Source organism: Abramis brama (assembly GCF_963993115.1).
Source record: "Abramis brama genome assembly, chromosome: 25".
Classification (NCBI taxonomy): Eukaryota; Metazoa; Chordata; class Actinopteri; order Cypriniformes; family Leuciscidae; genus Abramis; species Abramis brama.
Genome location: NC_139987.1, coordinates 25,682,682 through 25,971,039, shown reverse-complemented (window position 1 = coordinate 25,971,039; position 288,358 = coordinate 25,682,682). Strand labels below are relative to the sequence as shown.

General features: G+C 37.6%; 14 protein-coding genes across 20 annotated transcripts in view; 6 read left to right on the top strand and 8 right to left on the bottom strand.

The window, feature by feature from the left end:
* Positions 1 to 21,635, bottom strand: part of ttc28 (tetratricopeptide repeat domain 28) — a 301,508-nt gene extending 279,873 nt beyond the window's left edge. For both annotated transcript variants that reach the window (XM_084105072.1, XM_084105073.1), the window contains exons 1-2: positions 21,391 to 21,635; positions 5,910 to 6,197 (exon numbers count right to left, since the gene is read on the bottom strand). In XM_084105072.1, the coding sequence (XP_083961198.1) occupies positions 5,910 to 6,197; positions 21,391 to 21,420 (318 nt within the window). In that variant the 5' untranslated portion in view covers positions 21,421 to 21,635. The remainder of the gene's footprint in view (positions 1 to 5,909; positions 6,198 to 21,390) is intronic.
* Positions 21,636 to 22,151: 516 nt separating this feature from the next.
* pla2g3 (phospholipase A2 group III) lies at positions 22,152 to 29,542 on the bottom strand. Its single transcript, XM_084104906.1, has 7 exons — positions 28,396 to 29,542; positions 26,788 to 26,920; positions 26,461 to 26,595; positions 24,220 to 24,524; positions 23,989 to 24,118; positions 23,681 to 23,806; positions 22,152 to 23,155 (listed from the first exon to the last, which is right to left on the bottom strand). The coding sequence occupies exons 1-7, from the start codon at positions 28,922 to 28,924 to the stop codon at positions 22,942 to 22,944; spliced, it is 1,572 nt and encodes a 523-aa protein (XP_083961032.1). The 5' UTR covers positions 28,925 to 29,542; the 3' UTR covers positions 22,152 to 22,941.
* Positions 29,543 to 32,253: 2,711 nt separating this feature from the next.
* rph3aa (rabphilin 3A homolog (mouse), a) lies at positions 32,254 to 55,807 on the bottom strand. 2 transcript variants are annotated; one of them, XM_084104807.1, is made up of 17 exons: positions 55,669 to 55,807; positions 48,672 to 48,809; positions 46,330 to 46,459; positions 43,845 to 43,928; positions 41,468 to 41,636; positions 41,297 to 41,338; positions 40,989 to 41,201; positions 39,548 to 39,700; positions 39,261 to 39,340; positions 39,057 to 39,131; positions 38,797 to 38,906; positions 38,402 to 38,528; positions 38,257 to 38,313; positions 36,199 to 36,350; positions 35,974 to 36,055; positions 35,661 to 35,757; positions 32,254 to 33,085 (listed from the first exon to the last, which is right to left on the bottom strand). In XM_084104807.1, the coding sequence occupies exons 2-17, from the start codon at positions 48,794 to 48,796 to the stop codon at positions 32,952 to 32,954; spliced, it is 1,830 nt and encodes a 609-aa protein (XP_083960933.1). In that variant the 5' UTR covers positions 48,797 to 48,809; positions 55,669 to 55,807; the 3' UTR covers positions 32,254 to 32,951. The 2 variants fall into 2 exon arrangements, with proteins under 2 accessions (XP_083960933.1, XP_083960934.1); XM_084104808.1 differs by having other exon boundaries at positions 40,989 to 41,198.
* A 6,579-nt stretch (positions 55,808 to 62,386) lies between these two features.
* ptpn11a (protein tyrosine phosphatase non-receptor type 11a) lies at positions 62,387 to 79,993 on the bottom strand. 3 transcript variants are annotated; one of them, XM_084105066.1, is made up of 16 exons: positions 79,733 to 79,993; positions 77,592 to 77,714; positions 75,404 to 75,598; positions 75,072 to 75,264; positions 74,048 to 74,167; positions 73,319 to 73,432; positions 73,086 to 73,182; positions 72,383 to 72,471; positions 72,160 to 72,285; positions 70,432 to 70,563; positions 70,196 to 70,350; positions 69,983 to 70,050; positions 69,141 to 69,292; positions 68,958 to 69,070; positions 67,316 to 67,416; positions 62,387 to 64,390 (listed from the first exon to the last, which is right to left on the bottom strand). In XM_084105066.1, exons 1-15 carry the CDS (start codon positions 79,744 to 79,746, stop codon positions 67,347 to 67,349), a joined length of 1,761 nt encoding a protein of 586 aa, XP_083961192.1. In that variant the 5' UTR covers positions 79,747 to 79,993; the 3' UTR covers positions 62,387 to 64,390; positions 67,316 to 67,346. The 3 variants fall into 3 exon arrangements, with proteins under 3 accessions (XP_083961192.1, XP_083961191.1, XP_083961193.1); XM_084105065.1 differs by having other exon boundaries at positions 72,160 to 72,318; positions 72,392 to 72,471; XM_084105067.1 differs by having other exon boundaries at positions 72,392 to 72,471.
* A 772-nt stretch (positions 79,994 to 80,765) lies between these two features.
* Positions 80,766 to 86,721, top strand: tmed2 (transmembrane p24 trafficking protein 2). The gene is made up of 4 exons (XM_084104905.1): positions 80,766 to 81,070; positions 81,725 to 81,917; positions 84,615 to 84,722; positions 85,754 to 86,721. Exons 1-4 carry the CDS (start codon positions 80,891 to 80,893, stop codon positions 85,876 to 85,878), a joined length of 606 nt encoding a protein of 201 aa, XP_083961031.1. The 5' UTR covers positions 80,766 to 80,890; the 3' UTR covers positions 85,879 to 86,721.
* A 432-nt stretch (positions 86,722 to 87,153) lies between these two features.
* ddx55 (DEAD (Asp-Glu-Ala-Asp) box polypeptide 55) lies at positions 87,154 to 96,033 on the top strand. Its single transcript, XM_084105070.1, has 14 exons — positions 87,154 to 87,343; positions 87,434 to 87,484; positions 87,574 to 87,660; positions 87,778 to 87,869; positions 87,939 to 88,001; positions 88,088 to 88,237; positions 89,908 to 90,097; positions 91,515 to 91,597; positions 92,111 to 92,242; positions 92,326 to 92,418; positions 94,297 to 94,411; positions 94,686 to 94,854; positions 94,938 to 95,230; positions 95,734 to 96,033. Exons 1-14 carry the CDS (start codon positions 87,236 to 87,238, stop codon positions 95,887 to 95,889), a joined length of 1,782 nt encoding a protein of 593 aa, XP_083961196.1. The 5' UTR covers positions 87,154 to 87,235; the 3' UTR covers positions 95,890 to 96,033.
* A 685-nt stretch (positions 96,034 to 96,718) lies between these two features.
* Positions 96,719 to 121,601, top strand: naa25 (N-alpha-acetyltransferase 25, NatB auxiliary subunit). Of its 2 annotated transcripts, none has more exons than XM_084104727.1 (24): positions 96,719 to 96,804; positions 99,186 to 99,271; positions 101,271 to 101,409; positions 101,503 to 101,621; positions 103,877 to 103,951; positions 104,073 to 104,180; positions 104,262 to 104,340; positions 105,828 to 105,939; positions 106,072 to 106,161; positions 106,388 to 106,560; positions 106,648 to 106,760; positions 108,253 to 108,460; positions 109,674 to 109,763; positions 109,847 to 110,027; positions 111,699 to 111,798; positions 111,912 to 112,063; positions 113,187 to 113,312; positions 113,909 to 114,152; positions 115,712 to 115,841; positions 116,134 to 116,199; positions 116,493 to 116,590; positions 116,673 to 116,783; positions 116,882 to 117,028; positions 119,968 to 121,601. In XM_084104727.1, the coding sequence occupies exons 1-24, from the start codon at positions 96,747 to 96,749 to the stop codon at positions 120,088 to 120,090; spliced, it is 2,928 nt and encodes a 975-aa protein (XP_083960853.1). In that variant the 5' UTR covers positions 96,719 to 96,746; the 3' UTR covers positions 120,091 to 121,601. The 2 variants fall into 2 exon arrangements, with proteins under 2 accessions (XP_083960853.1, XP_083960852.1); XM_084104726.1 differs by having other exon boundaries at positions 116,673 to 116,789.
* A 1,172-nt stretch (positions 121,602 to 122,773) lies between these two features.
* Positions 122,774 to 141,203, bottom strand: brap (BRCA1 associated protein). Its single transcript, XM_084104728.1, has 12 exons — positions 140,881 to 141,203; positions 140,174 to 140,341; positions 137,865 to 138,048; positions 135,630 to 135,819; positions 133,863 to 133,976; positions 133,380 to 133,528; positions 130,417 to 130,492; positions 129,192 to 129,330; positions 127,865 to 127,974; positions 127,452 to 127,541; positions 127,238 to 127,341; positions 122,774 to 124,370 (listed from the first exon to the last, which is right to left on the bottom strand). The coding sequence occupies exons 1-12, from the start codon at positions 140,957 to 140,959 to the stop codon at positions 124,004 to 124,006; spliced, it is 1,770 nt and encodes a 589-aa protein (XP_083960854.1). The 5' UTR covers positions 140,960 to 141,203; the 3' UTR covers positions 122,774 to 124,003.
* Positions 141,204 to 144,659: 3,456 nt separating this feature from the next.
* On the top strand, positions 144,660 to 150,189 carry tor4aa (torsin family 4, member Aa). The gene is made up of 2 exons (XM_084105623.1): positions 144,660 to 144,798; positions 147,308 to 150,189. The coding sequence occupies exon 2, from the start codon at positions 147,308 to 147,310 to the stop codon at positions 148,529 to 148,531; it is 1,224 nt and encodes a 407-aa protein (XP_083961749.1). The 5' UTR covers positions 144,660 to 144,798; the 3' UTR covers positions 148,532 to 150,189.
* LOC311077057 (non-selective voltage-gated ion channel VDAC2) lies at positions 149,077 to 155,652 on the bottom strand. Its single transcript, XM_084105624.1, has 9 exons — positions 155,506 to 155,652; positions 154,460 to 154,531; positions 154,315 to 154,364; positions 152,895 to 153,047; positions 152,602 to 152,654; positions 152,306 to 152,527; positions 150,780 to 150,930; positions 150,447 to 150,504; positions 149,077 to 149,923 (listed from the first exon to the last, which is right to left on the bottom strand). The coding sequence occupies exons 2-9, from the start codon at positions 154,524 to 154,526 to the stop codon at positions 149,832 to 149,834; spliced, it is 846 nt and encodes a 281-aa protein (XP_083961750.1). The 5' UTR covers positions 154,527 to 154,531; positions 155,506 to 155,652; the 3' UTR covers positions 149,077 to 149,831.
* Positions 155,653 to 156,537: 885 nt separating this feature from the next.
* Positions 156,538 to 170,258, top strand: slc25a1b (slc25a1 solute carrier family 25 member 1b). The gene is made up of 9 exons (XM_084105380.1): positions 156,538 to 156,816; positions 162,978 to 163,085; positions 163,720 to 163,819; positions 165,766 to 165,904; positions 166,242 to 166,326; positions 167,135 to 167,239; positions 167,336 to 167,451; positions 167,539 to 167,612; positions 168,541 to 170,258. Exons 1-9 carry the CDS (start codon positions 156,705 to 156,707, stop codon positions 168,653 to 168,655), a joined length of 954 nt encoding a protein of 317 aa, XP_083961506.1. The 5' UTR covers positions 156,538 to 156,704; the 3' UTR covers positions 168,656 to 170,258.
* Positions 170,259 to 171,901: 1,643 nt separating this feature from the next.
* On the bottom strand, positions 171,902 to 207,487 carry LOC311076864 (uncharacterized protein). The gene is made up of 5 exons (XM_084105381.1): positions 206,540 to 207,487; positions 193,912 to 194,066; positions 193,052 to 193,361; positions 174,890 to 175,252; positions 171,902 to 172,009 (listed from the first exon to the last, which is right to left on the bottom strand). Exons 2-5 carry the CDS (start codon positions 194,027 to 194,029, stop codon positions 172,003 to 172,005), a joined length of 798 nt encoding a protein of 265 aa, XP_083961507.1. The 5' UTR covers positions 194,030 to 194,066; positions 206,540 to 207,487; the 3' UTR covers positions 171,902 to 172,002.
* A 2,427-nt stretch (positions 207,488 to 209,914) lies between these two features.
* On the bottom strand, positions 209,915 to 240,664 carry LOC311076689 (uncharacterized protein). Its single transcript, XM_084105071.1, has 6 exons — positions 240,560 to 240,664; positions 232,094 to 232,218; positions 231,228 to 231,519; positions 222,794 to 223,177; positions 221,054 to 221,152; positions 209,915 to 210,925 (listed from the first exon to the last, which is right to left on the bottom strand). Exons 2-6 carry the CDS (start codon positions 232,179 to 232,181, stop codon positions 210,913 to 210,915), a joined length of 876 nt encoding a protein of 291 aa, XP_083961197.1. The 5' UTR covers positions 232,182 to 232,218; positions 240,560 to 240,664; the 3' UTR covers positions 209,915 to 210,912.
* Positions 240,665 to 245,352: 4,688 nt separating this feature from the next.
* Positions 245,353 to 283,306, top strand: pi4kaa (phosphatidylinositol 4-kinase, catalytic, alpha a). 2 transcript variants are annotated; one of them, XM_084103751.1, is made up of 55 exons: positions 245,353 to 245,573; positions 246,824 to 246,940; positions 247,995 to 248,088; positions 248,175 to 248,263; positions 248,464 to 248,536; positions 249,613 to 249,875; positions 251,561 to 251,627; positions 251,772 to 251,923; positions 252,028 to 252,093; positions 252,184 to 252,280; positions 252,922 to 253,113; positions 253,202 to 253,302; positions 253,419 to 253,548; positions 254,213 to 254,342; positions 254,924 to 255,019; positions 255,527 to 255,710; positions 255,800 to 255,900; positions 257,325 to 257,493; positions 257,848 to 257,898; positions 258,404 to 258,512; positions 259,668 to 259,804; positions 260,523 to 260,656; positions 260,733 to 260,815; positions 261,473 to 261,543; positions 261,669 to 261,793; positions 262,024 to 262,105; positions 262,220 to 262,303; positions 262,971 to 263,060; positions 263,158 to 263,277; positions 263,380 to 263,472; positions 263,557 to 263,713; positions 264,395 to 264,522; positions 264,730 to 264,888; positions 267,123 to 267,274; positions 268,224 to 268,331; positions 268,508 to 268,635; positions 270,033 to 270,191; positions 270,714 to 270,793; positions 270,875 to 271,074; positions 271,842 to 271,932; positions 272,021 to 272,188; positions 273,114 to 273,167; positions 273,283 to 273,403; positions 274,951 to 275,080; positions 276,332 to 276,402; positions 276,512 to 276,584; positions 276,704 to 276,774; positions 276,854 to 276,963; positions 277,948 to 278,052; positions 278,144 to 278,269; positions 278,614 to 278,734; positions 280,380 to 280,539; positions 281,620 to 281,709; positions 281,800 to 281,883; positions 282,688 to 283,306. In XM_084103751.1, the coding sequence occupies exons 1-55, from the start codon at positions 245,478 to 245,480 to the stop codon at positions 282,737 to 282,739; spliced, it is 6,294 nt and encodes a 2,097-aa protein (XP_083959877.1). In that variant the 5' UTR covers positions 245,353 to 245,477; the 3' UTR covers positions 282,740 to 283,306. The 2 variants fall into 2 exon arrangements, with proteins under 2 accessions (XP_083959877.1, XP_083959876.1); XM_084103750.1 differs by having other exon boundaries at positions 268,508 to 268,728.
* The last annotated feature ends 5,052 nt before the right edge of the window (positions 283,307 to 288,358 follow it).

Below are 288,358 nucleotides of genomic sequence, written 5' to 3'. Positions count from 1 at the left end.
TAACCTAGACAGCGATGAGATTCAATAGAGAGGAAATTATGATTTTGCCAAAGTCTCCCGTGTATCAGATTTCTCTATAGGGTCTCAATCTGTTCTCAGATTTACTAATAAAACAAATTCTGCTATCAAAAGTCAGAGATTTCAATTTTACCTATAAAACATTTCTCAACAAATTCTATCAAGACTTAATTATCGAGACAAAGTCTTATAATTCATTCTGCACCATTTATAACTATATCATTCATTATTTCAACAATGTTATCAGACTTTGGTTTTTGCATGGATTATATAAAACTGACTATAAAATTGCATAAACGAGCATTTGAATGTTTGGGCTCGGTAAAAGAGTTTATGTTTTTGAAAGAAGTATCTTCTACTCATCAAGACTTCATTTATTGTGCAAAAAATATAGTAAAAACAGAAATATTATTACAATTTAAAAGAACTATTTTCCATGTGAATATATAGTCAAGTGTAATTTATTCCTGTGATCAAAGCTGAATTTTCAGCATCATTACTCCAGTCTTCAGTGTCACATGATCCTTCAGAAATCATTCTAATATGATGATTTGCTGCTAAATAAACATTTATGATTATTATCAACAGTTCATGTTTTTGTGAAAACCTTGATAAAAAATTCAAAAGGATTCTTTGATGAATAGAAAGTTTAGAAAGTACAGCATTTATGTGAAATAGAAATCTTTTTATAGCTACATTTTTTTTACTCGATATGAACAATGTAGATTGTTAGATTTTTTTTAAAGAAGCATCTGAGACAAAGTTTATACTCCATTAAGTCCCTGAAAGAGAAACTATACAAATTTTTTTTTCTTCTAGGGAAAGTCATAACTTCATATTTGTTTGTTTATTTGCGTTTTTATGAGACTTGTTTTGGCAGAAAAGCTCTGCAAACGAGTAAGGGGCAAAACTGCAGCGTTTCAGGCCTGTGAAGTCTGTGTATTTCAGCTGTTATTGTCCTCGCAGCACAAGTTTGCTGGCGAACTCCTTCAGGATTTCCACAACAAAACATCAGCTCGGCCCCACACCCACAACTTCCTCCCATTCTGTTCCAAAAGGAAGAACGGGTCTCTCCGATACGGCCCGCTCGTTCCCACAGACCTTCCTCGGAGAGATCTCGGACCCGAGCTCGGCACTTGTGGCGCTGGTTAGTTCAAACACTCGTCTCTCAGAAAGCTGATCACAAAGAAAACAATTTCACACATTTTGGTTTAGTAAAACAGAACCCATATTTCTGTTCTCTTCTCTGAGCCAAACGAGAAAGTCCCGCCTTTCTGTCTCCGCACAGCAAATGAAAAGTCAGCGCGCAGAAGACGGGCATCTGTGCATGCCGAGGTTAACGTTCCTCGCTGGGTTTGGGTTTTGCCACATGTGCTTTGGGCCGGGGAGGAGAGGATTTTGTGTGGTCAGAGCGAGACCAAACAGATGTACCACTCAAGTCTGAGCAAAAGCCTGTTACTCTCGGCTTCCACTGTTTATGAATGAGAAAAGGATATTTCAATATGCTCAGTATTCTCATGTTTGCATGATTACAAAACACTTACGACTAGAGCGGTTTAGATTGCATACATATGTGGGCCGTCCAGCTCAACAAAGTGATATTTTAAACATTACTTTTCATACAAAGCAACTTGTACACAAAGTTTGCAGTACAAACTTAAAGGGTAACTCTCGCCAAAATTGAACCTAGGCTCTTTTTGTTAATCTACCCGAGTCAAACTTTCGTGTAAAAGCACAATTAGAATGGAAACGCCACTTTTAAGATATTTCCGTTTTCGGTCAAAATGCCTTTTGAATGGGAGTGGATGGGGCACTTCTATGATAGCATCAAAATCGCTATTTTTAAAACACTAAGAAGTCTCGACACAACATGAAACTGTGCTCGAAGTATCACCAGGGGCTCTACACATGAACTCCAGCATTGAGAACATTGTTTGTGTACACAAAGTTTTACTAAAAAGAAAGGTTTTGTATGACTCACTTTATAGTTTGTGTTTGCAGTGGCTGGAATTTTGTCAGTCAAAAGTAGTCGATCTCCGAATGCAACGTGACATGAGGAGAGTAAAGATGGAAAGCTCCTAAAACTTGTTTCCATATAAATTCACAGATAATTTATTATCTAAGTTATCATGCTTTTCATTGAAATTACAAGTTCATGACATTTCCTCATATGGAGTCGGTTCATTACGTTCAGTGGCGGTTCTACATTGAATTACACCCTGGGCGAGACCCCCTTCGAGCTTTCCCCAGAAAACAAGACTTAATATCTTATGTCATTTTACTACTTTAGTAAAATAACGTTATGCATCTTTATTTAAGAAATGTTTGATATTTGGACTGGAAACAAGACAAAAATACTAAGTAAGAAAAGCATTTTTTGCAGTGTAATAACTGAACTTGTAACAGTTTTGTTGCAAAGCACAATATTATGGTGAAATTAGATCTCGTGTTTGAGTTAAAACCGAATTATTGTTAAGCATAGCAAGAATCATAGCAAAAAGGCTAACAAAAAAGAGTTATACCCACCAATTAATATTGCCCCTTCATTCATGACATGGATACCGTAATCATACAGAGAAAACATAGTTGCATACCTTTATCTTTCGCTCGTTTCTAAATTGGGCACCTGATGGCTTTTACCTTTCTTGTCCATCTCTTATTTGGCACTCGACATCGACAATCAACAGATTTCCCCTGACCCCCCCCATACCAACTGTCACTCACGACGAGTCACGACCAGAAGTCAAGACTAAACCAATTCACCTTGGTGTTGGTGACCAAGTAATCGTTTTGTATTACCTATTTTTATTAGCCATTCAGACAATTCAGAAAAACAATCATCTTCTCAGCAAGCAGGGGCGCAAATTTGCCAATTCCCCACACAGTGAAATGATAGATAATAGAAAACCGCTTCGCGGCACAGATTTATTTATTTTTTCTGCTCGTGCCGGCGGCACCGCCCCCCCAAAAATGCCGCCCCGGGCGATTGCCCGGTTCGCCCGTGCCAAAAACCGCTACTGATTACGTTGCATTCGGAGATTGACTACTTTTGACTGACAAAATTCCAGCCACTGCAAACACAAACTATAAAGTGAGTCGTACAAAACCTTTCTTTTTAGTAAACTCTGTGTACACAAACAATGTTCTCAATGCTGGAGTTCATGTGTAGAGCTCCTGGTGATACTTCCAGCACAGTTTCATGTTGTGTCGAGCCTTCTTAGTGTTTTAAAAATAGAGATTTTGATGCTATCATAGTCGTGCCCCATCCACTCCCATTCAAAAAGCATTTTGACCTAAAACGAAAATACAATCAATCTTAAAAGTGGCGTTTCCATCCTAATTATGCTTTTACACGAAAGTTTGAATCGGGAAGATTAACTAGAAGAGCCTAGGGTCAATTTTGGCAAGAGTTACCCTTTAAGAAAGGGTCATCAGATATGAGCAGGATTTCAACAACTCTACAGTTACTATGTCAAACCTGCTTAAGATTGAAGCTGCAACGTTTTTGTATTAGCAGAACCGAACCATTGGGCTACACACATCCAATACCAGTATGAGACATCAGGACTTAAACCACTACATACACTTCCACTTAATCCACGTTCAAAAGTCTGGGGTCAGTGAGATATCTGAATGCTTTTGTCTCTTCTGCTCACCAAAGCTGCATTTATTTTATTTATCATAAATACAGTAAAAACGGTAATATTGTGAAATGTTATGAAATAACTGTTTTCTATGTGAATATATTGTAAAATGTAATTTATTCCTATAATCAAAGCTGAATTTCCAGTCTTCAGTGTCACATGATCCTTCAGAAATCATTCTAATATGATGATTTGCTGTTCGAGAAACATTTATGATTATTATCAATGTTGAAAACAGTTGTGCTGCTTCAGATTTTTGTGGACTTTTTTTATGAATCTTTGATGAATAGAAAGTTCAAAAGAAGAGCATTTATTTAAAATAGAAATCATTAGAAATGTCTTTGCTGTGACTTTTAATCAAATGTGTCCTCGCTGAATAAAAGTATTATTTTATTTAAAAAACAGTGACCCCAAACTTTTGAAAAATTGTCTAACAACTTACAAAAAGACACTCAAATGTAAATGATGGCAAATAATATATAATTCGCCCTAATTCTAATTGCTGAAATGAATCAAACACTTATTTTTACACTTATTTTGCACTCAAGCTCACAAAAGAATAACAAAAAAAGAAGAAACTAACTCCCCAATGCTAATAAAACATCCAAATATCAGCCAATTAACCAGCAATGATTGAAGAATGTAACAAACACAGGTGATCTATTAAAAACTGGAATTAAAAAGTAATGATCCAGAACCACAACTCGTCACATAAAGCTAGTAAATAAAATCAGACATGCGTGTTTTGTGGCAACTACATCACTGAATCCATCTAATTAAACTCTCACTATAATTAATTTCCTTTAATACTGTATGCTTGTAGCTGTAAGAGCGCATATAGAATGGTAGATAAGCCTGTGAAATGGTGTTGTTTGCTAGTAAGTCCATCACAGCGAGCTCTTTCCCAATGCCAAGAGCACACGAGCTCCTGCCGCAAGGCCACGACTGAGATCATTTTTCAGACGCTGACTTTGCTGTGATGTTCTGCTGTGAGTGTCTGTTAACATCACAGCTGAGAAATGTTAAGCAAAGAGGCAATTTGGCAAAATCTCAAGCTCTCTGCTTGCTTTACCTGCAATGAATGCTAAAGAAACAAACACACAAATAAAGCACGGGCGATCTCTTTCTTCTCTGAGATGAGGAATAAAACAGTTCACTGCAAAAAAAAGAATTTTTACAAGTATTTTTGTCTTGTTTTCTAGTACAGATATCTAAACATTCTTAAATCAAGATACATTTACTTGAAAAATGTATCGAAAATAAGTGAGTGTATGCATAATACAAGAAAAAATATATAAAGATTATTTTTCTGACCCCACTTGCATATATTTTAAGCAAAAATTAAAGTTAAATTATCTGCAACAGAAGTTGCGATAGTCTTTTATTCCCTGTTGTATCGTATATCCAACTAAAAAGGCTTCTGGAACGAGAACAAATGTGGGCTGGGCTTGATTTTATCCGTGGGGAATTGATTGGATGGTTGGTGGATCTCATGTGAGTGACAGGTTGCCCCGCCCTCATCATCAGAGAAGAGAAGAGAGGATATTTTGATTAAAGATTATGAGGGATATGAATTTTAAAAAATGACATAGTTTATAATAAATAAATGCAATATTCCATTCAAAAATGAGAAAAAGTCGATTTCGATTACATTGTGACTTAAAGTCCCCCTGTAGTCAATAATTTTATCCCTTAAAACTCATCTGTGATCACCAAAATTACATATTTAAAAGTTTTTTCCTTGATGAAATGTCTTCATGCCTGATATCTTGAATGTAACTCAACACCCTTGCCTCATTTAGTATACACGGCTCTATGAATATGCAAATGAGCCCCGCCTCCACTCACTCACTCAGCTCAAAGATCCACTGGTTGACGATCACACGTTGATCTGATTGGTTACAAAGTAGTTTGTGACATCAGAAACACCAGCGATTTCAAAGCGTGTTTTTGAGACTGTCTTTGGTTCACTGCAGTTTTAAGGAGAAAATACTCAGCAATGGTGTCGACTTATGAATTTACACATGGTTTGTCTGAAAGCATATTAAAAACACCACATAGACATATAAACAACATTAAAAGCTTGATATTAACCTCAGGGGGACTTTAAAGAATCTGTGCTGGAAAACAAGACAAAATTCTCAGTAAGAAAATAGAACAACAGTGTATAAAGCACATGCCGGCTGAAGAACAACAGCGGAGCGTCTATGGAACGTTAATGATATGCAGCTCCGCCCACAAACTCACCTTCGGCCACTTAGGGTTGAGGAGGCGGGCTTTGACGGCGTCATCCAGGGCGGTCTGGTACTGGCCCAGTTTGAGGTGGGCGGCTGAGCGGTTGCTGTAAAGGATGCAGTTCTGTGGATCGGCACGCAGAGCTTCACCGTACAGCTTCACGGCCGTCTGGAAGTCTCCCAGCTGGCAGGACTCGTTGCTTTGCCGAACCTTCTCCATGAACTCTGCCTTAGTGAGTCCCGGGCCCTCGGATGCTGCGTGAACTGCCCTGCCCAGCGCTCGCGGTCCAAACAGACCAAACTGACCAGGAAGAACACACATCAGAGAGATGCATTAGAGGATTTAGATCTTTAAAGCTTTTTTTAAAATAAATTAATACTTTTATGCAGCAAGAAGGCTTTCAATCCAATATTTTTACTATTGCTTCTAACGCTTCATTTTTTTTATATCATGAGATTTTGTCCAAATGCATTCAACAGCAACAAAAAAAAAAATCCAATCCAATCTAAAATTAGAGGATTTAGATCATTTAACCTTTTTTTTAAATAAATTAATACTTTTATGCAGCAAGAAGGCTTTAAATGCCCATTTAAAATATTTCAAAATCCTTAAAAAAGTATCATGTTTTCTATAAAAATATGAAGCAGCATGGCCATTTTCATAATTGATGATAATAAGAAATGTTTCTTCAAATCAACATACTAGAATGATTTCTGAAGGATCATGTGACACAAGACTGGAGTAATGATGCTGAAAATTCAGCTTTGATCACAGGAATAAATTAGTTTAAAATATATTCACATAGAAAACAGTTATTTGAAACTGTAATAATATTTCACAATTTTACTGTTTTTATTGTCTGTTTGATCAAATAAAAGCAGCATTGGTGAGCAGAAGAGACTTTTTTCAAAAACATTTAAAAAAATCTTACCACCTCCAGAATTATTATATGATTTATTTACATAAAGTCTTAAAGGTACAGCAGCAAAAACAGTTTTGTTTTTGTTTAAAACATGTCAGAAAAAGGGTGATAAACTGCTTTTGGTGCATCTTGATTAACATTATAAGTGGACTTGAGTGCGAAAAGAACAAACATGACCCAGTTCATTAAAAGAGATGTTGACTCGTGTTCAGTTCAGTTGTGTTCAACATGTAGCAAAGCAGATTTGCAGGGTTTTAGGATTATATTGGCAGGGTTAAGCCCAAATGATCGCAGAAGAAACCTTTCTTCTTAATCTCCTTCAGAGTACTAAGAAAAAAAAAAAGAAAAGAAAAAAAAACACAAAGCTCAAATGTACATCCCTTATGAAAGGCTCTAAGAACAGAATGTCACCACAGCAAACACTATGACAGAAATACTAGATCAGTGTTTCCGAAACCACATTAGTGTGCTGTGGGAGGTTTTTCTTTACTCAAGAAACACTATGGGCCCTATTTTAATGATCTAAGCCCATGGTGTGCGCTAAGTGCCCTAAGCGTGTCCGAATCCACTTTTGCTAGTTTAACGACGGGGAAAATGGTCGGTGCTCCCGGTGCATGGTCTAAAAGGGTCGTCCCTATTCTCTTAATGAGTAATGGGTGTGTTTTGGGCGTAACGTGCAATAAACCAATCAGAGTCTCATCTCCCATTCCCTTTAAAAGCCAGCTGCACTCACGCCATGGCGGATTCGCTATTTATTTACATGGCGGAATTTGCAAGCAGAAAGACTGAACGCGTCTCTAGCGAGGAAACGGATCTGCTTGTGCACGAGGTTAAAGTGCGTGAGCAGACCATCTACAGGACAAAGTGCACGTGCGTTGTGGACCCGCCTACAGGCGCATATTACTACAAATGCATTTGCTATTTAAAAAACGTGTCGCAGGACGTGAAAATGATAACTGCGTCAGGCTGAAACTAACAAAACACACTTGCGTCGCGCCTGGCGCTGCATTGCACCGCGTGTATGATAGGGCCCTATGTCTATAAAGGCTAATGTTTTTTATATTTATAGAGCGGAGAACATTAGGTTGAAAACCAGCAGTTAGAATATTCTTTTAACTGTAACTGAGCCAAAAGAACGGTAGATCCCAGTCTATGGGGCCGTTTCTCCTCTCCCGGTGACTTTGAGTCGGATATCTTCAAGGTAACCAGGGCAAATATCCGAGCACACTAATATCTGAATGTAGGTTAAGTAATTAGTTGGACCAAAGCCTGTGTACCAAGCAGAGTCTATAGGGCTAGATGATATTGGTGGTAAAAAACTGACATTGCGATATTTCTGCGATATACCCTACCATTCAAAAGTTTGGGGTCAGTTCTAGAGATGCACCGATATAAAACTCTGGCCGATACCGATAACCGATAATTCTTTATAATTGAAAGCCGATAACCGCATAACGCTTCATTTTTGTCCAAATGCATTAAACAAGAAAAACTGAGGGCACGCATAGCTACAATAAACTTTATAACCTGTAATTTGATGAAAATGTAATGCGATGCACTGACGGTCGTTCCAGTGATGGACAAGATATCTCTGTAATTCGTTGGTCAAAAACCTCCTAACTCCACCTGAGCTTGGTTTTCATAAATGTTAATATTAATGACACATGCACGTGTCTGACCATATATAAATCCACAATACCAACTTTAATGAGACACTGTTAAATTTTTTTTTAAAATATGAGGTTTCTGCCTGACATATAAATTTGTTGTTTTATCATCACAAACAACATCATAGCTATTATAAGACCTTATTAATGTGTTCCTACCTGACTAAAGCTAGAGTGTGACATTAAATGTGATTACTACTTTTAATATATCCAGTTTTAATATACCATTTGAAGCAATGCTAGTTTGTGCAATTTGGTTATTTTAGTGCTTAGTGGTGTGCCGTGGGATATTTTACTATTCCAAACTGTGCCGTGGAAACAACAACAAAAAAATGTCTGGGAAACACTGTATAATACAAATGAAGTTATGCCTGAATATGCCTGATAAAAAAATATGCCTGATATCTGATATGATGGCTGATACTACAAATTTCAATTCAATTGTCAATGCATTTGTAGTGCTTATCACAATATACATATTGTTTCAAAGTATTGTTCCAAGATATTTATGTAGATGAGGAAGAAACCATGAGAGGAACCAAAACTGTACTCAATAAATACATGCACAAATAAATATTATTTTGAGGAAATGTAATCCATCTACACAAAAGTGTGCGGTCAGTGAGATTTTTTTATGTTTTTGAAAGAAGTCTCTTCAAGGCTGCATTTATTTGATAAAAAAAAAATACAGAAAAAAATAGTAATATTGTGAAATTTTGTACAATGTAAAATAATTATAATAAATGATTAAAATGTAATTTATTCCTGTGATCAAAGCTGTGATTTTCAGCATCATTACTCCAGTCTTCAGTGTCACATGATCCTTCAGAAATCGACAAAACATTAGTCGACAAGACGTCGGCTTAGATTAGAATATATTTATGCATTATATTTTTTATTTACAGTATATTGATAAATGCTAATTAACTGATATGGTCATGATTGTACATGTGCAAGAGAGACGCCTCGGATAGGTGAGCACAGCCAACGACATTGATGAATGTCTAATTCAAATAACTGCAAAGAAGAGCTTGATGGAATATGGGTCAAAATGGCTCATGACAGTTTATTGAGCTAAAACTATTTATTGCAAAATAATAACACATTCCGTTATATTGTGCATCAGGCCGCGCTCATTGTTTTGGCTGTGAGGTCGATTCCTCTGGGAGACACACACCAGTGGCTCCTGCTGACTTTAGAGAATTCAGGAAATTTATGACTAGCCACCTAAGAGCTTCACATCTGGAGAATTCCCAAGAGCGACAGGGAAAAACAGGGAGGGGATGGAGACGGAGAGAAAAAGCAAGAGAGACAGAGAGAGAGAGGGAGAGAAAGTAAAACGGCAGGCGAAGAAAGCAACTCCAGCCTGTAATCTCACACACAGGCCACACCCCTCTTCCCTTCTGCAGGAATTCTGGGATAGCATAGTGGGATAATTACTTCCAGAGAGGCCAAAAGGAAGAGCCGGAGCACTAGAACGACAGCATGAGTGAAGGAGAGGAACGAAAATGGACAGGGAGAGACACAGCGCATCAGTGGGAGGAAAACTGAGTGCAAAGAGTGGCAAGGAAATGTGAGAGGAACTGAATTTTGTACCAATTTACCAGATTAAGAAGCAAAACAGCTGAACGTCACAGAGAAATACAGAGAAAAATATATACTCAGCGACCTATGAGAAACTCTAAAGCAAGAAAATACGTTCAAAAAGAGAAACAACTTTCTTCAGTGTGTAATGTTGCTGTTTGAGCTTGAAAAAGCTCTGCAAAGTTACTCAGCACAAAGTTCTTCTCTATATCAGTGTCAGTGTTTCTGAACTCCCTGAAACGTCTCCATTGTAGTCTTGAGTTTCTTCCGGGAACGAACACGTCACAATATTCCTCATTTAAATAATTAATGCGCAGAATAAAGGGGCGGGGCCTGGTTGAGTTAGTTAGTAGTGTGTTAAACTGGCAGTTATGGTAAGGGGCGGGACATTTCCCAAACACACTCGAAGCGCTCGACCAATCACAACACACTGGTCCAGCCGACCAATCAGAGCACAGTGTGCTTTTCAGAAGGAGGGGCTTCATAGAGACAGGAACTAAACAGAGCGTTACTGACAGACTGTGAAGAGAGGAGCTGCAACAATGCAGAATATGAGGGAAAATAATGTGTTTTGATCATTCAAGCATGAAAACTTATTCTAGTAGACTTTGAAAAAGGGTATAGGTCCCCTTTTAAAGTCGACATGAAATCAAAATTGACCCTATTTACTTTATTAGTGCATATTACTAGTCTTGTGGTGAACAATTAATCCGTGCAAGTTAATACACAGAAAAAAAATTGTTTGCCGTGGTAATCTTTAATCAAAATCTGAAAAGTTACTTCCGGTCTGGAATGGCGTTCCTTCTCTGATGACGTCAGTTTGACGGCTTGGGTTGAAAACACTAAACCACTCCCCTCAAACCGCTCTGCTATGAGCAGAGATGGAGAGGAGGAGCGCTAGAGTAAAACCCTGCCCTCTGTTCAATATTCCATTTCACTTGGAAATACGTCACAACACTGGAGAGTCGTTTGCAACTTCCGGTTCACGGGGACTTTAAGGGTGCTTTCACACCTGCCTCATTTAGTTCGGTTGAATCGCACTAGAGTTCGTTTTCCCCATTGGTGCGGTTCGTTTGGGCAGGTGTGAATGCAGCAATCGCACTCGGGTGCGCACCAAAAGTGGACCAAACAAGCGTACCGAGACCTCCTCAAAGAGGTGGTCTCGGTACGCTTTCAAACGAACTCTAGAGCGGTTCATTTGTGGTGAGAACGTGATCCGACCTCGAACAGAACCAACTGCCAAAGAACTGCACATTTTTGGACTAAACCAGCTGCCGTAGTCATGAGTCACTGTTAAGCAACATCAGAGAATGTCTAATAAGGGGAGAAGTTCCACTCTCAGTAAACTTCCGGCTTCTGAACTGGTTGCAGCTCACAGGACGAGTGCAGAATGAATGGAGGTCTATGGACTATACCCCTCAAAATCCACTTTTCTCAGGATATATTTTTTTGTCTAGTAATTTGAATGTTGTATTCGAAAGGAGATGCAAAGAAATTACACATTGCTGGGTGTTAGATTTTTTAGAGTCACTTATTTGGTTTAAAAAGTCTTTTAAAATGTCAATGACGTCATACACATCGTACGACCAGAGATACTGCTTTACGGCAATCCTTCAGTCACTTTGGTGCTTTCGCGCTCTGCACTTTCTTTTCTCTCGAGGCATCGACAACACAGCTGACACAGGTAAACACACGTGCTAGAAGAGTTTTTGTTTTGTTTGTTTCTGGTCCCGCTTCGGATGCCACGATGCCATCAAGCGGTATCTCTGGTCGTAATCAGTCCTTCACTGACCAATCAGCGTTCATTAGCAGAATGCTAGCGTGTTATGGGCAACAACAACTCAACCTGTAAGAAATCGAAAGGACATAAGTACTCGTTCATTCAACTTTCGACCTATAACCCATGTTGAACTTGCAAAGCCTACAATCAAATCTGAGATTTCTCAACGGCAATCGGATGAAAGAGACAAATTTAGCCGTCTAGCCCCATAGACTCCCATTCATTTTGCACTCATGGGTGATCGCCCCCAGTGGAACTCTGGTGGAACTACAACCAAAATTCAGTACAATAGGACTTAATAGGGAGTGGCCAGGCTCTCCGTAGACGGGCTCTGGCAACATTAATGCACGCCTCCTGCTGAAGTGTCTTGCGATGCGCCTTCGACGCGTGCAGTGCATTAAATCATTATTTTCAAGCCGCATCCTCTCTTCATTCTCCAATGTTATTGTTTGCCTAAAGTGGTGTAGACAAACTATATAATAAACTATGACCAGGGATACAATCAGCACACGCAGTCGTCTCTCCATAGTAAAAAGTGTCGTTGTCACGTGCCTGCATTTTGGTTCGTTTCATCAACTCATCAACTGATCCGGACCAAAGCAATCAGTGTGGTGTGAAAAGGAACCAAAACGCCTGAACAACGCTACAAAGTATAATTTTTCGGCCTTGGTCCGGACCAAATGAACCGAACTACAGATGTGAAAGCACCCTAAGGCATAATTTACATGCCTATGTAATAAGTACTCAAAAACATTATGCTTCCTTTCAAAATACCTTCTTTTAGCCAAATCTAAGGCAGTATCACATATATCCTTCATCTTATCCTTAAAACAACTTCAATCCCAGAACGCCCTGCAATTAAGCTCAATGAAAACATTAATCTAGGATGTCAAACACTGTTGATGTTGATTCCAAATTTCGGTAACACTTTAGTTTAGTCCAATTCTCACTATTAACAGCTTATTATCATGCATATTACTTAGATATTGGCTGTTTATTAGTACTTATAAAGCACATATTAATGTCGTATTCTGCATGATCATATTCTACATCCCTTAATCCACCTAATACCTAAACTTAACTACTGCCTTACTAACTATAAGCATTAATTAGGAGTTTATTGAGGCAAAGTTAGTTAATAGAGAAATAAAGTTAAAGTTAGTTAGTTAATAGAGAGAATTGAACCCTAATCTAAAGTGTGACTCAAATTTCATTCAATACTGGAAAGTAATGATAAAAAATACTAATATATAACCCAATACTGTGTGTGCCGTGTATTTAAGTTTACTAGAATATAATGTTGTTAGCTTAGTAACACATTCACAACAAACTGGAATCAATTATGGGTCGAGTCAAGAGTTTCATGTGTGGCACACATTATGAAGTGAACTCTGATTTTCACCTGATGGACAAAAAAATGGATAGAAATAGCCTTACAATAAAACCAATACACCATATAAATGACCATAGCAGCGACTTTAACGCTGAAAAACAAATATATTATACACTGATGCAATTTTGAACCTGTGTGCCTTATTTTCTGGAAAATAGTGTATGTTTTATATATAATATACAGTATGTTTTATTGATATATAAATATAAAAAACATTATTGCTTTAAAATAGTCACACAATGACACCACTTTCAACTTTAAAGGGATATTTCACCGCTGGAAAGATGAATGTGTATTTAAATCGGGTCATTTATGTAGTAGAAATGTGAAATTATTTTAGAAGTTGGTGCCTTCTAGACTGAGAAAAGCCATTTTTGGCTCATGTGGATGAAAGACAACAACTCCCAGAATGCACTTGCTTCGCTGCCCTACGAGGACACTCCCAAGCCACGCCTACCGGTTACAGAGGGCAGTATCGGGAGAAATGATACAGCTAGGCTACTAATCGACTCGAAACTGAAAAGACGGCGTTTTATCGTGAGATCCCCCTATGGGCGGGTTGAAGACATGCGGGACGAGCTCCTCCTACTGGCTGGAGTCTCTCGCCTCTGGACTAAAAAGCCTCTGATGACGATAAATGACGATTTTTGCATCATCAGAGGTTTTTTTCCAGACACACAATACAGAAATCTCTCGTCTCAGGGGGACATGAGGGAGGGAAGCACGGTCACTCGAAAATACTACAGGGTTTCTACTGATACAAAGCTTAATGCTAATCAGTGATAAATGTTTTGCACTATGATTGTCATTTCTAACATTTAGTTCCCTGGTGTGGTTTGAACTTGCTTAATTGTTTTTAAGCTTCAGGAAAGTCTGTTAAAACCTACCTCCACCCCATCCAGGGCCAGACACAGATAACAGCGTAAGGCGTATTTATGTTGGCCGCTGTCTATATGGCAGATAATGACAGCCTTGGTGGAGGTCACTCTGAACAGACAAATGTGTCCGCACCAGCGCAGAGATGGAGCCGGTGGTCATCTTCATCTTCAGCTGAGACAACAGACCTCACAATGTTGATCAGCACCAGAACACGTAACATATGGAACACATGTTCAACTCCAACTTCATTCAACAGGCCAAAAATAACAGCTGTAAACTGACCACACACATAATAATGGAGTCATGCTCCAGTATTCAGTGATCTCCGGACACAGACTAATTCCATTAGTGTCTTGAACGACTTGATTGATTATCATTGAGTCTAAACGGCCAGAAAATATCAAGACGGCACCAAATCTGAGCTCATGTTGGTCACAACCCAAACCAGAACTGTCAAATAATAGCGATCTTGAATGTCCAATCCAAGCTGCAAAAATGTCTTATTTTAAACTTTCTGACATGAAACAAATATTAAACCACATGAACTCCCACATTTACACATCAGTGTAGCCGATTTGGTGTTCAGAAATAAATGGTATAGAAATGAAATCTATTTTTATTTACACTACTATTGAAAAGTTTGGGATTTTTTTAATGTTTTTGAAAGAAGTCTCTTCTGCTCAGCAAGGCTGCATTTATTTGATTAAAACAAACAGGAAAAAAAAACAGTAATATTGTAAAATGAACAGTTTTCTGTGTGAATACATTTTAAAAATTCAATTTATTCTTGTGATCAAAGCTGAATTTTCAGCATCATTACTCCAGTCACATGATCCTAATATGCTGATCTGCTGCTCAAGAAACATTTCCTATTATTATCAATGTTGAAAACAGTTTTGATGTTTCAGATTTCTAGTATAGTATTCATTTCTTTAAAAAAAACAATCAATGATTCTAAACTTTTGAATGGTATAAGAAAAGGTTCTAAACAGAACCTCATGTATAGAACCTTTTAGGTTTCCATCGTGGATTTAGGCTAGTTTTAATTAAATGTTATGAATTACACAGCTCGTAAACATACTTTATCACTAGAAAAAATTTAAATAACCTGTTAAACATGACAGTATTATGCAATCGTTTAAGACATTTGTCTTTTTATGGCATAAAGCGTTCTTTAAAGGAACACTCCACCGTTTTTTGAAATAGGGCTTATTCACCTTCTTTCATACATTTAGATAGGTGGGCAAATGCATTTTTGTCTCAGTGCATGCATTGTTTAAGTTTGACAGGGTCGGCGCTAGCTTAGCTTAGCATAATGAATGGAATCCTTTGTTGCCAGCTAGCATGTCCTGAGTAAAAGTGATATAAAAAAAAAAAAACCCCACCTAATTACTTCTTGTGGCCTGCGTATTCACAACGAGTACAAATAGCGATGCAGATTAACACTAGGCGATTTTCCTAGGCAGATTGAATCTGCCATTTAGAATACATACGAGCGAGTCGCTCGAATGGCGGCAGCCATGTTGCGCCTCCATCTTGAAAATACATTAGCCAAAGAGGGACATACCTGGAAATTCAAGCTTCGCCTTTCGTGTTTTTACACTCAGTGGCACCGTGACGAATGCGAGGGGGAGATTACTCGCGACTGCCGGCAGATTTGAAATAATACGGCCGCCGTAGGAGTTAAAACGCCCTCGGAATGGGAGGGGCTAGAAAGTAATATTCAGTTGGTAGTCATAAACAATTTCACCGCTAGATGGGAGAAAATCCTACACAGTGTAGCTTTAATAAATTTTGTTTTAATTTTAATTAAATGGTATGAATTACACAGCTTGTAAACAGACTTTATCACTAGAAAAAAATTGAAATAACCTGTTAAACATGACAGTATCATGCAATTGTTTAAGACATTTGTCTTTTTATGACATAAAGCGTTCTTTAAAACTGAGTCGAGAACCCTAGGGTTCTATATAGTGTAAGTCTATAGGTGTCATGCACGTTTTAGAAATGATTGTGAAGGCCAAGTTCTCCAGCTTTCTCCAGGTTTTATAGACCTCTTTGGAATAATCTATAGCAAAACAGGACATTAATGCAATGCAGCATCATTAACAATGATGTTCCGGCCCTAATGATCAATAATCTGACCACGGTTTGTGCACCATCATAAACACAGGTGCCAGAGACCCTATAGGGACAATGCTTTAAAAGCATGGTGATAACCCAGTGTGTGTTTGTTATTAACAGCACAGGGTCGGCCAGAGGTCGGCAGGACTCCAGATTGTCCAAGAGTGCTGTATAAATTGTTCTCCCCTCCTGCCGTACTGTTCTTCTGATCAGTGCTCACTTTAAACTGGCTTAAACTCAAACTACTAAACTAGAGGCTAACATCAGCATGCAGACAACAAGGCCTTTTACCCTGTCTGAAGCCAACATGTGACACACACACTCATACAAACACAGAGAAATCTAGTTGTGGCCCTCGAAACTAAGAGTGAATCTCATGAAATCTGTCACTAACCAGTGTTGTTCATGTTCATTATTTTAAAATTAAAAATGTAAATCATTAATTGAAACAAAGCTGAAATAAAATACATACAAAATAAATATTACATGAAAAAAAAGAAAAAAAAAAAGAAAAAGTAAAGTAAAAGTAAAGTCTTACCTAATGAGAATTATTTGGAGAGCATACATGTGCAAAAATATATAAATATATTTTTAAATAAAATAATTCATCTAAAAATGATTAAACTTAATAATTCAATATAAAAAAATATTTTGATTTTGGAGTAAAACGTGACCCGTTGTGGTGAGATTGGCCCAATAGTTTGACACACCAAACTAAGTTGATCCCTGCGTCCTGCTGTTTCCACGTCTGTCTGCCCGTTCCTGATCCCAGCCTCGTCTCGAGCAGGTCAGGGGGCTGAGGCGCATTCCTGGGAAAATGAAAACAAGCCTCTCCTCTGGCAGGCATCAGGCAGCGGCTGGAGAAGCTGATGCCCGCTCAGAAGAGCCCGCGGGGCGTCGAGTCGACACACTATCTGCCTGTCCAACAGCTGTCTCCAGCCTTCTCCTCTGCCCAAACCCTTTCCAAACATCTGAGCATCTCACGAACATCTAAAGACTCTGGTTATACAGTAAAACACAGTAGTGCCAAAAGCAGCAAACGCTGTGCTATAAACACCAGCTTATCTAGCTTAACCAGCCAGATTTACTTGTGCACCTAACACCAGCAAACCAGCCAGAACAGCTTTAAACCTCATGGGTTGCAGGTCTGTTCTGATTTAGTGAATGCAAATGATAAACCGCAACTAACGATTAGCGAACCAACTAGCGATTTGGCGCTGTCTGTTAAACCTTTGACAAGTATAGGATCTCAGTGAACATTCAGATATGTGTTGGCGCTGCCGCTGACCCATAGAAAGAAGATCTCATGTATATGAAACCGCTTCACACACAGTCTTTTCAAATAAATATTGTATAAATGACATGGTTACGGCAGTAGGTGGAGACCAGATTTATCATTAATTCAAGAGATTCATTCAAAAACACAGATTCATCGAATAATGAAACAAGTATTAATGAGTGAGTCATTGAATCCTTCATTCAAAACAATTATATATCAAAATTATTTAAAAAAAAAAATGTATAGACTGCAGCAATTAACATTTTGTCAAAACCTCTAGTACATTATATAGAGATAGAGATCATGATTCTCCCACAATTCTGAATAGACAACACAACAAAATAAAATATAGGCCCATTTTATTTTGTTGTGTTGTCTATTCAGAATTGTGGGAGAATCATGATCTCTATTTTAAACAAAAATCATGATATTTCAGGCATTGGTAAATTTTGAGATTTTGCTCTTAACTTGTCTTCTTTCAGACTAGTGGAAAGAAAATATTTAAAAAAATACACATTTAACTTTATTTTATTACACTTCATCTATTTTCATATAGATTTGGATTACAATACATATCTTCAAAGACTCCTGCACTTTGTACGAAATCTCCACTTCAGCAGCATTTACATACACCTGTTATGAAAAACAATTTTAATATTGCATTGGCTCATGTAACAGTCCTGAAGAAAAAAAAACATAGTTTGGCCAACAGATGCATATTCTCTAATAATGCATGATTTTTGCAATCAGGATGCATTAAACACTTCCTCTCGTTTATAATGCAAGGAAGGAATTTTATTTTGGGAAAAAGCGATGATTATATGATTGGAGACATGGGAGATGTTGATGACTGACAATTACTGCTACTAAATATTTCATTAGGATGATTTTTTACTCTAAGACTTCGTGACCATCTGCGGTCCCCTGAAACACCTCGACTGATTCACTTTTCTCCGCATTCTCCCAGTCTGGGTTCAAAGAAAACACAGGTGCATCCACCAACATCTGCTGGTGAGTCTGAAAACACCTAACATGTCATGGTCTGCTGGGAACGACCACGGTGGAGGTTGTCTGGATGACAACGTGATGTAACTTTCGTCAAAATCCTGTCTGGCTTTCAACACCTGCTATCTGAACATAGTGTATTGGTATATGGTATGGTATTAGAGTCGCTGACATAACAATGGACTTCCTTTATCTAGAAAAATATATATATTTGAGAAATTAAATAAATAAAAGGAACATTAAAGGATTAGTTCACTTCAGAATTAAAATGTCCTAATAATTTACTCACCCCCACGTCATCCAAGATGTTCATGTCTTTCTTTCTTCAGTCGAAAAGAAATTAAGGTTTTTGATTTTTGAAACTGAACTGAAACTGAAAATTGCAGTTTCAGTGCAGCTTCAAAGTCTCGACACGATCCCAGACGAGGAATAAGGGTCTTATCTAACCAAACCATCGGTCATTTTATAAAAAAATAAACATTTATATACTTTTTAACCACAAATGCTCGTCTTGCACTAACTCTGCCACTTATTACGTTATCGCGTTGGAAAAGTCACTCGAAAAATCCAAATTGGTCCTCTAACTTTAAAATCGTCCGACATCATTTTTTTTACATTTTTTTTGGTTGTTTGTTTTGTTTTTGTAAAGGGCGTTTGTCTTAGTCTTTGCACATTCGCTTTGTAAACACTAGGTCGGTACTTCCGCCTACGTCACTCGTGACCTTTCAGCGTGATTACGTAATGCATGAAGTCGTGGACGTGCATCGCAGAGCTAGTGCAAGACGAGCATTTGTGGTCAAAAAGTATATATTATATTTTTTTTGTGGAAAACGAGCGATGGTTTGACTAGATAAGACCCTTATTCCTCGTCTGGGATCGTATCGAGCCTTTAAAGCTGCACTGAAACTCACATTTGGACCTTCAAACCGTTGGACCCCATTGAAGTCCACTATATGGAGAAACTCCTGGAATGTTTTCCTCAAAAACATTAATTTCTTTTCAACTGAAGAAAGAAAGACATGAACATCTTGGATGAAATTGGGGTGAGTAAAATATTATAAATTTTTATTCTGAAGTGAACTAATCCTTTAAAGGCAGGCTTTTTTTCATAAACACTTTAATATTCTGGTTGAAACTCTCTTCACACCCTGATAGCAATAAATAATGGAAGTGGTCTAAATATTTAAACAAAAATGTATATATCTTCTAGGGAAGTCTCAGGACTAAAAAATGTTCGTCCAATCATTGCATTGGGTCCAAATGCAATAGTATTAAGGATGTCCTACCAGCCTGTCAGATTATGTATTTCCATACTTTTCTATATCAACATGATCAACGCCGAAATGAATCTACAGCAGTCAGGTGATACAACTAAGTTGTTTATGTTCATTATTATCGTAATGTTATGTGCTTTGAGACATGAGGTAGTTTAACGCCGTCTCTCGTGATGCTTTGCAGACTCTTCTGTAGGTGTTCATGTGTTTTGAAGGAGGAGTGGCTTTGGAGACGCTCTGATCTTACACTTTCAAAGCTAGCTTGGTATTGTTAGCGTCTCTGAAATTGCCTACCCTACCTTTAAGCTCTCACTTTTTTGAGGTGAGCCAATTTGAATTTGTTCACTTTGTTTCACTCTATAAATTCAAATAATTGACTATAAAGTATTGACAATGTATTTCTAGTACTGTAAAATATAATTAGAAGAACTAAAGAAATTAATTTGTGATAACTGAGGAAAACTGCAATATTTGTTTGTGAAGCACATCTTGCAAAAGCAAAATAGTATGTACACAATAGTTAGAAATAGTCACACACACCTTAAAGGAGAATATCGACAAACAAGTAAAATGATGAGCTCTCAAAAATCAACATATAACAAATAACCAGTGAAGACAAAAACAGCAGCAGAAGCACAAATAAAGCCAGCAAATCAATAATCCCATAACAGTAACTGCATAATTTACTCAAACTCCATTTGATTCACATTGCAATGCATGCTGGGAGCTCACAAACCATTTTTTTTGCAGTATTATTGTTTAATATGAAATTTTTTGTACAACTCTGTCAGAGTAGTTGAGACAAATAGGTGTCTATGATTCACATAAATTCATATTATTTTGTCTCTGTGGCTCAAAAAGGGCTGTACAGGATAAAAAGTAATGTTTTTTGACAGGAAATTGGTTGCAGATGTCAGGACTTGATTAATTTGCCATTAATCTGACACTTTTATCCAACTTACAGTAAACTTTAAACAACTTACAATAAACTTTAAGTAAATTCTTAGCATGAAAAGCACAAAATGACAGATGAACACATGCATGGCTTTAACCTACAACCTTTGGGTTACCAGCCCAGATATTTCACCATTCATCTGACTATGGCTCTTCACAAAGTGCCTGATGCCTGTAATGATTATTGACTGATTGTAACTTTTGATATCCTCTAGTCTGAGATGAAATGTCAGAACACCGGCATTATGAAAGTGTTAGTCTTTACAGTCAAGTTTAACAAAAAGAAAAAAAAAATACACTGACAATTTAGTCCATTTAACCTCTTCATGCAAACACACTGTAACTCTATTAGCAGCAGCAACAATGACATGTTACTCAACCACAATGTAAAGTTACATAATAACCCTGTAGAACTAAAAAGAGTGCTGGAAAGAATCTAACACACTGATTCGCATGTCAAATTTGACTGTTTTTAGTAGCCTGTATGTGGCTTTGCTATTGCACTCTGTGGCACGCCAACAGGAAAGCCTGTCTTAATGAAAATATACCGCAATAATAAATCCAGTTTTGCTTCACATTGTTACACAACACAATCAAGTCTCACATTTCACACTAGATGAGCGTTTATTTACCTTTTCGCGTCTTGCTCCTTGTTTCTCCATCCTGTCCTACTTTAATATCCAACTGTATCAAACTTTAATCCCATGATACTTCACACGAAACGAATCCATGAGAAAAAGCCTCGACTCAAAAGTTTTCAGATTCAGATTGTGAGTTGATGCACAAATCGGCTCGTGCACAGCGCTTGCAGAAACACTCAGTAGCTCTTCAGAAAACAGTTATTCCAGAGGAAAGTTCGCCATGTTTTTCTTCTCTCTCTCCTCCCGGTAGAGGCGGTTCAGATGGTTTCAGTAGTTCAGGGCTTCAGTTACTATTTATGACATCAGACGGGAGTTGAGTTACCTACTGCGACTAGTTAGGCCCAAATTACAGTGCATTTCACTTACTGGAGCATCTTTCATAACTTTTAAGTCTTATTGTGTGACAAAATATTTTCAAACTATGACCATATTTTCAAACTAGAAACATTGACTGACCAAGATAATTCATTTACTATAGCTCATCTATTGCTATCTACTCAAATGCCGTATAGATTGCGAATTATTATTATTATTATTATTATTTACAAAAAAATTATATTACCATCAATACCATGGTGCAGTGATGGTATCAGCTGTACCGTTATTTGACAGCCTACAGTGGTACTGAATTAATAGCCTACATGTAGGCTACCATACTTAACCAACAAACAATAAATAAATAGGCTAAATACAGTTAACATGATCAAAGTCCCTCTTGATTGAAAAAAATCTCAGACTCATATAAAGATGTTTTTTTATTAAAGTTCATTTACATGTTATTTACAAATGTACATGCATTTGCAACATTGGCTTGTTGCATTAATTCACATATAGTGCAAATATTCGGCGAAACATCGTAAATTCTCAAGAGTGAGGATATGTCGGCGCATGCGCAATTGCATGCTGCTCTGCCTGACGAGAAAGAGCGGGAATTGCACCTCAGGAGGAAAATATAACGGAAAACAGATTTTCAGGTATGTAAATAATTTTGGGATGTCCAATACTGCTGTATAAAGTTTGCCTGCGTTTGAATTTAAACTTATAAAAACTTATTTCTAGTTTAAATTTAAGTTTATCTCTGGATTGTGGAGTAAAGTTCAACTTGAGTGAAAGATCTATGCTAGCTCGTCAATTGTAAAAATAGTTATGAATGAAAACTGCATGACTTTTGAATTTTTAAGATGCATTACTTCATCAAAGTATGGGGCTGAATATCCATTTCAAATAATTACAATGAAGACAGATACCACAATTTTGCTTTAAATGCACATAATTCCTTGCTAGCAAAAATAATTTGTACCATATTACCCCATAACGACGTAACTCTAACACTCTGACCTATTATATTAGGCTAAACTTAATATTATAACCCTGTGTTTCTCAATAGGCTATACATATATTCACATTACTATTTTAGCACAATATACCAATAGTTTTTGCAGGTTGTGAGTTAAGAAGAAAAATGTTTTCCCCCAGTCACTCGTACAAAAGCTCTGTTTCATAAGAGCATTTATATTTATATTGTTTTCCCTTTGCAAGCCTTTATGACCGTTTTCGTTGAGGATCTCGAGGTCTCTGCAGTTTAGTGTGCATCCTGATGCATTTCTTATATAATCTGACTGGAGAGTCTTTTCTCTTCGAGCGGTTGAGGTTCACCCTCTTGAGTTTGCGTCTGAAGTCCACAAGATGTCGCCCACCTGCCATGTCTTTCCTCCAGTGTTGGATGAGCTGTGCTTCTGCTGGATGGGTTGAGCAGCTAAATAATAGAGACACCACAAAGATTGGTTTTTGTTTAATGGTTTCCACCTCAGAAGAACTCTTCTTCATTGCATTAACTGTCCATTCTTTGCATTATTATTTGCAGTATACATTATACTTTGTTTAGTAGACACATTCTCATTCACAGCACCGTGCACCACATGTTTACTGTGAATGGTAAGTTCATCCAAAAATGAAAATTCTGTCAAGTTGTTACCTGTATGCATTTCTTTCTTCGGCTGAACACAAAAGAAGATATTTTGAAGAATGTTTGTAACTAAATAGTTAATGGACCCCATAGACTTCCATATGTAAAAAAAATGCTATGGAAGTAATCTTTTTGGTTACCAACATTCTTAAAAATATCTTTCATTCATACAGGTTTGGGAAAACTTTCGGGTGAGTAAATGATGATGGAATTTTTATTATTTGGTGAACTATCCCTTTAAGAAAAAATTACCCTGCATCAACCAACTTTTGAGTTGCTAGCCCAGATATATTTAACCATAACGTCTGTACCAACCTTTTTCCATTGATACAGTTCTCAGACTGCGGTAGGGTGAAACAGGACTGTGACACGAAGTCCATCAACAGAGAATGCACAGGGTCAGTTTCATCCAGTTCTTTGGACAAGATCTTTTGGACAAACCTGTGAAAGAAAGCAACAGATTAGCCCAAAACCAGCCTAAATATTCTGCTGCTTAAAACCAATTAGTCAGCTAGTCATGCAACTAATAACCTGTATTTTTAAAATATGAGTTGTCAGGCATCCCTAGTGGAAAGATGGAGTTGGCATCAGTTGTATTTGGGTGGAGATATATGTGCATTCACCTGGCAGTGCAGTTACAGTGATAAAGGGTTCTCAGGTCAGGGTTTCGTAGACCGAACTTCTCTTGTAAAGCAGGGATCTGTAGATGGCAGGAATCCAGGTCCCTGTAGAGGTCGCACATCTCCAACTTGCCTATAAAGCCAAAAAAGAAAAAGAAAATGAAGCTTTTCCAAGATTCTCAACTTGGTTGATTCACAACAGATCTAATGTACTGTAAGTAATATTTAGCTCACCTTGATGTGGCCTGTCTGGTCTATTTTGGGGTAATGTTGTGGTTGGTGTGTGTGTTGAGACTACGGAAGCTTCAGATTTCCGGGACAGCAGTGTTGTAGCAGATGGCCGTGGTGATGTCGAAACTGAATCTTTGGATTGTATTATAGGAGATTCTTCCATGTTTTTGGTGACCTGGTTTTGTCCTAAAGTGATTGCTTGATTGAAACTCATTTCCAGAGTCTCCATGTCTTGTTCAGGGAGTGTGTCGGTGTAGTTTGCTGCATCTTTGACCACGGCGTATTGAGTAAGTTCAGAATTGACACACCTGCCAATGAAGAGGGGAAAAAATTGTTTCTGTAACTGTGTAACATTATGTGCACAGAGATTATGTACAAATTACAGTGAAGTGCCAAGATTTCCCAGAAAGCCGCTACCAAAGTTCGACAGGTTTTTGCTTGTTTTGTGTCTGCCAGTAAAAAATGTGCCTTTGTATTTTGACCTAAAATTGACATTCTTGCCAGTAAAATTACCATTACATAAGCTTGGCATTATTCCCTAAACCTCATTTAACTAAACACCCATATGATTTAAAATAAATCTAAAAAAATTAATTAATTAATGCTTCTATTTAGGGCTGTCATGATTCCTCGATTCAATTCATGTCCTCAGTTTAAAAAAAAAAAAAATCCTGGATTGCAATTTACCCGTGTTGATAAACCGGTAAAATATCAGAACGGATTACTGTCCACGTAGCGCATTATTAGACCCTTTTCTACGGCTGCTTTATGTATTAAAGTGTATTAAATTTACAAGTAGTCAGTAATTTTATCCCTTAAAACTAATCTTTAATCACCAAAATAAAGATTTTTTCCTTGGAAAAAAAATTCTTCATGCCTTAAAATAGCTTGAATGTAACTCGACACCCTTGCCTCATTTAGTATACGCGGTTCTATGAATATGCAAATGAGCCCCGCCTCCACTCACTCACTCAGCTCAGAGATCCACTCGTTGACGATCACACGTTGATCTGATTGGTCACAAGGTAGTTTGTGACGTCAGAAACACCAGCGATTTCAAACCATGTTTTTGAGACTGTCTTTGGTTCACTGCAGTTTTTAAAGGGATAATTCACCCAAAAATGAAAATTAGCCCATGATTTACTCACCCTGAAGCCATCCTAGGTGTATGTGACATTCTTCTTTCAGACGAATACAATCGGAGTTATATTAAAAAATGCCCTGGCACTTCCAAGCTTTATAATGGGAGTGAATGGGCACCATTTTTTTTAAGTCGATACAAGTGCATCATATCCATCATAAAAGTGCACCAAACAGCTCCGAGGAGTTAATAAAGGCCTTCTGAAAGCGAAGCGTTGGTGTAAGAAAAATATCCATTTTTAAAACTTTATCGACTAAAATAACTAGCTTCCGGCAGACAGACATTTTTTTAATATAACATTTATGTAGTAGAAATGTGAAATTATTGTAAGTTATTATAAGTTGGTGCCTTCTAGACTGAGAAAAGACAGAAAATGTATTTTTGGCTCATGTGGATGAAAGACAACAACTCCCAGAATGCACTTGCTTCTTTGCCCTACGAGGACACTCCCAAGCCACGCCTACCGGTTACAGAGGGCAGTATCGGGAGAAATGATACAGCTAGGCTACTAGTCGACTTGAAACTGAAAAGACGGTGTTTTATCGTGAGATCCCCCTATGGGCGGGTTGAAGACATGCGGGACGAGCTCCTCCTACTGGCTGGAGTCTCTCGCCTCTGGACTAAAAAGCCTCTGATGACGATAAATGATGATTTTTGCATCATCAGAGGTTTGTTTCCAGACACACAATACAGAAATCTCTCGTCTCAGGGGGACATGAGGGAGGGAAGCGCGGTCACTTGAAAATACTAGAGGGTTTCTACTGATACAAAGCTTAATGCTAATCGGTGAAGTATCCCTTTAAGGATAAAATACTCAGCAATGGTGTTGACTTATGAATTTGCACATGGTTTGTCTTAAAGCTTATTAAAAACACCACATATACATATAAACAACATTAAAAGCTTGATTTTCACCACAGGGGGACTTTAAAATATATTCGTACCGACCCCAAACGTTTATGTTATCAATGGTAGTGTACAAACAAGTCACTCTGATGTGCCAAATCACTTTTTGTTTTACCTTTCTCATTGCTTTTGTTTTCTGAAAAGTGAGAATGTTGTGCAACAGAAAAGAGCTGAATCCAATGAAACCAAATACATACATGCCCCACCACGTCCTCTTGGCACACTGCATCCGATGGGCGAACTCAAAGCAGCGCATCTTGAGCACGTTGAAGTATCCGTATCCCACAAGGTTGGACATGGTATCGTTAACTCCCAGGAGACAGCGGCGGAACCTGAATGGATATCACAAGACCTGATTACAGTGTTATGAGATACAGTCATTCAAGACGCTTGCTCAGTGAAATAACTCTCTGGTTGTGTTGGACATGTCTCATGTTACACAACAGAACACTATAGGATGAATGTTCAATGCTGACAGGTAGGACGCTCACTTTTCCCGCTCTAATGAATAACGTAAGACATACCTGTTGTCACAATCGCAGTGTGATAAAGTGAAGATATTTGTGTTGAAGACACCATGGTTGTATGAAAAAGAGCCGATGGTGTCTTTACAGTGGTCATGTTCTCTGCAGCATTTATCTGTATTTTGAAAGACACCTGCAAAGACAAGAGAACAGGTAAAGATGTTTCTTTTCTCTTCTTTTTTTCTTTGTTGTACAGTGGGGTCCACATGTCTGAGAATGCTAGTGAAAAGCTTCTATTTTTCATTTTATCTAATTTAATACAAAACTTTCATAAACTTAAAGGGTAACTCTCGCCAAAATTAAACCTGGGCTCTTTTTGTTAATCTACCCGAGTCAAACTTTCGTGTAAAAGCATAATTAGAATGGAAACGCCAGTTTTAAGATTGACCGTATTTTCGTTTTAGGTCAAAATGCCTTTTGAATGGGAGTGCTTGGGGCACGACTATGATAGCATCAAAATTGCTGTTTTTAAAACACTAAGAAGGCTCGACACAACATGAAACTTTGTTCGAAGTATCACCAGAGGCTCCATGAACTTGAGCATTGACTACATTGTGTACACAAAGTTTACTAAAAAGAAAGGTTTTGTACGAATCACTTTATGAGTTTGTGTTTGCAGTGGCTGGAATTGTGTCAGTCAAAAGTAGTCGATCTCCGAATGCAACGTGACATGAGGAGAGTAAAGATGGAAAGATTTTTTTAGTTATCATGCTTTTCATTGAAATTACAAGTTCATGACATTTCCTCATATGGAGTCAGTTCATTACGTTGCATTCGGAGATCGACTACTTTTGACTGACAAAATTCCAGCCACCGGAAACACTAACTGATAAAATGAGTCGTACAAAATTATTTTTAGTAAACTCTGTGTACACAAACAATGTTCTCAATGCTGGAGTTCATGTGTAGAGCCCCTGGTGATACTTCAAGCACAGTTTCATGTTGTGTCGAGCCTTCTTAGTGTTTTAAAAACAGCGATTTTTGATGCTATCATAGTCGTGCCCCATTCACTCCCATTCAAAAGGCATTTTGACCTAAAACGAAAATACGGTCAATCTTAAAAGTGGCGTTTCCATCCTAATTATGCTTTTACACGAAAGTTTGACTCGGGAAGATTAACAAAAAGAGCCTAGGTTCAATTTTGGCGAGAGTTACCCTTTAAATAAAAGTAATATGATTAAATGGACATGAATTTGATCTCTTAAAAAAAAATATTCCTCAATTTATTGTATTTAGTGATGGGTCATTCATGAACATGGTCGTTCATTGCGTCTGTCACGTGACAAATGAACGAAAGACTCTGAAGTTGAAGTAATTATTTATGTTCCAATACTCAAGTCAATTAGTAACCATAGTGACAAACAGGGAGAGAACGGAGAACTGGCCTAATTAACAGACAAGAGGATGAACAAAGAAACTGAACAGATAGAGAGATCAAAACACAAACTGAAAACATGACAAAAATGTTGTGTGCTTCAATGACACATGACATTTTCAATATCATCTCAGACCTTTGGATCCCACTGTATATTTATATACACATTATTATTAGTATTTATCATTTTAATTTAACTTTTTCATTTAAATGTATATAAATATCCTTCTTACCCAGCTCAGTAAAGCCAGCAGCCTCATTTCCCGAGCCACACCACAGGGTCCCTGGAATCATCCATGCTCTCTTTGAGCGGCGCAGCGTCTGTGTGTCCCGGTACACAGATCCGTCATCAGCTTCAACACTCATCAGGTCTCTGGCCCTCCGGACGGATGCTGTAAACTCCTCCGTAATCCCAGCAGCCTCGCAGGAGCCGTCAGGTTCAGTCAGCTCACTGATGTCGAAGCGTGCATCGAGACTCTCTGAGAAAGAGCCGTCTTCCCGACACCTGGACAGGTAACTCTCAATAACAGACTGGTCATCACTTGTGATGCAGCTAAAAAGGCTGTTGTTTTTGTTCCAGATGCTGTTATACAAGAGAAGAGATGTCTGAGTCCTCCGCAGAAATGCATACTGTGTTCTTCCAGCTGAAGTGGATCTGCTCCAAACACAGTAAGTGCTCCTTTTAAAGCTGTCAGCACTGAAACAACCATGAGACAGCATGAAGAGGCACACCACTGCCTGGAAAAGGTAGTTGCTTTGCATTTTTTATGGCAAACAGAATAATTGTACCACAATTCTGTGTATTTTTAAGTCAAATTTGTACATGAATGAATGAATAGCCAGAGGTGCTGCTGGGTAACTGGGTTTTTAAGCATCTCAACTCCTCCTTATTTATACTCCCATCCGCATGTGAGATTATCCCTGTATTGTGGCCACATCAGAACAGACGGGGTGGGATGACACAAGGGGGTGTGTCTTTGGTAAACACAGACTTGGAAGCACAGATGTCTACACACACATATACATATAAGATGTAAATTAGATCGTAAACCCTCCCCACTTGAAAGTATAATTATCTATCCGGGATGATCACTATCATTTTTTATTAGTGTCAACAATGCCCTCAGCAGTAAACATTTAATATCTTATTAGTCATAATATACGATTCTTTACAACGTGACAAAAAGATTCAAACTCCACGTAGGAGGAGAAAGAAACATCCGATCCAAAACTATTACATTTGTGTGTTCAGATTACATTAGGTCAGCATTTCTATTCTGTGCATTACTATATTAAATTTTGTGCTAAAGTGCTTATTTATTCATTGTGCACAATAAATTTGATGAATATTTATTACCAGACACAAACCATATTTCGAATGTATTTATTTTCTTATTTATGTATGCAAAAATATTGTCCCTAAAACAGACCTTTTTTTTTAATGCATATTAGCACATATTTGCAACTTGCATATTTTTATGCATATTAACAGACAAACAGCACCGGACGTAGTGTCTCTTACAGTCAGTGTCTTTCTCTCTGTGAAACTTTACCTGTCAAAACAAAGAAAATTTGTGTTTCAAATTTTTCCTTCTGGTGACTTAAAGTCCAGAATATTTCATGTGTCGCAACACATAAAACATTTTTTTTTTCGCTGATTACCTACATTGATAAGTAATTTTTTTCTCACTGATTACCCACATTGATAAAAGTAATTTTTTCCCCGCTGATTACCCACATTGATAAAAGTTGTTATAAAGTTATGCCCAATATTCTCTTCAGTTGATGGTCTGCATGCCTTTGATTTAAAATGCTCATGTCAGAAAGGTTCAGATTATCATTGCATTTTAAATCATATATTATCTTTCAGTTTCTAACAAAGTTACCAGCCAACTGGCCAATTTATATGCCTGCCAAAGTCAATTTGGGGCATTTTGCGCTTGGTGAGTGTTCATTTTGAACCCATTTACACAACTTCAGGAGGCTGCAGTGTTTACATGAGGATGCAAAGGTCATGCGGGTTTGTTGTACGTGTCCACCGGCACTGATTGGCGCAGACCTCGCCTGATTCGCACAAAGTTTCTGCCCAGTCACCATTGGATGCGGTCCTAATCAGTTAACCATTACAGCTCTTTTATTGGTGGCATTTCCACCGGCAAATGCAATTCTAACATCCGTCAAATGAGGAAAAACTTGAGGAAACTAAAGAAAATTACAAGATTGCAATCAAATGAGAGGCTAACAAACGTTTTCTTTGAACTATTACTTTCCTAAAAGGTAGAATGCTCTCAGAGGAATACTTAAACTGACTGTTAGCTCAATTTGGAATAATTGCAATTACGCCATTACAGTCAAAACCCCGGTGAGCGCTTTTTTCCTTTCTTTGGTACAGGGTAATGGATATTCATTCAAAACAGCCTTAAGAAAGACACATGGAAAATAGACTCATTCTGGATTCGGGAAATTAGTTAGCATAATATGTTGAGTGGGGTTAAGCCAATTTTCCTACATTTTAATGTTATTGAAAGTGATGTGTGGTATTTCTGCACCACTAGCACCACAAACAAGAACTGGAAAAAAAAAAAGTTTACCAACAGGTTTCACAAATACTCCCCTTGTCGATTTTTCGATACTGAAATATCTGAAACGCTTACAACACTCATTTTCTACAGAATAGAGACACGATGCCAGCAGCTCTTTCTCTCTCTCTCTCATCTCTCCAATTTCAGCGTGGGATTGCACGTATTGCACATAATTTTACTCAATCCCGCAGATTTTGTCCTCACAACCAAAGTATGTTCACATAAAGCCGCCTCTCAGTGCTAATTTGAGTGCTTTTTCGCTGCTTATTGCACTTAAACAGTCAAACACATACAAAATAATGTAAAAATGCCGGTCTTGGCGAGTATTCACATAAACAGTTGAGAAAGAAAACGCATGTGTAACAGTATAATGGATCTGTGTGTCAGGTCTTAAAGTGACAGCAGCCTAATATTCCTGCTGCCAAATTATGAGATAATATTAAAAATATCGATATGGCAGGTTTTTCTCATGTTATCTCATGGCCAGTGAAAAGTGGGCTAGTAACTTTGGAAAACCACTAGCAACAGTGGCTGCTGAGCAAAAAAGTTAGTCAAGCCCTGGTGGTCAGTGGGAAAATCAACCAACTTAATAAAAAAAAGCTCTTTGTCTCAGAAAACACCTTTAAATAAAGCACTGCAGTGATGGCATATTTTTGTCAGCCAATTTGAAAGTTAGCATCACCCTGGTTTCCTCTAAAAACAACAACAACAACAACAGGATTTTTCCTTTGGCGTTTGGATTATTGCAGAAAATAAGCTCTGTGACCAAAAAATTAACATGACTTTTATGATTTGTGAAGCCTGAATACAATAGCCAGAGGTAAAAAAAACAAAAAAAACTTGTTACCCACTTGTTAGCAACCATCTTTAACAAGACAAGTAAATGACAAGGCTGTATTACTGATATATTTTATGTCATAGAATAAAATTGAACTTGTTCACTGCAGACCTTATTTCAGACATTTAACCAAAAACCCATTGCCTTCAGGACAATGAAACCGACAATGAAACAAAAATACATCACCCATGCAGAACTCTAATTAGTCTAATAAGAAAAATATAACACCACCACCCATCCAACTTTGGACTTCCATAAGTCATTATTTTTGCAATTCCTTTTGGTGCAACTATGAAATCAACAAACAAACTATTCTAAATTAGTATCTAAATGAAGATGCATTTAGGGTCTAATAAAAAAGAGGGGTTTTTTTATGAAAGAGATTTTCTTTGTCACGCATGCATGCAGATTTACGGGAACATTGGGTTAATCTATTACATAATGATGTAAGTAAACACGACGGCAATAGATTAAAGACCCAGGGACCTTTAAGTCCTCGTCACTGTTCGAAGGTCAAAGCTTTGGAAATTATTTAAAAGAATATGACCTTGACTTTTAGCCTACAAACATCAGACACAATACCAAAACCCCCAGACGTCACATGGCACCTCGTACCAGAGACTTCTAGAGTTCACCTGACAGCTGTAGAAATATACAGTTCACATCACCGATCCATAGGCAATAACTGAGAACTTTATTGTGCACTGTGAACTAACAACAGCTGTTATCATACCTGTACACATGTTACATAAATGAATTCAACTTAATGACATTAACATATATTTGGAGAACACGTCCATGAAGTCCATGCACATAACAAGACATTTTCAATATGTAGCTGATGCAATATTTAAATTAGACAACCTGTCATTTACTCTACACAACTCTAATATTACTTTTCTAAACTTCATATTCACAATTTGTCTAATGCACAGTGTTCCTCGTCAGTGACACACTGAATTAAACAAATGAACAAAAGGACGGTGTATATTTCTAATGCCAAACAATAGCAACATTTCACATGCTATTTTAACTGGAAGAGTAAAGTCCTTTTTTTGCCCAGTGTCCTTGAGTATATTTGGTTGCAGGGTTTGATGACTAAGATATTTGCGTCACATTTGTATTCATGAGGTTTTGTTCTTTAAGGCATTTACTGAAAGAGAAATATACAGAAGTAACTGGGGTTTTTAGGTTTTTCTCAGTTGGATCACTAAAGCTCAGCACAGGGTTTCAGGAGAAGCGAAGGCGAACGCTGTTCTTTCATTCTGATTGAAAAGAAAACATTATGCAGTTTGAGTTTGGAAGTGAGATTACTTTGTTTGGAAGATAGAATTGTGTGTTGTCAGGAGATCTCTGGAGATATGACGCCTCAGTCGTCGGCCTCAACGTTGTTTTGATTCAACAGAACATGCCAGCGTTCGATCTTCTTGTCCTTGTTCTTCAGACATTCATACCAGTGCTTCAGACATTCGCCTTTAGCGGTGATACCAAGCTGGCATCCACCTGTGTGGAGAAGACACATGAGAAGTTTATGTTGATATTTTGGCCAACATATCGTCGCTGTCAGGCAGAAATCTCATATCTACTGTATATGAAGAGTTCAGATGCAAAAGCCTCTTAAGTGTCATCTGAAAATTTCTTCTAGAATGGTCATTTTTATCAAGCTTGTATATTTAAGTTCAGTACTTTCACTTAAATGACAATTAATAGGTAATTTTCATTGCCATTTAAGTGAAATTACTGAACTTAAATATACAAGCTTGATAAAAATGATCATTCTAGAAGAACATTTCAGATGGCACTTAAAGGCTTTTGCATCTGAACTCTTCAAATATTCCGTCATTTTAAACATTTTTTTTTTCATAAATCATTACTATTGGTCACCCTTGACGTCTTTCTGTGGGTTTTGCAAAAATGTAACCAATGAAAAGTATTAAAAAGAGCTTGTGACTAAACCTCGTAACTCCATTGGCTCCTCAAACTGTCAGTCAAACCTCAAAACTCAATCGTGAATGAAGTGCCGCACACAGTTTGGAGCGTCTCTGCTTGTTTGCAATGCAAGGGTTAATGAAGAACTGATTGTTTGAATAAGTACAGCGTTCTCTTTACTCTACAAACACTAAAGGCGAATGTTAAATGTATCTGAGGAGCAAAGAAGTATGTTTTAGTCTAGAATTTGTCGTCAAGTCACAGCCAGTACTGTCTCGAACAGCCTGTGCAAAGCACTTTATCTTTAAAAACATGAGATTTTTTTTGCCAAATGACAGAAAAAAACTGATTGACCACATCGCTACTGTAAATTTTATAACCTGCAAGCTGATGAAAACGTTATAACCTCAATGTGAGTTTTTGAAATAAATGTTAACAAATTTTATAACCTGCAAGCTGATGAAAACGTAATGTGATGAACTTGCTGCCTCAGATTCTGGTCTAATGACGGACAAAACACACGTCCAAAATCCGCTGGTAATATGTTAATAATATAATGACACATCCAAGTGTCTGACTATATATAAAGCCACTATATCAATTTTGACAACAGGGTGTTTAATTATTTAAAAAAATGTTTTTTGGATATACAAGCTTTCCGCCTAATAGTGACTATATGATGGTGGATCTTGGGCTTAATATGAATCACAAAAATAATACTATTCTGAAAATGTATATTCGCAGTCAGCCATGATTTATTTATTCAGTTAGAAAAAGTGTCCAAGGGTTTAAAACGGCAAAGTATGTAGTAGTTAGCCGGTCATATGATCTTAAAAGACACCATGAAATCAAAATAATGTGTAATATTGCAGTATTTATTATAAATTATGTGTTTTTTGGGGTTTTTTTTTTAAAAGCGCCCTCATAATCTTGAATCAGAATAACTCCCCCTCCCTCTTGCAGCATCTCTTCTCTTCTCTGATGACAAGGGCGGGGCAACCTGTCACGCACATGAGATCCACCAATAGCAAACCACAATCATTCATTCAATTCCCCACGGACAAAAGTAAGCCCTGCCCTAGTTTTTGCTAGTTGGAGAATAAGTTTAACTTGGGTATACATCACAATAGGGAATAAAAAACCATCACAACTTCTGTTTCATGCTGACTTAAATCTTAAATATGTCAGCACCCATGAGGCAACTTCTCCATGTCAAATAAAACAGCTTTTATAATGACTAAATTCTTCTCACATGAATGTACATGATTTCATACTGTCAGTCTATTTCAGATAAAAATACTAATGCACCTTAAACTCTTTGATTGTATATAATCAATATGAACATAACCCCTTAAGTGTCACCCATACAAAAAAGTATTTTTGAATAGACATGAAAATGCACATTCCGATCTTAAATGGTTGTAATTAAAGAATGCTTTGGAGTATAGACGTACAATTGGTCTTGTTTTAAAGACATTTGGCAGATATGCAGAAGTGAAATAAATTAAGAAAGTGAAACAGAAAAAAAGTTATAGAAGTTTGAGTTTATGAAAATGTACAATGTAAAAAATTTAATTATTCATATTTTATATAAAATATATATTTTCAAAACATGTTGGACTCTAAAACTGCGGGGAAAAAAATAAAAAACGAAAAATCTGAACAAGTTGTGTTTCAAATTTTAGGTTGATATCTCAAAAAATGAGCTTTCAGTGAGATTTTGTTTGGGCGCAGTACCGAACTTTTTCACTAGGTGACAACCAGACTCCATTACTGCCCATATAAGGGCGCCGCCATTTCCATATGTGGCTTGAGTGATCTGAACCATTATTTCCACAATTTTCATATCATTTATGAAGTAGACATCCTATTCAGAAGTAGTATTGGAAGTTTGGCAGATTTTGATATGAATTCAACCTCTAAGAAACACATAAAAAGAACACGTATGTGCATTATAGCTTGCTGCCACATCACAAATGGTGAATCTATTATTTTTTTCTTTATATTTAAAACATTTTCATTAGTTAAAGACCAATACACGTCAGCCTTAATATTGTGCAAAATGTTAAAATATCATCCAAGTGCTAATTCGATTATTTATTTATTTATTTTGGCCTGATCAAGCAACAATTTGAAAAATATTTCTCACCAATGAAATCATTAGATGTTCCCATGTCATAATCCCAGACAGTGATATCCAAACTCTTCTTCGCCAGTTCACCGTGCTTGACCTCATAGCTAAACTCCTGCAATTCCAAAAAAATAATAATCTGAATATATTTTCAACAACATAAAGAAAACCATGACAGGTCCATTTCACATGATATATGGCTAAAAAAAACGTCCTTTTATAATAGTGTCAGAGTGTGTTAAAGCACTGTCATGGTGGCATGTCAATGTCGAGCGTGTCAAGAGGCTCACTGCAGGTCATATCGCCAGAGACGGATAGAAAGAAAGAGTACCTCATTAAACTCCGGGTTAAGCGTCTTCTTCTTGATCTGAGTTTTAAACTTCGCTTTCTTTCCCATGTCTGGCTTCAGGAAACTTCAGAGACACAAAAACACAGCGCATTTGTGATCGTTCAATAAGACAAGTGAGTGTTGCAAAACAATTCCGACAAGCAAATGACTCTTCTTACAGAGAACATTTAAATTACACTATTTTTAATTATATTGTTATATACTTACATCTTTACAAATGGGTCAGAATAGCCATTGGAGTCCATTGCTGCCAGATGAGCACACCGAACTACACCCACAATCAGACGACTCTGTTGGCTGTTGTAGGTGAGAGAAACCAGGATACGTCCCCTCTCCTCTGCCTCTTCACTGTCCTTACACTAAAAAAGCCACAGAAAAGATGAGTAAACACATAAATGTCCTGTGGGTAGATGAACCATTTAACCGAACCTTTAGTGACTTATAATGCACGCAGTTTTGCAGTTCAACTAGGAGAAACAGAGGTTACATGCCTTACTTGACTGGACAATGGTGATACCAGTCACCAGCGAGAATCTCAAAGGACAATAATGCTTTCTTGGAAACGCTTCTATGTTGTTGTCGTAGAAATTTGAAACTGTATATTAAACTAACCATGTTTCTAACATCTAACCTTATTTAACATCTAACATTTGAACAGGATGTACTGTACGAAACCGATGGAAAACTTGGTTTTGAGTGTGTGCGTGTGTGTGTATAAATAACATAGTTTGGGAAATGAAACTAGACAGTCTGTTAGAATCTTGTGATTACCAAATGAAGTCATCATTAAAACAAAGTTTGCTTTACCTAGTAACAGAGGGGTTTGCATATGAAGAACCAATCAAATAGTGGGGAAATTATGTAATGCAGCCTGACATTTATGCCATACCTCTATACCCGTGATGTCCAATCCTGCTCCTGGAGGGCCACTGTCCTGCAGAGTTTAGCTCCAACCCCAATTAAACACACCTGAACCAGATAATCAAGGTCTCACTAGGCATTCTAGAAACTTCCAGGAAGGTGTGTTGAGGCAGGCTAGAGCTAAACTCTGCTGGACAGTGGCCCTCCAGGACTGAGTTTGGACACCCCTGCTCTATACTATAAAAACTGTTGTATTCTTGTGTACTGTGGGATTTCTCAATGGAATTTGTCTGAGATCCTCCGGCCTTGATTCTTCTTGGGAGAGTTTCTCTGAGAACTGCTCGAACACTCTCCCGGCCGTTAATAAAAGCATTTAGAGGATATTTGCTGATGTCTGTGTGTTAATTTCTGCTGCGCAGCAGGTCAGTTTAGGGAAGCAAGTAAGTTAGGGTAAGAGACTCGGCCAGTTGTCGACAGAAGACGCAAAGAGCTAGAGTATAAAGGTTATTAAGTGTCGATTTGTGGACGCTCGGTGTCGATCAGTAGACGCGACAGATTTTATTTATTAGTGTCGATTTGCAGACGCTAGATAGTCAAGTTTAGGGAAAAATCCACTACAGTTGTACACTACATTGTAGTGAAATTTGAAATAATTGAGATCTTGTTTTTTAAATAAGTCTCTTCTACTCACCAAGGCTGCATTTATTTGATCAAAAACCGTAATATTGTGAAATATTATTACAATCTAAAATAGCTGTTTTCTATGTGAATATTTTAAAATGCAATTTATTCCTGTGATCAAAGCTGAATTTTCAGCATCATTACTCCAGTCTTCAGTGTCACATGATCCTTCAGAAATCATTCTAATGTGCTATTTGATGCTCAAGAAACATTTATTATTATCAATGTTGAAAAGACTTTCATAATTTTGTGGAAACTGTGATACACTACTATTTATAAGTTTGGGGGTAAATAAGAATAAAAATTAAATAAAAACAATGAATACTTTTATTCAGCAAGAATGCATTAAATTGATCAAAAGTATCAGTAAAGAATTTTTTACAAAAGATTTCTGTTTCAAATAAATGCATAAATACTACTTTATTAAATCAAAGAATCCTAAAACAAAATGCATAATGCTTTCCACAAATATAAGAAGCAGAACAAGTGTTTGATGCTGCAGTAATGATGCAGAAAATTCATTAATGCATCACAGGAATAAATTATATTTTAAAATACATTTAAATAAAATGTTTCACAATATTACTGGTTTTATGGTATTTTTGATCAAATAAATTCAGCCTTGGTGAGCATAAGAGACTTTTTTTTCTTTTTTTTTCTCTTGACCAATATTGTAAGTATTTTCTTTTCATGTGTACTTCTCAAAATGTCTGATGCCGTTACCTCCTCCTCATAGAGCGCCATGCCACGAGAACCACCTGCGCCAGCAGAGCGTCTCACCTGCGTACGAGATGTTAAACAATTCACTACAGTGCCATAATCACAGTAAACTTTCCCCAAAACACTTTACTGTTCCCCTCCAGCTCACCGGAATCACTCTCTCAAGACACACATTGAAGGTTTTCTTCTGGTTCATCTTCAGTTTTTTCAAGACCACCCGTGTCTCGCCGATAAACTCATTATGGCCGAACTTGTCCTCATCACTGACTGAAAGCCTGCCAGGGAACAATGCGGATGCTGAACCTTTCAACTCTGGGAAATGTCACGGCTTAATTAAGTCCGCTGCAAACTATTCTAACTGAATACATCAGTGAGGCTCTCCAAGAATCTCTAAGTTGAAAATGCAAGGCAATAAAACACAACGATCATGCAAACGACTTCATCCATTGAGGAAGGAGAATTGTAAACAATTAGCATTATGTTGGCCATTCACATTTACCTCGGAAAGCTTCAGTGCATTGCATATAGTAGAGCTGTTTTTACCTGAGAGTCTTTTTCTGCATGTCTTCATTAGTGATGCCATGATAAACAAGGGTCTCGTTCCACACAGGGTTCAAGGTGGTGCGAAGCGTCTTCGTTCTTAGCTTGTTAGACTAAGAGATTGACAAAACACCTTTGTGCATCTATTGCATTCTGTGAGTAGTCAATTTCAACAGCAACATCTTCATAATACATAAATCCAATTGCTAATGGATATTTTGGTTGCATGTAAACAAAGCTAGTGATATTAGCAGGATCAGTACCTTACTGGCTCCTGGAAGCAAGTGCAATTTCACATAAGGATCAGCCAGACCATTGGAGTCCATTGGCTTCAGACCCTTCACCAAGGACGGAATAATTGCATGGTTAGCAGTTATACACATGGTGACATGATACTTCAGAAACATGTTTTCAGTGCAAAAATAGACTGCATCGAAACTGCTCGTTCTAGGGAAGAAAGACAATACCTTTGCTTTGATTATATTGCAATGCAGTTCGTTTTTCTCCTCTTCGTAGAGCAGACTGAACTCCAGCATGCCCAGAGTGGCTGGAAAGTGGACAACATCGTGTCAGAGAAGACAAAAAAAAGGCTGACACCAAAGAATTACAGTCTTACATAAACGGCTTTCTCAAATACACGTCTGCTGATTTTATGCAATCTGTGATGCAAGACTTCCACGGTAAATCATTTTGTTCTGTGTGGTTCCCATGGGGTACAAACATGTCCATATGTCAGTGCAAATTAGCATCTTACTGGCATCGTCAGAGTCATAGCTGTTGGCATCCTCTTCATCCTCTGCGGTGGGGGGTGGTGGCTGGCGTGAAGCAGGAACGCTGTTGGCAGCTGGCAAACGTGCGTCGGGCTGCGTAGCAGGTGGTGCCCTGGCCTCCGGTCGACTCGCAGGATCTACAATTCATAACAAGAGACATGCACTTCTTGTGCAGATTCTTTTGAAGCAGAATCTTTGATTGCTACAGTGTTGTACTACAACAGTCAAGGACGGAACCAGTAATCGCCAAGTTGAGCATCCAGATCAATACCTCCAGATGCATCTAACTCTTTAGCCATTTTTATCAAAAGTTTATAGGTTCAGTCCCTCCGGAGCAAATCGGAGGTTAATCACCTTGATCAATGGCGACAAATCAAAACCTTGAAGGATCCAAACCTACAACTTTTTGGTTACCCAACCTATGGGCCACATTTATAAAGATGTGCGTGGAATGAACCGAAATGTTCCTACAAACGATTGATAAAACATCCATACACGCAAAAAATTTCCCAAATGCATCCCATTTTATAAATCCGAGAGATGTGCACTTATTGAACAGATTCTGTTTACGTAAAATCTGTGAGATTGCTACAGTGTTACACAAAAAAAACAATTAAGGAATGAAACCGTAATCGCAGAGTTAAGCATCCAGATCGATACCTCCAGATGCATCAGGCAACTGTAAGAAGCCATTTGGCTGATGCTTTTATCTAAAGCAATCTGCAGTTCGCTTATTATAGGTTCAGTCCCTCTGGAGCAATCTGGGGTTAAGCATCTTGATCAAGGGCACAATGGCGACAAATGCAATGCAGGATTTAAACGTACAAGCTTTTGGTTACCAGCCCAGGGGCCTCATTTATAAAGACACATGTAGAATAATCCTGAATATAAACATACAATTATTTGCGAAATGTTGCTGATAAAATGTCCATACGCACAACATTTTTTCCTAAATGCATCCCACTTTATAAATCAGAGTTGATCTTAAATTCAAGTGCAATGTGAGCTCATCAACTCCAACTACAGAATGCCCAAAATATACGTAATATAATAGATGTTTAAACATTATATATACACTATAAATGTTTAAATATTATTATTTTCAGGAAATCATACATAATGAATTGAGTTGCTTTTTTGCACCTAGAATAATATCGATGCATATTGCGATTTTTAATAAACGATGGATTATTTTAATTACTAGCATGTATGAGCTCACATAAAATTTTCACATCCTTTTTATTATCCCAATTTGCTCCTCACTTTTGTCCTAGGATGAAATGCATGGAATTTAGAATCAAATCAAGTTGTGTGTGTTTTATAATTGAGGCCCCTGATCCTTAACCTCTGCACAATCAAAGGGCAATCCAAGTTTTATAATTTCCCCATCTTGTGGATAATACATGAGTTGGATATTACGCTCACCTTTTTGTATGGAAGTCGTGGAAAAGGTCGACACCGGAGGTTTGGAGCTCGGAGCCGGTGCTTCTCTCGTCGCCACAGCTGGGTAAGTTTGTCCTTCCATGGCGATGTTGGACTGAATTGTGTTCCTGCTCAAAGACTGTCTACCTCGGTCCTCTTCTAGGGCTCTTTGGGATATGACAGAATGCTCCTCTCGTTTAGGGGGCATCGTTTCTGCTGAGCATGGAGAAAACGGGAAAATGATACTGCATGATCGTAAGCCTCATTTCCTCCTAGTGATATTACGAGTTAATGAAATGCAGGACACTCACCAGATATCTTCTGCTGCTCTCTGCCGGTGACCAGCATGCTCTCTGAAATGCAATGCAATATTCCAGAATGAAAAAATATATCAGTTTCTTTGAACCGTGAATTATGAAAACATTGCAATAAATTACTCTGCACAGTATTCAGAATTTGTAATTAGGACTTTTAGTGTTTACCTCCATTTTTTTGACGTGGCGGTATTGAGGACTCTTGATTGGTTGATGGATTGGTAGAAGTCGGTGCACTGGTTGTACTGGGCGCTCTCTGATTGGAGATCGGTAAAGGAGCGGGTAAAACCTGCTGTGGTAAACCTTTGAAAAACCAGGCACCGGACCGCTTCAGCATCTTAGGGAAAGAATAAATAGTCATTTGGCAACTTCAATGTAATTTTAGTGCACTGATTTATTCTAATTCACCACTAATAACATACATTTGTGCTCAGTTCAGCAAACTCTTGCTTGTGTGAGTGAATTGTAAGAGTCTGCTAAAGTCATTTTGTCCTAAAACAGACTTCAGCCCAAGGGGGAAAATGTAAATTTAATTTTAAAAAAAATCAGCCTTGTTTCTGCATCTTTGCTGTTCCACTTTCCAAGCTCCAAGTAATTTGATACGCTGTGAAGTTGCAAAAAAAAAGCTTAATTTGAATCTTAACAGATAACACATACATAACAACATTAGCTAGGATTCATAGACTCGGAAAAATAGGATGGATTGTTTGCGGTAGCAAGGTAATTGCAAAAACAATGCTGAATTGTATTAGTTTGTGTGGGTTTTTTTTTTTTTTTACAGCACCTGTGAATCTCATTTCAGCCAATTACTATACAAATAAGCATCAGCTGGGAGCTTGAATGACTGGATTCTGAAAATGCAGGAACTCTGAATGTCAGCGACTCAATGGATTAAACATAAAAGGGATTCAGGCTTAACGATCGAGTTGCATTAAAGAGAGTCACATCTCCTGCTGCTACTGACCCCGTCTGACAACGAGACTAACCGTGACTTACATCGACTGTGATAAGATGATTCATCCTTTTGACGAAGTGTCTTCGAAAGTCAGAGGTGCTGATCTACCCTATCCATTTATATCTCTGAGTAACAGAGTAATTATTCTGTGCAGCCACTGAAATATTATTCATAACAGATTTGTTGAATCAGACATGCACATATCTGCGTAAGCATTGCACATAGATTTACATTAACAAGCACTTAAATTGAATGAAAACCCTTTTGTAAGTATAAACCTTTAAACAGATTCAAAATATAAAAAATAATTCACCCAAACAGGAGAATTTTGTCATCATTTAATCATTCTCATGTTGTTCCAAACCAACATTAAGTCTTTTTTTTTTTTTTTTCATATAACATTTAAGGGAAAGTTTGTTTTTTAATCTTCATGCTGCTCAAAGCGATCTCTGTGATCAAATGTAGTCCATAAAGCAAGGAGTGCAAAAAAAGTGCTGCGTAGGGTGTAAAATCCGTATCCCGGTGCTCTTTGGGTGTAGGGATAGTTTAACTCATACAAATGTATCAAGCCAAGGCACTTGACAATTTTAGTAAATATTTAAAATTATATTTATTTAGTCATGGCTTAGGCAATTAAAATCAGTTCACGAATAACCGCACACCGACGCGTTGTGGCTAATGAGCCTGGGTAACAACAAATACACTCAGAGTCCTTTTAAACAACAATTAATTAGTCATGTGACAGTCACCTGATTACTTAATGTGGAAGTCACAAGAGAGAAGACATTTTCCAGATAATTAATGATAGAGAGGAAATCTCTCACTAGAACATAACCAAACAATATATTAAAATAAACAAAATATTCCATAACATCAACATTACAATTTTTTGCAGATATAATGTGGATTTTGTTACATAATGTGGAATTTAATAAAATGTGGTCTATATGACTTTTTTTTCTGATTTTGCATTTTCAAATCAGTGCACCACTTTTTGGTTACGACAAACCAGGGTTATTAACGTTAACTAAAAAACATGAATTTAGTTGCTAAAGCAACATGTCTAATTTTAGTTAAGTTTGGGTTGAAGTACTAACTAAATCGTAATAATGTAAAAAATAATAATAAATCATATCCTATCTAGACATTAAAAAAACTAATAAAATAACAAAAACATAAAATTGCAACAACAAAAAATAACTTTAATAAAAATTCAATCTAGTACAAAATATTACCAAAAACTATAATAGTATATCAATGATACTAAATAAACAGTGCAACACAAACAAAGGCCAATAGTGTTTGTCAACGTCATCAAACTTTCTAAAGTAAAACTGTATAAAAGGCGATTTGAGAGCTAAAGAAGTTAACAACTTAAATTTGTGTCTGTTCCTAATACAAAGCGATCATCATATGACTTCACAATACAAGTGCACAAGTCGCATGGACTACTTTAATGACACTTTTATAGCACTTTTTGTTTTGTTTTTTTGTAAGCTTGACAGTCATGGCCACAATGACCTGTCATTGTTGGCTCAGAAATGTGTGGAAAAAACTGCGAATAATGACAATTTTAGGTTTGCATCTCACCTCTTTTTGCTCACAGCAGATTTTGCACAGCCATTTTGGACTGGAACGACTGATGCTTTGAACGCCACACTTCGTGCACATGTTCTGTGGGGGGGAAACACAAACAAGCCTCAGGAGGCTGCGCAGGTGTAAACGCACTCAGATGGCATTAACCTCCTCTGGAGTTCCATCACTACTGGAAAACAGCCCGCACACTAAATATCCCCTGCGGGATCAATAAAGAGTCTATTGATCTTTGTGTCATGCACCAAAAAAAAGGCCTGTGCACGGCGACTGCGTCTTTATTTTCCATCATGTCGACTGATTGGCATCCCTCTTAAATGTGCACGTGGCTCAGTATTGGGCAGGGCATAATAAAGATAAGTGCATATTGCTCGTTCATTTCTGCTTGGTTATTTTTGGACAATCATTATTGGAAGACGTACATTAGATAATTAAATGAGGTCGAATGTTTAGCTGTGTCCCAATTCAGAGGCTGCATTCTTCAATGGCTGCATTTGAAGGTGTAGCAGTGTGGCGAAGGCTGTCCCAATTCGAAGGTTTGAAAGCGACCTACATATGCGTCCTTTGTTTCCCAGGCCTTGAAGGATAGAACAGAGTGGACCCTTCATGGCCCAGACTATCCCAAAATTCATTGTCTGCTGGTGAACTGGAATTGTTTTAGAGAAAATGCCAGATTACACTTTTATATGCAAGTATTTGGTTTCAACTTGCTCGAGTGTCTAATGATGCAAATGTAAAAATCTTAAAGTGGTTCAAATTGGCATATCTTCTAAGATGTGATTTTATAGATGGTTTACACTCTTTATTTTGCTCATAAATGGACCAAGGTGATCATATTTAAACAGGTTGTGAACCGTGTTTTGTTTTCAGACTGATGAATACAACTCAAAGTCCAGTACAAGCGTTACTGTCGCTCTTCAACGGCAGCCGTCACAAGCTATGTTTCCATCCAAAGTTGCGAATTTAACTTATGCGCAAAATTAGAATATTACATAAAATATAAAGCACCGAACAAAATCACCAAACTGCCGCTAAATATCACTAAGAAAAATGGAAGTAGCTGCATTAGGAGAAGCCACTGTATATAATAATTTTGTATATAATAAATTGCTTGCATCTCAGAGCACGCAGACGAAACACAATAAAGCAAAATCTTGTTTTCTGAGACGGATGCTGCTGTTTGGGAGACAGTTCTGGAAGGTAATTCTGACCAAAACAGCATTTCAGATGCTCTGCAACGAGATCGGTCCGCTGGTTTGTCTAGTTAAGCCGTACCACCGCAAAAGTCTTTTTTGATTGAGGAATTTCTTCTGTAAATGTGTTTCCGTTGTAATTTATGCGCATGTTTTCTTACCGAAAAATAATAATAATCCGACTCAATTGAGCGCATGCATTTTTTCTGTTCATTTTTAGAATTTATGGTCATCTTGGCGCAATTTAAGCGATATTCCAAAATGCAGGTGGATGGAAACATAGCTACAGTTATTAGGCAACAAAAGCAATCCTCCTTAGGCTAGACCGTCCCATTTAAAGGATTAGTTCACTTTCATCGCTTATAATTTACTCTCCCCGATGGCATCCAAGATATCCATGTCTTTCTTTCTTCAGTCGAAAAGAAATTAAGGTTTTTGAGGATTTTTCTCCATATAATGGACTTCAATGGCAACCAACGGTTTGAAGGTTCAAATGTCCGTCTCAATGCGGCTTCAAAGTCTCGACACGATCCCAGACGAGAAATAAGGGTCTTATCTAGCCAATCGACCGGTCATTTTCAAAAAAAAAAAATTATATATATATATAAAATATATATATACTTTTTAACCACAAATGCTCGTCGTGTACCATCTCTGATATGTGCCACATTGCGTCATTACGTTGGAAAGGTCACGCGTCACGTCATCTAAGTTATTTGTCTGTGTACTCCGGTTCAAAAAGGTAGGCAAGGATGAAAAATTCCATCTAATTTTCTCCTCCGACTTCAAAATCGTCCAACATCTTTGTTTTAATTTAGTATTTATTTATTTTTTTCGTGACCTTTCCAACGTGATGACGCATCTCAGAGATGGTACAAGATGGGCATTTGTGGTTAAAAAATAGTGTGTGTATATATATATATATATATATATTTATTTTTATTTATTTTATTTTTTTTATAGAAAATGATCGATCATTTCGCGAGATAAGACCCTTATTTCTCGACTGGGATCGTGTCGAGACTTTGAAGCTGCATTGAGACTCACATTTGAACCTTCTTTGAACATTGGAATAGTTGGTTGTCCATTCTGTGTAGAAAAATCCTGAAATGTTTTCCTCAAAAACCTTAATTTATTTTTGACTGAAGAGAGAAAGATATGGACATCTTGGATGACATCGGGGTGAATTATCAGCAATATTTTTTTTGAAAGAGAACTACTCCTTTAACAACGCTCGGTGCGGACTTCGAAGGATGCAGCCTCTGAATTGGGACACAGCTCACGTGTACCTTTTTACACTCGGCACACACGACCGCACTGACGCCCGCGAGGCCGAACTGCTGACCGCAGAGTAAGCAACGGGAGTATCCGTCACCACAGGCCGTCTGCTTCATGCTGTCCAGGCGATTTACCAGACGCCTGCGGGACGAAAAACAACAAAGTATAACATCAGCAACACACTCTCCTTTAAGTGATTAAATACCTCTACAAATGCATTGATGAAAAGAACTGAGAGTAAAGGCGTTTTGCAAGCAAAGTGCTGAGAGAGAGAGAAAAAGAGAGTGAGAAAGAAGGCAGTGCCGTTCTTGTTTAGTTAGCACTATTAATTTCTTCCAGCACATTCCTCGGCTGACTCTTGGCTCGTAAAAAAAGCTTAAACACACTCGTCTTCTCAATCACTTGGACAGATGTGCTTGGGCTGAATTGCACTGCAGAATGAGAGGAAACTATTAGGCAATGTCCCTCTGTCACGGGGTCTCAGGTGTTGGTCAATATTGCTTTTGTCCAGTCCAGTTCTGTGTGCGCTAATGTGATAGCATTCATAGGATGGAGGGAACTGACCCTGCGGTTCTTATGAAAACAGGTTTGGTCAACCAATGGAAGAACTTTGTGAAAAGTCATATGTCCTGTTAGCAGTGCAGAAATTACACACTGTATCAAGAAAAGTCACATTTATTTATGCAGCGCTTTATGCAATACAGATTGTTTCAAAGCAGCTTAACAGTGTTAATGTTATAAAATTAATCAGTTATGCAAATAATTTAATTTCAGCTGTAAGGACAAGTGTCATTATTCAGCTAAAGTCAGTTCAATGTTGATTCAATAAGTGTCAAAGTCAGTGTCATTCAGCTCAATTCAGTTAAAATTTAGTTTTCATCTGATAAAATCGATAATATTAATGAATATCAATTGTCTTTTAAACCCTAACTTTTGCTACTTCGTTTCAGATGTTTCTCCTAAAAATGCCATATGAGGAATACAAATGGAAACATGACACAATTGTTGATATAAAACTGAACCTCAGAGCTAAAAAAATAAATCATGCTGATACAATAAAACAAAATCGATCAAGCAAGAAGCTTCAGCAAAGTCTATTTGTCTCCATTTAATTGTATAGCTTTCTGGAACAGACATTTGGGATAATTGTTTTAGGCAGAGGAAAATTTCCTTGCACAGACATTGTTTGTCCATATCTCAAGAGACATGGAGTTCATTATGACTGACTTCACCTAAAATATCAAAGTTGTCTCAGTTGTTACTCCTCATATTTCTTGAAATAAATAAAATAGACACAAATGCATTTTGTCGGCTTATTGAAGTGTGCATGTGTGATATGTAGTAGTATTTGAGTTTATATTGCCATATCAGCATCCATGCGTGATATATGTAACAGGAAAGCCTACAGTACTGCTGATTTAAGCCCATCTAGACAAACTAAACTAAATATAAATCGCAAACTTCAGCTCTTTCTTGACCCAAGAAATGATAAAAATGTGTTCTCATCGAGCAGCCGAAGTACAAATTGTACAGTAAAAACACTGCTTATTATTTAAAATCACACCTCACATAACAAATGAAATATTACCTGACATATACCCCATTTTTGTAATGTTTTTGAAAGAAGTCTCTTCTGTTCATCAAGTCTGTGAAATATTATTATAATTTAAAATACTGTAGCTGTTTTCTATGTGAATATATTTAAACATGTAATTTATTCCTGTGATCAAAGCTGAGTTTTCAGCATCATTACTCCAGTCTTCAGTGTCACATGATCCTTCAGAAATCACTCTAATATGATGATTTGATGCTCAAGGAACATTTATGATTATTATCAATGTTGAAAACGGTTGTGCTGCTTCATATTTTTGGGGAAATTGCAATCCTTTTTTTCAGGATTCTTTGATGAATGCAAAGTTCAAGGTAACACTTTATTTTACAGTGCCCTTGTGACATATGTTACATGTACTTACCATAGTAATAACAGTAAATTATGCATAATTACATGCAACTAACCCTAATCCTACCCTAACCCTATAGTAAGTACATGTAGTTGCTTAATATTACTCAGTACTTAAATATATAATTACACTGTAACAATGACACCTTAAAATAAAGTGTAACCAAGTTCAAAAGAATAGAATTTATTTGAAATTGTTACTTTTGATCAGTTTAATGCTTCCTTGCTGAATAAAAGTATTCACTCCTTTTAAAAAAATGGCAATAAAAAAAGTTTTTTCCAGGTCTATCTTTACAAAACAGTTCCCATTGGTGTCTAGGAGAGACAACTAACCAGTTAAAGAGATCTCAATCGGGAACAGAACAAAAAGACGACTTTAAAGCAACGTCTCACCCAATCCTCTCTTGCTCCATGACCTCCATCATCTTGGCTCTCGCCAGTACGTTGTTGATAATTTCCTTCTCCTCATCCGTCAGCTCCTCGGTTCCGATAGCGGACTCCATCTGCCTGCCGTACATCTCACAGCCCGTCCTGAACACACAAGCATAAAAATCAAACACACAAACACATCTGCAGCGCCGAATGCTTAAACACACGAGCGAAAACTCCCATCTGTCCATATTATTACCCAATCACAATCAACAACAGAGGGGATTTTAGAGGAGCACCATACGGAAACGCATCAGTCGGGAAACAAATGTTTAAAGGTAAAGCAATTACGACAGCTGTTTTGTGCTTTATCTCCAGTGAAAGTGAAATCTGCTCGGTGCCTTTTGACATTACAGCATGTCATATCATTAATGAGTCAATGCACCGCTCTTTCCGGCGTGTTGGGCAAATGCTATTTCGTCCCCACAGAGATGCTCGAACCGCTGATTGAAAATGTCAAGGTGACGGAGGACATGACTGATTGCCACCTGAGGGTGAAATAAAGAGGAGGAGGACACAGAGACTGAATAAAGGGGAAATAGAGGGAGAGTGATGATCAGAAATTACATCACACTCTCACACCAGTGCTGTCACTGTTCATCTCATCAGCTGTTTCTATACGTTCGAAAGCATATTCCTGGCGTCTCTAAGGGCCTGCTGGGTTCACCGAAACATCAACAACAAAAAATCAAACGTGTTTGCATTAGCTAACCCTGCTGAGATTAATGCCAAATGCTGACGACGACAAAAACATCAGCCTTGCACTTAAATGTAAATGCTTGCAACTCTAATCTGAGCTTCATACAAATACATCCAATGCAGACGGAGACACATTTATGGAGCGATAAACAAATAAAAGGAAGGAACCGGGAGACGTTTCGCTCTACAGCTTAACCAGATTTATTACAAAGCAACACAATTTGTCTTGGTTCTGAGCACATCTTTTTGGCTTCGATATAAAAGCAATTAGTAAGAAATCTTCTACAATTATGTGTGCGAGCTTCTCTTGTTTGACTTGGTTATCATTTTTATATAAAGTATTTTCCATTTATTTGGTGTGGACGTTTCACAGCTTTTCTCAGTCTTTTATTAAGCAACGTCTGAAAAACCATTTGTCACAGACTATAATAGGATAGGAGCCGGTCCATGTCTTTCTGGTTGGGTCAGTTGTTGGGTGCAGTGCATCAATGTGCCCTAAATGTCATTTTCTATGCTGGGACGTTCAGGACATTGATTGCATTATTGTACTAATGGCTAAATCAAAATCAATATCGCTGAGCCATGAAATATAGACCGTCTCATGAAAAGCGAGCACAGCTGTGGAAATCTTTGGCTGAGTTTGATACGAACACACTAAACCTTCAACTTAACAATCTTAAAAATACATTTTCTAATTAAGAACCAATAAAGTTCTATTATGATGCCAAAAGTTAAACATCTAATTTTGGTGCCTTAACCCTATAAAGCCTACTGTATCATATTTGATACACAAATATATTAGGCCTCTAAATTATCAACATGATCAGAACTTTTGCTGTTGCACAAAATCTGCTCCATGCCTTCTGTCGTCTGATTGATAGTTTATACTTTTTTTTTTTTTTTAGCAAGTATAAAAGCCTTTTAGTTTAATTACAAAATCGTCCTGAAGCTGAAATATGATCATCAGGTTTATTTGTGCATCTCTCAATCATCATTGTATAGCAATGCATTAAAAACTACAGAGCTTTTATCATAAAACCAAGCATTTCAATAAACCAAACTGCATATTTCAGCTCAGTTTGTGCCTCTGAAAAATAGAGTTTTTTTCCCCTCGATATTTGAGCCACAAAAGCTTGATTTTTCAAATATGATACAAAACAAAATGAAATACAAAAACAAAACAAAAACTCACATGCAAAAGGCTCAATAAACAGTTCCATTTTCTTTTTTTTTATTTCTTTTTTTTTTACTATTATTTAAAGCTGCAGTCTGCAGCTTTTCCTCTTTGTCGCCATCTCTGTTCGAAATCAGCAATTGCAGTTATTCACAGAATTATGAACTTTACGTGGGTTGTGCCTCGGCACGGCACAGCGCGGATGAATCCAGTGTTTTGAGGAGAACGTGTGGCTGTCAATCACAGTGTGGATCCTGGCATTCGCAATCACAGATTCTACTTTTGGGAAGTATGACCAACATAAGAATTTTCACCGGAAAATGTCGTCTGAACAAGTAACATCCACTTTTGTTCTGACCAACTAAGGGGAAAAAAGCATTGCAGTAAATCGCGCCGATTAAATCTAACGATCGCTTATCATATCACGTCAAACCGTGCAAATTATACTTTGTTCTCAAATTGCTAATGTTAACAACATCAGCATTGCGTGACTACATTTAATGCCCTTCCGATATTTGTCCTTGTTTTCGCATGAGCCGGTTACAGTCTCTTATTTAATCCAAAGTCTTTCGCGTTTTACAACGGGTGAATCTCTAGTTGTCACTGGTGATTGTCGTTTGAACCTTTCTGGATCCGCCATCAAATTGATAAGTTTAATTATATCAAGTGCTGTGAGAAAAGGCTATAAATCTCCACCTCCAGCATCCTCACACTCATAGCCGACTAGCCGAGACTCTTCTTTATGTGGACAGATGTGACGTAAAGACATGCTCGAATTTCCCGCGGAAATCCACCAGTACCACTGGAATTAAAAACATTATTACAAGCTTACCGTTTTGAATCGAGCTACGGCAAGCAGAGAGTTTTGAACACTGGCTGGTGATGTACTTGCTCAAAAAATTATTTTGGATAATTTTTAACCCAAAAAAGCTACGGACTGCAGCTTTAAGGAACCCAGAAACCAAAACAGATCTGAAGAACCTATAATGAAACATCAAGAGCATTTATAATCTTCAAGGAACCATATAGCATAAGAATAATTAGTTATTTGTAGCAGAGATTGAGGCCAACAGACCTTCATTGTCCATCTGATTTCACATATTAAACCTAAATGCCACATCATTGCGCTCTGGAACCAGATTAGACATTTGGCACATGATCAGCACACCTGGATTTGGCAAACGCCACTTCTTTTCCACACCTGCCCACGGTTGCCAACATCCCTGCACACATCCACAATCTATATCCTCAGCTGCTTCAGCGTGGCTGATATTACTGCCTGTAATACACTCCAGTGAGCTCTTGTGCTGTGATTTATATACGCCTTGGGCTTGTAGACCCCCAACAACCCAGACACTTCTAGCAAAAACACCTGCTCCATTCGTTCACATGCCCTTTTTCCAAACCAGTCCTGAGTTTCCAGAATACAGTAGGCCTATTTAACCACATCAAGGTAAGTAATCTTACAGGTTAACGAGATGTGGGATAATGATGCTTGGATTAATTGGGGCATCGAGTGGGTGGTAATCGGAGAGATGTGCTGGTTTAAACACACAAGGTGGTCTGTAATCATATCAAAGAAGAATTAATGGACCAAAAGTAGTTTTAAACATGATGATTAAGATGCATAATCATGTAAAGTGCTGTTGTTTGCATCTTTTTGTAATTTGGATACATTGTGTTGCATGGTACATCATATTTGCTCACCCTCATGTTGTTCCAACCCTTTTTTGTTCTTGTAAAACATGCAAATAAACTCATTTGAAATCATCTTAACATAGACTTTTTTCCTTAGAGGCAGCGCTTTTCACAACACACACCTTTACCTAAAATCAAGATGTTAATGATTATATTATCTTCATGTCTTCTAGTCACATTTAGCATATTAGAGCTGGGTGATAATATAGCTTGAATTTTGCGATGATGCAACCAATTTTGCTAGTTTATGTCGCCCTTTTTAAGTAAACCGTATGTATGTGGTTAAAGTTGGACACACTTGTACATCTAACTTTATATAAAGATCTGGGTGATAATATAGTTACATTTTTTGATGAAATAAAAAAACAGGAAGATGAAATTTGCTATATAGTATTACAACTCAGGACCTTTAACGTATGTACCTAAGTGGGCCTGCAAACAATGCACATGTATTAATGTCATACTAACCAAACAATCACTGCTCGATTATGCAAAATATATGTTTAGCACATAATGCGAAGTGCACAGTAGTAAAGCTCATCAACTTAACTTAAAAGGCTAATTTTATGGTGTGTTAGTGTGCACTTTACACTTCTAGTAGCTTTACTAGTTAAGCCACAGGACAGGGTTATTATCATTACCTAAAACCATTAAAACAAACATTAAGCCTAATGTGGGTGATGAGGATTCAAATCCAGCTTGCCGTTTCCACCATATTATCCACATCATTTCTCATTTGTCATCTCTCTACTTTCAATAAAATGGCCCAAAAAGTTATTTACAAAATGTACATTGATTCTTCTGCGGACATGACCAATAAATCAGGTGTTAGGAAGCTTTCATAACAGGAAAGAAAAGGCGCGCTCCGGAACACAGCGATGCCAGGTTTGCCTTGCTGCGCTGCCAAGAGGAAAAACCCATGTCACTTAGAATTCATCAGCAGCTGCCGAGCAGGAGAAGCGTCACTAGCCCACGGAAACGCTCTACAAATTAACGTGAAGTAAAAAGAAACAGAGGCGTTTTAGCTCCACAATACAATGTGGTCCTCGAAGGGATTTTACAGTGCGCTTCCTATGCACTTGCGAGTGTCTGTGTGCATGTCCATTGCAAAAGGCCCAACGAGCTGGAAAATGGATTTGAACAAAGCCACACAAAAAAATAATCTCTTTTGCAAGAAATAGAGGTGAAAAGATCAATCTAACTTAAGGAAAGCAGAAAAGAAAGGCTGTATACATCATCTCACTTAAGAAGCATTTAATGCAACAAGGAAAAGTTGCATGTGACATTTCTTATAATTCACCACCACGATGCTGTCAACCGAAAGTGCATGTATAAAATTTTAAAGCGCCTTGATACACCGTATCTGACCTACTTAACTTATTCCCGTAACACACACTCTTCTCCCAGAATGCACACTAACACACCATCAGCATCAGCACGCACGAGATCATCCACCTACTCTAGACGTTGAGAGCTTCACTGGTAAGAAGCGGCTTACCAGATTACTGAGAACCCCAACAAGTTTATCCCTTTACCACCATTTTGATGAGTCTCCCTTTGAGTAAACGGATGCAGAACAGTGATAAATCCACAGCTATGTGGCATGGTGGAGATGCAGAGCTGACAGTGGACTGTCAAAGAGGGTTACCGTTATTTTTACACGCCTTTGAGCAGTGAACGCATTCAATGGGGGAGATATTTTCTACGCAGCCCTCAGCAAAGAGAGAGGAGTACCTCAAGGCTCTGTTTCGGGTCCTCTGTAGCTCTGATTAGACAGTAAAAGGAGAATGTTAAAGTCAACATTAAATAAAAATAGACTATGTACCTTCCTAATTCATGTTTCTGGTCTTAATGTAATGATTTAGTGGTGCACAATCTTTCATCACAATGTAATACTTCTTGTTTCCCCTTTGATGGCTGACATCACCAATCCCTCCCCCCACATTTCACAATTCAAACTATTTCTGACAGATAAAATAATGCATGTTCTTACAGTGAATGATTCATTAATGCACATTATTGCAAAGAAAGAAATATTTTCATGTCCTCATAAGTTTTCCTCAAATCTGTCGGAACTTGCTCGGCTCGACAAACGTACATTTTCTGACTATATGTCAGACTTTACAGGGTTAATACACAGCAGTAGTGATCAGATTAGCTGTGGAGTATCTAACATTGCCTACATTTAATTTTCAGCACTGACTCGAGCAAGTAGACACTGCCATTAAGTGTTAACAGCCATGTTCTGGATGGTTTGTACTTTCAGTTCTGATAGCTGAGAGCCACTAATCCTACACATATAGCCAGTCAAGCGTTCAGGAATTAGAGAAAGATCTGAGCTGAAAGAATGCTGGAGTTTAGACTATGACTTTAAGAAACCTGGATGGGATGCAATCATGACCTATTCTTCATCCTGTGGAGCCCGGGGCCAAGCGACCTGCATGCACCATAACTGCACGTTTTCTGAGATTGCCTTTCCTTTTCAATGATCAGAATATGCAAAATGTTGCACTGCTTTTTTATTGCAAAGGAAAAGGGTGTTTTTAAGCTGAAACTTTCTCCTCTTTAAGAACAAAAAACTGTTTTCCATTGTAGATGTGTCTGTCAAGCAACATTTATTATCTTTGAATGCCGTCAGATCTCGGTCTCGCACACAAAAGCACGTCCCAGAGAGAAAAGACTCAACTTCCCATTACATAACGCACACTCATCATGAGCCTTTTGAGGATGTTGTTTCAAAAGCCCTATGAGCTGTTCACAACTATTTGATGTGCTGTCTCATTCGATGCTAAGCAACTCAGAGCCAATTTGAATCTATGCACTAAAAACTGAGTGCAAACAACCTGCCGAGAATGATGTAAAATTTAACATGACGCCTAGAAACCTTTTGCATTACAGCATTTAAATCCCATTTGCCCGCCAGCACACCAAACTCCACCAAACTCATGCATGCAAAAGAAGAGTGGCACAAAGTCAGAATCAATTCCAAACACATCACGTCATTAATTGCACACCATGCATGAACGTCTCAGCCATCTGTGTTGCTTTGCAATGTTGAAGCATCTATGCATACAGTACTCTACAGTGATGTCTAATAATAGAGCTCGCTGCCACCACGACAGGTCCAAGATTTACAAACATTTGTTTTAATGCAAGCTTTAATAGGCATGCATATCATTCATTACGCTCCTCCTGAACGGATGCATTTGGCAAATTCAGCTACAACTTCACCTAAATGGATTAAATGCAATTAAATGCAAGGCCTCTGTGCACACACATAATTCAATTCTATATTACAGCAATACACATTCTGGACTATGTGGATATTTGTGTTGAATTATGAGAGCCCTGTAAGTTGATGCAAGCTGTCAGTGATGTGAAGTCACTCACCGCCACTGATGGTGAGATGCTCTCCTCGGCTCAGCAGCAGTACAGATGAAGATGTGTGTCTCTCTCCTCCACACTGGTGCAGGAATGATGCTTTAATACTGTCTTTAGGGAGAAGAAAAGCCAAACCCCCACCCCCTCCTATCTGACCGAGCTGCGCTGTGATCCAATGAGAAAGAAAGAGCAGAAATCATTTACACGGCACATACCTGATGAAGATGATGATGATGATGGTAGTCAACAATTTTTCAAATCCACCTCCTCCGCCTGCCTTCCTTCCTATAGGCCTGTAACTCATTGTGTTATTACTATTATTTGTACACACACATAGCAACATTCTATTTTATATACTCTTATCCAGTTTTGTTTTCCAGTGAGAACGCTTTTCTCTTTTTCTTTTCAATCACTGTCTTTTACCTCGGCTCATTAGTTTTAAAAGGTCACGTTCGCCTCTGTGCGAGCGAAATGACCAATTATGCTATAATTTGTTATAATTAGAAATTATAACAGTCATCAGTGAACGAGTGACATCATGAGATTCTACTGCCCCCTTGTGATTACATTTGTAGTGAATTATCCTTACAAAACATTTACCATGGTAACCACAATTTGTCAAAACACTAGTTACAGCAGAAAAAAATAATGACAAAAATGCAGGTTAGTGGACACATGATTAAATCACCACAACACATTAGTTTTGCTATTGTTAAATAAAGCTAATAAAAATTGTTTCTGTTAATTGAAATAACACATTTTAATGAAAATTAATAGAAATGTCGCCTGAAATAAGTTTAAGTATGAAAATTTGAAACACTGAAATTTAAATAATGCTAAATGGAAACATTTAACACAAAACTAATAAAAATGACTAAAGCACAAAACAAAATTATTAATACATAAATAACAGATGAACTTAAACTTTGACAAACTTAAATTAAAATTGTTGCCTGAAATTAAATAAGTTTAAGTAGTACAATTACTAGAACTGAAATAAATATAATTTCAAGCTAAACGGAAACAAAAAAATAATAAAAATCCACTTAATTTAAAAGAAAACAATGTATAAAAATAAAAGCTAATCGAAAATATTACTAAAACTGAAATAAATGTCAATTAAAGCTAAAAGGAAATATTTCAAACAAAAACTAAAAAATATATATGCATGTATTGTGTATAAATACATATATTTAGAAAACTAAAAAAATGACTACAATAGTAGTAAATAACACTGAAATAAGAGTGCATCTCATAAACTGAAAGTGTGATCATTGGTGACTGCTGTTGCCCACAGTGGTTCGGTTCGCCTCAGCATGACCATCGATCTGTAATACTTTGGGGACGGGATTCATTCAGACGCTGGAAACAAGCTTCCATAGGTCAGAGATCCTGCTGGACAGGGTCAAATGAAATGAAAGTGGAGGATGAGAGTGAGCAGAATGAGAAAAAGAGCATCTCAAGAGGCACGCGAGACAGTGACAGCAGGAGAATAGAGAGACACAGATTGAAAAATGACAGTGACAGAGTGATCTGACCCTTTACAACTGCTATTCTTATTTTCTATTTTTATTTAAATACATATGCGCAGTACTACTTTTATATATAGCTATTTTTTAAAATGGTCCCCCAATAACTTTGCAAATTCTGTCTTATTTCAACTAACAATGAATTTTTTTATTTTTTATTAAAGGGGTGGTTGATCATGATTTCACTTTTCTAACTTTAGTTAGTGTGTAATGTTGCTGTTTGAGCATAAACAACATCTGCAAAGTTACAACGCTCAAAGTTCAAAGCAAAGGGAGATATTTGCTTTTAAAGAAATCGCTTTTTAAGGACTACAACAAACGGCTGGTAGAGACTACACCACATTCCTCCCGGGTTAGTGACATCACCAACCCTAAAATTTACATAAACCCCACCCCCGGAACACGATTTATAGATTATCAAGACAGAATATGCTAATCAATGACTAGAAGATAACTACACATAAGCTGCATAAATTCATCAACTAACCATTCAGAAATGTGCTGTTGCTTCTACATGTTGTCACTTCTTCTTGAGTCTCTCCATCATTGTCTGACTCCGGTTTGAACATAAAAGGCTAAAAGCTTTTGAAATTTCCAGTGCATGTGTGTGTGAGGTAAAAGGACACAAGCTGTTGAAGCTCCGCCCCCTGTGCCGGGAGCAGCAGCTTATTTGCATTTAAAGGGACAGACACAAAACTGTGCGTTTTTGCTCACCCTCAAAAAGTGACAATTTTAACATGCTATATAACAATATCTGTGGGGTATTTTGAGCTAAAACTTCACACACACACTCTGGGGACATCAGAGACTTATTTTACATCTTGTGAAAAGGGCATTATACCACCCCTTTAACTAACGATAACAAAGATGGATAAACACTATAACACAAATATATTGTTTATTGTTAATTAACTCTTTAACTAACATCAACTATTGGAACCATATCGTAAAGTGTTACCAGAATATGTCTAGCAGTAACTCATCTGGTCCTGAATCTCCTCCTGCTCTTTAAACAGAGCCGCTCTTCATTATCAAACACTGCATCAGGTTAACCTTTTCCCGTTTTATCAGGACGCCAGTCAATAACGTCTCGCGGCTGTGTCCTCGACTGCTCTGTCCGGACATCTCATGTGTTCTGTCCAAACAAGGCCATAATTAAACCTCAAACACAACTAGCAGATGATTATTCTCAAGTTACATTATTTCTACAGATGCCTAAAAACATCAAAGGTTGATTCTTATTTCTATTATCAATTTAGTGTAATAATACATAAAAGCAACTGTTTCTAAATCTGTATCTTGTGATTTAAACTAAAAACCTTGGATGTGCACATCACTGCATTATTTATTAACATTCATGTTGTTTTAATTACAACCCAGATTTTGCTCTCAAATCTCATGAGATTTAATGCAGTTCTTATGTTGATAAAAATAGACACAAATGAGTCAATAGTTATAATCATACAGTTTCATAGTTATAAACGAACATAGATTTAGTGAAATATTTGAGATCTTTTATTGCAGAATATGGTATATATTGGTAAATCTGAGCACAGTTTGAGATGTTGAGCTTTTTTCTGAAACTGTGAGATTCATCTTTTTATCAGGAGAAACTTCAGGCTTCAACAACAACAACAAAAAGTCTTGACCGTACATTTTTGCATTTACATTACGTTACATTTATGCATTTAGCATAGATGCTTTCATCCAAAGCGACTTACAAAAGAAGAACTAATGCAATTAGTCAGTGCAAACTGTCATGATTCTGCCATCTAGTCCTTGTCATTCTTTAATTCTTGTGGCAGGATCATGACAGACCCATGTTTTGTGTGCAAGCACATGGCCTTTTGTTTGGGCCATGTGCTTGTGTTGTCTCCTTCTCTTGCCCCGCCCCCTTGTTTTGTTATTATTGCTTTACCTGTGTCACCTGTTGTGTTATCATTAGTCTCCCTATTTAATCCCCTTGTGTTTGCTGTCCTGTGCCGGTTCATTGTTACATGTTATCATTCATTGTGAGACTTTGTCCATCACTGTGAGTACCCTGTCAAGAGTGTCATCAAGAGAAAGTTCTGTTTCTGTATTAGCTGTTTGTTTGTAGTCTAGTTATGTCAAGTCATAGTCTAGTCACTCATTGTCCAGTCTGTGTTTTGCCCCCTCGTGGGTTTTGTTTTCCCCATTCTTTGTCATCAATAAACCTTGTATGTAGTGCATTCTGTCTGCGCTTGGGTTCATCTCCACATCCACATAACAGCAAACAATAACTGTAACATACAATGCCAAGATTATTAATAGTTTGCTGTTATGTGACAGTCACAGAGACCTGGAGGGCAAAACATAGGCCTGTCAATTTTCCATCTCAAAAGAAAAATAAATAAATATGTATGTGAACAAAATGTGAGTTTTGGGACCTGCTGCAGTAAAAACAATAGGACATTTAAAGTGCCTTAAAGGGTTAGTTGGACATTATCCTATGATTGACTCGCCCTCAGGCCATTCTAGGTGTATATGACTTTCGGTAACACTTTATTTTACAGTGTCTTTGTGTTACATGCACTTACCATAGTAATAACAGTAAATTATGCATAATTACATGCAATTAACCCTCAACCAAACCCTAATCCTACCCTAACCCTATAGTAAGTACATGTAGTTGCTTAATATTACTCAGTACTTAAATCTATAATTACACTGTAACAATGACACCTTAAAATAAAGTGCATTAAAATAAACTGTCCGAACACAATCAGAGTTATATTAAATAATATCCTGGCTCTTCCAAGCTTTATAATGGGAGTGAATGGTACCCTAGATTTTGAAGCCCAAAAAGATAGATAGATTTTATTTGTTTCCACCGTAGATGCGTACATAATACAAACATAAATAACATATTAAGAACATAAACATATACAAAAACAAAAAACAAGAGAGCATACATACAGCTCGTATAGATACAGGAACAAAACTCTTACTAAACTTGGCCTTTCTCTACACATCTGTAACCTATACCTACGGCCAGAAGGATAAAATACTTGTAAAGTGGATGTTCCGAGTCATTTAAGATTTTTTGTGCCTTTCGCAACGTGAATGTCGAGACACTATCCGATAAATTAGGGGTAGGGATACCAATAATTTGACTTGCTAACTGAGTTATCTTTAAGAATTTGTTCTTGTTGGTAACTGTAAGCATATGAAAAAAACAAATGGCACCATAAGTAAGGACTGGCTCAATAATACTGTGATACAGAAGCAAAAGAAGACGTGGCTGAACAGACAAGTGCCTAAGTTTACGAATAGCTGTCAGTCTTTGTTAAGTGTGCTGGTTTAAATTGAGATTTTGATCCAAAATAATGCCAAGATATTTGAAATGCTCTACTCTCTCAACTATCTCTACTAAAAGCACATCCATCCATCATAAAAGTAAGAAGGTCAAATAAGAAAGTACACCTAGAATGGCTTGAGGGAGAGTAAATTATGAGATAATTTTCATTTTTGGGTGAACTAATCCTTTAAATGTACTAAAACAGTGATATTAACAGATCAAATTTAGTACTTATTGATGATTCATACTACATTCGGGAGAGCAGATGCGCACAGAATATGATGGATGGGTAAGCGTTTTCTTCATAATGGTTTTCTATGGAAAAACGCTTAATGAGAAACTGTGTTGCGTTCATCTGCTTCCCTGTACATAGCATTCATCATTAATAAGGTGTATATTGAATTTGGTCTTTCAACATCACCGTCTTCATACACTAACACTACTGTTCAAAAGTTTGGGGTCAGTAAGATTTTTTTATGTTTTTAAAAGAAGTATCTTCTGCTCACCAAGGCTGCATTTATTAGATAAAAAAAACAATAAATAAAAAAAACAGTAATATTGTGAAATATCATGACAATTTAAAATAACTATTTTCTATTTTAATATATTTTAAACTGTAATTTATTCCTGTGATCAAAGCTGAATTTTCAGCATCATTACTCCAGTCTTCAGTGTCACATGATCCTTCAGAAATCATTCTAATATGATGATTTGATACTCAAGAAACATTCATTATTATTATCAATGTTGAAAACAGTTTTGTACAATTTTTTTTTTCAAAATTCTTTGATGAATAGAAAGTTCAAAAGAACAGCATTTATTTAAAATAAAATATTTTCTAACATTATAAATGTCTTTACTGTAACTTTTGATCAGTTTAACTCATCCTTGATGAATAAAAGTATTGATTTATTTTATTTTCCCCAAAAATAAAAATAAAATTCTTACTGACCCCAAACTTTTGAAGGGTAGTGTTTAATGTTACAAAAGCTTTAGATTTCAGATAAATGCTGTTCTTATGAACTTTCTATTCATCAAAGCATCATGAAATAAAAATTTGTACACAACTGTTTTCAACATTGATAATAATCATAAATGTTTCTTGAGCATCAAATCATCATATTAGAATGATTTCTGAAGGATCATGTGACACTGAAGACTGGAGTAATGATGCTGAAAATTCAGCTTTGATCACAGGAATAAATTACACTTTACTGTATATTCACAGAAAACAGCTGTTTTAAATTGTAATAATATTTCACAATATTACTGTTTTTGTTTGTATTTTTAATCAAATAAATGCAGCCTTGGTGAGCAGAAAAGACTTCTTTTAAAAACATTAAAAATCGTACTTTTGAACGGTAGTGTACATTAGTGCTTAATACAAACCTTGTAAAAAATAACTGGCGGGCCTCGTTTTTTTCCCTTCCAGATGTGCGTTCGTGTAAGGTTGTGATGAACAAGATTTTATATGAGAAACATCTCATGTAATTTTTCATCTCCAACATGGAGTCTTTACTCTTGGTTATTGTGAGCAGATTCACCTTGAGTCCGTGTGGCTTGCCCGTAAAATCCAGATCTGCTGTCATGAGTTTGGTTCACAGCCCTGCAGTGAAACAGCTGCACAATCTCCACAGCGCTCCGCCAGCTGCGCAACATAAAAATAGAGTCCAGCACAACAAAACCTATTAGCTTCAGTCCATCGCATTTGACCATCTTATTACATTTAATGTGAGAATTGTCAGAAAGTGTCCATGCAACATCTACACCGTTACCTGTTAGTCACGCTCATTCAAGTCTCGAAGGAAGAGAAAATATCATAAAAAAATATCATCCGTGCATCCAACATTAAATTCATCAACTGCACAGGACTCAACCATGAAGATGTGAGCTTCTTGTTTATTGTTATCAAGGAGTTCATGTTGGTTAATTGCATTGATAGCCGAACAACACGATCAACCCTATTAGCTTCTGTAAGGCTCACCGTCTGGCACGAGAAGAGATGCTGCTGGGTTAAACATACAGTATATCTTAATGGCAATTAAATGTTTAGTAAGTACATTCTCCTCTACAAGATATTCATGTACAATATACAAGTTTAAAAAATATAGTTTGCATTGAGTTCCACAACCGTTTCGTTCTCGTCACGATGACAAAAAATTCACATTAGTTGCTTTGGACCGTAATGCTTTCCGTGGAGCGACTTTGTTTGTTTGTTTCAAAAGAAAAGATAGGAAAAAGATGTTGGTCACTGACACACACACACACTCATACACACACATAAACAGATGTTGGGAAACTTTACATCATTGAGACAAAGCGAGAAAAGAAAAAACAGAAGACCGGACTTCAAAAAGCAAACAAACAGCAGTATTTTTGAAGATACAAACACACTCACACACTTCAGGACAATAAACACACTACAGGACGGCAGATACATACATGATGGGCTGAGAAAACCAACTCAAAGAGCACCTACTTTTTGTATTTTAAATGTGTAAGGAATCATCACTCGAGGTGAAGAAAGCGAGAAAGTCAAGGCCAAATAATATGAACGTAACGGAGCACAAGACACTGAAGGCCGTGAACGAAGACATGTTGCTGAGGAAAAGAAGCACTTGCGAAAATGTTAAAATACTGCTGACGTTGAACACAACAAGCAACGTTAGATGGACGAGAGTTAAGAGTTAGTGAGGCAAGCAAAGATTAAAGTGTTAAAACTAGGAAAGACGAAAAATTAGAAGAGAAAATGAAGGCATGTGACCTGGCAAAAACAACTCATCCAAAAGTCAAGTTTGTCCATCATAGAGGGCCCAAATAACACTTTAAAACCCTTAATTAGATCCACAAGCTGGAAATCATCAGGGTTACAAATGTGCAGTCACTTTTAAAACAGTGATTTGGAAATTAAGTTCATACGGTGAATTGACGTAAATAAGCGATTTCTCTTTTTTTTTTTTTTGCTTTTTTTTTTTTTTTTTTTTTAAACAGCAAAATATCATAAAAAAATAATAAGAAACAGGTTTCGCAGCTGCTGGGTGGCCTGATGCAGCAGAACAATTCAGTAACACAAACAAGCCAGTGACACGGACGTTTTGTCCCACGGAAAAGTCCTCAGAATCAGGATGTCTCTCTCCAGGGGGACAAAAAAGGCAAACCGAGGGTTTTCCGACACATCTGGGATGAAGTTCTCCTGCTGTTCGGAGCAAAGTCTTAAGGACACTGGGCTTAAAACTGAAGGCAGAGGACATGAACATGGACTAGAATGATTCGGATCCTCCAATCTGAATTGAGAACTATATTAGGTATTGGGCCTTTTTCACTGCATGTAAAATGAATGAACTGTGTTGTGAAGATGAAGAGCATCCCTTTGCTTTGCTGAGAATGGCTTCTCTTCTGTTCCCAATTGCTTTAGTAAAGTGGTGATAGTGTCCTTTTTCTGTTAGAATATCATGCTTAATGCTTTCCGGAAAGAGTTCTCGCTTTCTTTACAAAAAAAGAGACAGAAAAACAAAAAAAATGAATGAGGCAAGACGTTAAGAGATGAACGTAATAGCAAAAGCTTTTCCCACAAGCGCTAAATGTAGCCTGAATTGATTTCAGAAAAGTCCACACCCAAAAAAAAACATGATTTTGCAGGGGCTGTTTTGGGTTTATTCAGTATAAGGCTTCATGATCGTCACAGTGGTTTCTTAGTGTGGGGTTAAAAGGCTACGTAGCTGGAAGGAGAAATTAAATTCACTCCATCCGCATGTCTCTGAGCTCGTGTGGACCGGTCTCTGGATTTTTTTTTCTTTTTTTTCTTTTTTTTTTGTCGTCTCTCCGTTTAGTCGTGATCACTTCTCAGGTTTTCATGAGCGTCTGGCAACAACAAAAGCAGTTCCTGTCAGGGAATACAAAAAGACATCACATTATTTCACTGTATTGGGCCACACCAAACACTAAAAGCTTATTCAAAGACAGCACAAGATTAAAAAATAAATAAAAAATGCTCTTTGGAAATCAACATTGCAGAGCGGTTAATATTGTTGGTCTTTAGCCCTATATGGACGGGAGTAGTTTTTCAAACAATGTTTGAGTACAGTTCTTTTCACCCAACCACTTTTACTAAAACAAAATCGTGGACTTGATTGGAAAAAGCTAAATAGTAGTAAAGAAAAGTCACACTTGTGTTGTTCGTGGTCAGAAATTAAATTACTACCATAGAAAATATGAAAAATATGAAAAAAAGTCATCAATTTTTGGGGGGTACAATCTACAAATCAGCCACGATGCAGGAAAAAAGCACACATCAGTGAAGGGTGACAGTCTAAAATACACACACTCCACACAATACACCAAAACTGAGTCAGAGGATGAAATCAGATCAGACACAGATTTATTTAGCTTAGCTTAGCTTTTGATGTATTTAACAAAATGTCTTTCTCTCTGTTCAGGTTTGACTGTGGTAAAATTAATGGAAAAACTGACACTTCAAATCAAATTACAAACAAAAAATATCTAAACCTTGACAAAAAGTAGTCTTTAAAAATGTCTAAATGTACATCCAAATCCACAACCGGCTTATCCTCATCTGTAAGTCGCTTTGGATAAAAGCGTCTGCTAAATTATTAAATGTAAATGTACTTTTAATTGATTTCATGTACAAATTCGGATGAGACTATCCTCTATGTGTTTATTACTGAGTTGGGAGTGTGTGTTTTCTAGAAGTCAGTGTTACAGAAGGTCATATGCTGTGCTTGCGTCCATCACGTATGATGCATATCTTTTAATTAATTATTTATTGATAACAAATGTATTATACGAACCCCATTTAAAATGCCCCTATTATGCCATTTTCTTTTTGGAGTCTCCTACAACAGGTTTACATGCATTCAAGGTCAAAAAACACATTATTTCTCTCATAATATACATTGCAGCATCAGCTCTTTTCTCTGTGTCTCGAAACGCCTCCTTTCCACGAGCCTCCATTGCTCTGATTGGTCAGATGGCCCAGTCTGTTGTGATTGGTCTACTCTGCTCTGATTGGTCAGATGCCCAGTCTGTTCTGATTGGTCTACTCTGCTCTGATTGGTCAGATTGCCCAGTCTGTTTTGATTGGTCTACTCTGCTCTGATTGGTCAGATGCCCAGTCTGTTGTGATTGGTCTACTCTGCTCTGATTGGTCAGATTGCCCAGTCTGTTGTAATTGTCTACTCTGCTCTGATTGGTCAGACACCCAGTCTGTTGTGATTGGTCTACTCTGCTCTGATTGGTCAGATGCCCAGTCTGTTGTGATTGGTCTACTCTGCTCTGATTGGTCAGATGCCCAGTCTGTTGTGATTGGTCTACTCTGATTGGTCAGATGCCCAGTCTGTTGTGATTGGTCTACTCTGTTCTGATTGGTCAGATGCCCAGTCTGTTGTGATTGGTCTACTCTGATTGGTCAGATGCCCAGTCTGTTGTGATTGGTCTACTCTGCTCTGATTGGTCAGATGCCCAGTCTGTTGTGATTGGTCTACTCTGCTCTGATTGGTCAGATGCCCAGTCTGTTTTGATTGGTCTACTCTGCTCTGATTGGTCAGATGCCCAGTCTGTTGTGATTGGTCTACTCTGCTCTGATTGGTCAGATGCCCAGTCTGTTTTGATTGGTCTACTCTGCTCTGATTGGTCAGATGCCCAGTCTGTTGTGATTGGTCTACTCTGCTCTGATTGGTCAGATGACCCAGTCTGTTGTAATTGTCTACTCTGCTCTGATTGTTCAGACACCCAGTCGGTTGTGATTGGTCTACTCTGCTCTGATTGGTCAGACGCCCAGTCTGTTGTGATTGGTCTACTCTGCTCTGATTGGTCAGATGCCCAGTCTGTTGTGATTGGTCTACTCTGATTGGTCAGATGCCCAGTCTGTTGTGATTGGTCTACTCTGTTCTGATTGGTCAGATGCCCAGTCTGTTGTGATTGGTCTACTCTGATTGGTCAGATGCCCAGTCTGTTGTGATTGGTCTACTCTGATTGGTCAGATGCCCAGTCTGTTGTGATTGGTCTACTCTGCTCTGATTGGTCAGATGCCCAGTCTGTTGTGATTGGTCTACTCTGCTCTGATTGGTCAGATGCCCAGTCTGTTGTGATTGGTCTACTCTGCTCTGATTGGTCAGATGGCCCAGTCTGTTGTAATTGTCTACTCTGTTCTGATTAATCAGATGAGTCTGTTTTGATTAGTCTACCACTTACATGTCGCATGTTGGAAACCAGATGTATATTTGAATTCAAGCTCCAGATCTTCTTCAGCTCTTAATACACAATGATACGAACGGTAACAATGGCGTAAGTTTCGAGGTCCACTCTCCTGCAGAGTTCAGCTCAAACCTTGATCAAACTCACCTGCCTGTAGCTTTCTAGTAACTCTGAAGACCTTGATTAGCTTGTTCAGGTGTGTTTGATTAGGGTTGGAGCAAAACTCGATGGATAAAAGTGGATCTTACAGGCCAGAGCTGAGAACCCCTTGCTCTAAACCAGGGTTCACCAATCTCGGTCCTGGAGGGCCGCTGTCCTGCAGAGTTTAGCTCCAACCCCAATTAAACACACCTGAACCAGCTAATCAAGGTCTCACTAGGCATACTAGAAACTTTCAAATAGGTGTGTTGGAGCTGGTTGGAGCTAAACTCTGCAGGGACAGCGGCCCTCCAGGACCGAGATTGGTGAACCCTGCTCTAAACTATGAAAAACAAATGTAAATGTTTGAAATACCCAGAAACAGCAGCTAAAGCAACTGTTGATTCTGGGACTGAACATACTGTGACGTGTTGTGGTGAAGAATGAGCCGTCATACCTGTTATTCAGACAGTGCTGGAGTCGTAGTCTCATCTGTGACTCTTCTGCTGTTGCATCAGACCCACATTCTCGTAGACTCGAGAGCTGTCGTCCCTCAAACTGTACATATAAACATAAATAATTGATATTATACATAATATTATACATGATAAACATAAACATATAAACAACAAATACCTCTATCTTTCCCAGGCATAATGGGACAAGTTTATAGCTTACAGTTGGCATGAAATCAATGCTGGCACTATGTATTGTCTAACTGCATGTTGCTAGTCTTATTATAAACAATTAATTTGTAAATGTTTATTTATTTATTTTTTTAGATTTGATTTCATAATCATTTGACCATTTTTTATGCACAGGTCAATTTTGAGATTTTGGGCTATTTTGCTTCCATTTCCAGATTTCTGTTCTGTTCTGATAATGTATAATCTGCGTATTTAAGGATAACATTTTGGAAAACTTGTAATACACAACATTTATATTAATGTACCTCGATTAAGCAACTGGGGAAATATGGTGATATTAGTTAATTTTTTCCCCCTTATTACCTGTGGTGTCTTGCCTTAATCACAACATAATAACTTGTTCTTCCTGTGATATACCCATGTGACGATTATGTGCTACGCTCACTTTTCACGATCCAATCAAAAACTGATGAAGTCTCTTCTTATTTGATATCAGTTTCACTCATAAATAGGTCACAATATAAACTCAGCAAAAAAAAGAAAATAAATAATTGTCTGTAATGTAAGATGCCTATGACAGTGCCACAGGGAAACACAAAGGACAGCTGATCCTCCTTCAGTGCCTAACCATTTGTAACCATATGTCCCCCTAGATGTGTTTAAGAGCTTGTAAGTGCCTTGGTGGAAGAGTGGAGTAACATCTCACAGCAAGAGCTGGCAAATCTGTCTCAGTCCATGAACATGAGATGCACGATAGCAATAATGACTGCTACTTTTGATATTGAGCCCCGCTCTGTTCAGGGACTCATTATTCTATTTCTGTTCGTCAAATGTCTGTGAAATTTGTTCCGTTTACGTCTCAGTTGTTGAATCTTTTTATGTTCAAACAAATATTTACACATAAGAAATTGGCTGGGAAAAGTCATTTGAAAGTAGGATGACGTTTCTTTTTTTTGCTGAGTATTTAGTAAAGTCAACTGCAAGTAATATGTAGTAGTAATAATATTAATAATAATAATTCTGTATTATACTGTTATACTACATATCAGATATATTTTGATTTCCTGTGGTTTTCTCATTTTAAGCTGCAGAAAATAAAACTTCAGTTTCTAAATTCAAAGTTTTATTTTCTGCAGCTTAAAATGAGAAAACCACAGGAAATCAAAATATATCTGATATGTAGTATAACAGTATATATATAATATAGAATTATTATTATTAATATTATTACTACTACTACTACTACTAATAATAATAATAATGAGAAATTCTTCCAAATCAGAACTTAGAGTTGGAACTATCACTTATATTATTCAAACAAAACATAAAAAGCAAGGAAATTCTAATATGTCCTATTGCTTCATTTGTCATTTTCTCTGAAGTGGTAAACATACTTCTCTATAAAACTGTCTATATCGTGAGGTTTTGTGTGAAATGCATGCGTGTTCTCACTCGGCACAGGTTGGCGTCGGTGTGCACGGTGGCAGAGGGCTCTGATCTCCTCCAGTCAGGTCAGAGAGAGAATATTTGATGTTGGTGTACTCGCGTCCTTTAATTTTACTTTTCTGAAAGAGACAAAAGAATCAGGCTATTTTGAACACCACTAATCCAGCTCAATATCTGTGATGTACACACCTGCTCCTCCTCTATGCGGCGCTGTAGAGTCTCAATATAATGCTGGACGGCCATGTATATGAACCGATACTGGGCCTCTGTCTGTACCATTCCTGAACGCTGAGATCGCACCAACTGGATAGTCTTGGGCACGTCAATATCACAGTCCACTCCTGCGCAACACACTTCTGGTTAGAGCTAACTTTAAAAAGGTGCAACCTTTCCAATTTAGGTTGTAGGGCCTAATAATTAACATAAAGAGAATCAATAGTAGTGGTCGACCGTTACGCACAGAGAACACGTGTTTTTTTTTTATGCAGTCTTCAAGTGCACACTTCAGCTGGAAGCTTGCAACATTTGCGAAATTAAATATTTATTGGACATTCAAAGATTTGTTTAAATTATTAAAAAGCATATTTGCTGAATGCTGATGGTATATGAGGAAGAATTATAGCATTTTCCTTTCTATTACTAATAATAGAAAAGCAAATACTGAAATACTTTGTACATACCTTTACTTTGTTATATACCGTTGTTCTGTCTAATAAGTAAATTTAATAAATTAAGTAAAAGGAGAATGTCAAAATATAAGCCCAGCTTCAAACACATTGGACAAACATATTCATAGAACCGTCTATACTAAATGAGGCGAGGGTGTAGAGTTACATTTAAGTTTTTTAAATGAATTTATTTTTAAATATGTCATTTTGGAGTTTTAAGGGATAAAATTATTGACAACAAGGGGGACTTTAAGAAATAGCAAATATCGGCCAATATATATATATATATATATATATACAGGCCGTAGCGATATAACGGTCAGCCACTAATTAACAGATGATCAATCTAGATGTAAACTTTACCCTTTTCTCTGATGATGTCTATTAAAATATCAATAACGATAAACGTTCCTGTCCGTCCAATCCCAGCACTGTAGGAGAAACAGAAATGTTTATAACCAACAAACAGACTTGCTTGATGAAGAAAATATCTGGACTGACATTTGTAACTTAAAGCCTTAAATATTTTGATTGAATGAGGTCAGTTTGAAGTGTTATTGCTGGTGTTGTCATAACCTGCAGTGCACCACGATGGGTCCAGCCCCGTTTATGCCCTCCTGCTTCATTTTGACCTCTTCCAGAAAGTCCAGCACGCCGCCAGGGTCTCCGGGTACACCGTGGTCTGGCCATGCACGGAAATGGTACTGCCACACTGTACGCTCAGTGTTACCCTACCATATCAGACAGAACGCAGGTGTTGGAGACAAACTCTTGCGTTTATGGGTCATTTAACCATCTCAGTTTTAGCTTACCTGTCCAACTTTTGACAGCTTCAGCTCTCGCAGGATGTAATCATGTGCTGAGGTTTCCTTAACGTTACGCACACGCATGGCTCCGTACTCCTTCAACGCGGACACGTCAGGCCAATACTTCACACACTTACTCTGTGAAGGAAAACACAAAGCATCTCAGAACAATTCAGCTTTGGCTGAACATTTAATAAGAAATAAAACCGAAATTGTAAAAAGGTTTTGAGCAATTATCAAATTGCAATGGCTGAAATTTCCCAAATGAGAATTGTTTATTAAAGGTGCTCTAAGCGATGCTGGGTGACGTCACTTCTTGTTGACGTTCGAAGTATTGTCAAACAAAACAGAGGCTAGCTCGACCCTCCCTCCTCCTCAACCCGTCCCCTCCCTTCCGTGCTTTTCCGATGTAAATTCGGGACTTTGCGCATTCCTTCTCCTTTTTCCCTCTTCTTTGCTATTTGTTCATCGGAACGTCGTCTCTTTGGTCGTGTGTCAGCCATATCAAAATTCAAGAGAATATAATTCAAACGTTAGTCGTTGTCATTGCTAGGACATCTCTCCTCTAGCTAACTTCCCTCTTCATGCTTCTCTCTCCTCCACTCCCCACCCCCCCCTTCATGTGCACGCGCACTAACCCCCACCCCCAAATCATTCTTGTCAGTTATTGGCTGGAACACTGTTTGTTGTTATGTTTCGTGGTCCAGGCTGGGCCAGTTTGTTTTTGTTGCCGTTTGTGGAGCCTGGGCTGTCTACAGAGACCGCGTTTTTTTACAGTGTGTTCAGGGGACAGGCAGCTAGCGGATAGTGAGGAGATGTTTGCTGTGTGTGACAAAAAATGTTTCAGCCTAAAAAACACCTGACATCACTTAGAGCACCTTTAAGGGCCAAATTTCCAAAAAAACACAGATGGGAGAGGAAAGTTCAGCACGTGATCTACTGACGACACGCACATTAAAGACAGACAGACACAGCCGAATCACTTTCATAATGACCAACGCAATCTTCCAGGAGCAAGCATTAAGACATGCTTTTTTGGGGCGTTAAATAATGGCGCAAATACCAGTAAATTGACGAGTGCAAACCTTAGTACATCACCTTGTGTGAATTCTCTCCTCCCATAAAATTTGCGTCTGAAAGGGAAACTCCTATAAATTCATATGCAATAATATCAGCCGCAAAAATAACCCTGTCCACGCCTTTTCACTGCATGTCTTTAGTGAATCCTGACAAAAAGAGGGTTTGCACTACGACAAGCTGTTAGTAAATCTGGCCCTAAATCTGTAATAGTATCATTACAATAGTAATATTTTCTTTTATGCTTTGCTTATATTTTTATTTAGTAATAATAATAATAATAAAAATATACATTATCATCATTATTTTGATATTTAATCAAATTGTGCAGCCCTACAGACAGGAACAGTAAACCTGGAGCTCTTTTAAAAATGTATTTTAAATCACAATAGCAATTTTTATCAAAAAAACAAACATATATATATATATATATATATATATATATATATATATATATATATATATATATATATATATATATATATATATATATATATATAACCCTCCCAATTTTAGCAACTAACTTCAAGTTTCGAAAGTGTACATGTATTTAAATGCTGTTCACATATGTAAATATTTCTTTTAGCAAGCCAAAAATCACTTCATGAACCACAATGAAAATGTACTGATGGGTGAATCCCTTGGGAAACGGCTCACCTTTCCCCGTTCCACTTCCTTCGTGGTCATGACGATGACTCGAGAGTTCTCCTGAAACACCATCCTCCAGAAGTCACTGATGGTGTTTTGCAGGCAGCCCTGCGTGGCGATGTAGCTCCTCTTCAACTTTGAATTGTTTGATTTAGTCTCATTATCAGGCTGGCAAACCACAAAAACCATTGATACACAAATATTTAATAATTCTGACAAGATTTGAAGGCACCTTTATTACCATGATGATGTTGGCGTTGATGTAATCAGAGCCTGGCTCATTTGCATCACCATCGGTCAGCACGACTCGCGTGTGGTCGACTGTGGAAGAGGCACAGAGATAAGAATATTAAAGGGGTCATGAACTGGCTTTTTACATTTTTTTATATTGTTGTCTGAGGTCAACTTATGACGTTCACTTGGTTTTTACATTCAAAAACATCAAAATGAATAAGTAATAGGCTATTTTCTACCCTGGTTTTGAGCCTAGCTCCTGAAACGCTCTGTTTTTATGGGCGTGCCGCATTGAAGACTTGGAAGTAAACGCCCACTGCTATGATTGGATAACAGTTTTGCATATTATAATGAGTTTCATGTAATGCGCGAATCGGTGGGCGGGGCTAAACCGGAAGTGTTGAAGTAGGCGTTGATCTTCTTCTGCGGAGGCGGGGTTTGATACCCTTTGACCTCATAGATCCCCACTTTGAAAAACCTGTCGTTCGCTGTGCCTGGTGTCAATAAAAGCTTTTATTGGACTAACAAGGAAGTTTTCAGTTCTGAAACTTACAGGATATTCTTATAGTATGAAGACCTCTTATATGTCAAAAGCTCCAAAAAAATTTGATTTCTCAGTTCATCACCCCTTTAATATTACTGACCCATCAGCATCATTCTGAGAGTTTTCTGGGATTTGCATGATGATGATGTTCACTTACAGGGAAGAATGTTCTTATATCTGTTCTTGTTTTTGTTTTCTGCCCGTTGACCCTCCTTGCGACTGTAGAGTAGTTTACACTCCTGCTGCTGAAGCGTCTGTGGACACAGAATTGAAAATGATTCCCAGAACTCGACCCTTTATAATAAAGGTGTGGGAAACTGTACATTGATTTATCAGTGTATCAGATCATTGGTTAATCTGGCACTATGCTGGGTGCTGATTGGCTCTCACCTCAAACTCTTCCCAGAATCCCTGCTTGACCTTATCCGTGGCCTCTGCCAGCTTGCTGAGCTCTCGTACCCGGCTCTCGATCTCTGCTGCATTGATGCGGGTCGTGTTCAGAGGCTGCAAGAAACACAACATTGCTTTACTTGTATTATTTGGTATTAGGAATGTTAAATGTACATTTACACAATTGTTCAGAAGTTTGGGGTTGGTAATTTTTGTAAGAAGTTTCTTATGCTCACAAAGGCTGCATTTATTTGATAAAAAATACAGTAAAAACAGTAATATTGTGAAATATTATTACAATTGAAAATAACTGTTTTCAATGTGAATATATTTTAAACTGTAATTTATTCCTGTGATCAAAGCTGAATTTTCAGCATCATTACTCCAGTAATGATTCGCTGCTCAAGAAACATTTCTGATTATTATCAATGCAGAAATTGTTGTTGCTGTCTTTTTTCAGGATTCTTTAATAAATAGACATTTCAATAGAACAGCATTTATTTGAAATAGTAATTTTTTATAGCATTATTAATGTCTTTGCTGTCACTTTTGATCAATTTAATGTGTCCTCTCTATATAAAAGTGTTAATTTCTTTTAAAAACAAAATATTGCTGACCCCAAATTTCATTTAGCAGACTCTTTTGTCTAAAGTGATTTACAAATAAGGAACATCACAAGCAATTTGACAGTTCTCAATGGATCTTTCCTAAAAGTGGTCAATCAAACACCTGTTTGAGCTGCAGGACTGTCCCCAGTGTTTCCACCATAGGGTTTTTCTTGTAGTGCTCCACCAGGTCTGTGAGCGAGTCGAATTTCTCCCCACCGCCAACATCATACTTCAGATCATGCTGACAAAAGGATAATAGAAATAATAGCCAACTTACATTACACAACACAGGAAAATATCCTTTTAATGACAGCGTTTTGGAACTAATTAAACTGTTAAGATTAAATAAAGCGTGTCATTTCTGCACTGCTAGTTGCACCAAAAATTGACTATTCAAACAGATTTCCAATTTAGACCAACAATTAAACATTAAAGGGATAGTTCACCCAAAAATGAAAAGTCTGTCAGTAATTACTCTCCCTCATGTTGTTCCAACCCCGTAAGACTTTCGTTCATCTTCAGAACACAAATGAAGATATTTTTGATTAAATCTGAGAGCTGTCTCACTCCTCCATAGGCTTCTAGGTAATCGAGATCTGCCATCCCAGAAAAGTTAGTAAAGACATTGTTAAAATAGTCCAAGTGACTTTAGTTGAATAAAGTCGTTATTTTAGTTTGTTTTTTGCGCACAAAAAGTATTCTCGTCGCTTGATAAACTTAAGGTTGAGCCACTGTAGTCACTTGGACTATTTTAACAATGTCTTTACTAACTTTTCTGGGATGGCAGATCTCGATTACCTAGAAGCCTATGGAGGAGTGAGACAGCTCTCAGATTTAATCAAAAATATCTTAATTTGTGTTCTGAAGATGAACGAAAGTCTTATGGGGTTGGAACAACATGAGGGAGAGTAATTACTGACAGAATTTACATTTTTGGGTGAACTAACCCTTTAATGTATACTAAATGCAATAACACATTTCAGCCTAAATATATGTTTTTATCAGCAAAAAATATTTGTTTAAATCTACACTATTTGAGCTCACTAATCGACTAGTTGGATGTTGAACAACTAGTTGATCATACTAATCCATCTCTGATTTTTTTTTTAAAACACAGTTTTAAAAGTCATGCATCTGAAGTTTACCTGGCAGCGTATCATGACGTGGGTGACTTTGGGTTTGCCATCGCTGGTGTCCGTCTTGTCGTCTCCGGTCCGTACGGAGAGCACAAAATCTCCCGGGTGACTCTGACTTTCTCTCACCAGGAAACTTCCGTTCTTGCCCTTCTCTGTCAACAACTTTTCTGCCTCACGACCAGATAGATGTCCATGAAACCACCTTGCAAAAAAAACAACAAGATAACCTAAGAGGAGGGTATTCGGGTTCAGACGCCAATAAAAAAAAGACTATAAAATACAATTATCGGCCCACATTGTCATGGAAGGGCAGACAGATAATGAGCAATGCATGTGCTGACCTCTCAGAAGTGGGATCGGCACAGTTGAGCGGGTATTTCAGCTCAATGACGTCTCCATTTTTCTCTTTCAGCTGTCCGTGATGTTCCATGTAATACTGCACCAGCTCAGCCAGGGTGGCAAACTTCTCTCCGCCGTACAGGTCATAATAGTCTCCCGTGTTTTGGATCTTAATGTGGGTGACGGCGCCATTTCGCCTAGTGAAGAGAAGAGCTTCAATTCAGTTTATACTAATACACTGTACAAAATGTTTTGTAATTTTAACAGAAAAATGCTAGAGTTAGAGCTGCACAATTCTGGTTAAATTGACAATCACGATTTTTTGTTGTTGTTTCAAACAGAGATCATGATTCTCTCACGAACAGACAACTAAACAAAATACTAAATGTTAATTGCTGCAGTCTATTTAAAATGTTTAATCAATCTGAATTCATTATTTTTGAAAACTGTTTTATGAATGATTCAATGACTCGCTCATAAATACTTCAAAAATGCTGATTCATCCGGTAATGAAACAAGTGAAAGCATCAATGAATGAACGATTCAATGACAAATATATTTTTAACAGTCACTTGTCGCCACCTACTGGCGTAACGACATAACTGATACAATCGTTATTTGAAGCGTCAAGTAACTTTCAAAAGGTAATTTGCTCTATTTTCAGACATCAGTGTTTATATCTGAACTATAAACTTTTATCCCAGTAACACAAAAATAACAAAACCATGTGGTTGCAAAGACTGTTTGTGAAGCAGTTTCATACCTAAACTGTACATGCTAACTTCTCTCTGTATGAGCGGCATGTCTGAATGTCCCAATGTCAAAGGTTTAAAAGACGCAGCTGAATCGTTGTCATTTAGGAATGAGATCGAGTGGGTGTTTGAATCAAGATCGCAACCTTTTAACGATTAATTGTGCAGCTCTAGCTACAGTAAAAACCTGTTAACTGATTAACTGCAAGTTACCTTGCCATATGGTTAAAAAGTGTATATGGTTTAACAATGCATAATGTGCAATTTTATTAAAAATTGTATGTTTCCTTAAAAGTATAAAGTATGATTAGCATATGAAATAAGTGGTAAAAGCAGATTTTAGAAGTTCAATATTGACATATATCACTTAAAGGCAGAGGTGGACAGTAACAAAGTACATTTACTTGAGTACTGTACTTAAGTACACTTTTTGAGTATCTGTACTTTACTTGAGTATTATCTTTTGTGGAAACTTTTTACTTTAACTTCACTACATTTGAAAGACAAATATCATACTTTTTACTCCACTACATTTCTGTCAAGGTCCTTGAGTAGAAAGTAGTAACGTCAGTCAGGGGATGATTTTGGTTTGGAAATGAAAGTCGGGTTGACACCAGAACCCGACGTCAGATTTACGCCAGAACCCGACGTTGGACAGATGTTGGATTTTGGTTGGAAATGAAGGTCGGGTTGACGTCAAAGCCAAAAAACTAAGCCAAGGGCACTATTTGAGGGAACAGCCATTTGTGTGACCTAAACCATTGTAGACGTTATTGAGTGACTTATTCAATCTCACATTCAATCCCACGACTGGAACTGTGCTCTAGAAATACATGTGATATTGATATGAGGGCAGGCATAGATTCAGAGGCATAAGGTACTGTAAGTATTACATTCAACAATGCAACAATAATAAAACAATGCACTGACATTTACTTTTTACTTTTGATACTGAAGTACTTTTAAAAACGAGTACTTCTGTACTTTTACTTAAGTAAGAATCGGTCTTTACAACTTTTACTTGTAACGGAGTAATATTTGACCAGTAGTATCTGTACTTTCACTCAAGTAAGGAAGTTGTGTACTTTGTCCACCTCTGCTTAAAGGGATGGTTCGGAGTAAAATCAACCTAGGGTCCTTTGCACCATGACCTCGAGCCAAACACCCCCCAGAAGCCAAGGGAAAAAGGATATTCATCCCTTTAATGAAATACAGTGTACAGGCAACAATATGCCATCCTGCAGGGATACCGGTATGGTCAGTATTTTTTACGGTGATTTTCTGACAAGCACAGCTGCCGTTTTTAACTTTAAATTTACATTTTTTACCTTTTAAAATTTGCAGGATATTTTTTACAGTGTAGTCAAGTGCATAATATATTTTCCAATTAGCACTTGTTATTCCCAGCCTAAATGCTGGTTTGTGCGTCACCTCTCACCTGACGGAGAGCGTAAAGTCTCCAGGGTTGCTTTTGCTGGGACGGGCCAAGAAACTGCCGTCCACGCCACGAGTGAGTAGAAGGTTCTCCGCCTCCACTCCAGTGATGTTGGGGTGGAACCACCTAATGACAGAAACACAACACAGTCCGTCACGACATGAAAGTGTGATTTTGGCCGATAACTACTAGAAAGTAGAAAGAAGAAAGTTGATTCGCGTGTGCATGTGTAAATATTAGCTGTATCATCCACGATAATAATTTTTAATTATGTGCGAGGCTGCGAGCTCAGGCTATGTCACTCACTTTGCAAAAAACAAACATAAACACTATTTTAATGCAGTCATAATGCCCTTAAAACTCCAAATATAGGGGCAATGCCCTTGCATGAGCTTTTGTCTTATATAATATGGCATCCTATAGTTAAGCACACAAGCAAGAGTGCTGTTTTTTCCAATTTTATACAGATCAATAAACAATAAGTTAATATTGAATTAATGATTGAATTATTGAATTAACATTTGTCACTCGAGGGAGACTCGAACTCATGTCGTTCGCGTCAAAAGCTAAATCTGCTGTTCTTGTTACATGCCACTCTCCCACTTCACCAGATCGAGTTCTTTTATAATTCTGTCTGACCAAAGGAAGATTTTAATATGAAGGTTTTTTTCTCCAGGTTAAATAGACTAACTCTAATATTTACACATGCACACGCGAAACGACTTTCTTCTGATGCAGTCTGCTGTACTTTCTGCATGTCTTGATTGACAGATGTCTCGTCCAATCAGCAGTCAGTATTGCATTTGCCACATATACCTACCTTTTCCGTTTTGTCTGACTTGTCGTTGTGTTTTCTGACTTATTTTGTTTTCGGAAATGTTATCGTGTTTTTTGACTTGTTAATTTGTTTTTAGTCTTTCCATTGTGTTTAAAAATGTGTTGTTTTGTTTTCAGAATTGTGGTTGGTTTTGCACTTCTCGGCCACTGTAATTAACACTTCTGACAACAAGCGGTTAATGTTGCTCAGGAAACATGAAAGTACCAGCAGAAATGCTAGTGTATGAAATGTCATATGAAAAAGATAATTCACAATCAGAATCCAGTCCACAGATGCACAAAGAAGCATGCAGCTCAACCATAAAACCATTTTAACATTAAATATTCAGAATATCGGATCAGAATAGTGAAATATATTCTGCAGGATCTTTTGCCGTCTTCTCACTTCAAACTATATAAACTTTGTGTCACATATATTGTTGAAATGTGTGCTTGCCTTGCACTATGTTTTGCAATATGTAATACTTGCTTTCGTTTTTTGTTCCTAATACAATGAGTTTCAGATTCGCCTTGACTGCACTAATAAGGTCACAAGTGCAGATATACTCACTTTTGCTTATAGGCTGAATTAGACAGGGATCTATTATGTTATTTTGGTCACATTTTAGATTAGGGTCCAATTCTCACTGTTAATTAACTACTAACTGCAAATTTTGCCTCAATAAACTCCTAATTACTGCTTATTAATAGTTAGTAAGGTAGTTATTATAAGTGCTTTATAAGTACTAATAAACATACATTACCCAAATAATATGCATGATAAAAACCAACTAGTTAATAGTGAGAATTGTACAATAAACTAAAGTGTTATCGTTCTCTCTATCTGTGATATTACATGAAAACAGTATTAATACAAGGAGGGCAAATACATTAATTATAATAAGCAAAATAAAGGCAAATTACGTTATTCACATCACACTACTGTCAAGCCATCCTTCAAAACAGTGTCACGTGACGTCCCTATTGGTCATCCCTGTCTGTGGACAAATCTACACTATGACCTGTCAATCATCATCGACAGATATGAAATATGATGATCGAGCAAACTTTTATCGTCCTAAAACCAGTTAATTCAAAGTAATTCCTCACTAGAGTGACTCTTTCACACTCAAAACATGTCCAGTCTCGCCCTGTTGGGTTTAAATCATTAAACTGTCTGACATTTAAACGCGTTCATTTCGCACTTCAGACATTTGAAACTCTTTAAACAAACATTAATTTGATTTATCGTAAAGATAAGATGCCCGACAGTGACGAGAAATGCGAAATAAACGAGATTATTAGGTTTGTTTTTGCTTGTTTCTCACCTTCGGGATGTCATCTCTCCCTCACTCTGTTTACTGTATTTTCACTCAGTTTCCGGGTAAAAACTCAGCTTAAATCGACAGTCCCGTGTTCAGCGCCTCATACGGCAGCAGGTCCCGCTCGGTTTGGGTTCGGACAGACGGACATGAGTGAATAAAATGCCGAGAAAGAGGGACCAGGAGCGCTAGGCCGCGGCGGCGGAGAGAGTTTTCTGGAGTCGATGGAAAAACGTCACCAAAGCTGCGACACACACACAGCGCGCGACGCGCCGCACTGACGCGCCCTCTAGAGGCGGAACACTAGAACAACAGCTCAACAAATGCATAATATTGATGATTTTAGGTTAAAAATTCCCTATATGAATGTATATATGAAGTGTATTTTGGATTCTCTAACTGGCCATCATAAAAAGTTCAAATGTTTTGAACAATGAACACGCAATCATTAAAAACAAATACTGAGACTGTAAAATATTACTTATGAATCAGAATCAGAAAGAGCTTTATTGCCAAGTGTGCTTGCACACACAAAGAATTATTCTTGGTACTGAAGCTTCCAGTGCACATATACATATACAAATACAAACACAACAAGAAACATAGTGATACAAATTCTAGGAATATAAATATAAAAATATGGAGAAAAAAAGTATAAGGTCACAGTTGGGTTTAGTCAGAATAAAAATGTACAGATTATGAACATATTTACAGTATTTTGAATAGTATGAATAAATATAAATATCACCTGAGTTTAGAAGATATTGCACTAAACAATGGGAGTATTGCACGTACAGGCATAAGCTTGGGAGCTAGCTAGAGAATAATTAATAAGATAATTAATATAGAGAATAATTAATAACTTAATTATTATAATTAAAAAAAATATTCTCTGAGTTGCATTATAGTGATTATTTATAGTCAATATTGTATTAATACAATTATAAAAGAATGGACAATGCTCCTGTTCCTGTTTCTCTTTTTTCCAAACGCGAACTGCGTCCGGTGTCTAAACCATTTTGTCCCATCGGACGGCCCGTCTAAAGCTTGACGTGGCATCATCAGTAGCGCAGCTAGCGCTTGTCAGTCTCCGCCTTTATCGTTCCCGTGCGGCGTAAAGTCTCTTTTATGGGTTTTATCCTCCATTAATACACCGCACCAAACATGTTTACGTTCTCGGAACTTGTCGTGCTCCTCTGCGCGCTTTCTTACACGGCGAGCGGCTATTTTGTGAGCATAGACGCGCACGCGGAGGAGTGTTTCTATGAGCGCGTGAACTCGGGCACGAAGATGGGCCTGATGTTTGAGGTCGCCGAGGGAGGATTTCTGGACATCGACGTGGAGGTGGGCATTAAAATACACTTATAATATCATTAAATGTCATTACAAAGATATGTTCGACCATAAACAGCCTCTATAGGTCAGTGTCTGCTCACACCAGATGGTGGATGAAGCCGGAAGTTAATTGCTGGTTGAGAGTGATTATTAGTGCTTAGATACTGGATAATGTATTTTCTAGACAAGTCGAAGTGAAAGTAACCTGGTTTTGTTTTTAGTAAAAGAAATATTTTGGTATTACCGTAGTGTTTTGGTTCTGGTGTCATGGTAGTTTGTTAGATATTCTCTGAGTACTATATAAATACCATAGCACTGTAATTTCTTTTTAGTGATACACGATATATATCGGCCGATATATGTTAATTTTTAATGTTATCGTTATCAGTCCAATAAGAAAATTTGGTAGATATATCAAAGCCATTAAATATTGTTTTATTACCATCAGCTGAGACACTTCAGATGCAACATGATGGTTTTGAATGGCTTGAAATATGATTGGATAATATATCGGTTATCGGCTTTCAAATGTAAAGAATTATCGGTATTGTCCATAATTTTCATATCGGTAACTTGCATCCCTAATTTTTTTTTATGCAGAAGCTGATGTAATGACAGTGACTGTGCTTCTTGAATGCTCAACACATCTCTGATGTTTAACAGATAACCGGTCCGGACGGGAAGCAGATCTATAAAGGAGACCGCGAGTCCAGTGGGAAGTATTCTGTAGCCGCCCATATGGACGGCACCTACAAGTTCTGCTTCAGCAACAAGATGTCCACCATGACCCCTAAGATTGTGATGTTCACCATCGACATCGGCGAGGCGCCCAAAGGACAGGACATGGAGACAGAGGGTGAGCGGAGAAACTGACACGGGCTTTTCTGGGAAGTTTGTCTTTTGCAACATATGGCAGGGTTTCCACGGTCACGGAAAACCTAGGAATATCGGGGGAGCTTTCAGGGAACGGGGAAAAATCGTGGAAATGATCATTTCTGTAATGTATATAACATTTTCTGTGTAGTTCTAAAATATTGAATTGGCTTAAAATGATAAAATTTCATTCAGTAGTGGCCAAAAGTGATTAACATTTTCACATTTTATAATATTATTTAAACAAATATATATTTTGTAAGGATATTGTGTATTGCGTAGTTAAAGTCGATTGTTTTATTTATGATAACGCAATGAAACATGACAAATTGTGCCGACATAATTTTTAGCCAGGCTGTCATACAAAGAATTATGAACCAACAAAATATTAATAACTGATTATGTTCCAGTCAATGTATGCAATGTATGTTTTTCTTTGCTCCACAGTAAATAAAACCTACTTTGCCTCTTTTGCCAAATAATTTTGTCAGAAAAATACCTTAACCAGGTTTATTGTTTCGTTCTTCTCTCATATTTAAAATATTAAAAAAATATATAAAATACTTGGATTGTTTAATTGAACTTGTATCGTAATTAAAAAACGATATCTCCTCTTCACATCACTCTTGGCCACTACTGTATGTTAGAAAAATATTTAATTGTAATTATTTGACATAAAAAATAATGGTAACACTTTACAATGAGGTCCCATTAATGTTTAGTTAATGCATTCGCTAATAATGACCAAAACATTTGTTCCAGTGTTTATTAATCTTTGTTGGTTAATACAATTATAGGAGGAGATCATAGGGAATATGTTTGTTTCATTCAACATTCATGCTTTTCTGTTGTTCAATAAAAGAACAATTTTCACAAATAAATCACCAAACAAAATGTTGATATTTATATATTTATATGTGAGAGAGTTTGTATACATTACCTCAAATGTCCAATTAATTCCCGTTAAGTTTCCAACTAAGAATATTTCCAAAAAATTCTCCAGCTTAACATCCCATGGAAAGTTTCCGGAAATGTTCCGCCCCTTTGCGACCCTAGCAACAGATACAACTTTTGATTTTAGTTATGTATTAGAAAATGTGTTCAAATTAACTAATATAATGTTTTAGAAGTAGTTTTCATTGTTATTCATACTAACTAATGTATTTATTTAAAGTGTTATCAAAAATATTTTAAAACAACAATTGTTTAATAATAAAGAAGAAAATCTACAGCACTGTTAAAAAAAAAAAATATATATATATATATATATATATATATATATATATATATATATACAGTGCATTGCATAAGTTAATACACCCATGCTAAAGTTGACTAAAAAGAGGAATAAAAAATCATATTTTGGAAATTGAACTTAATGCCTTAATTTAAAAAATTAGGAAAAATCCAACCTTTTAGGACACCAATTTTCTTTGTGAATGAATAATCTATCGTAAATAAATAAATGTTCTTCCTTAAAATACATGGTGCGTAAGTGAGTACACCCCTATGTTAAATTCCCATAGAGGCAGGCAGATTTTTATTTTTAAGTATTTTTTTTATATTAATTTTTAGGATACTATGCATCCTGATAAAGTTCCCTTGGCCTTTGGAATTAAAATAGCCGCACATCATCACATAGCCTTCACCATACCTAGAGATTGGCATGGTTTTATTTCAGTTAGCCTAAAAGCTAGTTTGATTTGCATTGAGAGATGATCTTATGGAAAGTACCCCATGCCAATCTCTAGGTATGGTGAAGGCTATGTGATGATGTGGGGCTATTTTAATTCCAAAGGCCAAGGGAACTTTATCAGGATGCATAGTATCCTAAAAATTAATCCAAAAAAAAAAACTTAAAAATAAAAATCTGCCTGCCTCTATGGGAATTTAACATAGGGGTGTACTCACTTATGCACCCTGTATTTTAAGGAAGGACATTTATTTATTTACGATACATTATTCATTCACAAAGAAAATTGGTGTCCTTAAAGGTTGGGTTTTTCCTAATTTTTTAAATTAAGGCATTAAGTTCAATTTCCAAAAGATGATTTTTTATTCCTCTTTTTAGTCAACTTTAGCATGGGTGTATTAACTTATGCATTGCACTGTATATATATATAATATATATATATATTTTTTTTTTTACCTCTAACATGACTTTGTTCCCTCTCCAGGAGGTGGTGACAGCTGGGATGGTAGGAATAGACTGTATAATAGATTGTTTTAACATCGGTTGAGCTTTAAACTTCAATCTAACACTTGCACCTGTGAATATAAAGACGTGTGAGCAATGATCTGAACATTTACTGACTTAAAGATGCTGTATAACAGCGAAGAGTGAGCTGTGGCTTTTGTGTTGAAGATATAACATGAGTGTTTTATCAGAGAAGAGGTTTATTTGAAGTTCCCATTGCCTGATTTGAATTATTAATTGTAGGCCGTTCTGGTTTAATGCTGTATATATGAGGAGTGTGTTTTTTATTAATGCACCAAAAACTAAAACTGTTTATGACCTTGTCGACTCTTGCATGAGTAATATGAGGTTATGTGATTACAAACTTGAATATTGCTGTGTGTATAAATTGGGTGTGCTGTATTGTGTTGCACGATGCATACGCCGCAATTTGTTTGTGTTGATACAATCACCGTGAGTAAAATCCTATTCATTTATTTCCAGCTCACCAGAATAAGCTGGAGGAGATGATCAACGAGCTGGCGGTTGCCATGACAGCGGTCAAACACGAGCAGGAATACATGGAGGTCCGAGAGAGAATACACCGTGCAAGTAAGACATCCTCACTGATCGTGTGTGTGTGTGTGTGTGTTACATATTAACATAATTAGGAGAATTGTTTGTCCGTCTGTTTTAAACGATGGAATGGAATGTTTTTTGAAAGTCAGGTCAAAAGATCATTCTATCATCATCCCGGAAGTTTAAATGGCTGTTCTATTATTATTATTATTATTATTATTATTATCATCTTTTGAAATATGCATGTTTAAATGGCCTTTAAATTATTATTAATATTATTATTCCATTTTCAAATATGAAAACAGCAGAAATATGCATGTTTAAATGGCCTTTAAATTATTATTAATATTATTATTCCATTTTCAAATATGAAAACAGCAGAAATATGCATGTTTAAATGGGCTTTAAATTATTATTATTATTTTTCCATTTTCAAATATGAAAACAGCAGAAATATGCATGTTTAAATGGCCTTTAAATTATTATTAATATTATTTTTACATTTTGAAATATGAAAACAGCAGAAATATGCATGTTTAAATGGGCTTTAAATTATTATTATTAATATTATTACATTTTGAAATATGAAAGTAGCAGAAATATGCATGTTTAAATGGCCTTTGAATTTTTTTTTACCCCCAAAAAATGCATGTTTAAATGGCCTTTATTATTTATATTTTGAACTATGAAATCAGAAGAAATATGCATGTTTATATGGCATTGATTTAAATTAATATTATTATTACATTTTGAAGTATGAAAGTAGCAAAAATATGCATGTTTAAATGACCTTTGAAAGATTTTTTTGTGACTCCAGAAAAAAAATATGCATGTTTAAATGTCCTTTAAATCATTATTATTATTATTATTTAAATTTTGAAAAATGAAAGTAGCAGAAATATGCATGTTAAAACGGGCTTTGAATTATAATTTTTTACATTGCCCTGACATGAACCCAGCCAAATTAAGCATCTTTAATTGGCCTTTGAATTATTTAATTTGACCTTTTCACCTTGAAATGTTAAGCTTGCCTCTGACTGTGTATTTTTGTCTGTGTCCTCCAGTCAATGACAACACGAACAGCCGGGTGGTGCTCTGGTCCTTCTTCGAGGCCCTGGTGCTGGTGGCCATGACCCTCGGACAGATTTACTACCTGAAGAGATTCTTTGAAGTGCGGAGAGTCGTATAAAAACCCTCAACATAAACACACTGAGTCCGTGATTTACCAGTTTCTCGAATTGGACGTCCAATTCAACAGAGATCAGAAGAACTTGGTTGTTCGCTAGTCCATCAGTCATTTTGTTTTTATTTGCCCCAGTTGTAGATCTCTCCATTGTTTGTTTTGGTAAAGGGTGCAAGTTCGGTTAAGAATTGTTAATTATTTGATTTTGTTTTAGCCCAACTTGTGTAATTTTATTTGGAACAGGCATCTTTTTATTTTTATTTTGCTTGGTGTTTTTTCTCCAGTACTGTTACAACTGCACATTACTACAAGAATGAAGTAAAGGTGATGTTATGGCGTTCCCCCAATGAAAGAACATGCTTTAGGATTGTATGAAATAGCATGATTAATAATTACGCTATAACAAAGCCATTGTTGTGAAATGGGAAGTCAGTAGTCACTGACGTGAATCAAGACAAATGTCAGGAACTGTCCCGACAAACACATTTCATGCCACATTCACTGCTCATTATCATATTTAGTTATGCCAACAACCTCCATGGCACATATTTAAAGCTGATGCTGGTAAAGTGGTAAAAATGACTTTCTGGTGTGTTTTTAAATGTTTAGGCAGGGTAGGCCCAGTTTCTTTTTCTGCTCTCTCTCTATCTTCAGTTTCTTCATATGGGGAGTACTTTATGTAGTTTTGTACTGTTTTTGTTGTCTAAACCAACTCTTATAAATAAAATGCAAGATTATTTGGCTAAGACTACTGGGAAACTGATGATAAAACTGTAAACTTCTGAAGTTCAATGAATATGTATGTCAAATATGAATTTGATTTAATAAACCTGAAACATGTTCTTAAAATGTCTCCTTTTTTTAATCATATGCCATGTTTTTGTTCCACGTGACCCATGCCTCAAACTCAGACTCTAATCTGTACACTTGCCATTTCATGCGTTATTTTTATTTATATGTTATAACATTAAATGCTGCTCTTCCAAAAATATCGCTGCTATTTTTATTTTTATTTATTTTTTATTCATAAGTTATTGTCACAGACCATGGTGTTGTCACGTGGTACATGTTATCTTTCTAAGCGCTGCTGATGAGTACGGACCAATCGTATATTCAGTGACCTAAACTTTGAAATTTTAGGTCATTTACCCCCAAAAAATACATTTATTTAAACGATTATGCTTATTATATAAAGGCAAATAAGAGGAACATCATTCCCCGGAGGAAGACTGGTGTCCTACAGAGGCGATGCGGAACGTTTGTAACAGCCTCATGTTTCCCACACGGAGCATATTGCGTGTAGCACACATCTTCTCCTCATGTGTTTACTTTCATGGACCAGACTCATCTAAACTCTTAAACTATGGAAAACATTAACGACGGAAAATGGGAGTGTTTACCCGTGAAATTACATGAAAGCATATTACAGACTCTTACAGAGCTGAAATTTACACATATGACTCCTGTTCAGGTAACAACGTTATTCATTTGATTAGTACTCTATCTGTACTCGCATGTTTCTCATCAGATTATTTACAGTTCAGTTTTTTCTCAACTTCAGGCTGCCTGCATCCCTCTTTTTATGAGTAATAAAGATGTTGCTGCTGAAGCGGTGAGTGTTTAAATATGTATTTTCTATTATAATATGACATCTGTCTGAGGATATGTCTCAGATATGTTTCATAATCAATGTAATTTCAGGTGACTGGCAGTGGGAAGACTCTGGCATTTGTGATTCCTGCATTAGAAATTCTCCTAAAGCGAGAAGAGAAGTTAAAAAAGATGCAGGTGTGCATTAAGTTGATAATTTTAACATATAGTTTATGCTTTCTCCTTGTTCTTCACATGTTTGCTGAAAGAAGTCGGTGTAGTTCATGTTCATTTCTATTGTACTTGTGTGTTCAGGTTGGTGCGTTGATCGTAACTCCCACCCGTGAGCTGGCACTGCAGATCAGTGAGGTGATGGGCCGCTTTCTGCAGGGATTTCCTCAGTTTAGGTGAGTTTAAAGCATCTACGGTATCTACTGTACTGTACTAAATCTGACAACATGTGTGTCTGTTTTTAGCCAGATCCTCTTGATTGGTGGAAGCAACCCTATCGAGGATGTAGAGAAGTTAAAGACTCAGGGGTGAGTATTTTAGACTGCTATTTTCTACCATCTAAAACTAAATCCGGAATAATATAAGCAAATACAATGTCCTGTGCACTTTGTAGAGCCAATATCATAATTGCGACCCCTGGCCGATTAGAGGACATGTTTAGGAGGAAGGCTGATGGACTTGATTTGGCCACCGCTGTGAAGTCTCTGGATGTTCTAGTCCTGGATGAGGCTGACAGATTGCTGGACATGGGTTTTGAAGCCAGGTAATGTTCTTCTATCATCAGTCAGAAGAAAAAAAAAATCCAAAATAATAGGCAATACAATTCATACGCATTTAATTTTAATTTGCATCACTTTTGTTGTAATATGCATTGGGTGTATTTAAATTAATAGTTCACTTAAAGGGATACTTCACCGATTAGCATTAAGCTTTGTACCAGTAGAAACCCGGTAGTATTTTCGAGTGACCGCGCTTCCCTCCCTCATGTCACCCTGAGACGAGAGATTTCTGTATTGTGTGTCTGGAAAAAAACCTCCGATGACGCAAAAATCGTCATTTATCGTCATCAGAGGCTCTTTTGTCCAGAGGCGAGAGACTCCAGCCAGTAAGAGGAGCTCGTCCCGCATGTCTTCAACCCGCCCATAGGGGGATCTCACGATAAAACACCGTCTTTTCAGTTTCGAGTCGACTAGTAGCCTAGCTGTATCATTTCTCCCGATACTGCCCTCTGTAACCGGTAGGCGTGGCTTGGGAGTGTCCTCGTAGGGCAGCGAAGCAAGTGCATTCTGGGAGTTGTTGTCTTTCATCCACATGAGCCAAAAATACATTTTCTGGCTTTTCTCAGTCTAGAAGGCACCAACTTCTAAAATAATTTCACATTTCTACTACATAAATGACCCAATTTAAATACACATTCATCTTTCCAGCGGTGAAATATCCCTTTAAAGTGAAAATTCTGTTATCGTTTACTCACCCTCATGTCATTCCAAACTTCTATGACTTTTTTTCTTCTGTGGACAATGGAAGTCAATGGGAACCAAAACTGTTTGATTACCAACATTCTTCAAAATATCTTCCTTTGTGTTCATGAGGTTTTGAACGACATGAGGGAGTGTAAGTGATGACATAGATTTCATATTTGGGTGGACTGTCCCTTTAAAAAGATGATGCCTAATTTGCATATTCTGATGTTATTTAAAGGGGTGGTATAATACCCTTTTCACAAGATGTAAAATAAGTCTCTGATGTCCCCAGAGTGTGTATGTGAAGTTTTAGCTCAAAACACCCCACAGATATTTTTATATAGCATGTTAAAATTGTCACTTTTTGAGAGCGAGCAAAAACGCACCGTTTTGTGTCTGTTCCTTCAAATGCAAATGAGCTGCTGCTCCCGGCACAGGGGGCGGAGCTTCAACAGCTCGTGTCATTTTACCTCACACAGACGCAAAATTTCAAAAACTTTTAGCCTTTTATGTTCAAACCGGAGTCAGACAATGATGGAGAGACTCAAGAAGAAGTGACAACATGTAGAAGCAACAGCACATTTCTGAATGGTTAGTTGATGAGTTTATGTAGCTGATGTGTAGTTATCTTCTAGTCATTAATTAGCATATTCTGTCATGATAATCTATAAATCATGTTCCGGGGGCGGGGTTTATGTAAATTTTAGGGTTGGTGATGTCACTAACCCTGGAGGAATGTGGTGTAGTCTCTACCAGCCGTTTGTTGTAGTCCTTAAAAAGCGATTTCTGTAAAAGCAAATATCTCCCTTTGCTTTGAACTTTGAGCGTCGTAACTTTGCAGATGTTGTTTATGCTCAAACAGCAACATTACACACTAACTAAAGTTAGAAAAGTGAAATCATAATCAACCACCCCTTTAAGGAACAATGAAAGTCTATTAACTAATGCAGTTTTTTCTTTGCCTCTGCAGTTTAAACACTATTCTGGGGTATTTACCCAAGCAGCGACGCACGGGTCTGTTCTCCGCCACGCAGACGCAGGAGCTGGAGAAGTTGGTGAGGGCAGGTCTGCGCAACCCTGTGCGGATCACAGTCAAGGAGAAAGGAGTGGCAGCTTCCAACGTTCAGAAAACACCAGCCAGACTCAGCAATTATTACACAGTGAGTCATCGGGAACCTTCTGGAACAAGCAGGGACTGGTTCACACATTCATGCCTGTTCATGGGGCGTTTCAGTTAATTATGACATGAAATCAGTATTGATTGACTTTAAGGGATATTTCACCGCTGGAAAGATGAATGTGTATTTAAATTGGGTCATTTATGTAGTAGAAATGTGAAATTATTTTAGAAGTTGGTGCCTTCTAGACTGAGAAAAGACAGAAAATGTATTTTTGGCTCATGTGGATGAAAGACAACAACTCCCAGAATGCACTTGCTTCGCTGCCCTACGAGGCCACTCCCAAGCCACGCCTACCGGTTACAGAGGGCAGTATCGGGAGAAATGATTCAGCTAGGCTCAAGGGGGCAGCATTTCATATTATGTTGAAGTTTCCCTGGGCGCCGCCATTGGCTAGCAGACCATCACCTGCTGTTAGCATCCCATTGACTCCCATTCATTTTGGCGTCACTTTGACAGCGAATAACTTTACATCTGAGGCGTTTAAAGACTCCATTTGTCCATTATTTATTTCTAAAGAAACACGAAAATGTATAAAAGGCTCCATTACCTTGTATCTTACGTTATGGCCCCGTAGAAGCAGTTTTTGTAAAAATAGGCTAATGATTGCGTCATACCCACGCGACTCTCTATTGCACAGTAGAGAGATTACCGTATGGACGGGAGGAGAAGCTCGCGCGCAATCGGGGGGACGTGGAGGCAAAATGGCAAAGTAATTAATCAGAATACATAGCAAAAGTTCCTCCTGCTCCTAGCTCATGGACAGCTCCTACTCACACTCTCCGTCTCTGCAAGTTTCGGAAGGGAATGATTCAGATTTCTCTCGGCACAGCTACTAGAAGACAGACGGGTTGCTCACGTCACATCTCCGTCGTCAAGCTCAGTTTGAGTCTGTGCAGTACGCTCAGCCATCAGGAAGTTAGTGCTTCTAATTGACTTTACTTTCCTCCGTTGAATCCAATGGGGTCGCTGTGTCCAGTTTATATACTGTCTATGGCTAGGCTACTAGTCGACTCGAAACTGAAAAGACGGCGTTTTATCGTGAGATCCCCCTATGGGCGGGTTGAAGACATGCGGGACGAGCTCCTCCTACTGGCTGGAGTCTCTCGCCTCTGGACAGAAAAGCCTCTGATGACGACAAATGATGATTTTTGCGTCATCAGAGGTTTTCTTCCAGACACACAATACAGAAATCTCTCGTCTCAGGGGGACATGAGGGAGGGAAGCACGGTCACTCGAAAATACTACCGGGTTTCTACTGATACAAAGCTTAATGCTAATCGGTGAAGTATCCCTTTAATAATACAAGTTCTTTGTCTCATTATGAACAATGTGACTTGGGTATATAAGCTTGTTTGCACTAATTTTCAATTTTTCTGTTGTTTATCTGAACATGTAGATGTGTCGAGCAGAAGAGAAGTTCAACACTCTGGTGGCGTTTCTCAGGCAGCACAAACATGAGAAGCAGCTTGTGTTCTTCAGGTTTGTTTGACTGATTTTGCCACATATTACTAATAAAAATTTTGGCATAATTAAGATTTCTTTTCATGTTTTTTTCTCTTCTGCTCACCAAGGCTTTCAAATAGAGAGTTTTCTATTTCTGTTTTTAAATGAGATTTTTTTTGATGAATAGAAAGTTTAAAAGGACAGCATTGATTTGAAATGAAAATCTTTTGTAACATTATAAATGTCTTTACTGTTACTGTTTTGATTGATTTTAATGTGTTCTTGCTGGAAAAAAAAAAAAACTTTTTAACTTGAAATTCAGATTTCCATCACAGGAATAAATTTTAAAATAATAAAGTTATAAAATTTACTGTAAAATGACTGTATATTTACTGGTCAAACAATAAATTCAGCATTGGTGAGCAGAGGAGACTTCTTTCAAAAACATTTAAAAAAATCTTAATTATTCCTAACTTTTGGCGGTAGAGTAAATCTGAATAATATTGTCCAACCATCCTAACGTTATATCCTTCTCCTTTGTACCCACAGCACCTGCGCCTGTGTGGAGTATTTCGGTAAAGCCCTGGAAGTCTTGATCAAGAACGTCAGCATCCACTGCATCCACGGGAAGATGAAACATAAACGAAACAAGATCTTTGCAGATTTCCGCGCGCTGAAGAGGTAATGGACTGCATCATGTCTTTCTACATATTCACCGAGAGGAAGTTATAGAGGAAGAATAAGTGCATTATGCTTGTATGCAGTGGGATTCTCGTGTGCACAGACGTCATGGCGAGAGGCATCGACATACCGGAAATGAACTGGGTGATTCAGTATGATCCACCAAGCAGTGCGAGGTAACCAGGACATGCATGAACATACTTGAGCTCAAAAGTGTGTACTTGGAATCGTTTATTACATAATTTATTTCATGCTTTGATTAGTGCTCATAAAGTCAGCTGACGTGAGGTTAGTGGCGTTACAGCATCTAAGGCACTGTTTACACCTGGTATAATGCCCTTTTCACAAGATGTAAAATAAGTCTCTGATGTCCCCAGAGTGTGTATGTGAAGTTTTAGCTCAAAATACCCCACAGATATTTTTATATAGCATGTTAAAATTGTCACTTTTTGAGTGTGAGCAAAAACGCACAGTTTTTGTGCCTGTCCCTTTAAATGCAAATGAGCTGCTGCTCCCGGCACAGGGGGCGGAGATTCAACAGCTTTCACTCACACAGACATGCACTGAAAATTTCAAAACTTTTAGCCTTTTATGTTCAAACGGGATTCAGACAATGATGGAGAGACTCAAGAAGAAGTGACAACATGTAGAAGCAACAGGACATTTCTGAATGGTTAGTTGATGAATTTATGAAGCTGATGTGTAGTTATCTTCTAGTCACTAATTAGCATATTCTGTCTTGATAATCTATAAATCGTGTTCAGGAGGCGGGGTTTATGTAAATTCTAGGGTTGGTGATGTCACTAACCCGGGAGGAATGTGGTGTAGTCTCTACCAGCCGTTTGTTGTAGTCCTTAAAAAGCGATTTCTTTAAGTAAGGGTTAATGCCCGACGAGGTGTCCATTATCAGGTTTTAATGGACGACGGCGAGGCGTGAACCGTCCGACGCGCAGCGGAGGTTGCCTCCGCCGAAGTCCATTAATACCTGACAATGGACACCTCGAAGGGCATTAACCCGCTTATACCATGGTCACTTACGAAAGAAAGAAATATTTAATCAATTAATAATACTTTAATGTGTTTTAGAGTAAAAATCGTGAGGGTTTTTATTTATTAAGTCGAGCGCACTATTTAATATCTCCCGTATACAGGCGTTGCTAAGCAACGTGGCCACAGCGACCCGACCGCAGCAGTTGATCAGTGAGTTTGAGCCAGCGCAATCATTTAGAACTGTCATCAGGCAAATTGACGGGACGCCTTTCCTAGGTGTACATTATCACTTTTTAATGGACACCCTGCAGCCAATCAGAATCGAGTATTCACCCAGACCATGGTATAAAAGCAAATATCTCCCTTTGCTTTGAACTTTAAGCGTTGTAACTTTGCAGATGTTGTTTATGCTCAAACAGCAACATTACACACTAACTAAAGTTAGAAAAGTGAAATCATAATCAACCACCCCTTTAAGATATGTTTTGGTAGTGGACGACACTAAAGTAAATACAGGTGTAAACAGGGTCTAAAACATTTTGAGCTTGTCCACTTTCGACCACTTCCAGAGGCAGTTGAAAACACATTAGACTGGATTGCTTTCCTAGTGTAGACGCTCATGAGGTCAAATGTGTTCAAACAGCCACTAAAGACCATCTACTCTCCGTCTACTGACCTCATGAGTGAACATTATGGGAAGTACGCTAGTTAGACGGGATTTAAACTTTGTCAGCCATACATTTACTCGCCCATAGACCCTACCCTTGAAGAAATCAGGACAGAAGTGGTTGAAAGTGGATAAAAAGTGGACAGTATAAATATAACTTTTGAGTTCTTTGCGAGCGAATGCAAAGTTTTGAAATATAATTTACCGCGTCCCTTTAGGGGCTCTGTATCAAACAAAATGAGCAATTCTTAAAATAAAATTAAAAGGAAAACTGAAAATAAAAGTTAATTCAAAATATGAATTAATAGTATTTATAAAAGAATACTGTTTTAAATGTGACTACTATTTGAATGTTTTGTGCATGCACTGGTAATTTTTGTCATCATATTTCCATTAGTTCCTTTGTGCATCGGTGTGGAAGAACTGCACGTATCGGAAACCAAGGCAGCGCTCTCGTCTTTCTTCTGCCGATGGAAGAGTCGTATGTACATTTCCTGTCCATTAATCAAAAGGTAAGTCAGAGAGAAACTTCATCTCACATACAAACTATCAGTGAGAATCACGGCACTTAGAAATAGGGCAAAAAAATAAGACTTTAAACACTGAAAATTGCATTTGGCTGAAGCTTTTATCTAGAGCAACTTGCATTGATGTGCATCTTCTCAGCTCATGCATTCCCTGGGAATTGAACCCATAACCTTGGTGTTCAGATATTAGTGCACATTCTATTATTGTTATTCTATATTATGGAGTTTAAGTTTATAAAATAGTGTTTTTTCCCCACAGTGTCCCCTTCAGTTGTTTCCTCCAGTGAAAGACGTGGTTGATGTTCTGCCTAAAGTGAAGCTGTTGGCTTTACGTGACAGAGCGATGTTTGAGAAGGGCATGAAAGCCTTTGTGTCGTGTGTGCAGGCGTACGCCAAACATGAGTGTAGTTTGATATTTCGCATTAAAGGTGAGTGACTTTGTGTCACACATTTCATAAGAGGCATAATCAAGATAATTCACCTGATTAAAAATTATGTTTATCTCGTACAGACCTGGATTTTGCTGCTCTGGCCCAAGGCTTTGCTCTCCTCCGTTTGCCCAAAATGCCTGAACTGAAAGGAAAGACCTTCCCCAACTTCAAACCGGTGACCATCGACACCGACGCCATCCGGTTCAAAGATAAAAACAGGGAGAAACTGAGACAGAAAAGACTGGCGGAGCAGAAAGAGAAAGAGAAAGAGAAGCCATTGAGGAAGAACTTCATCAAGAACAAATCCTGGTCCAAGCAGAAGATCAAGAAGGATAGGAAGAAAAAGAAGACAGCCAAAAGAAAACTGGATGACGTATGTTGTTCTTATTTTTCTCTTTCTGAATCCAAATTTGACGAGTATGTATATAAAAAATAGAAATCTGGTTAAACTGCTCTTAAAGGGTTAGTTCACCCAAAAATGAAATTTCTGTCAGTAATTACTCTCCCTCATGTTGTTCCAACCCCGTCAGTCTTTCGTTCATCTTCAGAGTCGTTATTTTTGTTTGTTCTCGTCGCTTGATAAACTTAAGGTTGAGCCACTGTAGTCATTTGGACTATTTTAACGATGTCTTTACTAACTTTTCTGGGATGGCAGATCTCGATTACCTAGAAGCCTATGGAGGAGTGAGACAGCTCTCAGATTTCATCAAAAATATCTTAATTTGTGTTCTGAAGATGAACGAAAGTCTTACGGGGTTGGAACAACATGAGGGAGAGTAATTACTGACAGAATTATCATTTTTGGGTGAACTATCCCTTTAATGGAGTCAATGGGATACTCTCTAAAGTCTCACTGCTAAACTTGTGTGGTCACAGGAATCAGATGCTGAGGACGAAGACTTGAACGAGCTCTTAAGTGACACGCGTCTGCTGAAGAAACTCAAGAAAGGAAAGATCAGTGAAGAGGACTTTGACAAGCACATTTGTTCACATGCCAAACAAACAGAAACACACAGTCCTGATGGAGAATGATGTCGTTTGACTTCAATATGTACATATGCTGTATCGTTCTGACTGTCCTGTACAAGTACATGGATGCATTCATCACAAATGTGCTTTTGTACTATCTTCCATATACTTCAAATAATGAAATAAAGATTTATATTGGAAATGTAAGAGTGTTTTCAAGCCCAGGGTCTCTTTTGGAAATTATATGATCTATTATTTTCCTATTAACAATAATGCCTGTATGTATGAATTACATGTAAAAGAAAGCAAATAAAATATGACTGCCATTCCAATTCCTAATAAGTATATGAAAGTCAAATCTTCAAATTCACTTCATATGGTAAAATGAGGTTTAAATGAGGGGTTTTCCATCTTTTAGATGCCAGGGACCCCTAAAATATGATCATCCTTGTGTAAAGAACCCCATCCTTAAACTTACAAAGGGGTCTATTTAGGTTCTTCTATAATTATTTGTAGTCCTTCTTCATTATTTATGTGATCATTTATTTACTTTTTTTTATTATTTTTTTTTTTAAATCTAATTTGTATTTATTTGTAATCTAATTGGTATTTATTTTTAACTAAGTATTATTATTATATTTTTACACTTTTTTTCCTCTAAACATTTCCACAGACCCCATAACTCTCTCTTGTGGCCCCCAAACCCCTGCCTAAATAATACCATGATACTTTTTGAAATTTTTTAAGCAAAAAATACATTTGGTCGTAGCATTGCACTTCTTTTTGTATGCGAGAAAAGCACTTTTATGCGTCTTTTACAGTGACACCGAATGACACACATGACTCCGGGCTCCTGTTTAAAGTCTTTCCGGAGTGCTCGTTCTGCGCATGCGCACAGATTAATCCTGCTCAGCTCCATCATGGCGGCTAGGGGCCATGTGCAAGACCCCAACGACAGAAGACTGCGACCCATTTACGGTAAGATTCGCACCGCACCACTGGGCTTAAAGAGACTCAGCGGGTCTGACTTGTGCTGTAGGACCGGCCTGTGCGTTATTGGGTTTATTAAAGCGCTGCAGGAGCTGTGGTGAGCCGGTTAGGCCTGTGGAGCTCAAGCCGCGGTGTCGGTTCGACTGCGGTGCCGGATGACAGTGCGTCCTTAAGCGGTCACACTCTGAAGTTTCAATCGGTTAAAGAAATCCTGTTTATAATCCTTTTAAACCTAGACATGTTTAAATGTCAAAAGATCAGTGTTAATGTCATTTGATCAACCGGCTCATTACCTGTGTGAGATGTCAAAGAGATTAATTGCCCCCAATAGGAGCCATTTGTGCTTTAATATTTCATATTCTCTATGGGTTGTTATGTGTATATAGTCTTAAACATATGTTTACATGGTTAATGATTTATTAATGCTGATAATATATGGAAATCACATTATAGATGCATAAAGCTAAGCTTTGTGTCTACATTATCTGAGATGGACATGCTTATTGTCTTCCAGAGATTATTTAAAAGATTCTTTATGTTATTATGAGTGTTCCCAAAGTGTTTAATTTGGAAATTTTTCTGTGGTGCAGAAATGCCCTATAAATGGCTTCAAATGCTTGAACTCTTAAACTGAATAGGTATAGCCTTGAGGAACACCACTGACATTTGTGTTTTAACTACCAAAATTATGTGAAATCTGACTGTATGGCATGTATATTATCACATATGTATTTAATGCTTATGCATGTTGTAGACATTAATGTATTTGCATATTTTATGGTGCTTGCATTACAATAAAGTCAATAAATCTCTATGCATCTTCTATTTAAAGTTACATGGTTATTACATGATCTGCCTTACTGGTTTTTATAAAACAATTAATCTATTACATAAATATTTAAGAAAAGCTTTTATTAAATAATATCATATTTAAATTATTAAATTGATTCTATCATGTTTTTATAAAAAAAACTAGAATGCTGTTTTTAACCAATCAGCAACCAGGACCAGAATTGTATAATTGCAATTTTGTATATTGATTTTCAAATATAATTCCGGGTTCTGAGTTCAAGACTGCGGATTTGTGCACCAAATTGAATTGATTTTCAAATTGAAAATCAAAGTGTTTTATAATAGGCCTATCCAATATTTTTTAAACAATTTTGAATGGAATATTATGTCAGTAACATGCAATTCTTCTACTACACTGTGCATGTGAGGTTTATCACGGTCAATAGATCCACGACTTTATTCTGCAGTCTTGCCATCCTATTGTGTGAAATCGATCGTGGGTGATTGATTAGAAATATAACAGTTAAAAGTAAAGATGCTATTTGGATGTATGAATGGACAGGCACAAGGAGCTGTTCTCTTGAAAGTCCAAATCTACAGTCTGGCCTGGTTAATTTTGGCATCCAGCTGTCATGCGACATGGGCCTGTGTTTTTAGCAGAGAGGCTCATGGGAAGGGAGGGGGATCCTGCATCGAGCAGCCGGTGAGAGAACGTTCTCACAGTCAGGGGTCTGTCTGAGCCGTGATGCAGTGGCATGTGTGCAGGCGTTCGGTCCTGATCACTGATGCTGTTATACCCTCACTTGTGTTTTAGCACCATTGAATGTACAATCTACCCATAAAACCCATTTTAAAGCGGTCATATTCTACATTTCTGTAGCATTTTCTCCACTTATAATCCCACTCAGGGCTTTTTTTGGACCATTTCTCTGAGTCAATAGAGTTAAACGGGCTGGTTAAGCGATAGTTGAGTTATTTTGTCATTTACTCACTCATGCTGTTCTAAACCTGCATGCATTCAAAAAGAACGGTTTGTAACTACATGAATGTGAGTAAATCATGACAGAATATTCTTTTTTTTAGGAATGCACCTATATGAAAATTATGACCGATAATTATTTATATTTGAAAGCCGCTAACCGATATGTTGGTTTATACCAAATTTTTATATAATTTGAGTGTGATTACATTAAAAGCCATGACCCAGGCATACAATTATGATGTTCTCATTATAAATTTATGTAGCCGATATGACGGTCTTGCATGTAACACTGTATTTTACTTTTTTGAAGTGATTCCAATCATATTTCAAGCCATTCAAAACCATCATGTTGAACAGTGCGCATCTGAAGTGTCTCAGCTGAAGGAAATAATACATTAATTATCGGCTTTATACATGTGATACGGTGACCGATATATCGTGCATCCCTAATTTTATTTGCTAAATTACACTTTAACTGGTTAAATTCACACTTGAATGATGGAAACGCTTGGTATCTCTCTTCTGTAATCGTCAGAGATGATGGTAACTTCCGCACTGGTGCTGTGCTGTTATTGAACATGAATTTCTCTTCTAGATTACCTGGACAATGGCAATAACAAGATGGCAATCCAACAGGCTGACAAACTGCTTAAGAAGCACAAAGATCTTCACTGTGCAAAGGTGTGTACTTTTTTTTTTTTTTTTACTCCAGAACTCCACAACCAGTTAGAAATTACTAAGTTTTAGGTTTAACTTTTTTTTATTTTTATTTTTATTGGTGTTTTACCAATCAGAGAGATAACAAAAGAAAGACAAAACAGTGTTTGTTTCAACATATTGACCAAAAAAATACAGATGAAATTAAGCAGAAGTATTTCTTACTCTCTGATTCAACAAAAAGGAGAAAAGAAAAAAGAGAAGGATTATAAATGCTTGCTTCAAAACATACTAGTATATTACACAATAATACAAGTAAAAATAATATTAATGCAGTATGCATGTACAGTATGGTAGCAATGCAAATAAAATACAGCAAAAACTGTACCGTAAATATTACTAAGAAGAAGGAAAAAAAAGAGTTAAACCTAAAAATTAGTAAGTTTTCTCAGTGTGTTCTGCACAGTCGGCTGAAATTGGTCCTCATCTGCTTTTTCCCGGCCGATTCGACATGTTGACGTCAGTGAGAGAGAACTCTGATTGGCTGTTCAGCTTAGTGAACGAGTCAGTGCGCGAGAATAATAGCAAAACAGCGAGCAAAGAAGTCAAAACGGTACAGATAGACGCTGTTCTAATGTTACGTCATCTTACCTGAGTGTTCCTTGGCGAATATTTTATTACACGAGCGGAGTGGAATAAAGAAAGTGTTTAGAATGATTGATGTTCAAAACGGTAAGCACACACTGCTTTGTTTACGGTTTGTGTATCTGCAGCGTCGGTTTCCCTTTTTGAATGACGAATATAGATGAATATATCTGCAGAAATAGTCCGCTTTCATCAGCGCTAGTTCTTTGGTGTCGGTATGGTGTGTCCCGGGCTTTACGCGCAACAAACTTCTGTAAAACAGGTTGCATCGCTTCCGGTTCAAGGTCTATATGTGCTTCATTAAATATAAAGCTGTTTTACTCTGAATGCCTTCAAAGTAGCGAGCAAAGATAAGCATAACCACTGTCCATTACATAATATATATGGAGATTCATATCTAAAAGTTTTTTATTTTTCTTCTTTTCTCTAACGTTCGAATATTAAAATAGAATAAAACGGCAACCATAAATTAACTAGCTGATTACCTTAAAAGTCCATAGATATTGTGGTCAGTTCATACTGCTGTAATAATCACACTATGCCATATCATGATTTCGGGTTTATTTTGATTAATTGTGCAGCCCTAGCAAACACTGTTTCACTCTGGTCAACTCAAGCTGTGATTGGTTCCAGTGTCCATGTCTCGCTTAAACTAATTGTCACGAAGCATCAGCAGAACTGATACCCTGGTAATCCAGAGTTCTCGCGAGAGCACAAGTTGAATTTGCTCAGCGAGTTACTCTGGCGTCGAGTAATGATGCTCATTAAATATGCCCTTGTATCCGAGCGGCACCAATCACAGCGGGTTATCTGATATAGGCGGGCCAGAGGCGAGATGACGACAGCGCTGTGGCATCGAAGTCATTAGTAAACATTGCAGGATGGCGATGGATGAACACCAGTTGTTTGAAACGGCTTTGGCCGCTACAATGAACGAGTTAGACTTGGCTTTTTATCTAAAACAGGAACAGAAGACGCCGCTCGAATCGTTCCTTTACAAGAAGGGTGTTTTTGCTGTTTTGCCGACCGGATACGGCAAGAGTCTAATCTACCAGTTAGCTCCGCTGGTAGCTAAGCGTATGGGGCTTGTTGTTGTGATTGGTCGCAGTGTTATCCAATTGCGTGCAGTGAGATTTTCAAATGCATGCTTGGTGCCGCCCCTCGAACTGGCCGATCTTCATTAGTCGATGCCAGACCATTAATATTTTAGATTTAGGTCTGGATTTCCAGGCTACAGAACTGATGGATGAACGCTGTACTTCACATGACGCTGTGGATAGCGGTCGACACAAAAGGCATTGTTGTTTAAGAACGAAACAAAATGAATGAATTTGACCATCTAGATTGATAAATTAGCCCTGGATACATTTATTTGCAGGTCTTGAAGGCGATTGGTCTGCAGCGCACCGGCAGACAGGAAGAAGCCTTCACGCTGGCACAGGAAGTGGCCGTTCTCGAACCAACAGATGACAACTCTCTGCAGGCACTGACTATCCTCTACAGAGAAATGCACCGGCGTGAGTGTTAAAAGCACTGACACAGAACTGAAATGCGCTAATTCAAATGGACTAATACCACGAAACTTGCGTTTGTGCTTTTTCTCTCTGTAGCCGAATTAGTGACGAAGCTTTATGAAGCCGCAGTCCGGAAAGTTCCAACAAGCGAGGAGTACCACTCTCACCTCTTCATGGCCTACGCTCGGGTCGGAGAGTACAAGAAAATGCAACAGGTTCTGTTTGTGTTCGCTCTGATCAATCATTACAGGAGGGCTGCTTAATTTCCAGTTTAGGGGATCTAATTGCAATTGACCGTTCGCAAAGACCCACCCCCTTTAGTTACTGTTGCTATGTCCGACAAGCCACGCCTCTCTCACGCCCCACCATGTTCTCACACAGTGAAACATATATCGTGGAGCAGAGAGGACACTGACAACACACTGACAGACCAGGTTACTTTTGATATGAAACAAAGTCTCAACTTTCAAATTTGGTAATTTTTTTTAAAGAAATTTAAACAATAAATACCGTTTTGTGGCTCTTTAATGTGTCTGACAGAGCGCTCAGTTAAAGCTGCTCGTGAACCGATCATCTCTTCCATCTAGTTCATTTATAGCATCAAATAAACATGAATGAACATCAGAAGGAATGGTGTTTTAACCGCGGAAAGACGTCAGTACACACCGTTTTTCAAGTTCAAATCCTCCAACGTTATTCTACTAACTCTCCTGACTGCTTTGTCGGACAAAAATGGCGGATTCGGCGGATGGTGGATTATGATTGGTCAGATCGCCTGTCAATCAAACTCCCTGCGAAGGGTCAATTGCGATTTAAAAATGTGGTTTAAAAACTGCTCCAGGTTTGCAGTGCTTGTTTGGCCAAAAAAGTTACTATAAAATATTATATTACAAAATAAAATATAACATTTCACTGTAAAATAAAAAAGTGGTATTTATAAATAAGATTTTACTGTACTTGTATGTATGGCTTCCTTAATTTAAACGATAAATCATTGGTCTTTTATTTTGGCATAAAACCGCAGGGAGCTCTTAAAGGGACAGTTCACCCTAAAATGAAAATTCTGTCATCATTTACTCACCCGCAAGTCGTTCCAAACCTGTATTAATTTCTTTCTTCTGCTGAACACAAAAGAAGATATTTCGAAGAATGTCTGTTGCCAAATGGTTGCCTTACATAGTATTTTTTTTCCATACTATCGAACTCAATGGGACCCATCAACTGTTTTGTTACCCATATTCTTCAAAATATCATCTTTTGTGTTCAGCAAAATAAATAATTCATACAGGTATGGACTTAGTTGTTAGTAAATGATGACAGAATTTCATTTTTGGGTAAACTATCCCTTTAAAGCTTTTCTTTTATAGGCAACAGCTGCTTTATAAGCGCATTGCAATTTTGGGAAGAGGGTTGGCACAAGTTGCATTTCCAAATCCATGTAACAAGCGCCTCAAACTCAGAGCAGATGTGGAGATGGAGTTTGTGTGGAGCAGCGTTTACTGTGAACAGAGATGCTGCAAACTATGGAAGCTTGTTTACACCACAGAGTGAAAAATAAAAAAAGGTAATTGCGACTTTTTAATCTCACAATTCTGACTTTTTATCTCAGAATTACGTGATATAAAGTCGCAATTGCAGGTTATAAAGTCAGAATTGCGTGATATAAAGTCGCAATTGCAGGTTATAAAGTCAGAATTACGTGATATAAAGTCGCAATTGCAGGTTATAAAGTCAGAATTACATGATATAAAGTCGCAATTGCAGGTTATAAAGTCAGAATTGCGTGATATAAAGTCGCAATTGCGTGTTATAAAGTCAGAATTATGAGATATAAACTCGCAATTGCGAGAAATATACTTGAAATTCTGACTTTTTTTTCTCAGAATTGCATGTTTATATCTCGCAATTCTGACTTTATAACACACAATTGGGAGGTATAAAGTCAGAATTGCATGATATAAAGTCGCAATTGCGTGTTATAAAGCCAGAATTGTGAGATATAAACTATTCTGAGGTAAAAAAAAATAAATTAAAAGTCCTCCTTTTTTTTCCTTAAAATTGGACTTTATATCTCGCAATTATGACTTTATAACACGCAATTATGACTTTATAACACGCAATTGCGACTTTTTTTTTCACGCAATTATGACTTTATATCTCGCAATTCTGAGAAATAAAGTCAGAATTGCGAGATGTAAACTCGCAATTGTGAGATAAAAAGTCGCAATTATCTTTTAAAATGTTTTATTCTGTGGCAGAAAACAAGCTTCCATAGCAAACACCACATCATGAGCTGCTTGCGTGTAAATGAACACACTGCTGCGCTTCACTCATGCAACATGTATTCATTTAATTAAATAGCAGCCATTGCAATTTGATAATCGCGATTTAAAAGCTGCATTATTAATCGTGAACCTCCTAAATCATTGTTTATGTTGAAAGACGTTTCTGTCTCTTCACTTTCTGACAGGCTGGAATGGCGCTGTATAAAATTGTCCCCAAAAACCCGTATTACTTCTGGTCGGTTATGAGCTTGGTGATGCAGGTTTGTTTTCTCACTTGCATAAACAATACATGAACCAATGCAGAACAAAATAAATGTACAAAATTGCCTTTCCAATGTCCATCAGTACGTTTCTCCATCAGCCCCGTCATGTGTGTTTCAGGCCATCTCGGCACAAGACGAAAAGCTCTCTCACACCATGTTCCTGCCGTTAGCTGAGCGTATGGTGGAGAAAATGGTTAAGGAGGAGAAAATAGAGGCAGAAGCTGAGGTAGGACGTGTTATCAATAATCTGTTTCTGTTTATTTCGGCGTTTTAAAGTTTATGATGTATTTTCCATTGGCTGTTCCAGGTCCAGCTGTACTTCATGATCTTGGAGCGTTTGGGGAAATATGTGGAGGCGCTGGAGGTGGTTCGGGGGCCACTCGGAGGTGAGGAGGAAAAAAACTGTGTTCTTCAAAGGAATATTCTGGATTATTTCCAGTTGAATGTTTTTGTATTGCTGTCATTTACCAGAGATGATACGAATGTAAAACTGAACAGCAGTTACAAATGCCTGGTGTTTTTACTCCATGTAAAAGGCACGTTATAGTTCAAATCTATTTTTGGTATAAAATAATAGCATTGTGCATAGACATAATTAGGTTGAAAATAACTTTGAAGATGGATGGATAGATAGATAGATAGACAGACAGACAGACAGACAGACATACATACTACAGTTTAAGCCTGGGGAAAGATTTTTTTAAAGAAATATAATACTTTATTCAGCAAAAAATACAATTCTGATTAAATTGATCAGAAAGACAGTAAAGACATTTATAATGTTACGAAATATTACTGTCAACAGGGCTCAATGCTAAAAAAAATATTTTTTTGTTAGTTATCAATAAATATTGTGTTATTGTAAATATGTATGTTATACATGTTTTCATTGTGTTTGAACCATGCAACCTTAATAAATAAGGTTATGACAACACATTTCAGATACTGTTGAAATTTCACAATTCTCGATTCCAATTTTGATACCGAACCAAAAACTACTATGCTAAATAATATAGAAGTACAGACAGGGCTTGATTTCAACTGTTTTGCTCTCCAGCCATTGTGGTTTTCAAAAGTAACTAGCCACTCAGCATTTTCATGACCACAATTTTGACATCGATACCATGGGGGGAAAACTGCCATATAGATATTTTTAATACTATCTCAATAATCTGTCACTTTAAGACCTGACACACGGATCCATTATAATCCGCTGAGTACAGATAAGATATCAATCAATGGTAACTGTAATTGTATGATGTGTTCTGTTTATGTGGAGAAACTCAAAATAAAGTGAGGGGGGGAAAAAAATCCAAAGATTTGGAGTGTAGTATGCTTCTACCATTAACATTTCTTTTCACTTTTGTATTGCGAAGAATGTGCAAACCTTCCAGTTTATTTTTTTAATGCCTCTCACAGGCATGATTCCAGTTTTGGATGGGCCAGACCAATTGTGGGTGGGCATTAAAATAAAAACATTATCCAATCACTGTTTAACCTAATAAAAATGACTGACTAATATACTGTTATATTATCTGTGCGTATACATAATATAGATTTTAATAGCTTGATGCTCTTTAAATATTTTGTTGCATTGTAAAAAGTTTCGGTGCATAGGACGGACCTACAAACATCAAAATAGACATAACCAGCTTTTTAAAATTGTTTTTAAAACTAAACATTTAGACTATTTTAGCACAAATTCTGAGCTTATTGATTGAATTAGAATATATTCAAAGTTTGTTTGTTTTTTTTTTAAAAGAAAAGTTTTGGGTGGGCCTTTTGAAAAGTGGGTGGGCCTAGGCCCGTCAGGCCCACCCATAACGCCGTGCCTGGCCTCTCAGTCATTTAGCTTTGTGTTTTTCTCCCTCAGAGAAGCTGACCAGTGAACTGCAGAGCCGTGAGAACAAATGCATGATGCTGTATCGCCGTCTGGAGCGCTGGGCCGAGTGCAACGCGCTGTCCTGCAAACTGCTCCTGAAGAAGTGAGTCCACTACTCATCAGCTGACTTTGTTCCTTGTACATAAATGGCTACTTCAGAGTGAGGTTGTTCTAGTTTAGCATTGAATTTCTGCTACGTAAGGTGTTAATCGGTAGATTTTGTTTCTTTCTGCAGCCCTGATGACTGGCAGTTCTACTTGCTATATTTTGACTCTTTGTTCCACCTCATTGATCAGAGCTGGACGCCTCCACAGGAAGGAGCTCAGTACGTAAAAAGTTAATTGCATGCAAATATTTAGCTGGGAAAGCATTTTTCACACTGGAAATGGAAGGTCAAGTACACTGCATTGTAAACTGCCTGTCGGTGATACAGGTATTTCATCAATATTGAGCACAGTATACGTACTGCATACTAGAAAGTAGTGTGCCATTGTGAACACATCCTGCCTCATGTTCTCATGCATGCTGTGTTGTTTCTCTCTGTGTTGCAGTTCTTCAGAAGGAGAGGTGCACGCCTCCGTGGCTCAGTCCATCAGCTTCATGAAGGAGCGACTGGCCACAGAAGATGCGAAGGAGTCGAAGCATCTGAGAGGACCGTACCTGGCCTGTCTGGAGCTCATCAGACGGCTCAGAGAGCGCAGCTGTCCTGAAGTGCAACAGCTAGGTACAGGATTGGGTCGGGACGGTTTACACACGGCACAGGCTGTATGTTTGCTGTGTGTTTCTGACGTGTTTTCCCACCATGACGCAGGTGAACCTCTTGAGCTCATGTTCCAGTTCTTTGTGAAGTTTGGAGACAAGCCAAGTTGCATCACAGACCTTAAGATCTTTCTGGACCTACTCGCACCTGACCAACATGTGCAGGTTAGCACAAGAAGATGCAATGCATATTTTTCATATATATATTTAGGACTGACCAAATTAACGTGTTATGCAGTCTTAAATTAGTTAAATAACGTCTTAAATGAACTTTAAAGGGTTAGTTCACCCAAAAATGAAAATTCTGTCAGTAATTACTCTCCCTCATGTTGTTCCCCGTAAGACTTTAGTTCATCTTCAGAACACAAATTAAGATATTTTTGATGAAATCTGAGAGCTGTCTCACTCCTCCATAGGCTTCTAGGTAATCGAGATCTGCCGGCCCAGAAAGTTAGTAAAGACATCGTTAAAATAGTCCATGTGACTACAGTGGCTCTACATTAAGTTTATCAAGCGACGAGAATACTTTTTTTACTTTTTGGACCTCTGAGTGAGTTCACGTAGTGTAACAGCGCAGCACTTCTGGGTTGTACGTCAGAACGGAGGCTCACTATTGGCCGACACTGGTCATGTGTGTGATGCTGGCCAATAGTGAGCCTCCGTTCTGACGTACAACCCAGAAGCGCTGCGCTGTTACACTACGTGAACTCACTCAGAGAAACACAGAAGAAAATGAAGAGTTGAATAAAGTCGTTATTTTTGTTTGTTTTTTGCGCACAAAAAGTATTCTCGTCGCTTGATAAACTTAAGGTTGAGCCACTGTAGTCACTTGGACTATTTTAACGATGTCTTTACTAACTTTCTGGGCTGGCAAGTTTCAGTAACATAGAAGCCTATGGAGGAGTGAGACAGCTCTCAGATTTCATCAAAAATATCTTAATTTGTGTTCTGAAGATGAACGAAAGTCTTACAGGGTTGGAACAACATGAGGGAGAGTAATTACTGACAGAATTATCATTTTTGGGTGAACTAACCCTTGAGAAAATGAAATGTGCGTCAGATCCGCTTCTCTGTCAGCAGCGGCAGATCTTAGTCACACCAGCCTAATAAAGCAGTTGCTGTCATGTCTGTCATTAATGTTAATCAAAGAACAGATGTCACAGAAAATGTTAGCTTTAATAAGGATTAATCTGTTTAATTCACAATTTATGCAGTTAAGACTTGTTCGATAACTTTAATTTCCTACCTGTTATGACATTTATTAAAATTGGTTTTTGAGAAGATTGTTTTAAGTTTGATCACAGAAATGAATTGCATTTTTAAAGTATGTTAATATAATAAACAGTTTAAATTGTACAATTTAACTTGTAATAATATTCATCAATATTACTGTTTTAACTATTTATTATTAAATAAATGCAGCCTTGGTGAGCATAAGAGACTTCCAAAAACATAAAAAGGGTAGTGTGTGTGTATATGTCTTGAGTTTTACTTTCTTGCAACTGTCTCAGTGTGTGTATATGCATACATTTGTAAGTATACCCTTACTTGTAAATTTTCACACTTTTTTTTTTCCGGCTTTTTGTATTTAAGAACAGACCACTTAGACAGAAAGAGATGTTCTCGAGTGTTTCCAACTTTCTTGCGACTGTCTCAGTTCATCAACAGGCTAATGGAGGCCGTGCCGCTGCTCGCTCCAGGAGAGGATGGGTTCGCGCTCCCGGGAGACACTCGGGCTCTGCAGAGACATCTGTGTGTGACGCAGCTCAGCCGCTGTCTGGGTCTCCAGCATGCGCTCAACACCGACGGCAAACTGGGCCTCATCAAAGAACTGAAGGCGCATTACCGACACGGCTTACAGTTCGGTAAGCAGATGAATAGGCAGGTTGGACTATTATAACTTCTTCCTTTTTAAATGACACAATCTCTGATAATGCCAGCCTCTTATATTCTCCACGGCAAGCACTAGTCATATTTTCTATTAAACATTTCACATTGATATATTTTAACGGACCTATAATGATCTGTTTTCAATTCATTTGTATCGCGCTTTTCACAATACACAATAGCCGCTTTCCGACCAAGTAGTTACAGGAACTTAGTTATAGGAACTGTCCACTTCTAAACAGTTCTATGAACTACTCTCCCCCAAACTCGGTTTTGCTGTTTGCGTTCGCACTGGCCAAGTGGCCATAGGAACTGGTAGGAGGGGTAAGGGAGTGACGCAAGCACGGTGACTTTTATTTTGACGGCGCGACAGACCTTTATTTTGGCGGCGCTGAGAACGCCAGAGCAAACAATGCTCGCATCCTCTGTGTTTATTAGTTAGCGATCTGTCTAACAGTACTGTTTAATATGTTATTAGATAGAACTGTTATAGAAAGTAGACAGTATATGAAAAAAAGGTTATTAGCCTATGCCGTGTGGTTGATGTCCAGTGTTGCTAGCTGGGCAGATAAACATAATCATGTTTGACTTGGTCCCCTCAAAGTTGCGTTGGATTTTCTCTTCAGCATAAAGGTTTAGAGACCCATCTATCACTGCTTTCCATGTTTGTATAGTTAGTTTCTGGAGTAAATATAGGCTATAATCTGTGTGTTTACATTATAGCTGTTATTGCTGGTGTTCCGCGTGCATTCAGTCAATCAGCGTACACTAACGTCACGGATAGTTCCTATAGTGCTTGTTTAGACCCTACTTTGAAGTAGGACCTAAATTAGTTCCTCCAAATGGAGTTCCTAGAACTAAAATCGTTCCTAGTTCCTGCGGTGCGAACACGCTGACATCCGGGTACTTTAGCCAATAGTTCTAGGAACTGTGAAAAGGTTCCTCCGGTCGGAAAGTGGCTATTGTTTCAAAGCATTGCATGAGTCCACATTACAATTTAGAGAGATCTTAGTTATGTATTTCAGAAATGAACATATACAAAATCACAGTTAGCTAAAAATATATTAATTTAAACAATGAAATAAAGGCAGAAACAATGAGCTCATTGAAGTAATGAATTCTTGACAATGATTATGACATTTAGAAAAATGTACAGCAGTCTTATAATTCCCTGTTTCATTTCTGCTCTAGGGAAGTCCTGTTTAAAAACAGAGCTCCAGTTCTCAGATATGTACTGTCTCATGGCGGCTCATGTCTATATAGACCTGTGGTTGGAGACGGGTACGTGTGCTCATCATTTTCAGAGTTCGTTTTATTCAAACCTGTCATGTTATTGATGAGCGAGTGCGGTGTCTGTGTTGTAGGCGATCAGAACATGTTGTGGCAGTCTATGGGGATGTTAGAAGAAGGTCTTTCCCACAGTTCCTCCAACGCTCAGTTCAAACTGCTGCTTTTGCTTCTGTACTGCCGTCTGGGGGCTTTTGAGCCGGTGGTAGATCTTTACTCCAGCCTGGATGCCAAACACGTCCAGCACGACACCATAGGGTAAGAACAGCGTGATTACAGGAAATAAATATATCTTTTATTAATATGTTAAAGATGGCATTAAATCATTTTTTGAATACATGTTCTTGGTCTTATTGTGCACAATTCATCAGTGCATCTTATTCTAAATTTGAAAGAGCAGTTCTTTTGCAAGATGCAAGTTTTAGGACATAATAATTGAATGCATGAAATATTGTACTTCTAAAAATTAACAAAAATATTGGAAAACTAGTTATACCATCTAAAATACACACTTTCCAGTACATATTTGTGCACATCAAAACTGAGAAAAAACATGTATGAAAATACTCACCATGTAACTCAGATGCAGGTGAGGAACAGTGTTGATTTAGTAATATTATAGTATTTATTAGCATTTTTAATTAACTTTTATATTTTCAGATTTCGTTTTAGTAATTTTGTGATTTTTCTTTTAGTTTTTATATATTTCTATTGAGTTAATTTCATTTTTTTTAGTGTCAGTAATTTTAGTGCTTTGAAAACTGAAATAAAACAATTTAAAGTTAAAAGGCTAATATTTAGAATTTATTTTATTTAAGCTTTATTTCAATTAACAATAGCATTTTAGTTTTAGTAAACAATAACACTGGTGAATAAGTTTTATTTTGTGATAAATTGAAAATGAAATACACCAACAAAATAAATAGAATTTTTAAATGTATTGCTTTGTGTACCAATGAAAAGTTAAAAAAAAGTTTTTCTTTCTTTTTTTTAACAGTGGTTTAATGAACAAATTGTGTCTTTGTCTTTAAAATAATTTAATTACAATTAAACGTTTTGCAATATATGTTTTTTGAATATATGTTCTTGGTCTTATTGTGCACAATTCATCAGCAAGTTTTAGGAAATCATAATTGAAAACATGAAGAATATTAAAAATTAACAAAAAGATTGAAAAACTAGTAATACCATCTAAAATATACACTTTCCAGTACATATTTGTGCACATCAAAACTGAGAAAAAACATGTATGAAAGTACACAATAACTTCACCATGTAACTCAGATGCAGGTGAGGAACAGTGTTGATTTAGTATTGTTTATATAATATTAGTTATAGTATATATTTAGTATTTATTAGCATTTAATTAAGCAGTTTTATATACTTCTATTGAGTTCATTTCATTTTTTTTAGTGTCAGTAATTTTAGTGCTTCGAAAACGTTGAAAAAGTTGAAGTTAAAAGGCTAATTTTTTTAATTTATTTTATTTAAGCTTTATTTCAAATAACAATAGCATTTTAGTTTTAGTAAAGTTTTAGTAGTTTTAGTATTGTTTTAGTAAACAACAACACTGGTGAATAAGTTTTATTTTGTGATAAATTAAATACACCAACAAAATAAATAGAATTTTTAAATGTATTGCTTTGTGTACCAATGAAAAGTAAAAAATAAATAAATAAAAATAATTAAAATGCACTTTAAAATATACAGAATTTTTATCCAATATAAAATAAACAAGAACTTTACAGTTATTGAGCTAATAATATTATAGTCTACTTTTCATGATCAAATCCTAGTATATAAAATAATTATTGGAATTATTTTAGTGCATGTACTAGCATGCAGTTTGTTATTGTTTATTTTTTTCAATGGTTCCTTGTCAAATATCACCCATGCTAAAGCTGTTCTTTTGGTTCTGTCCTTGTCCAGGTATTTATTGACCCGCTATGCAGAGTCTTTGGGCCAGTTTGCTGCTGCTTCCCAGTCTTGTAACTTCTCCCTCAGGTTTTTTCACTCAAACCAGAAAGATGTACGTTATAGTTGTTCTTTTTAGAGATGTTTTCATTTATGTACAGAATCAAAATGGCCGTTCTGTCATCATTTCCTCACGCTCGTGCTGCTGCCGTGTTTTTGTTCCTGCAGACCTCAGAATACATTATTCAAGCATATAAGTATGGTGCTTTTGAGAAAATCCCAGAGTTCATCGCCTTCAGGAACCGACTCAATCATTCGCTGCACTTTGCCCAGGTGCGCACAGAGAGGATGCTGCTCGACCTCTTCCTGGAAGCCGACCTGTAAGTCATCTTTACCTGTCGTGTATAGTCGTCACAGGTAGTGGTCGACCAATATTGTTTTTTTGATGGCCGATGCCGATATCTTAGAGAGCAGGATGGCCGATATAAAGCCGATATTTTTATTATATACTTTATATTTATTTTAATCAATATTTTATCAATTTTAAATAAATTAGAAAACAAATCTTTAAAATAAACATGCTTATACTTTAGATGGCAACTTCTTGAATCTACAATCCTATTACAGTATTTTTCACAAATAAAGTAATTGTTTAAAAATATATATGAATATGTGAATAAAAAGAAGGTAAACACTGTAACATTGCACTCAGTAATCTGGTAATATTGTGCGCACTGGTAATCATATTTTTTCAAATAAAGACTAATATTACATACAGCACACAGTGAAAATGATATGAATATGGCAGAGTGGGCAACTGGATATAGCACAGCATATTTTAAAATGAAGGATTTAAAGTTTTTTGATCGCGTCTCCTGAAGCTGATCTTCTGTTCGCATTCACTCACTTCGCACGGATTGACCGTCACTCGCAGACAGTAATGCACACTTCACAAGATATCACAGCTGGATTCCATTAAATCTGCAAGGTTTGTGAAATTAAATGTTTATTAGATATTCAGAGATTTGTTTAAATGATGTAGATGCACATTTGCTGAATGTTGACAGTAAATGAGAAAGTATTTTAGCCTGATTGTTTGCCTTTTCTGTAACAAATAATATAAAAGCAACACTTTACTTTTTCGCATAACATTTACTTTCTTTGTTTACCAGTTCTGTCTAACAAAGTATTAGATATGACTGACAGAGATCGTAAACTAATGAGACGGAGAATGAGAGTGAGCGCTGTGTGATCAGGCTCTGCCGTTCTCTTCTGGCACTGGTGTTCTCAGCGTCGCCTGTCAAAATAAAAGTCTGGAGCGCCGTCAAAATAAAAGTCCCGCTTCCAACACATCAGCCAATCGGAAAAACTTATCGGCCGATATTTTAAAAGTGCCAAATATCGGCCGATATATCGGCCTTGGCGATTATATCGGTCGACCACTAGTCACAGGTGGGATTATTCTGTTGGTTTCATTGTTTTTGTCTTCTTTTTATTGCACAGATCATCTCCTCTAGAGGAGAGTGTGAAATCAATGTCTCTGTGTCCGGAAGAGGACGACATCCCGTGGGACAACTTAAGGGACAACCGCGACCTGACTGTTCTCGTCGCCTGGAACCCTAAAGACCGGTACGTGGAGACAAACCTCCCGGACTAACAAACACTTTAAAGAGGACCTATTGTGCTTTTGTTCATGTTCAATTTTCATTGGTGTGTAATGTTGCAGTTCTTCTCTATATCAGTGTCAGTGTTTCTGAACTCCTGAAATGCCTCCATTGTAGTCTTGAGTTTCTTCCGGGAACGAATACGTCACAATATTCCTCATTTAAATAATGAATATGCAGAATAAAGGGGCGGGGCCTGGTTGAGTTAGTTAGTAGTGTGTTAAACTGGCGGTTATGGTAAGGGGCGGGACATTTCCCAAACACACTCAAAGCTCTTGACCAATCACAACACACTGATCCAGCCGACCAATCAGAGCACAGTGTGCTTTTCAGAAGGAGGGGCTTCATAGAGACAGGAACTAAACAGAGCTTTACTGACAGACTGGGAAGAGAGGAGCTGCAACAATGGAGAATATGAGGGAAATAGTGTGTCTGAACATTCAAGCAGGAAAACCTGTTCTTGTAGAGACCAAAAACAACATTAAGACATGAAAAAGGGCATAATAGGGCCTCTTTGAGCATTCATCTGTTTCAATAATGATAATATTGATCAAATTGTAGGCAGCTGAACGAGGAGCACAAGCAGCGCTCTCTCGAGGATGAGACCCTGTGGCTGAGGTTGCGGTCTCTTACTCTGCGTCTGATTGGCTGCGTCTCCACGATGTCTCACCCGCCGGCACCGCGTAACTCGGAGAAGACGACTGAAAACGGAGTGGCAGCCAAACCATCTTTTCTACTGTCACTGCTCTCTCAGCTTGAAAACACGCTAAACCAGGCCACACAGTTCACGGAAAAACAGCTGCAGGTCAGAACCGCTAGAGACCGTTTAGCGAACACAGTTAACGTGTTTTTTTATCAGTTACTTTATTTCTATTTCAGGCGAATTGTGTTAAGTAGCTCCTGATTGTTATCAAAAAGCCAGAGTTTTGACTATCAGCATCAAGTCTTGTCCAGTGTTGTTTATATACTATTATAGTATTTATTTAAATTGACTAAACTTACATTTTTATACTTTCAGTTTCTCTATTTTTTTTTTGTGCTTTTGTCATTCTTATAGAATTGTTTTAATATTTCTATTCATTTTATTTATTTCACTTAGTATCAAGTTTTTCATCCAATATTTAGATTTAGTATTATTTGAGTTATCAAAAGTGATATGATTCTTAAAAAAATATTTTTCAAACTTAAGGAAAAAAAATTTGTAATATATTTTATTCCCAAAAATATTTCTTAATGTTCTCGAGACAAAAGTTAAGAATTCAAATTCTTCAGAATAATCTTCAAAGATCATAACTAAAATAATTCCTTAAAGTTATAATAACCGATTTCTATTTCAGTCAAATTGTGTTGGGTAGTGAATTTATCATCTCATTGGTCCAAAATAACTGCATATGCATCATCAAATATGTTCAGGCTCTGAGTTTTGTTGTTTTGCATAGCCTTTTACCATATTTTCTGCTGGATTTTGCATGTTGTTGTTGTTGTTGTAGCAAAAATTAGAATTCATTTTTAATTTTATTTTTTTTACAATCGAAGGACCCATTTCTCAATGCTCACTTTTTCAAACATTGTCCATTGTTTGGCACAAAATGCATTCAGTGACTACATCTGTCAAATTACATGAATTTCTTTCTCACTGAGACACAACCATAACTGCGTACCTACATGCCAATTTGCATGTTTACATACTGTTAAACTTCAAAGTTCAACCCATAACAAAAAGACTGGAATTTGCTACATTTCTACAGTAATATCATATTACAGTATTTTCCAAATCTAAAAAATGAAATGCTATCAAAACAATAAGATGTAGCTGTAGTCTTTAAATTTCATTAGTAGTGGGATGTTCAACCTAGGAAAATTGACATTCACCCTTTATTCAAATATTATTAAAATATGTTATAGATTTTGTAACCATATTGCGTAGTTAAGTCGATTTGTTTTATTTGTGGTGATGACTCTCACATTGGTCCAGACTGTCATGCAAAGGAATTATGAACACATGCAAAAACAAGAGGGAAATATTAATAACTTTTCCTATGAGCTTCTTGTTTTTCTATGCATTTTTTTTGTACATAGTTAAATGAAACCTGTAGCTGTACTTTGCCTTTTTTGTTAAATCATTTTGTCATATAAATACCTGAAACTAGTTTAGTGTTTTGTTCTTTCCTCATATTTAAATATTAAAAAACATTAAATATTTTCCTCATATTTTAATGGTTTAATCAATCTTTAAAACAAATGTGAAATTTGAAAAGTGACACCTAAGTATTGAGAATATGCCCTAGTGATGTGTCATGTAAAGCCCCTGTAGTGTGTGGACGGGCCAGTGTTGTTCTCTGACCTGTGTGTTGTGTTGGACAGCATCAGTACCCGTTTCTGGGTCCCGTGTCGTCTCGGCTGGCTCAGGCTCTCTCCAGCGGTTGCTGTCAGTGTCAGCTCTCGTCCCTACAGCTCCCTCTACACCTCCAGGAGCTCGAGAACACCGGTCTGGGTTCGTTACTTCAGTTTATTACAGCAGATCTTCTAGAAAGCGTCCATTTGCCTAGCAATCCTTTTGATTTCATGGCAGTGATTAGCAAATTGATTCTGCTACAATCATGATATTTAATTGATTAAAATTGTGATTTCCTGGCCTGGAATTTTTTTTAAACTATTAAAATAATTATATATTTGTCATGTATTGTTATATTATTTTTATTATTATGTATATAAAAATATTTTTAATGCTTTCATTTATTTGACTTATTTATATACATTCATAATTTTGTCTTTTGTATTTTCAGACGACTCAACAGAGCTTCAGACACAAATATCAAATCTTTTCAAGTCTTTAGCAGTACAACTTCAAGGTATGTCACGGACTCAACCTGCTTAAAATTACTTTAATATTTTTGCTCATATTTCATTTGTCACATTTTTAAAGTTCATTGGATGACATTGTTTTAGATCAATTTTGTTTCTTTTCTTTCACTAAAATGCTTCTGAAATTATTTATTTTCTGCTGATGTAAGTCAATGTGGGCAGGAAAAATAATAATAATAAGCAGCTCCCTTCCAATATCCAATCAAAAAAAGTCTTATTACAAAAGTGAAATGTATTGCAAATGGTTTTATGTCGACTCTTTTTCTGTATGCTTATCCAGATATGTTGGAAAAATGTAAAGGTGATCTATTAGAAGTTAAAGATGCTCAAACCAAGACACAACCCTTTTTACTGGAGAATCTAGTCTACTTTGTTGAAGTGAGTCTCTCGCCATTTTAAGAATTTAAGAGAATACACCGCTCTCTTTAGAAAATAATTCATTCTTAACTCTTCTTTCCAGACCATTTGTATCATCATATGGGTGTCTCATTACTGTGGAAGTGTCCTCCGGCCCTTAAAGTCTAGTTTACAGAAGAAGAAGAAAAAGAAAAAAGAAGCCAGCGCTGTAACGGTAATGGTAACGGAAGCCGAGTCAATATTTATGAAGTGTAGGGTTGGAGGGAATGTGGGTCACTCTTGTTTATGCGCTGATTTGTGTCTCCCGCACAGCCGGCAGTGATCTCGGCCTTCCAGGAGTTCAGCGGGAGCTTGCAGAGTCTCCTGAACCAGGCCCTGGAGCTCATCAAGAGCCAGGAGATCAGCCTGACGGCCCTGAAGCTGGGGGCCCTCAGTCTCCAGGGACGAACTCAGTCTGAGGCGAGTGACTTCAGAGACTGCTTTGAGCCCGATTGTCTCAAAAAGCCGGACTTTAAAGTCTGCACTATTACTAGGATGCATCGATATGAAAATTTTGGCTGACACCGATAATCCTTTATATTTGAAAGCTGATAACCGATACATTGGCCAATACAATTTTTATTTATTTTTGGCCGGTTTCACAAACATAGACTTTGACTATGGCTTAGATATAGTAGATAGTCAGACTTCAGATAGACATCTAAATCAGACCGTTGCACAAAGCACTTAAGACTCTGACTATCTTAAGTAGGACTACACTGCAATGCATTCTGGGTAAAATAAGACACTTTTCACACAAAAAAACATGGCGGATCGAGTAAGCGCATTCAACCGCTCAGTGCAGTTTACCCCAGTGGAAAATATGTGTTTGTTGGAGGAGTATAAATGACGGAGTATGTTATGTTTCCACTGTTCGATCGCGCCCGTGCCTCTCTCTCTCTGACACACACACACACACACACTTCAGCATTGCAATCTTGGCATCGCAGCCTGTTATTATGCTACGTTCACACCAAACGCGAATAGAGCGTCAAATCCGCGTCTATCGCGTCTAGTTCGACGCTTGAACATTTTGAATCCATTCGCGCGTCCAAAGCGAGCGTTTGAAGCGAAATAGACGGGCGTTCAGAGCTATGACTCCACTATGACTCTACTACCCACAGTTGCGTGAGCGGTGTATTGCATTTCACGCATCGCCCGTGACGCTTGCGTCCACTGTTTAGACTATGAAAGGGAGCGCGTCGATCGTTGCTCACGTTGACTATGTAACGGCCCTAACAGTTACAAGGACATTTTACTTGGGAATGTAGTAACAAGAAGAAATGTTTAAATTATGAGCCATTTTCCCTTCTCTTCTGGCTGTTTGTAATGTAGGCTAACTGATTGTTACTGCTGGTTGCCAAGGTAACAGAGTCTTAGACCTAAGTTAGCCTGGGGGTTAGGTGTCTAATTTTTTTGGTCTAAATTAAGTCAGTCTTTATTTTTGTGAAACAGTCTAACTTGCATTAGACTAGTCTATGAGCAAATTTTAGACTGGTCTAACACTATAGACCAGTCTAAAATAGTTGTGAAACCGGCCCCTGATTACAAAAACAAAAGTCTCACCATTAAAAGCCATGTCTCAAACACACTATAATAATGATTTTCTTATTATAATTTTATGTTGCCGATATGACAGACTTGTGCTGCACATGTAACACTGTATTTTCCTTTTTTGAAGTGATTCCAATCACATTTCAAGCAATTCAAAACCATCATGTTGAACAGTGCGCATCTGAAGTGTCTCAGATGAAGGAAATAATACATTATCAGCTTTAATATATCGACCAAATTTTCTTATCAACCCGATAACATTAAAAATGAACATATATTGACCGATACCGATATGGTGGCCGATATATTGTGCATCCCTGACTATTAAAGTAATTAATTAATATTTTCAAAAACTGTATTGTTCTGAATATAAGATGTTTTTCTTCTTGGAAATGCATCTGAAAAAATGGGGTTGTCTTATATTCGGCGTCCAAACTTTTACATGATACAAAAATACATAATAAAGTCAATAATACACCCGCAGCAATAGGGAGCGCCAAATACATCTCAAGCTTCCCCCATGACTGATAAACGCAGCGGAGTCATCAAACTACTCTCATTAAAGGGATACTTAGCATTAAGTATTTATGAAACCCGTTAGTATTTCCGAATGGCCGTGCTTCCCTCCCTCATGTCCCCCTGAGACGAGAGATTTCTGTATTGTGTGTCTGGAAAAAAACCTCAGATGATGCAAAAATCGTCATTTAACGTCATCAGAGGCTTTTTAGTCCAGAGGCGAGAGACTCCAGCCAGTAGGAGGAGCTGTCCCGCATGTCTTCAACCCGCCCATAGGGGGATCTCACGATAAAACGCCGTCTTTTCAGTTTCGAGTCGACTAGTAGCCTAGCTGTATCATTTCTCCCGATACTGCCCTCTGTAACCGGTAGGCGTGGCTTGGGAGTGTCCTTGTAGGGCAGCGAAGCAAGTGCATTCTGGGAGTTGTTGTCTTTCATCCACATGAGCCAAAAATACATTTTCTGGCTTTTCTCAGTCTAGAAGGCACCAACTTCTAAAATAATTTCACATTTCAACTACATTAAATGACCCAATTTAAATACACATTCATCTTTCCAGCGGTGAAATATCCCTTTAATGCCTGTGTTTGGGTTGTATAAAAATATTGATCTGTGATATTCACCTGCTCATTGTCTTTGACCAAAAAGTAATACAAGCGTGACAGAGTGTAATGTTAGAAGATGGCAAGCCCAAAAAGACTTAAAAATGCTAACAGTCAAAGATAAGCTTACCTATTTCCAAAAATTGTATGAATATGGATGGTATGAATGAAATTCGGACACATTACATCCACCATGTTGTTACTGTCACGTGTCCTACCATCGCTTCACTGCTATTTATAAATCCTCTCCCTTGGGCTCATGGGATAGGAAAGTGTCCATCCAGTGTGCACTTCAGAATCTCACAGGAAGTAGAAGTACTTCATCCAGGTACTTTTCGAATACTGTATTCGGACATAGTACTCTGTTGTTGGTGTACTGTTGTTCGCATACTATATAGTAGGGAAGTATTAGATTTTGGACGCATCAAGGCTCTTTAAAAATAACCCCGCCTAACCACAAAAACATTGCCTTAGAAGTGTTGTTCAGCGAGTACCAAGAAACAAAGCATGCCATTTTCTTCTTAAACTGTTTTTGAGAAACTATTAGAGCTTCATTTTCAAGAATTGCACTTAGGAACATTCTTACAAACTTCTTGGAATTCCTTGTCCTATAAATTGCATAAAGCAAGTACGAAGTCAAAGAGTCTGTTTAGCATGATTCTGACCGCTGTTTTCTCGCTTCACTCAGGCGGAGGGGACCTTCACGAAGAGCGCCATGGATAAGGTGCAGAGCAGCTACCTGCGTTCACTGCAGGAGATCGGGGAACTGTTGAAGAAGAGAGTGGACACGTTGAAATCCCTCAAAATCTGAGCGCTCCATCGATCCACCATCCGATCCGGTCCCTGACCCGCACGGCTCCATGCGACGGCGTCCTCGGTCCCTAACTCAGTCTGTGAACTCAGCTGGTCGAGATCTCCCTCTCTTCCTATTTATCCGTCTCTTTACTCACGTTCAGATACAGGCACACTGTAAAGTTGTCAACAACGGCTTCAGCACAAGCATCTACGGTGCTCCCAGCGGCACTTTTAAATGGAAACGTAACTTCATATCCCTAGAAAAACTACATAGGCAAATGAATAAGCAATTTTAGAAGCACTGCTATAAATTATTGTACATAGTGTGAAGATTAAGAATATCAACGAGAACTCCTTGGCGAATTAAAGTGAACTGCTTTGTCCTTTTGTCGATGTCTTGCGTTATTGTCTCTCTCACTTCCCAGCCCCTAGACCTCACGAAACCACTCCTGACGATTCGTATTCCCCCTACCGGTGCTACTCCGTATCGTAAGAAGCTAACTTCCAGACTGACACACTGCGATGCGTTTATGTAGCCGTTCGCGACGCGTGACCAGACAAGAGCTAAATTGGTCCCGAGGAGATTTCGCGCAAACTTTCGGTGGGGTGGTGGTGGTGCGAGTATCCGGATGCTTTGGGTGCTTCTATTACGATGTTTCTTTATATATATATATTCCAAATGACTTTACTTGAGCCACAAGCGTTCGAAATGTAGCTTTCCCGATGGTTTGATCGAAATCGTCACCATTTGGTAATGAATACGTCAACGTAGCATTGAATGCTACTTGAAAGACATGGTGAGGTTTGGGAAAGTTTGTGTACTTTGGTTAAAAATTGATTGATTGATTGATGAAAAACATTCATTCAATCATGTTTAAAATTTTAATTTTATAAAATGGCGGATGAATTGTTTTGTCTTTGTTTGGGCCGAATTGTTTACTTTGAACTCTAAAAAAAATTGTTGATTGCACTGATGATGTCCCTTCAATGATGAGGTTTTATTGTTGCATACCAAAAACGTCTAAATTAGCCTTGCGTTACCGTCGCAGTAGAGACTAAGGTAGGTTTTTATATGACTGATTTGTTGATGTCTACCGGGAAGTGCAACTTGTTTACAATGTTTCCGAGCGCCATTATGAATCATGTTTATAGCGTGTTAAACGTGTGCTGCAATCTACGAGCTTTCACTGCTTTATACCTGCTCGGGGAGGGAGGGAAGATGCTTTTCTCTTTTGTCAAGCTTTTTTTATTTTAATCCAACACAACGGGTTACAGGACAAGTTGTGCAGCGAGCGGCTCTTCCATCGCTCCGGGACTGAAGGGCTCATTTCGCGTCCTCGCCGTCTCAAAGTACGAGGACGACAAGCGCTTCTGGACTGAGGAGGTCGTTTCGAGATGTCAAGAGGTGGTTGGAAGCGTGTCGGCTGATGAATTCTTTTGTTAGGGAATTTGAGGAAATACAAACAAAAACACTGGAATGTGAAAAGGAGGTTTTTTTTTTTTTTAATAAAAAGTAAATGTTCCACATGCCGTGACTTCTTTCTATTTCTTGCACCCTGAAGCCATAAAATATTTTATATCACATTGATTTCAATAGGATAATCTTGTACCATATTGATATAAAATTACAAGGAAGAAAAAAAATCCTACTATGGAAATGTCTACCATCAACTTCCTGGTGACCAACATTCTTCAAAATATCATCTTTTGTGTTCAACAGAAGAAAGAAATTCATGTAGGTTTGGAACAACATGAGGGTAAGTAAATGGCAAAATTTAAATGTTTGGGTGAACTGTCCCTTTAACACTCGCCAAGCATCAAATACGAGAAAAAAAATTTCTCGTGAATTCTAACTATGCAAATTTTGAGAACATGAACAAACGTGAATGACGCTCGGGGCAGCTGACAGGCCAGTGTTGCAGCATCATGAAAGTTTAAGTCTTGCCAATTTAAGTATTCAAGCTCAAACGTGAAAGGAAACAATTCGTTACTTCTAGAAGTCCACGTCCCAGACAGCTCGCGAAATGAGCTCTCTTTCACGTCTTAATGCGCTTGGACGGACATATTCAAACAAAATTGTCAAAATGCTTATCTTGGCAAGCCAAGTATCTCTATAATCGTACTCCGTTAATCCTTAAAGGTTCACGCCGACTTTTTGGGACTTTAGCTTATTCACCATATCCCCCAGAGTTAGATAAATCCATACATACCCTTTTCATCTCCGTGCCTAACTTTGTCTGATGCACCCACCGCTAACCTAGCTTAGCACAAAGAAGATGGCTGTGTCTCATGTGACCTTGTTATTTGTACACGCTGTGGCTATACAAATCACAACATATAAATAGGAAAATTTTGGCGTTATTTTGTCACTTATTGGGAGCAGTATGCTAACTGGAGCCGTTTACCTCCAGTCTTTGTGCTAAGCTAGGCTAGCGGTGGGTGCATCAGACAGAGTTACGGCACGCATGGAGATGAGAAGGGTATGGATAGCAACAAGCCATTTCCTCACAAAAGTAGTTTATTTAGCGTTGCGAAGACACTTCTCCATTGACACCCATTCAAAAAATGGCCTTTTTGTCTTAAACGGATGTTTCACCACACAGGCCTTTATTATAAGTGATATAAATAAGGAATGCCTGTAGCCTATATAACTTACTTTCTTGTGCGGCTTGTGTGCTGTGATGGAAAGCGAAGACTGACACAAGCAAGTGCTTTTATTTGTAGCTTGAACAGTTTGACAATCACAAATATTTAGTTTGAGGCTTGTTAGATTTTCTGTCAAAAGGTATTAATACACCAATCCCACGCATCTGCAACCTATGAGAAGAAGGGTGTGGAAACCAATACAAAGAGTGACTGTTTAACTTTCTAAAAATAAGTGGGTGGATGTGTTGGACAGTAAATCATGACGAAAGCCACATGATTCTGTGAACCAAATATGCAAACATCAAGCGTCTGAGGCGGTTCCCAAGAAGCAGACGTGCTCTTAAAACTACAAAGTCATTGTGGTTTTGGGTTACAATACCACACCTGTGATCTGCGATGATGATGATGATGATACTGCGCGCAGTGTGTTTCTGTTGGGGTGAATCTCATGAAAAATGTCATATTTCAGATTGAATCAAAAGAAAAATATATATTTTACATAAACTACTATTATTTTCATGATAATTAAACATCACCTCCTAAATTCTCACTGTAAAAACATTTAATTGTAATTACTGTAATGCAAAAAATATTGTATATTACACTGAAATTGAAATCAATTTTTTTATCGTAAGTGGTTGCATTCAATTGATTTTATCTACATTTAAACAAATACATTAAGTTGAACTTAATTTTAGTTCAACTTAATGCATTTGTTTAAATGTAGATAAAATCGTACCACTTACGATAAAATTTATTTCACCACTAAAATAGCATTACAGATTTTTTGTTTGTTTGGTTTAATGCAATAAAAGATACTAACAGAAATGAGTTTTGAGAGGAGATGCATTACAGAAAAATTGAATTTCTTTTTTTTTGCTCTCTCTCTCTCTCTCCAAGTGAAACATGACCAGAACAGGTTTTCATGAGATTCATCTGTCAGAGCTGCGGAAAGCAATATTCTACAAACATAAAGTAAAACCAAACAATGAATAAACTTCCAGAATCATCAGCACGCATTCATGAATCTTGACATCATCCAGCCATGAGGACACTAAAATAATACGAAAATAAAAGAACAGCACTTTGTTTTTTCGTATAAAAAACAGCCCGAGCTCCATTTCTAAGCAGCACTGGTGTCCTCGCGTGAGACGTTAATGAACAAACGGTAATATATTAGAGCCTCTAATGAGGATTATTCACTTTCCCTCATCTCTAAAGCAGCCTGTGCAACATTTCCTCCATCCGTTAAGCACTGAACACACTAAACCCAACGTCTTTGGCTACTTTCCCCTCTTGGATCGTCCTTTCCGGCCGAGTTTGCCAGAGCCGTGTGCCGAGGGCCCGGGCTGCGGGGGGGCCGGGGCCGCAGCGATGTTGATCTGGCCCTCTTGGATCTCCTGCCGGGTGTCTGCGGGCATGCGATCGATCTGCTGCTGCGTCTCCAGGTAGAACATGACGTCCCGCAGCTGTTCCTGAAGCTCGGCGATCTGGCCTTCCTTATTGGCTGCGGTCTCGTGACTCCGCCTCTCCTCCTCCTGCAGCTGCGACTGGAGCTGCGTCTGATTGGATCGCAGGCATCGGTTCATCTCCTGCTCCTCACGCAGCTCTTGACTGAGCTTCACCACTTTGTTATTCAGCTGGGAACATCTGCAGCACAGAAAGACTGTCAAGAGTGTGTATTATACTATAAAAATGTCATTTTAAACATTGAAATGATGAATAGGCATTGTAGCATAGGCATAATTTGCGGGTGGAACGGGTGGGACGGGTGGGACATGTCCTCACCACTTTTTGCCAGGGTCGATATTGTCCCCACCACTTTTTAAAACATCTCGCGGCACGAATGTACCAATTCTACAAATAAATAAAACATCTCCAGTTAACTGGCAGAGCATTCATTTCGTTCGTTTTTTAAATAAGAGACGATCTAGCGCTGAAATGTGTTTTTTAAATCAAGTGATCAAAGTGCTCGTTGCCGCTGCGATCAGTGGCGCGGATACAGTGTTTTCTCGTGTGGCTCGCGCACACGCCGCACTGTCTTCACTCGGACGCGCGCTTCAATACTCTCTATTCGTTCTGGTGAAATCACAAAACATAATGCACACAAACGTGTCCCTGCTTGATATACAACCACTGATGAACATAATCGGTTTTGATGAGGGGAAAAAAAACTATATGAGTGCGGATTAGAACCCAGAACCTCTGACACGCTTGGCGAAAGTTCTACCACTGGACCATTAAGGTACACCTTGTTCAAATAGGCGGATCTATGTATTTGACAATATGACTATATATTAGGCTACATCTCATAAAACGACAAATTAAACCCCATGTAGCCTACTATTTAAATCGATTGCTGGACATCGTAATGTTATTGTACATAAATCTGATTTAGCATTGTATTAGCAACCCCCACCCCACCTGTCCCACCCACTTTTTAAAACAAAGTTACGCCACTGCATTGTAGGCAACTCGATTTTTACAAATTTAACATAGTAATTTCCTCCAAAAACAATTTTTACAACAATTAATACTTACACTGTAACTTTAACTTAATTACTTTCATTAATAAAAAACAATCATAACATTTTAAAATCTTTCACTGTTTGAAGGAAATCTTGTTCATATTTTTATGTATTATTATTAGTGCTGTCAAATCGATTAATCACAATTAATTGCATCTAACATAAATTTATATATATATAAAAAATAAAATAAAAAATTGGCCCACTCCTCCACACAGATCTTCTCTAGATCAGTCAGGTTTTTTGGGCTGTCGCTGAGAAACACGGAGTTTGAGCTCCCTCCAAAGATTCTCTATTGGGTTTAGGTCTGGAGACTGGCTAGGCCACGCCAGAACCTTGATATGCTTCTTACAGAACCACTCCTTGGTTATCCTGGCTGTGTGCTTCGGGTCATTGTCATGTTGGAAGACCCAGCCTCGACCCATCTTCAATGCTCTAACTGAGGGAAGGAGGTTGTTCCCCAAAATCTCGCAATACATGGCCCCGGTCATCCTCTCCTTAATACAGTGCAGTCACCCTGTCCCATGTGCAGAAAAACACCCCCAAAGCATGATGCTACCACAGTAGGGATGGTGTTCTTGGGATGGTACTCATCATTCTTCTTCCTCCAAACACATTTAGTGGAATTATGACCAAAAAGTTCTGTTTTGGTCTCATCTGACCACATGACTTTCTCCCATGACTCCTCTGGATCATCCAAATGGTCATTGGCAAACTTAAGACGGGCCTTGACATGTGCTGGTTTAAGCAGGGGAACCTTCCGTGCCATGCATGATTTCAAACCATGACGTCTTAGTGTATTACCAACAGTAACCTTGGAAACGGTGGTCCCAGCTCTTTTCAGGTCATTGACCAGCTCCTCCCGTGTAGTTCTGGGCTGATTTCTCACCTTTCTTAGGATCATTGAGACCCCACGAGGTGAGATCTTGCATGGAGCCCCAGTCCGAGGGAGATTGACAGTCATGTTTAGCTTCTTCCATTTTCTAATGATTGCTCCAACAGTGGACCTTTTTTCACCAAGCTGCTTGGCAATTTCCCCGTAGCCCTTTCCAGCCTTGTGGAGGTGTACAATTTTGTCTCTAGTGTCTTTGGACAGCTCTTTGGTCTTGGCCATGTTAGTAGTTGGATTCTTACTGATTGTATGGGGTGGACAGGTGTCTTTATGCAGCTAACGACCTCAAACAGGTGCATCTAATTTAGGATAATAAATGGAGTGGAGGTGGACATTTTAAAGGCAGACTAACAGGTCTTTGAGGGTCAGAATTCTAGCTGATAGACAGGTGTTCAAATACTTATTTGCAGCTGTATCATACAAATAAATAGTTAAAAAATCATATATTGTGATTTCTGGATTTTTTTTTTTTAGATTATGTCTCTCACAGTGGACATGCACCTACGATGACAATTTCAGACCCCTCCATGATTTCCAAGTGGGAGAACTTGCAAAATAGCAGGGTGTTCAAATACTTATTTTCCTCACTGTATATATATATTTACCAACTTTTATGTTAGATGCCATTAATCACGATTAATCCATTTGATAGCACTAATTATTATTGTAGAAGAAACATTAACTTGACTATATTTACCGTGCAAGTTTTACTGTAGTATCATAGAGATACTATTATAGTTTTTATTAATATTTTGAATTAGTTTTTATTTGTATTTTTTCCAGTAATTATTGCATTTTTGTGATTATTTATTTAGTTTGTTTATTCATAAATTTCTATACAGTTTTTAAGTTTTAGTTATTTTAGTACATCAAGTTAAACTAAATAAAAATGAGAAATGTTGCCATGCAACCGAGCTGAAATAAAATAAATAAATTCTTTCTTTTTTTTTTATATCAAGTAATGAAGGTTTTTTTTTTACGGTTTTAGTTTTAGTTAACTATAATAACCCTGTTACCATCGTGAAGTTTTGTCTGGCCTATAATAAAGAGACCTCAATGTTTTGCATGATAATGATGTGAAATTCAGTAAATTATACTTCTTCTCGATGGATTGTTTTTCTTTGATGAGTTCGTTCAGTTTCCGCTCCAAACTGTCACACTTGTCGATCGTCTCCTTGAATTTGGCCTTCATGTTGTTGATCTAAAACACACACACACACACTTCACTGGAGTTCATTTGATTTTGAGCAGATTATGATGATTTTAAACAACGCTTATTCTGGATTAGTTGTTGCAAACTGCAGTTCTCACCTCCTCCGCTGTGTCTTTCTCCAGATGAACTATTTTATTCTCCCAGTAAATGCGCTGAGAATCCAGCTGGCTCGTTAATAAATATGAATACTATGGAAAAAACACATTAAAAAACATTATAAGAGAAAGTGTTAGAAGAGTATCCAACACAATCCAACTTTCCACACATACACACACTCTTGATTCTTGAATATGTGGTTTACGGAGACTCTACATACACATAATGGTTTTTATACTGTACAAACTGTATATTCTCTCCCGTTACACTAACCCTATTCCTTTTAAGACATTTGGTTTACAAAAACACAGGAAGTGTCCTCATAAACCATGTTTATGTTGTAATACCCATGTCATTACACATTATAAACTATATATACACAAGAACACACACACACACACACACACACACACACCTCGAGCTGCAGCGCATCGATCTTCTCATCCTGACACGTGTCTCCTTCACACTCGTACTGCACCATCTTCCCGTCTGTTTTACTGGCAACGAGCCGGTGAACGTAGTTATCTGATCGACATACAGACAGAATATTCAGGAACTATTTTGTTGATGATTACATGTAAAATGTTTCAAATATCAAATTACAACATTAAAAGAGGATTCAAGTGAACATGAATCCTCTTTTAATACATTTCACTTCCACATAATTTGACATTTTGAGTGAAATATTAAAGTTGACCTATTATGCCCTTTTTCAAAGTCTTGATGTTGTTTTTGGTCTCTATTAGAACAGGTTTTCCTGCTTGAATGTTGATTATTTTTCTCATATTCTCCATTGTTGCAGCTCCACTCTTCCCAGTCTGTCAGTAACGCTCTGTTTAGTTCCTGTCTCTATGAAGCCCCTCCTTCTGAAAAGCACACTGTGCTCTGATTGGTCGGCTGGATCAGTGTGTTGTGATTGGTCGAGCGCTTTGAGTGTGTTTGGGAAATGTCCCGCCCCTTACCATAACCACCAGTTTAACACACTACTAACTAACTCAACGGGCCCCGGTTCAGAAACACTGACACTGATATAGAGAAGAACTCAGAGCTTTTTCATGTTCATACAGCAACATTACACACTAATGAAAGATGAACATGCAAAAAGCATAATAGGACCCCTTTAATATTATTATTTTTTTAGCAATACATTGTAGGGGGAATTTGATTTTATCCAGTTATAAAAGTAAAAAATTAATTTTAAATTTAAAAAGTTTATAATTCTAAGGCCGTGTGTCCACCAAAGCATTTCTTCATGTGGCTAGCATATTTTTTCTAATTGTTTTCAATGGAAACGCCACGTTTTTAAAAAGGCAGGAGCGTAACGAGGCGTTGAGCGTCTATTTCACGCTGATTGCATAGCGTTTTTTACCGGTCGGCGAGAGCTGAAGAATGGTCAACAGCAGCACTCATCACTGTCACTTTTTACCCAGCCATCACAGTGGAGAAGGGGCGGGACAAACCGCCACATTCTGCTTGTACAACATCAACAGACGACAACAACAAGCATAATAACAGAACAAAATCATTTACAACAAGAGCCAGAGCAAATACTTAAAGGCTAAAAACTCTTTGGTGGACACGCGGACTAATGGCTAATCTGATTGGACGAGTGTTTAAGGATGTAAAATAACTGTTATTTTCAAACATGTGGTCGCACATCAATTAAATAATGTATTATTGATTTATTGCTAGCCTCTTTTGAATCTCTAGGATCTTTATTCCTGATCTGGGATGTCACACACCTCCAGCGTAGTCCCAGACCCTGTGATTGGTCAGCTGCATGGCGTAAGTGTGCTGCGTTTCCTCGAAGTGCTTGTAGGCATGACGACTAATGTAGCGTCCGCAGCCGATGTGACCGCAGATGAGACAGATCCACAGGTTCTGGGAGAGATTAGCAGATATATACATCTCAAATATAATACAAGCAGGGTTATTAATGATAAACATTTCTGTTAATTGAAATCAAGCTGAAATAAAATAAAATATAAATGTTAGAAAATGTGAAATGTTGCCTTGGCAATAAACTGTTGAAGCACTATAATTATTACCTGGAAATAAATAAAAACTAAAAATAAAAAAAATAAAAAATAAATAGCAATATATAATAAAAAAAAAATAATTAAAAACTTTAAATAAATATTAAAAAATGTAATACATTTTTTACTAAAATTAACATGAAACTATGTTATATAACTAAAACTATACAAATAAAGGATACTTCAAATGAATAAAATAAATATATTTATTAAAATAAATATAATAAAAATAATAAAATAAAATATATGAATAAAACTACAATAAAAGTGAAATAAAAACCAAAATAACACATCTGTATGCACATTATTTTGATAATCAATTAATATGACTGATGAATTGAATTTAGTTGAATTGTTTTCAGTATTTTATGATTAAAAAAAAATTGGTAACACTTTACAATAAGGTTTCATTAGTTAACATGAACGAATAATGACCATCTCTACATTTATTTACTAACACATTTAGATTAAAAGTTGTATTGATTAACAGTAGTTAATGCAATCAATAGTTAGTAGTTAATTAATCAGTGTGATGCATCGCTCACTGTTAGTTCATGATAGTTAATGCATTAACTAATGTTAACAAACCATACAGTGTGCAAATATGTATCTATGTTGGTTTTATGCATTATGTGCAAAAAAGGATCAATTAAAAACATCACGTTCTAAAACTTGCCCACGATAATAAAGTAAAACATAAGCACTGACTTATATTCACTGACTTTATATTTACTGCTGTTATAAAAATACAACATGTGTTAAATGTAGCATTTTAAACATGCATTTAATGTCCAACAAAATGCATATTTAACACAGCAAAATTGTGAGTATGAGTAAAGTACTCCCATGTTTGGGATAAGTTCAAATGCATTCTGGCCACAGAAATGTTTTCCGTGCATGCACGATTAATCTGATGTTCTGGGTTAGTTACCTCTTGCACTCCACACTCAAAACACTTGTTCTCCTCGACGGGTTCAGGAGTCTGACAGTATCTGCACACCGGACACCTGAGGCACAAGCAAACATCATTACTGCTCATTAGAGTACTCATATCGATTATTAGATTAAACATTATGCACACCATTAGTGCTCCGAAATTAGACCTTTTCCTTTCTTCATAAACATCTCTGATTCATTGGTGCATGAAATATTTAAGAACAATATTTAATAGACACAAATTTCAGGATTCAATTTTGATTCACATGTCTGCGATTCGATTTTGATCTTGATTCAATTCAATATTCATTTGGATATATATTTCCATAAGGACAAAAATCTCTTTCAACTAATGTTATAAACTATACAGGAAACCCGTCATTTGGTTCGTTGCTTTATTATTATAATGTAATATATTATAGGTTGTTAAATATTATAATAATGGTGATTTGTATACAAACATATAAAGTGCACATAAGGCAGTTTTTGTAATAATAATAAACAACTTTTTAATGATATAATTGTTTCTACACCAATTCATTTTTTTACATTTTAAAACCTGTTTAAATGATGGATTTATTTATTTTAAAATATAGTAGTGGTCAAAAGTGATGTTTGATTAAACCATCAAAATATGAGAAAATATTTTTTATAAACATTTAAAATATAATGTTTTAGATTTCAAAAATATTTTAAATATGGGGAAAGAACAAAACACTATCTTGGTTAATCTGACAAAATTATTTGGCAAAAAAAAAGGCAAACTAAAACTTTTTTTTTTTTTTTTTTACTTTTTTTAAACTAAAAATATGCATAAAAAGACAAAAGCATACATTGACTATTATTAATATTTAGTTGGTTCTCTCTTGTTTTTGCGCATTCATAATTTCTTTGTATGAAAGTCTGGCCAAAATTTATGTGGGCACAATTTCATTGCGTTATTATATCAAATAAAACAATTGACTTCAAGCACAACTTGACGTCACTTTTGCCCACTTCTATAGAATGAATATTGAAGGATGATGATTGACAGGTTAAGTAAAAATATAATGAATGTGTAATAAAAGTAAAGCTTGTAGTGATTTATTGGATGGGAGGCGCTACAAAGTTTTGTTCATTCATCAACTAAACAAAAGCATAGACTAAAATATTCTTGGGATTTAAGAAACGATATCGGTTCATCAAAATTGATACTTTCAACCCAGCCCTAATATTTAATATGTGTGTAACAGTGTGTGTTAGGGAGTCTGTTCACATCACTAACTCATTGTAAAAGCATTAGTAATAGTGAAGCATGCATTAATAATAATATCCACTAATAATATCTTGACCTACATTTCATGCCCAATCAAATCCTGAAGGATAAAATAAAGTCTAATCCTACATAATTTCCCTCTGAATATCATTTCTCTCAGAAATACACTGGTTAAATGTGTCGTACGTGTCAGTTCATGTGTGTACACACTTAAACCTGAAACCAAACCAGCGGTTTGCACTCTCATTGTGCACAAATGTGACATTGTGACTTTCATCTCACAGGTCAGCTATGACAATTACACACAAACATAACAACAACAGGTCAGAGGTCAACTATGACAATTACACACAAACACAACAACAAGAATAGAGAACAGCCTGGCAAACTTTGATCACATGTCAATGAAGAACCGGGACGAAAAGGTTCAAAGTGACGCACATAATTAACAGAAGACAGCGAAATATGAGTGTAAACACCGTGTCAGAGGAGAAGAATGTGTCACGAGGAGAAGGGTGTGGATGAAATACGGCAAGCGTCAACTAAATAAACGGAAAAAATACTCTCAAATGTCTCAAAGTTACTATAAAGTCTACTTAATTTAATACAATTATAATTTATTATAATAATAATATTTTTTTTATTTTATAACTTAGTGTTTAGGTAATTAAATGTAAAATAAAAAAAGTATTTTAAATTAAAAACATTAAATCTGATTCAAGTCAAATGTCTCAAATTTACTATAAAGTTTAATTAATTTAATAAAATAATTTATAACAATTATTTAAAAAAAATTATAACTTTTTGTTAACAATAAATGTAAAATTAAATTTAAATTTTACTTTAAAAACATTACATTTGATTTAAGTCAAATGTTTTATAAAGTTACAATAAAGTCTATCTTTCTTTCTTTATTTATTAATTTATTTCGAACAAAAATAAATAAATAAAATATAAAAATACAGTAAGTGTGTTGTAACACAGGAAGAAACAAAATCTATAAAGTCTTATAAACCATAATTGCAATATGTCCGAAAAGGAGCGGGATGAAGCAGAAGATACTTAATTTAATGTACTTAAAAATAAGAATTTTTATTTTTATAGCTTTTTGTTAACAATTAAATGTAAAACAAAAATTTTATTTGACATTAAAAACATAAAATTTTATTTAAGTCAAATGTCTCATAAAGTTATTATAAAGTTTATTTAATTTAATTAAATAATTTATAACAATAATAAAATATTATGTTTTAGAACTTTGTTAACAAATAAATACATTTTAAATTAAAAACTACATTTTATTTAAATCAAATGTCTCAATAATACAAAAATTTACTTAATTTAATTTAATAAAATAATATTTTGCAATAATAAAGTTAGTCCATAATTTGACATCTTTTGAGTGAAATATTCAGCAATAAATAAATGTAGGACGGGACTTGATTTTATCCAGTAGGACTGAAATTGATGATATTATTTAATATTAATTTTCCCAACCCACACAGCCTTGGATACATCACCAGAAAAGTTTCAAAAATGTCAATGAATATATATATATATATATATATATATATATATATATATATATATAAATATATATATATTTTTTTAATGGTCTTTAGAATAATTCGACGGTAAATAATAGAGTGAGTTTTGCTTTGCTGTTGAATCTCAAGGCAGTGGCTGTGAATGACAGCACTCACGTGGCATCCTCCCATCTCTGCAGACACTGGCTGTGAAAGCTGTGGTTACACAGGGTGGTCAACACACCGTTCACCGACTCGTCCATGCGCTCCAAACACACCGTACACTTGGGCAGCTCTGTCAGGTCCATCACGGGTAAACTGGCACCCTGGTTCATAATGAAGAGTTTCAGATCATTCAAAACATTCCAGAACGCTGCCGCTATTGTTATGCATGTAAATCAGTGCTGGAAACATGACATGTGTGTGTGTGTGTGTGTGTGTGTGTGGGTGTGTGGGTGTGTTTTTAAACAGAAACAGCTAGTCAACAACAAAAAAGGTTAATCCTGGTCACTCAAGCAATGCATCGGCCTACAATAGTGCTCAACAAGAGTCGAAAAGTCGGTTTTTTTTTTATTACCAAGTACAGTAACACTTAGTGTAAACGGTCACAGCAGTTGCTCGCTTCAGTAAACACCACTAACACACACACCCTAGCCGTACCTCTTCAGATTTGATGACTTCTGCTCTCTCCACATAGACTAACTGGCAGACCGCATCCTCAATGGAGTTGAACTGACGGCCGTTGCTTGTTGTGTAGAAGCTGTCGGCATCGGCCTAAAGGAATTAAAAAACAATGAAACTCGTGAAACTTTAAACATCAACAAACTCCAGCAATTTGCATGGAAAAATGCGTCTACATTTTCATCTTCATGTCCCTCTGCACTCAATAATTGTATCCCTTAAAACTCATCTTTGATAATCAAAATTTGTTTTCCTGTGAAATTAATTTCTTCATGCCTTAAAATAGCTTGAATGTAACTTACACCCTTGCTTCATTTAGTATACGTGGGTACCCCGCCTCCACTCACTCACTGTAGTAAACGCTACACGATGGTAAGTGGAAATACTGGTTTAATTCAGCCATACATGTTTGAACTAGAAACTTATTCAGAAGAAGAGGGAGAGTGAATTATACAAGCTCAACTATGGACTATGACAAGTCCATGTATCAGAATGTTTATGCGTATTGCATATTGATCCAATATTTTTACTTAACCTGTTAGTGATACATTATTTTACAAATCTGTCAAGACAACAAGTTATTAGAGTTGTCGTTAAAATGTCTATATTTCACCAACAAACTGGAGTAGAAACGATTATAAAAACGTTGATATATAAACTGCCTTATTTGGCATAAATGTTTGTACAACTCAATTTGAGCTATTTGAGTGTTGATTTAAGCAATAAGCCGCGTTATAAGCGTTTTACAGTTCACTGTAAAAAACGGCTTCAAGGGGCTTATTGCTTTTATAAAACGGTCACTCCATAAATATATTCATTTTAATATTTATTTTATTCATAAAATAAACACCAGCAACAAAAAATATAACGTTATAACACATTTATTCCTCCGCCAAGCAATGTAGTTCCAAAGAGGTTGCTAAGCAACACATGCAGCAACAAAGCATCACAAACTGGAGCAGGTGCGCAGTAACACTAATGTAACGCGGTCAAAGGTGTGTGTTTGATGAGTAATTTACAACGGCTTCGAACACGGCTCAACCAATCAGAATCAAGGACTGGAACTATCCGTTTTATAATACTAAATAAGTTTGATTAATTAATTGATTATTTATTATTTATTTTCGGCCAAGTGCATTCAGTGCATCACTAGTGTTGACTGATTAATTTGCACACGGTTTTTCTTAAAACCATGATGATGGATGGATGGATGGATGGATGGATGGATGGAATGGTGGAAGGATGGAATGGTGGGTGGGTGGATGGATGGATGGATGGATGGATGGATGGATGATGGATAAGTGGATGGATAAATGGATGGATGGGTGGATAGGTGGAAGGATGGATGGATGGATGGATGGATGGATGGATGGATGGATGGATGGATAAGTGGATGGATAAATGGATGGATGGATGGGTGGGTGGGTGGATAGGTGGAAGGATGGATGGATGGATGGATGGATGGATGGATGGATGGATGGATGGATGGATGGATGGATGGATGGATGGATAAGTGGATGGATAAATGGATGGATGGGTGGATAGGTGGAAGGAAGGATGGATGGATGGATGGATGGATGGATGGATGGATGGATGGATGGATAAGTGGATGGATAAATGAATGGATGGATGGATGGATGGATGGATAGGTGGAAGGATGGATGGATGGATGGATGGGTGGGTGGATGGATAAATGGATGGATGGATGGATGGATGGGTGGGTGGAGGGATGGGTGGATAGCTCACCTGATGCCTGAACTTGACCAACACCATGTACTGGTTGGGCGTGGAGTCTCGGATAATCTTCATGTGCTCCATGACGTCATTGAAGGGAGCCACAAACCTCATGAGGTCGTGGCTGGTCATGGTGGTCGGGACAGTGAGTACACACAGCATCGCACTGCGCCTCACGTCCTCTGTGAGTGACGTCATCTTACTGTCCACACAACATCACACGAAACCAAGTCAACAAAGCAACAAAGTGTCTTTTGTGTCTATTATATAAACTTATACACAACAAATTGAGGTACCATGTAAATAATATGGTCTATATAAAAAGTACTGCAGTATCGAGAGAGTATTACTATTAGCATAGATAGACAGAGAGACAGAGAGAACAATAGACAGAACAACAGACAGATAGATAGATAGAGAGATAGATAGATAGATAGAACGACAGACAGACAGACAGATAGATAGATAGATAGATAGATAGATAGATAGATAGATAGATAGATAGATAGATAGATAGATAGATAGATAGATAGATAGATAGATAGATACAGTGGGGAAAAAAAGTATTTAGTCAGCCACCAATTGTGCAAGTTCTCCCACTTAAAAAGATGAGAGAGGCCTGTAATTTTCATCATAGGTACACTTCAACTATGAGAGACAAAATGAGAAAAAAAATCCATAAAATCACATTGTAGGATTTTTAATGAATTTATTTGCAAATTATGGTGGAAAATAAGTATTTGGTCAATAACAAAAGTTTATCTCAATACTTTGTTATATATCCTTTGTTGGCAATGACAGAGGTCAAACGTTTTCTGTAAGTCTTCACAAGGTTTTCACACACTGTTGCTGGTATTTTGGCCCATTCCTCCATGCAGATCTCCTCTAGAGCAGTGATGTTTCTGGCCTGTCGCTGGGCAACATGGACTTTCAACTCCCTCCAAAGATTTTCTATAGGGTTGAGATCTGGAGACTGGCTAGGCCACTCCAGGACCTTGAAATGCTTCTTACGAAGCCACTCCTTCGTTGCCCGGGCGGTGTGTTTGGGATCATTGTCATGCTGAAAGACCCAGCCACGTTTCATCTTCAATGCCCTTGCTGATGGAAGGAGGTTTTCACTCAAAATCTCATGATACATGGCCCCATTCATTCTTTCCTTTACACAGATCAGTCGTCCTGGTCCATTTGCAGAAAAACAGCCCCGAAGCATGATGTTTCCACCCCCATGCTTCACAGTAGGTATGGTGTTCTTTGGATGCAACTTCTCCAAACACGACGAGTTGAGTTTTTACCAAAAAGTTGTATTTTGGTTTCATCTGACCATATGACATTCTCCCAATCCTCTTCTGGATCATCCAAATGCTCTCTAGCAAACTTCGGATGGGCCTGGACATGTACTGGCTTAAGCAGGAGGATACGTCTGGCACTGCAGGATTTGAGTCCCTGGCGGCGTAGTGTGTTACTGATGGTAGCCTTTGTTACTTTGGTCCCAGCTCTCTGCAGGTCATTCACTAGGTCCCCCCGTGTGGTTCTGGGATTTTTGCTCACCGTTCTTGTGATCATTTTGACCCCACGGGGTGAGATCTTGCGTGGAGCCCCAGATCGAGGGAGATTATCAGTGGTCTTATATGTCTTCCATTTCCTAATAATTGCTCCCACAGTTGATTTCTTCACACCAAGCTGCTTACCTATGGCAGATTCAGTCTTCCCAGCCTGGTGCAGGTCTACAATTTTGTTTCTGGTGTCCTTTGACAGCTCTTTGGTCTTGGCCATAGTGGAGTTTGGAGTGTGACTGTTTGAGGTTGTGGACAAGTGTCTTTTATACTGATAACAAGTTCAAAAAGGTGCCATTAATACAGGTAACGAGTGGAGGACAGAGGAGCCTCTTAAAGAAGAAGTTACAGGTCTGTGAGAGCCAGAAATCTTGCTTGTTTGTAGGTGACCAAATACTTATTTTCCACCATAATTTGCAAATAAATTCATTAAAAATCCTACAATGTTTTTTTCTGCATTTTTTTTCTCATTTTGTCTCTCATAGTTGAAGTGTACCTGTGATGAAAATTACAGGCCTCTCTCATCTTTTTAAGTGGGAGAACTTGCACAATTGGTGGCTGACTAAATACTTTTTTTCCCCACTGTAGATAGATAGATAGATAGATAGATAGATAGATAGATAGATAGATAGATAGATAGATAGATAGATAGATAGACAGACAGACAGACAGACAGATAGATAGATAGACTAACTTAGTCTTATAGAGGTGCATGATGCCGTGGACGATCTCCACTGACGGGTTCCCGCTGAAGAAGGAGATCTGATCCGGCAGCTGTTTAGAGGGAGAGTCTGGAGTCGTGCTCTCGTTCGTTTCATCTTTGGCCTCTTCGTTTACGTCTCCGGTGGACTTCAGATCTTCTTTCCCTTCCTCAGCTCCTGATGGAAGAAAACACAGTCTGTTCACTCAATAACGAGTAGTGAGTTTGATGTGCAATTAAACTGGAGGTTCTGTGGGGTGCGGACTGGATCGACTCCATTCCTAGAGCTTCCCAAGAATCCCAACAAATCATTGGGGTTTGGACCAAGCGGCAACCTCCCTGTCTCTCTCTCGAAACATGGAAGTGAATTAAACGGCAATTCATCAACCTGGAGCAAAAAGTGGCTTTGGTCTATACAGCTAATGTTGCCCTTCATGACAACTGTGACGGGAGTGAATTTTTTAATAACTCATCCGTTTTATATTAAGCCTTAAATTTCTGCATAGTTAAGGGTGTGTCCCCTTTGAGTGACAGGTGGATTCCCGGTGCTGTGGCCATTAGTCATCATTAGCCGTTTGTCTGCTGTCTGTTAGCCGTCATGTTACCTCAGCTCATTGTCTGACTGTAAAAATAAATAAATTCGTGAGTGACGCACTGCCAAGATGGCGACGGTCGGCCACGCCCACTTTAGGCTTCAAAACCGGTCTTCAGAAACCTACGGGTGACGTCACGGACACTACATCCATATTTTTTTTACAGTCTATGGTTTGGACTGATGGGGCAGTGAACCCGAGGGCAGTCCTAGAGCTCCTCCTGTCCGATTTTAGGGGGAAATCGTGTCCATCGGAGACGTCCAACAGATTTCTTAGCCTTCTCTGAACTTTGGTACTAACAAACCATCTTTCTTTCTTTCTTTCTTTCTTTCTTTCTTTCTTTCTAACTCCAAACTAAATTCAAATTTTGACAGTTGGAAAGGCCAGAGCCCGTCTACGGAGAGCCTTGGTACTTCCTATTAGCCCCATTGTATCGATCTTGGTTGCAGTTCCATTAGAATTCCACTGGAGGTGATCGCGGGCGAGTGCAGACTGAATGGGAGTCAATGGGGCTAGACGGCTAAATGTGTCTCTTTCACCCGATTGCCGTTGAGAAATCTCAGATTTTATTGTAGGTTTTGCAAGTTCAACATGGGTTATAGGTCGAAAGTTGAATGAACGAGTACTTATTTCTTTTCGATTTCTTACAGGTTGAGTTGTTGTTGCCCATAACACGCTAGCATTCTGCTAATGACGTCAGCATTGACATTTTAAAAGACTTTTTAAACCAAATAAGTGACTCTAAAAAATCTAACACCCAGCAATGTGTAATTTCTTTGCATCTCCTTTCGAATACAACATTCAAATTACTAGATAAAAAATTATATCCTGAGAAAAGTGGATTTTGAGGGTTTTTCGCCATAGACCTCCATTCATTCTGCACTCGCCTGCGAGCGCCCCCGCATGGACAGAGACGTGTTACTGCAGCCAGTCCAGAAACCGGAAGTAAGCAGAGAGTGCCAATTCTCTTCCTATTAGACATTCTCTGGAAAGGCCCATTAGACTCCATTAGCTCCATTCTATGTACTATTTCTAATCCATCGAGACTCATTTTCCATTCTATCTAATATTTCTAAACTGAAAATCTTCAAACTTCAAACTTTTAAAACTTCTTCAAACGTTGGTACTAACAAACCATCTTTCTTTCTCTATCTATCTATCTATCTATCTATCTATCTATCTATCTATCTATCTATAATCTATCTATCCATCCATCCATCCATCCATCCATCGTTCCATCGTTCCATCTATCTATCTATCTATCCATCCATCCATCTATCCATCCATCCATCGTTCTATCTATCTATCTATCTATCTATCTATCTATCTATCATCTGTCTATCATCTGTCTATCATATATGTGTCTGTTTGTCTATCTATCTATCTCATAACAACCACCCAGAACACAATGGCAACCACCTAGCAACCACCCAGAACAATTATTTGATAATTGAACTGATCGTTTTGCATGTGATGGCAACACAATATTTTATTGTTATAAAATGATCAAGAAAGACAAAATCAAGTAATAATGTAATACTATCAAACTTTCTGGTCCAAATTTTCCCAAGCCAACTTTGCTTTTATTTTGTGATTATTTGAATTCCTTTCTGCGTAAAGCACTTTGAATTGCCATAGTGTATGAAATGTGCTATATAAATAAACCATTCCAGGCCCACTGGTGTCAGTGGAAGCGAGTAACTCACTGACCTGAGCCTGCGCTGGGCTGGAAGGTCTCGATCACCATGTCGCTCATGACGCGGCTGCCCAGATGTTGGTGGAGGATCGCTGATCGCTCCACATCTGTTCTCCCGTCCAGCGTCACTCTGGCGGAGACCAGCGCTTTCTCTCTCATCTCATCCTCCGACATCTCTGGGACTGTGGGAAACGTGACACCAGTAAACACCAGACTCAACATAAAGAGATTCTAGAAACAAGCTAAACACACTGAGTGTGTCAATGCTCTCTGTGACACTTCATTCTGATGCATCATGGGATTGACATAAAATCAGATAATCATGATATTCAGCATCTTGTCACATGCTTCTCATGTTTCTGTGCTATTCTCTAAGCTCAGGTCAGTGATTCTTCTGCTGTTGATGCTCTGAATTATACATATACATGTATATATGTATATATCTATGTATATATTTATATGCATTGTGTGCTGTATGATTACACTCATCAGATGGTTATATTTGATATATAACCATGTCACTTTAAGAACAATAACAATAATATTTACATTGCATTTTCCTTCTTCTAAGATTACCGTGGTAAGTTGTTATATATCCGAAAACTGGGTAATACCCTTTTGTATACAACCATGATTGATGATATATGAATATAGCCATCATTCAGTGCCACGGTAAACAAAGCAAATGTCAGTTATGTAACAGTAAACGAGTGAAACTCACCGGCGCAGTATTGAAAACCCTGCGGGGAATCAGACTGATCAGCGAGCTCGAGTCTGATCACAACCAGAGACACACTCATGTGTTCAGAGGATCAGCAACCGATAATAACAACACGAGCTCATCAAGCACGACACGGATTCAAGCGCAAGATCTGACCCGTATAAACGGCACTTCGTCAGAACTACATGCCATAAACGCTGAATAGAATTATGCTTTATTATTAGAAGGAAAAACGCCTGAAAACAACAATGACGTTTGATAACGAACGATACATTACAGCGTTACTTCCGGGATCAAGAGGATAATTTCAAAACAAAAGCCCTTATATAATTATTGGTAATTTATAATAAGAGACAACCAAGGCTTGTGAAGAATATAATGTTAAAATCATTTCAAATGTGTCATATATCGTGATATATTTATGATTACTTTTGAGAACGAAAGATAAATTACTGCGTTTATCCCGGGGGCAAGAGGATCATTTTTAAAAAAAAAGCCCTTATATAATTTTTGATAATTTGTAATAAGAGACAGCAACGATTTGTGAATGATATAATGGTAATATAATTTTTAAATGTCTCATATATAATGGTGTTTTTATAATTATGATGCAATTATTACAATTTATATAATTATTATATTCAATATATTGTCAATATCAGAATTGGATTTCTTGGCAAGTATTACACTCAAGGAGTTTGTCTTGGTGAAGCTCGGTGAAAATGAACAGGTCAGATAATAAAATAGCCTATTCAAAAATAATTAATATTCTATATACGTATATACAATTAAAGTCCCCATGAAGTTTTTTGGCTTTCAGTTTGAATATGTTAGTCTTAAGGTTATCTATAACCTAGTGTGCTCCAAAACAATGACAAAATTCGCATTTAGAAGATATAAGCATTCAAAACTTGCAGTCTCTCACTTCCGCCAATAGGGCTTAATCGACTTTTCAACATTGTTTCATGTAGTAAGTGGTTGTTTTAAGTCTCGCCCGATGTGTAGTGATGTTACGCCTGACACCGACGCTCCGAAGCTTGCTTCAAACTCGAACGGTCCTTGCAATGAACCACTGCTTCGGAGCTTGTATCATTACGTCACTAGTCACGTGAAAATGACTTCTGAAGCAAACACACTGCTTCATTCTTGTAGTGAACCACCTGACTGCTTTGATTTGCCCAATCCAGTGTTGACAGGTTTGAAACCTGGCGGATGTATTTCTTATAAAAGTGAAGCCAAACCATGGCAACACCGTGGGTTGTAGTCGGTGTTTGGATTGGCGTTATTGTTGAGGAGAGTGGATTGAGTTTATTTCAGTGTTGTGCCAGCGAGAAAGAAAATAAAAATAAATAATATTTCTGAATAAAAACCATACCATTTAATGAACACTTTGTCTAAGCCTTCTGCATGTACCCAAAGCACAGCCTCTGACACATTTTTTTATTATTATTAATTAGAGAACATATGAACATTGTTACATAAAAACATGCATCAAAGACAGAAACTTCAAAAACCCTCTGCTACATTATACAAGTACAACACAAGCACATCCTTTTCAACATATAAAAATATCAGTCCCACCAGTTAACAAGTTATAGAGTACTGCTTCCCACAGCTAAACAAGATAAAGCTTTCACACGATACTGCCCTGCTAAAAAAAAAAACAAAAAAAACTATAGAAACCATTATAGAAATTCTAATGGATTTAATGGTTTTCATGGGAATTTTATTGGTTGTAATGGGATTTATAGTGGTCTCTGTGGGTCTCTATTGGTGGGGGCATTAAATCCTAATGGAATATATCCCAAATACACTACAAAAAATAATTCTTTAGTGGTTTAAATGGTAAAAGCCAATGGTTCCTACTGGTATTTTAATAGAAACCATTAGAATTTCTGTGATGGTTTCCAACTTTTTTTAAGCGGGTCTGATCTTCTGTCCTTGTCTAAAGAAATAATTACACATACACATCATGCTTAATGTTTTATTATCAAGGTGAACACATGAAATTCATCAGTATCTGTAAAATTCACCTACATAAATGAGTTTCACAGCACTAACACTGGTTCAGCTTTGAACGCCTCGGTAAACACGTCATAAACGGGGCGTTAACATATAAGCCTTTGCATTTTATGGTTGTCAGCTTTGTTGCATTACATTTACTTCACCAGGAGATGGTGCTGTAATTTCTATCTGAATGAAGCTTCGAGTAATGAACCATTTTCGACACAATTGTATCAGAAAGCAATAATGCTTTGAAACGCTTCATTTGGCCATCACTACCGATGTGGCCTCACAAAATGGCAGCGCACTCTTGTTTACGTCCCAGAATGCACTGCGCAGTGACGTCGGTTGCCAAGCCCTATATGGATCAAGGATTTTAATGATATCACACTACACTTCAGGGCTGCGTTCAGCCCCAACAAAAAGTTGCAAAACGTTTTTTAAACGGGTACGGTGGTTTTGATGACGCAAAAGTTGCAACTATGGCAGCTGAGAAGGCCAATCTTTGTGTTCTTTTTGAAGAATCTTCGGAGCCTGATGAAATCAGTATAAATACGTGTTTAATACTGCAAAATACGCTCAATGTTGCAGTCACTGCCCTTGCCGTCCAGAATAAAAGAGAACATCCCAATCGAGTGAAGGGATTGTGGAAACTGTGGTTGCTAATTATTGTGATTCAACATTTGCCTCTCATTTCAGGATGAAAAGACAAACATTGTCAGATGAAGGATAATCCACTTCTTACCTTCCGAGACTGTCATCTATAGACTATATGACCTTATTATTTTTATTGTGAGTATTAGGCTTATCATTATTACTGATCACTGTTGATATTCGCACATAACTCTGCACAGAATGCTACATTTTAAAGTGATATGGAGGAGATTAGGAGGAGAAACGGTTAAAGATTAGAAGGAAACTGCAGCTTTACTGAACTCAACAGCTCTGGCTGTGATATAAACTAAACTCTATTGGCTATTTTTAAAAAGGGGAGAAGCTGTTCGATATGTCATCCCCCCGTTTCAGTGGAAATTACGTCAGCACAGTGTTTCAAGGCACTTCAGTGGGACTTTAAATGTAAAGTCAGCTTCATTTGTAAATTTAAGCATTAACACAGCATACAGAAGTACATATACTGAAGAAAAAAAAAACTTGTAAAAATCAATATTTCAAAATTATTAATTGTTTCTATAAAAGAATACAATTTAAGACGTTCTAAACATTCTAAAAAATAAAATAAAAAATCACACCTACAGTGAAAAACCACAACACACTCATATATGAAAACTCTCATAAAATCTTCACTCCATCTAATCTATGATGTTGTGAGGTGTAAAAGTGCTGCTTTATTTGCATAGTCACATTCTCTGTAACTCTAAACCACCGGTAAACTCCACCCTGCTGAACTCCAACAAACAGCAGATCACGTAGTCATCTGCGCTGGTTTATATAGTACAATCCCTCAGCAAATCCTCCGCAATGATTCATATAAAAGAGATAAAACAAATTCTCTGCTGCTTACGTAAACCTACGCACTTTTTTGATTCAGTTACTTGTCTTGAATAGTCAACAACATTGCAACTACAATTCAATTCCCAAGTTTCTTTCTTTCTCAGATGACGTTCAATGAAGTGCAAACAAGCTGTTTTTAACCCCACAAAGGTGCATCAGAAGGCCTGTTTCTCTAGGCTAGTGCGTGATGGATGGACTGGGAGGAGTGGTTTGGACGAGAGGATGGTCTGACTCTGATGGATAGATAGAGAGGAGGAGCTGAAAGCGTTCGCGTGTTAATGTTCCTCTGGCTGGCTGTGGGGAAGTCGCCTCCTCTTTCTCTCCTCTCCTCATCAGTTAAGCTTTAGAGGAATTTGATATTTCAAAAGCACTCACCCAGCTGTTACTCAGTGTTTACTGAAGGTAAGCCAACTCCATTTGTATAATGCATTTACTCTGTTTGTCCTTCTCAAGTTTTACATGTCTTCCTGTTGCATCTGGTAAATGTTAACCACTGCAGCTGAAGCAACTGTCTCGTCTTGCTGAACTTCCCTTATTTAAGTGGTCTTTGCAAACGCACTCAAGAACTAGTGGGAGACGTAAACTTGCAGTCTGATCACGCACATTCTACGAGGCACTTTTTATTATCCTTGTTCTCCTGAAAGGGGTGTGTGTGAAAAAAGGATTTCCAGGAAGGAAACCCTATCTTTTTTTTCTTTTCTTTTTTTACAGAGGGGATGGTAAAAGGAAAAGCAGTATGTGTGGAATGTTGTACCTAACGTTTGTGTAGAAATATACCGTTTGAGAGGCTTTCACAAGAGTTTAAAGATCATTTCTTAACTTGTTTTGAAGCACACATTTCTACAGGTTTCATTGTAGGGGTGAAAACAGAGAGAAGCCTCTTAGGAGCAAAAGCTGCAGTTTTTGTCATTTGATACTTGATGGTCAAACAATAGCATGCCTTTTCTTGAAAGTGAGCTCTTTTGTTTGTTTGTTGCAGATGAAACTTGTTTAAATGGAGTATCATTTGCATGTGTGTAGTTGTAAACGCTAGACTTTCAGCCTACAGGCAAGGTGAATGCTGCTGGTAAATAGTGAATGATATTGCCACAACATGCCTCCATTCTTGCATTGGCTGTTTTGTGGGTAAATGCAAATGCACCAGAATAAAGGTGCACTATGCATCACAAAGCAGAGGTTGAGAAGCAAAAAGCAGAAACGTCCAATTCCTTCTCAATTTTTTGTGGCAAGTTTGGTCATGCTTTAAACTCACACGTGCAGTTGGTCAGGCCACTGGACAAAAAAAAAAAAAAAACAGAAAGCTTTTGCACTTTGGTGCTGCTTGTGGAACAAAAAATCAAACTTGAAACAGCTACTTTTATAATCTAATTATGCATGTCTATGACATATTGTTGTTCATTATTTGAACGCACATGCCTCCATTCTTGCTTTCAGCATTAGCTGTTATGTGCAAATGTTAACTGCACCAAAATGAAGGTCCAATATGCATCACAAAGAGTTTAAGATGCATGCAGTTTACATGAGGCATGTACTAAAAGAGCAGGGTCATTCAGGAAATGCGCTTACTTTGAGATGAACGTGCTTAATAACACAGAAAATAACACTTTAAAAAAAAAAAAAAGGTTCTAAAAGGTGGTTTTCACAGAAATGCCATTAAAGAACCAATTTGGGTTAAGAACCTATCAGTGAAACTTTTTCCACTATAAATAACCTTTTGTGGAATGGGAAGTTTCCATGGATGTTAAAGATGCTTCAGGTTCTTCAGGTTCTTCCATGCCGTTAAGGAACCCTTGTTTTTAAAGGTGCAATAACCGATTTCTGAGAAACACTATTGAAAGGGAATTGGACAGAGGGACACAACACACTTGTGGCCAATCAGCAGTAGGGGGCGTGTCCACATGTGATGGGGGAGGAGAGAAAGTGAGTGAGAGGGATATTTGAAGAAAGATTGTAGAAAGAGAGATGGCTGAGAGACCTTACAAAAATGAAAAGCTCAGAGGAATATCACTGGAAAAAAATAAGAATTAGAAAGAAATAAAACTTTTTTTTCTCGCGTTCCGCGCTACTGCTTGAACTGAGGCGCTGATGCTTGAACTGAGGTGCTGATGCTTGAACTGAGGTGCTGATGCTTGAACTGAGGTGCTGATGCTTGAACTGAGGCGCTGATGCTTGAACTGAGGTGCTGATGATCTGTCACGTCACATTTAAGAGCGTCAAAACACCATTTATTGTTTGAATTTTGTGATAAAATGGACAGAATTTGAAAGATGACACTTTGTTTCTTTTTAGAAGTAACAAAGCACAGCGTTATTTGCGATTATAGGGTGAGAGGTGCGCTACAAATAATGTTTAGTATAGGGAAAAACTGCAGATCTGGCAACCCTGCCTTGAACTACAGGTAATACATAGGGTCAAATAGAGCCTCCTTTTATGTAGCTGTTAATGCATTATTGTCGCATTAACTTGCCCTAACTAACTCAACACGAGAGATTTTCCTCACACACAGTGTGAATTGCTGTCAGTCATGCTTTACGCACCCTTTTGATTGACAGGATATAATCGGCACTGATCATGGGCTGTTTTTAAACAATCGGCCAATGGCTTTTTTAATAATTGCTTTTAGCGGCCGATACCGATTGTTGGCTGATACATCGGTGCCTCTCTAATATATATCCATTTTACTGCAGATTGTTGCTAGTGGAACGGAAATAAACCTTGAAACAAAAATTTTTAATTTTAATTTAATATAACAGTTTAATCAATTGTTCATTATTTGAATGCAAATTCTAAAATGTGGCTAAAATGTGATGGTGGACATTTCAAATTGATATTTTTTTCAGCATGGGTATTACTCAAATTCTCACGCTCTTTCTCATATATTTTTTGTACATTTCTACTTTGCTTTCCACAGATGGGAGAACAAGACCCAAGTGACAGGCTGAGAGAGGACCAACCGAAAGAGACGAAGGAAAATGGCATGGGAGGTTTCTCCCAGTTCTCCTCAAGCGTACGCACCATGGTGCGCATTCGCCAGAAGTACCTGGCCATGAAGAAACGGCGTCTGGAGATAGCAGCCGTGTCGTCCCAGAGCTTCGTTTCTCCACGGTCCACCAGCCCAAAGGTTTTCACCTTTGAAAATCTTTACGATCCTGTACCCAGCACTTCCCCACGCAAGCGAAAGAAAAAGAGGAAGGGTCGGGTCTTGTATCCGAGCAACAGTTTGAGAGCCGTACCTACAAAAGAGAGCAGCCGTGCAAAGAACTGCCTGTACTTGTTGTTCATCATTGTCTTTCTTCAGATTTACAACGCCATTGAGAACTTGGACGACCACGTGCTCAAATATGATCTAGAAGGCCTGGAGAAGACCATTAAAAGGGAAGTGTTTGGCCAACAGGAAGTGACAGAGCAACTTCTGGGTCATTTACATGATTATTTGTCAACTTATGTACACAATAAACCTTTGGTGTTGTCGCTTCATGGACCTACTGGAGTCGGGAAGAGCCACGTTGGGCGGTTACTGGCTCAGCATTTCCGCTCAGTTGTTGGCGATGAGTTGGTGATGCAGTACTTTGTGCTGCACCATTGCCCAACAGATGACGATATCCCACAATGCACCAAATCTCTGGACTCTCACGTCTCTGAAATGGTCACACAAGCTGAGGAAGCGGAGAAGATACCGGTTTTCATCTTCGATGAAGTGGAACACATGCCAAGGGAGTTGCTGGACACGTTGCGAGACCTGATTCATTCCCAAAACAACAATGAATACTTAAACGCCATCTACATCCTCATCAGCAACCTGGGACATGAAGATATCACCAAGTTCGTCCTGCACAACTCCAGCGTCTCCGTCTCAGGCCGACTGAGCTTGAGTCAGGAACTGACACCTTGGTTACGCAGTTACCTTCAGAGACACCACATGCTGTTTTTGGAAGCAGAGCTCCTACCATTCATGCTTTTGGAGAAGAGCCACGTAATGGACTGTTTTATTGACGAAATGTCCAGGGAAGGATTCTACCCGGATCGATCACATGTAGAAAGACTTGCAGAAGAACTATCGTACTATATAGTTGGCGAACATGAGTTTTCTCACGCCGGATGCAGGCAGGTTGTGGCAAAAGTGAACCTTCTCTGAAACAAAATCTGCCGTGCAGATGAACAACGTGAGGGACCCTTCCATGATTTTTCATTTCAGTGTATATTCAACATATTTTTTGTATATACACAACTGGTCAAAAGTTTGGGGTCAGGAAGATTTTATGTTCTTGAATGAACCCTCTTCTGCTCACCAAGGCTGCATTTCTTTGCAGTAAAAACTGTTATATTGTGAAATATTACAATTTTACAAAATATATTTAAAAATGTTATTTATTTGTGTTATGGCAAAGCTGCTTCCAATTTTTATGGAAACGATGATCACAAAAAACATGATACCGTTGGATATCGTCAAGTTTCTTTGATGAAAGTTCATAAAGAACAGCATTTATTTGAAACAAATCTTTTGTACATTATAAATGTCTTTGATCAATTTTTATGCATCCTTGCTGAATAAAAGTATTAATTTCTTTCAAGAAAAAAGTACTGACCCCAAACTTTTGAACGGTAGTGTATTTGTCCTCATACATTTACTGTGAAGCATGTCCATGAAACAAGTACAGCTGTAAATAACACAAAACAATATTCAGTTGTTCTTTGTTTATTAGAATTTCTTAATTTCCACTGGGAAAATTAGGTAAAAAGACCAAGAGAATTGTAAAATAAGTGTGTGTTTGTGATTGTGTGTGTGTGTGTGTGGAAAAAGCAGTTGGTATGTACAATGCATTGATATCTGTGCCCATAGTGTTTAATGATTAAATTACTCTTTTGTACACCAGAAAAGTGGGTTGCTAGCGGCATTTTTCACACTATACATAAATGAGTGTATAAGAAAGTGTTGCAAGCTCTAAAACAAGACACCGGCTGTCTTGTTGGTTTCCTGTAAGTCTTGTCTATGCCTAAAGCTCTATAAGTGCGGCGTCAATCTAATGCTTCATCGTGAGAAATAACCTCAACTACCATCATGCAATTTCTGACCTTCACTCATCAATGTGATAAAACAAATGTAAGTGCTTAGCATGCACTGACATCTCCAGAGAAACCCTCCAAATGTTTCTACCATGCTTGCAAATTTACCGCTACTTGTGTATTTTGGTTTGCTGCAGGAGCTCTACGTAAATATACGACCTTCATTAAATAAATTAGCAATATTTTTTCCCTTAGAAGGTCAGATGTTACGGCCGGTCGAGATCGAATCACTCTGCTCCCACAGACTTGCAAACACCATCAACATGCCGCTAAGTGTTATTAGTCATCGAGTGCTAAGTGTGATTCAGGAGGGTTGTGAGGGATGACATGAGAATGGTCTCTCGTCTTCAGTGTCTTCTGCACTATGGCAGCTACGCTTCCAGCTCAAAACCCAGTCCAACCTTGTGTCCGCCGGAGTTGACGTTTTTTCCATCGATGAGAGCCGAGAGAGTGAGTTTCACCCCTTGACAATGAGAAAGAGAATATGAGACGTTAAAAGGTTAATAAACATCTTAAACAACTGAAACACTAGTGAAAACATGTTTGGAATGAAGAACTAGTGTGCTGAATGTACATTCATGAAAAATTGCTGTTTTTGACAAATTTTTGGTGTAAAAATGTATATTGCAACAATAAACATTTTAAACAGTAGTATACAACTTTTTTTTTTTTACATGATTCCACTATGTTGCATGTTTAATTCAGTGAAATAAAAAAAAATGTAATCAATTTTAAGTACATTTAATAATGTCTCAACTTCCAGCAGAATAATCAACTAATTAATCAAATTAAAAATCACTTCTGCCTCATTCTTCACTGAAATGCATTGCATTATGGGATAAAGCATACCCTGCAGCGCTCTGCTTGTATATTGAACATTTTGGCAAATGTGCATTCTGTGCATATGGAAAATTCACAAACTGTGCCCAGTTTACATACTGCAGAAATGCCGAAGAGATCATAAACAATAATTATAACATGTTTACCAGGTCGAAGACTCTGAGTGTAACCAACTCCAATCAGACTGGAATTGTTCACTTTGGCCTGTTATAAGAAAATAATGATAAATCATGGTCAGGTTGGTCATTCCAAGCTTTAAAAATGTAATATAGCTTCCACACACTCAAGCTTTTCCATGTATTTATTTAAAGAAGAATTTATGCAGTTGCATGTATGTAGAAGCTTCTAGTTTCATGTGTTGCTGCAGAATGTGTCAGAATAATGTAACGCGTGTGCATTTGCATTCTCCACATTGCTGTTATATGCAACAGAACTACATGCTTGCACTGCATTGGCCAAGAATTTGTGTGTCAACTTACAGTCAACGAGGCGTCTTTATCTAGCTGGTACTTTGCAGCAATTCCGAAGCGCGTGTTGTTGCTGCCGGTGGTCCAGGCCAAAGTGACGGCCGTCTCCAGCTGATCGCTCACCTTCTGATAGACTGATCCTCCAAACTCAGCTCCATCATTACTGGTGACACATGATGACACAGTTCATCTACAACATCCTTGTATACTTTCTATCTATCCACACACACTCCTGCATCACACACTAGCACTCAATGCTTCAAAAGTTTGGAATAATTCAGACTTTTAATATTTCTGAAAGAAGTCTCTTCTGCTCATCAAGGCTGTATTTATTTGATCAAAGATACAGTAAAAATAGTGAAATATTATTACAATTTAAAATTACTATGAGAATATATTTTAAAATGTAATTTATTCCTGTGATCAAAGCTGAATTTTCAGCATCATTACTCCAGTGTCACATGATCCATCAGAAATCATACTAATATGCAGATTTGCTGCTCAAGAAACATTTTCTGATTATTATCAATGCTACTTCATAGTTTTTCTGGAAACTGTGATACACTACCAAAAGGGGTAAGCAAGATTTTAAAAATAATAATAATATTTTTATTCAGCAATAATGCATTCACAGTAAAGACATTTATAATTTTACAAAAGGTTCTATTTCATACAAATGCTCTTTTTTTTAAAACTTTATATTCATCAAAGAATTCTGTAAAAATGTGTCTGGTTTCCACAAAAATATTAAGCATCAAAAACGTTTCAACGTTGAAAATAATAAAAACCATTATTAATAATAAATAATCAGTGACATTGAAGACTGGAGTAATGATGCTAAAAAGAGTTTGTCATCACAGTAATAAATGACAATTTAAGTAATTTTTATACCAATTTATATCGACTATGCATTCTGTATGCATTCTATTTCATCAGGGCCCGAAGAAATATAGAGCTGGGTATCATCAGCGTAACTGTGAAAACTAACATTATGCTTCCTAATGATATCTCCCAAGGGTAGCATGTGTAAAAAGCAACGGTCCTAGTACTGAGCCTTGTGGTACTCCATACTTAACTTGTGATCGATATGACATCTCTTCGTTTACTACTCTTCGATAAGTGTGATTTGAACCATGCCAATGCAGTTCCACTAATAGAAATGTAATTTCCGAGTCTATTGAAAAAGGATGTTGTGGTTGATAGTATCAAATGCAGCACTAAGATCCAGTAACACTAATAGAGAGACACGATTGGATGACAAGAGCAAATCATTTGTAACTCTAATGAGAGCAGTCTCAGTACTATGATACGGTCTAAATCCTGACTGGGATCCTCGCAGATCCCATTTCTTTCTCAAAAGGAACACAGTTGTGTGGAAACTGCCTTTTCTAGTATTTTCGACAGAAAAGGTAAGATTCGAGATCGATCTGTAATTAACTAATTCTTTAGGATCAAGTTATCAAGCATACAAGTATATGCATACATGCCAACTTTAAAACCCCATATCAGCTGTTTCTGTGTTGTTTTCTGATTCTTACACGTTGGTGTGAAGCTGGAAGTCTCCGGTCTTGTATCCCAGAGCAAAGTTATTTTGCACCAGTTTGGACTTGGCTGTGTCGAACGCCATCTGGTAGCCCGCGAGCCAGCCTTCGTATCCCAGGACCGCTGAAGAGTGCACAACTGGACCCTCAAAATCAATGTCACAGCTCACGTTGACAAACTCACACTTGTAGCCGGTCTTCAGTTTACCGCTCTTCTTACTAAAGAGAAAATAACACTGTCAAAGAACATAATAATTAAACCGACCTTGATGCGTCAGACATTAACAACTCACCTTGTGTTTGGGACAAAAGACGTATCCAGGGCCACTTTCAACCCCTGTGCAAGCTGAGGAGACAAGACACAAGATTCATAAGACAGGTATTCAATGCGCTGAACGTGATTTCAACAAGTGCAATAAGTTCCAGGAATGTTGTTCCTGGATCAACAAAATATTCAGGATTCAGGAGCACGTCTTGGCAAAATCACAGTGACCATTTTAATGCTACTCTGCAAACGAACCATTTTGATCATATCCTATGCAACTCAAAGGGGTCAAAGGTCATGAGGAGAGTTTGATCTACTGACCTGGTCTTCCACAGAGACTTCTGTACTGAGCATGTTGTCCGTGTTCCACTTCTGGTTCAAACTCAATCCCAGATCCTTCATTTTATACTTGGTCTCCAAACTCCCGCCGGCTTTTCCCGTGTCCGTGTTGGTGGATCCGGATGTGTTGAACTCCTGCAGTTGATTTTTATTAATAGGAAGAAACATTTAGGCATGTATCTGTGCCCATTTTTGAGCTGTACATTATATTGTTTTAATGTCTGATTTTGAAGTTTCCATAGTTTGTAATTTTGTTGAAACAAACAAAATAGTATAGATGGATAATATTGGACATTATTTGTCTAGTAAAATTATTATTTTTATTTCTGATATAATCATCACTATTATTTCTGAATAATTTTCATAAATAAATGATCTATATCAATTCATCAGTTGATATTTGGACATTTAATTGTTTTTGTTATATATACATATATATAATATAATGTTGTATAATGTTATTATATATATATATATATATATATATATATATATTATTAGTATTTAACATTTTGAATGAACTTGTATTTAAAAAAAGTTTCCATTTTCTTTTTAATTTTAGTTTAAGTTTTACTATTTTTAATTTGTTTTTCATTTAGTTTTAGCTTTAAATTTTTTCAGTTTTAGTTTTAGCAATCTAAGTATTTCAAGTCAAACATATTTCTAATATTCGTTTAAGTTTTTTTAAGTTTATCTGATATTTACATTTCATTTTATTTAACCTTATATCAATTAGCGAAGTGATTTTTTATTATTTTAGCTTTAGTTATCAATAACTGACAACCCTGTAATTATCAGCTAAAATAATCGGTCAGAAAGTCTATATTGGTGCATTATTAAAATGATGAATAAAAGCAGTAGACTCTTATGCTGAAATGTGTATAGCAGGTGGCTCGTGACATTACCGGATGACAGATGGCAAGTGATGTGACAGAATTAAGTTTATTTCGAATGTGACCCAGAAACACAGGGCTGATGGGATGCGACTCAATTCATGTTGGTTGTGTAGTCAGAAAGAGATGATTCAAAAAACGAATTCACACATGATACAAAAATAGTTTCCCACAGATCACTGTCTGTCATCAAGATAAACAAGCAGTTCCGTCTGTCTGGTAAATGATGCGTGATGGTGACCACACGAAACTTGTCAAATCACACAAACGCCCTGATGACAATCTTACCATCTAAATGCATTTCCCAAAATGATGCATCAAAGACATAACAAATTGTGTTTATACATGACAATTAAATATTACAATAATGAAATTTGCTTAATTGTCATGAGAATAATGTCTCATTACAAAAATCGAAAGATTTTCTTCATGCAAAATATAATTTTATATTATATATAATATAATATTATAATATAATGTTTTTTCAAATAAATCAACAACTAACTCACCACTCCATTTTGAGATTTAGTCTTGAGGTCCAATTTAACAATCCCAAAACCTGCAAACAAAACAAGCACATGAATTACTGTACAATGCAATTCGTCTCGTGATGCAAAAGCATCATTTGCAGGAGTGCGGAGTGAGTGTTCTTACCGTAACCCTTGCTGAAGACGTCCTTGGCCGCTTTTCCCAGGTCTGAGTATGCAGGAGGAACAGCCATTATATCTGATATATAAACCAGAGGGAAAATATCAGTATCTGTCATCTGAACTAAATATCATAAATATACATGTCATGGTATCAGCATGTCGTAGTAATAAACTGCACAAGAAGAAAAAACAGGGGATCAAACCACAGATAGAGCAAACCCACAAAATTGCATAATCAGTAACCAAACACATGGTGTGAATGTAGTTAGTAGTTGTTCATTTCCTAGCCTTGTTAAGCAACCTGTCCTGTTTCTGACTGCCAACTCATGTCATCTATGAATGGTGTAAAAACATTGTTTTGAATTGTATTTTGACACTTTTACTGTGCATCTATTTTTACATGATTATATCAGTGAGGGTTTTTTTAATTGCATGGGCCATAGACAGCATTTTAAGGCATTAAACACACCTGACACCTCAAAAAAAGTTGTCTATGTAGGGCAGGCGTATTAAGTGACATGACATGCATACTGTAACCCAACAGAAACGCCTTCTATTAGTAAAATAACATATTTGCATTACTGAACATTTGAAATTTTGAAAATTGAAAATTTGCATTTTCATGTTATCAATGTGAAGCTGCTTTGATACAATCTGTATTGTAAAAAGCGCTATATATAAAAAAGGTGACTACATGAGAGGCAAAGAAAACAGCTCAGCATGTTTATTCATGAGGGGGTGGGATTTCAAGCTTGATAATCTAATCAAGCCTTAAGACTTAATCATATGCAGAAAGCCTAAAGTGTTGCACAGAGAGGGCTAATTTAATCATTATATGGGATATTTAACAGCACAAAAACTACAAAGCTGACTAGGAAAAAAGTGTTTTAATGTGAAATAAGGTGGGATTGTGCAAAGGAGCTGGTGTCTGTTTCTCATTAACTAACACATGCTGCTATAACAACACTATACAACCAACTGGGTCAATAATATTTAAAGCTGCATGGATTAAAGCTACAATCTAGTGAAAACAGGATGGTAAATTCATACCGAGGATGATGTTGTTGTTGCTGTTGAGACAAAAATAAAATGATGATGCTAAATGAAAGCAGAAGCTTTTGAGTGTCCTGTGTTTCAGAAGATTTGACACTAACAGCTACAGGACAAAGTGAAGGAGACAAACTGCGCATGCGCACTGGCGTCACGAAAAAATATTTCTAAATAAAAGTCCCCGGAAAAATAAATAAATAAATAAATAAATAAAAAGTTATGGGGTGTTTTTTTGTTTACAACAAACAAAGTGGTCAGTTTATTGTAACCTTAATCTCCACAAAACTACAATAATTTCTAGCACATACATAGTAACTGTTTTGACAGAATTCATTGTGATCACCATGGTAAAGTTTTGAATGTTTTTTTACTCGGGTTTGTAATTTGTCATGTTTAAGTGTTATTCTCACGAACTCATGCATTAAAGCTCTAAATGCAGGCAAATGAGAGAAAGCAGAAGTTGTAGTTTACAGTTAAAGTGAAGGGCCATTAACATCACTGCTCCATTATTATTCAAAAACACACACAAACACTTACCAGCAGATGTCATCACATTCACATAATGCTGCTTTTATCACACACATACACACACACACACACCCACCCACACACACACACACACACACAGTATGTATATATATATATATATATATATATATATATATATATATATATATATATATATATATATATATATATATATTACTAATCATTAATTAATTATATATTTATATATAGCAAAACGAAAAAGGTTGAAGTGTCTTTTGCTCTTCTTTTTTTCAAAAGCGCGCGAAATTTAAGATGGAAAAAAAGTGTGTCTTCTAATAAAATAAATACAAGTTTCGTTTACGAGGTCTGCAAAAAACACCATCTGTAAAGTTTATGGAGCTCGTTTTTACTGATATGATGTTGTACTGTGCTTTTTTTCATATTCAGGGCAGGTCAATGAACCTTTAACACAAAAATGCCCGTTCCACCTTAACAGGACTGATGATGAGTTTGTCAGAAATATGGCGCTGCGACAGAGACTCTCCCTCCCTTAAAACACACACACACACACACTACTGACAGAGAGCAGGAAACTTCGGGCTGTCAAAAGATCTCAGAGAGCCCGTCACTTCACTTATGAGCTGTGTTTGCACTACAAATACTGTTTCTGCTGTGCAGGAGTCGCTTTTCTCTTTTATAAAACAAGAAAAATGTCAGTGAACCCGAAATTTGTGAGTCCTTTCCACAGACCGCACTGTTTATCAGCCGCTGCGCCCGCCGGACAAGCCAAACTCACACACCCTGGAAAGGCTATTTTAGCAGGTAAGTGTCTTTCTGTGCTTGTGAATCATAAGAAACAGTGAAAGTCATTTCTGTTAATGCTGTGACTGACTCCAGATCAGCTGTGCCACAGTTTTTGCACTGTCATCCACACTGTTTACAGTCCTCTGCTCGATTGATCCCTACAGGGTTGTAGTCATCATCACTGCACAGGCGAGTATCTGTGTGTCAGTGTGTTACTGTTTCACTGGAAGAACTGATGCAAAGTAACAAGTAGAACGTTGACACAAAGTAACAAAAGCGCTTTGATACAATGTAGAACTTCTGTGTTACAATGTAACAATCTAGCTGTAACAAAATGGAATGTGTCAGGACTAACGTCACACTACACCCCAAAATCAAAACAAAACAAATAGGAGAATATTGTATTTATTGCATACATTAAAAAATAGTTTAATGACAATTAAGCCAATTTCTTTCTTTCTGTCATTTAATGGCATCTGTTTCTGGGACTTTTGTATTGTAAAATTGTTTTCATGCACATTTTCCCTTTTTTATTTCTGTAATGTGTCGTAACATTTTACTTCTGATTTACTTCTCAGAGGTGAAATACAGTATTTTTATTAAACGTAAAAATTGCTGTAACAATATTATTTAATTTTAAATAAGCATACATTAAAGGCATTACAAATAATACTGTATAAATACTTGCATTTAAATAAATTAAATTATTTTGTTTTGCATTATGGTAATGAGGTGGACAAATGTCATGAAAATAATGCTAAAAGGGCTTGATTTTGTAAGCAAAATGTAATTTCTTTGTTTCCTTTGATTTTTGGGGTGAAATATGACCCAGTCAAGTTCTTCACTTTCCTTTATTGATAAAGAAAGTATTTCTTTATCGCTGTTATAAGGGCCTTTTTGTTTAATATTTAACAAGCGGTTGAAAAAAAGGAATGCTAATGAAATTTCATCATTATTATTTGGAGCTAATAAGTAACAATCAGGGTTATTATCCTTAACTAAAACTATATAAAAATACTTTTGTTAAAGCTGAAATAAAATAAAATATAAATAGTTGAAAAAATGTTGCCTTGGCAATAAATTTGAAGTTGAAGCACTACAATTATTAGCTAGAAATAAAACTAAAACTAAAATATATTTTTTTAGCCAAAATATCAATATTAAATAAAAAGACAAAAGCACGTAATGAAATTACTAAAAAATTAAACTAAAATGAACATGGAAACAAAATTAATTCTTATTCAAAATATTAATAAAACTAAAATAATTTGTATCTAATCTTATTTGTATCTCATCTAATTTGTATCTAATCTTAAATTGATTGAATCTTCTAGTAATAAAATATGATCAATATATTTAGTTTTATCCATATAGCATCTTATTCAATTCTTATAATATTTTTATTTGATCCCTGATTCTAAATTATGATATACATTCCATTAGCAATCCATTAACATTCTTTCTTTTTTTTGCCTCAGGATACTGAATGTTTCTTTTAGTCTGACCTCGGCATCTAGATATCTAAAAGTGTTGTTGTAGCTTGTCTTTTTCCACTCTTCCCTGAAGTGTCCCTGTAGTTAGTGTGGTTAATGTCTTGCCAGGGCAGCGACAGTTAATGAGAAACTCATACTAGTTCCATTCACATCTCCTGATGTTGTGCATGAAGCTCATGGCCTCAGTAATGCTCAGTGGAGTGATAAATGTGCTGGATGCATGATGACATGATGACGGATGAGGCATGGGCACATTAACACAGTAACATGGAATGCAGTCGCATTGCGAGTGTCGTTCTTGCCAAATATTTGTTTAACGACTAGAACATGCAACTACACGTGCACTAGATTATGATAGATGCATGCAATAGATGTCACAGTTCACATTTATTCAATTGAACATATTTATGTTTAAAGTGATTGTAAACACTTAATTGGTGTAACAACGTAATGACTTTCTACACAACATTCCTTTCTGCTGACATATTGATTAAAGACCAGTTATACTGGTACTCCAGTATGAACAGTTAACTCAGCAGAAAAACACAAAACATCACGCCTCACACACACACAACACCATTGATTGCATCATAGACTCACTTTGTTTGACTTTAAAGACGTAAAGCCGGATTAGGTGTGTCATTACATAAACAGGCAAATAATTCAATGATGCAAACCGAGTTCATTTTGGCTGTACAGCAGCTCTAAAAGAAAATAGTGTCATTGTTCAAAATATTTTTTAGATATGTCAGTGCAAGTTGCTAAACAGCTCAAATGGGCATTTTAGTCTGGGACTGGACCTAAGCGTTGTCTGTGAACCTGTGCACAGTTCTGTCTGGAGCGCTATATGATCAAACATCGCTCGCTTCCTTGAAGAACCTGATAGTGGACTTTATAAAGTGCTTTTTGCTTTGCTGTAATATGGAGTAATCTGGATTTGGCCGTGACATTTGTCCTAGTACTGATACATCAGTTAGTTTCATATAATTCAACAAAAGAGAACTAGTTGTATTAGTGGTCTAAACTTCCTTTATATTGTTGTAGCAAGTCAAAAATATGAAGCAGCGCATCAGTTTTCAACATTGATAATAATCAGAAATGTTTCTTGAGCAGCAAATCAGCATATTAGAGTGATTTCTGAAGGATCATGTGACACTGAAGACTGGAGTAATGATGCTGAAAATTCAGCTTTGATCACAGGAATAAATTACACTTTACTATATATTCACATAGAAAACAGTTATTTTAAATAGTAATAATATTACACAATACTACTGTTTTTACTGTATTTTAGATCAAATAAATGAAGCCTGGGTGAGCAGAAGAGCCTTTAAAATCTTAGTGTATAATATTTATATAAAATAAAAATATTTATTTTTAATATATATAGTATATATTATATTATAGGTTACACTTTATTTTAAGGTGTCATTGTTACAGTGTAATAATATATTTAAGTACTGAGTAATATTAATTAACTACATATACTTACTATCGGGTTAGGGTAGGATTAGGATTTGGTTTAGGGTTTCAGTAGTTGCATGTAATTATGCATAATTTACTGTTATTACTATGGTAAGTACATGTAACACAAGGACACTGTAAAATAAAGTTACCATATTATATTATATTATATTATCTAATATTATATTATATACATTCTAAAATATTTGAAGTGATTCATGTACACATAACTTATTCTTGCATGGATTGTGGGGCCCTATCTTGCACCCAGCGCAATTGACTTTGTACAGCGACGCATGTATCATTCCTATTTTGCACCCGACGCACATCAGACTTTTCCCTCCACAGACGCACGTCGGTAAATTAGGGAATGAACTTGCGCTTCCGGGGGTGGTTCAGCGAAGAGAGGCGTGTTCCGGCGCAAACGTTCCCTGGTGCTATTTTGCAGTTTCAGAAAACAATTCCGCCACAGACCAGGAGAAACCGAGTCTAAAGTCAGTGGCGCGTTATTCAGATGCTATTTTAAGAGCGCATGCTTGGTCATAATGTAGCGTGTGCACAACGCGCATACACTTTGCTTCTCTCATCTACACACAGATGCAGCAGTTGCCATTTTTGCAAACCATACATAATTACAAAGAAAAATATTCCAACTGTGGGAAATCATTGCGGTGTCCATGAAGATGTGAAAAAATAGGCATAAATCTAGCTTACACATTTACCCAAATTATTATACGCCTGTTTAACCGAAGCTAATTTGGGTGGGTTTCTCCATCCCCAATGTCACTTCTCTGTGTTTTACGGCCATGACGAGAACGTCGGTCTCCTCGGCTGTGAACCGCTCCTGGCGTGCGTCTGGCAAATCCGTCGTTATAATAGCAATCCGCCATGGAACAAGCGCGCCTGCTCTTAAAGGGAATGTGAGATGACGCTCTGATTGGTTTATTTCACGTTACGCCCAAACCACACCACAAAGTTACTTGTGTTTCACGTTTGATACTTGCGTTTCAGAACGTTAAAATAGGGCCCAGTGTGTATGTTTTGGTGATCTCCATCTGGGATGTTTTACGCCCTTCTTCTCTCGCTCAGGGCAGTTTTGTGGCTCGAGGAGACCAGCAGGTCAGACAGGATAGAGTATCACCTGCTATTACACAGATATGTGCTCGTCAGTTATGCCAAAACCTGTTAAACAGGTATATGGTTTTTACAGAAAATGTGTCTGTATATATTAAAACAAATCCTCAGCTCTCCAGAGAGCATGCGCAGTTGTTCCAGGAATTATCAATGTGGACAGAACATCATGAAAACTAATAGGAGACGATTAACAGAAACAATTCAGAGAAACTGTAGTGTATGCACACCTGGGGGAAACATCAGAAATCATTCAGCGGAATTTCATGATGCAAACAAGACAAATTCTGCTGTAAATCAGCTCTGAAAAAGACAATAGTGTCATTATTCAGCTCAATTCAGTTCAACAACAGTGTCGATTATTTAGATGAGACAATATGCGTTTCAGTACATCCCATAGGAAAGAAAAATGTAATGAAATTTCTTTAAAATCTGTTTTTTTTTTCTTCTAGACTGCCATGTAGACTATCGCAGTCTTTCTACTTCAAAATTTCACACTTAATTCAGTCCGTTATTGCGGTTTCTTTGTAATTATTAATGAAATTTACAAGCAATTCCTGAGAATAAATTAGTTTCTTCCACTTTTTCAGTGTGAAGTTTCCAAAGAAATCTAGAAGTGTCTCCAATTGTGCTCAGATTTGACACAAGTCTGCCATCAAAGTATAAGAGATATCAATATGAACGCAAACGTTTCGGTTGCACTTTATTTTACAGTGAATGTACTTACAGTGTACTTACCTTAGAAAATACTGGGTAATATAAGGTAAGTACATGGGTTAAGGTTAGGTTTAGGGGTAGGTTCAGTGTTAGTACCTAGTTTTTGCAATTACTATAATAAGTACATGGGAAACAGGACTGTAAAATAAAGTGCTACCAGCATTTCTCGTCAGATGTTGTGAACTTCTATCCGGGATCATTTCATAGCTCTGTACTCTAACTGTATGACAACTATTGACTCATTGGTGTTTATTTTAGTAGAAACATCTCAGACAAAGTTGATACTTAAATGAAAAATAACTCTCCTGAGATATGAAGTGCTATACATTTTTATTTTAAAACGTATACAGTGTATATAATAACGTCTGCATGTCGAATCAGACCCATTTGTTTGATCATCTGAAGCTTTTCTGCACACATGGCACACAGTAAAAGAAGCATAAACGTGTCAACAAAGTTGAGATCTGATTAAAGAACAGGACTGTGTGCTTCACAGTCACACCCATCTGTACAGCAGGGGGCGGGTCCAGTGAGCCAATCACAGATGGACACGCCCCCTTTCCTACAGATGTGCTCAACACACACAGTTAAGGTGGCGACAGATCACTGGGCTTTACAAGGCATTCGTTATTCATAGAGGTGATCATCGCTGTAAAAACTCATAATACACCACCGTTCAAGGACACGTTCAGTTTATCAAAAGGGATATTAATAATGTTACAAAAGATTCTATTTCAAATAAATGCTGCTCTTTAGAACTTTCTATTCATCAAAAGAATCCTGAATAATAATATGTATCATGGTTTCCAAAAACATATGAAGCTGTTTTCAACATTGATAATAATCATGTTTCTTTTGAGCAGCAAATATAACATATAAGAGTGATTTCTGAAGGATCATGTGACACTGAAGACTGGAGTAATGATGCTGAAAATTCAGCTTTGATCACAGGAATAAATTATATTTTAACATTTTAAAATAGAAAATATTTATTTTTATTTTTATAAAAAAAAATTATCAATTAAATGAAGCCTTTTTGAGCATACATTTAAAAATCTTACCGATGGCAAATTTTTAAGAGTAGTGTACATATAATTACTTGACTAAAATAAAATTACAATAATTAATCACTATTACTGTTAGGGTTAGTGATTTTAATTTATTAGTCACATTTAGTGACCAGAATAGTTCTAATATATATATATATATATATTTATTATGTATATATAGATAGATAGATAGATAGATAGATAGATAGATAGATAGATAGATAGATAGATAGATAGATAGATAGATAGATAGACAGTATTTTCCATCTGTTTTATTTCGACTTGTATTATTAATATCATTGTGAATAAATTGTCTGTTTTGCAGGTGGGTTAGCCGGAGGCATTGAAATCTGCATCACATTTCCGACGGAGTATGTGAAAACCCAGCTGCAGTTAGACGAGAAGGCAAACCCGCCTCGGTACAAAGGCATCGGTGTGTATTTACTTCTAATGCCTTCATGTCATTATCTGAAGTAGACACTCAACAGTTGTCTCCATGATAATTGCATCTGCTTTGTCCTGAGAGCTTTTCAAACACTTTCATGTAATGATTATGTGTAAAAACGCATCAGCGGAGACAGAGTCCACTCAGGTTTGAAGGTTCAAAGTTCAGTAACTGATCTGGGTTTGGGTTTATCTGCCACTGGACTTTGTGGCCCCTTTTCACAACAAGTTTATCAGCACTGATTGTTCAACCGGGTTCATTTGTTAGCCAATAGCACGCGTGCAACCGGCAGGGTCACGTTTCAACAGCCTGGTCATGTTCTCTTTTGAACCGAATCTAATGAATGATGTACTCAGCGTCAGGGGATCACGCTAGAACAATCTGAAAAGGATATTAATGCTTTTAATAATTCATACGCACACACGTTTACTAAAGATAAGCATTTTAAATGTTTCAGATTAAAAAAACAAGGAACTCCCGCACACTATCAATACTTGGAAATGAGTGTTAAAATTGTATAAGCAACGTTTCGGTCTCACGACCTTCATCAGGCATAATGTCTCAGATTAAAATGCCATAATGCTCTTGGAGATTTGAATGTCTGTGGTTTTCTGTTGCTCAGTTGACTGTGTGCAGCAGACGGTGCGTGGTCACGGGGTGAAGGGCCTGTACCGGGGGCTCAGCTCTCTGCTCTATGGCTCCATTCCCAAAGCTGCCGTGAGGTAAGCACTTCATAAGCCTTGCACAGCCAGGCCTTTGGCTCTCAGTGTGAAGTCTTTGGCTCTCAGTGTGAAGTCTTTGGCTCTCAGTGTGAAGTCTGTGGCTCTCAGTGTGAAGTCTGTGGCTCTCAGTGTGAAGTCTGTGGCTCTCAGTGTGAAGTCTGTGGCTCTCAGTGTGAAGTCTGTGGCTCTCAGTGTGAAGTCTGTTGCTCAATGCATCTTATTCTGGCCGAGAGATGCCCACTTTTTCTAGTTTCGCTCTGCTCTCTTTCACCGGCTTGATATTTCTTTTGTAGAGGATAACTTGCTCACTAGCCATCATGACACATCGGGCCCTATCTTGCACCCAGCGCAGTTGACGTGAGCGCACGTCTGTAAATTAGGGAATGAACTTGCGCTCCCGGGGGCGGTTCAGCGAAAAGAGGAGGCGTGTTCCGGCGCAAACGTTCCCTGGTGCTATTTTGCAGTTTCAGAAAACAATTCCGCCACAGACCAGGAGAAACCTAGTCTAAAGTCAGTGGCGCGTTATTCAGATGCTATTTTAAGGGCGCATGCTTGGCCATAATGTAGCGTGTGCACAATGCGCATACACTTTGCTTCTCTCATCTACACACAGACGCAGCAGTTTTCATTTTTGCAAACCATACATAATTACAAGGAAAAATATTCCACATGAGGGAAATCATTGTTGTGTCCATGAAGATGTGAAAAAATAGGCATAAATCTAGCTTACACATTTACCCAAATTATCATACGCCTGTTTAACCGAAGCTAATTTGGGTGTGTTTCTCCATCCCCAATGTCACTTCTCTGTGTTTTACGGCCCTGACGAGAACGTCGGTCTCCTCGGCTGTGAACCGCTCCTGGCGCACGTCTGGCAAATTCGCCGTTATAATAGCAACCCGCCATGGAACAAGCGCGCCTGCTCTTAAAGGGAATGTGAGATGTCGCTCTGATTGGTTTATTTCACGTTAAGCCCAAACCACACCTATGAGTAATGAAACTACTTCAGACCAACCCATTTTAGATTAGCGTCGGGCCGAGACCCAGCCACAAAGTTACTTGCGTTTCGCGTTTGATACTTGCATTTCAGATCGTTAAAATAGGGCCCATCAGGTCTTGTCACTGTCTTGAATGGTTTAAAGGCATGAATAAGAGTGTGATCATATAGTGTAACAGTATAGCCTTCCTGTAGCTCAAACAGTGAGCGCTTGCAACGCCAAGGTTATGATAAGAATGTAAATGTTTACCTTTAAATGCGATGTAAGTCGCTTTGGATAAAAGCGTCTGCCAAATGCATGAATGTAAATGTGACACAAGGATGACGGGAAAAAAATTAAATATGCATGCAATGCAATATGAATGAATGAATGAATGAATGAGGCATTTATATAGCACTTTCATATGTACTATTGTACGCACTTTACAATCTCTCCTCAACCACCACCAGTATATATATATATATATAGGCTAACAGGGCTATATATTAGTTAGTTTTTAAAATTGTCAAAATAAAAACTTATATTATACTATATTAACTATAATACTATATACTAGTATTAATAAAAACTAAATAAAAAGATAAAAACTTTGATATTGAAATGAAAACAGAAACTATAAATATCTGACTACAAATATGAATAAAACCTGTATCTCAATGTTACCAAAATAACACTGTATGTATATGTATGTGTGTATATATATAGATAAACACAAACCTATAAATATGAATAAATATATACAAACATGTATATATAGATGTTTGGATATATGTATGTGTTGTGTATATATTTATTTATATTTATAGCTATTTCTTTATTTATAATTCATATTTCTTTATTTCCCTTATTGTGCCCATAAAGCAAAGTTCTGCAAAGTAAATGAGAAGGAATCTTTTTCTTTTCATTTTAAGCTTGTGTTGATGTTGTCGCGTGTGTTTTTCTCTGCAGGTTTGGGATGTTTGAGTTCCTCAGTAATAAGATGAGGGATGAGTCTGGGAAGTTGGACAGCACGCGGGGTCTGATCTGCGGTCTGGGAGCAGGAGTTGCGGAGGCTGTAGTCGTGGTGTGTCCGATGGAGACTGTAAAGGTGATTAATGCTGATGCTTTGATAGTCAGTAGCCTAGTACTCATGGTCTACACAGAGAGTGAGCAATGTGATATTTTAGTCTAGTCACACTGCATTGCTCACTTGCAGTCTAGACACCGTATAAGACATTATTACACTAATACAAATGTGAAGTTTATTTGTGCTTTACCTGTTATGTAAGAAGACCATCAGACAAGTATATTAACAGATTACACTTTTATTGCAGCTTTTAATGCATTTATATTTGAAATGCATTGGAAATATAACCAGTGTGAAGTGATTGAACTGATGTGTTCGATGTTCATTTTTATAAAAACATTTTTTTTTCTAATTTCAGGTCAAATTCATCCATGATCAGTGCTCAGCGAACCCAAAGTACAGAGGTTTCTTCCACGGTGTGAGGGAAATAATCCGAACACAAGGTACATGTGTGTGGGGAAAGGTTTGTCCTGCAGCGCCACCTCCTGGAGAGCAAACACACTTACAACAAATACATCTGAAAAGTGATATATAAGCTGAAACTGCTTTTCTAGAGAACCGTTTCTAATTTCATTTGATAGTTTTACTTTATATTCATGCCTGTTTGGCTGCTTTATACGTTTTATTTTGACAGTTTTATTCTTGTTGTTATAGCGTATATGTTTTATTATAGTCATGTTTATTATGAAACCACCCCAGAAAAGTTTTACAAAATTATTTTACAATGAAATAGGATTATTTATACACTTTTATAGTATCTATTAATAGTATTTTCAGTTTCCTTTTTAATTTGAGTTTTTTTTAGTGTTTAGTTTTTAGTAAATTAGTTTTTCATCTAGTATTATATTTTAGTTTATTTCATCTATAATGATTAATTATATATTCAGTTAATGATAACAACACTGTCACAAAACCGGTTAACGGAAAATATGAGTATTTAGATGGCTTAAATCCTCGTATGAAACAAACCTGTTTTTTAGCTTTTATCATTTACAGATTTGCATTTAATAAATTCAGTCTCGTATGATCTCGCATGAACATCATGTGACGCAGCAATTCATGTGACCGTCACACTTTAATCAACCTCTGATCCAATCGATTATCTGAACCACATGAAGCTCATTTCAATACAAACCAGTCATTGTAGTCGAAAGAAAACGACCCCTTTACTTGATGGGACTCTGAATAATTCTGCTTTGTAAGTCTGTTAAATTATGAGCATATCTTTGAACCTGTTTTCTTATTTACCAGGACTCAAAGGAACATATCAGGGATTGACCGCAACAGTCCTGAAGCAGGGCTCAAACCAGGCCATCCGATTCTACGTGATGACCTCTCTAAGAAACTGGTACAAAGGTATGAAACATGATATAATAATTATAAATATATAAGCAGTGTTTGTGCTAATGAAGCAATGTGGCTGAAATGAAACTGTGTTCACTGTAAAACTAGGCGATAACCCCAATAAGAGTATTAACCCCCTCATAACCGGGATGTTTGGAGCCTTTGCTGGAGCCGCAAGCGTGTTTGGAAATACACCACTGGATGTGATCAAAACTAGAATGCAGGTGTGTATTAAAAATCATTGTCAAGCATAAAAATAAAATAAAAAATGTGAATGGGATATTTCAATGTTGTTTTAATAATGTTTGCAGGGATTGGAAGCTCACAAATATAAGAGCACCGTTGACTGCGCCGTCAAAATCATGAAATACGAAGGACCGGCTGCGTAAGTAAACCTGAGACTAAACCAAAGTGCCTGACTGAGGGGATTTATGGCTGAATCTAAAGCAGTTTTTTACATTGATAACATCAAATCATCATACTGTATGTGACCCTGGACCACAAAACCAGTCACATGGGTACATTTTTTGCAATTGAGATTTATACATCATCTGAAAGCTGAATACATAAGTTTTCCATTGATGTATGGTTTGTTAGGATAGGACAATATTTGGCCGAGATACAACTATTGAACATCTGGAATCTGAGGATGCAAAAAAATCAAAACATTGAGAAAATCTCCTTTAAAGTTGTTCATTTATGTTGGCGATTGTGCTGCATTCACTCACAAAAATAAATGTTTTATATATTTACGGTAGGAAATGTACAAAATATCTTCATGGAACATGATCTTTACTTAATATCCTAATGATTTTTGGCATAAAAGAAAAATCGATAATTTTGACCCATACAATGTATTGTTGGCTATTGCCACAGATATACCCGTGCGACTCGAGACTGGTGACGTGATCCAGGGTCATCATATTAGAGTGATTTCTGAAGGATCATGTGACACTGAAGACTGGAGTAATGATCCTGAAAATTCACCTTTGATCACAGGAATAAATTACAGTTTACAATATATTCAAGTAGAAAACAATTAGTTTAAATTGCTTTAATATTTCACATATTACTGTATTTATTTTTGCTAATAAATGCAGCCTTGGTGAGCACAAGAGACTTCTTTTAAAAACATTAAAAATCTTACCGACCCCAAACTTTTGTACGGTAGTGTATATATGAAATGATATTTTGCATGCACACATTCCTACCAAATTCGAATGACTGTATTGCATAATGACACGTACATGTTTCTGAAAGGTTTTGTGTGATTGACTCTTATTTATTCACTTAAATTTCTGTCTATTCTCTAGATTTTACAAAGGCACCGTCCCCAGGTTAGGTCGCGTGTGTCTGGACGTGGCCATAGTGTTCATCATCTACGAGGAAGTGGTCAAAGTTCTCAACAAGGTGTGGAAGACAGATTAAAGGAGCGCTGATGCGGAGCGACAGCGGGGACGTTTACACAGGGGCCAAAATATCTGCCAACAGCAGACGACAAAGAAAGTCACTGGAATGTACTTAATAACCATCACTTAATCAACACACCGAGAGATTTAACCAACTAATGTGAGACAGAAATCAAATACTTGAAAATTAGTCTAAAGATAAATAGTATTTACCACAATTTTTTTTTTTTAAATGTTTTTATGTAAAACAGCATCTTTAGGGAGACACAGGATTTAAATTTTATTTTTTAAATATTAGGTATAAATATTATATATATCGTGCAATTTGCCAGCAAATATTATACTTGTTTTCCGTTGTTTGTTTTCCTTACATGTGATCACATACTAAGTTCTGAGGGCCTTATATGAACACCAGAAAACTTAAACAGAATATGCATCTTAGAAATTTAAATATATATATATATTACCCTAACTATTTTTTGTCTTGGGTTAGACTTTATTTTAAGGGTGACAATAGTTATATTGTGCTTACTCAAATAAGTACTGAGTAATATTCATTAACTACATGTACTTCTTATAGGGTTAGTTACTTGTAATTATGCATAATTTACTGTTATTACTATAGTAAGTACATGTAGTAATGTGCTAACCCTAATGTCTAACTACGTCACGTTAAAATAAAGTGTAACCTTGTCTTGTTTTTTACCACAAATATCTTAAAAATTCTTAAATTAAACATTATTGAAGACACATACTTGAGAAGAAAAATGCCTTGTTTATGAAAAAATGTATCAAAATGATGTGGCTTTTATCCAATTCCAGGGGGAAACTAGTTTATTTTTCTGACCATTTTCTTGTTTTCAGCAAATTCTGATACATTTTTCATTAAACAAGACTTTTTTTTTCATTTTCTATTATGACTTTTTTTTTAAATAAACAAAGGTCCAAAAAGGAAGCAATAGTAGAGTATACTGACTGTATAAAAATAAGGGAACTCTAGTTACAGAGAAATATCCCTGAAACAAAATACCACCTCTGAAGAATCAATCTCTTTGCAAGAATCATAAATAAAGAAATAGACTGTCTTTCAAATTTACTAAAAGAAGGTACAGAAATAACCCCAAAAATGCCAATCATTGGATCTGGAACAATCTCTTTTTTTAATACACTTTTGAAAGTAGGTCAAAAATATCAGTCCAGTACTTGTGAAGGTTACAACATCTATGAATTACTAAATTGCATGCGATTTTCCCTGAAGTGAACTGGATTAAGTTGTGTCTAGTAGAGTATATTTTCTGAAGACATTCCTTCCATTGTGCATCCTCAATAGTGACCTAAATCCTTCTCCCATGTTTCCTAATGGTATGTGTCACAATCCACCAGATCGATTAATACATTATAGAAATATGACATGACTGATTGACTGAAATATGATTGATTTGCAGATATTTAAAAAAGTTAGAATTTTGTAGCTCGAACTTTGATTCGGAAAAAACAGCTTTTATATAAAGTGAGCCGAAACCGCCGATATACCCTTCTGTTTCCAAAGTGAAAACCCATATCATTAAGTGTGGGAATAAAGGAGTGATTCTGGCATATAGGGCTATCGAGATATAGGAGCTTATACATTAAAACATATTCATTAAGATATTAAGATATTTGTACTGGAAAACAAGACAAAATCACTGAATATGAAAATAATTTTTAGTCACTTTCTAAGATGCATAAATTAACCAAAGCTTTTAATTATAACATACAAATGTGTTTTATACCTTGTAGTGGTACATATGATACATGCACTTTCACATTTGGTAGCAATTCAGGTTTAGCGATTATTTTAAGTGCCTATACTAAAAATGCATCTTATGATCTATTTTTTTAATCCTTACTTGTTTACATTGTCATTTCCATAATTTGCGTATAATTACACCCTTCTGTAACAGTATACCTAAATAACAGTGACATATAATCGTGTCATACCTGTTATGATAACTGTACGCCTCGATCTCTGAAATCAACACCACACAAAAACACAAATCGTTTAAAAAACCGAACGGTGCCGTTTCACCAATGAACCAGGTTACTCTAATACTAATACAATGTTTACTTATTTAACAGTAGTTGAATGTTGTGAATAATGTTGAAAAGGTCAACAGATCTGACCAGAGCCTCTTAAATACTGATCACGGATCAGTACATGCCTTAAATAACACTCTGTGTGCTTATATCGTCTCTCCTACCTCAACACAGTCTCACAGATCTGTCAAGACTGACAGCAGAGGTGAAATATTCAGCATATTCAATATCTTTCAGATCAGGGCGACAAAATGACATGCAACAGACGTATAAAAAAAAAAATTCAGCATTTTTTTTTTTTTCCCAAATGTATTATTTCATAGCAGAGCTAGACTACTAGAATGTCTTAACTTGTAGTATGCAACCCTTTCAGAGGTCAGGGTTCAGCTGTCTAAATGATGTGTATTGTGCCTTCACTGCACATAATGTGTGATTATGGGAGAATAACTGCCTTGAATTTACAGAGAGGTCCGACCGTCAAAACTTTCATCTGTGCCTGTGGTTCTTAACTCAGTTGAAAGACATGTTTTAGATATACTTTAATGCCATATATCTAAGAGACCATGTTGCAGCCAAATCTTAGTGTTTATTTGACTTTGACTTTATACAGAATGGCATTGCTGAACTGTTTTGCCGGGATATATGGCACGAAGATTGAACAGGATTTTATTTTGTGTTTCTGTAAAAGTAATCAGAATGCATTCCAAATGTGTGACCTAAAATATGCATTAATTGTCATGCTAACGAAAAAAATACATTGTGCCTTCAGCTCATGTTCTAATCCAGAATAAATTATGCTGACTGGACAAATGAGTCTGTTTCTTTTCGTAAATATATTAGGCAGAAATTAATGTTTATTATATATGCAATGCACTTACATAAATTACGTTGGTGCCATGTGTGTGTGTGTGGCATTAGACCGGATCTGTACCTTGCAGGATAGATGGCCAGTTCATCACAGAGATCACACACTGATATTAAGAAGTCATCTAGTATAAAAAAAATGTCTTGCTTTGATAAAGCAAGAGGTAAAATGTTCAGCATAATCAATTGCACAGTTTATCTCCATGTGGCTCAACTTATCCTCTTCATAGGCTCAATTTGATGTTAAAATGTTAGATCGGATGGATTTCCACATCAACACACAACACTTACAAAGAAAATACATTAAAAACATACAACAACAATATATACCAATCATTTATTTTGGTGAATTATTTTGATGGAGCCAGGATCCATAAGATGATTAGGAAGACTGGTTCTGGAACAGGTTTTAGTCCAGACTCACTTCTAGTCACTGATGAATAGAGAACAAGAGTTATGTCAGAACTTGTCCTTTACTTTGAAGGGCATCCACTATATAGTGATTTAATAGACTAAGAAGTATTTTCCATTAAAATACCGTGTAATAACGTTATTTTTTAAGTTTTTTTTCTTTTTCTTTTTGCCTATAGGCTACTCAATAAATAAGTACACCATTTTCTTTACTCAAAAACCTCAAATAGAGTCTTAAGGCCCGTTCTGAACGATAACTACAAAGATAACTATATTATGTCCACACTGGCAGACGGTACCGTTCTGTTTATTATGTTTATTAAATGCCTGAGTTCTTTAAAGCAGGATGGATTCTGATTGGCTGTTACTGTTCTTATTGTTCATCAGCTGGAAAAAATTGCCCTCAAAATGATTTAAACAATATAATTTCTCAGTGCTTCTAGGTTATAGGTGTGTTGTGGACTCCTATTCTATTCTATTATATCGAGAACGATTTTTAGAACTATATCTTTATCGCTATCTGTATAGTTATTGTAGGTCTACTTTGGTGTGAACAGGCCATAAGTCTGATATTTTCCATCTAGTCATAGCCAATACACCTACAACATCATCTTTTCATAACACAAGATTTTGGCCAAATGTAATGATAGGAAAAAACGTCAGTTAAACGGTTTAGATATTTTAGTAAGATATTTAAGTAAGATATTATAAAATATTTGCTGCATGGTTAAAAACATGCTACATATATAAAATTACGTTTTTGAGAGGAGGGTATTGAGATGGGCTTTAAATCATGTATGCTATAATTAGCATTTTGTTATTACATTCAGAAATAATGTAAAATACCGGTTTACAAACATTATAATATTTCGTGTATGCCTATTTATTCCTTTAATATAGCCTATAGGCCTATAATGTTATTCTGTTTTTCTCCGTTCACACAAGTGCCCATAGCATACGAAAAAGTTTATTCAAGTGTGTTATTAGTAGGCCTATACTGCTTTTAAAATTAAAATAAGAGAGCATACTTTACTTTTCAGAAATATACTTTTGCACTAAAGTAGGCTATACTTGACTTATACTGACAGAAAGTATATTTGGACTATGTACTCAATCTTTTGATCGAGATATAAAGGTATGATTAAGTATTCTAAGTATACTTGGCTTGTAGTTGATTGAGTAGCCTAAATACTTTTTTCACATAGTATTATTGCTACGGTCTTATAAACTTGCATTGTTTGAAAATATTGATTTATAAAGAAACAGATACAGTATGTTCCTCTGAGTATCTGAATTTTTGTGTAGGGTAGTCCATTAAAATTTCATAATGGAACCCACATGTTGATAATAAAGGATGCATGAAGCTAAAAGGGAATGTTTTTAAAAATAGATAGAGTTAAAGAACAGTTAAAAGTAGGCTATATTTCAAGTATAACAAAAAATTAACACCTAAATAGAAACATAGTAGTCGACCTATACTTAAAGTGCAAAAATAATATATAAATAGTAAATTTTAAGTATGATGTTATTTTCACTTAAAGAAAACTTACAAGTAGGCCTATGTATAAAACTACTAAACTACACAGTATACTTCAAAGTGTTCTTTCATAAACTAAAAAATCTGCTACACGTATTTGACTAAAAAAATATCAGTATACTTAAAGGAGAACTCCGGTCAATTTTAACATTGAGCTCATTTTTTTGTAAATTTGGAGTGCTGTCAATACAGAGAACAACGACAAAAATCGGTGTTGCCTACACCGTGTTATCCTCTTTTTAAAATTTGCACCCTGTTGACTTCAATGGGGCAAGTTTTAAACCTGCTTTTAGCCTCTTAACATCCTTGATGTGTCATTACAAGTGCCCAGCCATGTGAGTGATTCCTTTCAGAGTGAACACGGTGAATCTGACTGCAGTAGATGTGAAAGATATTAATAAAAGTGATGTTAATTCAGCCAGCGCAAATACCTGTATTTACATTCTGTTTTCGGTCAAAGTCCACAGTAGTCGATTGTCGAACTCATACGATCCAATATTCAAGCGCGTGAACTCGACAATCGACTAATGTGGACTTCGACCGAAAACAGGAAGTAAATACAGGTATGTGCGCTTACAAAAAAGACTGTGAACTTACTGCAGTACAAACGAAAAACTTAGTAGTAAACTAGTTCTCAAAGTTTAGCCTACTTAGGTGAAACTCGAAAAATTAGAATATCCTGCAAAAGTTCATTTATATCAGCAATTCAACTTAAAAGGTGAAACTAATATATATATATATATATATATATATATATATATATATATATATATATATATATATATATGATTATATTTCACCTTTTAAGTTTAAGTTGAATTGCTATCTATAGACTCATTTACATGCAAACTGAGATATTTCAAGCATTTATTTGTTATAATTTTGAAGATTATGGCTTACAGCTATGAAAACCTTTTCACAATATTCTAATTTTGAATTTGGGGTTTTCATAAGCTGTAAGCCATAATCATCAAAATTATAACAAGTAAAGGCTTGAAATATCTCACTTTGCATGTAATGAGTCTATATAATATATTAGTTTCACATTTTAAGTTGAATTGCTGATATAAATGAACTTTTGCACGATATTCTAATTTTTCGAGTTCTTCTACTATCCTGCAATTTTCGCTGGTTAAAAAGACACACCACGCTGTATATTTACCTCTAATGGCAGCATATAGGCTACCTATTATGACTTGACAACTGAGCGTGGGTATTTCACTCACGTTAAGCGTCAATGTTACATTTGCATAAGCAGTATATACCCTACTATTTGATTGCCAAATTGAAATATTAGAGCAATACAATTACGTTATTAACCGGCAATTTCAAATACACGTTTCTGTAGCCTATAGAATGATTAACCTTTCCCAGCTCCAGTTGTTTCTTGTAATGCGAAAGACACGGATCTTGTCTGATGCTTTTTGGAAGGTCTGCAGGATATTCTGGAACATTTCTTTCAATGCATCTCTGACCAGATTGTAGTTCTCACGGTGATTTTGGTTTTGGTTCAGCCAGCGATCTCGGGCCATTGGGTCCACATACACCTCATGGTTCACCATCTCTCTGGCGATGGAGTTAATCCGCCGACGAGTCTCCCGGATCCTGTATCTATCATTTTGGTTGGGAGATGTATCAGCCTTTAGGTATGCCACAAGTGCCTTTCGGAGCTCCCTCACATACTCTCCGAACACATCTGCATTATAATCCACATAGAACTCATCCGAACTACAGAGATAAAACACACCAAAAACAATTTAGCTATTTACAGTAAAAAACGTTGGGTTATTTGTGTAACCCAACCGTTGGTGTATGCATGTTGGGTCATTATGTTGGCTTATATTAAAATTTGTTGGGTTATTTGTTTATGCCGTTGGGTTATTTTTAGTGATAACCAACCGTTGGGTTAAAGTTCGCGCCGCTTCGATGGTTCAAATATTAATGGATCAGACAGTCAACGGACATCAGCGACAGCCTGATTGTGAAAGGTAAGTAATTTGAGGGTTTATGATGTATATATATAACTTTTATATATGAAATAATGTGTACTGAAACGTTAAATATATCTTAGAACTATTTTTTTTTCGTACCAACGCCACACCACTCAAACATAACATATACATTATGTTAGCTATAACAGACGTTTGTGGGGTCAGATCAGTTAACCATCATGTTTGTGTAAGTTAGGTAAGTTAGTCAGTTTACCATCAGAATGAGTTTGAAACTGATGTTTCAAAACGTACATACAGCTGCTTTAATATATGAATGCATGTTGTATTAAATGTATTACAGGAGTAAGTTAATGGAATAGCATCTAATTATAGTATATGTTATGACAATTTTGCATTTGTATTTAATGTTTTGTACTAAACGTGTTTATACTTGTTTTAGATAAATGGATTCATTTGTTAGGGACAAACTACAACAGTGGAACCTCTGCAATTTAATAGAAACATTTCAAGGTAAGTTAATCTATTTAATTCAGTGATGCTTGGTTTATATATATATATATATATATATATATATATATAAGTTTTTGTTTGTTAATGGTAATGAACTGGTTCCCTCTTGCTCGGACATTTGCCCAAGTCACTGATATGTTCTAAACAACACTCAATACAGTATGGCTTGATCAAAATTCAGAGGATACTGTCATATTGCCCAGCCTTAAAATCCTGCTCTATTGTAAATCATTATTAACATAACATTATTGCCCCGTTTCAGAGACACGGATTAAGCCTAGTCCCAGACTAAAATCTTAATCTGTGTCTGTGAAACTGAGTCTATGACTTTCTGCAAATCTGCATTGAAACAATATATATATATTATGAAAAAGCACTATACAAATTAATTTGATTTAATGTAAAAAAAGATAATTAAAGACTAGTTTACTTTTCATGGACTAAATTATTCTTTTTCTGCTTCATTTTAACACAGAGGAAGAAGTCGATGAAGATAGCTTTATGCTACTGGATGACGCAAGCATTGCTGCGCTAATTCCGCGAATTGGTCTCAGGGTTAAATTCAAGAAATTTCATTCGGAATTTTTGGGAGTAAGTTTACACTAGCTAAACAATGACTGCGTGTTTTCTGACATGTTTTAAGTGCAATAAGGCAATTTCAGGGAAAACAAAAGATCTTTTTGCACATCTTAGATTGATTCATGGCATTAACAATGCTAGCTCCTACTTCAGATGTAGTGGAAATGGCTGTAACAGAACATTCAACATTCAAAAAGAGACACGTATTAAAAGAACACATTTGTCAAACAGTATCATCTACAACAGATACAGATTTGCACAACCAACATATTCCAACACTCTCACCATCAGAAAACATGACTATATCAACAACACTTGATGATTCTGGGGGTGATGAGGAAACCGAGGACTGGGATGATTTAGCAGAGGAAGATATAACCTTCAGAGTGGCATGCTTCCTTGCAAAGCTTAAAGCCCAATCAAATCAAACCTATTCTGCAATTAATTATATGGTGAAGCAAACATCATCTTTGATCACTGATATTGTAGTTAACTTGCAGACCAAGACAATGGCTCTTTTGCATCGACTTGGTCACTCAGATCACCCTGATGTTAGTACCTTAAGTAATCACTTTGAGAGAGCTGCTGAACCATTGTTGGACCTGGATTCAGACTTTAAACAGATGAAATATTTTTCTCAAACAGGGTTTTTCATTAATCCAGAGACTAAGCATTTTCCAGGCAATTCATATGTCCAGCGTTTGGATGCACTGACTGGCAGTGTGAGACAGATAGCAGTGCAGGACACCTTTCAATATGTTCCTTTGCAGCCTGTCCTTAAAAAAATTCTAGAAAGTCCAGGTACCATGGAAAAAATCCTTTCTCAGAAGCAAAATAAAGATGGTGCCCTCATTAGCTGCGTTTACATGGACACTTATAATCGGATTGACGGCTCAATCGGACTAAAAAACCTTCATGTAAACACCTTAATCGATCCGATTGAGCTCGATCCGAATGAAATTTCGATCGGATTGAAAGGGGTGGTTTATCCCTTTTGTAATCCGATCGAGAGAACATGTAAACACTTGATCGGATTGAAAACCGAAACTGAAAGGACTGCGCATGTGCGATGACGTTAAATAGCGTAATGACGTATGACGTGCGGAACGAGCTGTTCTTCCTGTTGAATAAAGTGTCATATTAATAAGTTTCCCGTCATTCTAAAATCCTCATTTCACTCGCGCGTCTGTAAAGTGAAGCAGGACAACGTCCCACCAGTGCTTGTTTTGGATTCTCATCCACAGACGACTGGTTTTGGCCGCGGGGAGGGGCATTTTTACTGCGTGATCAATAAGCAGCACGGCAAAACGGTTAATATGCTCTAAATTATGACCAGAGACGAATTAATATTACGTCTGCTGTTTAAAACAAATAAAGAACCAATAGAGGAGAATATTTATGCGCGAAACTCTGTATATTCGTGCAGTGTGCGCATGTCAAAACATCAGATCCGATTTGAAACTTGTGACATATAAACGCGCACATCAACCCGATTACTTTATTCATCATTCATGTAAACACCGTGTTCGGATTCATCAATCGTATTGATTTCATTCCGATTGTGTCCATGTAAACGTAGCTACTGATTACATTGATGGTGAGCAGTACAAAACCAGCCACTTGTTTTCAAAAGATCTCTCCATTCCGCTGTCCCTGTATAACGATGATTGTGAAATTGTAAATCCCATCGGTTCCAAGACTTCAATTCACAAACTGGGGCTAATTTACTTCCAAATGAAATGTCTACCACCTGAGCTGCTGTCTTCATTGTCAGCATGCTTTCTGTTGGCTAAGCCATGTCACTTGTAATTTTAAAAATGTCACAAAAACCATGGCATACAGGCACCAAATGATGCTGTGTTTTCAGCTGATGACAGGCAGGTTGTTCAAGAAGGAAATCGAGATTGGTTCAGGTCAAAAGTCCGTTCTTCAGTCAGTCGAGGGTGTTCAAGATATTACTGGTAGCTTGGAAGATTTTCCTCATTCCAGTGAGGTTTATATCCCCTCATGGGTCAAGGTTAATGGCACAGTATATAGGCCAGGTATGACTGTTTTCATGTCCTGCAATACAGATGGAGATGCTCAGTTTGGGTGTATTAAGAAAATAGTCACTCTTGATGAAAAAATGAAGCTAATAGTTCAGAGATGGACAACAGTTTGTTTCAGTCATCATTACTTTGCCTATGTTGTTGGTCCTGACCAAGTTTTGGAAGCACTTAGTGTCAGTGAACTGTTTGATTTTCACCCATTACACGCAGTCAGGTCATTTGACTGTGATGATGACCATTACTATATTCCTCTACGTTATCGCCGTTTTTAAGTGTTCCATGCACTTTAAATGAGGGTTTTTTTATTTATTTTTTATTTTTTTATGATCTTTTCTTTTCTTTAAATACACATGTATGGGAATTAGAAAGGGTGAGACCAATTCTGCATAGCTGCACCCATAGAATCTTCAATACAGGTAAAGGTAATTGTCATTGTGGATACTTGCTGATACCATCTGATATTTACCTCTATTTTTTTTTTTTTACAGTCTCTGGGTCACAGCCCTGTTAACAATCAGTCATGTCACAATCAGTCACCTATAAGGATAAACCCAATAACCCCAACTCAGACAATAGTGGAAAGCTGCCAGACAAGAACAACAAGCAACTCAACCTTTGTAATAACATGTCTTTTAATACACACGAACTTGAGTTTTTGGCAATTATTTTATTATATATATTTTTAAGAATGAATTGAATGGAATGTTTTAGTTCATGCATTCTCCTTTTCACAGGATATACGAGCAATACTCAGAAAATCTGGAGGATCAACATTAATAACATCCTTAGACCGAGACGGGCACCTAAGCCTCAAGGAGCGACGTCAGATGGTGCGGTTATTGGTTTCTCATTTGATGGAAAGTTTTGGGGAAACGTGAGTACAAGTAAAATCACTTGACCAATACATTTAAATAAATAAACTAGCCTATTTAAATTATTGTTTATTTGTAAAGCCCATCAGCTGAGATCAAAAAGGAGATGGCTTTGGCACTAACTGCCCAGTTTCCTTGCCTGAAGAACAACGAGGGACATGGATATGTAAGTTGTGCTGATTCTGATTAGAAGATAATCGAGAGCTGATAAAGAGTATCAGTCCCCACTTTTTTTCAGAACTGTGCGTTCACACCGCCGGCGGCGAGAGCGTCAAAGTGGCCGGAAGCCATTCATTTTCAATGAGAGCCGGCGGCGAGCTCCGGCGAGGGCGGCGCGGCGCGTCTTGGACGGCGAGAGCGGCGAGAGGAGTTGAAATCAAGTCAACTTTATGGTAATAAGCTATGACGCGGTTCGGCGGCAACCAATCGGAATGTAGAAGTCCTCCGCCTGAGAGGAAAAAAATCACGCATTCTAATCTACGTCAGAGCGTCCCCGAATCTTTCTACGGCGTCGGTGGCAGGGCGGCAAGAGCGAATTTTGCCGCTCTCGCCGGCGGCGGTGTGAACGTACAGTAAGAGTGATTTATTTATATTTCTTTGCTGCAGGAGTCATGGTATACACCTGGTCGTTATCGTCACCCTGCAACAGGTTACCTGGAAGAAAGACTACGCAATGTGGAAACATGTTGGGAAACGTCTTAGAGCCCCACACAGTCAGAGACAGCACAGCCATCCACAGCCATCACAGAATTCCTCTTCCCGACCAAGTTTTCCACTGCCAGGTTAGAACTAGGGATGTGTCATGATTGTCCGAATCAAGTGCATTTTTGAAGGAGCAAGTGAGTGAGATTTTTACTTGCAACTGGACAAGTAGCCAGGGCTCAACAATAAGGACTGCTCGATGATGCTGAGGACAGCTGATTCATGCGCAAGTGTTATCATTTCTTATAAATCCAAAGAGTCATGCTTAAAGATGGCCATCTTTAAATATCTGCAAAGACCAGAGCATTAAAATTACATAAATGTAGGCCTATATTACATGTATAGTCTCTCACTTTATTTGCTTCTATTTTAGAACACTTGATGATTATCTAATAAAATCCTCAGAACTGAAGCAATGCTCTTATGGCTACAAGTGCTTGAATGGGATGGATTACTCAAATAAGCAAATTCAGTCCTTTACATCCTAAATTTTAGCTTCCTAAATTACTTGCCTATATGTTTACAACAACTTCCAACATGGTTCTGTCAATCATAAACAAGGGCCAGAACTGTTTTTTTAGGTTAGTAAATGATGACATGATTTCATTTTTTGTTGTTGTAAATTATTATTTAATTGGTGTGTGCCTAAAAAGCTGATAATTTGAATCGGGTGTTTTTGATCAGAGAGAGAAAACATTTGCACTGCTAGGGGTACCCCAGAACCAGGTTTGGGAAACACTAAGATAGTTTATTATCACTCAAGTTTTTTTCAGATGTTTTCCCTAATTTTAGTGTGTTTTATCTGCTGTAGAGTCTGAGTCATCTTTGACTGAACTTCACACAATGATTGAGTGGCTAAGGAACAACAGAAGCCCTCACAGCCAAGTCGAGGAGTTAATGATACGTACAGCACCTCATCGTGCTGCGTGGATTCGATCCTCTGGTACAAAAATTGTTGAGGAAATAAACCAGACTTTACGATTTTCCTGGAATGGTGAGTATAATTATATGCATTTTAGGGAATTTACTGAAGGGTTGTCTTGGCCTGTAGTAGCCTGTAGCCCTACATTATTTAGAAAAGTAAAATGCTTCAATTTAAATGTTTTTGTTTTTGTTTAGATATCACAGGACTTTGGAGTTTTATTCCCTGACAATGCAAACCGCCTTTATGAGTTTTGGGCTCCTGTCTTCACTGACCGGATTTTACTTTTTGCAAGAAAAGAACCCAGGGCTGCTGATGTCCTTCTAGAAAGTCTGGAAACATTGTCAAATGGTAGGACATCCTATTAAAATCACATAAAGTATACCATTTCTAGTCTCTGCACATGTAGTTTCAGATCTGTTGACCAAATTATAGTTTCATATCACTTTATGAAATTTCCAAAATTACTTTTAATATCTAAATATCTATGGTAAGCACACTCTTTCTGGCATGTTATTGAATAAAAAAGGTACATTTCTTCAGGAATACTGTAATTATTTAAACAAGAAAAAAGTAGGGTGAGACTTGATTTGATCCATTGGTTTTTGAAAACTGTAAGCATTCTTTCTGTAAACTTGTCGTTCAAGATGTTCGTGGTGAAGTTGCCTTTAAAACCCTTCCTGCTGTTCTGCCATCATCGCCATACCGCACAGATGGGAAAATGGTCCGTCCAACTTATGCTGAAATCAGAGTTTCCGCTAGAAAAAAATGGTGCCGGTCAAAGTGACCGGCAGAGGTTTAGTTTTCCGGACATTTTGATGATATGCCGGTCAAATATTGCCTCTTAATTAGTCAAGTTGAGGAAAACTGGAGGAAGGCTATGTAACTTAAAAAAATGACATAATCAGGCCGAATGCAACATGTTTATTAGCCTAACTTTCAAATAAAAAAACGGAAAAAAAACATGAACGTCCGATTGGCGTCAATCAACGCCAATTGTTTTTACTATGGTTTCACATTCATCAACAAATCAATCCCCCTTCCCCACATAGAATATCTGAAGCCTATTGTTTTTACTCAAGCGAACTTCCCAGTGTCTCTCCACAACCTGCAATGCGCATAAGCCGCGTAACCTTGTTAGGCGACTTCGCTGCTTCGTCTTGATCCGATTCTGCAGCGAGAACCCCCTCTCTGCAGGAACACTCGAGACCCATTTTCTACTATGGTTTTGTACATTTCTTCATTCGGATCTATTTGCGATCCATTTCATTCTAAACAAACAACGCAGTTTATATGGTTCGTCCTTGTTTCATTATTCATTAAGATAATAATTAATAAATGCGCGCATAATTATCAGTGAACTTGATAAATGTTGCAGATATGTTTTGCTATGCATGCACAAACAAATGCCTTTCAACTTATGTGTGCAAAATTCTGAATAAAAAGAATGTGCAGCAATTTGTACAAATAGAGAGTCTAGGTCTACTATACGTGTTGTAGCCATTAAATAAGCTCATTTAGTTTAATATTTGTTAAAATATTATAATGTTATTAATAATTATATATAATTTATGTTGATTATGAAAAGTGAACCGCACGAGTAGGATAGGATGCGCAATATCGAGAGACATGGAGCGGGTCAGACATGATTTTGACCACTTAATTAAGTTTGGTTTTGTAGAAAGACTTTTTTGAAGTGAATTTCGTTTTGTATAAATTGTATCTTAATTTTAATATTTTTTTTATCAACCAATTGCCTGTATTTAATAAATAAGCAGCAAATATAGCAGACGATAGGCCTAATCATGCAGGCGCCCGCGCGGTCACTTGCATTGCTCGTGAACGGGAGCGCATCTCATCCTAATTTAACGAAACTCAGCGTAGGCCTCACAGACATGAAATATATCTTAAGAAAGCTTGAAATGTCTTTTTAACAATTTAAAACGAAAAGAAATAGGCTACTCTCTGATTATGTAATCCATGATGTGCATTTCTCTCTATAGGCGCGTTCATAAGGAGATGGCCATCGTCAACTTCATCTTTACAGCTGTTGTTGCTGTTAATAAACTAAAAATAATAGGCCTATAATTGTATTAAACAATAAATTAAATGAAATTGTAATTGTATTAAAAAAGCAGCAAAAAAAAATCCTGTTTAAGGTTTTTTTTTTTTTTTTTACGCATTAAATTCAGGTAGACTACTGAGTCACTGTCCTCAGTGCCCAGAAAAGCGCTGAAACGGAGATGAAGGGGAACCCGTTTTTATTTTATTTTATTTATTTTTTGGCTTATTTTAACTGGCCCATCCAGTTTTCTGGAGGCCCACCTACAATCAAAATCCTGGCGCCGTTAGTGCTTCGCAGCGGTCTGATATCAAGAAATAACAGACCGCATTCCACATTGGAATTCAACCAAGCCATGTAATAATGTTTAATAACTTTCAAACGGTAGAGCCTGTTCCTTTATAACATAGCCAAAGGTCGGTGTATTTTTGCTTTATACATTTTAGGCTTATTCTCAAATTCAGATTGTGTTAGGGGGGCGGGATTATAAGGCAATTTTAATCGGACAATTTGACCGGAGAGATTTAATTTTGTCGGACATTTCATTTTTTTTCCGGCCAATGTCCGGTAATTACCGGACAACGGAAACCCTGGCTGAAATAAAGCGCAGCTTCATTGACATTAAACCAGTAAGTTAAAGCAACACTGCAACATCAGCTGTTAACTGGCTTTATATATATATATATATATATATATATATATTATTTGAGGTTCATTTATATTGTAGATATAAAATTTTGTACAAAAATGTAATGCTTTGGATAAAAGCGTCTGCTAAATGATTAAATGTAATGTATTCACAAAACAAATTATTTGAATATTTTTGCCTCATTTGCAAAACAATCTGCAGTTAAATGTTCTGAACAAACATAATCTTCTGATTATACAGAATGATGTGCAGAAATAGAAACATGCTGTTTATTATGGACATGTCAAAGTGCATGTTTCAAGAAAAGATCAGCTCTTTTCCAGGAGTACATCAGAAAATAGAATGGGGCATCGGTCTACAATCTAAGTCCAGTGTGTTCACTGTTGCGTTTTATTTGCTTTTGACATGACGCCAAACTCCTCTGTTGTAGAAAGGTGTTTGCTGGCAGGTGCACAGAATATGTGACATAGTAACATAGTAAAGTCACAAATCATTAATTCCTCACCCTCAATTTTATTTATGGGTGAACTAACCCTTTAACTACAATACTGCTTCGGTGTTACTTTTACACAGTAAACGCTGCTGAATTTTTCTGCGATTCATTTGTAAATAAATATATTGTATCCATGGAATGTTCGTCACTATATATGCCAACTAATGTATATTTATCTTTTAAGGTTGGAACTAATATGGTGGATTACCTAATTAGTGAGACAAGCCAGGATCCACACATCTTGGTACTTGGAGACAAAGAGAACTCCTCCCAAGTTTTCATCATTTTCAACGGGGAGGCAATTGAAAAAGAGACCTTACTTCAAGCAGTGGATGTATGCTTTAAAATATTCTACATCTATGACATTAACTACCCAAAGCCTTCTGCTCCCATTTGGGAGTTTTTACAGCATGCTGTCTATAATATTTCTGGAGGAGTTCCTTCAACACATTGCAACCTCCTTAAAAGCTTTGTTTTCAATGGTACTGATCATCAGTAGGTCCAGTAGCCAAACACCATATTAAGGTGTTTATAACACATTGCATAAAGTGTACAGTATAGCCTTTTTTAATAAGCATGTTTATTTTTTATTTTTTATTAAATTTTTGTACTGTATGTACAGATATTTTTTTTGTGTAGGCACATCTATGTACGTTTTTAATTTATTTAGAGTATAGCCTTTTTTAATAAGTATGTTTATTTATTTTCATTGTGGCACATCTGTGTATGTTTTTAATTTATGAACAGTTTAGCTTTTTTAATAAGTATGTTTATTTATTTTTATTGTGGCACATCTGTGTATGTTTTTGATTTATGTACTGTATGTGCACGCATGTTTTAAAATGTACGTTTTTAATTTATGTAGAGTATAGCCTTTTTTTAAAGTATGTTTTTGTTTATTTATTTTCATTGTGGCACATCTGTGTATGTTTTTGATTTATGTACTGTATGTGCACGCATGTTTTAAATTTAATATGTATATTTTAATATTTGCACATCATAATTGTTTGTTCTATTTACACGTGTATATTTACATACTAGGCTCACTAATATTTATTACATTCATAATTTAATACTTAAAACATGTTAAAACATTTATTGTGTTTATACTCCAATAAAAAAAATCTATTTGAAAACAATGTCTATTTTATTTATTAAAATAAGATCATAAATAAAATAAAATAAAAATTTACTCAACTGTTGGGTTATTTTAACCCAACATTTTTAAGTGAGATATAACAAACGAAAATGTCTAATTATGTCAATTAATCCAAAAAAGAAAATGGAACTGAAGCTGTTTATGCACTGGTTCAGAACTAAGAGTATGCTAATACCCAGCAAACAAAGAACGTTGGCGCAACGTACCCAACCTTCTAACAACGTTTTAACAACATGGCCTAAAGGTTACTATAACTACGTTGTGTGGTGAAGGTTGTTACAGCGTTGTCACAATGTTGGCATTTAACCACTGTTCAGGGCCATTGCTTAAGGTTGTGCCTAGGGTGTCTGGACCATAGATATAAGGCTAGATGTCTTAAGGCGGAGTCTCTTAAGGCATCACCGGCGGCCATCTTGCCACAGGGAAGCTTTCTGGCAAGCTCTGTGGTATCTGAGGTAAGGTGAGTGATCAGCACGAACACAAATCCTCTTATCTCGCTGAAATCTTGACGGATTTACAAATGATTTGGTTTCTTACAAACGTTATTAATGTGGCTATAATTCTGAACGCTGGAACATGTTGAAATTGCAGATTTTCTTAATTATTCATATGTATGCAGTGTCATAACTACATCTCTGACGTTTATAACAAACCAAACCGTTTGAAAATCGGTAGAAAATTTAGCAAATTATGGTTATTTAAAAGTACATGTACCATTAAAACACAATGTTACGAGTGAGCGAGCTCCCTGTGGCAAGATGGCCCCCGTGTGCGGACGTCGACCTCCATTGGCCAGCAGCGCGGACGAGACATCTAGCCTTTATATGATATCTATGGTCTGGACAATCACTGGACGACATGTACTCATCACTGCCCTGAAGCGCGAAAATCAGCCTTTTAAATTTCAACTGACCATTGGGCCGTCTCTCATTCTTCATCAAGCTAGGATACGTGAGAATTGCATTTAATTTACCTCAGCTAAATACGTAATTATTCAAACACAACCTACAACTTCCTTGTCTAATGTGACATTTATTTGAACATCTTCTGGTCAGGTATGACAAATATTTAACTTTATGCAAAAAGTATGAAGCCAAAATGACTTTAATGATGAGTAATTAATTTCAGCGCGTAGCCTACTTGTTGCACGTTAATGCTTTTTCCTTCTTTTTTTTTTCTTTTTTTTTTTTGGAAACGCACAGAGAAAAAAAAATGTTTGTTAACTCGCACAACTGTTTATTTTTTCCTTTCATTTGTCATCTCATTCGTTTCTTTGCTAAATTTTCTCATCTGCTCATGCTAGTTAACGTTAATCCACTTCCTGTTTTGTTTTCTCACAAAATGTATAGGTGTGTTCGACATCGGCTGCGGCTGGATGCAACCGATCGGCGAGAGTAGCCGCGTGCAGGCGGGGAGGAGCTGCAAACGGAGACGTGAAGTCGGACACTTTCTGGTTCCCGTAGGGACCGCTCACGTGGTGTTTGCATACTTTACCACAGCTGCAGTGAAATAAATGCAATATTTGCCAAATAATGCACAGATGTTTCAGAGACATTTTGATTCAATACTTTATGTAGCCTACTGCTTCATCCAGCGTCTGTTTGAACAAGAATAAAGTTCATCATAAGCTACTATCAATGAAGTGGAGTCTACGTTTTTTAAGCAGTTTTAATTTGATAAACATGACACAATATAACATGACAACGACATGAAAAGAGTGTTCACTGTTATAATAAACTGATTTGAGAGCTTTAGAGGAACTAAAGGTTTTCGAATAAACACGAAACACACGTGATCGTTGTCATGCAGTGAATCCGGCCAATCGTGGAACAGCAGTGTCGTCATCAGAGCTCCTGCAGCCCAGTGCAGCCGCTCTTGAGAAGCTGCGCTGGCTGAGTTCTCCGGCTACTCTCGAATTGCACTCGCGGTACTTTGATGGCATACGTCACAGTCACGTGGCGTCGGCGCTGTATCAAGTCGGACAAAATTTCTAACCGGCATGCACTGCTTTAAGTCAGCCGCCGATCGGTCTGCGCAGAGCTGCATGAAGTCGAACAAGCCTTATGACTTTTGGAAGTGCAATTTGATTACCATATGCAGTTTTAATAAAGTTGAATTAGCTAACCTTCTATGTTATTTTTACTCTTCAAAGTGTACACTTGCAGGTGTTGATTATAATGAATTTACTGTATGGCCCATAAATAATAATAAGGATAATATTTAAAAAGTAGCCTATGTAATTATATAACATATGACTAATTAATGTTTTCTGGTTCGAACGTTGGGCATAACCCCTATTAACCACAAAACATATGCTACATGGGGATATATATGCTTAGCCATACACTGTAAAGTAAGTGCGTAGCGTATCCTGCTGATGACGTGACTTCGCGGGGTTTCTTGACTCCACCTCCACGTCAAAACAGCGCCAAGAAGAGAAACGCAGAGAAAAGTGCAGCGCAAAGGGAAAACGGTATTGCGAGCACACGCTTGACTGAAACGCAGAATAAAAGCAGCGTTGCAAATAACTTAGTAGGTGTGAGTATGAAAAATATGTTGCAGAGATAAAATAGGATTGCAGCTGTCATTGATTTTTACAATTAATTATATCTTTCTTTTTGCAGTACTTTATTTTATTTTGCAAATCTTTTTTTATATATATATATATACTTTTTCCCCATTGCCATTCTTTTTTTTGTGAGCAAAACATTTTTTCTTTCCTCAAAACTTTATTTTTGTTTTGCAAAACTTTATTTTCTTTTGCGATACTTTATTCTTTTGCAAAACTATGTGGCATTATATTGACTCCATAGATATAGACCTATCTAGCATAAAAAAAATAATTGTAAAAGGTCTATTCTACATTGTTACAATGTTGCGAGCACGTAGACAGCGACGTTGCCACAACGTAAATGTGTTTGCTGGGTAGCCTACCATGAGTTAAAAATGTAACATTTAAGACCTTTTTATAACTTGCGCCTGCACAGTTGAGCAGCTAAAGGACAAATTGGGTCCTCCCTCAAAAATCGGGTGTCACCAAACTGTCAGTTCATGATTATCCTAAGAAGTATGAATGATTTTATATTTAAAATACGCATAGCTTGTAATGCGTACAAAAACAAATTAGTGCATAATAAAACCAAATTGAACATAATTTCTTTCACTTAAAGGTAACTCTCGCCAATATTGAACCTATAGGCTCTTTTTGTTAATCTACCCGAGTCAAACTTTCTTGTAAATTTAAAAGCATAATTAGAATGGAAACGCTAACGCATAACATCGCTAAGTTAATGTATAGCCTACAACATACATAATTCGATAAATTTATTTTTGAAATATTAAAGCCACAGATGAGAATCTTGCGCTGGCCTGTGTTACACTCACTTATACTGACACCTACTGGCGTGCGTCTGTGCAGCATCACGCAAAAATAAAGGTTTACAGTAACGGACGCGACTGTTAATTAAATAATTATCACTTTTATGCAGATGACACTCAGATTTATATTCACTCTAAACCTGGTCAAAATCTGGATGTTCCTTTTTTAACACATTATATTTCTGAGATAAAAACATGGATGTCCCAACATTGTTAAGAACTCTTTTTTTCATCTCAGAAACATTGCTAGACTTCGCTCTATGTTATCCCTCTCGGTGACTGAAAGGCTTAATACCTTTGTTTTTTCCCGCATTGACTATTGTAATGCACTTCTTGCTGGGGTTCCTAAAACCACACTTAAAGTGTAAGTTGCAGGTTAACCACCACAGCCAATTAATGTGTAAATTAAAGTGCTCTATCTGTATATATTTAATTATTTCTGTCTTAAAATGCGTTAAAATAACATTTATTGGGGTTTCTTCAAAGGTAGCGTGTTTTTTCAGTTACTGGGTGATGACGTCACAAGAGGAACTCGCAACCCATACTCTGCTAGATTCTTACTGTATTATGGCTATTTGGAGAACGACTGAGGATGCGGAAAACCATCAAATTCTTTATGGACCACAGCCCTACAATTTTTAACCGGTCAGGCGTGAGAAAGGGGAGCCATTGCAGTTATTAATGCTTGGTGTGAGGAGAATGAGTGGAGGGTTGGCCAGGTGTCCTGGTGAGTAACTTTAGCTACGTTAGAGCTAGTCTAGCCTGGTGCAAACTTAACCCGGATAATATAACGGAACAAGCAAGTCTTTTCAAAATATTGCCGTCATGTAGAATAGCAAGGAGGGACAATGACTGAAGACATTATATACTTACAGTAAGTCAGTCCAAATCAGAGCTGTAACGTTAGAGATGCACACACTGCACAGGCACCAATCGCTAGTCTCATCGACACCTCAAACGTCATATAATACCCTTCCTCAATCCACGCGTTATCAATTTCTCACGATTTAATTAGCGATGTTTATTGTCAGAAAAGAAAAAGAGAGATCGATGTCCCCATCACTGTGTTTGTGTGGGCTATGCCACCCAATTGAATCAGCAGTGGAGAGTATGTGCTGCCGTGAGGTGAACGCGTTTCGGAGTTTAGTGGAACAGCTCGACCTGCGACCGGCTGATCTGACGTGCCTGAACCCGTTTGTTTTGCGAATAGCTTATTCTCATTTCAGGCAGGATCACAGTCCCCTTGAAGTCAGCACACACGAGTATGTTTACAATGGATTTATTGTATCCATTTTTTTTTTTTTTTATCAAATAAAACATACAACCAACTTTTCTGAAGTTATGTAAGGCGAATATAGCTGCTAGCGTACGGTAACTCTACTAGTGAGTTCCTCTTATGACGTCACGCCCCATCTAGTGGAAGGGAGCGGGAGTGCTTAAAACCACTGTTAAAAGTGCCAACTTTTCATATTATATCAGCATTTTGCTATAAAAAACAATGGTGGGCGGTTCTTATCTTTATGTTTAATAAACACATTGCATTATCTTCGTGAAAAATTTAACCTGCAACTTACACTTTAACAAATTACAAAGTGTACAAAATTCTGCTGCTAGGATTTTGACTGGAATCAGGAGAAATGAGCATATTACACCAATTTTAAAGTCTTTGCACTGGCTCCCGGTCAGGTTCCGAGTTGATTTTAAAATCCTTATGCTCACATATAAGGCACTGCATGGTTTGGCACCTCAATATCTGTCTGCGCTTTTAACTTTATACACACCCAAGCGTCATTTACGCTCTTCAAAAGCTGGTCTATTGGCAGTCCCACAGACTCGATTGCGTACTGTGGGGGACAGGGCTTTCTCATCCTATGCTCCTAGGCTTTGGAATGCTCTTCCTCCAAATATCAGAGATGCACAGTCTCTAAGTAATTTCAAATCTCTTTTAAAAACGCATTTTTTTAGGTTAGCTTTTACTTGATTTTTTATTTTATTTTTTGTATCTTGTTGTATTGTTGTATTGTATTTTATTGTAGTGTTGTATTTTAAATTAGCTTGTTCTAGTATGTAAAGCGCCTTGAGAAGCTGCTTTAAAGGCGCTATATAAGAATAAAGTTATTATTGTTATTACACCGGACTAATACATATGCATATAAAACGTGCTAAGTCCCAATTTGCATACTATTCTTCCTAAATAGTATTCGACATTAGAATGCGGAACCGCATACTAGTGTGATTGTGAAGTCTCTTTTGTTTAATATTCATTGTATTCTATTTCTACATATTTTTGTTAAGAACTTTTATTTTGGTGTTGAATCCTCAAAGAGAGGATGATGATGTAATGAGAAGTGGAGGGTGGGAAGAAGAGAGAGCAGAGAGTGTACGGGCATGGAGTCTGGTGTTGCTCTGCTCTCCTCCCTAGTTCTAACACTCTGCTCATTAAAAGTTATTAGCCGTCTATATTTCAAGTCCACCGTCTTTAATGAAATGAATCCACAGGCAGCTAAACCCCACGCCTTACACTAGTATAGCCTACTACTTGTACTACTTTTAACTCTATGGCAGAAATAGTAAGATTAGTATGCTAATTCCGAATTCCCAAATGCTAGTGTGTCCCAGATTGTAGTATGTTGAAATGAGTATTCCAAAGATACCCAGATAGTCTTTTTCCGGTTAGAATCTGTTCACACTAACCAGAGTGCGTCTCAACCAGGTCCCTACTTCAGTAGTCACTGAACAGGGAGTCGGCCATTTCAACCCACAACCCACCCCTCACCCATGAGCCCAGAATGCACAATAATGCCCAGACCAGGGGGTCCAGTTTACCTTGAGATACCACTCATTGTCAATACATTGGATAATCCTTTTTTATACCCTAATCTGGCAACGTATCTCAGGGGATACATACTTTTCAAAATGCTGTAAATAACAGCATTATCAACATATGATTTATTTTTCTATTTCAACATCTTATGACAATTTTTACAATTAATATTAGCAGGTGTATTATATTATGCTGCTTACGTGGTGGATGCTTGAAATAATAAGAAGTCATATTTAATTTCATAATGTGAAAATAATATCCTAATTATTATTTGATTATTCAAATCTCCTGTTTAAAAATAGGAAGAAGCACTAAGGCCCTATTTTAACGATCTAAGCGCATGGTATAAAGCGCACGGCACAAGTGCACTTAGTGCTTGTCTGAATCCACTTTTGCTAGTTTAACAACGGGAAAAATGGTCGGCGAGCGCGGCTCATGGTCTAAAAGGGTTGTCTCTATTCTCTTAATGAGTAATGGGTGTGTTTTGGGCGTTACGTGCAAAAAAACAACCAGAATGTAATTTCCCATTCTCTTTAAAAGACAGTTGCATTTGCTATTTAAACAAGGTGGCGCAGGACGTAAAAATGATAATTGCATCGGACTGAAACTAGCAAAAAACACTAGTGTCACGCTTGGCGCTGCATTGCGCCGGGTGTATGATTGGGCTCCTAGTCTTGTATTTTATCTCGAAATTATTTAAAATGTGTCAAAATGTGGAAATTAGCAGAAATAAGTTAATACAGCCTCTTATTTACATGAGGTAAAGACAAAGGTGCTTGGTTTATTTTTTAATGTATATAATTGCTGCCATAATAACGACCCATTTCAAATGTCTACGTGTTTTTCTTCTCTTTCTCTTTTGAGCGGTAATGAGATATTGTTCTTGTAAATACTTTCCAGCATTTCAGTAATAAAAGTGTAGGCTAGATCTTTAAAATGTGGCCAAAATGGATTTAAACAGTGAATTTTGAATTGATCTTTTCTTGTAAACTCAGAGATGTGGATTCGGACGGCAATTAAACTACTACACAACTTTGGTGTTTGTCAAAAAACAGTGGTAATTCGGCCGGGGATTTTCACGCGGGGTGGCGAGAGAAAAACACAGACTTTCTGGATTCAGATGGCAATAAAATCACAGACTAGCCCCTCTAAATGATGAAACTCCCTTACAACCCCATGAGAAACAATTACCATCAGAATAGGGCTTTATATGTTTTTGGTCCATGGATGGTGTCAGCGCAACGCATTAGATGTGGCCTGCATGAGCGTGAGAGCTATGACATCGTTTTATCGTCCAGATACAAAACTTACACACTAAGGTGTCTACACACTGTAGCACTCATCCCACCTGCCACACACACACACACACACACTGACCTGAATCGGGCCACCATTGTGCTTATTAAATTTTGCACAGATTGGCTGAGGGGGATGAGGTCCTGCACCAGGTTGTTCAGCTGCTCATCGTAGCCCCCAACATCTCTCAGCAGGTCCTGCAGAACACTGCGGGGGAACCCAATGAGTCCATTGTTGAAGACATGCTGGCCCCGATTAGCTCGATTGTTAGAAGCAGTCACCATTCGATTTGAACCAATGGCACGTAGGGCCTCCTGGGCGTTGTTTCTGAGCCGAGAGAATTGGAGCTGAGAACTGGAGTCAACACAACTCTGAATCCCACAGGTCGGTCCTGTCAGGAAACACAGCAGTGACAAGCAAATGCTCACACAGCAATTTATTAGGTACTGATTCTGTATTTAAAGCTGCAGTCCATAACGTTTGGTTCTCTAGCGGTTCATAACCAGAACTGCATGTGTCATGTGGAAGAACATTGTAGCCGGAGCTTCTTCTCTCTGTTTATGTCTATGACGAGTCACGCAGGTACTGGGCTACTCCGCAGGGGCGCCGACCTGAACCAGTCTAAAATAGTCTGAATATAATAACTTATTATAAATGTACAGTAGTGATTCAGGATAGGACAAAAACACGGTTTGGAAAATGGATTCATGATGTACTCACTCATTATATACATTTTGTAAATTTTAAACACAAAAAGGTTTTGGACTGCAGCTTTAATGTGTGCATAGAACAAAACTAAGATTGTGAGATAGGAGAATTGGTAGGTAGTGTCTTTAGTTCAGAGCACATTCACACACACACAAACACATACCTCAATTTTTATATTAGTGTTCCTCACTCTAAGTGTATGTTTGTGAGATTTGTGTATTGGTGTATCTCACCCCTATGGTGTATCTCAATATGGGGCCGGGGGGGCTGGGGGTGGTCGGGGGTTATGACATATATAACTCCGAAAGCTGCAAAAACCATCAAGATCGGCAGAAGAAAAGGGTGCGCCATGGTCTCAGTCAGATCCTTTTCTGGTCAGCAAGTTTATCTGTGTAAAAACATAATATTTCACCAAATGGACCAAGAAATGTGTATTAATATTTTTGACTAAAGAATGCAGCGATAAATCATGATGTTGATAGCAGGGGCATTTCTAGACTTTGATCACTACTGGGGCATAGGCCCCCCAAGAATGTTGCAAAAGTACGTATAAATTTGTAGGGGGTCCATGGGTCAATCTTCATTGGCTGATGGCGTGGGCACCTCCCCAGTGGCGCCATGTCACTTACTTTTATACAGTTGTAACCTTAAATTTGATAGTTCATTATTTTATTTTAATTCACTATTTGTAAATTGATTGTTTTATTTAGGGCAAAATAAACACATGTTAAACAATAATAATCTATTTAAGAAATTGTTTTTCATACATTTGTATGTGTCTTAAGGCCTGTTCACACCAGGATGAATTTTGCGCACGATATTCGCCGACGTTTAACGCCTTGTGACTAAACAAAGGGCGCCAATGTGAGTGTGCACACCGACGCGAAAAACGCCACCTGTAAAAGCGTCATTTTTTAAAAAACGCCTCGGGTTCGTTTTTTTGGTTTGACGCACCTAAAACTATCCGACCAATGAGATTGGTGCTTTTGCTCACGTGTCTGGAGCTTCTGAAGTTACAGTAAAACACGACTCGGGGGCGCTCAAACACAAAACGGTCTTGCCGAGCACACATACGTAACGGCGAAGAAGATATACGCCAAGTAGCGTCAACACCATAGATTATATATATAAACGCTAGATGTCTTATGGCGCAGTCACTTCCGGCATCACCGTTCGGCCATCTTGTCACAGGCAGGCTTAATGTAAGTTGAGTGATCAGCACGCACACAAATCCTCTTATCTCGCTGAAATCTTGACGGATTTACAAACGGTTTGGTTTCTTACAAATGTTTAGTCTGGGTTTCCCCATGCTGCCTTGAGCGCAGCGCGATTTTATTCACGCTGCTAGGCAGCCTGGATACCATGGACCAGATTTTCGCCTCAGCTAGGGAACCAATCACAGAACGGGGAGGGAGCAGCAAGACGATGACGACATCTATGCGACACACCGAAGCAGTTTGTTTATATCTATGGATCCATCATGACAGACGTTATCACGCTACAAGTTATCGCGAGAACAGATTTAGATCAGGCATACTACTGGCATACTAATTGGGTCCTCAGCCCGGACCCATCACTATAGGGTTACAGGATACTATACCACACCGGGAAGAAATAAGACAAGGAAGATGCAAGGCAAGATGAATGTAGAGCTGCTGGTCTCGTTGGTGTCGGAACATAAATAACTATATGACAAACGCGACAGCAACTACAAAAAATCTCGATAAAATAGAACTGTTATGGAGTGGTATTGCAGAGCAAATGGGCCTTGATGGTGAGTTTCATTTCACTTAATTTCTGTTTTACATAAGCGCCATCTAATGTCAGGGAATGAATTTGCATGTTCACTCGGCACATCGTCAGCAAAAATCGCTTGGGTGTGAACACAAAAAACGCGTTGAAAAGCGCTGGCGAATAACGCGCGCCGATATTCGTCCCTGTGTGTATGGCCCTGCCCCTTAAGGCAGAGCGCGCTGGGAAAAGAAAAAAACGGAGAGAAGAGAAGCGAGTTGTATGCTAGTTAGGCGGCTGTTCATTCCAAGGGGGTAATCCAGCACCCGGAAAGCGTACCTTCCCTGGGGGCCGCCATTGGTTAGCAAGCCATCACCTGCTGTTAGCATTCATTTTGGCGTCACTTTGACAGCGAATAACTTTACATCTAAGGCGTTTAAAGACTCTATTTATCCATTGTTTATTTCTAAAAAAGCACGACAATGTATAAAAGGCTCCATTACCTTGTATCTTACGTTATGGCCCTGTAGAAGCAGTTTTTGTAAAAATAGGCTAACGATTGCGTCATAACCACGCGACTCTCTGTCGCACAGTAGAGAGATTACTGTATAGACAGGAGGAGAAGCTTGCGCGCAATCAGGGGGACGTGGAGGCATAAAGTCTGATAAAGTTTGAGGCTGCGCAGTACGCTTAGCCATCAGGAAGAGAGTGCTTCTAATTGACTTCACTTTTCTCCATTGAAGTCTATGGGGTCGCTGTGTCCATTTCTTATACTGTCTATGGTTCATGCTGTTATGCCGATGCTTCTGATTAAAAAAGAAACGTGAATTACCACCATTGTAACCCGTGTTTTATTTGTTACCCACGGTGAAGAGACAGGAGTTATCGCCGATACGGCATCAAGAAATAAGGGTCAGGGTTCCAGACTGCGACCATTTTTTGAGAATGTGCGAGTTAAAATTTTATGTGGTCGCATTTGTGCGAGTGCATGGTCATGTACTACACGCATGAATTTTCCTGCATTGAACTTGTTTTAGTGCCCGCCAAAGTGAATTTTTGTCCCGCCAAAGTCTTATTTAATCGGTGAGTAATGTAGATGAACTGCTGCACTTGTGACAGGGCGCATGTTTAACTGAAAGAACGAGCAGAGAGAAAGACCCGGTCGCGTGCGCGCACTCTCTCTTCGGAGCTAGGCAAAAGTGTACAAGACTTCACCGTCTAAGCGCTGTCTTGCTCTCTCTCCCTCGCACATATTAATCAAAATAAATCGACACGGTGGTAAAAGGTCGGAAGACTAAAGTTTCATGCGGAGCATTCGGAGATTTTTTCCCCCTGAAATACCGCTGGGTGTGAATTGTGCTAAATAAGTTGCCTTATCTTCTCTGAAAAGCGTTCCAGAAATTCAGCTGACATAAAACAACACTTTAATTAAAACGAAAAAAACTATCCAGTGATGAAATGTTTTCTGTGTTGACACAAATCTTGGATGTCCATGTCCAACTGCTGGAATAATCACACAACCGTATGACACGTCCAATTCGCGAACTAATGACTCCTTAGAACCGATTAATTTTAATGAATGGTTAAAACAACTGATCTGTCCAACAGTGAACTCAGGAGACGTCTGAATCAGTGTATAACTAATCAGTAACACTTTACAATAAGGTTCTATTTATTACATAAATTACATAAAAAGTACAGTTTTTATGTTAGCTTAAGCTTTAAAATAAATAAAACCACTTGTTTTTTTGAAAAGCATATGACTACATTTTTCCACACAGTGCTATCAAGAATCGATAAGAGAATCGTTAAAGAATCGGATCGATAATCAGAATCGTCAGTGGCATTATTATTGATAAAATCTTATCAGGTCTCATCCCTATGTGAAGACAGTAACATTTTAATCAAACATTAAAGCTCAGAAATATCCTTGATCAGTGAAACACTGAGAATGTCAATTCCCTCTCTCATGAAAAATCAGTGACTGGTGACTATCTAGACACTCTTGGTATGTTGCCTATTAGTATTAGGGTGGGTAAGGAAGTGTTCTCCCATAATGTCCAGGTGGTAAGAAATGCTACACCGACTATACAGCATTTAGTCTCTATTAGGAGTAGTGCTGTGACTCTAGAGCCCATTATGATCCCTGCTAGGTCATTGTTAGAATTTTAGACCCTGAAATTCAGACAATACCCGGTGTTTTTGTAGCACGTACATTAACCTCTGTAAAAACAGGTGTGACTTGTGTTCGAGCTATGAATCCGACAAGTGAGGATTTTCATGTTCCCTGTGGCACGAGGCTAGGTGAGTTCCATTCTTTACTCTCTCAACCAGGTGAAGAATACACAATGTTGGAACCCACAGTAGCTCAGATACAGACTCAAATTGATCCCTGCCCAAACCCCAAGGTAGACCTCGGTCAATCTGCATTTGAAAGAGAACAACAGACTCAACAAGAGACTATGATTTTCAAATATGCAGATATCTTCAGTGCAAATGATTATGACTATGGTCATACAGATTTGGTCAAGCACACCATCCGTACTGGGGATCCGCAGCCCATTAAGAAGAGGGCTTATAGAACATTGCCACACATACGAGCTGAGATAGACAGGCAAGTTCAGCAGCTCCTTTCTCATGATGTCATCGAAGAAAGTTGTAGTCCCTTGGCTTCCCCTGTCGTCTTAGTAAAAAAGAAAGATGGCAGTTACAGGTTCTGCATTGATTTCAGGAAGCTTAACACGGTCACTGTAAAAGACTCGTACCCCTTACCCCGACCATCAGATGCTCTAGACAGCTTGTCAGGTGCATGTTGGTTTAGTACAATAGATTTGTCAAGTGGATATTGGCAAGTTGACCTAGACTCTAATGATAGGGAGAAAGCGGCATTCAATACAGGCAGTGCTTTATATCAATTCAAGGTTATGGCAATGGGTCTCCCCTCCAACTTTCCAACGACTGATGGAGCTGGTGCTTCGTGGACTTAATTGGAAAGTTTGTCTTGTTTACCTTGATGATGTATTGATGTTCAGTCGGACTTAGCGTTGCGGGTTAGTATTACAAGTATTACATGGTTTACCTTTTGCTGCTGCATATCTTGACGATATTGTCATTTACAGTAACACCTGGGAGGAACATGTGCAGCATCTCAGAGAAGTCTTGCAGCGTCTTCAGAATGCCGGCCTAACTTTCAACCCCACCAAGTGTGCTGTAGCTAAACAAGAGTCTGAATACCTGGGCTATGTCATTGGCCAGGGTGTTGTGCGACCGCAGGTGAAGAAAGTTCAAGCCTTGGAGAAGTGTGTGGTGCTCCAGACACGTAAGGACCTGCAATCTTTTTTGGGTATGGCTGGATTTTACCATTGCTTTGTTCCTAACTTCTCCAGCAGGGCTGCTCCACTAATGGACATGGTGAGGGCACGTTGCCCGAACCAATTGCAGTGGACTGAGGAGAGATTGAAAGCCTTCCGGGACATCCAGGGAGCTTTGACAACTAGCGCTGTGCTACACAATCCTGACTTTAGGCGACCTTTCATTGTACATCATTGTACAGACTGATGCCTCTGAGAGGGGAGTAGGAGTCATCCTATTGAAAACACTGATTAAAATTATATGACTTTACAATGCTTCACGCAAACAGTTTAGACGGTGAAAAAATTCTGATCATAAAAAAAATACTTATTTAACTTGAAATTTATTTTTTACAGAAGGAATGGTCACAAGTGACTGCTTTCTTCCTGGAAGGAAGAGGGGCTAACTGAGCATGTGTAATATGAATATCATCTCAAACTCAGTGATCATCCAGGGGGGCCGTGAGATAACTTAAAGCGGTGCTATAATGCCCTTTTCACGAGATGTAAAATAAGTCTCTGATGTCCCCAGAGTGTGTGTGTGAAGTTTTAGCTCATAATACCCCACAGATATTTTTATATAGCATGTTAAAATTGTCACTTTTTTTTAGGGTGAGCAAAAACGCACCGTTTTGTGTCTGTCCCTTTAAATGCAAATGAGCTGCTGCTCCCGGTGCAGAGGGCGGAGCTTCAACAGCTTGCACTCACACACACATGCACTGAAAATTTCAAAAACTTTTAGCCTTTTATGTTCAAACCGGATTCAGACAATGATGGAGAGACTCTAGAAGAAGTGACAACATGTAGAAGCAACAGGACATTTCTGAATGGTTAGTTGATGAATTTATGTACCTTATGTGTAGTTATCTTCTAGTCATTGATTAGCATATTCTGTTATGATAATCTGTTAATCGTGTTCCGCGGGCGGGGTTTATGTAAATTTTAACGTTAGTGATGTCACTAACCCGTGGGAGGAAGCTTGTGTAACAGATTAAAGTCTGAAGAGAAGTTAAGGCTATAGGAATGTTGCGTTTATGTGTGTAACACATTCTGTCCTTTGGGACTTGCCGTAGGCAAGAGAGAGATGGGCATGCGCATAAGATGACCACGCACCAACGCGGGAGAGAATAAAGTGTGTGTACCGTTCAAGGAACTTCTGTGTCTCGTTTTATTATTTTATTAGACCAAAAGTGTTTAGGCGAACCCAATACAAAAGCTCGGTTACATTGGTGGCAGCGGTTTTATTTATTTTTTGTAGGTTGAATTAGTGTTTCAAGTGTGTTTCGGCGGGTGTTTAACTATTTTAGTTATCGTAACTTCTAAAGTTTATACATTAGTTAAGGTAGCACACGCGGTCAACGGATTGTCATTATGTGGTGCAAGGACGAGGAGGACAGTTTTAGTACTATGTCACGGGACCGTGACAGAGGCCATAGAAGCGTGCGAATTGATTTGCCTTCGCCGTTCTCCGGGGAGGAGAGGCAAAGCTTCGTGTGCTGGGCCAGACAGTTCGAAGTGTCGGTCAAAGCGCTCACGGAAGGGAGTGGAGCCGCTTCATACAACTATGAACTGACAAGGATTTTACCTACACGTCTGTGCAACGCAGCCTTTTCTCTATGGGACAGTCTCTCAGATACTGTTAAGTCGGACTATGACGCGGTGAAGGAGAAGCTAAAAGAGGCTTTTGGAAGGAGACAGTTCATGGAGCGATTCAGAGCCAGTCTGTCTGCCCGCCCCCGCGCAGCGCGGGAGAGTTTGGAAGTGTACGCAGCAGAAATCAGCAGGCTTGTGGATGAGGCTTTTCCTGAGTACGGCGACAGAGCCCAGAGGGAAGAGAAGTTTCGCCGTTTCGTGGCGGGTCTGGACCCGGTGCTGAGGACGAAATGCTATGAGCAGGGAGCGACGGACATGGAGGAGGCTGTAATAATTGCAGGTCGGTGTGAGAACGCGAGAAATGCGGTTGATATGGGACACGTGACTGCTAATGTCAAGTTTAGTCAGACTGCCGATGGGACTGTGGCTAATGTGAACTCTGTGTCGGACATTAGTGGACTGTACAGAGCGATTGATAGATTAACTGACGAGGTGAGGGGCATGAAAGTGTCTCTTAACCGTTTGGAGGACGAAAATCACAGACTGAAAGAGAGAGTTAGCCGTAGCGGCACAGAGTGGAGTAGAGCGCGCTCCCCGTCACGTGAGTCGATTCAGTGCTGCTGTCAGGGGCGTGCATGCCGTATGCAGACATATGAGACGCAGAGAGGCCGCTCATCTGAAAGAAAGCCATTTATGGAGTTCAGTGGTCGTAAGGAATACAATGCGACTCGTAGCCCTATGAGACGCACCGCCAGCCCCTCCCCCAACCCCAGCATGCGGAGACGAGGCAGTTATGAGGAGGAGCCGAGGAAACAGGGAGTGCGCTTCATGACCCCTAGCGGTGAGGAGAGGAACTACGAGCCGGGAAACGAGCTGTAGCTGATGTTGCGGCCCAAACACCAGCTGTACTACCCAGGGGCCTTAAGCATGATGACAGTTCCTATGTATTGTTGGACGCGGAGGCAAACACTAACAAGGGGACACTGGTATCATATGTGAAAGGAACTATTGAGGGCATTGAACTTCCTATTTTAATAGACTCCGGTTCTAGTGTATCACTAATGAGCTCTGAATTTCGAATGTCAATCCCAGCACTTCGCAGTCGACCTATGAAGAAAGACTATATTGCGACCCGTGCTGTAAATGGGCAGATGTTGGATACGCTGGGCACGCTTACTGTGACACTACAGCTGGGTACTGAAACATGGCAACACGTTTTTCATGTGGTGAGAGAAGCGACGCAGTCCATATTGTTGGGATGGGATTTTTTAGTAAAAAATCATGCCCTGCTGGACGTTAGTCATGCTAAACTGCAGTTGTGGGACATTTCCATTCCGCTTCTTGCCAGCAAAGACTTTGTCCCAGCATGCTGCAATGTGTCTCTGGCCACAGATATGACATTTCCACCCCTCAGTGAGTCAATTGTGCCTGTTAAGATTGGTTTGCCTAGCGCGGCCCAGGTGTCTAGTGACTTTGTGGGGTATTTGGAACCTAATGTGTCTGATTCAGCCAGTTTGGTTATTGCGCACACACTCACTAATGTGCACAATGGACTAACTAAGGCTCGGATTTTGAATCCTACTGGACAGGACATTTCTGTAAGACAGGGGACGCACCTGGGCGAGTTTTATTCTGTAGCTGATTCTGATGTTCAGCATGTTGAGCAGGACTCAGGTGGAAGGGCCGTTCCTTACCCCCGTAACACAGCTCCTCCCATTTCTTTAAGTGAGTCGCCGATTTCAGCACCGGACAAAGAAAAGCTCTCGTCATTGTTGCTGGAGTACAGCAACATTTTCAACTCAGCAGGGCAGAATACGGGGAAATGCACGTTAGTGCAGCATTATATCAGAACAGGTGGACATGCCCCTATTAAGCATCGAGCATACCGTACATCGCCTGAAAAGCGAGCTGAAATCGAGAGACAGGTGGCGGGCCTGCTAGCTGATGGCATCATCGAGGAAAGCTGTAGCCCCTGGGCGTCGCCAGTTGTGCTTGTAAAAAAGAAATGTGGTGCCTGGCGTTTCTGTGTGGACTACAGACGTTTGAACAGTGTCACTATCCAGGACTCTCACCCTCTGCCACGCGTGGATGATACACTGGACGCATTAGCAGGCTCCAGATGGTTCAGCACGTTGGACTTTTCGAATGGCTACTGGCAGGTGGAGGTGGCCGAGCAAGACAGAGAAAAAACGGCCTTTACCACAGGTCAGGGTCTATATCAGTGGCGCTCCATGCCTATGGGACTTTCCAACTCTCCCGCCACTTTTCAACGGATGATGGAGCTAGTTCTAAGAGGACTTCCATGGCACATCTGCATGGTGTACCTGGACGATATTTTGATTTATAGTGGAACATTTGAAGAGCATTTAACTCATCTGAAAGAAGTGTTTTCTAGAATTCTATCGGCAGGTTTGAAATTGAACCCCGGAAAATGCCACCTGGCCAGGGATCATGTGGTGTTCTTGGGTCATGTCGTCTCAGAGAAAGGTCTTCAGCCTGACCCGAGAAACACAGAGAAGGTGAGAAATTGGCCAGTTCCACAGTCTCCCTCCGAGGTTAGAGCATTTGTGGGACTATGTTCATACTATCGACGTTTTGTTAAGGACTTTTCGAAACATGCAGCTCCACTGAACCAGCTGGTTGGCAAAAACGTGCCTTTTGTATGGAGTACCGATTGTGACAACTCATTTAACTATTTAAAGGGAGTGCTGTCTTCAGCTCCCATTGTGACAATGCCGGAGTTCAAAGTGCCTTTCAAAGTTTATACTGACGCCTCTAAGTGGGCTGTTGGTGCTGTGCTCGCGCAGGAAAAAGAGGGACTCGAGTATGTGGTGGCCTATGCCAGCCGTGCTTTGAATGCCACACAAAGACGTTGGTCCACTTTTGACCGGGAGTTATGGGCTGTCGTGTGGGCAGTGAGGGAATTTAGACACTATCTTGGACTCTCCTCATTCACCATCATTACGGATCATCGGCCACTCTTAGCACTACGCCGCATGTCCATCGAGGATGACCCAACGGGCAGAAGGGCTAGATGGCTCTTGGAATTGGACCCTTTGAACTGGGTCATTGAGCACAAAAAGGGCAATCAGCATAAAAACGCTGATGCACTGTCCCGCCGTCCGGTGACACCAGACCTGAAGGACGTTGAGACAGTAGTTGAATTAGTGCGGGACGTGAATGTGGTGAGTGCTGAACAATCAAATAATTACATTTCTTGTTCCACTGAGACAGCTGAGGTGGCTGAAGAAGGGACTGTGACTGACTCGTCCTCCAGTGCGGACAACATAATGAGCCTGTCTGAGTTATCGTGTGATGCAGCGGAGATTGTTGCTATGCAGCAGAACGATCCAGATATTGACACAGTACGACACTGGGTGGAACGATCACAAAGGCCTCCTAGGAGACGACTGGCGGGTACATCTCCAAGTTTACGAAAATATTGGACTGTGTTTAACCGTCTCTCTATAATAAATGGACTGTTGTGTCGCTCTGTTTCCTGTCCCCTCACAGGTGACCCTGTTGCTCAAGTCGTGGTTCCTCCTGCTCTTAAACATGACATTCTTAGGCAGCTTCACGGGGCACCAACCGGTGCTCATTTTTCTCCTGAGCGGGTGTGGGAACGGGCGAGGCGTTTTTGCTACTGGCCGTCTATGTTTAAGGACATCAGAACATGGTGCGAGCAGTGCACAGCGTGCCAGACTCGCCGTAGGCCTGTCCCTATTCATCAAGCACCCATGGGTGGGTCCCTCACAACTCGGCCCTTTGAGAGAGTTGCTATGGACATTTTAGAACTGCCAATAACAACCAAAGGCAATCGGTATGTATTGGTAGTTGAGGATTATTTCACGAAGTTCGTTAATCTATATGCTTTGACTAATCAATCTGCGCAAACGGTCGCACATTGCCTGTTTGCGGACTACATTTTAATACATGGCATTCCCGAAACTTTACATTCAGATCAGGGCCGACAGTTCGAATCAGAGGTGGTCCTGACCCTATGTAAATTGCTCAACATAAAGAAAACGCGCACCACTCCCTATCACCCGGCCTCGGACGGCATGGTGGAGCGTTTTAACAGGACGTTAATTGATCAAATTGCTAAGATACTCTTGTCATGTGGGGGCGAATGGGACGATTATATCAAACAGGTTGCATTTGCGTACAACTCCTCAAATCATTCTAGTACCAAGTTCTCGCCATACTTCCTGGTCCATGGACGGGAACCAAGGATGCCCACTGACTGTTTACTGGCCACCCGTACACTTGACTGTGATGTTGCTAAGTCTCATGCTGACTTCGTATCCACTTTACTGACAAAGCTACAAGACGCTTTCAGGAGTGCTAGAATGTACAGTGAAGTGGCGCATGATCGACAGAAGCTGTACCGTGATTCGGATCTCAGACACCAGCCCTATACAGTCGGCACCATGGTGTGGCTCCATAACCCTGTGGAGAGCCGCATGAAGCTGGCACCTCACTGGAAAGGACCTTTTCAGATTGTGCAGGTCTTAGAGTCTGGTGGAGAGCCTGGTCTGACGTACCGGATCGTTAGCCCTATAGACTCAGATGAACGAGGACAGGTTGTGCATTACAATAGGTTGAGACCTTATACATTGCCTGTTCCCACACTATCTTCTACTGAGAGACTGTCATTAGTTCCTGATTCTTTGTCTGATTCCCCTTCTAAGGAGCCTGAAATATTGGGGGGGGTGAAGTGCAGTTCACCTCAAAAGGATTTAGGAGAGGTACTGGAGGGACCTGATAAGCTCACTCCTGTTATGAGTAGGGCTGGGAGAAGGTTGAAACCTCCTGGTGGCTTGAAAGATTTTGTACTGTACTGAGGTTCATTGTTGTATGGTACCTGTTCATTGTTGTGAAAAAAAATTGAACAGTGAAAACTGTATAAGTGATAATTGTAATTTCAAAGTTGTGCAAACAGTGTGCATGGGTTTGAGTATTATACATGTTGATGTGTATTATTACTGTTTCTGTTTTCTGTTCTATCCCTTGTTGTTTGATAGATAAACGGGGACGTTTATTTTAGGGGGATGGGACGTATGTAACAGATTAAAGTCTGAAGAGAAGTTAAGGCTATAGGAATGTTGCGTTTATGTGTGTAACACATTCTGTCCTTTGGGACTTGCCGTAGGCAAGAGAGAGATGGGCATGCGCATAAGATGACCACGCACCAACGCGGGAGAGAATAAAGTGTGTGTACCGTTCAAGGAACTTCTGTGTCTCGTTTTATTATTTTATTAGACCAAAAGTGTTTAGGCGAACCCAATACAAAAGCTCGGTTACACTTGTGTAGTTGTTGTAGTCCTTAAAAAACCCTTTGCTTTGAACTTTGAGAATTGTAACTTTGCAAGATGTTGGTTATGCTCAAACAGCAGCAAACACACTAACTAAAGTTAGAAAAGTGAAATCATAATCAACCACCCCTTTAATAATTTGAATGGATCCGTATAGCTATATGCAGTCGATTGGCATCTCCCTGTGGTCTTGTTTGAAATGGCAGGTTGACGTGCTTATTTGTTCAAGTTACTGAATAACTGAGTAAAGTAAGTAAAGAATGACTGCAGGGAAATTTTTTGCAAAGTATGTTTGCAAAAAAAAAGGTTTAAATCTATATTGAATTTAAAAAATAATAACATGGAGTTGAAAAGTAATTAGTAACTAGAATACAAATGATATTGTGAATAAAAAAGGTTGGGGGTAGGCTTGCGGTATTTATTCTGAGAGAAGGGGGGGCCTTGGATAAAATAAGTCATGTTGCAACCGTCCCCACTGCCCTATTTTCACTAACAGACTACTGGGTCTCAAATGTAATATCTAAAATTCTTGTTTGTCAAACTGTTTTATAATCTCTATCACAATTGAAATATATTCGTGGATATCTGCTCTCTGAGTGAAGTTGCATAATCAGGAATTGATTTTATTTTGATGCCATTTTTGCCACACGCCCCCATTAATAACTTGATTGATGTGCATCGATCAAGATCCAAGAGGAATGAAATAATACATTATAATCGTAAAATTAAAAACGTAAAATTAAAACTTCAATAAGAAAAGTTTGTAGCACACAAAAATTAACAGTTAATTTCATTACTGAAGGTTAAAAATCACTCCCTTCTTTATAAAAAAATCACATAGTATTAGTAAATACAGTTAAGCTGGTAGTTACCTCTTCTCAGCAACAGTGTCGTGTCGTCTGACTGCAAATCGAGGATTACAAGGCGAAAAGTAAAGAGAGGAGGAGCACAGTGAGGGGGCAAGTAAAAAGTTCTCCAGTAAAATGGGTTTAGCGATACCTTTGACTGCATGACATATTTATTTTATCTTCTCTGTAGTTTTCATTTACACCAGAAGTTTTCATTTACACCAGAAGTTTGAATCCAGAAAAGGGAAAAGTGCATTACACAGTGAATATAATGTAATCCTACGGAAAAAACAAACAGCTAAAAACCTGTATTAGATGATTGGCTTCTAGCTGCTTTTATGAGGTTTTGAAACTAAAATCATCTGACAGACCAGCTAGAACCAGCAGCTCTGTCAGGCTGGAAACCAGCTACTTCCAGCATAAACCAGCAAATAAGCAAGAGGTCAAACTCCCTCTAGGTGAATATAAGCAAATACTGAATGTAACTGTACCCCCCTCTACGACCCTCTGCATATTACATAACACAATTGCATGAAACAAACAATCCATTTTATTCTGCTTCTGTCATAATACTAAAAAAGTTCTGCCAGATCTGTATTGACAGAGATCAGTGTTGAATATATTCAGTAGTTTCTAATGATAAATGTAACGGTTGACAAGTTTAAAAAAAAGCTTAACTCATGCAGTCTAGCACAGAGATAGACTTTCAGACTTTATTTACCCTGACAGAATTCGCAAAATAAATATACAGTATCACGGACCACGGGTGAAACAAGTTTTTAACTTTATTCCTTGACATATGTGTTGCTATGCTTCTACTGTTTGTCAAATAAATCAAGACTAACAGACCCACCTTGTTACTCGTCCTCTGAGAGCAGGGTTGTCAGTTCTCTGTGACAAAACCAGTCCAGTTCCCCATCAAAAATACCCCAAAATTAAAAAACCCTAATAAGAAATTATGTAGCCTTATTGCCGTCTGTATTGGCGGAAATAAGAATGGCCCCATCCTTAAAGGATTAGTTCACTTTAAAAAAAACTTTTGCTGATAATTTACTCACCCCCATGTCATCCAAGATGTCCATGTCTTTCTTTCTTCAGTCGAAAAGAAATTAAGGTTTTTGATGAAAACATTCCAGGATTTTTCCCCATATAATGGACTTCAATGGGCCCCAACCGGTTCAAGGTCCAAATGACAGTTTCAGTGCAGCTTCAAAGGGCTTTAAACGATACCAGACGATGAATAAGGGTCTTATCTAGCGAAACGATCGGTCATTTCAAAAATAAATAAAAAAGTTTACGTTTTATAAGCACAAATGCTCGCCTTGCTCTGTTCTGTGATGCGCGTTCGTGACGTCACGTAATACGCAATTACGTTCAAAACGTTTCTTTTAGGCTTTTTAATATTAAAACACCCAGGATACGCACACGAAATGGGCATTTTAAACGATAAACTGACACAAATACATTTGAATATGTGTATATGGTCCTCCTTCCGCACATTTGTAAACACGTCAAGCGTGACCTTTTCAACGTAATTGCGTATTACGTGACGTCTTCAACGCGCATCACAGAACAGAGCAAGGCGAGCATTTGTGCTTATAAAACTTAAACTTTTTTATTTATTTTTGAAATGACCGATCGTTTCGCTAGATAAGACCCTTATTCATCGTCTGGTATCGTTTAAAGCCATTTGAAGCTGCACTGAAACTGTCATTTGGACCTTGAACCGGTTGGGGCCCATTGAAGTCCATTATATGGAGAAAAATCCTGGAATGTTTTCATCAAAAACCTTAATTTCTTTTCGACTGAAGAAAGAAAGACATGGACATCTTGGATGACATGGGGGTGAGTAAATTATCAGCAAAAGTTTTTTTAAAAGTGAACTAATCCTTTAACAAATAAACTGTCTCCAATTGAAATACTAATGAGCAGGCCTTTCCCCGACCTCGACCCGGGCATTCTCTCTTTCCAGAGGAAACCTGGAAGTCGTCCTGGCCGATTATGCTGTTGAATAAACTAAATTATATTCATGGTGATGTTTCACTAACTCTGCCTGTTCCCACAGATAAGCCAACCCATAACTTTGTGCCTAACCAGCAGGTCCTGATCCGAAGTTTGAAATCAATGAAGATGGGCGAGCCCAAATACCTATAGGTGACCAGAACCAGCGTTCTGACTGACCACCAGCCTCAGTGGACACATGCAAAGCAGACACTTTACATTTTTCACTTTTGTTTTTGAACATGTCAATGTATTTAAAGTTTTAATAATACAGGTGTGTTGTAAATGTAATTTTATTATATTCTTTAGACTGAATGTGACAGTTCAAATGGCTGGTACCACTGGGATTGCATGAGCAGAACAAATTTGGAAGAAACTTAATTTTGTCTGGGATACCTGCGTTAAGTGTGTTAATGTGTGTGTTTAAGTATTTTTGCTAAATATATGTCTATATCATGACTTCACACTTGTGAATAAAACTTCAACACAGAATCAGTTGCTCCTTTTTATACAAAATTACTTATGATTGACTTTTATCTTTGATAGCCTATTTACAGTAAATGTGCAAATTACCACAGTCTTATTTTAGCCGCTGAAAATGTTTAACCATTTAATTGTTATGGTAAGCTAGTAGAACAGAACTCAAATTTATTCATTTCACAACTTGACCAGTTTAATTGTTATATCACCACTGTGTTAAATCGCATCCAATCACACAGTGCATCAGGAAAAGGAAGGAGAGGAAAAAAGGAAACAAAATCACATTGTAGACATGTTTTTGTCTCCAACAATATGGTGCATTTTGTCAACGAAATCCATCGTTTGGGGGAGATTCGAAGAAAAAATACTTCACTTGAGGATTTAATAAAGATTCTTTAACCACAAAGAAATCACTTAACTGAGCAAACAATTAAGAAAGACAACAATCACAACAGTGTGTATGTGTAATTAAATCCTCATACTTTGGCCAGTTATACGTCTTCTCCATACACATATGTGACATCACTTCATTGCTCTCTTTATTCTGTTCACAAATGCAAAATACCCTCATGAGTAACTTATGGCTTTGACATTTAAAGTAGGGTAAATGTGCAAATTACTGTGGTTGATCATTTTAGCCACTTGTAATTCAATTTTAACATTTTAATTGTTGTGGTTGTACAATAGGACTAAAGCGTTGTGAAAGAACTGCAGGGTTGCTAATTTCACTATCTGTTTCTAACCATTATGGAGCATTGTGTGTTTTTTTGCGGAAAAAGATGATGAATTTTTACATGAATTAACTCATGCATGTCACAAACAAACATTTCTCATTGTGATTTAATACTAATGTCTTGTTGAGGTTATGGTTCCCAACTGAGCAAGCAATAGGGAATAATAGGGAATAGGGCACAAAATAATCACAATTGAAACTTTATTATTGCACCACAGATACATTTATACAAGTTATCAAACAAAAATATTTTAAAAGTCCATCCTAGGAAAATAGAAGTTAGCCTATATTTGAAACCAAACAAACAAACATGATGGCTGTTGGATCACTTATTCGAAAAGTATCCAATAGGCCACTGGCAAATCAACGTCTGTAATCATTAAATCATATCACATGACAATATACAAACTACTGATCATACATTAACAGTTATATTTCAGTAGTATTTTTTGCATATCTAATTAATAAATGTAAAAAAAAACCAAAACCAATTTCATATGTAAAGCCACAGTTAGCTTCCCAGGTCAAAACTGACCCACAAGAAATTTAGTTTAAATGGTTATATCTCTATATTGGCATGGTTTTATTTCAGTTAGCCCAATAGCTGGTTTGATTTGCATTGAGAGATGATCTTATGGAAAGTACTCCATGCCAATCTCTAGGTATGGTGAAGGCTATGTGATGATGTGGGGCTATTTTAATTCCAGAGGCCAAGGGAACTTTATCAGGATGCATAGTATCCTGGATCCATGAAGTAACTGGCCTTGAAAAATAAAAATCTGCCTGCCTCTATGGGAATTTAACATAGGGGTGTCCAGACTTATGCACCCTGTATTTTAAAGAAGAACATTTATTTATTTACGATACATTATTCATTCATAAAGAAAATTGGTGTCCTGAAAGGTTGGATTTTTCCTAATTTTTTTAATTAAGGCATTAAGTTCAATTTCCAAAAGATGAGTTTTTATTCCTCTTTTTAGTTAACTTTAGCATGGGTGTCTAAACGTATGCATAGCACTGTATAAAAGCTCCTCCCAGAGATTACTACGGGTCAGAAGATAGATCTCTTGATGTCTATCTGAACTGGTTGGGGTTTGGGTGTTAACAGCATCAGACGATGGAAACAGCCAGGATCCATAAGATGATTAGGAAGACTGGTTCTGGAACAGGTTTTAGTCCAGACTCACTTCAAGTCACTGATGAATAGAGAACAAGAGTTATGTGAGAAATTGTCCTTTACTTTGAAGGACATCCACTATATAGTGATTTAATAGACTTAGAAATATAGTCCATTAAAATACCGGTTAATAACGTTATTGTTTAAGTTTTTTTTTTGTGCCTATAGGCTAGGCCTACTCTAATAATAAATAAGTAAAATGGTAAATGGTAATTGGACTGCATTTATATAGCGCTTTCACAGACCTATGGCCACCAAAGCGCTTTACATATAGCCTCACATTCATCCATTCATTCATACACCGACGCGGTGTCAGCCATGCAAGGTGCCATCCAGCTCGTCGGGAGCAGCCAGGGTTAGGTGTCTTGCTCATGGACACCTCGACACTTGGTCAGGTGGAACCGGAGATTGAACCACCAACCTTCCGGTTTGTAGACAACCTACATGAACCACTGAGCCACATGGAAAATATCAGACTTATGGCCTGTTCACACCAAGGTAGACCTACGATAACTACAGATAGCGATAAAGGTATAGTTCTAAAAATCGTACACCATTTTCTTTACTCAAACTCAAATAGAGTCTTAAGGCCCATTCTGAACGATAACTACCAAGATAACTTTAACTTTTATAACTTCACACCGGCAGACGGTGTCGTTCTGTTTATTATGTTTATTAAATGCCAGAGTTCTTTAAAGCAGGATGGATTCTGATTGGCTGTTACTGTTTTTATTGTTCATCAGCTGGAAAAAAAATCACTCTGAAAGTGATTCAAACGATATAGTTTCTCAGTGCTTCTAGGTTATAGGTGTGTTGTGGACTCTGCTATTCTATTATATCAAGAACGATTTTTAGAACTATATCTTTATCGCTATCTGTATAGTTATCGTAGGTCTACCTTTGTGTGAATGGGCCATAAGTCTGATATTTTCCATCTAGTCATAGCCAATACACCTACAGCATCATCTTTTAACACAAGATTTTGGCCAAATGTAAATGTAAATGATGATGACGGTTTAAAGTTAGATATTTTTTAAAACATTTGCTCTATGGTTAAAAACATGCTGCTAATATAAAATAGCGTTTTTGAGAGGAAGGTATTGAGATGGGCTTTAAGTCATGTATAATTATCATTTTATTATTAGGCTACATTCAGAAATAATGTAAAATACCGGTAAAGCAAAATGTTCACAAACATTATAATATTTTGTGTAGCCTATGCCTATTTATTCCTTTAATTTAGCCTATAGGCCTATAATGTTATTGTTTTTTTCCATTCACAGAAGCGCCCATAGCATACGAAAAAAATTATTCAAGTGTGCTATTATTAGTATACTGCTTTTAAAATTAAAATAAGAGAGCATACTATCAGTTTACTTTTAAGTACTTTTCAGAAATATACTTTTGCACTTAAAGGTACAATATGTAGGAATTTTGCATTAAAATATCCCATAATCTCCAGGCCAGTGTTATATATTTTGTTAATTTGATTACTTACAATATCCCAAATGTTTCCAACTATTTTTAAATCGTGAGAAAATTGCGATTTTAACCAAGGAAACGGGGCATTATGCTGCGTTTCAGGCAGGTTTTTGAGCACGTAAATCATGACTTCAAACCACGACTGACGACTTTGTAGCGTTCCAGGCCAAGTGTATTCTCACCGTGTACCGCCTGCAGAAACACTGCATCCGTAGGGGCTGCCATTGTTGTTTTGTATGGTTTCGCAGGCTATGTGACGTCAGAGCTCGTAACTGGGAGTACATCGATCTACTACGAGTTCACGGGTGGGAAGTCACGGGTTTGACTGCCGTTCCAGTGCACTTTCACGGGTATAAGGTTGGAAAAACACGGGTTACAGGTAGGGCTGGACCCGAATATTCGTTCGGTGGGTTGGTATTCGATTTGAAAATTTGACATTAGAATTTTTTATTTTTTTTTGCACACCTGGGATCCCCCACGGTTCTCATTCGCGCTTGAATCGGCGACACACTGGCTGCGTAGCGTGAGCGTCTCAGCTGCGTGGCGTGTCCGTTTTTATTTCGGCTCCCATGTTAAGAGGTTTGCAGAGTTTGCACACTGCCTGCGTGAGACACGCGTCTAAGGCGCGGCTCGAGCCACGCGGAAAACGCGTGCATGCTAGAAATAGAACTGACCAGCAGCTGGAGTGTTCCCTGGCTAGAGCGCAGAACAGCGGAGTTTGTATGGACAGAAGTGCATGTCTGAACTTGTGTTTTGGGTTAAGCTGTGTTGCTTTGACATTGTGGAAAATAGAATAATAGAAACAAAATGTATTAGTCTTTTTACCCGTTATTATCAATCTAAATTAATCTCGTTTTTAATTTAACTTAATTTCGTTTTTCTTTATTTAAATTTCGGTTTTTCTTTATTTTAAAGGTCCCATTGCATGGATTATTTTATTATTTTATAATGTTTCCTGGGGTGCCCTTATAATGTTAGTATGTTTTTTAAATCAAAAGTTGTTATAATTTAGAAATAAAAGGCATATTTCCTAGCCTGATTTCATCCCCTGATTTGAACGCTCTGTTTGAAGGGGCGTGTCTACTGAGAGACTTCAGTGTAAACGCCCACTGCTGTGATTGGCTGACATGCTTGCAAATATCTGGCATTACATGTGGAACTATCTGGAAAACTTTTTCTATTACAGCTATTATACATTTCTACTATTACAGCTATTGGGATTAACGAATCGTGAGAAGATTTTTAAGTATTTAGATCTATTCCCATCACATAAAAGGTTGCAGTGATGAGCATTGAGCAGATGACAGTCTGTTGATCGCGTGAAAAAAGATCTTATCAATGCAACGCAGTTTCTGCACTCTCACTAATGATTTCACCAATGCAAACATGATGTATATAAATACAGTAAGAGCTTCGTTGTGCAGCGTAACAGCGTCATTGATTTCATAACGAGTTTTGGCAAGTGTCCAGATAAACTCGCGCTGTGTGATTGACAGCTTGGGCGATTGGAAAGGGATTGTTCTTTGATCGCTTTCTGTATATATTAATCACAGTAAGATTAGTAAGTAAGATTATTTTCATCCTACTAAGAGAAACGATGTGAAGTTGATCGCTACTTCCATAGTAAATCACTTACCGCTTGCTGGAATATAGTTGAAATTGCCCCCTTCGTCAGTATGAAACGCTGAGAGAAGCCTGCTTAATATTATCCCAGGTTAGAAAAACAGTCCGTGGTGAAATGGACAGAGCAAACTAACAACTTCGAATTAAACTTTTGCGGTATCCGATTATAGATAAACATCAACCACACCTGTTGACATTTCACCATCAATACGCCTGTATTCCTGTGGGTGGAGGTTAGTCAAAAAACGGTTTTAATGACGTCATTAAAGAAGGAAGTAGAGGGATGTAGTTCAAACTGGGCGTTCGATGTAGGCGACTTCTGTTAAATAAAATCTCGCTTGGCATTGAACTTTGAGCTTTATAATTTTACAGATGTTATTTATACTCTAACAACAACATTACACACTAACTAAAGTTTGAAACATGGGATCACGAAGAACGGGACCTTTAAATTTCGTTTTTCTTTATTTAAATTTCGTTTTTTTCTTTATTTAAATTTCGTTTTTTCTTTATTTTAAATTTCGTTTTTCTTTATTTAAATTTCGTTTTTCTTTATTTAAATCTACCCTTTACTGCGTCAGTAATTTGTTAGTCAGAAAATATTAGACTTTAAGTTAACAGACCTGTGTGTGTGCGCGCGTTTTATATCACTAGTGTCCGTTCTCGGAGCATAATTCTGAACGTGTCGCGTCTGGCGTGTCCATCTATATTGCACCAAATGCTACAATGCACTCCCTTGTTAAGTCGATTGGATGAACGGTTCTCGAAATAATTAAAAAATGCAAACGGACAGACAGACACATAGAGAATATTGCCTTTATTAGAGAGAAGAATATTTTCAGCCCCCTCTCTCCGAAGCTTCGAATATTCGATGTTCATTACTACCGAAGCTTCGAAGCTCAAAAAATGGTATTCGGACCAGCCCTAGTTACAGGTTGTCTAGAACGCACCATTAGAGCAGGGGGGAGCTGGGAGTCGCCAGTCAATTGCGTCATATCCGCGTTATCGGTTTCCGCTCGTACTGCGTGGAGTCCTGGGCTGCGTTCAGCCCCGACAAAACGTTGCACAACGTTTTTTAAACAGAAACGGTGATGCGTTGAACACACTGTTCTGATGACGCAAGAGTTGCAACTATGGCAGCTGCGAAGGCCATTCTTTGTGTTCTTTGTGAAGAATTTTCAGAGCCTGATGAAGTCGGTATAAATATGTGTTTAATACTACAAAATATGCCCGATGTTACAGTTACTGCACTTGCCGCCCAGAACAAAAGAGAACATCCCAATCGAGTGAAGGGATTGCTGAAACTGAAATGGAAGCACACATCTTACCTAATTCAGACTAAAACACATCTATTTAGTCTCACATACTGACTTTATTTGTAGTTCATACTGTTTTAATACCCTGTATTTTCTTTCTCATTTTTAAGAAAAGCACTTAATTACCTTGTTTATTTCTATACCAAATGTCATACACTTGCAATGAAGCTAAAAATATAAACAACTACATCATTATGTTGATATCCTATATTTTTACAATAAAACTTACGACAAACATGTCTTCTAATATCCTCAGTTGTTGTGTATACCGAGCTGCATCGAACGCATTTGTAAATTACTTTCCTTGAACCCATTGTGTGAGTTCACTTTAATACTGCAAGCTTTATATACATGTTGCTGCTGATTGGACTGCAGTTCTGACACACCCACCAAACAAGAGAAAACGTATCTCAAACCCCGTTGCACACCGGTGCACGCCGTTTCCAGGAAACATGACGTTCAACCCGAAAACCGTAGCAAAACGTTGCGCACCGTTTTGAACTTGAACATGCCCCTGGGCTGCGTCAGAGAATGTCTAATAGGAAGAGAATTGGCACTCTCTGCTTACTTCCGGGTTCTGGATTGGTTGCAGTAACACGTCTCTATCCATGCGGGGGCGCTCGCGAGCGAGTGCAGAATGAATGGAGGTCTATGGCGAAAAACCCACAAAATCCACTTTTGTCAGGATATCATTTTTTGTCTAGTAATTTGAATGTTGTATTCGAAAGGAGATGCAAAGAAATTACACATTGCTGGGTGTTAGATTTTTTAGAGTCACTTATTTGGTTTAAAAAGTCTTTTAAAATGTCAATGACGTCAGAATGCTGACGTCATTAGCAGAATGCTAGCGTGTTATGGGCAACAACAACTCAACCTGTAAGAAATCGAAAAGAAATAAGTACTCGTTCATTCAACTTTCGACCTATAACCCATGTTGAACTTGCAAAACCTACAATAAAATCTGAGATTTCTCAACGGCAATCGGGTGAAAGAGACACATTTAGCCGTATAGCCCCATTGACTCCCATTCAGTCTGCACTCGCTCGCGATCACCCCCAGTGGAATTCTAATGGAACTGCAACCAAAATCAATACAATGGGGCTGAATAGGGAGTGCCAAGGCTCTCCGTAGACGGGGTCTGGCTGCGTTCAGCCCCGACAAAACGTTGCACAACGTTTTTTAAACCGAAACGGTGATGCGTTGAACACACTGTTCTGATGACGCAAGAGTTGCAACTATGGCAGCTGCGAAGGCCATTCTTTGTGTTCTTTGTGAAGAATTTTCGGAGCCTGATGAAGTCGGTATAAATATGTGTTTAATACTACAAAATATGCCCGATGTTACAGTTACTGCACTTGCCGCCCAGAACAAAAGAGAACATCCCAATCGAGTGAAGGCATTGCTGAAACTGAAGCACACATCTTACCTAATTTAGACTAAAACACATCTATTTAGCCTCACATACTGACTTTATTTGTAGTTCATAATGTTTTAATACCCTGTATTTTCTTTCTCATTTTTAGGAAAAGCACTTAATTACCATTGTTTATTTCTATACTAAATGTCATACACTTGCAATGAAGCTAAAAATATAAACAACTACATCATTATGTTGATATCCTATATTTTTACAATAAAACTTACGACAAACATGTCTTCTAATATCCTCAGTTGTTGTGTATACCGAGCTGCATCGAACACATTTGTAAATTACTTTCCTTGAACCCATTGTGCGAGTTCACTTTAATACCACGTGCTTTATATACATGTTGCTGCTGATTGGACTGCAGTTCTGACACACCCACCAAACAAGAGAAAACGTATCTCAAACCCTGTTGCACACCGGTGCACGCCGTTTCCAGGAAACATGACGTTCAAGCCGGAAACCGTAGCAAAACGTTGCGCACCGTTTTGAACTTGAACGTGCCCCTGGACAAATGCGGAAGTTGTAGTTGTAGCGTCCATGGTAGCGTCTATCAAGCAACAAACATTAGCTTGTTTCTTGCAGTCGTTATGGAACACAATTATTCCTTACCGATAGCAGCTGGTTCTGTTGACAAAGCATGCTTAATTTTATATTTTCCAAATGTAGCATTCAGTAATAGTTATGTTTATGTAAGGGAAGTATTATTGCTTTAGATTGTGTTTAGTTTATTGACATTGTTTATCACGTCTGGTGTTTATGGCCATGTAAATAAATATAGCATGTGTTATACATAAAGATTAATCCGTATTTTGGCAAATGATGTGGGTATGTTCGAATGTACTTTTACAACAATTGTTTAGAACACGTAAAACTGTGCCGCGTTATCACAACAATGAATTCGACATACAGTAACATCTATGATAACCAATTTAGTATTAAACCTTACTTTTCTTGCGGTTAAAGGTAGGGTAGGTAGGAATTTTATAAAAAACTTTTTTCCAAATTTGTTTAAACTTTCTATATATATCAATACATAATTAAAATGTAAGTACTCTGAAAAAAAAAGAGTATAAAAATCGAGTGACTCTAGACCGTTTAATCTGCATTAAACACAGCTCATTATTTCCATTCGGGACGAAACAAAGGATTGGCTTAGGCGACTGTCACTCTCTCGCAACCATGGCAACCACCCTTTTGCCACACAGGATCTGCCCATATGCGCGCGCACCCGTTTGATTTGAGGAATTCAAGAGGCACGGAACCTAGGAATAGCAAAACAATGGCAGAGAAAGAGCAATCAAAAATTCACATTACCGGCATATGCAGTTAGCGAAGGCAAACAAGGCAAAAAAGGAAGACAGTACTAGAAAAGGTAATGAACAAATAGTCTTTGAATAAAACGCGTGTCAGTATCCTCGGACCCTAGTTGCACGACCTCCTCTGCTTCGCCCTCGACCCCGGACCTGTCCTCGAGCTGACGATGCGGTACTTGTCTCTGGAGTGTAGTCCTCATCAGAGTCAACAATGCTTTCATCATGGAAACTCTTACATGCAGAACACCGTATATGTTATGACTCTTACACGAAATTCATCTTCATCACAGTGTAACTGATGGTAATGGAAAAACGTGTATCAATGCAACCTGTTTTTAGCTTTGCCTTATAGATATAACTAGCTCGTTAGCGAATCAAAAAATATATATTTTAAACTTTACCAATATCAATATGCTAGCTTGATAGTGAGTACTAAAATACATCTTATTTGTTTATATTCATAATGATAAAGTTAGATTTTTTTATTACATGTGATTCTGACATGATGTCACTACATGCACTGTGCTCCTTCCTCTCCGCTTGTCTCAGGTAAATAATGCGTCTTCCAGTTCAGCGGTCTGAGTCGCGCGTTCATGTGTTTTGGGGGCGTGGCTTTGGAAGGAGCCCAGAAGGGAGGGGGTGGAGTGAATGGAAATAATGAGCTGTCTTTAAAACAGTCGTGAGAGGTCTACAGACACTCGATTTTTATACTTTCTTTTTCAGAGTACTTACATTTTAATTATGTATTGATATATAAATAAAGTTTAAACAAATTTGGAAAAGAAGTTTTTTAGACAATTCCTACCTACCCTACCTTTAATTCATTTTAATGAAATAAAAGTGTGATGAGGTTCAAGAGTCAGGAAGGAAGAAGACAGGGGTCGGCGTGACTGGGACTCGTACTTTATTAAAATAAAGCAAAACAAACAAAAGTCGTGCACACACCGTGCGAACCGCGACGGCACAAAACAGTTCAAAAATGAGAGCTCGGATCCACCGGTTTTCTTTCTCTGCGTCCAATTTTCTCTTCAGTCTCTCTCTCGTTCCAGCGCGCGGCTTATAAGCGGTCTCTCCACGCGGATCACAGCAATAAGACACAGGTGTTCGTCATTTGCACTTGCGTCCCGCTCGTCTCTTCTCTCTCCCATTACAGACTATGCTGAACCACGCCCCGCTCGCCACAAAAAGCATGTCATTATAAAAATAGAACTTAGCCTCATCCATGAACATGATTTTTCGATTCCCGTCTGACTGATTTACATCCACGGTGGAGTTTAAAACGACAGTTCCCATCATTCCACGCTCCTTCACATCGTCATCAAGCTACGCCGTTGTTGTTGTTTGGAATGTAGCGCCCTCTAGCGGCAAAAAAAATATCTTGCATATTGTACCTTTAAGAATACTTGACTTATAGCCTACTGACAGAAAGGATATTTGGACTATGTACTCAATCTTTTGTTCGCGATATACTTAAAAGTATAATTAAGTATTCTAAGTAGGCTATACTTGGCTTGTAGTTGATTGAGTAGCCTATTAAATACTTTTTTCCCCATAGTAGTCACCAGAGCCATAGAGAGAAAGAGTTGCGACACTCTTTGATGGCTCTGGTGTAATCTTGTAGATTAACTGTTAGACAAGTGCGGGTGCGCATTTAGATTTTCACGCTTTCACTGTGTGATTTAGTCAGTTTATATCATTTAATATAGTTAATCTAATCTAATATCACACAAAGAGTGCAGTTTTTCTCCAGATATTAACATAATAATAAATGTGATTTAATAAATTGATAAATGAAAAGTTTACTTTTAGACATCATATTGCCTGTTTTAACTATTTCGCCAACGAAAATAGTTGAAAACAAAGCTAACGTTATAGCACTGTATTTGCGTCTCTGAGAAACACACGAGGTGTTTCCTTACTGAATTATGAATCAGCTTTTTGAACGAATCAGTTGAATCGCAATGACTCACTCATTAACAATGAATTGCTGCCACCTACTGGCGGTTTTAATTTAAAGTATCTTTTCATGTTTTAAATCATTTTATAGATCAATATTCCACGTTTTATGTTTTAAACAAAACATTATTTATGTCTGAGTAAAAGCATCTAAATACCATTTCAAATGCAGCTTCTATGTTTCCTCCATTGCAAAGATTTTGTTGATACTTATTTAACTTGATTGGTAACAGCCCTATTGTGTCTTATTATTATAATTTAATTTAATTTAATTAAATGTATGAAATTGACACAAAATATGATGCAAGCATATCATTACGTTTAAAAATACATTTATAAAGGTAAAAATGCCAATGAAGGTAAAAATCTATTGAAACTTATTGGAAAAATGATTTATGTCACTGCTGTGAACAAACCCCCACACAGAATATGAAGAATATCAAAAACTAGTTGGCTGTCCACGGCAGTCCTAAACATGCCAAGTTACCAGCAAAATAACACACTCAGCAAAATATTGTCTTTATCGATAAAATCCCTGAAAATATAGAGATAATTTGTCAATTTCGCACACCAGTGAAGAATATTTTGGTCAATTTAGTCAGCTTTTTCAATGAACCAGAGAGAAACTTTGAGAAGGATAATGGCACGGTCTTCATGCATGCTACACTAATAATAGTAGTAAGGCTTTCCTCTTGTGTACACATATCCATAGAAAGTACAATTTTTCCTGTATTATTGTTGTCCCCTTCAAAAATTGCTCTTGAGGAATGTTATGTTAATTGTCCCCCCCAACATTTAGATGAAATTTACGCCCCTGACTACAAGTGACCGATTTTCAAACGGTTTGGTTTGTTATAAACGTCAGAGATGTAGTGACATTGTCACTGCATACATATGAATAATTATAACCATGGACTTCAAGCATTCGGAATTATAGCCACGTTAATAATATTTGTAAGAAACCAAACCGTTTGTAAATCCGTCAAGATTTCAGCGAGATAAGAGTATTTGTATTCGTGCTGATCACTCACCTTACATCAGGGCCCGCCTGAAAGCCTGCCTGTGACAAGATGGCCGCCGGTGATGCCGTTTGACACTCCGCCGTAAGACATCTAGCCTTATATGGATATCTATGGTGAAAAAACTCTATTCAAGCACACTTTTAACAAACCTGATTAAAATTAATAAAACATAATCTCCTTATTTGTTGCATTAGGCTATTATTATTATTCGGTAACTCTGACTACATGTGCTGAAACAAATTTGAAAAAAATATTTCATAAAAACCTTTAATATTGCCAAAGAAGTAAGGTAACACCAGTGACAAAAAAAAAAAAAAAAAAAATGGTACATGAGGTCTTTAAATAAATGCACAAAAAAATATAGAAAATCATTAAGCTGCCATTTATGCGTATTCATTAAGTCAAAGGGTAATCAAATAATGTGGTGTAAGTTTAAATGTTAGAAAAATAAATCAATTTTAAGACATCCGGCCTGCCATACAAAAGTGGACGTTTCTGTAGAATGAACCCTATGTTTCTATTTAGTTATTTATTTATTTATACTTGAAATATAGCCTAACTTTAACTGTTCCATTTTAAAAACATTCCCTTCTAGCTTAATGCATTCTATTTTTTCAACATGTGGGTACGTTCAATTTTATAAAGCAGTATTTTAAAAAGCTGAGAAAAACGCATTTTTTATCAAAGACTACTTCCGGATGGGATTTATGGTGCGTTCAAGTGAACGCACTTGAACGCCACCACAATGTCGTAAATACCAGTGGGGAGCTCGGGATTTTCTCTAAGCTCCGATCTTTACGAGTTGGGGGCGTGTCAGTGATTAACATGGCGGAATACACAATACGTAAAGGTATTTAGCTGTGATATTGTCAGGCTTTTCTATTTACAGCGCAGTTGGCTAATTGCCAACACAGAATATGATAGTATTATAATATAACAATGCGACATGTAACAATGAGTTGGCAGTGGCTTCATAAATTAATTAAAAACATAAAAATACAAAGTACACCTGATGCACATTTCTTTGTTCTTCATTTTCTAGAACAAGAGCTTAAGAACCTTATTGTATTTTTGTGTAATTAATTAAGAGAAAGTACTCCGCCATTTTGCTCCGACGAAAGTGACTTGAACGCACATGTCGTTATAAGCACGACTTCCCACCTCGTACGTACGAACTTCCTAGGAGGACTTGAACGCACCATTAGAACGATGATCAAAACGATCGAATCCATCATCACCCTCAAAGCTTCACAGTAGCCTAGTTTCCTCTTAATGGATTTGACATTTCATTCGGTAACGTTTGGTAGTTTTGATTTATATTATGTTTAATGTTTGATGATTGAGTTTTTTTACATTTCCGTTAGGGTACACTTTTACTTTACCTAATAGTGTCACAGACAGACGCTTATAATTTAAATCTAATTTAACATAATATTTTCGGTTAGGTTAATGATCGGTTAACGAGGGTCGATTTTCGGTCAGAAAAAAACAAAGCAAATGAACATCTTAAGAACATTAAGGTTCTTTTACCATCCTGCAATTTTCGCTGGTTATCAAAGACACACCACGCATATATTTAGCTACCTCTAATGGCAGCATATTGCTATTGACAACTATGGGGAGAAAATTATTTAATAGGCTACTCAATCAACTACAAGCCAAGTATATACGTTATTAACCGGTTAATGGCAATTTCAAATACACGTTTCTGTTCAGAATGATTAAACTAGTTTCTGTTATTTGTCTAACCTTTTCCAGCTCCAGTTGTTTCTCATGCGAAAGACACGGATCTTGTCTGACACTTTTTGGAAGGCCTGCAGGATGTTCTGGAACATTTCTTTCAATGCATGTTTGACCAGATCGTAGACCGCCTCTGCCTTCTTACGTTTATTTTGGTTTTTGTTCTGGTTCAGCCAGTGATCTCGGGCCATTGGGTCCAGATACACCACATGGTCCACCATCTCTCTGGCGATGGAGTTAATCTGCCGACGAGTCTTCTGGATCCCGTATCTATCCTTTTCGTTGGGAGATGTATCGGCCTTTAGGTAAGCCACAAGTTTCATTCGGAGCTGCCTCACATACTCTCCGAACACACATGCATTAAAATCCACATAGAACTCATCCTTATCCGACCTACAGAGATAAAACACACCAAAAACAATATAACAAACGAAAATGTCTAATTATGTCAATCCAAAAAAGAAAATTGAACTGAAGCTGTTTAGGCCTATGCACTGGTTCAGAACTAAGAGTAAATGCTAATAGCCTACCATGAGTCAAAAATATAACATTTAAGACCTTTTTATAGCCTGTTAAACTGTTGAGCAGCTAAAATCGGGTGTCACCAAACTGTCAGTTCATGATTCAATGAGTCAATGGAATGCTAACAGCAGGTGATGGCTTGCTAACCAATGGCGGCCCCCAGGGAAGGTATGCTTTCCGGGTTCTGGATTACCCCCTTGCGTGGTGTAGCCGTGGAAAGAAGCGATCCATGTCAATTTTGCGCAAAACATTCAGTATTGTGTCCTGTTGGACTATGTTATGGTGCGTTCAAGTCATCTCGTATAGATCGTATTTACGAGTTGAACGCACTTGAACGCCACCACATGACCAAAATGTGGTAAATACCAGTGGGGAGCTCGGGATTTTCTCTAAGCTCCGATCTTTACGAGTTGGGGCCGTGTCAGTGATTAACATGGCGGAATACACAATACGTAAGGTATTTAGTTGTGATATTGTCAGGCTTTTCTATTTACAGCGCAGTTAGCTAATCGCCAACACAGCATTTAATAGTATTATAATATAACAATGCAACATGTAACAATGTGTTGGCAGTGGCTTCATAAATTAATTAAAAACATAAAAATACAAAGTACACCTGATGCACATTTCTTTGTTCTTCATTTTCTAGAACAAGAGTTTAAGAACCTGTATTTTTGTGTAATTAATTAAGATAAAGTACTCCGCCATCTTGCTCCGACGAAAGTGACTTGAACGCACATGCCGTTATAAGCACGACTTCCCACCTCGTACGTACGAACTTTCCAGGAGGACTTGAACGCACCATTATGTTATGCACTGTCTGCGAGTGACAGGTTACTGTGCCTTTAAAGGGATAGTTCGTCCAAAAATGATATTAAAGCCATGATTTACTCACCCTCAAGCCGTTCGAGATGCATATGTTAATCTTTTTTCAGACGAACACATTTTCAGTTATTTTAGAAAATGTCTTCGATCTTTCAGTGGTTATAATGTGAAGCTATGGGGTCCACCTCATTCAAGTCCGAAAATGTGCATGCATCCTTCACCAAAGTAATCCATCCGGCTCCAGTGTGATAAACGAAGGCCTTCTGAGGGTAATCCGTGCGGTTTTGTCGTAAAAATATACATATTTAAAACTTTATAAACGAAAATAACTGGCTTCCGGTGGCAGTCGGTGCGCGTTCATGGAGATGGATGCTGGCGTATGACGTAGGACGTAGTGTAGGAAGCGTCGTGACAGTTATTTTCGTTTATAAAGTTTTAAATATGTATATTTTTACGACAAAACCGCACAGATTACCCTCAGAAGGCCTTCGTTTATCCCCCTGGAGCCGGATGGATTACTTTTGTGAAGGATGCATGTACATTTTATGCATATAAAACATGCATAAAATGCGAGATGCGAGACATATGCATCTCGAACGGCTTGAGGGTGAGTAAATCATGGCTTAAATATCATTTTTGGGCGAACTATCCCTTTAAGGCTTACCGCAGTGATTTACGACAAGGGTTGTAAATGTGAGCTTGGTGACACTTCAGTAAAGCAACATGAACAGAGTTACACGGTGTGGTTATTGAATCTTACACAAACATAATAGGCATGTTTGTCAAAAGAAGACAAGCGTCGACATTAGACGTTTCTCAATACCAAAGTTAGGACTTGTCAAGTCCGCCACAGGAGAATTCCCGAGGACGCGAGTCCGTTAATTCTGCAAATGGAACAGTGCGTTCATGAAAGCGTCACTCAACTCGCTCTGCTACTCCGGTTCTTTGTATGTAGCCTACATTTTAGGCAACAATAAAACCAAATGTTATAAAAAACCACTCTGCCTCTTTTCATTTTCATTTAAAAAAACTTAAACATTATAGCCACACAAATGTGTTTCAGACAACGCGCATTGATTATATTCACTGCATAAAGTTAGCCTATTTATAACAAAACGAAATATAAAACACAACACTGCCTCTTTTTGTTTAATTAAAAAAAATGTTAAACTTATTAATATGGTTTAGGCAGTATGTGCATTGTGATCATCTTCACTGTAATAAAATTAAAAATGACAAAACTCAGCCCTGTCTCTTTTTGTTAAATTTCAGTTTTATCAATAATAGTCATTATAAAAGTATAAGTGAAAGGTACAAGAAGCTATACAATAAGAAATAAAGCAAACAATTTAGTCAAACATACAAAAGTCAGTGCTCTAGTCTAACGTTACAATCAGTGGTGTAGTCTAGTTCTCTTTTATAGCTTCACTCAACGCTGCGAAGCTTAAGACGTAGTGGGAACGCCCTCTGGGTGTGCCGATTGTCTGAAGACCATATAGAATCACACCAATTCGTTGGCTGATGGCGCGGGCGCCGCCTCGACGTTCTTATTTCGTCATATTATATTGCCGCGCGCGCCATCTGCTCCTCAGATTTCTCTGCCGTCATAAAGCGGCCATTCTAGCCCTTCATTCTCAGTTTTTCTGGCCCAAATATTCGGATTTTAGCATCAGCATTCTTCATCCGCACTTTAGTGACTGCGAATAGTGGAGCTCAGTTCTCCTTGCGGTGAAGTGCCATGGAGTTTCGTAGTTGCCTGCCGCCATGTGCTCGCTTTATTGCAAGTAAAGACCCTCACAGGTAGTGTGTTAAATATTTGGTTTTTTTGCATGCGCGCGAGGCTGTTCTAGGTTTATCAAAATGTAATTTTTTTGACAATCTACTTCTCAAAACCCTCTGCTCTAGGCTCGCGGTTTTTGAGAAGGAGTCATCTGCCCCCCCTCGTTGTGCTCCTGAGACCGCAGAGGCCTCGCGGGGATCCGCGAGCTGGGGTTCGAATGTAGAGTTCAAGGGTATGGAGTATGAGCAGACGGGCCTCGCCCTTTCTCTCCCTCCCTCTCCCAAGCACACGCACGGCATTCTGCCAGTCAAGTTTTCTCATGATTATTTATGCCCTAAGCTGGAAGCGCGCGACATGGTTTCTTTCGGGCTAGAGGATGTGATTTACACTGCAGCATCCGACTCTGAGGATTTCGGGCCTGTTTTAGTTGATGGCGTTCTCCCGCCTAGCGGCCAGGAAGCGCGGCCTACTGCAGCCTACACGGAGCTTATTGATGTGCTTCCACGAGCTACAGAGAAGATCGCTATTGACTGGCCTGACGAGCCGTGCAAGTCATAGTCGTCTAAACTCGACGAAAGATCGATTTAAAGCAGGGCCAGAGCCCGTCTACGGAGAGCCTGCCCACTCCCTATTAAGCCCTATTGTACCGAATTTTGGTTGTAGTACCACCAGAGTTCCACTGGGGGCGCTCGCCATGAGTGCAAAATGAATGGGAGTCAATGGGGCTAGACGGCTAAATTTGTCTCTTTCACCCGATTGCCGTTGAGAAATCTCAGATCTGATTGTAGGTTTTGCAAGTTCAACATGGGTTATAGGTCGAAAGTTGAATGAACGAGTACTTATGTCATTTTGATTTCTTACAGGTTAAGTTGTTGTTGCCCATAACACGCTAGCATTCTGCTAATGACGTCAGCATTCTGACGTCATTGACATTTTGAAAGACTTTTTAAAGCAAATAAGTGACTCTAAAAAATCTAACACCCAGCAATGTGTAATTTCTTTGCATCTCCTTTCGAATATACCGCCATTGACCTCCATTCATTCTGCACTCGTCCTGTGAGCGCCCTCATATGGAATCAGAGTGGAACTGCAACCAGTTCAGAAGCCGGAAGTGTACTGAGAGTGAAACTTCTCGCCATATTAGACATTCTCTGGCAGGGCTCAGTAGTTTCGGGATTTCTTCGCTGTATTCTCGCTTTTTGCTCGCAGGTTTCTCTCTAGAGCTCCCCCCACAGCTTTGGAATAGATATTTGACAACACTGTTGTAAAAACTCGTTGGCGATTCTCAGACACCAGAGGCTAGTAAATCAACGACATCAAAGCAGATGGGACATTCTTTAAAACGTCTTCTTCATTCGGGTTCAAACAGCATGAGGGAGCGCAATAATGACAGCATTTTAGCAGATTTCTTTTGGCCGTAAAGCAATTGTTTACATCGCGAGACCTGATATCACGCGATACTTCCTGACGCGGCGGCGGCCCGCCGGCCCGCCGGCTCAAACTTGCAAGTGCGGATTTTCCGCTCACGGGCACCAGGGGGGTGCAAAACGACCACCATTCAACCCGAAATAAGTAATATAACCATTCCAATGACTTCGAAGCTGCTCAGTTAAGGTAAAAAAGTTACTTAGATCACCTTTAAGTGGCCCTAATTCTAGGCCAAAGAGGAGAAAGCTGCCCTTTTTCAGTGATCTGCATAATGAGATGACCAGATCCTGGAAACAGCCTTTTTCCACACGTTTGACTAATGCCGCAGCCGCTGACTTCACCAACCTCGTTGGTTCTGTGGAGCAGGGCTATTCCGCCATCCCAGCAGTCAAGGACACGCTGGCTACTCACCTTTCTCCGTCGTCGGCTCCATCGTGGAAATCTCGCCCCCTCCTTCCCTTTTCCATGCACTTGAAGTATACGAATGCACTACTTCCGCCCTTATCGGAAAGTCCTACATGGCAGTTGGTCAGGCAGGCATGGCCCTTCACACTATGGCCATCCTCCAAGCCTACCAAGCGGATGGTCTAAAGGAGATGGACGAGAGCACTGGCCTAACGCCGGAAGCTATCAAGGAGCTTCGTAAGGCCACGGATCTGGCCTTAAAGTGTAAGTTGCAGGTTAAATTTTTCATGAAGATAATGCAATGTGTTTATTAAACATAAAGATAAGAACCGCCCACCATTGTTTTTTATAGCAAAATGCTGATATAATATGAAAAGTTGGCACTTTTAACAGTGGTTTTAAGCACTCCCGCGTCCTTCCACTAGATGGGGCGTGACGTCATAAGAGGAACTCACTAGTAGAGTTACCGTACGCTAGCAGCTATATTCGCCTTACATAACTTCAGAAAAGTTGGTTGTATGTTTTATTTGATAAAAAAAAAAATGGATAAAATAAATCCATTGTAAACATACTCGTGTGTGCTGACTTCAAGGGGACTGTGATCCTGCCTGAAATGAGAATAAGCTATTCGCAAAACAAACGGGTTCAGGCACGTCAGATCAGCCGGTCGCAGGTCGAGCTGTTCCACTAAACTCCGAAACACGTTCACCTCACGGCAGCACATACTCTCCCCTGCTGATTCAATTGGGTGGCATAGCCCACACAAACACAGTGATGGGGACATCGATCTCTCTTTTTCTTTTCTGACAATAAACATCGCTAATTAAATCGTGAGAAATTGATAACGCGTGGATTGAGGAAGGGTATTATATGACGTTTGAGGCGTCGATGAGACTAGCGATTGGTGCCTGTGCAGTGTGTGCATCTCTAACGTTACAGCTATGATTTGGACTGACTTACTGTAAGTATATAATGTCTTCAGTCGTTGTCCCTCCTTGCTATTCTACATGACGGCAATATTTTGAAAATACTTGCTTGTTCCGTTATATTATCCGGGTTAAGTTTGCACCAGGCTAGACTAGCTCTAACGTAGCTAACGTTACTCACCAGGACACCTGGCCAACCCTCCACTAATTCTCCTCACACCAAGCATTAATAACTCTTTGAGTGCAATGGCTCCCCTCTCTCACGCCTTGACCGGTTAAAAATTGTAGGGCTGTGGTCCATAAAGAATTTGATGGTTTTCCGCATCCTCAGACGTTCTCCAAATAGCCATAATACAGTAAGAATCTAGCAGAGTATGGGTTGCGAGTTCCTCTTGTGACGTCATCACCCAGTAACTGAAAAAACATGCTACCTTTGAAGAAACCCCAATAAATGTTATTTTAACGCATTTTAAGACAGAAATAATTAAATATATACATATAGAGCACTTTAATTTACACATTAATTGGCTGTGGTGGTTAACCTGCAACTTACACTTTAAGAGCCACCAAGCACACCGCGGGAGGAAGGAGACGCGTTAAGCTCTCTCCCCTCGCCCCTGATGTGTTTGATACCTGTCGCTTGCATCCTTGGAGACACGTTCAGTTTTCTTCAGGAGCAGGCAGATCTTGCGGTACCGATCCAGGCAGTGGTACCTCCCACTGCGTGTCAGGATGTCAGGTGCTCTCCTTCACTGTCGACCATGCCGCCCCACAGGATTCAGCTCGACACCCTAAGACAGTTATGTCCTCTGCATTGTAACACTCCACTTCCTCTACCACATTTCTTTCAAGTATAGAGGCGTCTGTCAGGGGTATCGCCTTAGATCCTCAGCACAGTTCGGCTCGACTACATGCTTCAGTTCTGTCGCAACCCCCTTTGCTTCAAAGGGGTTTTTCCGACTGTAGTCGACAGCGCCTCAGAGACTTATGTACTACAGCAGGAGATTTCGTCCCTTCTCCTCAAGGGAGCGATAGAAGAGGTTCCTTCAAAGGAAGTCAAGCAAGGCTTCTTCAACCATTACTTCCTGGCCCCGAAGAAGGGCGGCGGTTTGCGACCTATACTAGACCTCCGCCGGCTGAATTTCTTCCTTTACAAAAGGAAATCAAGATGTTGATGCTGAAAGCTATCAGATCTCAAATTTGTGCGGGGGACTGGTTCGTGACAGTAGACCTGAAGGATGCATATTTCCATATTCAGGTTGTACGGCGACACAGGAGGTTCCTCAGATTCGCCTTTGGAGGAAAGGCTTACCAGTACAGGGTCCTTCCCTTTGGTCTCGCTCTAGTGTCGAGGACGTTCACAAAGTGTATGGATGCTGCTCTTGCCCCATTGCTCCAGGGCTTTCGTATACTCAACTACCTGGATGATTGGCTCCTTTTAGCGCTCGCTCCAGGGAATTGGTGATCCACCACAGGGACATTGTCCTTCGTCACTTTCAGTCTCTCGGCTTGAGGTTAAACACAGAGAACCCCAGCTCAACGCACAGTTTTCTCAAGCAAAAGAGTTATTCAAATCAGGCTTCAGCATTTCGAGGAAAATGATTTCCCCATACATAATGTCTCGTTCCCTCCTCTAAGGGAACTACGGTTACGTGAGTAACCAGAGACGTTATGTATCGTATTTAGAAACATAGTTATTTCACTCAATAACCATCTCTCCAGTTACACACAAACAAACACACGTGTATATGTATGTATATAAAACACATACATACGATACAGGCGTACTCTACCAGCCAAAATGTTTTGGATCAGTAAGATTTTTAATGTTTTGAAAAGAAGTCATCTCTTCTGCTCACCAAGGCTGCATTTATTTGATTAAAAACTCATTTTTTTTTATTTATTTTTTTATAATCTGACAATTTAAAATAACTATTTTCTATTTTAATATATTTTAAAATGTAATTTATTCATGTGATCAAAGCTGAATTTTCAGCATCATTACTCCAGTCTTCAGTGTCACATGATCCTTCAGAAATCATTCTAATATGATGATTTGCTGCTCAAGAAACATTTCTCTTTATTATCAACATTGAAAAAAGTTATTTACATTTTTATTTCAGGATTATTTGATGCATAGAAAGAAACATTTTAATGTTACAAAATCTTTCCATTTCAGATAAATGCTGTTCTTTTGAACTTTCTATGCATCAAATAATCCTGAAAAAAATCCTCAAATTTTCTGAATCCAGAAAAATACAGACTTTCTGGATTCAGATGGCAATAAAATCACAGACTAGACCCTCTAAATGATAAAACTCCCTTACAACAACCCCATGAGAAACAATTACCGTCAGTATAGGGCTTTATATGTTTTTGGTCCATGGATGGTGTCAGCGCAACGCATTAGATGTGGCCTGTATGAGCGTGAGAGCTATGACATTTTTTATCATAATTATTGATATTGTTTTATCGTCTAGATACAAAACTTACACACTAAGGTGTCTACACACTGTAGCACTCATCCCACCTGCCACACACACACACACACACTGACCCGAAGATGGCCTTCATTGTGCTTATTGAATCATTTACAGATTGGCTGAGGGGGATCATGAGGTCCTGCACCAGGTTCTCCAGCTGCTCATCGCCCCCCACATCTTCCAGCACGTCCTGCAGTACTTTGCGGTGGAACTTAAGGAGACCTTTGTTGAAGACATGCTGGCCCTGTTCAGCTCGCTCGTAAGAAGCTTTCAGCGTGCCATTAAAGCCAATGGCACGTAGGGCCTCCTGGGCGTTGTTTCTGAGCTGAGACTCGAGCTTAGGATTGGAGGCATCACAACTCGGTCCTGTCAGAAAACACAGCAGTGACATGCAAATGCTCACACAGCAATTTATTAGGTACTGGTTCTGTATTTAAAGTTGCAGTCCATAACGTTTGGTTCTCTAGCGGTTCATAACCAGAACTGCATGTGTCATGTGGAAGAACGTTGTAGCCGGAGCTCCTTCTCTCCGTTTATGTCTATGATGAGTCACGCAGGTACTGGGCTACTCCGCAGTAGTGACAACCTGAACCAGTCTAAAATAGTCTGAGCATAAAACTGCGCTGTACCGTAGTGATTCAGGATAAGACAAAAACACATTTTGGAAAATGGATTCATGATGTACCCGTTCATTATATAAATTTTGTAAATTTTGAACACAAAAAAGTTATGGACTGCAGCTTTAATCTGTGCATAGAAAAAACTATGTTCTATTTCATGGATGGATACTTTGTAGATTGTGAGATGGGAAAATAGTACCTTTAGTTTAGAGCACATTCTCTCACACACACACACACACACACACACACACACAATCATTATATTAGTGTTCCTCACTCTCGGTGTATGTTTGTGAGATTTGTGTATGTACCGTACTTACCACTGGGGCAGTTTGTGTAGTATACAAAAAGCGCGATTATCAAAACGATCGTTCCGCCTCCGCATATCCTCCAACCCTGGCGCGGCATGGTCTCGATCAGATCCTTTTCTGGTCAGCGAGTTTATCTGTATAAAAAAAAAGATTATTTCACCAAATGGACCAAGAAATATGTATTAATAATTTTGACTGAAGAATGCAGCGATAAATCATGATGTTGAAAGCAGGGGCGTTTCTAGAGTTTGATCACTACTGGGGCATAGGCCCCCCAAGAATGTTCCAAAGTATGTATAAATTTGTAGGGGGTCTGGGGTTATGGCCCCCCGGGAAGAATTTTTTCACAAAAACAACACCAAAGCATTAAATTCTGGTAACTTTGGGTTAGATCTTCACGATTCTGAATAAATTGAGAATCACATTTTTTTTTCTTTAAAATAGAGATCATGATTCTACCACAATTCTGAACAGGCAACTAAACAAAATAACATGTAACTTGCTAGAGGTTCTGACAAAATACTAATAGCTGCAGTCTATTTAAATGTTTCTAATTAATGTGAATGTATTATTTTTATAAAATTAGTTTGAATGAATGATTCCTAATTACTTCACTTGTTTTATTAATGGATGAATCAGTGTTCTCTTACATAGGATTACTCGACGCTGCGTAGCGATGATGCAATAAGAACGCTGTAGGGGCGCTGAACCAGTATAGAATCACGACAATTTATTGGCTGATGGTGCGGGCGCCTCCCCAGTGGCACATCACTCACACTTATACAGTGAACGCGCCATCTGCTCCTCAGATTTTTCTTTTTTTTAGAAGAAGCGATTTATCTTGCCCGTAAGCATTCTTCTTACAATGTTTCCTCTTCGTGCTTCAGTGACTGCAGCACAATGGATTTGCGTCGTTGCGTCTCTGACTTTCGCTTCATTGCAAGCGACGACCCACACAGTAAGTGTGTGAAACACTGATTCTCCGGTGGAGTTTCTCCATGATTATTTATGCTCCAGTCCAGAGGCACGTGATGTCATTTCCTTTGGAATGGAGGATATGTTATTCACCGCAGTGTCTGATTCTGAGGATTTCGCTACCGCGGCCGACGCTCTCCCGCCCAGTGGCCAGGAAGCGTTCGAGCGCGTGCGACAGAGAAGCTCAACATCAAGTGGCCTGACGATCCTTTCGACTCTCAATCCTCTAAGCTTGATGTGCATTTGATTTGGCACTTACGCTTCTTGTGTCGTATGGCTGTTTTTAGGTGGACTCTGAGTTCTGCAGCAGACATTTTGCTGTGCACTATGTTTTGGCGCTTCATGCCACCAAGCATTAGTCTGCACGACTAATTACTATTTCTTTTAACTCCGCTTTTGCTTTGAGCTGGAACAAATGAGTGGATGCGTTCACGTATTAAGAATAATTTCCTATGGCAAGCTGTTTTAACACTAATGCCATAGCGGTTGCAGGCTGCAGAGTGAGCAGACGGGTTTTCCTATCTCTTTCTCTACTTTCTGCGCTGCATTAATGCAACTCTTGTTTTGTGTGACTGCTTTAGGTGTGAACTCTGAGGAGTTCTGCAGCAGCCACTTTGCGCTTCATGCTACCAAACATTAGTCTGCCCGACTAATTCAGCTCTACTTTCTGACTGCGTTAATGCAGGCACGTAAATTTGATTTGGCGCTTACGCTTCCAACTCGTTTTGTGTGACTGCTTGTGGTGCAAACTCTGAGGAGTTCTGAGCAGACTTTTTGTCGTGCACTATGTTTTCGGTGCTTCATGCTACCAAACATTAATCTGCCCAAATAAATTTCTATTTCAGCTCTGCTGCTGCTTTAAGCTGGAACAAATGAGTGGATGAGTTCATGAATTTAGATTAATTTCCAATGGCAAGCCGTTTCAACACTAATGCCATAGTGGTTCAGGCTGCAGGGTGAGCAGATGGTTTTTCCTATCTCTCTGTTTTCTCATGCCTGATACCAAGGCAGTTTCTATGAGCTGGCTCTGAGGAGTTCTGCAGCACACATTTATTGTGCAACATAGTGTTTGGCAGTTCATGCTACCAACACTATTTTGCATGACTAATTACTCTTTTCTTGTCAGCCCAACTGGAAATGCATTGAGCTGAACAATTGTGTGAAGGAGTTCATGTATAAGAGTAATTTTTCTTATGGCAAGCTATTTTAGCGCTCACCATCGTCAGCCTCACTTCATGTGATCGGTGCAGCACTTATGCTACCAACACTCATTTTACATGACTGGCTGCATTTACGTACTGCAGTATACATTACCGTGCACTATATGTTTACATGCTTCGCGCTACCAAACAGTTATTTGCATAACTAATAACTCAGTTCTTGTCAGCTCCACTGTTGCATTGAGCTGGAACTTTTGCGTGAATGTGTTTGCGCTTAAGAGTAACTTCCTATGGCAACGTCTAAGTGTGTTTGCCTCTCTCTCAGCTGTTCCGCCGTTTGTTGCGTTAGGACCGATTTTAATCGTTTTCCGCGCCTTAGCTGTCGGAGTCTGAGAAGATAGCCCTATGGCCGTGTGTGCAGGGTCTATGTTGGCATCCAAGCTCCCATCCCTGCGGTTGGCGCTGGCTTGCCCGATCTAGTCATCTGACTGTTTCCTGTTTCAGAGGTTTTTCCCGCCAAATGTCTCGGGGCCTCATACGAGAGGATCAGTTTGTTGTATGGTTACATCATTCAGCTTCTACAGTGATCACCCATTTCGGAAGTTATCACAAAAAAATACCCTGCTTTGCTTCCGATTTAGACTTGCATCACCTAAATATTGTGCTTGGAGTAGGCAAATTCGAGATGCTGATGTTGAAGTCCATCTGTCTCATTACGAACCGGAAATTGGTTTGTGAACATCGATCTAAGGATGCGTACTTCCACATCCAAATCGCCAAGAGACAGGAAGTTCCTCAGGCTCGCTTTTGGGGCAAATCTTGTCAATACTGCGTTCTTGGCTCTGCGGATGTTCTGGCACATTCGTGACTCTAGGGCATCCGTGAACTAAATTACCTAGATGGCTAGTTTGTGTCACAAGGACGTCCTTCTCCACTGGGGAGGATGGAGGTGAATGTAGGCACCCCATGGGGAGTAAATCCGATAATTCAGAAATTGCCGTTCGGCTTACAAGAAAAGTGTCTCACAGTGGGATCTAAGTACAAAGTACAAACTACAGGGTTTCCTTACCATCCTTCAAGTTCCTAGTAGACTTTGTATGTCAGCACGCTAAAATGAGCAACGATCTAAGTTATTTATTACAACTGTACAGCAAGAACCTCGCAAACCAAACAAAGTTAAACAAAGCTGTTTTTCCCAGAGCTGCCATCAAACACAAGACTCAGGTCTCCTCTGATAATTCAATAGCTGCCAGCAAACTTAAAGGTCCCGTTCTTCGTGATCCCATGTTTCAAACTTTAGTTAGTGTGTAATGTTGCTGTTAGAGCATAAATAATATCTGTAAAATTATAAAGCTCAAAGTTCAATGCCAAGCGAGATATTTTATTTAACAGAAGTTGACTACATCGAACGGCCCGTTTGGACTACACCCCTCTACATCCTGCTTTAATGACGTCATTAAAACCGTTTTTTGACTAACCTCCGCCCACAGGAATGCTCCCTCAACTCTACCGAAATTCGTTTATGTACTTGCGCACTTCTAATAACTTACTGTGTTTACTCAGCTCTTATGGTGATTTTCTGAAGTAAAACTGACGCTTCATCTTTTGTGTGATGTACAATAAACTTTATTAAACTCATCAGTATATGTTTGATCATCATTCAGACAGCAGACTTGTAGGTTATGTAAGGAATAATTGACGACAGACCATTGAATTATTAGAAAAATAATGCACACCCGAGGTGGTAATGCGGTCACGACGCGGGTGTGCATTATTTTTCTAATAATTCAACGGCCTGAAGTCAATTATTCCGCTTATACTACAGTTACCACACCTCGAAACATTGTTCAGATTATGTATTTCAAGACGTTTGTAAAGTTTTTGTCATTAAAATGCTCTTGTATGTAGGACTAATTTCTTACGCATCTAATCCCATGCCTCCGTTGCTAATTCCAAAACGTCATTTTATGCCTGGTTCAGATTACACGATTTTTTTGTCTGTTACGATAGTCACTGTGTCAGATTACACGATTTTGACTCCTAAAAATCTTGTTGTGTCGTGGACAAGAAACATGTCAGACTACACGTTGTTTTCCGACCAGTCATCTCTCACTCACACTCTCTCGCGCGCACACACAGTCACACACTCACTCGCGAACACACACTCTCACTCACTCTCCCTCACTCACTCACTCACTCGCGCGCCGTCGTCGTGGAGGACCGTTAAAAAATTAAACATGCTAGTCTTTTTGTCATGATGTCATGAAGCATCGCAGACGCGACGTAGGTTGTCGCCCACTATGACACACTATACGAGATGAAACGATCGAATCTTGCGTCCCGACGCCCGTTGTCGTTTGCGAATCCCCACGACACCCTACGTCAAACGGATCGTGCCAAAATCGGGCTAAAATCGTGTAATCTGAACCAGGCATTAGAGTTAGTAACGGAGGTTTGAGACACTGATAGCAGACTAATGCTGGGGACACACGACTAACTTAGCTGACACAATCTCTGACTGTTTTCATCGACTGCAGCAGATTTTAAACACCGACTTTGAACACAGACTGAACGCGCTGAACACGCGTTTGGGCATGATCAGTCATAAGTATCAAATTACATTCATAACCGGCCTTAAAGTGTGTCCCCGGCTTTATGCAGTTATTAATGCAGTTATTAGAGAGAGATGTTGCAATAATGAGACAGAAAAGCATGTGCGTCATTATTATTTTTTATTTAAATTCAATTCGTTTTAATTAATTCGTTCATTCTTTTTTTCTTTTTTTTTTCTATTATTGACAGATGACAGCACTAGCCAAATAAATGAAACACAAAGCCCTTTTAACAAGTAGGCCTATCAATAATTATTTATTTGTTAAATTATCTGCAATAAAAATCCGTGCTGCAGGACTATCCATTTATTTAGCATATTCAGTTTAATTTTCTATTGATTATATAGGACTATATACTTTATTTATTAAAATTAAACTGCATGTTTCCATTGATTGTGAAGCTAGACATTGAAAATTGCAGATCAAGCGCATGGGGCTAAATGTTTTTTCTTGTTATGAATTGTATCCTATTTTCCGTTATTACAGTTGACTATGCGAAGTGATATGGAACTGTAATGCGGTCAAGACCTGCCTGGAACTACTTTAGCCGTGCGTTTCCCTGAAAATAATGCACACCTTAGAACGTTCGTCAACCAATCAGATTCAAGCATTCAACGGCCCTGTAGTATAATAATACATAATGGATACATACAAGCAGATGACAAATACGTTATAATAACCGTAATTAAACTACTAAACTATACCTGTTTCATCTCTATACAGCACTCTGACTCTGTAGGCATTATTGTCCGACTCGAAATGAACACCGTTACTGAGAGTTTCTGATATTATCATCATTCCGTGAGATGAAATTCTCCTGAGAGACTGTGCGCGAGCTCATGAAGCTCCGCCCCCTGTGTCGTCCAGCAGCAGCTTATTTGCATTTAAAGGGCACACACTAAAACAGCGTGTTTTTCTGAGCCCCCAAAAATGACAATTTAAACATGCTGTAAAAAATTATCTGTTGGGTATTTTGAGCTGAAACTTCACATACACACTCTGGGGACATCAGAGACTTATTTTACATCTTGTGAAAAGGGGCATAATACGGGACCTTTAAAAATAAGGTAAACCTAGCAAAACAGTGCTTTTTACACAATAAGCCTCACCCTCTTTTCAGATGTAGAGGATTAAACCTTTGGAAGAGAGAAAGTTATTGCTCAAACAACAAGGCATATGCTTCAAATGCAACTCAATGAAAGAACTGGATTTAGGTATCTGCTCACTATGCAATGCAGTCTCGTCTTGCTTTGGAATTTGGACACAGACTGCTTCAACTTCTACGTCCAAAAGGAAAGAGGGCCTTAGGCTACACTAGTCATGGACTGCTGTCGGTAATAAACAGTTTGTGCGACTCACAAGGATTTGTGGCCCCAATCACAGTTCAAGTACAACTCAGGGAGCCAGCAGAGAATGCTGCTGGGATGCGTTCTTACCTGTGAACAAACAAAAGTTGTGGGAGGAATGGAGAGATTCATTACAAGAACTGCAACATATACAAGTCCCAAGAAGCTATGGACCCACATTGTTTTCAGCGCCAAGTTCAAGGAGCTCCGTGTTTTTTTCCGACACTTCAGGAAGAGTAATCGCAACAGTTGCTTACCTCAAAACAGTTGACTCAGATGGACCCAAACTGTTTCTGAGACTTATTAATGAGATTAATTACACCTCCTTAACGAAGATTCTGAATAGACTATTCAGGGTTAAACTCAATTAAGAAGGTTTGGTATTCTCTGAATACTAGAGTGTGCTGTTCTCTATAAACATTCTGCATTCATTCTATTAACAAGTTGTAGTAAAGTGACCCCTTCTGTTCAAAGTTGGGTATTGCATAAAATATTGTTTAAGTCCTTATGATGACATCAAAAATATGGGAGTCTAGTTTCTTCTTATACTGTCTATGTCTAGTTTCAGCAGCAGAAGGGAAGAGATAAAGGGTAGTGCAGATAAAGGGCAGAACACTGGCTATTAGCAGGGTTCTTTATTAAGTTCTTTATTATTAATTCATTACAGCCATAATAAAACTTGCTATGCCAGCTTGACACAATAGCTTTGATACATATAGCTATGCCTTTTAGAAGCTAGGAAAACACTTATTAAATTAAATTATATTACTTTACAATGCTTTACACAAACAGTTTAGACAGTTTGACCAAAAAAATATGATCTTTCAAAAAACTTTTTTAACTTGGAATGTTAAAAGGAATGGTGACATGTGGCTGCTTTCTTCCAGGAAGGAAGATTGGCTAACTGAGCATATTTAATATGAATATCATCTCTAGCTCAGTGGTTCAACCAGGGTGGCCTCAGTGATCCTCCAGGGGGGCTGTGAGATAACTTAAAATTCATTTAAATATATTAATATAATTAATTAATTTCATTAAAAAAAATAACAAAACACCACCTCTCTTGTATGTAGGCTATTGTGTGATTGTTTCGGAGCAGCCCAAGCCGTTTCTCATAGCTGTGTGAAATACAGACTGAACGGCGGCTCAAAACTCAGAACATAGCATGAACATAGCATACGCAAACTACATCTATAAGTTGGTTAAAGAAAACCAGTGTCGCTAATAAAATTTTCATGGATGATGATTGTAGGCTAATTAAGGTAAAGACGATTACAGTGACATACAGGAGTCGTAGGCTACATTATGCGCAAGTCCATTATTATTGATGCGCAAACAGTGTATGTGCGCTCTCGCTCACTGATCGCTACATCACATTTCTGCATGAACAAAGTTCAATATATTCGCATAATTGTCCAAATTTTAGAGGACAATTACTCGAGTCGCCCCCTGTCGTTTCAAAGAATAGTACAACGGCGAGCGCGTCAAGTGTAAACGCCTCATCCACTTGTCCGTGCGACACTTCTGTCGCGCCGCGCTCCACTATATTCCTATGGGTGACGTCAAGCGACTTTGTCGCACCCGCAAAGCATTCCGGGAAGGCGGCGCTTCATTTGAAAAAATGCTGCGCGTCAAAAAGCTGGCCGATGCCCATCTTTATGCAAATGAAGTCCGTTAAACGCGACGCGTTTATCCAATAGAAGTAGAGCATATGGAGACGGAGGGAAGTCTCTCGCAGGTCCTCTGTTCTAATACGCTACATTTCCCGCTCGGTCAAAACCACGGCCATAGCGGTTAACGCCCATCAACGTACCAAAGTGGGGAGGCGTCGCGACAGTGTTGCCAGATGTACGATAATTATCGTATTTGTACGATAATTTTGACCTCTGTACGATGTACGATCAATAATGGGAAAAATCCTATAATGTACGATAATTTCAGAACTGTGTGACTCTTCAAATGATGGTCGTTGTAATCATAGGGTTTCTCATTGATCTAGCTGTTGATTCTACGTCTACCGGGATAAGAACGTATAGAGGGGAGCGAGAGACCTTGCGTGTGTGTGCTACTGTGCCTCACGAAGCGATTGTAAGGACCCAACCAATCAATTGTAAGAATTTGCAATTGTTCCATTTTAATTTTAAAACCGTGCGTCAATCAAGATTCAAGAGAAAAATTAAATAATAGACTATAATCACGTTTTGAGAAAGAAAACAACATAAAATTAAAACTTTAATAAGAACAAAGGTTTGTTGCTCACAACAATTAACAGTTACATTAATTACTGAAGGTATATAGCCTACTGATTAAAAAATCACTTAGGCTACTACTTTATAAAAATTCACATAGTAGCACAGTTAACACAGTTAAGCTGATAGTTACCTGTTCCCAGCTAGTGTCTGACAGTGCTTTCCAGGAGGATCGAGGACTCGTCAGTATCTGATCTGGGCAGAGCAGAAATTATAAGTCCATCTCTTGAGTCTTTCGTTCTTACTGTCAGTCTTCCTGTTTCATGTACAGAACTTTTTTCTTTTTTTTTTACTTTTCAGCACTTTTTTTTACAAAAAAAAAAAACAAAAAAAAACAGCAACATACAAAACTCTCGTAGGGGAAAGAGAATATACATGCGTATATACAAATGTTGTCAAAATACAAAAAAAATATCAGCTAAGCAGAAAACAAACAAACCAAAGAGTGGGAGCTACTTAAAAATACATTAACATTTGAAGCGGACTCAAAACAGTAATTTCCTATGTGTCACCTCTCACTGGGGCCGTACCTTACTGGAACAAAATTTGACCTTTTTAATTATAGCTGCTTTCTGACTAAGTAGATGGAACTTTCCACAGAAACAGTTCTAAGAACTACTCGGCCAAGTGGCCATAGGAACTGGTAGGAGGGGTAAGGGAGTGACGCTTGTTGACTTTTATTTTGACAGCGCGGCCGACATTTATTTTGATGGCGCTGAGAACGCCAGAGCAAACAATGCTCTCATTCTGTGTTCATTAGCGATCTGTCTAACAGTACTGTTTAATATGATACTAGATACTGTTAGGCTATGCATAGAAAGTAGACAGTAGGCTATATGAAAAAAAAGTTATTAGCCTATGCCGTGTGGTTGATGTCCAGTGTGTTGCTAGTTGAGCAGAAATATATTATGTTTGGCTTGGTCCCCACTGTTGCGTTGGATTTTCTCTTCAGCATTAAAGGTTTAGAGGCCCATCTATCACTGTTTTCCATGTTTGTATATAGTTAGTTTCTGGAGTATAATTTGTGTGTTTACATATAGCTGTTTTAAAAATGGCAGGTGCTGGTGTTTTGCGTGCGTTCGGTCAGCGTACACTAACGTCACGAGTAGTTCAATTATTTGTATTTTTTTATTCATTTTATTTGTATTTATATTTATATATAATTGTAAAGAGATTGCAATACTTAAATTAACCGATTTAAATTACTACACATTTAGGTATACAAGCATGTCCAAAGCAGATGTAGTGCTGGTTTAGACCCTACTCTGAGGAGCTAAATTAGTTCCTCTAAATGGAGTTCCTAGAACTAAAATCGTTCCTAGTCGGCGTGTTCGCACCGCAGGAACATCCGGGTACTTTAGCCAATAGTTCTAGGAAAGGAACTGTGAAAAGGTTCCTCCGGTCGGAAAGCGGCTATAGAGGAACAAATTTGTTCCATTCCAGTTTGTACCTAAAGGACATGATTTGTACCATGGACAACCAAAATGTACCTTTAGTTTTTTTTTTTTTTACTTCTTGGTACTATATTGTACCTTTATCAAAGGTACAAATTTGATCCTTTAAGGTACCACCCCAGTGACAAGCCCCTTTGTACCTTAAAGGGATACTACACTTTAAAATGAAAATTTTGCCATCATACTGTATACTCACCCTAAAGTTGTTTCAAACCTGTATGAATTTATTTCTTCTGCTGAACAGAAAGGAAGATATTTCGAAGAATGTCAGTAACCAAACAGTTAACTGGTCCCATTGACTTAGTAGGAAAAAAAAAAAATACTATGGAAGTCAATGGGACCATGGACCAGTTAACTGTTTGCTTACTGACATTCTTCAAAATATCTTCCTTTGTGTTCAGCAGAAGAAATAAATTCATACAGGTTTGAAACAACTTGAGGGTGAGTATATGATGACAGAATTTTCATTTTAAAGTGAAGTATCCCTTTAACTGCGTCAAATGTGTTCCTTCGAGAACTATTAAAGGCTATTTTGAATAACATGCACATTCAACAACTGAATCCAAAAGGCATCAATTTAATCAGTTCTATAAATACATATCAAATACATATGAATGTTTGAATACTTTTAACTTACAGTAAAGTATTTATTAGTACACTGAAAAAAATTATTCGTTGAATTTACTAAAAAAATTTATGGTAAGTGGTTGTACACAATTGATTTTAGCTATATTTAAACAAATGCATTAAGTTGAACTAAAATGTAATAAGTTCAACTTAATGCATTTGTTTAAATGTAGCTAAAATCAATTGTAATTTACTCGCCCTCAAGTTGTTCCAAACCTGTTTGAGTTTCTTTCTTCACTTGAACAAAAAAGAAGATATTTTGAGAATTGAAAATGAAAAACAAAGCACTTGCATCGCTTCATAAAATTGATGTTAAACCACTGGAGTCACATGGATTACTTTAATGGTGTCTTTACTACCTTTCTGGGGCTTGAATGTATTAGTTGCGTAGGCTACCAATGGAGGAACATTGCATAACCCAAAGAGATCGCACTGTAGAGATCGCACTGTCAGATAGTTTGGGAATATTCACACATAACGTATACACATAAAACATGATATTAGAGTTTTAAAATCAAACATTTTAAAAGAGAACAATACATCGGTTGTTTAAACCAATGAGCATTAAAGGTTGTATCAGCGATTTCAGGCCCAAACATAAATGATCACATTCATCTAATCTTTCCTAACGATCCGCTAGCTGCCCGCCCCATAAGCAAGCCGTCAAAAAAACGCGTCTCTGTAGGCAGCCTAGGCTCTGAGATCTGCACACAAAAACAATTGCTTTCACCACCACTCAAAACCAAAATAAATAGTGTTCCAACCAATCACAGACAGGGGGGTTTTCGCGTGCAGCCGTAAGGCAGCCGTGCACGAGCGCAAAACCTCACAACACCCACCCCTGTCAGTCAGTCCTTCACTGACCAATCAGCGTTCATTAGCAGAATGCTAGCGTGTTATGGGCAAGGGGGTAATCTTTCAGAAAAAAACGCAAGCTTCCCCGGGCGCCGCCATTGATTAGCCGACCATCACCTGTTAGCATTCCATTGACTCCCATTCATTTTGGCGTCACTTTGACAGCGAATAACTTTACATCTGAGGCGTATAAAGACTCCATTTGTCCATTATTTATTTCTAAAGAAACACGAAAATGTATAAAAGGCTCCGTTACCTTGTATCTTACAGTTATGGCCCCGTAGAAGCAGTTTTTGTAAAAATAGGCTAACGATTGCGTCATAACCATAACCATAACTGTCGCACAAATTACCGTATGGACAGGAGGAGAAGCTCACGGGCAATCAGAGGGACGTGGAGGCAAAATGACAAAATAATTAATCAGAATACTTAGGAAAAGTTGCTCCTGCTCCTATCTCATGGACAGCTCCTACTCACACTCTCCGTCTCTGCAAGTTTCGGAAGGGAATGATTTAGATTTCTCTTGGCACAGCTACTAGAAGACAGACGGGTTGCTCACGTCACATCTATGTCCTCAAGCTCAGTTTGAGTCTGCGCAGTACGCTCAGCCATCAGGAAGTGAGTGCTTCTAATTGACTTCACTTTTCTCCGTTGAATCCAATGGGGTCGCTGTGTCCATTTCTTTTACTGTCTATGGTTATGGGCAACACAACAACTCAACCTGTAAGAAATCGAAAGGACACAAGTACTCGTTCATTCAACTTTCAACCTATAACCCATGTTGAACTTGCAAAACCTACAATCAAATCTGAGATTTCTCAACGGCAATCGGGTGAAAGAGACAAATTTAGCCGTCTAGCTCCATAGACTCCCATTGATTTTGCACTCATGGAACCCCAGTGGAACTACAACCAAAATTCCATACAATAGGACTTAATAGGGAGTGGCCAGGCTCTCCGTAGACGGGCTCTGCTATAACCCAGTTGCACAGCCGTGGAAAGTTTAACCCGAAAGCGAGCCGATAGACATGGCATGTGAAGGCGGTGTCCCTGCACTTAACAGCATGAGCCTACCTCTTGCTATTCTCCAACCCAAAAGCTTGCATTCGATTCCTCTGTCCTCTTTTTCTTTCCTTGCAGCCTTCCCTCGCTTCCTACAGGGGGTGGAGCTGAGACGCGAGGAGAGGAAACGAGGATGCAAAAATAACAATTGAGAAGCACCCATCGTAGACATGTCTTTGTCTCCAACAATATGGTGCATTTTGTCATCTAAATGCATCGTTTGGGGGAGATTAGAAATGTTTCCTGATGATGAGGAAAAAAAAAATACTTCACTTGAGGATTTAATAAAGACTCTTTGAAATCACTTACCAACTGAGCAAACAATTAAGAAAGACAACAATGACAATGTGTGTATATGTGTAATTAAATCCCCATACTTTGACCAGTTATGTTTTCTCCATATATGTGACATCACATCATTGCTCTCTTTACTCTATTCACAAATGCAAAATACACTCATGAGTAACTTATAGCTTTGACATTTTAAGTAGGATAAATGTGCAAATTACTGTGGTTGATCATTTTAGCCACTTGTAATTAAATTTGAACATTTTACTTGTGGTAAGCTTGTAGAATAGTAGGGCCTACTAAAACATTGTGAAAGTACTGCAGGGTTGTTAATTTCACCATCTCACCATGTTTCTAACCATTTTTGGAGCATTGTGTGTTTTGCGGAAAAAGTTGATGAATTTCTACATTCATTCATGCAGGTCACACACAAACATTTCTCTTTGTAATTTAATACTAATATCTTGTTCAGGTTATGCAGGCTGCCAACTGAGCAAGCAATAGGGAATGGCACAAAATAATCAGCGGCACAAAATAATTACAAATTATTTTTCTCATACAACTTTTTATCTTACTTGGAAAATATCACATGTATGAAGCTGAGACTGCGCCTGATGTCTGCAGCCGGACTATTCTATCGCGATAATGACCTTGCCAAATGTGCGCTCGGGCTTTCCGTAGTCGCAGCTCTCATCAGCTGTCACAAGACGAACATTTCATTTTAAGATGTAGATATTTGTTTGTTGTTTTAATATATAAATGAATAATGTCGTCGAAAGGGACGTCGCGAGGTTTTTACTTTAATACTGTGCTGTCTCTCGCGCGCTCTCTGGCTGCTCATCGACCCGCTCCGATTGACAAGGTGAGAGTTTTACTTCCTATTAGCATCTGAAGCTAACCGCTAACAGAACCAAAACAAACCATAGTTAAATCCACTACCCAATGTTCGCTCTTTTTTATTTAACCTTTTTTAACATGTATATCCAAATGTCGAAGACCATTCATTCAAATCGGCTGACATTATCTTTATACAGTCATTGCTTTAACGTTACTAGTTCAACGTTCGTCCTCTTCAAATAAAAATATCTACATTATTAATCATTACCTATGTGTAATCATCTATATATTGAGTTTAAACCAATTTCAATTGAATAAGCAATGTAATCATTGTTTATTTTAAGTGCTTTACTGCTCCGTTACAATACAGTTGTAGGAAACAATCAATGACAGGATAAAACTATTACTCTAACAACAACAATAATAGTAACAATAAACAATCCTCTACTATTCAAATGCACAATATATTTGTTTTTAGGAGTGGATTGTATCAATTTATATCATCCACAAAACAATACGCACAACCTTTATTTTTCATATTTCTGTTTATCGATTTACAGTATTAATTAATTTCACTGATTTGCTGGCTGATGTTTCAGCTTAATTGCTAATTTTAGAGTAGCTTTTTGCTCAGAGACTGAGATATACAATAAGCATACAATAACCATGACACATGTTATTATTACCGCCTGACAGGACGTGAAAAACCAGATAGGCGTTGCAAGGGTGGATCTCTATAGAAAAGTAATTTGTGACTCTGAGAACAAAACAACTTTTCTGAGCCTCAGTAAACCTGTGTAAAGGTGCACTCATTTAAAACCAAGTGTGTGGGATCTGCTGTCCTAAAACTCATTTATGCATGTTATATTCTTTATGTATGATGGTTTTCTGGCCACTTTTTGACCACACAACATGACTTAATTAATAGTCTGTTTGAAAGGGAAGTATGTTATGAACTTCCTTATACATTGGCAAACTTCTGTACATAATATGGTATCATGACGTTTTCATGATTTGTGTGCACTTATTGAAATAAGACTTTTCATCTCATGTTTTCATCTTTATTTAAATGAACAAAAATGTTTTTAGTTTTAGTTAACTATAATAACTCTGTTGGTGTCATGTTTTACTCTGTAGTTAGTTTGACACATACAAGATGATGATTAATAATATATTATTTATACCAATTAAAGACAAATGGCACACTGGCTCTCGCAGCTTCTGCATGGTTAAGATTGCAATTTTTTTTTTTTTTTATACATTTGCATAACACAGGTCCAGAAGCTACAATGCATGTGTCCCGTAGACATCCGTGGTGTTTTCCAGCTGGATGAGCGGAGGAGAGATGCTGTGATCGCTCTCGGCATCTTCCTGGTGGAGTCTGAGCTGCAGGTACTGGTTTCACATCAGCTTTCTTCATTCAAATAAGGGAGAGAGGGACACATTTAACCCTCCTACTGTATTAAAAAACTGTATACACCTTTCGTATTCCCGGGTCAGAGTGGAACATGAGCTTATAAAACAGTCAAAACGTAATATTTTAAAACTAAAACCATATTGTATCTGATCAAGAGCATCTTATTAATAAGTGAATGTGCAAAAAATGTCAACATCTTAAATGTTTCTGTGTTTTACTTTGTTATTACTACAGTTACCCCCCTTTTTATTAAATACTTTGAAATTTTACATTACATTACAGATTAGAGCAAATCCACTGTGATGCAAGAAAATGTTCATGAGAAATTGCTTTTGAATATATCATTAGGCCTATGTGAAATTTATTAGATTACAGTATTAATTAAATTGGAAAATGTCTACATTTATGAAACCTACATATACTTTTTCCAACAAAACAACACAAAAACAACAAAAATATTACTCTGGAATTTTTTTCAAACAAAATATAATCATTTTACTTGCATGAATTTCAATTTGAGATGATAAAGATGATCAACAGCCTGAATCTACCATGCTTCATCAGTAGGTGGCAGCAGAATGAAATGTTTTATTTCAAACTCTCTTTGCTTTTTGTTCATTGGTGGTTCGTTAGATATAGTTTATTTTTTATGTCAGTTACATCTTTTGTCTGTTTACTGTTTATATCTGTATGTGCATGCATAAATTCAGCCCTAAAATTGTGTGACATATGGGAAAGAGGATAATTTCAGAAGTATTTTTTGCATATCTAATTAATAAATGTAAAAAAAACAAAAACAATTTCATACGTAAAGCCACAGTTAGCTTCCCAGGTCAAAACTGACCCACAAGAAATTTAGTTTAAATGGTTATATCTCTTAAAAATATATATTTGTAGAAATCGTAAAAAAAAAAAAAAGTGTATTTTGATAGTTCATGGGATCTTATGTTAATCAAAGCAAACTCATTTGTCGTGTTCTTTAGCAATGCTGCTCTGTGTGCTGAATCGTATGTTCATTTACTCCTTCAGCACAGGGACGCTATTGTCCCATACTTGTTGGTTTTGCTGAAGGGATTGCCCAGGGTGCAATGGATCGAGGAGAGCTCAGAGAGGAAAGGACGAGGTATAATTCTGTCTTCTTCATCACATTTCCTCATTTCATTCTCAAATGTTCTTGATCTGACGTGTCTCTCATCCTTGTGTTTTCAGAGGCACTCCCCATTGCGGAGAATTTCTCCTTCAGTTTGGTGACGATGCTCTCAGATGTTGCCCAGATGGACGAGTCCATGCGAATCCAGGTGCGTTCATGAGGATTTAACATGCTGTTGTTTACCATGATTATCTGAATAAATCTACTTTTTAATTTTCAACCAGGTTCGTTGTCATAAATGTGAAGTTCCTTGTTTCCGTCAGTGTTTCTTTGATTAGTAGCTTTAGACTAATTTGCTATCCTATTGTATTTAAAAAGAGAGGCTTAATTCTCTCAAATCTCTTTCAGATTTTGGAGGCTGTGATGAACCTCATGCAGGTGCTACAGGAAATGTGTCAGAACATCGAAGGCCAAGATAAAGGTCAGTGTTTTCTTCCTGTCCTGAATGCCATTCCTTATTTTTAGGTGTTCATGTGATATTCATAACTTTCATAATGTGAGTCAAAGCAATCACCTGGAAATAATCAAGAGTGGGATTTTATTTTATCCATCTGGATTTGATTGGGTCAAGAAACATGGACTGTCAAATCATTGGTTAATATTTTAATTAATTACACTAAAGTTTTTTTGTTTAAGAAGTTTTTGAAAGAGTCTTCTGCTCACCAAGGCGGCATTTGATTAAATATACAGTAAAAACAATAATATTGTGAAATATTATTACAATTACAAAGTTTTAATATATTTTAAACTGTAATTTATTCCTGTGAATATTCAGCGTCATTACGCCAGTCTTCAGTGTCACATGATCCTTCAGAAATCACTCTAATATGATGATTTGCTGCTTAAGAAACATGTCTTATTATTGTTGAAAATTAATGTTGAAAACATTTATATTTTTCGGGAAACCGTGATACATTTCGTTTCAGGATTCTTGATGGCTAAAAATGTAAAAAAAACAACAGCATAAAAAAATTGTTTTATAAATGTCTTTACTGTCACTTTTGAACAATTAATGCATTCTTGCAAGAATGCATTAATTGTTCAAAAGTGACAGTAAAGACATTTATAAAACAATTTTTTTATGCTGTTGTTTTTTTTACATATATATGTAAAAAAAAAAAATATATATATATATATATAAATATATATATATATATATATATATATGTTTTTTATATATATATATATATATATATATATATATATATATATATATATATATATATATATTAATTAATATATATATATAATATTTATAATATTATTATTATTATTATTATTATTATTATATATAATTAAAGAATATAATTATTGTTTTTTCTTTAGAATAATCACAGTATGACCAGATACATTTATTTAAAAATTAAGAAATTATTTTAAATTAAATAAAAAATGAATAAGTTAATTAATAGGTTGATTTCACGTTGACTTTGAATGGCTTAAAGGTGTTTTTCAGTGTGAAGTAATAATCCTCTCTCTTCTGATTTTCCTACCCAGAATACCTGTGTAAATACACTGTGCCCTGTCTGCTCGGAGTGGTGCGAGCGTTTGGCCGCTACAGCAACACAGAGGAGCCACTGCTATCTAAACTCTTCCCACGGGTCAGCCCTCAGACCTTGGGCACAGGAGAGGGGACGGAGGTGACCCGACGACGATCCTTTAACGATTTCCGCTCTATCCTACCCAGCTCGTTCCTCGCCGTCTACCCTACCGACTCTTTAAGCCGTAAAACCAGCAGTGTTCCCAGCATCTCACAACAGGTACCGAATGCATCTTCTCCCTCCACCATAGGGGCTTTCAACCCCGTAGTTCTAGGAACTAGCCACCAGGGTGGTTCCCCGAATACTAATGGTTCCCTTAGGAACGTTTTCCTGGTTGCATTCACACCGCCAGTAGGAACTCTGAAGTGACGTAAGCCGCGATTGTTGTTGTGACTTTTATTTTGACGGCACTGAGAACGCCAGCCAGAGCCTGAGCAAACAAACAGTGCTCGCATTCTCCATGTTCATTAGTTTAAGATCTGTCTAACAGTGCTGTCTAATACGTTATTAGATAGAACTGTTATACATAGAAAGTAGACAGTATATGAAAAGGTATTAGCATTTGCCGTGTGTTTGCTGTCTGGTGTCGCTAGCTGAGCAGAAATACATAATCATGTTTTGCTTGGTCCCCTCAAAGTTGCGTTGAATTTTCTCCCGTCTATCACTGTTTACTAGGGGTGTAACGATACCCTAATTTCACGATTCGATACATATCACGATACTGAACTCACGATACGATATTATTGCGATACTCCAAGACATATGATAAAAGGTTAAGAAAAAATGTACTGTTGATTAAATGCTAAATTTGATATTACATTGTGGGTGTAAATGAACAGGCTTGGACAATGGTGACACAAGAATAAATATATTCTTGATTCTGAACCTGAAAATACAGGATTATTTTAGACGAATATGATGAATAACTCTGTCACTGGCTAGATATATTTAAAATAATGTAGGCCACTTTTTACTGGTAACATAAGACATTTGGCATTATCAGGACCCACTAATATTCCCCCATTATTATACATTATATTCAACATAATATATTGTAGTTTAATGTAGCACTGACTCTGTAAACTTCAATTTTTTCTCACAGGGTAATTTTTATTTTGGGTGAACTATCCATGATACATATTGTTGCATTTTTGTATTGCGATATATTGTGACACTATATATTGTTACACCCCTACTGTTTACTATGTTTGTTTCTGGAGTAAATATATAGGCGATAATCTGTGTGTTTACACCGTTTTTTTTTAAATGGCGGGTACTGGTGTTTCCCATGCGTTCGGCCAATCAGCTTAGACTAACGTCATGGACAGTTCCTATAGTGCTGGTTTAGACCCTACTCTGAAGTAAGAGCTATATTAGTTCCTCCAAAAGTACTTCCTAGAACTAAAATCGTTCCTAGTTCCTGCGTTGAAAACACGCCAAAAAAACGGGTACTTCCGCCAATAGATCTAGGATCTATGAACCGGTGCAAAAGTCCCTCATGAGAGGGTGTCTGCTTCTTTAAAACAAGACTGCAGAGATCAGGACATAAGCTATATAATGCCAACCAGTGTGATTGAATACTCTAGAGTAGCACACACATACTTTGGATAAAAATCATTCGTTTTCACAGACAAGACTTAAGCTAGTCCCAGACTAAAATGCATGTTTGAGCTGTTTTAACTGAAAGCAACTTGCCCTGACGTATCTAAAAAGATGTCAGTGTCATTGTTTTGTCTCAAGATGCACACAAGTAATGTTTTTTTCTAAGGAACGCTTACAAAAGCTACTTGGATGTCCTAACTGTACTATGGCCTGTGAAACCAGGCCTATAATATTTTGTCAATAGGTTAGTTGAAATGAAATTGGGATTTTTGTGTCTGTAATGACCTCTTTGTCTTTTATAGGCCAGTCCAGAGCGTGCCGGACTTCCTCCAGGTTCCCCTTCTGACCCTTCTGCTCCTTATTTTGAAGGTAACTTTAAAAAGAACAGCGTTTTTACAGGTTTGCTTACTTAGTATTTATTAATACAATTGACATGTTTGGACAAGGTTTTGATGGCCACGAGTGCTGTGTTGGTTTGATGTGTCCTGACGTGGTCTTGTTTGTGTGCTCCAGCTGGCTCATACTTGCCCGACGGCAGCGCTGTGGACCCAGACTACTATTTCTCCACCATAAGCTCCAGTTTCTCCGTCTCGCCACTCTTCACGGGCAGCAACAGTAAAGAGTTTGATGTACCACTGGATTTACTGAGGCAGCTTCTGCAAATGGTCAGTGTTCTGCAGTGCCTTCAGATTCAGTTTATTATGTTGTACTTGTATGCGACCGGTGTTTTTATGTTTACTCTGTTCTTGTTCTGTATCTTCTTGGATAGGTTGAGCACTTTGTGTCAGAATCTTTTATGAAGACACTGGATCAGAATATGGTTGCAGTTCTAGAGGTACATGCTTTGATTCAGATCCCACTGCTTTATGTTTGTCCTGTTCAAAAGACAATGTGTTGATTTGTGGACCTTTGCTCTTTGTTACAGGTCAATGCAGCAGCTAATCTGAACTACAAGACGTTCAGTGATCCGCTGTATGTGGCCATTTTTAAAATGCTGAGGGACACTTTATACTACATGAAAGGTAAATGTAAATAAGTCAAGTCACCTTTATTTCTATATCACTTTTACAGTAATAAACAGGAAAATAATGATTCAACGATGCAAACAGAATTCAATTCTACTATAAAGCAGCTCTAAAATGACAATAGTGTCATTATTCAACTGAAATAGTATGTTAATTATTATTATTTTTTATTCTTTATTAATGATAATACAAACTATTATTATATTATTATATATAATGTTTTTAAATATTTATTATAATAATAAAATAACTACAATTTATTACCAATACAATCAAATAATATTTTGTCCTGTTATTCTTATTCTTATTAATCTATATTAATAAATCACAAATAAATGAAATATTCAATGTATTAACCTTTTAAAATATATAATATTTTTGTGTTATTATTATTATTCATAATCTATTATATTTAATATTATAAATATCAAACAAATAAATAAATTATTTAAATGAATAGTAGAAAATGGGTATAAATGCTTAGATAAATGGCATAGAATAAAAATTAAAAAAAAAAATATTGGGGGGGAATTTCACACAAATATTCAGCATCTCTAAGACTTGCAGCTTTCAATAACTCCAGTAGCTCCAGTAACTCTTCTTACTGTTTGTGTTAATGTGACTGTTTGTGTGCTCAGACCTGCAGGTGTCGTACGTGAAGGAGGTTCACGACTTTGTCCTGGAGCAGTTCAGCAGCAGTCAGTCGGAGCTGCAGAGGATCCTGCATGACGTGGAGTATCTGCACAGCGAGCTGAACCCGCTCAAACTGCGCTGCCAGGCCAACGCCGCCTGCGTGGACCTCATGGTCTGGGCCGTCACGGAGGAACAGGGTGAGACTGAGGGAGTATTCTGGGATCATTTGCTGCATGTATGTCATGATACACTCGGCTCATTCATTTATCGGCTTGTTTCTGCCAGGTGCGGAAAACCTTTGCACCAAACTGTCTGAGAAGCTGCAGTCTAAGACGTCTAGTAAAGTCATCATCGCTCACATGCCTCTGCTCATCTGCTGCTTACAGGTGCATCCTGAGTTTTGCCCCTCTCACAGTGCACTAAGGAAATTATTATTTTGAACATTTTGGGGTTGAAATATGATATTTCATGTATAATTGTGCTACATGTGTTCTCGAAACAGGGTCTCGGACGGTTGTGTGAGCGTTTCCCTGTGGTGGCTCACTCAGTCACCATGTCTCTGAGAGATTTCTTGGTTGTACCTTCACCTGTGCTGGTGAAGCTCTACAAATATCACAGCCAGTACACCACAGGTGAGATCTTCCCCTTCATTTGGTTCTCATTAACAGTTCATTGTGTCTAGATTTATACTGCTTGTGTCACGGTACATCAAAACAGAACAAAGTCTTGATTTTGGTCTCTACTAGATTAGGTTTTCATACTTAAATGTTAAACACTTTATATTCCCCATATTCTGCATTGTTGCAGCTCGTCTCTTCCCAGTCTGTCAGTAATGCTTTGTTTAGATCCTGTCTCTTTGAAGCCCCTCCTTCTGAAAGGCACACTGTGCTCTGATTGGTCGGCTGGATCAGTGTGTTGTGATTGGTCGAGCGCTTTGAGTGTGTTTGGGAAATGTCCCGCCCCTTATCATAACCGCCAGTTTAACACACTACTAACTAATTTAACCAGGCCCCGCCCCTTTATTCTGTGTATGAATTATTTAAATGAGGAATATTGTGACGTGTTCGTTCCCGGAAGAAACTCAAGACTACAATGGAGGCGTTTCAGGAGTTCAGAAACACTGACACTGATATAGAGAAGAACTGCCGCTGGAGGGACTTTGTGCTTTCTGACCTTTTTTTATGTTCAAACAGCAACATTACACACTAAAGAAAGATGAATGTGTAAAGAAAAAGCATAAAAAATATAAACAGTTGGCTCAGTGCAAGTAGTCTAACTCCATTTCCCACTAAACAGGAACAGGCGAGATCAAGATCCATGTGACCAATGAGCATTCCCAGTCCACCTTCAGTTCTCACGCCAGTAGGAAGAGTCAGCCGTCCATGTACGAGCAGCTCCGAGACATCTCCATCGACAATATATGCAGGTAAACCTCCTCTATACTTTTGAAAATGTTTTCAGATGAAAGTTATGCCTAATTTCTGTGCATAATTTACATAAAATTCATCCTATACAATATGTGAGATTAGGAAAAATGCATTCCAAATCATAGTATGCCAAAGATGTCCGGAAAGCATAGTTATTGTGATTTTCAAAGTGAGCATCTGTGCATGTTTTTTTAATTTTTAATTTTTTTTGCTAATATTGCCATTGCATAATATTTCATTGTGCAATTTAGCATTTGCAATTTTATGAATTTTATTGTGACATACAATTTTATGTGTTTCAATAATGACATGCTACTGTTTAAAAATGTTGGTTCAGTAATTATTATTTTAAAGAAATTAAATTATGTATTTTATACATCAAGGATTAAACTGTTTAAAAGTGTAATTTAAGACATTTATAATGTTACGCAAGATTTCTATTTCAATTCAATCTTGTTCTTTTGAATGTTCTATTCATCAAAGAATCTAGAATGATTCTATAGTATGATTTTGCAGTTTTTCATAGGGTTAATAACCACGATTGCTAAACACTAATAAGTAACTATTTTTGTTAATCCAGGTGTTTAAAAGCAGGGTTGTCCATGGACTCAGTCATCGTTGAGGCTTTCCTTGCCAGTCTTTCCAATCGTCTGTACATCTCGCAGGAAAATGACAAGTATGTTCTGACAGTAAATCAAATCTCATTCATCGTAATCCAACTTTCTTTCTTATTGTTCATTACATACTTAGTCTTTTAAATCATTATTTTCAGAAGCTCTCATCTAAAAGTAGCCTAAAGTATCTAAAGTAGCCTTTAATTCGTCATGAAACAGAAGTAGTTAGTCAATAGTTTCTTCTTCCCTATTGTGACGTATATCTGAGTGAAACGGCTTCCTGAAAGGAGAACAAATGTAGGGCGGGACTTGGTTTTGCCCTTGGGGAATTGAAGGAATGGTTGTGGTTTGCTATTGGTGGATCTCATGTGAGTGACAGGTTGCCCCGCCCCCGTCATCAGAGAAGAGAAGAGATGCTGCAAGAGGGAGGGGAAGTTATTCTGATCTAAGATTATGAGGCACATGTGCACGGATAAATCATTTAAAATAAATCTTGCAGTATTCCATCAAATATAAAAATTCCATAATGTATAAAAGTGAGAAAAACATTGTGTGCCTCTCTCCCGCAGGGAAGCCCACCTCATCCCAGATCACACCATCCGAGCATTAGGGCACATCGCCGTGGCTCTGAGAGACACTCCCCGTGTGATGGAGCCCATCCTACAGATCCTACAGCAGAAGTTCTGCCAGCCGCCGTCCCAGCTGGACGTGCTCATCATAGATCAGCTGGGCTGTATGGTCATCACCGGGAACGTACGCCGCACTTCTGTCTTCTGTCATAGGGAGTGTTTTGGTCAGTCTCCTAGTGCTAACGTCTCCTTATATCTGTTTGTCTCCGGCAGCAATACATTTATCAGGAAGTTTGGAACTTGTTCCAGCAGATAAGTGTGAAAGCCAGCTCGATGGTCTACTCCACCAAAGACTACAAGGATCATGGATACAGGTGATTATTCCCTGGGGATTTCTTTGGTATTTTGGTGTTACCAAGGGGCGTGTGGATGGAGAAAAATCATATTAATCACAATAGATAATATCAAGTTGTGCCCTAAATTGTCCTGAATATTCTGTTTCACTCATAAATGTCACATCATAGTTTTTTTCTCCTGTTTTCACCCATTTTTTTAATACAAAGTAAAAAACTTGTGATGAATGTAATAAACAACACTGTGTCAGCAACAAATAATATAAATATATAATAATAATAACAAATTCTGGCTCAATTAACAATAAATAAATAAATAATTAAAAAAAAATATATATATACTGTATATACATGTGTGTGTGAGTATTATTACTCCAGTCTTCAGTGTCACATGATCTTTCAGAATTTATTCTAACATGCTGATTTGCTGCTTAAAGGGATACTCCACTTTTTTTGGAAATAGGCTCATTTTACAACTCCCCCAGAGTTAAACAGTTGAGTCTTAACTAGCCTGCTGGACTCATGGTACGGCAGCAAAGTTTCTTGATTATTACGCAGGAATGAGAGTTAGTTCCTAGCCATATCAGCCTAGAAAATCGCAACTTTTCATTTTCCGTCGGTCTTAGTACACGATGTAACTACAGAAGAGTCAAGTTTTAAATAGGAAAAATATCTAAACTCTTTGGTCATTTTTTTGAGAGAGATGCTAATGGTCCTGTCCGATTCAATGATCTATGCTAAGCTATGCTAAAAGTGGTACCGCCAGACCCGGAGTTCGGCTGAATGGATTCGAAAACGGTAAAACTCAACTGTTTAACTCTGGGGGAGTTGTAAAATGAGCCTATTTCCAAAAAAAGTGGAGTATCCCTTTAAGCTTCATGCATTTGTTGAAACCACAATATTCCCTATTCATAATGATCAGATAAAAAATATATTTTTAAAAAATAGGATATTAAATGAATTAAAAGAAATATCCTGAAAACATGTAACATGGTATGAAGCAGCACAACTTTTTTCAACATTGAAAATAATAAGATATGTTTCTTGAGCAGCAAATCATCATATTAGAATGATTTCTGAAGGATCATGTGACACTGAAGACTGGAGTAATGATGCTGAAAATTCAGCTTTGATCACAGGAATAAATTACACTTTCAAAATATATTAATTTAAAAAAACGTTCTTTTAAATATTAATAATATCACAATATTGCTGTTTTACTGTATTTTTAAGTATAAGACACGTCTCTCTAAAACACGAAAAAATCTTAATCAAATGATGATTTCAAACTTTTGATACATTAAGATATACTCAATAACAGTCAATAAGAAATGTCAATAACAGTAAGCATGACACTAGCGCATCACAGCACATAGATGCTTTTCATATTTACCAAGTGCATCTTTAACATGTCAGTTATCTCAGTATTGTCGTGTTCGGTGCAGGCACTGTTCTCTGGCCGTGATCAACGCTCTGGCCAACATCGCAGCGAACCTGCAGACAGAACAGATGGTGGATGAGCTGCTGGTGAATCTGCTGGAGTTGTTTGTGCAGCTGGGACTGGAGGGGAAACGAGCCAGTGAAAGAGCCAGCGAGAAGGGCCCGGCCCTCAAGGTATCGTGTCTTCAGATTAAAGTCCTTTATTGTTATTTCTCTACTTCATTGTAGGACAAGCATGCTTGTGTAGCATGTCTTGCATTCTTTATATTGGACTGCTGTTGTCAATGTAAAGACATTCTGAATGTTACATGATAATAAAAGAGGGAATGTAGAAATGCAGTGTGGTCTGCTATAGAAAGGATTGTTTTAATTCAGACCAGATCATTAGTGTTAATGCTGTTGATGATTTGTCCTTAGAATTCACAGGTGACTGTTGAAAAGTCATGAAATATTTAGTTTCTAAATTGGATTGTTTGAGTAAAGTAGTGTTTCTGCTTTTAAATAAATCTTATGTTCGTTTTTCCTCAGGCATCCAGCAGCGCTGGGAATTTAGGAGTTCTCATTCCTGTCATTGCTGTGGTAAGAGAATGGGGTTTCTGCTAATGTGACTCAATGTACTGTGTACAGTCTACATAGCGTGTAATTACAGTACGCTAAATATATTTTGAAATTTTTGTCACTCACTATTGGTCAACACTGCCTTGATGTCACAGATTTGTTCTTTTAATGTCTAGTTCATGATTTAGAATTGAATATTTGGTTGTTATTTACATGAATGCTTAGATTTAAGATAATCAGATTTATTAGAAAAGATTCATTTATATTTAAGTCACTGTTTTTAACCTACAGTAGTTTTGTTGAACCATAAATGGATATAAAAAATAAACTTGAATAGATTATAAAATTGAGATTTGCACATTTTTAAAAAGTGCTTACTTTGGATAAATCAGACTGTATTTGTTGCAAAATTTGATAAAATGAACACACTGTATTTCCCCACAGTCTGCACATTTAATTATTTTGGTTAAATCCTGATTGTGTGTCGTTGTTCATAATTGAATCTGTCTGCTTTTTTATCTTATAGCTGACCAAACGTTTGCCGGCCATAAAAGAGGCCAAACCGAGACTTCAAAAGCTGTTCAGAGATTTCTGGCTATATTCGGTTGTGATGGGCTTCGCTGTTGAGGGCTCAGGTCAGATATTTGTCTTTTATATATCACTTATATAAGCCAACATATATTTGTAGCTGTTTATTTTCTCTGTTTGTTGAAGATTAAACAATATACTATTACTTGTGATAAAATTATTACCTGGTAAAAATAACTTAAGGCCCCGATATACTCAGAGCGAAGATCTTTTTTGTTCTTTCTTTAGGGATAAAAAGACGTTAGAAATATCTTTGGAGCGATATACTGTTAGCGAACATCCTGACTCCGCCCGCACTGCTACGAGCGGTGTTTAGATGAATATGTAAATATTTGTTGTAAAATATCAGAAGCAAAATAAACACAACAAAAATGACAGTGGTGAGAAAACAGCACTTGAGAAAGCATCTGATCATAGCGATGTGGACATATTTGCACCAGCTCTGCAGTTCGGCACTCTTTATACAACAGATTGCTTAAAAGCAAGCAGCTTTACAGTATTAAACATAAAAAACAGTGTCAGTGTCACTTTCAATTAGAATTACAACTTTTTTTTACCATTAAGCAGCTCTCCAGTGTGTTCAAGTTTTTAATGTGCGTTCACGCCATGTCTTAATTACTGTAATTGTGAGATTTCAACTTGTAAAAAGCATTCAAGTCCTCGTAGAGCTTGTAAATACAACTTGTAGGCTGGGAATATTCTGAGAGCTCCTACTTGTACCATAATTGTACGCATAATTCCCAGTCCAAGGACGGCTCAGAGTGTGTGTTGTCATCTCGAAACTTTGGTATTTACGACATGGCGTGAACTCATTTCTCACCTTGACGGACTGAACAGAAGTGAACCGGAGAAAATTCCACGTCAAAGAAGGCGGAGCCTCAGAGCCACACCTATCTATTACGTCCTTGCCACAGACCAATGGTAAAAGTTTAAAGGTGTTTACCAGCCTAAAGTTTGCTTTGGTGAGCTGCTTCGAACTCCAGAAACGAACTTCGTTTTGGCCAGATGTAGTTTGAAATGACGTCACACCAGTTCATCCTTTGATTTCTCTTGAAGTATATCTGGGCCTTGAAGGAAGCCTTGTGAAAATACTGCTACTTAATGCAGTGTTTATAATACTCCAATATTAACTGATTGAGATCCAATATTTTTGGTCCGAATATTGATGATATCTTCAGCTGATTTTGAGAAATCTTCTTCAGGTTTGTGGCCGGAGGAGTGGTATGAGGGAGTGTGTGAGATCGCAACCAAATCCCCCCTGCTGACGTTCCCGAGCGGAGAACCGCTGCGCTCAGAACTGCAGTATAACTCCGCCCTGAAGAACGATACTGTCACTCCGGTACTGCTTTGTTTCTTGTTATTAAATCTCAGATTGTTCCAATATCGCCAAATCAGAATGATGATTTTGGTCAATTCCGACATGATCGCCTGGCTTATTATCATTAACTAAAAGTAAAACCAAGCATTTTCGGTCCCACTTTATATTAAGTGTCTTTAACTACTATTTTAATTAATAATTTGATACAATGCATACTGTACATGTTTTTACATTGTACTTCTATTTAAAAATACCTGCATGTTCGTACAGCTGTAATGCAAACAATTGTTGTTTTTAAAAAGTGCTCTAGAAATAAACTTTGATTATTTCTGAAATAACATCTATAATTTCAATTCACTTTAACCCACCCTTAATCTTACCCATGCCACCAAACCTGTGCCTAACTGTACCCGTATCACACCTCAATAGCAGCAAACATGTGTTTGCAATACAACATGAACACATGAAGTTCATTGATGTCCTCCATTCATTTGCCACAGGTTGAGCCGGTCGTGAGAAATGTGGGGGCTCATCCGGGATTTGAACCCGGGACCTCTCGCATATAAATAACTAAAACTAAATAAACTAAAAATAAAAGCAAAAACTTAAACACCATGTAGACAAAAAAAAATAAAAATCTATAATAGTATATCAGTGATACTAAAATAACACTGAATTTTGCATCACCAAGTGTCATGATTCATTGACACTGTCATTGTTAAACTGAATGTGTTTCTAGGCCGAGTTGAATGATTTGAGGGGAACCATCATTAATCTTCTGGATCCTCCTCCTGAGGTCGCTGCGCTCATCAATAAACTGGACTTTGCCATGTCCACCTACCTCCTGTCCGTCTACCGGCTGGAGTACATGAGGTACGAGGGAACGCCACTTGTGTCTGATGATTTGTTTTTTGTCTGAACAGTCACGTGACCTCTTGTAACTTCTCAGGGTGTTACGCTCACTGGATTCTGATCGTTTCCAAGTGATGTTTCGTTATTTCGAAGACCGAGCTATCCAGAAGGATAAATCAGGTGGGCTAAACCTTTTGTTTCTAGAGGATTTAAGGAATATTTTGTAACCTCTTTTAATGCACTACGGACAAAACCATGTTTTTTTTAATGCACTGATCAGTTTTGAGATTTTGGACTATTTTGCTTCCAAAACATGTCTTCTTTCAAGCTAGTGGGAAGAAAACATTAAAAATACTCATAAGTGTTTTATGTCTATTTTATTACACTTTTATCTATTTTTGTCTGTAGATTTCAATTGTAATACGTGTCTTAAAATGCGATTTTTAAAGTGAGATTTTTCTTTACTTAAGCAGCACTTACACCAAACTTTACAGTTTTATTCCTATCTATATTCTGAAGGGTTTTACTGAGGGGTTTGTTCATATATCATTCACCTCACATTTATATTACATTTTATTGGAAAATGTTTATTTCAGTTCTTGAAATCTATGCCTTCATTTACATTTATTCATAATTTATGCCTTTTAAACATAGCCTTTCAGAGAACTTGTAATACAAAATTAAATGTCTTAATGTACTGTGATTAATCAACTGGGGAAGTGTCTTTTAGTTCAAACTTGCCCTACTCACCTGTGGCGTGTTACCTAAAGATTCAAGTTAGCAAATCTATTCATTTGACAGCTTTGATGTGATTATGTCTTTGTTATTTCCTCTCAGGAATGATGCAGTGTGTCATTGCAGTGGGTGACAAGGTCTTTGATGTCTTTCTTCAGATGATGGCTGACAAGGTAAATGAAAACTGAAGTGCTTAATGCTTAACGTGAACAGCTTTAGCATCTCTTCCTAACTAGACTCAAATTAAGGACATGAACCACTCGTTGTTCTCTAATATTAGATTTTTTCTTTTTCCTAGGATAAGACCAAAGTCCATGAGGAGGAGTTAGAAAATCATGCTCAGTTCCTATTGGTCAACTTCAACCACATTCACAAGAGAATCCGAAGAGTGGCTGACAAATATCTGTCAGGACTCGCCGAGACGTGGGTGCTTCTCCATTACAATCACAGAAAATTACTATATTAAACCATATTCTCTTTAGATGTTGTTTCTGTAGATATGAATAAGAATCAATTTTAACATTGAACTGGTAAAGTTAGTGTTTTTATGTGGGTTGGTTGATTATCGGTCATCTCACAAACAGTAGAATAGTGTCTCAGGTTGATTTCTTCTTCTTGAACGTTGGAACCTTGTCTCTTTGTTTTTCTTCTAGTTTCCCACACTTGTTGTGGAGCGGCCGTGTCCTGAGGACCATGCTGGATATATTACAGACCCTGTCTCTTTCACTCAGCGCTGTATGTGCTTCTTCCTTTGCTCAGATCAAGTTAATGTGTTTCTTCATTTGGAGATTTGTGACAGGAGATGTTTATGATACATTATTGATTTTAAAATCTTGAACTGTTCTTCAGGACATCCACAAAGACCAGCCGTATTATGACATACCGGACACCCCGTATCGCATCACAGTGCCGGATACATACGAGGCCAGAGAGGTACGTTTACTTCACTTATTTATTTATTTGACACTTATTTAAATCACAGGAATATGTACAGTACCAGTGAAAAGTCTGGAAACATTACTATTTTTTATGTTTTTTAAAGAAGTCTTATGCTCATCAAGCCTGCTTTTTTTATCAATAATACAGAAAAAACAGTAATATTCCAAAATTGATAATAAATCAGCAAATTAGAAGGATTTCTGAAGGATCATGTGACACTGAAGACTGGAGTAATGGCTGATAAAAATTCAGCTTTGCATCACAGAAATAAATTATATTTTAAAGTATATTAAAATAGAAAACCATTATTTTAAATTGTAATAATATTTCACAATATTACTGTTTTTTTCTGTATTTTTGATCAAATAAATGCGGGCTTGATGAACATAAGAGACTTTCAAAAACATTAAAAATATTAATGTTTCCTAACTTTTGACCAGTACTGTACTTGTAACAATATTTATTTATATGATATTTATATTTATTTATTAATTTATAATTTATAAATGTAAATCTGCTTGATTTTTACTATTACTTAAAAAAAGATTTGGGGAAAAAATTTGCACAAAAAAGCATAGATATGAAATTTGGCTTTTTATGAAAAAGCATGCTATTGCATATGTGTAAGTGATACATTTGGGATGTCATATGTCACGTGTAGAGCATAGTGAAAGACTTCGCTGCCCGCTGTGGAGAAATCCTTAAAGAGGCCATGAAATGGGCGCCATCGGTCACCAAATCTCACCTACAGGTTTGGATTCCCATTAAAAAAAACAACAACAGAGATTTGACTTCAACAGTATCATCCTCTGCAATGATTTTTAACATCATCTATGTATTGTCCACAGGAATACCTGAATAAGCATCAGAACTGGGTGTCGGGTCTGTCTCAGCACACGGGTCTGGCGATGGCCACTGAGAGCATCCTGCACTTTGCCGGATACAATCGCCAGAGCACCAGTCTGGGTGTAAGATGAACGACTTGTGTTGTGGTTTAGTTCATGCTGAAGGGATATTGACTAGTTCATCAGTGATTAAATAACCAAAAAGAATGTTTTCTCTCATTTCAGACCACTCAGCTCACAGAGAGACCAACATGCGTGAAGAAAGACTACTCTAACTTCATGGCCTCCCTTAACCTTAGAAACCGCTATGCTGGAGAGGTAGTGCTAAATAATAAAGCAGATGCTGTTGGGTATTTTATGAAAAAAGCATTAGTCTTAACTCCTCACATGTCTCGTATGCAGGTGGCAGGGATGATCCATTTCTCAGAGGCCACGCGGAGCACGTCGGACCTGAATAAGCTGATGATTCGTCAGATGAATGAAGCTCTGGACGGAGGCCAGCCAGAAGCCTTCACTGAAGCCATGTTCAAAATGGCTGCGCTGTTGATCAGCTCCAAAGGCATGTCACTTCATTGCAAGCCATACGCCAACAGTAGATCTTCATCATGTTGGATTGCAATAATGTACATTTCATAATCAGCTGTTTAGTATACCACAAAACATGTTAAATTTCACATTCAAAGTCTTGATTTAGTTTTTGGGGTCTATTAGAATAAGTTTTCATTCTTGAATGTTCAAAAAACACATAATTTTCCCCATATTCTCCATTGTTGCAGCTCCTCTCTTCCCAGTCTGTCAGTAACGCTCTGTTTAGTTCCTGTCTCTATGAAGCCCCTCCTTCTGAAAAGCACACTGTGCTCTGATTGGTCGGCTGGATCAGTGTGTTGTTGATTGGTCAAGAGCTTCGAGTGTGTTTGGGAAATGTCCCGTCCCTTACCATAACCACCAGTTTAACACACTACTAACTAACTCAACCAGGCCCCGCCCCTTTATTCTGCGTATGAATTATTTAAATGAGGAATATTGTGACGTGTTCGTTCCCGAAAGAAACTCAAGACTACAATGGAGGCGTTTCAGGGAGTTCAGAAACACTGACACTGATATAGAGAATAGTGACTTTGTGCTTCGTATCTTTTTTCATGGAACAATACACACTAAAGAAAGTTGAACATGTAAAAAAGCATAATAGGACCCCTTTCAGAAAGTAAATAGAGTATTGATTGTTGTATTTATTGTGTAGAATGGGACCCTCAGCTGCTGCATCAACTGTGCTGGTCTCCATTAAAGATGTTTACGGAGAATGGCATGGAAACGGCTATAGCCTGCTGGGAATGGCTCCTGGCTGGAAGGACAGGTGTTGAAGTCCCGGTAAGACACGCATGTAAACGCAGCATCATCAGAATCCCAATATTTCATTATATCAATACCAAATCCAGTCAAATTTATGTATATAGCGCTTTTTATAAATCACTGCTGTTATATTAGATGAAAATTGTTCCATATTCTGTGCATATTTTAGCTATGCCGGTTTTACAAAATGCTTTTTGCCAAGTTTTCCCTGCATTCTGTGTTCAGTTCATGCGGGAGATGGCTGGTGCATGGCAGATGACCGTCGAGCTGAAGATGGGGCTGTTCTCCGACGCCCAGGTGGAGGCGGATCCCCTGGCGGCCTCAGAGGAAAGCCAACCCATCCCCTGCCCACCCGACGTCACGCCACACTACATCTGGATCGAGGTTACGGTTGCCTTGTTTATCCATCCAAGCTTACAGGCATTTCCAAAGCTGTAGATTTACCCCGCCCAAAAGCTTCTTATGATACACACCAGAAATAGCTTGAAGAATCCTTGCGAGGAAATCTCACTCTCCTCTATTGTGATGGGGTCGTTCTTCAAATAGAACTGTTGTGTAATTGCATCAGTAAACCTTTTACTTCATTTTGCTACTAAATTGCTGTGTTTGAGCAAGCAGTTTGCTCTGTTTAATTTGTTGTGATTGATTTTTTTTTTTTTTCGTTTCCCAAAATGACAAACATTTTATTTACATTTAAATTTATTCATTTAGCAGACATAACCAAAGCAACTTTCAAATGAGTAATTTCAGCTCCTGATCTTTCTCAGCACTTGATGCACAGAAAACAGCATCTTCTCGAAATTCTCTTCAACACAAACTAAACTCTTCCAGTCTCAGCTACAACTACAGTGTTTGAGCGCGGGGCAAAGTAGACGTTGTTCGAGGGCAGCCAATGAAGACCAGGCACTGGCGGAGCTAGGGGGTGGCCAGGGGTGGCCGTGGCCACCCTTGGTCTAAGCTTGGCCACCCCTTTGGCCACCCCTCTCACAACTGCTGTTTCTGTCTCTTTTTTTATTGACAAAAATTGTGTTTTTTAAAACGCTGAACCGTCTCTTTAAGACCACAAAAAACGTGAGACTTTTCTCATGCACATAGTAAATATAGAGTCAATCTTTCTCAACTGGTTGGTTGCAAGAACGTTTTGAGTAAGTCGAATAGAGTGCAGTCAACAACAAACGTAGTTCTCTTTTCTTCTCATGCTACTTTTATTTTAGAAGGTGTGTGTGAAAGCTTGTGACACTTCTGTCAGATGCTGAGAAAACGGTGTTGTCCTTATTCAGTTGGCTATCTTCGGTAAAATGAGATGTTATCAGGCCAGATGTCAGTAAATCTAACTTTTCTGTCATATGGCTGACAGCCGTTGTACTGTGCTTGCACATTACGCGCAAATGCGGCGTGCTGTAGCCGTAGTTGCCGTTAATTAACTTGTGTAAGAATCAAAAAGGCGATTAAAGCTGTCAAAACTGCATGCATGTATTTGTTATACTATGCGTCACATGTGTCTGGATTAAATTATTCTGCAATGTGAGATCACAATATAAGGCACAAACTGATATGTAATATTTTAATGTCCAAATAAATGTGAGCACTGTGCATTTGTACTATAAGATATGCATTAATTTTGCGTTAATTTGTTAATTTGTAAAAATTTGTAATTTGTTCATTTTACATTATGTGCTGTTGACTTCCGCCTTGTTCACATTCTTGCACATGGGGATTCAAAAGAGAACTTTTGTTTTCCTTTTTAATTTAGGTATGATAGAACTGTTGCAATTATTTATTTTGACAACTAATATAGAAAGTTAAACTTTTTTGACAAACTCAGAATTGGTTGAAGAGTTCATTGATTATAAAAAACACATTGAAGGTTGAATAATCTTTGGACTACAGTATTTATCTGCATGCTATCTCATCCATGAAGATGCAACAATGTAGAGCAAGCAAGTTGAACTTTAGCTATAGTGTGTGCCCTTTTATTACTATTTAATTAATTTTAATATGAGGTGGTGGGTAATAATAAAAAAAATATAAAATTCACTCAGTATTCCATGATTCCTAATTCACTACTAACTCAATTACAATTAAGTACAAATTAACTTTATTCAGTTGTGTAGGCACTAAAACAGTCCAGTACATTATATTCAAATTATTTTTTATCAAAAAATAATTAAGATTTCTGTGCCACCCCAAACTGGTTGCTGGCCCTTGCCTGGCCACCCCTATGAAAAAATCCTGGCTCCGCCACTGAGACCAGGCTGGCATTATTCAAATTTGTTACAAACCTACATATGTTTGTATGTATGTATTTTGCTGACGATTCGTTTCAGCAGTTTAGAATCGATTCTTTCTTTTAGGAGACAATAACTTTATTTGTCTTGCACTTTGCAGACCTTTTACATTTACAAATAGCTATACTGCACACTGCATGAAAGGTCATATTCGAAAAAGCATGATAGGGCAACTTTAAGGAGGCAATAACATGAGAAGTGCTAGCAAAACATTCTCCAGAATAGTACATACAAGCTATAACAGGGATGGGTCAAAAAAAAAGTGGAAGCATAGAAGCATAAATAGCATTTATTTAATCAAGTTAATTGTCTTTTTTCCTATTTGTATAGTTTCTGGTCCAGCGTTTTGAGATCGCCAAGTACAGCAGTGCGGATCAGGTGGAGATTTTCGGCAGTCTTTTGCAGAGGTCTATCTCTCTCAATGTTGGTGGCCCAAAAAGCAGCTTGAACCGCCATGTGGCGGCCATTGGACCTCGCTTCAGGTTAGCAAGAAGATGAAAAAATGATTGGAGTATACTATTAAATACTATTTCAGTCTTCCTACTTTGTTTAATTCAGTGTGTTCTTTGCCTTTTCTTTGTAATTATTTGTGAAATTTACTAGCAATTTCTGACTGAAAATCCTACACCATTTTTTCATTGTATTTCATTATTTACACCGTTTTTTTTGTAGTTTGTAGTAAAAAAAACTTAAAAACAAGCTCGGACTTGCCCTCCTGCATTCTGACATAGTGACCAATAAAAAAATCAACCAGTTGAAATTTGCTATATATATTATATTGCTTTATGTGAGTGTACTGTATGTATGCAATAAAAGTATACTATATATACAATATATTATATATTGAGCTGTGCGATAAGTTTACATTTTAACATGTGAATTTACACAGTTCTCAGAACCCCAATAAAAAATAAGTATGCTAAAACATTTTTTAAATGTATTTAAGTTTTTCCAAGTAATTATTCCAGTAAACAGTCATTTATAAGAAATATTCAAGTAAGCAGTCATTTTTAACATAATTACATAATTAAATGTAAAATAGTACTTTACAATATTGTAATTATTCATCTAATTAACTTTTATTTGTTATATTATAATAAATGTATTTGTTGGCGGCCCAAAATTCTGCCAGAGCCGGCACATCGAGTCACTTCAGGTCAGCTAGAAGACTACACTAACACTGTATAAAATTATTGTATAAAGAGTAAGTTTTGCAAGAAAATACTTAATTTCACATTTAATTCAATGTGCTCCCTTGATGTTTCTTTGTAATTAATTATTGTCAAATTTACTAGCGATTTCTAGTAATTAGTAAGTAAATCCTACACCATTTTTTTTCAGTGTAGTTCATTACATTTACACTTTTTTGTTGTTGTTGTAGTTAACATAAAATAAAAAAAAGAAGGTTTTTCAACATTTCTCTGCACTTAGGCTGTTGACGCTCGGTCTGGCCCTCCTGCATTCTGACGTAGTGACCAACTCCACCATCCGTAACGTCCTGCGGGAAAAGATTTACTCCACCGCCTTTGATTATTTCAGGTATTGGAAAGAAAATATTGGAGCTTTTGATATGGTAAATGCTTCCCGAACCAGAGCTGCTGGAAAAGTTATTGATCTCTGTTGAGCTAATAAACATTTATTTATTTGTCTGCTTGTGTTCTTCTTTAGTAAATGGATTGAATTCTAATTATATCTCTTATTTATTTATTTTACAGCGTCGCATCGAAGTTCCCCACGCAGGGAGACAAACGTCTGCGCGAGGACATCAGCATAATGATCCGCTTCTACGCCAGCATCCTCTCCGATAAGAAGTACCTAGCTGCTAGTCAGCTCGTGCCACCTGGTGAGCTTGGCTCCAATCCCCCTCAAAGCTCCCTATCTGCTGGGATTTTCGGATCGCTTATCGTTTCCAGCACTTCTCCGCTATCGATATTAAGTAAGCCTCTCTTGCTACAACTGTGCAACTACAGTGCAGCAGGAGCTTGTTTATGAGGTTCAAATTTGCATGCCTGCAAATTTGAAACCAATACTAAAAATGCACGGCAATCATCCGGGCGGCCAAATTTATCAATTTGTTTGCCAAGCGCAAATTGACAAATGCATCCGTCCCGTATACACCCCCCCCCCTCCCTTACCGCCACCACCCTTCTCTATCCATCGTAGAAAACATGATCTCATCAGAACATTAGCGCTTTCATGTAAAATGCATGATCATTTCAATACCAGAGAACTAATTGAGACTTCATTCGTCCCTTAAAGCCTCTCCATCGCGTGATGTGCTACATCGCCAGACATCACCACAAATCAGTTGCTTCGCTTGGTATTTACTCGTCGAATGTATAACTTGCAGGCTTCACTTCCTCGAAATGCTGTTGTTAATAATTCATTAAAGAAAATGGAAATAGGAGAGGAGAAAAAGTGCTGGAATGATGGAACAACCAAATAGTAAAAGGGAAAGAAAGTTGAAATGGGGTAAAATAATTAAATTAATTTACAAATCATTTTAAGGGTGAATTTCAAAGAACCTGTCAAGAACATGTCCAGGTCATATTTCATCTCTAAATTAGAAGAAATGAATATGAAATCTATTTTAGGGCCATTTTTGCAGTGATTTTTTTTGTTGACAATTATGCACATTTTCCCAAAACAAAACTATCACACAAAAATTATATTATATTATATAGTGCACTCATTTTTCCCCCATCAAACTATTTTACACAAAGAAATTGTGCTTAAAATATGTATTTAAAAAGTATTTTAAATATGTGTAAAATCGTTTCCAGTTAAATGAGTCTGAAATGATTGTCATTGCAATATCGTCACCTTCCTAAAATAATTGCCCAAGTCATTTGATCATCAAAATGACTTGGGCAATTATTTTAGGAAGGTGACGATATGTAAATGAAAATCTAATGAGATTCATCACTGAAAGAATAATTGGAATTACAAATAAACTCAAAAGAAAAACATTTGAGTGCATTGAAGTAATGAGAATTTGGGGAAATGTGCTTTAATGTTTAAAAAAAAAATGTCACTATGCAACTAAAATATGAATGATAAATTGGCCTCATTTTCTTTATGCTAAATATAATAACTTTTTTTATTTCTTGTGATTTTAGTGAGAAATATGACCCGCACACGCTCTTCATGAGATTCACCCTTAATAGTTTAGGTGTTTGGTACCAGAAAGGAGAGTAAAATTCTACAAAATCCTTGGCTTGATGACGTTTTCTTTCACAGACAACCAGGATCCGTCCCTGAACAGTTTGTCGGTGATGAACGCCACTGATCCCAGGAATAACATGGACATGGCTGTGGGTTCCCGGCAGCAGAGCGCTCAGGGCTGGATTAACACCTACCCCCTGTCCAGCGGGATGTCCACCACCTCTAAGAAATCAGGTATCGCTCATCCAGATTCGTTTTAATAGTTTAATCTGCTTAGCCAGTGTCTACCTGCTAATGCTATGATCTCCCTGATTGTTAAGAGTCAGCAGGACACTTAGATGAGCAATAAGTGCTTCCTGAGCTACTGGAAACGAAGTGGTCATTGTTTCACTGATTACTCTCTTTACTACTCTTTATTTATTTTTAGCATCATGCATTATGAACATTGCATTTTAAAGAGTCTTTTGGTTTCCGTAAGATCCGTAAGACTTTTATTTTCAGAACACAAATGAAGATATTTTTGATGAAATCTGAGGGATTTCTGTCCTTCCATTGACAGCTAAGCAACTACCACTTTGACGCTTCAAAAAGTTCATAAAGAGATCGCAAAACTAATCCATATGAATATATGAGCGGTTTAGTCGAAATTTTCTGAAGAGACACAATCGCTTTATATGATGAACAGATTGAATTTAGCCATTTATTCAGCTCTCTCATACTCTCTCTCATGTCTTCTCTTGTTTCCTTTCACTATAGGCATGTCCAAAAAGAGCAACAGAGGCACCCAGTTGCACAAGTACTACATGAAACGGAGGACGTTGCTGTTGGCCTTACTGGTATGAGACGCCTTTTCCCCAACCTGATTTCGTCATCAGTTCCTCATAAACAAATCTTGAGCGTCTCTGCTTTCTCAACAGGCCAGTGAGATCGAGCGACTGACCACTTGGTACAACCCGCTATCAACGCAGGAGCTGGCCATCGCCACCGAGCAATCGGTAGAAACCAGCATCTCTAACTGGAGATCCAAATACATCAACCTGAGTGAGAAACAATGGAAGGACAATGTCAATTTGGCCTGGAGTATCGCTCCGTACCTGGCCATGCAGCTTCCAGCCAGGTACACCAACAACAACACTATTAGCTCTGTGCCAAACTCTAGTGAGCCGTCTACCCAGACTGCATTTTAAGGCATCTTGGTGTTGATCTTCTCTTTTAAGTCATTTTGACCAACTGTAGCAATGTTTCAGGCATGCATCCTTTGTGCAAAATACCATCCCAGAATATACTGTGTCGAATTCAGATGGAAACAATTATTTTAAATGGCAGAATGAATGAAACCTATTTTTAATGACAGTAATGCACATCGTTCCAAAACTATATTATATTATATTATATTATATTATATTATATTATATTATATTATATTATATTATTATAATTTATATTATATTATATTATTAAAAAGTTCACTCACACTTTTACACATAAAGAAATGTTTGCGTATCAATTGCCAAATAAAATCTGGAATGATTTGAAGGATTTGCAATATGATTGTTATTGAAAATCTAATGAGAATCATCAGTTAAAGAATATTGAGAATTACAAATAAAAAAAACAAAAGTGTCAGTGTCATTTTAAATGAATGTATATTCATATACACTTTACAGTATGTACATAATTCATCCAATACTGAATATTGTTGCTTACAATAGCTCTGCGTCGCCTAATTAAAAATGGATTAGGTCTATATTATTTGTGTGTTTACTAATGCACTTTTGTATTGCAAAATGAGGTTTCTTTTCAGTTCAGGAAGCTGCCTAGACGGTTTTGTTACAGAGCTCATGTTTCGATGTCAACGTATGACCTCTTTTCATGCTTTTGTAGGTTCAAAAACGCAGATGCCATCGTGGCTGAAGTGACCCGTCTGGTTCGACTGGATCCTGGTGCTGTTAGCGATGTGCCGGAGGCAGTGAAGGTTAGAGCTGCCATTCTGCCACAACAAGACATGAACCGCCAGTGTGTTAAAAATCACTCTCAATGTGAGGCATGTGTTTTCTTCATAGTTCCTGGTGACGTGGCACACCATTGATGCTGATTCTCCAGAACTGAGCCACATTCTGTGCTGGGCTCCTGCGGATCCTCCCACCGGCCTCTCGTACTTCTCAAGCATGTACCCTCCTCATCCGCTCACCGCTCAGTATGGAGTCAAAGTCCTTCGCTCCTTCCCTCCTGTAGGTACCAGCAGGGCGGCGCTAGAGCAATGGTTCTCAACCTCTTCAAGGCTGACTCTAATGCAATATTGAAGATATTTCTGGTCTTCTGCTGTTATGACAAAGCTGCTCGTATTTTATTAACGTAAACTATGAGTGGCAGTTTAAATTAGTTTAATTTAATAATATAATATTAATATAATTATATTTTTGTTTAAATATTTAAGTAAATATTATAAAATTGTAAATATGTATATATTTTTTACCAATTAATTTTCATGACTTTTCTAGTGATTTGTGATTACAGGGTTTTTTAAACTCACAAATAGAAGTTTCTATCTAATACAATATTTTAAAACTTCACATAACTAGAAAAATGTATATTCATTAAAACAATTTACTTGATTTTTATTTATTTAATAATTTTAATATTCATTCCCATGACTTTTCCAGTAGAAATCACACTTTTAAAATTGTATTATCATTATTATTAGAAATTAATACTTTTATTCAGCATGGATGCATTCAACTGATCAAAAGTGTTTTAGTATTTTACATTTCGCTCAACTAGGTTTGGATGACAAAGAAAGAGTTGACCGATATCACATAAAACAACCTGAACTAATAAACAAAGTGACCCCAGTTATTATGCTCAGCAATTTATTTTTGCTCTCTATCAATAACAGTATAATTATTTGATAGCTTTGCTTTAGCTACAGTTTCCATTGATGTAATTAGACCCCTTTGATCATTGTAAAAATGAGACACTCTTGTCTTTCCAAACCCGTATGACTCTTTTGTGGAGAACAAAAGGAGATGTTTTAAAGGGTGTTCATGCTTTAAACGCCACAAACGTGTCATAAATGTGGTCCTTATGTTTCTTTTAGTGAGGAACAGATTGTAATTTTCTCCATTATGTTTTTGTGATCTTGCATTTCTCTTACAGGACGCCATTTTGTTTTACATTCCTCAAATCGTTCAAGCGCTGCGGTATGACAAGGTGAGAAAGAGTGAACTGTGACCTTTCCTGAGCTACCTCTGCCTTTTGTTAACAAAAGCAGTCATTTCATTCACCCCTGGGCTGTTATTAACATCTTACCTGCCATTTTTGACAGATGGGCTACGTGCGCGAGTACATCCTGTGGGCCGCGCAGAAGTCCCAGCTCCTCGCTCATCAGTTCATATGGAACATGAAGACCAACATCTATCTGGACGAGGAAGGCCATCACAAAGACCGTGCGTAACCTGTTCAGTCTGAATGTGTCCATTATTAGCCAGATTAATCCAAATGTACATACACTACCATTCAAAAGTCTGAAAAGCATCTGAGCATGACCTTTGCATTAGCCAATCAGAAACTGGGAGGCGGCTCTCTGCCTGTCAGTCATTTTTCACGTTCACATGGCAACAAAATACCTGTCAGTATTAAATATTTATAGCAGTACATTAGGTTTAGAATGCCATAAGATGTTAGGGTCTAAGGGTGCTTGTTTGGTTCTATTAAAAGGAACTCTAGTTGATCTGTTAGTGCGGTTCATTTGAATAAGTGTGAACGCTGCCATCCAAACCCTGATGCGCACCAAGCAAGTGGACCGAGACCCACATTTCCAAACAAACTCTGGTGCGGTTCGACTGAAATATGAACGTAACACGAACCAAATACATTTAAATGAACCAAAAACAGGACATGTCACAAGCTGCAGCCCTAAAAAGGACAGAATGCTCAAGCATACCTGGTTCCTCTTCACATGATCTACAGTTCGGTACATGTGTCAGAGCTGCTTCTCCTTTTAGTAGATCTTTGTTTGTGTGCAACAGAGGAACTCATGCTGCTGTTTTGACTCTTTTACACATTATTTAAGCTCTTTATGAGTTCTCATCTAGTAAAAATAGCATTATATGTGCACACATACAGCGAGCGCATTTAGCCCACACACAGCGTGGCTTCGGATCTTTAGGCCCAGTGTTAAAAATGACTGTAGCCGCGTTTCCATTATCCTTCAAATTGCGCAAATTGCGAATTGAAAATACGCCCAATGGAAACACGTCAATTTCGCAAAAACTCGCATTTATCGCAAAAAAGTTTTTACGCACGCATGAGGAGGTTTTTCAGGCACTCCGAAAAAGAAATATTTCGCAAAAACTGCAATGGAAACAGTTTTTGCGCATTTCCAGGTCACCTGACGTAGATGATGCGGTGTATTTGGACAGAATATGAGACAGAGCTCTTTATTAAATTCATATAAGACAAAAGAATTACAGGAATAATGGATTCTAAACCACAAATAAATGCCACAATCAAGACCTCGCAGCAGAAATGAGGGAGAAACACCCAGAAACACCTCATATGTGCCGCTCACAAGTATAATAAGGGTCGTTCCTTACCATTAATGCTTTGAAAACACACATACATCTCCTTCGATTAATAGTAATGGCCAGTGTAGTGGCTGGGATTAGTACATAAACCTACCAACGTCCGTTACCATGGTTTTTGGAATGATTTTACTTATCGCGAGAGGAAAAAATTAAGTTTTAGTCGCATTACTTCAGTTAGTGGAAACGCCGTCATTTCAAAATAGTTTTTTGTCGACATTTAGAAAAAAAATCGCAAAAGTTTTGCGCAAATCTGTAATGGAAACGCGCCTAGTGTGAACGCTAAGTGAACCAGGACTTACGTTTTTGAACCAAAAGAACCAAGAGAACCGAACTGCAAGTGTGAACACATGCTAAGATATACAGGTTGATGTGTATTCATTGAGTGCTGGGTTTGTGTTGTGGTGCAGCGGACATCGGTGAGCTTCTGGAGCAGATGGTGGAGGAGATGACACACTCTCTGTCGGGCCCCGCTAAAGACTTCTACCAGCGCGAGTTTGACTTCTTCAACAAGATCACCAACGTCTCTGCCATTATCAAGTACGCTCACCACATATGAACTGTCACACTACTGCCTCCATCTAACTAACTCCATCTGCTATCATGTATTCACTGATTTCAGCATGGTGCATTATGGGTTGTGTTATACCTAAAGGATGCATACGATGATGCCTTAAAATTAAAATCAGTTTGTGAGTTGATGAAAAACGAATAATTAATTGGACCATAAAAATATCAAATAAAAATTTGAATTTCTAAAATAAAAACAATTTAAATGAAACACTAAAAAAATGATATGCATGTCAGCACAAAAGAATGCAAATGTGTTGTTAAATTCTTGAAATATTAACTTAAAATCAAAGGGAGTACTTCAAAGTCAGTGTTTTACTTATTATTTTGGCAGCACTTATATTTAACAGACCTGTTTTGCATGTACTTATTGTTGTAATGACAATAATTGGGTGTAATAACTAGGTACAAACCCTGTACCTTCCCCTGACTTTAACCCATGTAGTTACCTTATATTACCCAGTACTTTTGTGGACAAGTACTCTGTGAGTACATGGAAAGATCACATACTGTAAAATAAAGTGCATACACTACAATTTTACAATTAGCTCAAAGAGGTTTAGATGATTAAAAAAAATTGGTTGCATTTTATTTTACAGTACGTGCACTTACCTGTTCTTACAGTGTTCTTACCTAAGAACGTACTGGGTAATATAAGGTAACTACATGGGTTAAGGTTAGGTTTAGGGGTAGGTTCATGGTTAGTGCCTAGTTATTACATAGTTATTGCAATTACTATAATAAGTACATAGTATGTAACAGGACTGTAAAATAAAGTGCTACCAAAAAATTGTGAATCCTTGTTATAGGATTATATGAATTTGCTGTTTGAAAGAGCTTTTACATATAAAATATGCTTATAATGCCTAAAAATGTTGTCTGTGAAAATGTTGTTATTTTCCAAGCCTGTTGCAAATCATGATTGCAGACAGGTCAATATCATGGGAATTGGGAAATATCACTTCAAATGCCAATTGCTGATTGGTTGTCAATGTTTTTATCATTCATCAGCTGGAAAAAATCATTCTGAAAGTGATTCCAACGGCATCGATCCTCTGTGTCAACTCTTTTATATTTAGACAATTTTTTACAATTATTTCTTTATCGTTATTGTCCTTGTTTTGAATGGGCCTTAATTTAAAATAGGCATAATTTTCTTTATGCAAAATATGCCTATAAGAATAATGCACTGTGTGTAAGAATGCTGTTCTTGTTTTCCAGGCCTGTTCCAAAAGGAGATGAGAGGAAGAGAGCGTGTCTGAAGGCGCTGTCAGAAATCAAAGTTCAGCCAGGTCATTTTACAATATATCTGAATAGTTACTTGTGATAAGAGTAATTGCTCTTATATTACTTCAGTATTTTTCATTGATCTGTTCATAACTTCTCTAACACTGTTATCAGGATGCTATTTGCCAAGCAATCCAGAAGCCATCGTCCTCGATATCGACTACAAGTCAGGAACACCTATGCAGAGGTATCACAGCTCACACACACTCTTTTTCTTTTGTTCACATGCTATCTCCAGTATTGACAACATGTGTTTACATTGCACATGTGATTTATGAGGTCATTAACATTAGCTTGTTTTTACAGTGCTGCCAAAGCCCCGTATCTGGCAAAATTCAAAGTTAAGAGGTGTGGAGTTAGCGAGCTTGAAAAAGAGGGTGAGTTACACATGCATTGATGGTAATGTATATTCAGTTTCTGCATTATCCTCCTGAGCGGCCCATTGTCTGTCTGCAGGTCTGCGCTGCCCGTCAGACTCTCCGGATGAAGGTGAAGAGAGTTCAGAGATGGCTCAAAAGGTCTGCTGGCAGGCGGCCATCTTTAAAGTGGGCGATGATTGCAGACAGGTCAGTATCATGGGAAACATGCATTGGTTTATTTTTTTGGACAAATTTTAATGTAAATGGGTGAATCTCACGAAACCTCTGAAGTCTGTATCATATTTTACTCCAAAATAAAAAAATAAAAGAAATAATAAATTGTAGGACTATGCTGATGTTTCACATTTTCCCCTAAAAATCTCATTAGTGTATTGCAGAAAAAAAATCTGCAATTACTGTAATAATGAAAAATGTAAAAAAGTAAATATATAAATTATAAAATATGAAATAATAATAAACATTTTATATATACACTACCATTTAAAAAAAATTTTTTAAATGCAATTAATACTTTTATTCAGCAAGGATGCAACAAAATGATTAAAAGTGACAGTAAAAACATTTATAATGTTACAAAAGATTTATATTTGAAATCAATTATGTTCTTTTGAACTTTCTATTCATCATGCGGCACAACTGTTTTCAACATTGATAATAATTATAATAAATGTTTCTTGAGCAGCAAATTATCATATTAGAGTGATTTCTGAAGGATCATGTGACACTGAAGACTGGAGTAATGATGCTGAAAATTCAGCTTTGATCACAGGAATAAATTATATTTTACAATATATTCACATAGAAATATTTGAAATTCGAATAATATTTCACTATATTAATATTTTTTATTACAATTTTTGATTACATAAATGCATCATTTTGTCAAGCATAAAAGACTTCTTTCAAAAACATTAAAAAATCGTTCCGACCCCAAACTTTCGAATGGTAGTGTGTATATATTTCTATATATTACAAGGAAAAGTATCTGAATCTGAGAGAAAATGCTTAATTGTCATGATGTAATTATTAATGTATACTATGAATGCACTGTTAGTTCAAAGCATATCCAATGAATGGGGTGAAATGTGACCTGTACGGGTTTTCATGAAATTCACCCAGATAATTATTCTCCAATAAATTGATTGATTGATTTTGTTTCTCTTGAATCAGGACATGCTCGCTCTTCAGATCATCGGCCTCTTCAAGAACATCTTTCAGCTCGTGGGTTTGGACCTGTTTGTGTTCCCGTACAGAGTGGTGGCCACCGCTCCTGGAGTGAGTGACCCTTGACCCCTTCCTGTGAGACCCCATGTTGCTATCCTGCTGAAGTTCTGCTCACCTGGACTCCCTGTTTGATTCTTTTCAGTGTGGCGTGATCGAATGCATTCCCGACTGCAAGTCCCGTGATCAGCTCGGCCGGCAGACCGACTTCGGCATGTACGACTACTTCAGAAACCAGTACGGGGACGAGTCCACGCTGGCCTACCAGAAGGTGACATCCATTTGCTTCAGGAAATGTCATAGATTCATATTTTATTTTGTCTGTATAACCATCCTTCCAGATATATATATACATATACAAGTGCACAGCTATGAATCTGCACCATCATATAGACCTCAAATCAATTTAAACCAAGAAATATGACTTTTTGTGTGTTTATCAAAAGTGTGTGAACAACATGAACATCTGATGTGCATGAAAAACCCACACTTGAGAGAATAGAAAATGATAAACATGCTTTGCTTCCGGTTTTGCTCAAGCTAATGTGTTTTTATTAAGTTGCTTATGCATCTGATCATTTTTAATGCATCTTTTCTCGCTTCTCTCTTTTAAAGGCTCGATATAACTTCATCCGCAGTATGGCCGCGTACAGTCTGCTGCTCTTCCTGTTACAAATCAAAGACAGACACAACGGCAACATCATGCTAGACAGCAAAGGCCATCTTATCCACATCGGTCAGTCGGGTTAAACCACACTAGCAATTTTGTAGCATTTTAATTTCCCCACAAATTCCACTTATAATGTTAGTGATTGTTTCTTGCACCATCATTTGACTCTTGTCCTCTCCATCTTTTACCATTATATTCAAAGTCAAACAGACTGTTTTTGCTACTGTTAGATGCTGTTTATACATCGTGCAAGTAGTGGCAGATACTATTTGCACCTCAGTGTTTTGTTGTACATTATAAAACAGTATGCAATAATAACAAATTATTCAGTGCATGTGATTATAGTTATTAAAATCATAAATGGATGCCACCTTATTGAGACATTACTTGTCCCTGTCCCTCTCCCACACCTAGCCCTAACACTACCTGATAAACACGTTATTCTCTCTATTAAATACCCATTAGGCACTTTACTTCCACTTTTTGAATATTTTCTTAATTTTTATTTAAAATAAACTCCTCTCCTAGCTGATATGCGATGGGAAAAGGGAGAAGAGCAAGTTTAGTAAAAGGCGGATTTAAACTCGGGTCAAAAGCTAATGCCGCCTGGCTTATTCTTGTTACAAGTGGGATTTCTTTTGTAGTTTTGTCAGGCTCAATAGACAATGGTGGGCGGATTTAGTGTAAATAACCTCTGCCAACAAGGTGTAAACAGACACTCACTCCGTCAAGATATGTATATGACCTCTTATGATTGGCTAACTAGCCTACCAGTGTTAGTTAAGTATTATTTATTTTCTAATATAGTCTTTTAAAGTATTAATATTTTGAATTGTATTTTTTATATTTACACTGCCGTTCAAAAGGTTTAGATCAGTACAATTAATTTTTTTTTTTTTTATTAAGTCTCTTTCTGCTCACCAAGACTTAATTTATTTGATCAAAATACAGTAAAAACATTAATATTGTGAAATATTTTTACTATTTAAAATAACTGTTTTCTATGTGAATATATAGTAAATTGTAATTTATTCCTGTGATCAAAGCTGAATTTTCAGCATCATTACTCCAGTCTTCAGTGTCACATGATCCTTCAGAAATCATTCTAATATGATGATGATTTTTTCAGGATTCTCTGATGAATAGAATGTTAAAAAGAACAACATTTATTTTAAATAGAATCTTTTGTAACATTATACATATCTTTACTGTCACTTTTGATCAATTTAATGCATTCTTGCTGAATAAAAGTATTAATTTCTTTCCCAAAAAAAAAAAATCTTTTAAACGGTTGTGTATGTTACAAAACCTTTCTATTTATATATATTGGGTATCATTTTTAATTTTTTTTAATTTTTTATTTGCTTTCATTTATTTCCAGTTTGCCATTTAGTGCCACTTACTGTTCTAATATTCTAAGTTCTAATATTTATTTTGTTTTATTTTAGCAATTAACAGAAATGTTTTTAACAGTTTGATAATATCCCTGGTAACTACTACATACTATTATTTTTTTAAAATATTATATCTATAGCACATCAAACAAAAACATTTTCATTATATAAGATCAATAATTATTCCATTTTTTATTTAATATAATTATAATCATTCCATATAATATACAAAAATAAGTACAATTATTTAATGTTTGATTTATTCAAAAATGTAAAAAACAAGATGAAATGACTGAGTTTGTGTTTTATATATGTAGACTTCGGCTTCATGTTTGAGAGTTCTCCGGGTGGGAATCTGGGCTGGGAGCCGGACATCAAGCTGACCGACGAGATGGTGATGATCATGGGCGGCAAGATGGAGGCCACACCCTTCAAATGGTTCATGGAGATGTGTGTGCGCGGATACCTGGCCGTAAGGTGAGACGGGCCGCTGTTCAATATTTCAGAATCCTCAGAGATGATAGATTAGGTCAGACGTGTTGACACTTGAGTGTGTCTTGGAAGAATTTGGGCTGCAAACCACCCGAATATTTTAAAGGGGTCCTATTCTGCATTTTTCTATGTTCATCTTTCTTAAGTGTGTAATGTTGCTGTTTGAGCATGAAAAAGGTCAGAAAGCACAATGTCCCTCCAGCGGGAGTTCTTCTATATATCAGTGTCAGTGTTTCTGAACTCCCTGAAACACCTTCATTGTAGTCTTGAGTTTCTTCCGGGAACGAACACGTCACACTATTCCTCATTTAAATAATTAATACGCAGAATAAAGGGGCGGGGCCTGGTTGAGTTAGTTAGTAGTGTGTTAAACTGGTGGTTATGGTAAGGGACGGGACATCTCCCAAATACACTCGAAGCGCTTGACCAATCACAACACACTGATCCAGCTGACCAATCAGAGCACAGTGTGCTTTTCAGAAGGAGGGGCTTCATAGAGACAAGAACTAAACAGAGCGTTACTGACAGACTGGGAAGAGACGAGCTGCAACAATGGAGAATATGAGAAAAATAATCAACATTCAAGCAGGAAAACCTGTTCTAGAGCACAAAAACAACATCAAGACTTTGAAAAAGGGCATAATAGGTCAACTTTAAAATTGCATAGGGTTTGTTTTCTATCATTAGCTGGTTTATAATTATTCGATTTTACATTTCATGCCTGTTTTTGAAATCCTTTTTATAAAATACTCTTTTTGATATTCAGTAATATTATCAATTTGACTGCACTGACACTTTTAGATGAGAACAAAACCTGACCTAAATTGAGCTGAATTATCTTTACACTATTATCTTGTGTAGAGCTGCTTCATAGCTGAAGACAATTTGTTTCATAATTGATGAACTCTGTTATTGAACTGAATCAACATTCAGCTTGTACTGAATAACGACACTATCGTCTTCTGTAGAGCTGCTTTATCATTGAATTAAACCTGCTTTGAAACAATCTGTATTGTATAAAGCGCTATAGAAATAAAGGTGACTTGTTTTAATGGTTTATCTCAGGCCGTATATGGATGCTGTCGTGTCATTGGTGACGTTGATGCTGGACACGGGGTTGCCCTGCTTCAGAGGACAGACTATCAAACTCCTGAAGTACGTTACTGAATATTAAATCATAATTTAACGCTCAAATCTGTCATTTATTCCTCTGAAACACTGATCGTCATTCATTGTGTTCGGCAGGCAAAGGTTCAACCCCAATATGAGCGAGAAGGAAGCTGCGGCCTTCATGATTAAAGTCATCGAGCGCTGCTTCCTCAGTAGCAGGTAACAAACATCACTTTTGTCACATGATATTCAAAGAAAGAGTTTAACTGTGAACATAGTAACACTCTTAGTCAACATTGGTTATTGCATTTTACCTAACATTTTTATTAATCTTTGTTAACATTAGTTCAGTGAAAAAAAACAAATGTTCATTGTTAGTTCAAGTTACAGTAGTGGCCAAAAGTGTCGTCCGGCCTTGGAAAATTGACATCTTCACCTCTTATTAAAATATTTTTGAAAAATTAGTATAGTTGTGCTTGAAGTCGATTGTTTTATTTGTGATAATAACGCAATGAAACATGACAAATTGTGTGACATAATATTTGGCCAGGCTGTCATACAAAGAAATTATGAACGCATGCAAAAACAAGAGAGAACCAATGAAATATTAATGACTGATTATGTTGTAGTCAGTATGAGCTTTTTGTTTTTCTATGCGTCTTTTTTCACAGTGGAATAAAACCAGTAGCTGTAGTTTGCCTTTCTTTCTTTTTTTGCCAAATAATTTCTCAGATAAATACTTCAACCAAGTTTAGTGTTTTGATCTTCCCACATATATAAAATATTTAAAACATATAAAATATTTTCCTCATATTTTGATGGTTTAATCAAACTTGTAGGGTCATTAAAAACAAATATCCCCTCCACACATCAGTTTAAAATGTGTTAAAATGAACATTTACTAAAATAATAAATGCTTTAGAAGAGGTATCTCTCATTTTTAGTTCATGTTAACAAATCAAACCTTATTGTAAAGTGTTACCGCAAACGTTTATATCGAAATTCTGTGTTTTTCCGATACAGGAGCAAAACCTACGACATGCTGCAATACTACCAGAACCAGATCCCGTACTGAGACCGGACTCGCACATCCGCCGTCCACCCGACTTCTCTTCACCGGCCTCAGATTGAGATCAGTAGTCACTATCAGTCTATTACAATCCTTTATGATGAGCACTTTATAGATCTGAATAATTCACCCACTCTGATTGGCTCAGATGGCAGCGTCCAGGTGTGTCACTTCCTGTCCGGCGTCCTCAGGGCCTCTCTAGTGATCCGCTGTACTCCAAAAGCTGCATGTGTGTCCTCTTATGTCCCTTTAAGGCATCTGCCGTGACGTTTTTGACATTCCATGCGTATGAATACATCCTTTAACTCTACTTGAATCTTTACTGGGTTCAGTTGCGTCACCCAGGAAGCCATTTCTAAGACTATGGCACGAATTGCACTGTAGATTGTGTGCCGTCAGCAAATGACCTGTGTTATGCAATACATCAGTGTTTGTGCGTTGTGTTTTGTCTGTACGTTGTGTTCGGCACCGCACTGCAAAAGATGATTTTGTCTCGTTTTCCCAGAAAATAATATCTAAACATTCTTCAAGCCAAATGACTCGAGACTCGTTTTATGAACATTCATTTAGTCTATGCTTAAAACAAAACACAAAATCTGCCAGTGGGGTCATAAAAAGAACTTTCTTGCTGACCCCATTGCGAGCAAAAACTTATTTTTCATAAAACAAGACTTAATATCTTGAGTCATTTTGCTTCTCAAGTGAATTCATCCTGATTTAAGAACGTTTACATATTTGTGCTGGAAAACAGGACAGAAATACTGAGTAAGAAAATAATTTCTTTGCAGTGATGAATGGGTGAATCTCACGAAACCTGTCAGGAAGAAAGTTCTAGAAATTAGAGATTTTTTAGAAAATTGTCTATTTTTTTGGACTGTTAAGTTTTTGTATTGCATTGTGACTGTGCATAGCACATTTTTAACCACAATTTTTTTTATCAATATAATGCAAAATGTCACTTATTAATATTTATGTTATGGTGGTATTTGTTGTACTGCCTTTAATTTGTGTTCATTTAAATAAAGAAAAATGTACAGTTTTTCTTTTCACTATAATACAAAAAATACTTACTGTATTTTACTGAGAATCTGGATTGAGAGAATGAGAATAAAAAAATAAAAAACTAGTACACTGTCTGAATGCATTACAGAGAATAAGAAGAATAATGCAATTAATACAAATAATAATAAAAAAATATGCAAAATATCTTAATGCTCCTGAAAATAGGCCTTTCTTTATGCGAAATATCAATACGATTTCCGGGTGAAATCTTGCTGTTTTCGTGAGATTCACTCAGAGATGTTGTTTGTGCGTTTACTCCTAACAGGGATCTTCAACCCAAAAAGAAAATGTAGTTTACTGACCTTACAGAATATCTGGTGATCATTATAATGTGTGTCATTTGGCATGTACTTTTCTTAAAAAAAAAAAAGATCTAATTTCATAGTGGTTTAAATAGGGAACCGCGAGTGTTCTGTTCATTTCGTCGATGAAAGATTTGCTGTATAGTTGCTATTCCTCATATGCTGTCGTAGTTTTCTACTCGCCGTCAGTGAATAGATATAAAATAATCTCTACACGTTAGAGACGAAAGCTTTAGTCCTCTGAATACTTTAAGTTTAACATTACTCAAAGATAAGAGCTTATTTTAGCTGTTTAGCAACTATAGATTCTAGAAGCTATACTCAAGTTCATCTGTATGTATATATATATATATATGTGCGTCTGATATTTGTGACAATAAGAAATATGCCAGGAAAGACTTGATTTCTGTGTATGTTAAAGTTTCATCTGTTTAATTGATTTGCATCACCATTGACAATCATGTTGCTTGTTGAATCGTGTCCTGTGTTCATGCATTTACAGTTCAGTCATGAAATATTCACGTTTGAGAGAACATGCTGGGAACGTTTCTTAACCTCACGAAGAGCCGTCGCTACTGATATACGCCGTTTGTCCACGTTTGCACTTTTAACATTTCATTGCTGTCAGTGTAATCAATCAAATGTATTTGTGAAGAGAAATGGACCTGAAATGACCTATTAAAATATAAACACTTGGACAAAAATGTTCTCCTTGATTGCGTTCCATTATTCATCGTAGACACTCGAACCTGATCCGTCTCTTCTGTGTGTGTTACACCTCGAGGACGCTTTAGATGCTATGATGAAGACATTAATATTGAATTGCTTGCTTAGCCGACCGCAGAACTGCTGAGCTAATCCTGCTAAGAGTGACCATCACTTTTATGAAGCTTACACACGCAACACTTACAAACTCCTTATTAAACCCTTCTAAAATCCAACTGGATGAGTCACGGTTGAACACTGTGGAATACAGCAATAAGCCACAAGAGTCTTTGCATAATGTATAAGAACAGTCGTTACTTGTAAAATGCAAAGCAGATTAGCAATATGATAAAGACATAAATAATGTTCAGTTTTATTGTTTACAGTTTTATTGGCATAAACTTCTACCCAACAACACATGTTTTTGAATATATATCGCATCTTACATAAAAGTTCATGATATATACAGTGCTATTCATAAGTTTAGACACCCATGCTAAAGTTGACTAAAAAGAGTAATAAAAAATCATCTTTTGGAAATTGAACTTAATGCCTTAATTAAAAAAATTAGGAAAAATCCAACCTTACCTAGAGATTGGCATGGAGTACTTTCCATAAGATCATCTCTCAATGCAAATCAAACCAGCTATTAGGCTAACTGAAATAAAATCATGCCAATCTCTAGGTATGGTGAAGGCTATGTGATGATGTGGGGCTATTTTAATTCCAAAGGTCAAGGGAACTTTATCAGGATGCATAGTATCCTAAAATTTTTTTTAAAAAAATACTTAAAAATAAAAATCTGCCTGCCTCTATGGGAATTTAACATAGGGGTGTACTCACTTATGCACCCTGTATTTTAAAGAAGAACATTTATTTATTTACGATACATTATTCATTCACAAAGAAAATTGGTGTCCTTAAAGGTTGGATTTTTCCTCATTTTTTTAATTAAGGCATTAAGTTCAATTTCCAAAAGATGATTTTTTTATTCCTCTTTTTAGTCAACTTTAGCATGGGTGTCTAAACGTATGCATAGCACTGTATGTGTGTGTACATGTATACATACAGTATGTACAGTACCGGTCAAAAGTTTGGAGAAACATTTACTATTTTTTATGTTTTTGAAAGAAGCAAATCTGTGTTATGTTCATCAAGCCTGCATTTATTTGATCAAAAATACAGTAAAACAGTAATATTGTGAAATATGATTAAAATAATGGTTTTCTGTTTTAATATACTTTAAAAATGTAATTTATTCCTGTGATCAAAGCTGAATTTTCAGCATCATTACTGTCACATGTGTCACATGATCCTTCAGAAATCACTCTAATATGAGGATTTATTATGAATGCTGGAAACAGTTGTGCTGCTTAATATTTTTTTTATAACCTGTGAGAATTTTTTTCAGGATTCTTTGATGAATAGAAAGTTAAAAAAAGAACAGCGTTTATCTAAAATAGAAGCAAGGATGTGTTAAATTGATAAAAACTCATAGTAAAGATTTATATTGTTACAAAAGATTTCTTAAGATTTCTAACAAATTTTTTTTTTTTACTTTTTATTCATATATTTATATATTTGTTGGGTGTCTGCGTAATTATACCATAACATGCATGTACGTCTGTGTGTGTGTGTGTGTGTATGTGTATATATCAGATAGTAATACAATTGTTCTGTATTTTTACTATTAATATTTCTTGATTTCAATTCTTTAACTTTATAGAGGCCAAAAGCAGTTCATACTACTGTAGTTTTCTGTAAGTTCACAGAGAGAGAGAGAGATCTGAGAGCTGGATTTGCTTTGTAAGAGAACTGTAGCTCAAGAAGCCTCAACTGTCTCCAGGAATTCCACTTCCACATCCATACATTAGTGGAAATACTGGGTTGCCACGGCAACGGTTCCCTCAGTACTCAGGGGTGGGGGGAGGTGGGAGTGGGCCGCAATAAAAAGGTGTTGCCACTGATTTCTCCCGTCTCCTGAAACATGCCCATTTATTCTCGACAGGGCAATTTTCAGCGAGCGCAATTGAAGCCCTCCCTTCTGTCCGGGACGCGGCCGGAGGCGCTGTGGGTGGGGGTGGGCGGGGGGGGGCTGGTGCAGGAAGAAAACACTCAGTGTGTTTCATTGCAGATTTGGCGCAGAGACCACAGAGGATTCTGCAACTCGTGAGCAGAATCAAGCGCATCACCTGCACCTGCGCTCACTGAACATCACAGTGAAGTGAGCAGAATGCTGTGTGTGTGTTTAGATGAGGGATGTCCTGATGGGATTGCCCTGGGCAGGAGCGCACTGCTTGCATTAGGGCTCCTCTACTGATACTCTCATTTTTAATGAGCTTAGAGATTATGGGCTTTAATGTGTCGCTGCTCGTCATGACAACGTGCCAAGAATACTTTAAACTAAAGGCCTGGTCACGCCAAGAACCATACCATTCACACCTTATCATCCGCTGCTTTAAAGAGTTTATATTTACTTTATTTTTTTTATGTTCCTTGAGGTTCACTTATAATGTTAATAAAGTTTTTTGCACCAAAAGAAAAAAAAAATATGGGAAAATTATTATTTTCAACCTCTGCCTCTGTCTGAAATGATCCGTTTTTAAGGCGCGGCTCCTTTAAGGCTTGTCAGTAACAGACACTGTTATGATTGGTTAATGTCATTGCTTAGGAAACAGTATCAACACCCACTTGCTGTTGAAAACATGATCCATATAAAACCATCATTTACAGACAGGATTATGAAATCATTTACTTAAGGTTTGTGATGCAGCTGCTGTCAGATTCAATACATCTTTCAACTAAAGTTTCTTTGTGAACTCTCCATTACACTGTGCCTCGCTGACAAAACCAAATGCTCCGAACAAACATATAATTGAAACCATAACATTTCACTTATAACGAATGATAGATGTTGTTAGCTGTTTGAATGTGAACTGTCCACTTTAATCGAACACTGAGAGCATGTTTGTGTTTTGACATTTTGAGTGAAAAAATCAGTTTCTTTGTTCATGTGACCTGAGATATTGCAAACTGATTCACTGATAGACATTCTAGAATTCGGTTAATGACCAATTCATTTGCAATGCTTTCCTTTTCTGCAAATTATACCACAGATGTGTACACAAATTAACTCTATTTAAAATGTATAATAAAATGTTTGTTTTTTTTATCTGGCATCAGGGTTATTATTATCCTTCACTCAAATAGAATAAATTATTTGAAATAAAATAAACATTAGCTGAAGTAAAATAAAATGTTAACTTATTTTATCTCAGTTAGTTGACCAGGGAAAACTTCTCATTTTCATTTAGTTTAAGTTGAAGAAAATTAACTAAAACTACATAAACTAAAACTTAAACACTATATAGACATATTTTAAAAATAACAATGATAAAAAATTTGGAAAAAAAATCTGTGTATATATGTGTTTTTTCTGATCAGATTTATTTTTAATTTTTTTTCAGGCACATTTTACCAATTCCAAACCACATTATTCTTAAAAAATAAAATTAATTTTGTATTTAATCATTTATAAGTGATATATAATTGTTCA

Excerpts from the sequence above, each read along its gene's own strand:
- naa25 (XM_084104726.1), top strand. The coding sequence starts at position 96,747 with ATGGCGGCTAGGGGCCATGTGCAAGACCCCAACGACAGAAGACTGCGA. Across the intron at positions 99,272-101,270 it reads AAGATCTTCACTGTGCAAAG|GTCTTGAAGGCGATTGGTCT; the intron begins GTGTGTACTTTT and ends ATTTATTTGCAG. Across the intron at positions 113,313-113,908 it reads GCCTGGAACCCTAAAGACCG|GCAGCTGAACGAGGAGCACA; the intron begins GTACGTGGAGAC and ends ATCAAATTGTAG.
- pi4kaa (XM_084103750.1), top strand. The coding sequence starts at position 245,478 with ATGTCGTCGAAAGGGACGTCGCGAGGTTTTTACTTTAATACTGTGCTG. Across the intron at positions 263,714-264,394 it reads GCTGTTGATCAGCTCCAAAG|AATGGGACCCTCAGCTGCTG; the intron begins GCATGTCACTTC and ends TTTATTGTGTAG. Across the intron at positions 271,933-272,020 it reads ATGTGCCGGAGGCAGTGAAG|TTCCTGGTGACGTGGCACAC; the intron begins GTTAGAGCTGCC and ends TTTTCTTCATAG.
- tmed2 (XM_084104905.1), top strand. The coding sequence starts at position 80,891 with ATGTTTACGTTCTCGGAACTTGTCGTGCTCCTCTGCGCGCTTTCTTAC. Across the intron at positions 81,071-81,724 it reads TTCTGGACATCGACGTGGAG|ATAACCGGTCCGGACGGGAA; the intron begins GTGGGCATTAAA and ends GATGTTTAACAG. Across the intron at positions 81,918-84,614 it reads ACAGGACATGGAGACAGAGG|CTCACCAGAATAAGCTGGAG; the intron begins GTGAGCGGAGAA and ends ATTTATTTCCAG.
- brap (XM_084104728.1), bottom strand. The coding sequence starts at position 140,959 with ATGAGTGTGTCTCTGGTTGTGATCAGACTCGAGCTCGCTGATCAGTCT. Across the intron at positions 127,542-127,864 it reads TCGATGCGCTGCAGCTCGAG|TATTCATATTTATTAACGAG; the intron begins GTGTGTGTGTGT and ends TTTTTTCCATAG. Across the intron at positions 127,342-127,451 it reads AGAAAGACACAGCGGAGGAG|ATCAACAACATGAAGGCCAA; the intron begins GTGAGAACTGCA and ends TGTGTGTTTTAG.
- tor4aa (XM_084105623.1), top strand. The coding sequence starts at position 147,308 with ATGGGAGAACAAGACCCAAGTGACAGGCTGAGAGAGGACCAACCGAAA.
- LOC311076689 (XM_084105071.1), bottom strand. The coding sequence starts at position 232,181 with ATGCCGCGCCAGGGTTGGAGGATATGCGGAGGCGGAACGATCGTTTTG. Across the intron at positions 231,520-232,093 it reads CTACACAAACTGCCCCAGTG|GACCGAGTTGTGATGCCTCC; the intron begins GTAAGTACGGTA and ends GTTTTCTGACAG. Across the intron at positions 221,153-222,793 it reads AACAACTGGAGCTGGAAAAG|ATATCCATATAAGGCTAGAT; the intron begins GTTAGACAAATA and ends TTTTCACCATAG.
- pla2g3 (XM_084104906.1), bottom strand. The coding sequence starts at position 28,924 with ATGCAAAGCAACTACCTTTTCCAGGCAGTGGTGTGCCTCTTCATGCTG. Across the intron at positions 24,525-26,460 it reads AAGAGGACGTGGTGGGGCAT|GTGTGTCAATTCTGAACTTA; the intron begins GTATGTATTTGG and ends CTTCATTGGCAG. Across the intron at positions 23,156-23,680 it reads AACTGTATCAATGGAAAAAG|CTGCTCAACCCATCCAGCAG; the intron begins GTTGGTACAGAC and ends TCTATTATTTAG.
- rph3aa (XM_084104807.1), bottom strand. The coding sequence starts at position 48,796 with ATGTACGGCAGGCAGATGGAGTCCGCTATCGGAACCGAGGAGCTGACG. Across the intron at positions 46,460-48,671 it reads ATGGAGCAAGAGAGGATTGG|GCGTCTGGTAAATCGCCTGG; the intron begins GTGAGACGTTGC and ends TTCGTCCCGCAG. Across the intron at positions 43,929-46,329 it reads TGTGTGCCGAGTGTAAAAAG|AACATGTGCACGAAGTGTGG; the intron begins GTACACGTGAGC and ends TCCCCCCCACAG.
- ddx55 (XM_084105070.1), top strand. The coding sequence starts at position 87,236 with ATGGAAAACATTAACGACGGAAAATGGGAGTGTTTACCCGTGAAATTA. Across the intron at positions 90,098-91,514 it reads GACTCAGCAATTATTACACA|ATGTGTCGAGCAGAAGAGAA; the intron begins GTGAGTCATCGG and ends CTGAACATGTAG. Across the intron at positions 94,412-94,685 it reads TCCTGTCCATTAATCAAAAG|TGTCCCCTTCAGTTGTTTCC; the intron begins GTAAGTCAGAGA and ends TTTTCCCCACAG.
- LOC311076864 (XM_084105381.1), bottom strand. The coding sequence starts at position 194,029 with ATGGCGCACCCTTTTCTTCTGCCGATCTTGATGGTTTTTGCAGCTTTC. Across the intron at positions 193,362-193,911 it reads TATTGAGATACACCATAGGG|GACCGACCTGTGGGATTCAG; the intron begins GTGAGATACACC and ends GTTTCCTGACAG. Across the intron at positions 175,253-193,051 it reads ACAATGGTGGCCCGATTCAG|TTCGGATGAGTTCTATGTGG; the intron begins GTCAGTGTGTGT and ends TTATCTCTGTAG.
- LOC311077057 (XM_084105624.1), bottom strand. The coding sequence starts at position 154,526 with ATGGCTGTTCCTCCTGCATACTCAGACCTGGGAAAAGCGGCCAAGGAC. Across the intron at positions 152,655-152,894 it reads AAGTCTCTGTGGAAGACCAG|CTTGCACAGGGGTTGAAAGT; the intron begins GTCAGTAGATCA and ends TTGTCTCCTCAG. Across the intron at positions 150,931-152,305 it reads TTCCAGCTTCACACCAACGT|TAATGATGGAGCTGAGTTTG; the intron begins GTAAGAATCAGA and ends ATGTGTCACCAG.
- slc25a1b (XM_084105380.1), top strand. The coding sequence starts at position 156,705 with ATGTCAGTGAACCCGAAATTTGTGAGTCCTTTCCACAGACCGCACTGT. Across the intron at positions 163,820-165,765 it reads ATTCCCAAAGCTGCCGTGAG|GTTTGGGATGTTTGAGTTCC; the intron begins GTAAGCACTTCA and ends TTTTCTCTGCAG. Across the intron at positions 166,327-167,134 it reads GGAAATAATCCGAACACAAG|GACTCAAAGGAACATATCAG; the intron begins GTACATGTGTGT and ends CTTATTTACCAG.
- ptpn11a (XM_084105065.1), bottom strand. Across the intron at positions 70,051-70,195 it reads CCCATCGTGGTGCACTGCAG|TGCTGGGATTGGACGGACAG; the intron begins GTTATGACAACA and ends TTTCTCCTACAG. Across the intron at positions 69,071-69,140 it reads GCCGCATAGAGGAGGAGCAG|AAAAGTAAAATTAAAGGACG; the intron begins GTGTGTACATCA and ends TGTCTCTTTCAG.